Below are 288,358 nucleotides of genomic sequence, written 5' to 3' on the forward strand. Positions count from 1 at the left end.
GCTGGAACTGCTGGGGGGAAGCTGCAGTTTTAGGCAGAACTTCACTTTGCAAGCTCCCGAGGACCTAGCTGACCTTTTAAAGGATGGGGATGCAGAATTATCTTATGTGTATAGAGAGCATGTATGTAGTGTATTTAAGTTACTAATATCAAACAGCATGGATGAAGAACTTCAAAACGTGGGTTCTTTCTCAGAAGTAACCTAGACGTCTGGTTTTAATGTTGTTCAGCAGGAACTGAAGGAGGAAAGGTAAAAACCCTTAATTCAAGATTTTTCTGAGCAGACACGGTCTTATCTAATAACAATAGTGAACATATGCTTTTTTCTGAGGCAGACTTCTGCTGTGAAAGCTTAATGGTTTTTTTTTTTTTCTTCCTTCAAAGTAAATATGTGCTTTAGGAAGGAGTAATAAGAACTTAGACTGTAGGGAGCCTGCTGAATACTAGCAAATTTAGTGCTTTGAGGATGAAAACTCTGTTCTGGTCTGTTTTGGGAGTTTGACATGAAAGCACAAACTGTGACGATTGTATGTTGCATGTACGTGTGAAGTTTAGAACGTATATATTCATAGGTTCCCTTTCTTTCCCCCTCCCCCTTTTAACATGTAGATTTATGAGGAATCAAAGATGAACTTGGAGCAGGAGAGGCCTTTTGTCTGCAGTGCCCCAGGCTGCTCACAGGTGAGTGGAGTCAGCGGTGATATTAATTGAGTCCTCAGCACTAGCTCTGGCTTGTATAATGCCTCCTCATATATTAACACATGTCTAATAATAATATGTGTGTTTTTTGGTTTTGTTGTTCTTTAAGTCTTCCCCCGCTCAATTCCCTGCTTAACCCCACAAGATGTTATTACAAAATATTTAAAGCAAACACAACAGACTCTCAAAAGTGAGTTGATAAAAGTGCTTCTCAAGCTGCTTCTGTGCCTTCCCTCATGCCCAAGCCTAATGCAATGTTTCAAACCAGGTATTGCAAATTCCTTCAGTGGCTAGCGAGAGAGGACACACGAGGCAGGACACATTTGCCTGTCTTCTGCTTAGATGTATGATGGAATATATTATGATTCCTACCGGATGTGGTAACCCTCCTGATTTTTTTTTTTATTATTAATTTATTACTTAAATACAATGATACACTGTTAGCTTTTTGGTTTGGTTTGGGTTTGGGGTTTTTTTTGGTTTTTTTTTACATTTTTAAGACATCTTCCTACTAAAAACTCTCTATAGAAAATGCAGCCTGTAGATGGATTCTGCCCCAGGATGTAGATCTGGGATTCCTGTTGACTGGTGATCTGCCATGTGTCTCTGAGGGTATAATCTGACCTGTAACACTGTACAGATGTTTAATGTAACATAAACAGATGTTTAATGATCTTAAACCCCCCTGAAATATCAAGGATTTTACCTGCTGAGGTTTTTGAATTTGGATTGATGTGTTTTTTTCAATGATTTTGCAGTGGTGAGGGAAGATCCCCCCTATGCAGCGATGAGGGAAGTTCCATGTGTGGCTCTTCCAACCCTGATTTGGTTTAGTGACAAGAGTTTGTGAGTAAAATCTTCAGGCAAGGGCATCATTTGGGCTTTTGCCAGGGGCTTCCTGTATGCATCTCTTTTAAGTGATTTAGCTTCCCCATTTCCGAGAGTCCTCCTCTCTTAATGAGGGTAACATTTCCCTGCTTTAACTGTACGTTGGGAGTTTTCAGATGGCTAACATTTCAGCTGGCTAAAGGACCCTTTAGGTTCTTCTGGTGGAATGATGGGTGACTGTTACTGGAGTGCAGGTGTTGGTTTTGCCAAGAGCTGAAACAGAGAAAGGGAGAAGCCTGGGGTCTGGGTAACAACTGGCTGAGCAGCTTTGCTGTTTCACCAAGTGGGAGCCTTTCTGCGGGTGTCAGAGCGCATCTTTTGGGTTGTCCCTCTGAGTGAGGTTTCGCACTTTAGGTCTCCACATGCAGAATTCAACTTTCACTGTTCTGTCACAGAGGTAGAATGAAAGTATCCGAGTTTTGAGGTCAAATTTTATTTACTTTTTGGTTGAATCTTAAAACTAACTTCCTCTCAGATCAGTGGACTTTTTCATGTTAGATATTAAGTCATTTCCTCAGTGGAGGAGAAGCTGATCCAAAGAGGCCCATTTAGATGTTCAGAGAGCAGGCTGGGTTGTATGCTGTTACAGTTTGGAAACACAAGCAGTGTAGGTGTGACTTCATCTTAAAATAAATTTAATTTCCCATTTCAAAGTCTGATCTCCATTTATCGTAAATGAGGACTTGACAGAAGTGGACAGCGTAGCGCTGCTGTCCAGCTAAGCTGTCGGGGGACCAGTGCAGATCTGCGTGGGGTGCTGAGGGAGCTGGCCTTCTGCACCAGGAAGAAAGTAGACTTAAAAAAAGACAGAGGGAGAAGTCTGAGGTGGAGGAATAGCTTCTCTTCAGATGCCCCATGTCCTCTTCAAGCTGGCTGATTTCACCCTGAAGACAGAGCGTGGCATCCACGGTGAAAAATCCATTTCCACAAGAACAAAATGTGGGGTTCCCCTCCCCTCCCCCACCCGTGCAATTTCATTGAGCAAGGGCTTTCACATACTCCCTTTGTTCTTCACATAAGTTTCTAGTGCTGCATTTCTTCCAGATGAGTAAGCAATGAACCAGGATTTCACAGTGAGGAAAAGGTCTCTGGGATTTTTTTTTTTTCCAGAGAATTCATTCCCATTATTTATGCTGCTTTGTCTATGGGCTTAGAGAGATTCTCAGAAGGTGTAATGTGCTGCAACTATTTATACCATAGCCACAAGCAAAGTCACTTGGCCAAGAATATACAGCGTTGAAAGCATTAAGTCACTTTAACTCTGTTGTTGCCAGTTTTTTGTAGTCTCTTATGTACCTGTTGCTTTAAAAATCTGATTTTTAAATTTATTTTTTTTTCCTCAAGCCTTGGTGATACAACTTTTGGCCTTTGCTAGTCCTGAAATAACCCAGTTAAAACTGGGTATGTAGCAAAGGTCTGTGTATGCACCTTCTGGGGAAGGAAACTTAACAGCAGCAGTCTGCTTTTTGAGCCCAAGTGTACAAGTGGTTGAACATTTATTCAAGCTTGTCTCTTCTTTGTCTTGCTCAAAAGAAGCTATTTGTTGTAGAAGTCTGTTATCAGACTGTAAAACAAACTTATCACACTGATTGTTTCTTACAAAGCACGTCTCTCCACCTTCTCTGCTTGACAAAGGAAAATAATTTAATTTAGTATCATGAAGGGTAATAAATAGTTGTTACATGCTGAGCACCATTGCATTGCCACTTTGAATTAAGTAAAAGTAGAGGTTTCCAAAATAAAAGGTGCATTTTGCCTGAACACTTTTGGGTAGGGCAAGGCTGGCTTATTTGATTATTTTTATTGCTCTTCAGCAGACACAGGTTGCAGAAAGACACAAAAGCAGAAAAATCCAGTAAAGTGATTTAAGATACGCTGCATTACTTTGCGTTTGCCGTAGGCTAAGAGTATACACAGCAGCAGTTATCGCAGATCCTCAGGCACGTGGTGACTTGTGAGGCTGTGGTAGCTGGAGTGGCTGTCTGAGACCCTTAGGATCCCAAACTCGGTCTGCAGCATGTTCCAGCAGATGCATGACACCTTACAGTTTGCAACCCCAGAGAGCACTGCAGCAAATACGTTTCGAAGTAGAGTACAGCTATTTGTTATTCATGCTCACTTGCATTTTCAAATATTCTGTTTCCTGTGCCATTTGGACACGTTTCTAACTGGATACATTTCTTTCTTTCTCTCGTTTTTGAAATTCTGTCCAATGCCAAAAGTTTATTAGAGAATTAAATTCTTCTCTTTTTTTTTTTCCTTTTTTTTCCCCCCCTCTCTTCTTCCTCTCTCTCTCCCTGTGTTTGCCTGACAGCGTTTTCCAACAGAGGATCATCTGATGATTCACAGGCACAAACATGAAATGACTTTGAAGTTCCCTTCAATAAAAACAGATAATATGTTATCAGGTAAGAAGACACAAATTCAAGAGTCAAGATAACTATTCAGATGATGTTGAAAGCATGACTCCTACCAGAACGCTAATGCCAAAATACCTCCAAGACTGGTTTTTAAAAGCCCAGCTCCAATTAAATAATAAGTAGAGATGGAATGAGCTAGAATGCATGTCTTTGAACAAAAAGACAGTTGCCATTCTTATGCCTTCCCACAGATTTGGCATGGGAGGGAGAGGAATTGTTGAACCTCAGCCACGCTGGCAGCTCTGTTGCTGACTCCCATGTCAACATGCCAGGGAGATATCGGCACTCAAGCGCGTGTCACCTGGGAGCCCAGCAGCGAGCGTGTTAATGAAGTGCATTTGTACTGTTCCTATACGACTCACTATTTAAGTTTGACAGGCTCACTTTGGCAGCTCTAGCAGGCCACATCATATGAGCCACCTTTATGGTGGCTCAAGAGCTGCCCATTGCGAAAAAACATAACCAGAAAGGTAAACCAACGGGTAATGTCCAGTACTCTTTCTCCCTAAAGGTAACCATCTCTCCCTGCACTTCCCTCATACACAGGGGTTATTTGGTGTTATGTGCAATTGCATCCTTTCGTTTCTTATGGATTTTTTTCTTACATAGTTTTTTCGTACTCTTGTCTGAGTAACCACACATGGGTGGCTTGCTGGCATTCAGTGGGTGTTGGGTAAGGTCAAGCTAGCCCTAATCATACCTCTTCTCTCCTCTCCTGTTCCCTTTCCTATTGTAAATTCCTTGGGCTATAGTAATGGATTACTAAGAACAATATCACTAGGATTTGTCATGTTTTAATGTAATTGTAGAAAAAAAACTATGATGCAAATGCGTGTGTGGATGTTAACCAGTTTGATATTTGTCTTTTGAAATAGGCTTCTTCAAGGTAAATTGTGCCATTTTAGGTGCAACTATATTATGATTAAAGGGTCTCCAGTAGACTAACTCTTTTATGGAGAAACCATTTCCACTTTTATGAAAGTCATAATTGGGTAGCAATGGCTTGCAAATATTTGATTTGTCCTTTTTTTGTTTGTTTGTTTGTTTTTTTGGTGTGTGTGTAATGATGACTTTAGGCACTTGTGAAAAATCGGACAGACCTTGTCCCAAATACAATTTATTTTCCTCTTACACTTGAAAATACCATAGTGGACTAAATTTAGAAAGGAATAGTACACAGCACGTTGAAGAGTAGGGCTTGTAAAGTGCCTGCATGCCGGCTATGCCCGCAGAATCCTGTGTTTGCAAGCATGAGTGAGAAAATGCTGCTTTTGCACTTGGCCTTGTCCTCTGGCAGTGAAACTGCTCAAAGACATCTGTGCTGTGGCCACATTCACCCTGTGCAAGTGCTGGCTTTTGTTACAGCTTTCTGTTTGGCAAGACTTTTGCCCGAGGACAGTTTCTAAGGAGTATATTCTGTCATCAGAAGTCCCCTGAGTAGCTCTGTTTATGTTTGGTAACTTCTATGATTTAGCTGTCCTGCTCCTTCCAATGGGTTGCTTTCCCAGGCTTTGACTGGCTTCCACCACTCCAACCAGTACTGGGGTCCCTAGACATGCAGTTAGCCAACTAAGCATATGGAAATTCAGAATTTCATGGCCATAAAGGCTCCAAGATTGCTTCTGAGGGATGTATTCTTTGTGTTTTGTGTATGACGATCCTGTGTAGTAAAGACAGAGTAAAAAGCTGCATGTGTTCTGAAAGGCTGTGGCAAATGTGTCTGACTGTAATGGCCTGACAACCTGGTGCTGCTGTGTATTGATTTTTCTTTTTGTGTGTGTTTGGTGGATTTGTTTGGCGTTTTGCAATCCTTAGTTTGGAAGCATCATAGATCATCTACTCTCTGCAGGGAGACATTGAAAAATAGTTGTTTCATTACCCACCAAAACCCTGGGGAAATCTAAATACCTTAAAGTTTAAGATGTTTTATTCTTAGATTTCATAATGAAAAATTAATGATATATGGGGAAAAGAGACAGGTTTTTCTCTTAGACATTTGTCTTCATGTCTTCCTTCTTGGTTTTTTGCATTTTTGCTTATTTGACTTTTTTTTTTATTTTTTTTTTTAAATTGTTCCTGTCATCAGTAGGTTCAAAGAATTGCAGTAGCAATTGCCCTGTAATAAGCCAGGTGCAGTGTTAGTGTGTGGTGGTTTTTTCCCCCTCTTTTTATTAAGCTGCATAGAGGTCAGACTTTCTCCTTTTTTCCAGCATGTTTTATGCTATCTTTTAATGTGTTATATTTGATTCATTCATTATTAGTAATTAGTCATGCAAAATAATGGGCTGTATGCTTTCAGGTAGCCAGTAGAATTATCTGCTCTGTTTCCAGAGATAGCTGATCCCCTGTCTGGGGTCAGTGTAATACCAGTAATATTTAATACGCACCAAGCACGTCTTCTATAAACTGTTATTGGAGGTAGGCAGTAAAACTGAGGTGCTGTTGATTTTGTACCAACACAACATCTCAGAAACTAAGCAAAATACAACTTGGGAAGTAGGAACCTGTTCCCTGTGTGAAATCTCTGCTGAGGTCTGAAATATCAGTTTGTAAGTGAGAGGTAAAGTTATGTTATATGTAAAGTTATATGTTGTTATGTAGGTGGGGTCAAGTGTTTAACAACCAAGTTGTGTGACCTGATTGAAACTATTGGTACTATGCTGGTTTATCAGGTATGTCCGGCTAAGAGCTTCCTTGTTAGCAGCTAGCTCCAATATATTTTCTTCCATTTTTTTGTGCTGGCTGAAGAAGAAAAGGTTTTATTAAATCTGGTGACTCTTGAACTAATTCAGAGACTCCAGGTACATACATACACTAAATAGTGTTCTGTTCTCTGACTATATAAATGGAAGGGAAGTCTGCTACAGGCATTTCATTAAAATGCAAGTAATTCTTTCGTTGGATAATTTGACATTACAATCTTTTTTCTGTCTTTATAAATTAATGTTATTTGTTCCTTTTTGGGTATGTATTTTATTTTTGTTCGTTAGAAAATCTTGTTATGACTATGGATAGAGAGTCATTGATGGTTTCCATTTCCATCTTTCCTAGCCAAAAAAGAGCTGTTTGAGATAACACAGAATATCTTCTGTAAGTTTTGCATGCTAGTCACCATTGCAGGCAACTTCGTAGTTAGGTTGACTGAAATAGATGTCATGTCTTTGCTGTTGTGCTAAATGAGCATTGCACTGCTTTGAAGCTGTAGTTTGTTGTATGTCAAAGCTTTTTTGTTTTAACACCAAAATATTAATATCCATGGGACAGATTGTTGCCTCCAGGTAAGTAATAAAAGCTGTGTGGAACTGAACTTTGGGCTGGGGACACTGAAATTCCTGTGGTAGGAGATTTGGGAAGGGAAGGAGTGATACTTTATTGTTGTTGGAGGGGGAAGTCCTTCCAGAAGTGCTGGTAGCAGATGCAGGAGAGGCCAGGATTATCTATATAGAAACCTTATTTCTTCCTGATTCTATTTGCTGAAATGCAGTCCTCTAGATTTTTGGTGGTAAAGCCCACGGTATAGATAGAAACAGTCTTCTCTAATGAAAAACTGTATGTGATAAAGGCAGTGCAAATGTCTTACTTTTCCCAGGAAATGCCTGTGTCGGTGAGGTAACTGATGTCATTCTTGGTTGACTATTTTTTTCTCCTTGTGGTTTACACAGGGAGGTTTATCTAGACATGAATTTTGTGGAGGGCAAAATGATTGGATATAGAGACAAATAATGTCATTCCATTTCTTGTTTGCTTCGGTGTCCCTTGCTTTACTAAATAACGAAATGAGAAGTCTTCTAAAATTCAACTGGTCATGCTCTGAGTGACCAGCAGACATTACGTGTTGTACCCAGTACGTGTACCCCCACAGCAAGTGCAACCAGTGCTTCAAACAGTGCATCTTTATGCAGTGAAGCTCTCGGGAGCCCTTATTGGTGAACCCCTGGGTGAGGGCAGTTCCGCCAGGTATGACTAGGTGCACCTCTTCTTCCATCACTTGCTTGAGGTGTCATGACCTTGAGCTTTTCAGTGTGCTTGGGTAGTAACCTGCCAAATCCATGTAGAGACCTTCTTGACTTTCTCAGGACATTCCTCTTTCCTTGCGGCTGCTTGCTGGGCAGCCCTTCAAATTTCAGCGCTAGCCCTATTACTCTGACTTTGTTATCATTGTATGAAAGTATAACATGAGTAAGTATGTAACTTCAACAGAGCCACAGCTGAACAAGCCAAATGCCTGTTATTACTGCATGTCAGACTAAACATACTTCTTTTAAAAAAAGAAAGATGAAGAATCAAGTTACACACTTTAGAGCTGTGCTGTTAGGTATCTTCTACTGAATCAGAATTCTATTTTTTTTTCAAAATTAAAGCTTGTTTCACATAACTTTCCTTTGGTTCTCCAGGTGTTTTTTTTTTTGTTTTTTTTTTAACTGGTATCATGCTTTAAAGTTTTCGTTTGTGCTTTGAGGGATGAAACTCTAGGCTCCAAGGTAGTTTTACAAAATGCACTCTGGATGTTTCAAATAAACTATACGGCAAGCTAATGTTGCATTTCCTGAGCTGTTTTTTTGAAAGCCATGCATTGAGACTGTGTCCTTTCTGAGGCTATTATTTCAGTAATTAAGTCGTCCCCCCCAACGAAACAGCAACAAAGACACCCCCCCCCCGCACTACCAGACACGATGAGTATATAATGGAATCTTTTTACTTTACTGAAGAGATTTCAAATTCCTCATTGCCTTACAGTATGCCCTTTGCAGCGAGTCTAGAAAATCAGACATTGAGACAGGTTTTTGAAAGGGTCAGCAGCCAAAATCCATTCTGTATATTAGGTTCTGGTTGGAATCTGATGGCTGAGCGCTTCTGAAATCCTCTCCTGTAAGGTACAGTAGGTTAACTTGAGAGCTGCACAGGTGGGACCATTTGATCTTGCTCTGGGGTGTTTGTATTGTCCATTTACATTGTTGAGGTTTATTTAATGTTAAAGTTTCTTGCAGCCTTTCTGGCCATGACTATGTCATCAGAGAGGCTGATTATTCACCTGAATAACAGGCTGAACAAAATATTTATTGCCTAGTCTGAAGCTTGACAGGTTCTGTGCTCAAACAGGTGGTAAAGGTGGGATAGAAATAACTTCCTAAGTAAATATCAGATGATGGGGGTTCACCTGTGAAGTGACAGCTGGCTGGAGGCAGATGCCTCAGAGCATAGTAAACTAGTTCTGGTAGCAGTTGGGAACGGAAAGATTTTTTACACATTGAACAATGGGGCTGTTGGGATGGCCGGTCAGTGTAACAGCCAGATAACGAGGTTTAACCCGGACAGACCGGTATCCCGAGCTGACCAGTTCACAATGCAGCTTGCAACATTAAAGTCCTGGGTTGCATGGATAGCAGTGTGCCTGCAGGACAGCTTCCTACATAGCGTGCCTCCTCGGCAGGAGTGCTGGGTGGTGCTAACTCTGTGTTTCGGTCCAGATGGGTCTGGCACATCGGTTGCTGAAGTACAACAAACCAGAGCCCCGTTCTCCGTGAGCCTGCAATAGCTGTGGGCGCTGGCGATAGCAACAAAAGGTTTGTTTGTACCAATGGGGAAGAGTGAGGTCAGGCGCAAGCTGTTGGAACTATTAATGCATTTTTAAGTGCTGAGAATTAGGAGTATATTATTAATTCTGGGAGACCTGAATGTGTAACGTTAGGGTCCCCTTTGTGATCCTGTTCCCAATTAAAACACAAAGACTCGCCTAATCTAGGTCAAATGATTACTGCGGTGTTGAGAGTAGTATCTTCTCCTAGTTTGCCCACCTCCCGAGAGAGAACCGGTGTTTTGCAGAGGCAGAGTAGTTGGTTGCTTTGGGAGCAAAGTAAGCCTACTGGACTTGGTAGCCCTAAAGTCCTGAAATCAGTGAGTGCAGTGCATGTGGAATGTAACTACTATACAGTGTAAAGTCTCTGTTTTAAAGTCTGGGTCTTTATCAGTTCTGCTCTCATACCAACACAGAGGTTTTGTGGACTTCAGGTTTCCATGAATGTTGAAGGATGAAGTATTACAAGGTAGAAAGGCAGCTCTTGTTTTACATCTGGCTGAGCTGGCTTCCAGAAGGTCTGTGAATGGGTGGTTGGTGGTGTCCCCTTCCCAGCTGGGGTGAGAGCCAGGGGCTGTCTGTTTTAACAAAATCTTGTGAATTCCTGCCGGTGGGATTTCTGGATCACAGAAACTACTGTAACTGTATGGGGAGACTGAGGTAGTAATTTAAGATCACTATGTCAATATGTAGGTGGTGTAAATAATGTCATTAATCTATCAGTTTTGATGCTTTTATATAATAAACTAGTTAATCGGAAAGATCAACTGTTGGCAATGCATTTGATTATCTCAGACTGCTTTTGGTGCAGAAGATACATTTAAGCATGTTTACAGAAAAGCTTTTTGTTTGAGGCCTTTGTGCATTTGAAGTCACATTCTTGCTCTGGGTTTGCTTGTTTTTACTCTTAAAATGAGTTTACTTCACTGAGATAACTTTTTTGTGTGTCTGTCGGTCTGACATTCATGGAATAGATGCTGAACAGATTGGGAACTTCAGCTGCAAGTGCCTGATCACCACCTTGTTACCCATTAAGTTGCCCGGACCTCTTGTAGCCTGTTGTAGTAATGGCTGATTGCTGGCTCAGCTGCGTACCTTGATGGAAAATAACAAGACTTTGTTTATGTTAGTGTGTTCTCTTCTGCCCTGGCCCACAAATTTTGGGCTCAAGCAACTGAAAAATAACTTAGGATTTTTGATGTTAGTGAAAAGCAGCTTCTTTATGAAACCCTAGTTTCTAATCTTGGTCATGAAATTGATACCTTGCTTATTTGATAGGTATATACCACTTGTAAAAATAAAACATTTCCTGTGTTTGCCTCCCCTTCAAAGACTAACATGCCCTTTATGTCCAGGAAGCGTTGGCAACAATTATCTCTGTTTTTCTTTAAAGCACTTGTGTTGTTCTCTAACATAATGTTTAATACCTTTTGGAAATAAAATCTAGTTCTCCTGCTTTTTCAGTGCACTTCGTTTCCAGTGCAACTCCATTTCAAGGGCCAAAGACAACCCTGGTGTAAATCTACTGAGTTCCGTGAGGTTACCCTTGAGATTAGTTTGGCACTACTTATTTAGGACATGGACCTGCGAAGTACTGAGTGTACTCAGCTCCCATCAGTGTCAGCACCTCATTGACTCAGCTCCTCGTGCTGAGTTCTTGCAAGATTATTGGAAAGTCTTATGTTTCTGACTCTGGTAATGCGGTAGTTAGCTGTGAAAACTAATAGATAAATATGTGTGCATTCCCAAACACTTGAGTTTTGTTTCCTTTAGGCTCGCCATAGGATGCTCAAGCCAAAAGAAATAAAGCAGCATTTTAACTTTAAGGACTTGCTTTTTGTGTTACATCAACACGTTGCATCAGAAATATAAATGCAAACAAGTGTGTTTGCCCTTGGATTACTTGAGAAGGTCAAACCTGTAGGACCACACCTTACACAGGTGGAAATTGTCTTCAACTGGCTTTATAATGGAGGAAGCTGATCCTCCCCCTCAGTTTCCAAGTGAAAGCTGCATTTTCTTTTGTATGTGTTGGTTTTTGTGCTGCCTTTTGTTTAGGGGTTTCTGTCTGTTTCTATGCTGATTGTGTAAAGTCCGTTGTAGCTGGTAACTGCTCCCTGTGAGGGGAGAGTATTAGAACCGGAGCCAATTTAGCTAGGTGCAAGAAACCAGATTTTTCTTCCAGAACTCACTGAAGTGGGAAGCTTTTTTTCTGAGGTCAGAATTGGCCCAGTATGGGCAACTGGGATTAGTATGACAGAGTTTTCATTCTTTAAAGAATGAATCTCAAACAATAGGGTAGTTGTCAATGACTATGCAGAAGACTATTTTTGAAGAGAGTGAGCCCAGTCTTTCCATAAAATTAGGTACAAAGCAGCTCGAGCTGGAATGGGGACTTGGGAAGAAGAAACTAACATTCAAGAGAGGATTTTTTTTTTAATTACTTTTATTTTTAAAAGTGTGTAAAGCCGGTAGGACCATATGGCGTCTCTCCTGCTTTTGCTAGTAGGGTTCTGTATTGTACTGTTGAGGGGGAGATGGGGAAGCTGATGTGGGACAGTTCAGAACTTGCCTCAGAATGAACGGAGGTGCCGTAGCGCCGACCTTTGAGCAGTCGTTTGTGCCCAGGTTTGGGCTGGATTTGTCACTTCCTGAAGAAAGACTAGCCAAGGTCATCACTGAAACTCCAGTCTGCAGGGCAATTTAGCTCGTCTGTCTTGGAGGTTTTGGGAAATGCGGCTGAAAACTGTGTACCTTCTTGAGTCCCTCCTGCCTGTGCCATTAAAGAGAATCCTGTCCTTCCCTGAATTATTTCCGAGAGGGCAAAAAATTTCTAGAGCTGAAGCATGTATTACAAATCATTTGACTCCAAATCTTGTGGTTTATATGTATTATCAATACTTTTAGGTCTAAACCACATAAGGATGCTTCTTTGTGGACAAATTTTAATGTTTCATAGCTTTTCCAAATGTCCTTTTGCTCCTTCAAAAATTGGTTAGGAGCAGACCTTCTCACTATGGCTGTGTGTTTTGCAACCTGTGTATGTTTGAGGTGGTTTTCAAGCACTCAGAGGTGTTAACTAGTGTGTACCTGCAGCGGTTACCTGTGTGCTGTGATGTACATGTGCACGACGATCCGCACTGTGCGTGGGTTTGCACACGCATGTTATTGGTGGTGTGGGCAGTTGCCGTGTCCGTTTGCACATGTTAAGGACATGCACTTGTGTTTCGTGCCCTGTGAAAACCTGGCCTCTCGCCTTCCTGGTGGGATGGGGGCTGCCGCCTGGGCTTGGACACTTGGCAAACACTGCCTGTCTGCAATGCCTAGCGCTGAAATTCAGTGCTGTGTGGTTTGTTTTTAGTGATGGCGTGGTAGGGGTGGGAAGGTACAGAGGGGTTAGCTAGAAACTCTTTTCCTGGAAGACTACTAAATTATTTCTTGTCGTATTCTCAGATCAGACTCCTACACCAACACGCTTTCTGAAGAACTGTGAAGAAGTGGGCCTCTTCAACGACATCGATTGCTCCCTAGAGCACGAATTTAGGAAGGCACAAGAAGAAGAGAACAACAAAAGAGTGAGTGTGAGCACACTGAACCCTTCCTCCCCTTTTGGTTCCTTGAGACATTGAAGAACACCGCGTGAAAGTATATTGAGCTCTACTACCTGGTGGTAACCTTTTGGTTAGAAACTAGGTGGCACTGTAAGTTGCGACATGCTTTTTAAACTGTCCGAACAGCTGAAAAAAATAAAGCCCCCAAACCAACAGAAAACCAGCATTAAATTTCTAAAAGTGTGTAACTGTTTGCCAGGGGTTGATTCAAAGTTTCTGCTTTGAAGTAAACTATAACACAAGCCACACACCTCTCGAGGGAGAGGCTCGGGAAAATTGTATCATCTTCGAAGTGAGGATTGCAAACTTGCTCGAATATGTTACAGGGAAATATGGACTCTGAAGAGGCATTTACTTAAAAAAAAAATAAAAAAAATTGGTTTTTCCTCCACAACATGATGGGATTTTCTTGTCGTCATTACCAGCTTTATCATGTTTCTGTTTTACTCATTAAGTATTCATGTTGAAGGGGAAAACTTTAACTTGCAGTACCTGGCAGATACTGTATCCCATTTTCAATTAGTATTGTTTTGCACTCAGTATTCATAAGTTTTGGTTGAATTATATAGGCCACTTTGTATGGGATTAAGCGTACTCCTGTGCTTAAAGGTTGTTGAGAGTGTTTTGAGGGATCCTAAAGAGCTGTTCAGATTTTTCAAGGAATTGTAGAAGAGCTTAATGCTTTAAGAAGCCAGCAAAAGGTAATGCATGAAATTTTAACTTTTCACATAAGATCCAAATTTCTGGCTGCTTCTGAAAACTTAAAGACACGAGTAATGTGGGGCTTCCTGCAGTGTTGCTCTCTGCAGCCCTCTGACAACCTGCCCAATGCTCCCCCTTCACAACGTTGCCTTTTGTGCCTGTGTTCTCCCCTCTTCTGTTTCTGCAGCTCTCGGAAATGCTTGTGTAATGTGTCCCCTGCCTTTTTCTTAGTTCTCACAGTATTCTCTGTTTGTCTAATCTGAACATTAACTGGGACAATGGACTAGGAGAAGGCAGCCACAAAGCAGCTACCGTGCTAAAGCCAGAGGGCACTTCTCCTTAGCTTGCTTCAGCATTATTTTGCCTTTCAGCGTGTCTGTGCATCCAGTTGCAATGGCTTCCTCTATAGGTACTCTTTCTCATAGCCGCTGTACTGTGTCATTTGCTTTTGCCTGTTGGTGATTGCCGTCCAACTCAACATCCATAAGTGTGAGGCATATGTGTGTCGCTGGGGCTCGTGAAATCTGGAGGTAGCAGCATTTAGGGATCTTGAGGTCTACAAAGTAAAGGCCTAAGAGGGCTTTTTGGGAAGAAGAAAAAGAAGAAAAAAAAAAAAAAAGAGGTAAAGCTGATTGCTGAGGTGCAGAATGGGAGATGAGGCTTGTAGGAAGAAGATGGGAAGGGAATCTAGGAGATGTTTGGTTTTGGCTTATGGGGAAGGGAGTCTAGGGATGGTTTATTTGTGGCTTATAAGGAAAAAGACTGGGACAGATAAAGGAGAAGAGGAGAGAGGCTGCAGTATGGTATATGCTGAGCAAGGAAAAAAAGTATCCAATGTGAGAGAGCCCAGGTTTTGGTCAAGGATTGGGAAAAGAGCCCAGACTGACCCCTACAGCTTTGTGTGCAGGATGAATGTTAGGGAACAGGAACATGTAATGAGATAAATGTGTCTACTTTTAGATTTAACTTCTTAAAATTTTGTGTCTTAGGTGCTGCAGAGGGGAGTCTTAGCCAGTATTAAGGGGAACGTTTCTGCACGTTTCTACTTCTTTGTGAATTACAGGATTCTCCCTGGATGGTGTTTAATTTGCAGGAGTAGGAGATGAAGCAAGACCTACTCATGCGGATGTCTGTGCAGCTAGCCACAGCTCGCAATGTGTGATGCTGCAGAATCCCTTTCAGTTTACAAGGGGCAGTTGCACAATCTTGATTAAAAACCTAGACAAGGGCATCAAGTTACCTGGTATTTCCAGTTGTTTACCTGCCTTTTGGAAGTCTTATTCTGCCCTTCTCCTACAGCCCCTGCAGCTGCCATTGGGGATCTCCAGGGAGTAAATGAGTGATGGGGAGAGGGAAATAATAATAATTAAAAAAAAAAAAGAGGGGGTGAAAAAAAAAAAAAAGAGTGGGGTGGCAAAAGTCCCACTAGCTAGCTAACCTGTAACATTTGCTCTGTGTTTCCAATTAGTCTGCTGTATGTTCATTCTTGCATTACCAACTGACTGTCAGATGGGGATCTGATGCGGCTTTATACGAATGCAAGAGACAAAGGCCACAGCAGAAAGGGACTCCTCAGGCTGCAGCTATCGCTGACAAAATGCTTCTACCAGCCTGTCCCTGGAATATGAGTGCAATGCAGCACTGTTCTAATGGACCTACCAATACTTGGAGAGTAAGACTAGATGCATGGAAATCTTAGGGCTCAGGAAAGTCTTCTGAAAATATTCTTGGCCGTGTTAATTTCTTTGGACTCTGAAAGAAATTGTTTTGTTTTTTTTTAGTATATCACTGTGGCTTAGCACACAGCTTGACACTGAAATCTTAAAGAGAAAAGCACTGGTGTTTTTTTTACCTCCTTGAGAGTCATAATTTGAAAACTCAAAGAATACAGTTCAATTAGCCACATTCTTTCTTTTTTCTTTTTTCTCTTTCTCTTTTTTCCTTTTTTTTCCTTCTTTTTTTTATTATTTTTTTTCTCCTCTTCTGAGCAGCAGTCTGTGGATCATCCATGAGAGTTTGTTGTGATTAAGCTGGTTATGTGGACTAGTGACATTCCAAATTAGCTGTGAAGCACTGAGTGCACACTTTTAGGAACACCATGTGTAACTTTTTTTTGTAAAGGTAATATTGAGGGGAAAGCACTTGCATTAATATCCCAGCTGCTCATCAAAGAACAAATCACTTAACATCTTTCTGCCATAGTTGCTCATGTGTAAAGTGGGAATAGTATCTCTTTCTGCCTCCCTGTTGTGGTTTAACCCCAGCCAACAACTAAATACTATGCAGCCGCTTGCTCACTCCCCCATACCTGCCCCAGTGGGATGGGGAGGAGAATCAGAAAAAGGTAAAACCTGTGGGTTGAGATAAGAAAAGTTTAATAATTGCAATAAAGTTAAAAAAAAATAATAAATATAACAATAATAACAGCAATAATGATTGTAATGAAGAGGAGAGGGAGAGTGATGAATAAAATCCAAGGGAAAAACCCCAACCCAAACCCAACCCCACCAAACCAGTGATGCGCAATACAATTTCTCACCACCTGCTGACCAATGCGCAGCCAGTCCCTGAGCAGTGCTCAGCCACTCCAGGTCAACTCCCCCCAGTTTATATACTGAGCATAACAGTATATATCCCTTTGGCCAGTTCAGGTCAGCTGTCCTGGCTCTGCTCCCTCCCGGCTTCTTGTGCAGCTCTCACTGGCAGAGCACGCGAAACCGAAAAGTCCTTGACTTCAGCGTAAGCACTACTTAGCAACAACTGAAACATCACTGTGTTATCAACATTTTTCTCATGCTAAATCTAAACCACAGCACTGTATCTGCTACTAAGAAGAAAATTAACTCTATCCCAGCTGAAACTAGGACACTCCCATACTTGATATTTCTTATGACTGTAAGCTCATCTATCAAGGACCATCTCTTAAAATATATGTGGGTTAGCCTTTGGTTGGGGACTGAGTGAACTCAAGTAATTATAATGATGATGACCTCCAGGACCTGAAGTGAAATAAGAAAGTAAAGTTATAAATGGAAGTGAGATTGTCAGTTTGTTTTGGCTCCTCTGTTGCTTTTACCATCAAATATTAGCTGGAAGGCTCTGCTGGAGAAAGGCCTACTCCCTAAATGCAAAGGATGCTATAGATCAGTGATAAGCATATTGATAAGCATATGAGAAAGAGACTTTTTGCATCCTCATGGGAGTGCTCTTCCTGACACAAGCCTTCTACCTGACAATTTCACCACCAAAATTAGCACAGGTAAAAGCATACCTATACAATATTTCTACTTGCGAAAGCGTAAATATTAAATCTGTTAGGAGCTTTATGCAGGCAGCAATCGACAGCTCAGCCCCAGATAAAATCTGCAACCCGGATCAACAAGGCAGGTAATTCTGGCAGGTCAAGTGACCATCTTGGCTTACTAGCTGCAGCTTTTAGGTTTATACTGCTTGGAGCATTAAGTATCCAAAACGTTTTTTTTTGCTGCTACTGGATAGACCCTGCTGTTGCATCTTGTTTTGAGCATTGAGGCTGGGTCTGAGGTGATAACGTCAAAGATGGGAAGAGTCAGGATCTGTTTCCGAATAAGTAATTGGACATGCTTTATTAAAATACATCTAGCCTGACCTCCCTGCACGAAATGAGAAAGAGTAGAAATATGCTCAGTGTAGTAAGTAGAGTACCACATCAAGTAGTATTTAGAAATAGTCAGTTGAATATTTTAAATGGAAGCATTTTAAAAATCACATTCTGCTTATGCCAGAATTTGGATGCATCACTGAGGCTTGTCCTGCAACTTTGAAATCTTCTAACCAGTGTTCAGTTCTGCAAGACTGTATACAATTTTTGTCCAATTTTCTAGCAATGCATGACAAGAGACCTGCAGATTCATTTCCTTTTAAGCGTGGTCTTGGAGCTGGTGTTAATTCTGCACCACGCTGGTGTAGCATCTCCTAACCAGTGTTCAACTGTACAAATGAGGCAGGGAAACAGCTATTCTCAACCACAGCTTGGTTTTAATGTGGGTTGTCCCACGTTAGTCCTCTACGTGGCTTAATACTCCTGTTCTAAGTGTACTATCCCACTGCAGGCACCGCACTGCTAGTAAATCATCAGCAAATTGAATTGGTCCAGTAAAGAAAAAGAACAAAACCAAATAAAGAGTATTTGGTGGTTGAATAAGTTCAGTCTACAGAATGATTAAAAAACCTGAATATCCAGTTTAGTTGTGTTAAGCAAGGGATGATGCTACAGTCTGATGTATATTTGAAAGGCATAAATATGGTTTGTAGCTTCTATGTTCTGTTTCTACCTTGTAGACATTTCAGTGTCTCATCGTAAGAAGGTAGGTTAAGTGCACTTGTCTAGCTTATACCACCTCACCATTCTGTGCTGAACTCTGTGACTCTGATCTCCAGAAGAAAATTCTTGCAAATGTTTTCTGAATGTCATCACTCTGTGCTGTAGCCTGTGAGTATGGGGAAGATGATCTAATTCAAGGCAAGCTGGAAATTGTAGAATCTGTCTCTTGAGCAGTGTAGTTTGGTGAAAAAATTAACTTCATTTCCACATCTTATTTAAATTTTATGCAATGTATACCTGACCGACAGATTTTACCCTCTGTCTTCTGAAAAGCATGCAGAAAAAAGATGATGGGTTTTGGTTCAGTGTTTTTTTTTTTTTAAAGGAAACATCTTACATTGCAACAAGGAGATAAAAAAGTAAATAGCAAATCAGTGCCCCTAAATTTGATGGAATACATATGTCCAATAAGCATTTCTTTTGTTGCACAAACTTGGTAGTATTTGCTACACGTTTTCTTTTGTTGAGGCTTATTTTATGTTAGGCAACCACAGAAGGGCCTGATACTGTCTGCTCGTGCCAGTGGTCAGAGAAGCAGGCCCTGGGGGACATGGTGGTTGTTTGCAGAAGATGCCATTTTGAGATCTTCTGACTTCCCAGTAAGAGAAGCTGCAAGAACTGTATTGTTGGGTATCAGAAGACACTTCATATCTTGTTTTAATCTGGTCTATTATTCAGAAAACACTTAATATCTTGTTTTAATCTGGTCTATCATTCAGAAAACACTTCATATCTTGTTTTAATCATTACATTAAAGCAGATAGTTCACTCCTACATTTAATCATTGACAAGACAGTAGCTGAAACTAGCAATGCAGTTAATGGGACCCTTAGACAAGAAAGGGTTATATTGTACCCATATATGAAAGGAAAAAAAATATCCATATGTTGATAAAGCACATTGTGTAAGTGTTTGGGTTTTAGAGGCCTATATTTTAATAGGCTATATAGTAATGTTGGCAATGTGCTCTGTTGGTGAAAGAGAAGAACAGGGATGGAAGGTTCATTATGGTGGTTGGCTTGGCTGATGGACAACAAATTCAACACTAGCCATTTATGAAAAACAGCTGCCCTCCCAAGGAGTGCACTCGCCTGACTCTTTTCCCCTTCACGTGGTTAATGTGCAGCGCAGAACCTTGTTTCAAAAACACGTATACATTTTTTGTCCAATTTTCTAGTAATGCAGGTCAAGAGACCTGCAGATTCATTTCCTTTTAAGTGTGGTCTTGGAGCTGGTGTCAGTGCTGCACCACGCTGGTGTAGAATAGTATGAATTCTGTGTGTGTGCTCTGCCTCTACAGCAATCACGTTAACTCCAGTTTTCTCTTGTGAATGCTCTGAAACCCCAGGGGGGTCTTTGAGAAGAATAGTTTTTCTGAAGAATAGTGTGGTGGCAGACGTTTCAGAGGCAAGTGCTCTGAAACAGCTGAATTTCACTAGTGAAGTAATACAAACCAACACACTTGTAAGACTGTTCCTGGAGCACTTTTGACTCATTGACTGACAGTCCATACAGCAGAAGAAAGCAAAGGCCTACATCTAAATGCTTACTATTTCGAGTTCTTTTAAATTATGCAATCATAAATACTCATATATACATTCTCCCTGCATTTATCTAAACATGATGTAAGAATGTCCATATTTTTTTCAAGTCAGAGATCCTTCTGACTTATTATTCTTCCACTGACATTGAGTATCTTATATGGTGAGTATGTTACAGTGGATGCAAAATAAGACTAGGAATGATTTGTGTCAATATAGTGCTTAAAGGCCAGGGTACTGTTGTTGTAGGTATTGTAATAACTTAAAGCTGTCACTTTATCAATCAGTTAAGCTGTTGTCAAGGTGATAGCTCAAAACCTTTAAGTTCAAAGCCCAAAATACCACTGTAAGTCCAAAGATTTCATTATAGTAGGTAGGTTCTATGCTTAAATATAGCACCTGTATGTGTAAAGATGTGAGCATCTTCACAGCATAGCATTTCTTCTTGGGTGATGCATTGAAGTACTGTAAAGATCCATTATAACTCTGCAGCAGAGTTTTTCCAGTGGGTTATTCCAAGTTTTTCATATACATTGATTGCATCAGGTTATTGAGTTGTTTTATGGGCTCACCGTTGGTCTACAACACCCCCACTTTTTTTTAATAATTAACTTCTGCAGCATTCCTATGGAGAAGGGAAATGCTTTGTCTCTTATTTTCTAAGGCAAAACAGATTCCAGAGGATGTTGTTTTCCAAAGCTCCTTCCTAGTGAGACACGAAACTCTTGAAGGAGTCACGGATGTGGAGTGAGAATTGCAGGGGAGCTGGGTCTTCTCCACCATTCTGCCAAGCAAGCGGCTTTCTGTCTCTTTTGGTTTCTAAATATCTTTAGCAGTGTGGCCCCAAAAGATTGATAGACACCTTCAAAGGCATTTTGGTGCCTTGCTCTCACTGAAATAAAGCAGGAGCGAATCAGTGAGCTACCATAAAGGATCTGGGCTCAAGTGACATGCTGAAAATTGCACAGGAAGGCTGTGGCAGAGCCTCGGATTGATTCCATATCTCCTCGGTCTCAGCATAGGGCATCCCACAAACCATGTGTGTTAGAGATTTATCAGCTGTTGTTCGGTGTTGCTAAAGACAGGAAGAATGCTCTCCTCCTCTCTCCATATGGGTAGGCTTGCTGGATTTTAACTGCTTTTCTGAGATTGTGGAGCTTTCGTGGTGGACATGTGGTGGTACATTATATTTTATGTGGCGATTCGGCCGTTGGTACTTTTGTCCCCTGACTTTGTGAGTCCTGTTTCAAGCATGGATCTGTGTCCAGGCACTTATTCCAGGCAGCTACCACACTGAACTGTGTTACAAAAGAGACGCTTTCTGTGTAAGTTGGCAGAAAATCTGTCAAGACAACAAAGTTCATAACGTGATCTTGCAGAAATATTCAGAGGAATAGGCTTCAGCTTGGGCTCGTTCCTGCTGGTACAACATCTTATCTTCTGCTGGCAGGCAGGTCTGTCTGATCATCTTCTGTAGCAGTGGACTCTGTTTGAATGGACTTATGGATTTAGACCCTTGTGCTCAAGAGAGGACTCGAATGCTTTTCCAGCAGTAAGTGCCTATATCATGCAGAAAGGCAATTCTTAAGGGCATACGTTTTTGATTGAGCTAAACCTCCCTAACCATAATCTTCCATGTTCTTCTGAATTCCAGCTGATGAATCATCCTGCAGAGCTCAGTCAGGACAGTCCGCTTTCCTTCTGCTTCTTATTGTCTCTGTCTCAAAGAAGTTGAGTCACTCTCTTGTAACGTTTGGGTTTTTGTTGTGTTTTGTATATTTTGGCTACCCCCAAAAAAGGAGGCCTGCCTGCTTTCATTCTGAGATTTCTTTCACGACAACATGGCATAGTTGTGCATTTTGCCTTGGTCTTCCTATGAAGGGTTTTAATGGCACAGCTTTCTTGTTACCTCTTCACATTTCCGCAGCATGGACTGGACGGCACATGATGAAGGGATAAACCTTCCCCGTAGTGGCGTTTTTATAAGTCTATCTCTTAGGTAAAGCCCCTAAATCTTGGCAATCTCTTTAGGACATATGCTCTGCTATTAAACACAAGCTCTTTGCTCCCCAGAGTGGACTGCAGCCTGTACGGTTGGGTAGGTAATAAGATACTGCTGATATATTTCAGAGCAAGGTGCACTTTTACTTTATTTATGAAGATAGACATGCTGGTTGAGGGCTTAATCACAGCTGATAAATCATTTTAAGAAGGCCTATTAGAACCATATGCTGATTCTTTGTGTTAATATGGTGTGTCTGTTTTTAGTCTAATAAGGCAGGGTCTCTTCCCCCTCTCCCTTCCCCCTGCCTCGTGTGTGAACTATTTATCTGTTTAAGTGATATGGCTTGCTTGGGGGCATTTCCCTCTTTAAGAGGTATCGTGAATAAGGCAAGGTGAACAGAGGAGAGAGGGATTCTCACTCTCCGGCGCGAGTGAAGCTGCATGTTTCCGATCACCTTTGTTGAGGTAGAATTGCAGAGCAAAGGTGCAAAAGCTGAGATGAGGAAACCTATCGGTCAGAGGCTGGAGAACCATGGCATGGCCTTCACAGCAGCATAAGGTTGTCATTTTGGCCCAGGTGGTTACAATCCTGGACCCCAAAAGCTGTGAGGGGGTGGGTGCGCTGGCATTTCAGTTACCTCACTTTTCCCTCACTTGGAGAGGGCTGCTGCGGGAACAGGTTCCACGGCCATCTAATGAGATCCACATTGGTGAGGTTATTCCATGCCAAGTCCTATTTATCATTAATTGGTGGGTTCGCTTGCAGATCTTTCCTATTATTTGCTGATTATACCCCTACACGTTTTATTATCTCGCCAAAATTCAAATGCTCATAATTCCTTGACTTATTGTTTGTTTATAAATCTGCCTACTGCCTAAATGGATGTAGTTAGAAGATTTCAGAACAGCAACAGCTCTTATGCTGACTGGGTTTCTTTCACATTTTGCACATGGCAGTCGTCTATTTATAAACCTCCATAGGGACTCCTAAAGCTTTACAGTTGGGTTCCTCTCACCACTTCAGCCCCTTTTTCTCCCTTGCTCCCCCAAGGCAAGTCTTGGTTTTTTGGCATAAAGACAAAGATGGTGATTGTTATGTGAAGAAAATGTCCACAAGCTATGAACCGTGTGTGGGTAAGGATTTTTAATGTGTACCTCAAGCAAAATAAATTGGAAATTAGAGACATCCAGGAGAGTTAGAGTGTTTTCACCGTAAGGTAGGAGATCCTGTTCTGAGTTGCTGGTACTCTTTAGTCTTACAAAATGTGAAACCAAAAAACTGAAAACTTGCTTTTGACTGGTTGTGTGCACTCCGTAGCATGACCCATTTCCAGTACTGTATGAAATTACTGTATTTCTAAAAGCCCCAAACTTGACTGTTAAATCTGATGCACTTCAGAGTAACAAAAGGAATATTGGAGAGAAGAAGGAAGTCAGAACAACAGAGCACATGCCATGGCAGTTAATGAATGCTACGGTTGGATGTATAGCCTCATACATCTCTGGGGCAGTTCCATTGACTTTAATGGAATTTAAATTTTTAGCTTATTGCAACTAGGCAAAGATCTGAAGGGAGAAAAGCCTTCGCTCAGAGACTACAAAAAAACCTTGTGGTCATGAAGTGATGGGAAGTATCTGGGTGCTTGTTGTTGTCCGGATAATACGGAAAAGTAGGGCCTTTTTAAAAACCATACTAGGGAGCAGAAATGTACATTTTTAACCGCTTCGTTAGTCTAGCTGCTCTCTCACATGCTTCTCTACAGAAGTTGCCAAGTCCACTCTTATCAAATAAATATCAGCTTGCTTTTTTCCCTGAAATGTGAGTAAACTGTGTGTGGCTCAGTCTGGTCCCTGGGAGGGGAACAGGCATCACTTTTCCATGTGAATGTGCATGTCAAAGTGCAGCTCTGCCAGCGGGTCTGGGGCTGGGTGGGGAGACTCAGGGAGAATGAACTCAGTGTTACAAACCCTCTCTTTTGAATTTCTACAATCTATTAGTCACAGCAAGCTGCCCTTATTGATTTTGGTAAGAGAGGTCACTTTTAATCCTCTAAAGTGGAGAGAGCTGCATGCACTCTCCATAGCATGACATTAAAATTGACACAGCTCTGCATCAGTTCTATGAAAATGCCCTAAACCTAGATGGATTATTGCCTTGCCTTTCAGGGGATGCAAGCTGCTAACCAGAGCACGCTAACCTAGATTAGGTGTAAAAGCTTTAAAATACTTGGAAAGGCCAGCTAAAAGAAACTAGAAAATACATGAGCTTGCTAAAAAAACTGCCCCTGCAGAAACAGGCCATTAGTCTCAGGAAACTTTATTTTCTCCTTTTTTAAAAATTTAAAAGTCAACACAGAGGAGTAGAGATTATCATATAAAAGAACAAACAAAAGCTGACCTTACTCAATGATTATGAGGAAAGCTTTATTCTGGCTGATGGCCTTTGCTAGTTTTGTTTATGTTCTTTAGAGAACCAAATCTTTGAATACAATTAGAATAGTCTGACTCAAATCTTAAGTGTGCCTCAAAATAAACAGCAGAGGTGAACTCTCAGCAGTTTTCTTTTCATCTTTGTTATCCTTGCCCTGACCCGTTTTTCCTGCCTAATGATAATTTGTGGCGTACTATTATTAAGAGAAATCTACTCGATGGAAAAATGTGCTTAATGGCAATAGGAAAATTGTTGTGAGCCTGGAGAAGTATTTTTTATTTTTCTTTCTTTGGAATTCCAGAAAATTACTACGGCCCGTTTTGATTTTATGCTAGTTTTTATTTGGAAACTTGTTTTCTGAAGGTTTCACTGATTTTTCTATGAGTCTCAGTAAAAATCTACAGTGTAGTGTTTAGGGAAATTTGTTGGCTTGTCATGTAAGCCGTGTGTTTTCCCTTTTCATTAGTTGTAGCTTGCTCCAGTATTTCTTATTACAGGTTAGAAATTCCCCTTTTAAATAAAAGACATCTGCAAAAGGAACTGCCCTGAAAAAACATTAAGGTACAATGTTAAACTCGAAGCTGCGTAGCCTCTCAGTGTAATGCCTGTGATGATGGAGGTGCCTGACTTCCATGCCGCAGCGCCTTTCAATAAGCTAAAAACACTCAATGGTTGTTCGTCGAGTAGGTCTCCGAGCTTCTTCTTAACAGAGATTAAGGTATGTGTGTGTCTGGGTGGGCAGCCTGGCTCATTAAGATATTTGTTCTTTCTCCCTTTCCTCACCTGAGGTGGGGGGTGGTATTTTCTCCCTGTTTGTGGACTTCCCAAGGCACAGGGAAATTCAAAGTGGGCACAGAACGGGAGCTGGCTTTTGGCTTCATCACTGTCACTGAGAAATGGCACCTGGAAGAAAAGGTAAAAGCTGCCTCACCTGCAGATTGTCTGGGCTTATTTTTGCCCCATTCATACCTTTTCTATTCCTATCAAGGGAGAAAGAAAAAAAATAAGGTATGTTGCCAGTCCCTTCTCCTTTGTGTTGGAAGAGTCCTCCCTGATGTCCTAGCACTGTATGGGGTAGCAGGGAGAGAAAGGAGGACGATGGCAAAGTTGATGAAGGGGAGAAAGGAATGAAAGGAAGAAAAATACTTTTCATTTTTACTTATATAAAGGGCTTCTTCCTACCCCAGGTCAGACTTTGTTGGGAGAATGGAAAGGAAAATTCACACAGAAGAGGAAAAGTAGTATTACTCAGACATGAAGAAAGCTGAGGAGGGCTACCATGAGGCTGTACAAGTGAGAGAGAAAGATGGATGAACGAAAGAAAGAACAGCACTCACACGAGGCAGCCATTAAAAAGGCAGTTCTTTATTTTCTGAGAAGTGGGGTATTAAAATATTCCGGCAGTGTACTTGTTAGCAGAATTGGATGAAGAGAAATACAGGAGTGTAGAAAGTATAATTTTCTTTTCACCCCACTGCCAGGAAACTGAGTTAGTTTCTCTGCTTAATGTTGAATTGGGATATCAAGGGATGCGGCTGTACAGGCGAAGAGTCATGAAGACACTCAGTTGATACTGGGTATTAGAATAGTTTTTCCCCGAAAAGAGGAAGGGAGAGTCAGCCTGAACACTGCTGTGGTCTTTATAGTATATTCTTTCTCTCTTCACACTCCTGTTTTATCTCTGAGATCTATGTATGTATACCTCTATGTAAGGCCTGTTTCTCTAATGACAAAATTACCATCTTTTTCTCCCATTTATGCTATTTTTTTGTTCCAGTACAGTAAACTCATGCAAGTGCAAATGCCAATGTATATGTTTCAGGAAAACCAGGAAAGCTATTAAGTGTATTGCACCTCTGCACATGAGTTCTCATTTTGTGAATTATTGTTTGGCTGGAATCTTTTTCAGGTACAGTTCTCTTATCCCAATTTCTTTTCTTTGCTTCATCCATCTCAGCCAGTTAAATGTGTATATAACTGATTTTCTGAAATGGGGCCAAAGTCCATGTACTTTCAATAGCTCTTAAACATGTGGTTAACTTCAAGCATGTGTGTAGGGGGTCGCTGAACAGAGATAGTTTGCTGAATCAGGACTTCCCAATGCTAAGATTTTAAATTGCACACAATCTTCTCTTTTAATGTATTTTAACTACTGCCTCCCAGGGACTATAGGTAACTATTGTTACTTGAGTCCTACAGGTGAAGAAAATTGTAGTTGGTTGAGTAGCAATTTAAGGGTAAAAACAATGTTTCTGATACCCTGCTGTGACAACTATTTTTTTACTTCCTCCTAATAAATAACTTAATTAGGTTACATGAAAGGGAATAGTGAATGGAATTTCATGTTGTGATTAAAAACTTACTTTTCTGGAGGAAGAAAAAAGATCTGCTACTTCAAAAAAAAAACAACACCCCCCCCCAAAAAAAAAAAATAATTAATGCTATAGCTTTTTCTACCGCCCCCCCCCCCCCCATGAGAATTCTGTATTTTCTAACAAAATGTGGTACTAAGATGGTACTATATGTATGCCATTATTGACCAAATCAACATGAGGCACCTATCCAGTCTACTGGATACATAAATTTGTGTGACTTTTTGAGAAAGTACTTTCAAAGAATGATAAAAGTGTGTGTGTGTATATATGTAAAAAACCTAAAAAAAACCCACCCCAAAACAAAAAAGCCAACCAACCCCACAACAAAAATCCAGTTGCCTTTCTCATTCACTTGCATCCTGTGTGCACAGATAGATGGATAGGGCTGCCTGCCCTGTGTTGTTTCGGTTTTCTCCATCCTGGATCACAGGTAGGGTGGGTGGAAAGTAGGTTTCACTGAGCAAACGCATCTTTTGGAAGGTGCAGGCAAGGGTAAAAAGGCAGAGAGGGAAATGTTCCTTTCAAAATACTTCTTAATATGGTATTGGTGGTGGAGCGCTCAAATTGCCTTATTGATGACAGTTGGGGAAGAAGAAATCCCGTATTTTACTACTGTAGTGGATAACACTTAATACGGTGTTTTAAAACAAAGTCCTCCTCCCTTGTTTTTATGTAAGGTGGTAAGACTTAAAAGTATAATTGGGCTTTCCCCTTCTTTTCTTACTACTTTTCAATATTCGTTTCCTCACATTCCATCTTCAAACCAGCTAATCTGTATCCCCTTCTTCTTGAATAGCATTATCCTGACAACAGAGCAGTGAAAAGAGCCGAGACTGCAGGACTTCTAACAATGCCGGAGGGCCCCAGGAATAGGAATGCCCTGAAAAAAATGTGCTCGCATCCAGCTGCCCTTCATATTGTTGTCTCCCTATCCAATTTACTAGAGAATTTCCCACTGGCTCTTGGCTCATTCCCAAATGAGAATGTAATCTTTTAAAGATTACACTGCATAATGGAGGGACAAGGAGCTCTTTATTAACTGGGATGGGGAGTCACTTGCTATTAGGCAAGGGAGAGGGATGGGTTGTAGTGGTGTTTTGTGAGCTCTGCTTTCTGCCCCTTCTTGTCTCCTCGGCAATGGGACGGCAGGTTGGGAGTGGGAAACCGCTGCAGCTGCACTGCAGCAAAAGAAATAATTGAATGTAGGTTATGATTATGGCAATTACTTTTATAACGTGAGGGATTATACCATAACTATTATATTGCCAACAAGATTAAATTACTAACCTAATACCACATCATGCTTTCCAAGAAAATAAAAAAATGTCTGCTTGTTCCAGAGTTGATGCATTCAAAGACTATTAATACAGTGTGAAAGAGCTGAGCAACTAAGGAACCTAAAGTGCTGTCTGTACAGACATTGTCTGGCTCAGATCCCTGTCACTTCAGCTTCCGTGAGCTGTGGCAGCTAGACACCTTGCTCCTTTTGGGATGTAAAGCTATGTGTTACTCTGGTAATTCTAAACATTCCCTCTCTCTTCTGTCAAGCAGAGAAGCTTCTGCTAGTAATAGTTAATAAAGAGATAATCAGAAGTTATACTTGAAATTGAGAAATTCTAAAAACTTCACCAAGGGACCAGGTTTGCTCATGTAAATCCACTGAACTGACTGGGAAGCTTAAGCTTCAACATATTTTCATACTGTGCTGTCCTTTTACTACATCTTTTGAAAATGGTGCTTAATACAGAGGGTATCTGTATGTCAAAAGAGATAATCTTAGCTCACCTTTAGTAGGAGGTCAGTTTTGCTGAAGCTGTTGGAGCCTGCAGTGTTATCTCCACACACACATCCCCCACGCCACATGCATAGCAAACTCATAGATGAGACTTCATCATATAGATAGTACAGATATAGCCTTGTATAGACTGTTCATGATAGCAGTATAAGCTAAGTTAATTATCCAGGAAGAGCAGTTTCTTTTTGTTCATCAACTGGAAAATGAGTAGAAAATTAAATTTTGGAGACTTCAGAAATATATCATGTGTTGATCATAACCAGAAAATTAACTGGCTTCATGGAAGAGCCAGTTCTTCTGATTCTGAAGAGAAATGTAGGTGAACAATATAATTCTAGTTATATTTTTATTAATTTTTTTATATGCTATGTGCTGAATGATATCTTAAGCAGTTGATTTCATTTTTGTTGTGTGTACATTTAAGTCTTCTCACACTGTTGTGCCTTATGAAAATACCTGTTGACACACAAAGCTATTTGATACATTCAGAAAGAATGGACATGCATTTGTAAACCAACCTTCTTCCTTTTCTAGTGAAGAACTGAATTGTGGTTATCAAGTTGAAGTCAAACAGGTGCACATTAGTGTTTTTGTCAGGATAAAGAAGCTCTGAATGGCAGGCTGTACCTTATTTTATTCTTTTTCTTCCTTCCTTCCTTCTGAGTCTTTCGTGTATAGAAAAAGAAGCGAATCTAATTTCGTGGTGAATCTTTTTGTCTTGTAGGTTGCAGATCTGACTGGTGCCACATGTGAACTGTTTGCCTCCACAACCCAGATTCTTTGCTTTTTGACCTTGCTATTCGTTTGAGCTTGAAAGGGTCACCTTAGGCCCTCAGTTACCTTCTGGGATTGAGAGCACTGGGTGCTGTTAAGAACTTGGTATTGAAAGCTGGTTACATAATTTCCTTGTGGTGTCTGACTAGGTTGTATCTTAATTTGCTGACTGAAGCATCTTTTTGTCAGGTGAGGGCATCTTTCCATTCCCTCCCTTGGATTATATCACTTTCAGACACAGTCACTACGTTCCCAGTGGAACATCCTGTATTCATGTCCTCTGAGGCCTTTTTAGTTTTGTCCCTGGTACATTAGATCCTCACTGGTAGGAACAGTTGCACAAGGGTTCAGCTTGTTTTCTCCTGTCTTCTAAGTTCAGGGCATCTTACCAAGTCTTTGGTTGCTGCTTGCTTTTAGAAAGAAGGTCTGTATGGGTTTATTGAATGTCTGCCAGTAGGTTGCAAAATGCAAAATCCTCATAATGACATATGTGCCCATCAGGCAAGTGTTACTTTTCACAGACTGGGCAGAGGGAATTGTAACCCCTGGAAAGGGGCTGACCAGGCACCTGAGGGCCATACCTCAAGCTGTCATCGGTGTTTCACCAGTTCTTGCTGTTCACTGGCTTTCCTGACCTCTGTGCGTCATGTGCTCAAGCACCTTCTTGAAAGTCGGCCTGTGGCTCGCTGCATTAACCGCAGGCAGTAGTGCAACTTGATCTGCTGGAAATTGCAAAGTCAGTGATACAGATTTCTGTGGACTTCTGTGGGTGCCCTCTCTGTTAATAATAAATTTCAGTGTGTTGTGGTTTTTTTTTTTTTTTTTTTGTGTGTGTGTGTGTGACCCTGTGTTTAACTGCCATAACGACACAGGTGTAAAATTTTTGAAGCTATGTGAGAAGTGCTGGAATACCACCTGGAGATACCGCTATGTTCAGAAGGTCTTGCAGTAAAGTTTGGATGCTTTTCTTGATGATGTTGATGCTAGAGCATAAACTGGATTAAAAATCATTTTTTCTTTCTTTTCTACAAACATCCCAGTGTAATTATTTCTAGAGCCAACAGGAGATTTCTGTGAGACCTTCTCTTAAGCCACATTTTTGTGTATTTCTTGGTTTCCTGCTGACCTGTAACTGTCTTTTTAACACTTTGAAAACTTTCTGCATTTTTATGTCTGCTTTAGTGTCAGCTGCTGTTGAAATCAGTTTCAGAACCACAGCCAAACCTTTTATTTACCAGAACATTTAGCTTAAAGTTTAGCCTGGCCCTGGACCGAACACATCTGAGTTTAAGTAGCCCAACAAGTTAGCTTCTTTTTAACACCTCTGACATGTGACTGGCCACATGAATACTCTTAGCTTGCCCTAAATATTATGGCGGGAGGGAGAAAAGCGTGTAAAGGTCATTACTGTGGTTTGTTTGAATGACAGGAGGTTATTATAAACTGCTGTGACTCCATTGTTTTTGATACTCTGTTTATCATACCTCAACTGAAAGATATTAGGGAATCTTCTGATCTTTCCAGCAGTTAGAAAAGACACATCTCATGAGATTTTTTTTCATTATGCAATATAGACTGTAAACTGCTTGCATGAAGCCTGCTATTTGCTATGTGTCTTTAGAAGACCAATGTTTTGATCCCATCTTTAAGTAACACTGCAGTGCACATAACTCCTAACTTACGAGCCTTATTTTTACATTGAATCTTTTCGGCTGGGTGATTTTTTGTTGCTTTAAAACAGCAAGTATTTTTGTAATACATGAGTGTAACAAAAAACTGTTGAAGTTCCTTTTGATGATTTTATTGCTTGATACAGTGACATGGCACTACAGCATCTAGCAAGCAAATGCGTTCCTGTAGTGTTTTGAAAAGCATATGAGAAACCATAGGAAAACAGCTGTTACCAAGCATACGCTTTCTTAGATAGAGTGACAGTTATTAAAAGGGCAGGGTAGGACCACGGCATGTCTTTTAAGTTGAATAAAGCTGGCGGTAACTGTCGCTTTGAATGTGCAGTGGTGCTGCGTGTAGATATTGCCGTGTAGAGTTGTAACTGGAAGGAGAGAGAGATTAACATCCATAGTCTGCAGCTTGGAAGAGACAATATAAATCTCTGTCCTGCTTTGAGCTGTGAATGCCTCTGTAGGAGTTATAGTAACAGACAAATTAGCATAATGTAATTGGCTGGCAAGGTCAGCCCCTCTCCAGGAGCATTAGCAATGTTTACTGTAAGAAGAGACAGACCAAGTATTGTAGGGTAGTACGTTGTCTGTCCTTTTTGAAGGAAGAATAATAATTTTAGACTTCCTACATCACAGACTCTTTGCCATATCTTATTAAAATTCAGACTATCATATTTCTGCCTTAAAGCAAATCATCTAAAAGAACAACAAAGAATATTCCCTACTATCACACAAATCTTTATTCATTTTTTTTTGCTTTGAACATTATTAAGTTTACTTTTTCTTCCCCCCCCCCCCCCCCCCATTTCTTTCTCTATCGAATAGCTTTTCTCTGAATGCTAAACTTACATATGCATCCCTGCCAATACCTAATAAATCTGGTTGGGAGGATTAAAACTTCTGGTCTTACTGCACAGGACACATTTAATAAATCCAGATGAACTTATCAGCTTTCTTGTCTGGATCTTTTGAAAGTGTAAAACTCTGGGCAAAATTTGGGGCCAGCTCTAGTAATCCAGACTCACTGGATTCAGCTTTGCAAACCCTTTCATAGCTGTGTGTCAGAAATGTGAGATGGTGCCCCACATTTTGAAGGAGACATTGCATTGAGTTACAAACAGCCCTGGCTTTTTAGCTTTTGATCTCAAATCTGACAATTTGTGCCAAATATTTGAAATGAGTTCAGGCACTCAGTTATGAGATGTTTGGGACATGGCTTTCAGAATATCACACAGGGGTTGCATTGCCTTTTTCTGTATACTAATCACCAGGAAGCTGAAGGTTATGTTATTTAGTAGCTGTCTTCAGCTTAAGTCTTTAAAATACTGTCTGTGACCAGGAGTTGCCAAAGTAATTTTCCTAGAGAACTGGAAGACAGGCTAAAACATGCACAGAATCACCTTCAAAACACTATCTTACTGGAAAACCTATTTCCTTGTGCTCAGACAATGTGATCCAATGGATTTCCAAAGCATAGTCCTTTCCGTGGTCTTCTGATGATGAATAAAAACCAGACAGCAATTTGGCCACTCCACAGCAACTACATTTTGAGTCTTGTTTAGTAATAATTTCCAACCTAACTGTAAGTTAGGTGGGTTTAAAATGAGCAGTGTTGTTATTGTGTTCAAGGGTACTATGCTTATCTTTAATGCGAATACCCTGTTAGCCAGACACTTTTGAGAATGGCATCCATGGTGCTACTCAAGCCAGGCTGGCATTCCCGACCCTCTCCTCTGTCCATCAACTTTCAGGCATCAGAAGTTGCTTTGGTTGTAAAAATCCACTGACATCCACTTTGTAGGCAAAAGCTGCTGTATGGAGGAAAGCACTCAGAAAAACAGTTCTCCATGTGCAGCTAGGTTGTTCCTCAAGGACGCATGCCTGTCCTGTTTTGTTCATGGCTCAGCTGAAACTCCTGCTTTCCATTGCCTGAATTATGTTTTTCCTCCTTGTATGAAGCTGTCTGCTGTCTGGGCCACACCATTACAGGACCAATTGTTTATGACTCAGGAAAATGAGCGTTGTGGCTTCTCAGGTGGACTGAGGCCTCACCAAGGCATTTCAGAAGCGTGTGGTACTCTAAAGGAACAGTATGTAATTTCCCCAGGATGGCTCCACACCGCATTTAATTAGTGTGACTGGAAGCATGTACATCTGGATGATTGTCTGGTAGCATTATCAAATATAGTGCAGCTTGTTTGTTGTTCTCTCCACTTACTCCAGTCAGAAGAGAAGCTAAGCCAAACGTGTCTCAGTTTTACAACTGAGAATTCATCCCCTCTGCTGCCGTATAACCTCAGGAAGATTTTTAGCCTGACTCCTCTCATATGGCCCGCAATTTTTAGTGCCCACATTTGCATGTACAGCCAGGGATGCTTTAACTGGATCCAATTTTCTGCATATGATGTGCTCCCCTTCTCTGAAGAATAGATCCTGCAATGCTATCTAGACTTGAGCATGTAGTAATTCTTTGCTTTTACTAGTTGACATGTCCTTCTCTGCTCTCCTGTTTCTATTCACCAAAACCCTGTTCTTTTGTCTTGCTATTCTTCTAGTGGTATTCATCATATAACTTTTCTGTATTGGTTAAAGTATCTTGGTTATGATCTCTTGCCATTTCTGTGAGGCTGAAATTCAAAGGCATGGTACTTTAAACTGTGGAGCTGTGTTCTAACTAAAACCACCCTTCTGCTCTGTCACTGCTATATTATATTGCCTTCCTAGGTATACTGTGTTGTCTCTAAAAGCTATTCACTCCTCACTTTCAAGCACTTTGTAGTTATTGAAGATACTGTGTTTTAGATGTAAGGCAGAAGAATGTGCAGTAATTTGCTCAAAGTCTTGCAGTAAATCTTTAGCAGAGTGAGGAAAAGGATGGCTATGCAGTTCCTGTTGTACCTGTCCTGCAGAGCACCTCTGGAGTCCAAGGAGTTATATTTCTGTTCTCTTCTGCTCTCCCAGTCCTGGGAAGCTGTATGTCCCAACGCACCCCAGCTTGCTTACCTGGTTTATTTCCTGTTAGCAGTAGCTCCTCTTTCAGCAATCCCTAGCAATCTGTGCTTTAAGACCCAAATCACATGCCTTCATCAATGAATGGTCAGCTCCAATGGATCGTTTTTTGCAGGGTGACCACTATCGGTTTCTCTTTCTTCCAAACACGTTTGTTCTCCTAGTCTTGTTAGTGTTTTTTCCTGCCTGTCTGCCACTTGCTGAAACCAAGGCAGAGATGGACAAGGGCGGCGTGTTTCTCCTTAACCAGACTACAGACTGCCAGAAGCGCCTTTGAGGATTCAAAGAAAACTTTCTTGTAATACCTGTTTGTCTGTGGCCCTTGCTGTACGCACTGGCAATGAACTTTTCCTAGCTAGAAGTGTATTTAACTTCTTTGCCTTCTATGTAGACAGTGTAATTGCCTTCCTAAACCCTAACATTTTAAACTCATGGCTGCAAAGATTATTAATTTTGTCTGAACGCTTCCAACTGATGAACTTAATTCTCTTAAGTTCTTTCAGTCCAACATCTAGACTAAACTAGCTCTTCTCTCCCAAATCATCAGCCTATAACTGAAATGATCATGGGTGCTGCAAAACTGCTTGTTTGCCTCTGTGATTACTTCTCAGGAGGTCTGGTGAATTAACTTGATCCCAGCTTGATGCTTTGGTGTTGCTTGTATGATTTTCACCGATCAAAACTATTTTCCTACCAGTTCACTTGTCACTCCGCTGGTTAGACCTGTGATCCCTTGTTGTAGCAAATGGTCTGTCTGGGTGCTTTTTTTGAGACCACTCTTGGCGTTTGCATCTGGGTCTTTCCCAGCATTTTGTCTTAGTCCCCATGTAATAGCAGCCAGCCTGGCCCAACATAACTGCCACAGTGAGTTGTGGTTAAAAGAATATTTAGGAGATGCATTTTATTACCAGGGTAGCAGCGTTTCCACTTGACTTCTTAGCAGAAAAGTTAAGCCTGCTGGTTTTCTGCTTGAAACTGCCCGAATGGAAAATCACTGGCTGTTTTGTTGCTGCCATCCTTGCTCTCCTTTACCAACTGCTCTGTCTAAAAAATGTTCTGGTCATTGAATGCAGTCAAGCAGCCATTGCTGTAACTCATGCATGATGCCAATAACTTATGCCAGTGAAATCAATGATGAGAATTTCAAAGAAGCTTTAAATAAAATATAACAGATTTAAACGCCAAAGTGCTGTCTCTGTGAATTTGCTATTAACAGATTATAAATGGTTTGCATAATGTTGAAAAGCCTAGTGCCTTCAGTTAGCGGCATCAAAGGCTTGTTTAAAGCAATTCCTGGAGGATTGCCGCCCTCCCCCCCACCCCCACCAGCTTTCTGTTTCATGATGGATAAAAACAAAACTCCTTACAATAAAGAAAGGAAAGGCAGGTTTTCAACTACCCTCTGACTGGCCTCCAGATCTGGCAGCTGCTTTTGGATGTCTAATTGCTTGTCCTGCAAAAGTTGACATGCACCTACTTTGAGAAGGTTCTTTGAGTACCCACTTTGTACATGGCATTCTGTCTGATTTACAGAGATGAAATGATAGTGCTGGAAAAAATCAAAACAACAGAGTAGAGCTTAATTCTGGTTTTCCTTTTTCTTTTTTTTTTTTTTTAATATTTTAATGTTTCCTGGTTTTCTGAATGCATAGATAAGTATTAGACGCAGACAAACGATGCAAAATAATGGATAAGACACTGGACTGGGAGAAAAGATCCCTTCCATTGAGTCCTGATTTTTGGCTACACGAGTCACTTTCTCTCTTCCTTCCTTCCTCTTTCCTTGCTTTGTGTCTGGACCCTAAGACTTGTGGGCAAGTGTAGTCCATCAATGTGTCTGTACAGGTTTTAGCACAATAAGGCCTTGATTTCAACGAGGCCTCTAAGAATTACACCTAGTAAGTATACTGGCAAATCTCTTTGCTTTGTTTTCAAGTTTCTTACTAGCACTTCTCCATTTGAAATTCATGGCAAGCTCCCTTGTTTACAGCAATCTGATGGGACCATAATTGGGTCCCAAGATAACATTACAGAAATAAGCCAGTTTTTTTCCTTAGACAAAGTTCTAAGGAGAATGTATTTTCTTATAAACATGCTTTTTATAAAAGGGTTTGTTGTTTTGTGTTTATTGGTGTTCCATCTGCTCTAGAGAATACGTTTGAGAAAAACTAGCTCCAGCATGGCATATAATGTTTCATTAGCAGGCATAACCTTGTTTATTTGCTTTTTAAAATTGTATTTAGAGGAGGAAATCAGTTTGCACCATTGACATGCTGCCAGGTTCCTGTTTATAAATGTCACAATAGGCAACTTGGAAGAAACGAAATAGTCAGCTTATGGCTTTTGCATAAAGTATGACAGAACTGGGAAGAGCCAGGCAGCCGGTTGTGCTCCCCCTGTTTTGCAGCCTCCCAATTAGCAGGATGTAGGGTGGTGGTAGCAGTGCAAAACACCCAGAGTGAAACGAGCAGGGCTATGCACACTTAGCCGTCACTGCTGTTTATTTGCACAGAAGCAACTCTTTGTGCTATATTGCTTAAATCGCTATCTTGGGCAAGTAACTGTGTATGAAACAAGCAACCCTGAGGAAAATGGGAGATATCTGTAGGAAACTTCAAGACATAAGCATGCAATCTGACGTCATCTTTTCCCATAGAGAAGCTATTTCCTTTCAAACTCTGGTGAGACCAGTCTTCCAAAATTTCCTTCTCCTTTAAAGTACATTCATTGCATTTCCTTTATATCACTTTTTTCCTTTCCCCTAGTAAATGGTTTATCGTGGGTACATCTGGTACTCACCATATATTACGTACTGTGTATGTAAAGAAAGCTTCATATGTCAAAAGCGTAGTCTGGACAGACATGCTGAAAAGGGCATGAGGAGGGTAGTGGGGGAAGAGGGGAAGGAATCGTGGAAGACAAGGGTCATCTTTCAGTATTCATTTCTACTGGTAATTAGAGGGCACCACTGAATGTCTGTAATTAGATCATGTCACCGAAATTAAGATAAAAGACCAAAAATTCTAAATCTCCCGCATTTTATTCATAATATCAGAGGAGTCAGAGCGTTTGCCTAAATCGGCAGCCAAAGTGGAGGACAGGCAGGGCGGCTTAACTTGGCCCTGGAAGAAGTTAATGTGCATTTTCACCAGAAGGTGCCAGGAAGAGCCCAGAGGAGGTGACTGTGCACCCCAGGTACCCAAGGGCAGCGGCCGAGCGGAGACATGACGGACACTGGCCTGCAGCACGAGCTGGGTGCTGCGGAGGTTTCGTGCAGGCCCGTCATCCTTCGGGCAGTGGCCTTAAGAGGATTAGCAGTGCTTAAATGGGTCCTTTGGACTTCGGGCGTAGTTATGGTGGTGAGTGCTGCAGCCTTGGGACAGCTTATACCTGGCTTAGCACTTCATACGCCTGTCCTGTCTCTTGCGCCATGCTTCTTAGCAGCACCGCAGAGTTTGCTGGAGATTAGCAGGCAAGGTTTCGTTTGCATTGCTCAGTATATCTCAGAAAGTTTTTCCGATAACATGGTAACAGCTAGTGAAAGAAAACAAGATAAAAAGATTATTTATGAGGGTTTTTTTGTTCATACCTCTTCAGGCGTAGCCAGCATGTCTGCATTTAAGAATGATTCTTCCTAACTTACAACAAAAAGAAAGTTTCCCTGCATGTTACAGCATACATATTTCGGATAGAATTTTGCAAAGCTCCTCCCAGCCTGAGTACACAAGTCTGATGTATTAATTAAAATTAATTTTTCACTATGGCTCCAAAAGATTGAAGACATTTTGAAAAAAGGGCTTGGGCTACTGAAGTCTGTAGATGCCTTTAGGGAGGTTACCTTTTTTGTCAAGAAATTCTAGTCACGGTGCTGTGAAGCAATATTTGGGTGGCAGTTAAACTCTCATCTGTGAACTGCTGGTGGTCGCAAAGCTGTGGTAAGTCATCTGCAGCTGGTCTGTGGAACCATCTTGCCTTAATTACACAATTTATGATAAGAGCACAGAGTGTTCTGTGAGAAATTCAGAGGGTTGACAGAGGTCTGTGATCCAAAAAATTGGAAACTAGTGGCCGAGACTGATAAGTACCGATTCAAAGCTTTATGATTTCAGCGAGAGCAGTGTTTCCCTTCTTCCCCCATCTGCCTATCATTACTTGTCGTTTTTGAGTAAGGAGTTTAATTTTTCTTTACATTTTTACCCCCGAGGAGATCAGGTTGATAACATTTGACTGAGCAGTGGTGCCCAGGGTTCAAGAAGTCAGATATACTCGTACTGCTCCTGGCCTTTGGGTCTCCAGCACAGTGTGGATAGATAGAACTATGTCCTGTTCAGGGGTGGATGTTAGATGGGACCTGGGGGCAGGGAAGAGTTGTTTTGCACTCTGGGATTTATCATTCATGCCTGCTGTTGGGTTTTTTTGGTTTGGTGGGTTTTTTTGGGGTTTTTTTTGGGTGTGTTTTTTTTTTTTTTTTTGTAATGTGCCATTTTTATCAGGTAGCTGTTAAGTGAGTATTTGCCTGCCTTCGAAACATTTTGAGGAATAGATCTTTTGGCATCAGTTATGTATTTTTATGTGTCAGCCTTGTTCAGTGACTTCATACCTCTCGCTAAGTAAGGGAGTTTAAATGGATTTTAGCAGGCTGCAATAAGATCTTCCTAGGGCTTTGTCCCTATGCTTAATGTTACTACACAGCATTTTCCAGCAGTTCTTTTCTGTGTCCTTTTTTCTGCTTTAGTGCTTTTTCTCATTCAAGCTATACAGATGTTACAGGTTAAAAAAAGCTGTAGTATTGCATTTCAGTCTCCACCAAATTTATGCTCTCCCACCTCTTGTACAATGGTACTTTTTCCTTTTTTCTTTTTTTTTTAAAATTTAAATCTTTGTAATAGACTCTTTTTCCTGTGATCCTCCAACTGCATTAGCAATCTGATCCATTCTTTATCTCCATTTTCTTCCCTAGTTCCCCTGCTATGTTTGTTGGTTTTGTGTGGACAGCAAGCTTAGATCTGGGCTTATGACACTTCAGAAGTTGCAAACCAGTAACTGATGAAACAGCTGTGATGGGCTGGCATCAGAGTGTTTTCCTTACACATGGATCTGAATAATGATAAAATATTTATTTTCTGGGGAGATTTGATAACTTTGGTTTTGAGATGATCATCATCTTCTGTCAGGAGAGAATTCAATAGAATTCAACAGTAATTTTGATGGAGCATTATTTGCTACATTTAGTCTATAATTTTCTTTATGACGATGTCTTCCAAGTTTTTAAGCCAGCAGGTTCTTTGGATGTGTAAACAGCATGTGCAATGGGTGAGTGTGTCACTGGTGGCTTCCACTCATGTGGGTATTATATATATTGTGAAGTTACGATTTCCATAATAAGGCAAGATGCTACTGCACACTTCTTAAAAATTAATGTGTAGCTGCCATTTAAATGTGTGTCTTGGTTACCCTGAGTGCCATGGGTCTGTAGAGCCTTCTAGAAGACTTTAGGTTACAAATGCGTATTTTCTTTCCCCATAAATTGTAAAATGTCTGAAAGTGGGACAGCTTAGAATATTCATCCTTGTTCAAATATGTTAATTGAGAGGCCAGGCTATATAAATTCTAAAATATCTCTGTGCATTTGATTTCTATCTTTTTTTTTTTTTTTTAAGTTGAAGCCTTTACTCTGGAATTATCTGAACAATATTTAAAGTTGCTTTTTGGGAAAATATAGTTTAATGATTTTTTTGCAGAAAACAAAAAATTCAAAAAAGTGCTTTTGTCTGTTTAGATGGATTGGATTTTTCTCTCATTTTTTCATGGCAAATCTCTTCTGACTTTAGAATTTATATAATAGTCTGCATAATATGTTTATGTACAATTATAGGTGTTATAGGTGACAGGTCTGTTGAAAAGCTCACTCAGAACAATCCTGAATGAGTCTTCAGTTTGTATAAAACTAGTATTTGCAATTTTCATTAAGCCTCACAGTCAGAAAAGAATAGTAGGAAAATATAAGCTGGCTTTGGTTCAGAAGCTAGCTCTTACAGTTTAAAACCACAGACATGCTTACTTGATACTCAGAATATTCCATGAGATTGTAAATGATGGCTTCATCTTCTTCATCCTTTGCTTTCAGTAGATGGAGATGTGTGATGCAGGTGGTGCCATGTGACACAGATGGGTGTTTCTCTGCAACAACTAGGGTTTAGTGGAAACTGTTAGTAGCTGGAGTCATGGGGTGTATTTTGCCTGTGTCTGTGGAGCCGTCATTTCTCTGCTGCGCTTGCCAACAGGGTGTGTGTTCTTGCGGAGCGATGTGTAATCCTCTCCACCAGAACATGGAAGCATGACTTTGAGGCGTTTTTGGCCTTTAGAAAAAAGAAGTGTGTTGCCTATCCAAAGTTAAATGGTTGCATGTGGGAGAAAAATGCTCAAATGTTTTCTTGAAAGTCTGAAGTTAAAGTGGGGGATACGGTGTAACTGGGGAGAAGGCAAGCCAATGATCTAGCCCATTTCCTTTTGCAGCTGGAGAGGTTGAGAATAAGCACGTTGATTTAAAACTGGTTCATGGATATGGCTGGTTTTTGTTTTATTTATTTGAATGTTAAGTACTGCTGGAGAGTACAGTATGAGCGCGTGGGTGAGGGGAGCGTTTCTGTAAAAGCTCTTCAGTGTTACATTCCTAGTTTCTGCTTCAGTGGAGTGACTGGGAACTTTGGTGGGGATGAAATTTAGTCCTAGAGGAAATAAATTCTTCTTAATTTATTGGATCTTAATTAAGAGCCATTAAATGAATCTTAAGGGCAGGGGATGTCTTTCATATCTCTGCAGCTCCTGGCATGTGGGTGGCCTGTTCCCTGTGTGAACATTTAGATTCAGTTTAATAAAATGGATAATATTAATAAGCTTATATGCCCTTTTCTAATGCTGAAGGACAGCTGTGAAGATCTCTGAGAAAACTGAGTGTGTGTTATACTCTCTCAGAGTATAAACAGGTCTTGGGAGTGTTAAAAGCAGACGGAGAGCACTGTCCACATCGTCGCTTCTGGTGACTTCTCTGGGTTGGAGTGCTGGGAGCTCCCCTCCTAGTATCAATTAATCTTAACCATCGACTTAAGAGCTGGAGGAGAATGAAAAGGGGAGTCAAAGTGAGATGTTCTTCGTGGATCCCTGGTGGAAGAGCATACAGAACTCCTTAAAATTAGAGCTGGAGGAGGCCTAGCCAAGTAACAATTCAGCTATAAAATGTAGGTCTCAGTTTTGGCCAATGTTGCTGAATTTGTCCCGTTTCTATAAGGGCCCAAAGTCGAGTCTGCAAGGAGCTCACTAATATCCTATCCAGATCCATTCAGAATCAGATGCAGAGCTCAACACAGCAAGGCCATCTTGGGAGTTCTGAAGACCGTCTGCATCACACACGCAACAAGCCTAGTCTTGCTTGCTGGTGATATAGAGTCATCCTGCATGTCATGATGCATATGACTAGATCAGACAGGCTTAGTGTCAGATCTATTGTGCATTACCTTCCTCCTGTCTTTCAAAGCATAGGCATTGTCATTTGAGTATGAACTTGCTTGAACTTCTCTGTAACTTCACAAGTATCTCACCAATGTAAATTATTTTGAGGTTGCCAAATTTTTTCTTGTGAATGTAAGAGTCGTGCTGAGTTTGACATTTTCTTGGGAAATCTTAGACTTTCTTTTGGCAGCGTAGTATAAAGGTCTAGTTCCTGCCCAACAACAGCATTTGCATTACTGAGAAGAATGGACATCTGGATGCACTGACAGGTTTTCATTCTGTTTTTGCTTTCCATGCATCACGTATTCAGCCTACTTTCTCTGAAAAGATACAGTTTATTGGAAATTATCAAAACGTTGGAACAGCGTTACAAGTTTGTGGATGTAAGATAACAAACTTTTTCATACCCATCATAATTCATACCATTTATACCTTAGAGAGCTCTGGAATTATAGGAGAAAAGGAGACGAGAAGGAGAAGAAAATGGAAATACTGGATCTAGGAGCGTGGGAATCTGGTATCAAATCTTTAAATTCTGCTCTGCCATGGCACAACAAAATCCAGTCAAAATCTGGGCAAGTGCTGGGGTACCACTTGTCTAAAGCTCATGATGGATTGCATCCTTTCCCTTCCCAGGCCTCATGGCACCATCCATGTTTCCTTTAAAGATCCTCCCATGTAGCAGATCAATGTTCTGTAGCTCTTGGAAAACTGTGGTCTGGAGTGTGTAACCTAGAGAAAGGCTTTCTGCATCCTGGACAGTTTCATGCCAGTGCTCTGGCTCCATGCACACAGCCCCTTTTGGAAGCAAAGCAGCCGTGTAAGGCACATCATCTGTGCTGGCAATGGGAAGGGGCAGTTGTGCAGCACTGCAGAATAAACTCATGGTGGGGGACTGATGCTTTTCTTCTTTGTTGCTCCCCTATGGATCCAGAGGTGCAAGTACTGTATACCTGTCTTGCAATTTAATGTTTGCTCTAATAAACATACTACTGAAAGCAAACAGACAATGCAGAATGTTTGGAAGGATTCAGAAACTATGGAGCCGGTGTAAAGGAGCAATAAATGAGGGTGAAGTTTGAAACAAGTAAATATCACCTATTGGTAGGTTTTAATTGAAACACACCCTTAGTATAAAGGAGAAGCTTTAGGAAGTGATATCGCTAAAACATTTACTTGCAGATGGATAGCTATTAGACCTGGTTTTGCAAAATCTTGTAATGATCAAAAAAGTCAGTGCGGTTTTGAATCCTGAACTAATCCATTGAAGAACTGACGTTTTAATAGGAATGTGGTAGATGAGAGAGAACTTCTTTTGGAAAAAATTCCATATAGCTAAGGTTATTCTCTTTTATTGCCTGATGGTCATGACATACTACCAGGCTATGAAAAATAACAGTGAATGTCCTTGGTCTGGCTTCCTCTTCCAATCCATGCTCCTAAAGAAATACTGGAGCTGCTGAACCTGATTCATATTGTGTAGATTATTTGCTGCAAGAGGAACTCAGAGCTGGATCTTCTTCATACTTGGTGAGTGGTCTAACCATGCGGCTGTAGGCAGCACCTCTGCCTCTTTGTATGTTTATGAAGACTGCAGCAACTCCCTTAAAAGAAACAGAGAGGTCCCTGTGTCTGCAGTAGTCTGGGAAATCACCTGAAATATATAAGAATTGGGAGATAGGGGGATGACAGTAAGGTCTTCAATGGTCCCGCTAATTATTGGCTCCTTTTCCATGAGGAATGTTGCCTGAAGGGTTTATTCTTGTTTTGGTTCAGATATTCTTGTTTTGGTTCAGAATGCAATCTTTCTCTTAGGTCTGGGATTCTGTATGTTGTCTGCCTGTCCACATTCGATCCAGAGCACAGTTTCCTTTCTTACCAGCTTTATCTATCATTATTTTGTGTTTTTTCAGTGCTTCCTAGAGAAATTGGCTCATAAGTGGGAATTTTGAATGTAATTTAACTTTAGTTTTCAATCCTGTGTATTGCAGAGGTCAGGAAGATGCTTTGCATGAGTCTTGGTGGCAGAGTGTGTGTGTGTAAAGGTGTTTTTTCCCCCTTTTCCTCAGCCTAGTGTGAGGTGACAGCAGAAAGTTTCTTTTCCTCTTACTGCTAACAATCCACACGTTGATGCCTGATAGGAAAAATAACGCTCTCAAGGTTACCGTATTTTTCATATGTATACGCTGTGGGTTATCTCTGGCTCGAGAGTTTTGTTTGTTTTTAAACGCAGGCCAAGTCAAACCCTGTGGTTTAGCAGCAGCGTGTATTGTGTGTGCTGGCAAAACAGGAGAACGGCTTTATCCCGTGGTTCCTTCCCTAGTAGTATTCCGGTCTCTGGTGGCTTGTTTGCTCTGTGGGTATCAGTTATCTGTGAACTTGCTTTTAAAAAAAGAACTTTTTAAGGGCTCCAAGTTACCTGAAGCAAAGGTTATATATGTGCAAATACAGCGCTATTATTCTAGGCCTCTGGGATATTATTGCTCTACAAAATATATGGAGGCTAATAGAAATAGCTGTTCTGTGATGTGCCGTGTGCTGTTTGTTACTTTGGGACTATAAAACTTGATTTGCTTGTCAGCCTAAACAGACCTGGTACACAGTAAACAACCCATGTAGTAAATCAAGGTGCCCTGCACTCACCACAGGAGTAATTTTCAAACAAAATATATATCATCTTCAGTTAGGAGCATATGTGCTAAATATCCTCATTATAAATCACTAGTCAGAATCGCAGAAGAGTGATTAGTCAACTTGCAGGGTTTTTTTCTGTTTATATTGCCCTGTAAAAGTAAACAGTTATTTTTCATTTCTTTATTATTCTTTGTTACAACAAGATCTATTGACTTGGGATTTCCCAAGAGCCAGTAACTTTTCTTATTGTTGATACTTTCAGATTTCTAATTCTATTCAAGATAAGACATTTATTTCTTTTTCATTTTCCTTCACCATCTCCCATTTCCCTTCTTTTCACAGAATATCTCCATGCATAACACAGTTGGAGGAGCAATGGCAGGACCTGGATCTCACCAGCTGACAAATACAAGGATGCCAAACCACGACACCAGCGTTGTGATTCAACAAGCCATGCCATCTCCACAGTCCAGTTCGGTCATTACACAAGCACCTTCCACAAATCGACAGATTGGGTGAGTCCATTTCCATTTGCTCATTTTTCCAGTTCTTTGGCTCCAGCAGCTGCATGCAGGACCAGATGTTGTCCTCGTGGTTCTTGAGGTTATGGAGTTTGCACTTGATCCTGCAAGGATGCAGCAAGGATGCCTGCAACATCTGTTGCAGACTGGGAGCGAACAGCCAGGTACTCCAGACCTGATGCTTTCGTTCAAAAGGGGCAGAATGCTGTTACGTGCAGGGAATTCCTGCTTTCTCCATCCAGTTTTTTTTTTTTGTCTGCTTACATTCAAAGTTCATGTTGTTTTTATAAGTGCTCTGGGAAGAAAGGGCATTTCTGAAGCTGATCCTTGCAATTCCTTCAATGGGAATCCTGGGTACTCTGTGGGATTGAGCTGTTTCCTACGTACTGTGTTTAACTGAAGAATGCTACAAGACAAAATAAAAAGACCATCAAGATAAATGGAGTTTGGCACAGAAACCTCTGTTTCTCAAACAGTTGCTCAATTTGTGATGATGGATCCATATTTATTCCCATAAATTGACAGTATGGATGCTTATTGTATTGGCTTGAATACCAATTGTGTGCTCATGTTTGGAGAACTGTGTGAACAAAAACATCCTTGTTTTGTACTCTTGGTTACTTCCAGCAAACATCAGGTCCTCGTAAGTCACAATAACTTGTTTTTAATTACACAGAAACTGCCCAGATGGTTTGAGGGTACAGTTTTTTTCCTCACACAACTCTAAGGATTTGGGGGGGGTGTGTGTGGGGTGTAGGCTGAGTGTATGCATGAAAATATATGGATAAAACGATATATCAGTGGACTAAGAAAGGAGCAGGAGCCTAGATTCATCATCTGTAATTTGTAATTTGGTCATATCCATTATATGGTAAGTGCAAAAGCAGTCTCTGTCCCCAGTCATTGTCTAAATAATTGATGAACAACTTGCAGTCTCTTCAGAGAGAAAAAAGAAATCCTGGCATTGAAAAGCCAAAATCCAGTTCTTCTTGAGTTTTCTTTCAAGATTCTTGGTGGCTGGGGGAGGTTGTAGACCGCAGGCTGTCTGTCTCCCAGTGCCATGGTGGCAGGATGGCCTGTGGCACTGACTGCTCCGGAAGGGTTACCTAGCCACACACAGGACACAGATTCCATCTGCTGCCCCAGTTTTGTGCTCCTGGAGAAGCTCCTCTATTTTCCTTTTTACTACTATTTCAGGATTTTCTTCCTAATATAGAAATTTGATGGTATGGGTCAGGTAAAGATATTTGATAGATGTGCCTTTGTATATGTTATGTAGTGACAAAACAGTGTCCAACTGGGATTTCGTGTGCAATACCGTTGGTCTGTGAGTACAAGAAAGTTGTTGTCTTACGTCCCATTCTGTTCAAATACAGGGGGCTGGGAAGAAGAAACAAGTTTCTTTTTCAGTTTTAGAAAGAAAAACTGCTAATGCCATTATTTGGTTAAGGATGATTAAGCTCCTGTTCAAATTGTGACTTAATAGGTCTAGTGGTAATTAAGATCCTAATTAAAAATAATAATAAAAAAAACACCAAACAACTTTTAATACTCAGTGGTGAGGTGTTTTATATGGGAATGTACTTGGCTTCCAAACAATTGTTTCTATATAATGAGAAAAAAACTGCATGTGGTTTTGCAAGACCCTGTCAGTCAGGTTTTAGGTTTGCATTGGTTCGGGGCCACGGTGATTAGAATCTCTGAAGTTGGAGGAGTTCAGGATAAAAAGGCCTATTTCCTAGTCAGTGGTGAGTGTCTCACTTGGGAAACTTTGTGATGACATATCTTAATTCTCCCCGTGACTGAATCACACCAATGTTTCCTAAGTCTGACTCTAAAGCTGCTCTATTGGGAGGCAATTGTCAGCATTTTAGTCTCGGTGTGAGTTGGTGTGTGAATGAGACTTATAGTGTGACCTCCAGCATACTCTGTTCCACATTCTTCCCTCTTCCTAGGAGGTTTTGGTTTTTGTTCATGGTGTGTCCTAGGAGATAATTGCTGAATTTTCAACTTCATCTGCTTGCCAAATTGTTGAGCATCCTTGTTTGTCTTCTTTTCCTTCGGTCTTTTCCCTGTGGTGCCTGTTTTATTTTATTTGAAGAACGTATCTTGTCATTTCAATTTATCTTCATCTTATCCTTCTAAACGTGCTAAGAATTATATCCAAGAGCCCTTCACAAGGAATACAGACTGGGCAATGGTTTCCATGTTAGACAACTGAAGAAAAATCCAGATAGATTCAGAAAATGTTCTGCAAAGTTTGGTGGTTTTGATTTGGCCGTACAAAGTTGAGGTGATTCAACTTTTTAACAAGCCCAAATTCTGAGGTGCTTAAATCAGTGGTTTTGGGTTGGGTTTTCCCTTTTTTTTTTAAAAAAAAACACCCATCTGAAGCTGCCCCAAAGGGTAGATGAGTCCTTACCGTGAAGAATTGTTCCAGGGAATATGTCTTTTAATGAGCAATAAAACCAGCAGAGAGCAACGGGGTAAAACTCTCACTGTAAGAGCAGGATTAAGCCCTAAAGGTTATATAGAACCATCTTGTAGCAATATTCTGATTTTTATCACAACCAAAAATATTTTAGTGTCAGACTATGGCCAAGCCACCTGCAAATGTTTGTGATGGACTTACTCCAATGAAAACAGGGAATAGCAATGAAAGTCTTCATTTAGACCCTGCTCATGGGCTGTGCTGTAGTAACAGAGAATGGGACCCACCTGTGCCTGCACGCAGCTGGTTTCGTGGTGAGGACTGGGCGAGTTCACAGCAGCTGACATTCCCAAGGGATGTAATTTTCCCCCACTTTCTTCTCTCCGTCTTTTTCTGCCCTCTCCCTCCATCCCTCTCCCCCTCTCCCTTCCCCTGCGCCTCTTTTTTCCCGGTCCTGTACTCTGGCTCCGGGGGCTTGCATATAAAATGAGATATTGACACAAGGCATGGGAAAACATGACAAAATGAGCATTGTTGGGCAAGCCTTACTGGCACAGTGTATATACACACATTGTTTCAGGTACTAAGCTTCAGCTACTACTGAACGGGCATCCAGCCAAGTTAATCAGAAAAAGGGAAGAGCATGAAGGTTAATAACTTAAAAAATAAGACAGGGTGCAGTCCCACTTTCCTCCCACCATGTACCTTGGTTGAGAACAAACAGCAACATTATCATTACAGCAAACTGACAGTTTGGTATAAAGGTCCCAGATAGTATTTATGCGTTGAGGCAGTCTTTCTAGCCTCCTTGCCATCCCTTCTCCCTCCCCCCCAAGCTTTAGCATGTGGGAGGAATGCTGTAACTAGTAACTACTTGTGCTGATGAAAAATCAGTTGAGGAACACTTAGCAGTGAAGGGTGTCTTTGGCTGATTAATAGCACATCATTTAGAGATAAGATGCAGGAAAAGCAGTAAGGCATATGGAGGAAGGGGAGAAAAAATGATATACGACATGCATTTGTCAAAGGTATAGAAAGGCAGATAAGCTGAATCAGCTCAAGATACAGGACTCTGAACTAGGTTGTACAATAGCAGTGCTTGTCTTTTTCTAAATAACTCAATTTTTTCAGTGACTGAGTATTCAGCCACGTATGTGAAAATTATGGTCAGACAAATTGGTGACAATGCAGTACACTGGGCGCTTTATCTGGGCACGTCTTTTGCTAGGTAAGATGGCTTTTTCAGACCAGCAAAGACTGTAGGTGGCTGCAGCCTAACAGCTCAGCATTCCTGGAGAAAGTAACCTGCTGCTGTTTTTCAAGCTAGTGGCAGACAGAACTAGTAATTATTCCAGCTTGAAACTCCCTGGTACATCTCTGTAGCTGAAAGAGAGCACGGGAGGACTGAGGGTTGTCACAGATCTAGCCAGTTTTTAATGTTTTACTAAATGGACAGGGAGATGTGAGTCCAGTTTCAGTGAACTCTGACTCTGAAGTGGACATAGAGCACTAACCATGTGATGTAGATTATCTGTTTTCAAAGTGTTGTAGAGCATTTTAATCAACATAAGATGGTCTTCTGGCACAGCATCAGAAGGAAAAAATTGCAACCACATTTGGTGAAATGCAAGCAGGTAGGAGAAGGCAACAAAAGGGGTTTGGAAGATGCCTCTGGTGCCTTTGTAGTACCAAAGAATCATGGTGCCAGTTGGAGGACAGCCTTTCAGTCCCCACATGCAGCATTCATTTTAACACCTGTGCACTTCTTTCCTGTGCCTCTCTCTTCCTTCTCATGATGCCATACGTCTTTCTCTGTTTCCAGTTTATAATCTTTTTGTGGGGTTCAAACGCTTTCCAAGCAGAGGGGCATGGGAAATGGAGTGGTCATGAAAACTGCAGGTAATGGGACTAACAGAGGTTTGGTGACACAGTGAAGAGCAAACTCATTGTGACTGGCCTTGGGGATGGGGAAAATGAGAAAATGAAAAAAACCTTCTCAGCTGTAGCCTTAATCTGGGGGACCCAAAATGACAGAGGGACAGAGCTGTTCTGTGGCAGGCACAGGGATTTTACCGCAGCAGCAAGCTATCTGAGACTGCAGCTGCTGGTTGAGTTCTCACAGTATCCTGCTATCATCCTTTATAGCTTGAAGAAACAGGAAAGTCTCCTGTAAGAGATGTTCATGGGCAGAAATGTCCATAATACGTCTAGTTCTGGAAGGCACTTGAAATAGGCTGGTAACTCAGAAGGGTCTTTGTACATGCTAGAGAAAGTATCTCTTTAAGCTGCTAGTAAGTTGGAGGAGTGCATAGCATCAAAGAGGCCATGGAATGATGTGCTTTTATTAAATTCAAAGACCAGTTCCCTTTCCAGGAAACTGGGGATAAAAGCCTCTGTTCCAACTCATGTATTTGAACTGAAGCACCACAGTATGTTGTTAGATGAGAAGAACTGTGCAGTGAGAAATGAAGTACGAAATGACCTCTCAGTTACTTGATCAGATCCATTCCATGCCTTGGTTGCGCAGGATGTAAGAACATCAGTCAGATCACTGGAAGGGCAGGAAAAGGGAGAGAGAGGTGGGAAGAGAAAGCATCTGACAGCACCGTTCTGTCCAAATATTTTTTCCCCCGTCTTTGTATTCAAAGTTGGGCTTTAGTCTCTGTTTAATGCTCCTGCTTCTTTTTCTTCTGTTTATGCTCAGGCGTGTTTTCTGTAGTCCCTTCTACTACACTGACCTTGGCCAGGCTTAACACGGAATCCTATCAAGCCACATGTGCGCAGTAGCCAAAAGTCTCTGGGATGCTCAGGTGAATTACTTAGGAAATTACAACAAGTAAGCCCTTCACAGGAGCAAGTTGTCTCATAGCTTACGGCTAGTAGACAAGAGTGGTGTGGAAGAAAATGGGAGTCTGATAGACGGATCCTCTCAAGCTGGTTCATCCGTTTTAGCTAGCAGCTGCCCAGGTCTGCACGTTGACCTGCAGACCAAACTGTGCCACTCCGCATGTGACGCATGGAAGCTCTGCCTGCTCCCCAGCCTCCCCTGTTGTTGTTTGCATCGGCATGTTGAGGAGCTGCTGACTCAATCTCTCCCAACACTGCTGAGTCAGGAAGAAAAAGAGCAAACAGCGCTGGTCTGTGTGTCAGACACCGCACAAAGGGGTGATTGTTCACGACATCGCTCTTCCATCCCCAACCACATCCTCCCATGCCTTCCCAAAAACCCTTTCTTGCTGTAAGGCCTAGGGAGGGGTTAGAAAGTACTGACATATATCACGATGACTTTCAGGGGTCTGAAAGGAGGATCATTAGCCAGATAATAAATAGCCTGTCAACCAGGAATGGAGAAGGTTTAGTGTGTTCCTTATCTGACTTGAAGTCAGCTGTTACCCTGAAAGTTATGCGCTTGTTCTACATGTTGGTTAAATTTATTAATAACCACAATATTTTATGCCTCATACTTTCTACTTGACAAAAGTCCTAAGCTTATTAGAAGTGTTGCTTGTTTACAGCAGGAACACACACAAAAAAGTGTCAGGATATTGTGTGACTTGCTGGCCATCGACTCTCATTAGGATGGTTGTCTTTTGTTATGAAGAGGAATCAGCCCTCTCCCTCTCCTGATGGTCATTTCAGATAGGCAGCAAACCCACGCTCAAGCCAGTTCTTCTAGAAGTGGTTTCTAAGAAATGGATCATGATGTTTCCGTTCTGGAAAGCTTGTCCTGCCCAAGAACTATAGGAACGGGAGGTCAGAATAGCGTGCTGCACCCATAACTGTATCTGAACAGAAATGCCAAGCTTTCATGGACATAGGTTGGCTCTCACATCAGAGTAAGTCATAAATAGGACTTAAAATATGATATACAGAACTTGGAAAATACAGCATTGATTGCTTAATTTTAGTGCTTGGTATCTTACATACCTCGTGTGTGTGTGTGTATATATATATATAAAAAATACACACTGTATAAATCTTCTTTAAAGGTGTTATCAAAATTTATAGTCAGAGCTTCTGATTTATATGACCCTTTGAACTAAAACAGATGTAAAATCATTTTCGGATGGAAGAGGATCTCATTGCAGTCGGTTTGATGCAACAGATCAAGCTTTCCTAGACCAGAAATGATCATTAGAGCTCGGCACAGCCAAATTGCATAGCTCTGCTCTTCATCACAGGTTTGCACTTAACTTGCCCTGATGGGTGATTCCAGTATGTGTTTTATCCAAGTGTCAGCCTGTTTGACAGGTAACTAAGGCACAGTAAAGCACTAACTCAAACAATATAGACTTTGTTTGGTGTAAGGCTTTTTTATTTATTTCTTTTCTTTTTGTTTAAGAGAGTAATTTGCAGGTTCCAGAGAAATAGCAAACTTTGGGATGCTGCCTCACACCATGTCAGTTCAAAGAAGGGCTTAAATGTTTGCCTGGGGGTGGCACAGTGGCTGTAATGAGTGAGTAAAAAAATGAAGACCTTTACGTGCAAAGAACTCTGATAAAAATTTAGTTACCCACTAAGAAGTTATGTTTGTATCTGTTTCAATAAGGGAATTGGCATTGATGTGCTGAACAGAAACCACCTTGGTTTTATACGGTTTGTCTTACCAGTGTCTTTTTGAATGCTTTCAAAGACATATAAAAACATACTGTAAGTTAGTAAACTACTGTAAGTTAGTAAAGTGTTAATGTTTTTTCTGGCTGTTTTTTTTTTTTTTTTAAGCTGGAACCTGGCTGAAAACCAATGACAATAGTTCAGAGAGAAATACCTGGGGGAAAACACAGAAATTACAGACTATGTGTAAAATATATGGATCCTATGTTACCACCTGTAAAAGTAGGCTTCCCTATTAATTGATGAGGTGAGTTTTAGAAATCAGTGGTACAATATGGTGCCATGTAAGGCATATATATGGTTTTATTTATACTTACAGACAGGCCAAATGCATGTTTGAAAAAAACCCAAACAAACAAATAAACCAAAATACAATTTAAATCAAAAGCATAGTTAAATATAAGATGACATCACCAAAATGACTTCTGTTAAAAAAATGAAATCGTGCTTGATTTAGAAAGAAAATACAATTTAAAGGAATCTGTTGCTTTGGAGACCTTCTAGCAAAGTTCCCCATGGTAAACCATGATTTTAAATTCTCTTAGCAATGTTTAGTAAAAAATTGCTGAGGTGAGCAAGGAACTGGTAGCTAGGCAGAACCTGCAGGTAGATTGCGAAGTGTTCATTTTGATGGGTGCAGGAAGAGTGTTCCTTGGAAGAAGGAAAAAATTACAGTGGTTTTTTTAAAAACATTTGCTGTTATGAGCATCTGTATTCTGCCAACAGAGATGTTTATTCCGAGCTCACATAAATGAAGTGGAATTTTGCCAGTAAAGAAAGGGGTTGTGTTACTCCAGTTGTAGGATCCAGGTCCTAATTGGTTTATGAAATGAAGGGGGCAATCTTTGAGCTATTACCAGCTTCCTCTGCTGCAAGTGAAGTGAATCACAGCTGTTCTGATAGGGTCCATAAAATCTTGGCAAGGTAATAAAATGTTTTCAGTGGACAATTCTCCAAATGAGTGAAATCCAAATCCCTAGCTTATTTGACAGTCTTTAGAGAATTGTATGTACTTCCTGGGGAATTCTGATTTATATTATGTTACTTTTACCTAGTTCTTTAACCGTAGCATCCAGGCTGACTGGTGCTGTAAATGTAAAGGCTCAAAATAACATTCTTCCTTCTTTTTAACCCTATAAATTGAAATACCATGTGTCCATATCAAACATTTGATATAAGAAAAAAGGTGTGTCTGTTGTTTGTTTTCTACCTTTTCTTACTTGTGTCTTTATATTTCTCTTGTTCTTTGAGATTAACAAAAAGGCACAGTTAGCATGAAATCATCCTAGACAGAAATTCTTCTGGTGCTTCTAGTCCCATGATTTCTTTAATTAAATTAGTAGCTTTTGATCCTTGTAAGTTTTCTTTAAGAAACTTAAAATTTTCTAGACCTGGTTAGAGGTCAGATATGTTAATCCTGACTTCTTAGTAGACCAGTTGTTCTGAACCATTTATTCAGTTCATGGCAGTTCTGAGAGTGATTATGTACACCTAATAGTCCCTAAAGATCCCTGGTGCAGGTTCATGTACAACCTGACATTTTTGGTGTTATAGTGTGTTGACAAATTCACAATTTTCTGTGAAGACCATTCATTGTTTGTTTAGAGCTATGTTGTTCTCAGCATTCCTGACACATTAAGCATTTTTATTTAGGGCCTGGATATCTTCAAACATCTCTCTCTTTTTTTTTTTTTTTTTTTTTTTTTTTTCTTTTTCCTTTTTTTCCCCTCACAGAGATGTCTATGATTTCCTAGGCAAAGACACGATGACCCCACCTTTGAAAGTTAGATGACCTAAAAAGAATACAAGTAGAGAACATAATGAAGTTTCTTAAAGAGTAATGAAATGGTTATCCAGGTTGGTTAAATCTCAGCTGACTGGGCTTTTAGCTTGCGCTGCTGTGAGCATCCAGTTTCACACCTGTAGCTGGCATTTATACAACAAATCAGTGAAGCTTCTCCCTTTATATTAGTCCTTATATAGGGGATGTTGCTTGTCATGTCTTAGTTAGACTGCTGTCTCTGGTGTCTAGAGAGCAACCATGCCACTGCATTTCAGCTGCAAGGTGCTGTCTGGGCTGGTGGGAGGGCTTTAAATCCTTCAAACACTTTGGAAGCAAGTGCTAGCTACACTTGAGCATCTGGCTTCCCTTTCTGCCAGGTGGTTTCTCATACCATCTTTCCCTGGCTTGTAATGTGCGGTAGGGTTGTCCCACATCTTGCACTCGAAGATGTTTAAGAGATGCACAGATCTCAGTGGTGATGCTCTCCTGGAACATCTGGGCAAAGCTGCGTGCAGAAAGCTTTCCTGATGTACTCGTGGGTAAAGCTTGTGTTCTTAGCAAGTGTTTTTGCGCTGTTACTGGAAACTGCCCCTGGAGAGAGAAACTGCTGACTTAATGTGCCTGAAGAAATCTCTCTTTGGATATGCTGGACTTTGTTAATTCATTATCCCTATGTGTTGTTGACGTAACTTTTTTGGGCAGCACATGTAAATGGGCATTATGAAAGTGGGCAAAAGGCAGCAGTAGTTTTAAAATACTAATTGAAACAAGAAGGTCTGTTAAACTCAACAGGCTGTTAAGGGTGGCCGATTCTGGGCGAAATATGCTAGATTTGAAGACGTGAACTGGAACTGGTTATATTTCAGAAAATAAATGGTCAGTAGATTATACAATCAAAGCTGGTTAATACATATGCTAAATGGAAGAGTTCTGTGGAAAACTTTACCTCTTTACAATTAATTTCCTTTATAGTCTGTTTTAATTTCTTCTTTCTCTGCAGTCCATTCCAGGCCTGCAGAGGAAAGAGACCTGGAGTGTCTTTGATTTGTGTTTGATCTGTGGGGAAATAAAATAGGAAGCAGCATAGTATTTCTACCGTGAAGTAGCAAAGAAAGCTGGAAGAAAGCAGGCAGTGAGTTCCCTTTGTGCCATACTAAATGGATGGGGAGAAAGATATGGATTCTGGGCTCCACGACAGGGAAGAAAACCCATACTTGCTTCCAGATTTCCCCCTGGCCTGTATATAGGTCTATTGTTCCAATAAGAAATTTGTGACTCAGAGGATTTATTCAAAATCCATATAAAACATAATAGGCTAAGTTCATTCCAGAAGCCATCAAGTGAAACTATATTTCTCTATGGGGAAAGCTGGGGTCCCTTCCAGTCTGGTCTTTTTCTGTACACAGCCTAGTAGCATGGAGCTTTTTGTTGCACATTAATGCAACATCAAGGGTTGTGAGGCCTTAACTCCTATAAAGCAAATGCTAGAAACAATATTGGACCCAGGCAGAACCCATAAATGCAGAGGGAAACAAAAACCCATATATAAAAGAAAACCGGGGTTGAGAACAAAAGCAAAAAACCACATTTAAAACCTCCAGGGGGGAAAAAAATCAATTTTTGTTTTGGAAGAAACGTCCTTGGAAATGTTCAATTTTCCTTATGACTGAGTTGGGAAGTGGTAAGATGTGTCCTTGAAGACAGCGTAAATGACTCGAAGCCAAAAAAACTATTCCATGTTGACAATAAAAACCCACCACTGAGGTATACATTTCCTTCTTACTCCTGCTTGCCCATTATATGAACAGGAAAATGGAGACACCCCTGCCATGTTTACAGGCCCTGCCTTGTTATTTGTGTGATGGACAGATTGCTAAAAGCTGTATTGCCAACACCGCTTATTGGAAAAACCTGGAACTAATTAGAGGACCTCATTTGTTAGTGCTCGTATGTTCACCAGTGGAAATTACTTGGAAGAACAGTTCTACCAGTACAGAACAGTGCACTGTAATAGAACTGTAGAAAAATTATAAAGGCAGCAACAGCTTTGGGGGAATAGGATGAAAAATATTAACCTAAAAAAAATTACTACATTGGCTTTGAAAATCAATTATTTTTTTGTTTTTGTTTTCCAGTAGGGAAAAGAGAATGTAATTTGCCTGAACTAGATGATGGCTTGTAATGTTTTTACTTGTTAGTGATTTACTTATTTGAATGAAACTTCTGAATTGCAGTGGAAGTTACACTTGAGTAATTTTCAATATTGGGTTATGTTATTACTGGGTCTGCTGAGTGTTCCTTTCTATGGTGTCTTCTTCCAAGAACTATGGGCACTTCTTTATGCTATTTTTTCAAAACTGAGGCTGTGCATTCCCAAACCAAGAAAACAAGCTACCCAGGCAAAGGGACTTCTAGTATTTCAGCATGCTGCTCCCTTTCTTCCTACATTTCTCCTGAGCTGTCTGCTTTAGCCAAGAACTGCTCCCAGAAGCTGATGCAGGTCTTTGTTTACAAGTTAGGTCACAGGATTACAAGGTGAGTATACCTGTTGTACAGTGCCTTCCATGTTGTTACTGAGATATGATGAGCTTTTCTGGATGGGAAGCAGCAATACTGTTGTTTCACTCCAGCGAGGCACGTAGCACAAGGCAGTGCAACAGAGACTTGAGCAACTGATGAGTTATTGTCATTAAGGCAATGCAGTGTATTGTCAAAAGAAAAAAAAAATTACAATCCGAAATCAGTTGAAGATCAGTCCCTGAAGATTTCAGGCTTTGTTGTAATTTCTGTTTGCAGTCACTTCTCCATAACATAGGGTGTGTTGGATGTCTCTGTATTGACATTTGCTGTGACAGTGCAAGGTATACATATATGCACACGCTCATTCATTTTTTCTAGGATACGTCATCTCTTACAGTTGCACCTAGATGCTCTCTTTCCCTCTGGTTCTCTAGTTTTGCAGAGTTGCAAGGGGACGTGATCTTTTACTACAAGCTGTGACATTTCCACTCCCAGTTCAGTAGTGTCTCCAGGGTTCAAACTTGCAGCCTAAAAATGAAATAGGCTAAAGGGCTGTTACTGTCAAGAATAAAGCCATGTACTGTAACTGAGGATAATCAGTTTGGATCACATTCTCAGATTCTTTGTATTAGCTTTATCAGGTCGGGCCATCAGAGAGCAGATAGACAGGTAAGACCGAAAGACCTCTGAACCCAATTAAAGTTGTACCACAAAGAAATCAAATTCATGTGGTTTACATTTCAGAAAGTTACATTTGGTGGGTTGTACTTACTTTTATTCTGTAACCTAATGCAGACCATGTGAACATTTGAAACGCTTTTAACAGTTAAACCAGCTCAAATAACACAGAACCAGAGCAGCAATAAAGAATGAATTAAGACTGATTGCAACTACAGCCAAATTTTTTTTCTCTTAAAGAAGTATAAATGAGTGATATATTTTAAAGCTACCATATATATAGTAATTTTGTATTCAGCTTTTAGCATGACAATAACCATTCTCTTATCTTTGAAAATAAATGTTTGGTTTAAAAAGCGATCCTAAACCCACAGTCTTTCATTTGCAGTGTTTCAGGGTGAGTTTGAATGTGCTGTGGAACCACTGATATTCCCATTGATGTACATAGTTTGGGAGTTGGTCATACAGCTCTGAGATAATCCCGAGGAGCTGACATTTAAAATACTTGGCACAGTAAGAGCATGAGTATGTGAGGATAAGAAAACAGGTGTTTTATTTGCAGTCCCCTTTCTTAAAAGCAATAGAGTGTGTCCAGAATTTTGTTCACAAACACTCCTTGCTTGCTGGCATTAGATAGGCCTTATGTGTGGAGCAAATAGAGGTTCAACTAGTGTAGTGTAAGTGTTGAGTTTCTTGGTTTGCTGAACAAAGAGACTGAAGGAAAGTCCTGGCTGGAGGGCTGGAAGTGGACAGTGCCAGATGTGCCTATGCCCTGCATCTAGCTTCAGGAGAGTGATGTAGTTTACACCCAAAGGGAACAAAATGACTGGCTTGCTTAGCACCAGGGTCATTCAGTTGGCTCATTTTTGCTCTGTAGCAATGATTTTCCAGGACTTTGGGAGGTCTTCCTGTGTTGGGGAAAGAGATCAGGCCCACAGCCCTTGTCTGTCTTGTATTTTCTCCTGGAGGAAGAGCTTCCTAGGGCGCCAACCCTTTCCTAGCATCTCCAAGACACTGAAACACAATCCTGGTGCCATTCTGCTTTTTGGCAGAGCCACCTGGCTATCAGCAATGGAGCCCAGCTTCCTGGCTCCAGAGAACAACTGCTGTCCTGAGTGGATACAGCTCCTTCCCCTGCACAGCTGTCCTGATGTGCCTGTGTCTAACAGCTTTCCTTGCTGCTCCTTGTGCAGACCTAGCCACTCTGTTGTCTTTGTCTCCTCCTTTTCCTGTAAGCTTTTGGGGCTGATGTGCCAGAGGGTGCGTTCAGTCATTTTTCCTGACTGAAACCCAAGGTTGCGTATCACTGAGATTTGTTGCGAGTGCTGTTCTTTCCATGGGCCACAGACCCATTCAGAAGCTCTCCTCCTCTCCCTGGGGTGAATACCTTGAAGATCTACTCTCACGCTTCCTTTCCAGAAGCAGACAATGAGAGAGGAAAGATCTGTGTTGATTTCTTTATTTATTTTTAAATCTTACTTTAAAATGTAGCAAACCACTTGTTTTCTGTAAAGGAATGCCCCTTGTATCGCCGTTCCCAAGCAGTGGCTGATGTACTGCTCACGAAATACAAGCTGTTTCCAAGTGTTAATGCAGGGAACTGGGGCTGCCGCGGGCAATTTTCAGAAGGAAATCTCCGCTTGCACCAATGCAAGAGACTGTTCTACTGCGTGGGGACCAGAACTGATGGAGTGGAAGGGGATACACTCCCGGTTCGCTTTCGCTGATGTTATATACTGGGCTTAGCAGGGTATTTCAAGATGCTTGCATGGAACGCGGAAAAGAGGGGTATATCCTGGGAAGGTTAAACCAGGAAAATGACTGCTACTTCTAACGCTGCCCTCTATCACTCAGAAATGACATAAAAAAGGTGGCTTTGTCAAGTTCTTCAGAGAACAGGCACTGTAAGCAGGGAAAACATGTTCTGGTTGTAAGAAAACAGAAAATCTGTCAAAGAACAAATAAAATCAAGTGGATGTTGGATGATGGACAGAAAGCAACATCAGAAATTGTTAAAGTGCTAGCCTGGACCTAGGAGGGTTCCCTTTGGTTTCTTGTTCACTACTGATTTCTTTATGATCTTTGGCAAATGTCTTGGCCTCTCTTGGCCTCAGTTTACCAGCTGTAAATTATGGAAAGGAATACCTCCTCAACCTTACAGGAATGTTAAAAGAAATTAAGGTATTACTGGAGCAGAGGGTAAACAGGTTCCTCTGATACGACGTCTTGAACATTTGATGTAATTAAACATTAGGAATTTTTCCAAATATATAGTTCTTTGCCACAGAAATAGAGAAGAATAATAGTATTATGTAATCATGTCTAAAATAATGTACTATAAATTTCCTGGAAGATAAAATGTGTTGCAGAAGATGCTTTAAGCAGAGTGAGAAAAATCAGAATTCTTATACTATACTTTCTCCAGACATGGTGGTAATCTAGTCCCCTCCATGGCAGAGGGGTTGGACTAGATGATCTTTAAAGGTCTCCTCCAACCCAAACCATTCTATGATTTGCAAAAAATAAATTGAAATGGGAGTTAATTATCAGACATATTTTGTAAAGGCAATAGAATGCTAATACGCACCAGACATAACTGAAAGTAATTTCCTTTAACTTTTCGAAATCTAGATAAAACAAGAGATAATAAACATTAAGATTTGTTTCAAAGGGTTCATCATATTCGAGTGTAGGAAGACTTTAATTTTCCTCCTCTCTCTTTTTTCTTTTTAAATTAAAATAGCTGTGTTAATGTTCTGTTGTATCAGACCTCCACAAATCCTGCAAATACTGATCTTTTTTTTGAAAAAGTATTATGCTTAAATTATTTTTTTTCTTTTATTATTCTGGTTAGTTATATTACAGTAGCCCCAAAGACTCTAAAACAGACTCCATTCTTTGCAAAATACTCAAAAAATGAGTTTTATGTCAAGAGAACTACAAGCCTACAATCCTCTCCCTTGTCTTCAATGTGTCTGTTACATGCTTTCTTCTGTCTTTAGAAGGTACCCATTCATTCATTCATCATCGTGTGTGTGTATGTTTTCCTTGTTTTCCCTAGGCTGGGCTATGCAAACTGTCTTAGTGGCAGATAGACTCTGAGGAAACTTCTCATCCTAATTCTTTTCCATTAATGAATGCTATGAAGCAGTGCCAGTGTGCATACTGCCCGTAAAACAGAAGTAAAATGAAAGCATTACCACTTACCTACTCCGCCTCCTTCCATGGGGCGGGTTGGACATGCAATAGATAAAAGTGACACTATAACAGCAAATGTTGGAGGCATATCTGTGCAGACTACTTAAATCAGACAAAGCGTTTGAGAAAGGAAGAGAATTAAGTTCCTCCATACATCCACAGGTACTCCTTTTGCTTCCCCCAAATGGAAAGAGCCCACTGAATTCCACAAGTTCTGCCGTGGGCTTCGATGGGCAGCTGGAAAGGTGAATAGAGACTATAGAAAAGTGCTGTGTGTGTTCTCATACCAACAAACGTGGGCTTCTCGTTAGGGCATGCGAATACCAAGCTAAAGGTGTTGGAGAAGAAATCTGTTATGCCATACCCTGAATAAGTACCCTGCTTCTGCGAGCTGGGACACACCAAACACAAACACTAGATTGTGCAGCAGCCTTCAAATTAAAAACCTTCCTGAAATAATTTCCACCTGGTGCGCTTTCTAGGCTCTTAGAACAGATTGCTCCAAGAACACTTCATGTCTTTTGTTTTTTCTAACAAGCTATTAACAGCAGATGAAGAATAACACCCTCCGAACAATTAATGCAGCCTGGGGCCTAACCAGAAAAATCATTATTTCCAAAAAGTCCTATTGACAGAACTGCTGCAGCAACCTTTCAAAGCTGCACCCACATCCGACGACAACAACAATAAAACGCTGTGCTATTTTTCTTACCTCGTAAAGTTGTCATCTCAGCACAGCTAAGCATCTTAGTTGCCACCCAGCCCATAAACATCCTTATGTGGGGAAGGTTATCAAACAGGTCGTTGAGAAGCAGCTCTCACATTATCTGGAGTAATATCTAGAGCCCTCAGATTTCCTGGAGCCCTTTCAGTCTGGTTTAAGACATGGTTATGTTACAAAGACACAGTGATTTCTTGGCCATTGCTAGTCTCCCTGATTTATTAGCTTCTGCTAATGGATAAAGACTAAGTGCTCAATCTAATCTGACCTTTCAGGCATGCTGGCTGTCAGAGTGCCTTTGCTGGTCACCCAGTCTATTTTACTGGTGTCCCTCTAGGAAAGTGTAGTGATCTAAGGGGGAGAGTACATTCCCTTTGGGTTACCGGCTTTATTTCTGTGCCCTTCGCGACTTCTAGTATTAAATGTGGAATACCAGGCTGCTGCTTCTGGGAACAGGACCAAGCACTCTAATGTCCTAATCCCCTTCTGGCAGGCACCCTTTCAAAGATGTCCCTGGTCAGACAGGTAACGGTCGGCGCGGCATTTACACCAGTTTGGGAGGCTTCTTCAGTACCGATTTGCCATGCCAGCCTCTTGCCTGACGGCTGCCAGTCACTTCCCTGCTTACTTTACGACTGCTAAAACAAGGAGACAAGGAGACTGCACTGTCCTTTCTGCAAATTCACTTTTAGAGGTTCTGTAATCAAGTTTTGCTGACATTAAAATTGAGATTACATAAAATATGGATGCCTTGAAGTATTAAAAAATGAAGTGTCGAGGGACACTAGCTCTAAAGATCAGCTTTCCCCATTTAAAAGCAGTGTATTCCCAGATTTTGGGTCCCCTTAAAGACTTCTCTCTGCAGCCAAGCGCCTGCACCTCATCAGCAAACAATGGAAAAGAATCAAGTAGCAGGATCCTGCCCAATTCACATTTATTTAACCCTTTGTCACCACTATATTCTTTTCATTAGGCATCCTCTTTCTGTCTAAAACAGATGCTGGGATTGCTGGTGCCAGAGAGTTAATCTTATTAATAGTTTCAGTGTTTATTGTCAGAGGGACTTGGTTGCACTCTCCTCTCTGGGCCAGTAGGTCAAGGAGTTCAAGTTCCCCACCGAGCCTTGGAGAGAATCTCAGTGCTGACTGTGCGTGCTCGCCTGGGAGAGGGGCAGTGTGCTGCACTGGTACAGACCCTGAATTTCCAGTAAGACATTAAAGCGAGGTCTCTCCTATCTTTTTCAAATACGCTCCAGGTAGAAATTACTGACCTACTTCTAGATTAGGGTATTTTGGAGGCTTTTTTTTGTACCACAGGACGTAGACCTGGTTCACTGAGCACCCCTCCCCCCTCCCCGAGGGTGCTAAACACCCGTATCTGCCTGGCTGTGAGCGCTGCATGCATTAGGACACTGTACTACGGAGTGATGCAACGTTGCATTTAGTATCTTGCTTTGTTAAGCACACTTCTTTATTTAAAGTTGGGAGGAAGGAAAATGCAAAAAAGGAAGCTCAAGGAGAAAAAGAGAAAGGTTCAAAGTGAACACATTACCTGACAGCTTTGTTTGGACTCTGTGAGCTTGTAACCTCTGTAGTAAGCTGAACGTATGGGGAAAAAAGGCCAAATGTTGGCAGCTGCACTTCACTCCTTTCGAACAAGGGCAAGATGTGAGTTTGTATACCCCTCACCAAGCACCAGCTCTGGAGAAGGGGGGGCAGCGAGGCCAACTCGCCACACTGCCCAGCAGGGAAGTGTCCTGTTCCCTGATGTCCCTTAGGAGGGATGGTGGGGAGGCAGGGTGCTGAGTGCCAGCCAGCAGGGCCCGTGCACTTGAGGTACGGGAGAGGGACAGACTTCAGATGAGTGGTAAGTAAATAGATTTATGTTGGGAGCAGGAGAGAACAACGAGTCTGAACTCCTTTTCATAGGATGGAGTGATGACTGAGCTCAGAAAAGGGGAAAGGAAAAGAAGGGAAAAAAGCTGAGAAAGATGTTTTCTTTGGGCTTTCCCTGGAACTGTCCCTTTGTCTTCATGAAGTTGAAACTTCAGGAGTTCATCTCAGCCACCACTCCTCTGTGCTTGGAGAAAGCAGCAGAGGGGGTAAGAACGGAAAAGGGCTCGTGCTCAAGTGTTTCCAAATGTTTCACAGCCATATGCATTTATCGGTTCTCACCCTCCACCCTATCACCACTCCCTCCACATAAAATCAGAGACTGAGCTCAGGCATCCAGGCAAGAAGGAAGCCTCCTTCTCCTTTCATAGGAACCTGCACGTCCCAATGCAAAGTTTATAATGCACTAGGACTCAGTGAGGACAACTTGCCAAAAGAACATGTCAGAGAGGTGCTGAAAGAAATGCCGTTTAAAGATTTCCCAGAGAGTCAGGTCATTTAGTGTGGGAAGCAGGCAACAGTCCTTTCTGGGCTCACGGATACAGGGAGCTTCAGCTAGACTGAAATGAAGGATTAGCAAAACTATTCTCCCACCGTACCCCCTGCCTACAATACAAAACCAGCAGTTACTTTCCACTCTGCTCTGTGTGCAAAACAAGGCTGAAATATGATATTTAAATTATTCCCAAGGATGCATCTGCTGAAAAGGAAGGCACGAGCCAGATCCTCCCTCGTGCTTGTTCTTTGTCACAGTCTTGAATTTTGGATCATTATAAGGAGGGAGAGAATACACTAATTCCTAACACTGCTAGTGTTTCAATGAGCACTGCTATCAATCATTTAGGTTCTCACTCATTCTTATTATATTTGGATAAGTAAAATTGCGAATAGCACAAAAAAATCAGCCAAAGTCAGCCCACAGAAAAAAACCAAAACACAATAGGATTGAATGTAGTCCATTGTCTATTTCTGTACGGTACAGAAATAGTAAACCAGCATGAGCACATGAGAAGAGCTCGTGCTTAGATGGAGCCATGGCGCAATGGATGCAGAGCTTGTAAGTACAGGCTGTAATACTGCAATACTGCTTTGCTCTTGGCTGCTTCAATGGCTGGTTGTGTCTTATCTGGTCATTGGGCCTGAATCTGGCCTCTCTGCTGCTATTCTGTCTGTTTTATATAGACACCGTGAAAAGCCAAGTGTTTATATAGCAATGGAAGCATAAAAGAGACGTTAGAAACTTTCGCTTTCACTCATGTCATTATTTTCAGAAATAAAATAGTTGCTGCCAAACTGCTTTAACAAAACATGCGTTTTCTTCTTTCAAAATAAGCCTGTTGCTGTTTCTTGTGTCACCAATAAAAAGGGAAGAATATTAGAATAGCTATTATGTTTTGATATGCAAGATCTCAAGAAAAAAATAAAATTGAGAATGTAGGGGCTCTAGAAAGACACTAGAGCTGGGTGCCCCAGCTAGGGTACTCCTTGTCACAGCATTGCCCACAAATGATTTCCTCGCAAGTTTTGCAATTTGGGGTTCATTTAGGGAAGTGCCAGCTTCCACATTACTTCACCTGTAGGAGATTTATATCTTCCATTTTCAAGACATACCGAATCCTTAAAACTGGAGGAAAATCTTGAAAACATGATCCAACAATTCTCTAAGAAAAGCAAAAAGTTTTTTAATCTTTTTGGTTCTAATCAAGAGTGAGGTACAAACAATAAGATTGATAATAAAGTAGGTGTTCCTTTTGTTTGACATCTGGGTTTTCATCCTGTGGTGGGGGTATGCTGAGACATGCTTTCAAGGTTTGCTTTGTGTCCATGAGGGCTAGTAATGTAAGTTTTGTTTTTAAATGGAGCCAGTGTTTAAAGAAAAGAAAGACACAGTGAGGCTCACAGTAATAATGCTAACATTTGAATTGAAGAGGTAATAATAGAAGGTCAGAAAGGGTCTCTTATCATCTTGGCAGTACTCAGTTACCTCCTTCCTGAACATCTGTCTCACTACTGTGTCACTTTCCAGCTCTACTTGTGTAGCTTTTCACATCTTTTCGCAAGTGCAGAACCAAAAGAAGTATTAGAGATGAATAATAGAGAAAAATATATTGAATGGTTTGATCAAACTGAGTTTTCATGTCACCCTACAGTTTTGGTGTGGACCTTCCAGTGAAGTTTCTGGGTTCACTTTCCTGGTGGTGGCAGCCATCGCCACTGAGTGAGCTGTGCCTGGACAAAGGGCTCCTGCCTGAATGTCCATTTTCACTAGCAATTACTTACATGTGAAGAAAATCATGGAGACTTTTGCTTGTGTTAAAATGCGGGTGACACGTAACACTTGATATTTCTGTAAGTGCGTGATGTGTATGTATTTTCTTTGGATTTAACAGCGGTAAAAGCTGTCGGGGGGAGAGGGAAGCATAAATGATGTTAGCTATTGTCAAGGTCTCTGGCACACTCCTGGAAACCTGTCTGCCATCAGCATCGATGTGAAAGGTGGATCACATTGAAATCAGGTGCTTGCTTTTTGTTGTTGCTGTTGCCTACCCCAGTTTAAGGAGCTTTCTATCCGTGGGAGATGACAGAGTAGAAAAGACGATGACCCTGCTTTAATATGTGCTCTTTCAAAGAAAAAGAAGAAATCTGGTAAATAATCCTTGCCCTTGCGCAGGGATGGCTGGAGTGCTGCAGCTGAGCACAGCCTGCCCCTCTGGGCAGGGAGGGGCTGGTCTGGCTGATGCACTGGCACTGGCAATGGCACTGGCACTGGCCGGCTGCTGGGGAACCCGTGTCCAACCTCCCTTGGCTGGAGGGCAGTTGACTTGGGAGAGTCCTCAGGCCTTCGGGGATGGGTGGGAGGGAGGGAGGAGCAGCCTGCTAGAGAAAACATGGGAAAAGGCTTCCACTGCTCAGCTTCAGAGAGGTCTTGAAAAGCAGAGTCGTGTGTGTGGCATTCACATAGTAATGCACTAAGAGAGTACAAACATTTTGGCTGGGACATAAATTAATCCTTCTTTTTTAATGAATATATGTGTTAAAACTTGTGTGGAGAGTTTGGAGGACAGCTGATGTAGATCTATTAAATATCTTTGTGTTTTACTGAAGAAATGATTTGGAAGTCAACTTCTTCAGCTGGTTCTTAGTCCCAGTGAAGCTATTGGCAACATTTTTACTGGTTTTAGCGTAGCTAAGGCTTCTCTGTTACACACCACATCCTTCTTTGTGGACCAAGTTGCCATAATTGAATTTACCAAGACTATCCATTTTTGTGAGAGCTGAACACTGGCATCTGCATTTTAAAAGGCAGTGCACCTAGAAAGAACATTTTGTGCTGAATAAATGAATTTTTCTTTGGCAGCTTGGTTTAGCAGAATTGCCACAATATTTTTCTTCAAACCTGTCTCTTTTTAGTCTTTTCTTCCGAATGTGCTCTGTGAAACACAAAAAAGCACAGGACACAGGATTTTCTGGGCTATGTCACTGGTTGAGAGAATTGTTTATCAGTTCTGGCGTAAGGGCATAGATGTTTTCTTATATGTCTTCATCTTGTCCTAGACAGATTTCCCTGAACCCCCTCTGCTTTTCTTCTCCGTTCATGTCTGCCCTTCCTCTCTAGCTGGAATCAGGATGTGGATGTCTTCCAAGTGCCTTTAATGTGCTTTTTCCCCTTTGTTTTGTTCTTGTTGCTTCTTAAAAGGTTGATAAGTCTGAAAAGTTAGAAGAGACAAAAATATGGGAGTTAAACCATGTTATCTTGAGCAGAATTAAGCTAAATTATTGTTTAAAATTTTGGGAAATGAAAGATGAATTCTGGAAAATTTATTCAACTGTGACTTTGATAAATGCTGACAGATTTGGGAGCAAGATAAAAATGGATTTTAAAGAACCAAAGTTCCTCTGAAGAATTACTTTTGGACTGCAACTGCATTTGCCAGAGCTGACTTCTTCCTCTCACATCATGCTTCAAACCTACTCCGTCCCTTCCCCAAAGTCTTAAGTCAAAGACAGCCATGGATGGTGCTTATTGTAGCGTCAGGACCAACGTCTGGAGATTGAGATGAAGCCAGTACAGCATTTCATTCCCTGCTGTTTATCACCACTGCCCATTTAATACCATTTCTCTAACCCTAACTGCGCCCACTGTTTTGCCTAAAAAATCTCTGACTGGACACATTGTATTTGGTTTGTATCTTGCTTGTCAAAAGCTTGGTGAAGGTTTCAAAATAATTTTGCCGTGGGCTGAAACTTTTCAGAAAAAGGGAAGCAAGTGTGCCATGGTGTAAGATTTAAGTCAAAACTATTTTTGAGGCTGTAGCAAATTTATGTTTCGCAGTGGCTTTTTCTTTCCAGACTTTCCCAGAGCTAGGTCGATGTCCAGGTCTGCTGCAGCTGAAATCAGCTGGTTCCAGTTTCATGACATCCTGCCAGGACACTGTAAATACTTTGGGACGTGCAAACTTTACATGTTCTGCTGACTTCACAGCACGACTTACCTGCTTGCAGTGAAGCTCAGGCTGAAATAACTTACTGCCTCAGAGCTATATCCTACTGTTTTGCGAGAACTTAAGATGTACAAACTTACTTGTGAGTAGTCTCACTGCCTGAGGTCTTTCAAAACACTGAATTGAAGGATATTCTTGAGACATTTGATGATGCTTTAAAGTTTGTTTTTATATTTCAGTGAAAATTAATTGATTATATTCCTAAATAACTTCTGAAAATGAGTTTAGTTATGTCTACTGAGCCATAACCCTAAGCCTGCATTTACCTGATTTGATGCTCATGCAGTCACATCTACTTCCACGTGAACAAACTCAATGCAGTTGAAATCACTGCAGCTAGAGAACTGAATTTAAATCAGTCGGCTGCTTAACTACCATCCTTAAGCAGGGTATCTGCAGTAGAGATGAAGAAAGCAAAATCTTCTGCCTCACATTGCAAGGGAGCTCCCTCTGACACTTCAGTGGGGTTGGTACCTAAGTGTCCATGATGGCAGCGGGCTGCTGCACAGCACCTCGCCTTGTGCCGGCAGTGCTTTGCTCCCTCACTGCTGTCCTTGCTTTTGTGATAGCTGGGGCAGGCTATCGCTGTGCAGCATACCTTAAGTCAGCCGGTGCCAGCTCCATAGTGCTCTCTGACCTTTTCCTCCTGGTGTTTCTGAGCTGACAGCAGCTTAGGTCTAGCTTGTGCCAAACTGTTTTCTTTTTCTTCTGTGACGATGGACGAAACATGATGTAGCTCAGCCTCGCGCTGGGCTCCTCTGATCTGCACAGTGAATGACACTGAACTTGTCAGAGGTCTAAGAGTGTTGAATTGATTTGTAAATAATGGGAATAGTTATTAATAGCGACTTAGTACTTTCTTTCCTGCAGTTCTGTCGTATTTTCTTTTTTTTTCCTTTTTTCTCTGCTCAAAGCCAGAAACTGGTAAACAAGTTAAACCGCAGGTCTCTGTAACATCACTTTGGTCAAATTCTCTGAATTTGACTCTCTTTAAAGGCTTAGTTGCCCATAGGAGATATTTTAAGTTCTGACGTCTACTGAATTTCTTTAAACAGAACCTCTCTTAAAACGAGACTTTCCTCCACTTGCCCTGCCCTCTGTCAGGAGCCGGGCTGCAGAGCATCAGTGGTGGTTTGGTCTCCTGCAAGCAGCTGTGACTGTTGCGCCATACCCTACTGCACACATCAGCCCCAGCCCACAGCCACCCTGTGCCCCAGCCTGCTGTGGGGGAGTTAAAACTCGTGGGGTGGGACAGGGGTGCCGGGGGCGGGTGGTGGCCATGGGCAGAGAGGAGCAGGCCGGCGGGAGGACGCCGCTGCCAGTTGCAGAAGAGCTCCGTCATACAGCAGGAATCTCTGCCCTGGGTGACGGACAATGCTGATTAGAAAAAGGCTAAATGTCAACATTGTTCTGAACTGGTACTTGGAAATTTTCCAAGAGCATTTTAGACACTAGACTTTGGAGGTTTTCTCCTCCAGGCTGCTTTCCCTCCTCCTCCTCCTCTTCTTCCTCCTCCTCCTCCTCCTTCCCCCACTAACCACTGTAACTCATTCTGTCAAGTACTGAGTGCTGTCCCTTCAGACCTTCAGATAAATCCTTTATAGCAACAGTTTTAAAAGCTGCCGTAGCGTCTCTTTCTGTCTGTCTGTCTTTCTGTCTTGCCTTCCTCCTTACTAATTTATATGGTGGTGAGGGGAAGGTGGCTGTGCGTGGAAGGTGGGGGTGGTGCAGAGTGGAGGGGTGAAAGCAGTATTTTGACACATGTGGCTTTCCATTTTTGCAGAGGTCGTTAGCACTCTGCTTAGTGACCGCAAGTTGATTACAAACACCGTGTAGCAGTGATGCTTTGCCAAAACACTTGGAGAGGAGACCTGCGTTTTTGCTCCCCTTGTCCGATTTGTTTTAAAATACATTATTACCAAAAAGATTTAAAGAAAAATTTATTGCTTTCAAAGAGGGACCCAAACCCCCAGGGCAGAATAAATAAAATAAAAACATGAGAAGTGCATTTATAGTCCTCCTGAAAATAAGTGTGCAGTCTTAAAAAGGTTTCCTTAAAATGAAAAATGGATGACTGAGTCGCCAACTGCTACTAATCTAAAAGTTCATGCTTTCAATGGTGATGGCTGTGCTGCTAACTCTTTGTTAGCAAGGGTATTTAGTTGTAGGATAAGAGGGCTTTATAGAACATTTGCTCCCTAGTGGTTTAGAAATTAGCCTGTATATGGAATAAGTGAGCAAAGATGGAATGTATTTTCCATTGCCCTAGTTATTCCTGTGCATGTGTGTGTGTTGGTGTGCTTGTGCATGTGTGTGTGTGCATGTGCTAATAGCTTTGTGGTGATGATGGAGATGATCAAGATGATACAGAATGGAAATACTGTGTGATTTTCTGGAGCCAGCCTTTTAGGACTCCATTTAAATGGGAAAGGCAATGATTTCTGGAAAGTAGGTTTGCCAGCAGGCTGCAGTTAAGATCCTCAGATGGTATTTACTGCAGAAACATGTATTACTGTGATGTGTTTGAATCTGGAAATAATTTTTCCCACAAGGGAGAAAACACCTTGTCATAAAACATATTGTATTTTACTTGATTATTCAGTGTTATGTTGTTATGTCTTTCTAATAAATTGTGGATTTAGCCTTGTTTGCATTTATGTTAGTGGAAGATTTTCTACTTGAATTCAGTCTAGTAGAGATCAACTGTATCTAGCTCTGATGCCCAGTGCGTGGTCTTACAAATCTTGTGCAGGCATTTCTGAGAGTCAGAAGCTGCAGCTGTTCCTCAAGCCATCAGCAGCAATGTGAATTACAGCAGCAAAGCTGTAAAACTTTTTCTGCTGCATTAGTTGCTGCTTTTTCAGCCTGTATCATACTTTGCCAGGGGACTATATCCTCCATTCTCCAGTCGTCTCTGGGTGTCAGGAGCAGAGACACCGAGGTAGGATTACACCAGAATTTTCTTCCAAGCCTTGCAGAGAAGCAATGCATGCCAGCGGGGCCAAAAGCCAGGAGAACTACATGGGCAGGACTTTCAGCTGAGCTGCCAGATCTGGTTTTAAGAGTGCCTAGCAATGGGGAAACAAGGCGTTCAAATGGATGAGGGTCTTGCTTGTAGTCTAGAAAATGGGACTGTTTTCTTCTAAGTATGCTCTACTGAAGGGAGTATTGTTTTCTGCTCTTTCCTGGGAGAAGATCTAGGAGAAGTCCAATTTTTCTGTATTGTTTGCTGAGCTGTCCTCTCTGCAGGTGAAGTCAAGTCCTTCCTGTGCCGCTGTACATTTAGCTTCCCTCACCATCCTTTTGTCAATTGGTCACACAGTGTTGAACCAATGGATGGCTTGTACCCTGGGGCAATTTCTTAATCATATTAATAATAATCCTTAAACCAAAATTTATATTTTTTATATTGAATGTGCTGATAGCAATTTAGCAAACCTCTCATTAGGAACCCCAGTGGTGTAAAGCCTTGGGAACAACAGGAGGTCTCTTGGAGAGACTGTATGTACAGTACCATGCCAGCACCATTTGCTGATTTCAGTTATTTCGTCTCAGAGTAACGCTGGACATCCTTGGCAGATTGACAGCGCAAGCCTTATTCGTTGAAAGCCTTCCCAGCACTGCGGCCACAAGAACACCCCAAGTATTTTAAGTTAGCTACGTAGGTCCTATTCTTAACTTTTCATCTCATCAGATACTTTTCTTATTAGTACTTGAGAGCCTTCCCTCTAAGGTAATGATGATGTACGTTAAACCTCCATGCTCAAGTCCTGGCTTGTGCATTTTTAATGTGTTATGACTGATCTGTGCAATAGCTGTGCTCCAGCCTTGCTGGGCCATGTGACATAATGGCTTTTTTAATTTCCTCCTTCCAGTCCCATCGTCTGTTCACATGTAGGAAATTGCTTTGTTTTTCATGTTAATTGATAGCATGACCTGTTTCAGCAACTCACCATCTCAAAGGTATGTCTGAGATCTCCAAATGACTCACCGACATAAATGCAGATGAGCTAAAGCCACTTGTGTTACAGAAGGGCTGAAAGCCAAAGCAGAGTATCTTGATATCCAAGATAGCCTTTTAGCCTGTAGGACCGTGAGCCCGTGGCCCGCTTTGTTAATGACTGCATTGAAGTCTAGTGGCAAATGGTAGGTGGCAAGAGGCAGCCTGCAGGAATAGTCATGTTAAATTCATGGCCTCTAGCTCACTTGATCAATTGCAAGCTGGTAGACGTTTATTTAAAATTTATACCACATGAATGTCTGAGGTAATAGGTGAATACTGTACAGGGTTTATTTAAAAGAATATTTGACCAGTAGGGTCTTTGGAGATCAAATATTTCATTTTCAAGGGTGTCCTGAGTATTGGAAGAGGAGGAGGGGGACATAAAGAGGGATTTGGATAATGCGAAATACCACAGAAAGCAAGATTTTCCAAGGAAAACACCAGGAAGCTTGGTATGAGCATTTAATGTATGCTGGAGTTTTTAAAAGGAAACATTAGTGGTGAAACATGCCCTCAAAGGACAAGCCAGCAATAAATTTTGTGTCACAAAATTACCTGTCAGGGAGATTATGTTTAAATAACGTAGAATTGTTCCTGCTTCTTGAGAGGCTGGGAGAAACTTCATGGAAGAGTGTTCAAAGTATTCAGAATTATGTGCACAAATCCCATTAACAATAATGGGATTTGTGTGTTCAGCCCTGCTCAAATGGCATTGAAAAATGCGGCTGTTGGTTGTTCTTCCCCAAAGCATAGACATAGCAAGGGAGCAATGAAATCCAAAATATTTTCTCTCAAGATTTTTTTTTTTTTATTATTACCTTCCAGACACAGAGTATCTCACTAGCAGCCTGTGTGCACGGCGTCATGATTAAAGCCCACAGGCAATTCTCCTTTTCCCTTGGCCAGGGGTGGGGTGGGAAATAACAGCAACAACAAAAAATCCCACCAAACAGATTTGACATGTCAGTGTTGCCATTATCTGTGATAATGGGGAACGTTATTGCCTAAAAATTCAGCGGGACAGTGAGCATTTGGAATGAGTGGACTCCAGTAAAAAGGCTTCGGTGTGGGTTTTGGGTTTTTTTCCTAACATCCTTGCTTAAAAAATCAAGATCTGTGTTTTGATGTATTGTAGATGAGACCGACTCCTTGTAAATTAGAGAACAGTGTAGGGCAGAGAATGCTCTAAAGGTGGAAGGCCGAGGAAGAAAGGGGAAAAATATACAATTAAGACTTAAATATGACTGAACATGTTGCCATGGGATTTGATCTTATCCTATTTACAAGAGAAAACTTATGACTCATGGGTTCTAAATGATTGAGCCATTACTCATTTACGGAGTAAAAAAAAAAAAATACCTTTTATGGGATTTTTATAAATAATGGTTACTTCCCCATATTTGTGAATACTGAGCAAAGACATGCTGCAGTCATAAAACTCTCTGCATGCTCAGCTTCTGTGCAGACTTTTTGAGAAGTATTTAGTGTTAACTGATTGTTTCTCTCTTCACAGTTTTATTCTCTGTGGTTTCTGCTCATGGCCTGTGCTGAGTTGTAACCTTTATTTCACAAAAGCACGCAGGGAAAGCAAGATAAATTTTGCCAAAATCCAAATAGGTAACGCCTAAAAACCCTGTAGTGCAGTTCAGGATGGACATGTAAAAGGTGTTTTTTTAACTATTTTCTTCCCATCTAGGGAATTCTGGGAGGACTCTGCAAGATAATAGCACTGCTGGTTACCCGGGGTCTGTTGTGGTGGTCATGATGCTGCTTACCATGTACTTTTCCCTAGTGAAGACTTTTCAGCTGTGTCTGAGGAACTCAAAAGACTTTATCCTGGCCCTGCACCCTTTCAGGACACTCTTGACGTGCAGGTTATCACCCTGTGGCTATCTGGTCCAGCTTCAGTGCTGTTTTCTTCTGCTGGTCAGTGTTAGGTACTGTTGACGCTTTCTTTTATCTCTACCACTGCTCTCACTCACAGGGTTATTAAGGGATAAACAGTATAATCTGTTTTGAACTCTGGCTTTTTCCCCTTGGAGGGATCCATGTTTTTATCATGCTGTATGTAAAGTGTTAACCTTTTGTGCTGCTAACCTTCCTGTATGGGTCTGAAGAAGTGCATAGAGCCAGTCATTAATAGGAAAGAGATATCTGCATATCAGATTAGAATCTGATTTGGTGAGAGAGAAATCTGTTTAAGAGCTTGGATAATGTAGACAGTCTCAGAAAAATTAATCTTTTAAAAGTTTTGTTGTGTGACTGCTGGACAGGCATATTACGAAGGTGGATTTTTTGAGTGGAGCAACTGTATTTTTAAATTTTATTGTTCGATGCACAGCCTGTGCAGTAATCTCCTTGGGTGGGTAGCAATTTTATGATAGCCCAGAACTGGCTTCTGACTGAGTTCAAGATCAAGGGTGTTCTGGATCCTAGAGGTCAAGCCAAATGACAAACTTTGCATTTTTTCTGTTATGCATGTTTTCCTGGGGGAGTGTGTGTGAAGAGAAAAAGGATGTGGGAGCAGTGAATACTACATTCAAATCTTGGGTTACAGTCTACCTATAATATCTTTCCAGTTGTGTTCTTGTATCCATTTTCTTCATATCCATGAAAGTATCTCTGTCCGAGAATCAGACAGACGTCCTACAAAGAATTCATGGATGTGAATTCTTGAAGCAGCTGGCCATAGTATAGAGATATGTTTCCAAGGCTTGGAGAAAAGAAACAATTGGAAGAGATGTGTAAAACCGGTATGCTCGTACAACAAAGACATCCCATGGATGCAGGCATGAGAAAACTCTTGATCACATTAATTCCCACCATTCGCCTAGTTGTACAGAGTTGTGCATACAGGGTGTATTTTTAGGTAAATTGACATTGGATGCCAGAGGAAAGTGGCCTCTATTTTGTTATTAATTCTGTTTCTGTGCCAAACTGTGCAAGTGTTTGTGGGAGATTATGGCTTTTAACATACTGGGCAATAAAATCTAGTATTTGGCTTGGTATGATTCTAGCTGGCCTATGACATCCTAAGTGTTACAATAACATTCACACATTTTAGTAGTTGCTCCAACTCCTGCAACTAGTCAAGGAGAGCTACATGCCGCCCTTGACACAGGGAAACTGTCTCAGGTAAAAATGAAAATTAGACATTTATATTTTCTCCTCTTTTCTGTCTATATACCTGTATCATTGAATTACAAGCTGTAGAGAATCCTTTGAAGTAAATTGAAATTACTACTTACGGGAGACTATGTACAAAATACAACACATTTGTAGACAGAAAGAAAATACTTGCCGTCTGTCTTGAATAGAAGACATACAAAACATTCAAGCAGACTTTGCTGAGGTTTTACTCTCAGAAGCCTGTCAACATTGCGTTCTTTTCCATGGGACATACCTATTACCATCTTCGTGGTTTTTTGTTTTTTTTTTTTTTTTTTTCTGTGCTCGATGAGAAATGGCCACTACTCAACTGGAGCTTGTCACGCTTAACACTTGTAGCACCTACGTGCTGTACTGTCCTTACATGTTGTGCTGCTGCTGATAGTTCCCGCTTGGAGATGTCATCTTGTTGGGTCACCGTGACATTTATCTTCCGTGCACCAGAGTGTTGCACTTTGCCTTTCTGAAGATGGAAGTGTAGGGGGGCTGCGGGGTCTGGGTTAGCAGTTAGGTGACGGGAGCACGTGAGGTGGTTTTGAGGAAACAATATGGAAATCAGCTGCGGTGTGGGATCTGAGGGGGCCCAGCCTTTGCGTGGAGGAGCTTCACTATGTGGGGTGTCTGCATTAGTGTGACTTGGAGACACTGTCCAAAATCCATTTGAGCTCAAGGGGTTTTATCAGGACAGGAAATATTGAGGGAGACCCATGTTTGTTGTTGCCGGAACGTCACTATATCCCTGTCATCTGTCGATCAGAGGCACTGAGAAATTGTTCCTTAGCAAATCTAGTATTCCACTATTTTATTGTCACTACCAAGTGCTCAGAGATCCTTTTTGTAAGTAAAAGAAGCATTAAACTTCACACAAGCTTTAACTTGAGGATACGGAGAGAATTCTGGATGGCCACATCGTTCCTGTGAGTGAAGCCAATAAACGATTATCCAAACCCTTCTGCTTTGATGTCATACAAGGAAATCAGCATAACTGCTGGACTTACCTGGCCTGTGTTGGGTGGCAGATATGAACAAAATCTTAAATGCCAGCTACCAGAGTCATATCTCATATCTGCTGTCAACAAGTTAGATCAAGAAAGCTGGGTTGTTGTTTTTGTTTTTTTTTTTAATCATTCTGCTCTGTGCAAGTGAACTAATGTCAATTGCATTCTGGGTGGCTGTTGGACATCACAGCTGTAACAACAAAAAGTAAGATTTTCTTTTTAACATCATACTTCAAAAGTTAAATTAAAAATTCTCTTGCAAAAATAAGTCTGTAATAAATAGAGTATGCATCAATAAATGTACCAAGGAAGGGCAATCTGCACCTGATATAATAAAACTATTTCTCAGGAAACCTCTGTTCAAAGAAGTGTAGCATTTAACCGTGATTGGTGACCTCTCTACAGAATTTTAGAATTCACCTATGGGATGGATTTTCTGTTACATTAATGTCCCATTTACACTATTTTGGCTTCATAAAATGTACTTAAACGTAAATGAAAATTTGGCCTGTAGAACGTTTTGTGTTCTGAGAATTCTTTATTAAATTTTACTGGTTGCCACAGTTTTCAGGTCCCTTTCTGTAGAACTTTGAATTTTTAATAATTGTTAGTCTAAATGTGGTAGGCACCTGTTGCTTTAATTCACAATGAAGCATTCAACACTTCCCGTTGTATAATTACACTTAAGTTTATGCTGAGTTTATGCTTACATCAGCACAGAAAGATGCTGAATTATCCTGCAAACACTTGGCAGCATTTGCACTGTATTAAACCAAAATCCTGCTGGCCTGTCTGAGAGAGGTGATTCTTCTGGCAAACTTATTTTGGGTTGTAAATATTTCACATGTGGTAAAATCACTGCCTGATTGAGAATTGCACTTGAGAGGAAGATGCCTGACCTTGCACCAAGTTGGTGTTTTAAGCTAGCTTTTGTTTTCTCTCTCTCTTTTGGTCCCCCCTTGTGGTTTTCTAAATACTTGTCTATAGCGCTTCAACTACAGAAATAATATTCCGGTTTACAGTCTTTGAAGAACACTCTGGATTTTAACCTACAGGTCACATAGATGAAGTTTCCAACACCCTTATTTACTGAGAATTTATTTTTTTTTTCTTACAAGTTAATATATTGTTATATTATTTTTAAGATACTAATATATTAACTACTGTGCCACACTCTGCTATGAACAAACCGCAGATGTTCATGCTATGTGATCTGAAAAACGTCTTTGTGGAGTTAATGGGTTGTTTTGGGTTTTGAAAGTACACGATTCTGCAAACTGAACCCAATTGATCTAGCACCTTTTAATCAAGAGTCACAGAGTACTCACATGCAATAATCACTCTTTTCTGGTAATTATCAGGTGTACTATGGTGTCTCCTGAAACTAATAAATACCGTATCATGATAAATAAAGATACAGTTTTCTTTCTTCTTGTAGAAACAAGACGTGCCTTGATAACAGAAATTACTTCTCAAGTGTGACAAGATTTGGTTTCCATTTATTAACCTAATAAAGCTGAGGAACTATTGCCGCTTAATACTGGTGTTGCCTGTGTAAGTGGTAAAAATGGAAATACGTGATTTCTGCTCCTTATACCAGAATGATTGGCACAGGAAAGGTGTAAAATTCTGCAAGCGTGAACCAGGTTCTACATCTTCTGCTAACCTCTTCATCTGCTTGAAATCCTGCTTACACACATTACTGCCCGTTTTGAACGGGGATTATTTAAGACAGGAGAGGGAAATCTTTCACCGTCTAACGGTCAAGAAATAAAGTGAAGGATGATGAGGAGCCATAGGCTGGTGTCAAAATTGGAAAGCTTGCCCCCTTTGTGTCTCCTGTGGCCCCTGCCTCATATGTGCACCTCTGTGCTTGTTATATTGCGGCTCATGCCACAGCATCGCTTCTGTTTGTATCTTCCGCTCTAACCAGATTTAAAGAAAGATTTGTTAGTTACTATTCTTATTTGTCATTATTGTTATCTTTTTCGCTACTGCTGCATTTTTATCGCAGAGAAGCAACATACTGTTCAGAGGTGCTGGTTTTCTTCCCTTCATTCAAGATTTCTCTGTCCTTCCTCCCTCTCTTCCATGTTCCCAGATTGTTACACTGAGGAAACTTGTCTCTTCTGTCTATGGAGATAGCCTTTAGTTCAGGGTAAGGTTTACTTCATAGCCTAAAAATGGCTCTTACTCCTTGATCTGACTCACTGTGTTACAATACAGTCACTTATAGATCAATTTATTTTTAGAATCTCAAAGAAACATTCTATGGGGAGCATTTGTTTCTGATCAAGAGATCGCTCCAAACTGAAATATGCTGCTGGAGGGAATATCCTTTCAACTTGACCCTTAATATAAGGACCCTCTAACAGTTGTTTCATGCCTTTCGAATGTCTGTTGCACTCTTCTGCAAACTTTTTGTGATCAGCTTAAGGAAAAAAATGTGCACACTCCCTTGTCCTTTGAAGCATGTGAGTTTTTGTTTGCTGCTTTTCCTCCTAGATACAAGGCAATTTCTTTGGGGGTAGAATGTTTTGCTCCTATTTGCTCCCTGAATTTTCTTTTTCTAAGAGGGAAGGTGGCGGGGGGGGTGGGGGGGTGGGGGTGGGGAGGAGAATTTGAATCAAACCCCGCATTGTCATAGAGTCATTGCTCAGTGCTTAACAGTTTTGAAGATGGTTTTCTTTGTTTTTTCCACTGAAAAGTGGAAGGGTTTGAGCACCACAGTGCACTCTGTGCTCACTCAGCCCTACCTGACAGAAATGGTTATTCAGTGCTTCTTTGTACATTACCTGGCGTTTTCTGGATTTTGGAAGAACAGTAAATACTGCAGGGAGTTTGTATGGATGTACTATCAACTACTACCTGGCATATTCTCCGTATTATTATTTTTCTTTTTTTTTCTTTTCTTTAATTTTGTCTTGCATTTTTTAAGATGTTAATAATGAGAAGATGTTAGCATGCATGGTAAAGTAACAGCACACTGTTACTGTCAAGAAGGAAGGAGCCCCTGGACCTACCTACTGCAAGCCTCTAACATTCAGCCAAGCCCCATCCAGATGCCAAGCGTTTGGATGTTTCTGTCTGCTAGATCCCATACAGGTGAGGAAACTGTCATGCCATGCAGTATATCCACTGGGGAGAAAATGAAAAAAAGCCCAGCCTGACCCTGAGTACAGCCCTGTGATGCTCACTCTGTTGCAGGTTGTTCTGTGCTGTTGAAGGGTGTGAGCAATGCTGTCACAGCGCTGTTCTTCTGAAGGGCATTTGCTTGCCGCAGGTGAAGTTGCTGTTATTTTTTTTATTTATTTTATATTTATATATTGCTAGGCTGTATTACATATGACAAGAGGTACTACACAAGTCAAACGTAAGGATAACTTCTTGTGTCCTGGCAGCGTATCTGTAGTATAATAATCATTATTCTCACAAGTGAATGTTAGATTTAAAATGTTATTCTTGGTATGCGAAGAGGATAACAGCAAGACCATAATTTTACCTCTTCTCGTGGAAACTATTGCTTCAGCCTTGACCTCTGAACACTTTTTTAATACTAAGGAGACACTCAAGGATCAACAGCCTGAGCTTGCTGTAACTGGGAAATAACTTTTTAATTTCTTTTTTTAAAGGAACAGAAAAAGACAACCGTTTGTCTTTTCTGTTTTGGAGAAAGCAATAGAAAGGGAAGGAAAAGAAGGAAACAAAACCAGCCATGCCTTTTCCTCGTGAACCGAAGTGCGGAGACACATTTGTCTGATAAATGCAACTTTTGAAAGTAATTGTTTTCCTTAGAAAAGAAAGGGAACAAAACACCTACAAAAAGTTTGCTTCCAGATTTTCCTTTAAGCATGTGAGGGGAGAGCGCATATGGATTTGCATTCCTGTATACTAGCCTTTTGCAATCCCTCTGGCTCCCGCAGAAACTATTCCCTTCTAGTAGTCCTAGTATGAAGGACCAGAGTGTTTGGATTGAGACTCATGCTGGGGGCTGCCACATGCTGACAAGCGATCGGTGAGGTTAGAATGAAGCACTTGGGCATCGTGCAACAAGTGCTCCGCAGATAACCCGGGACGAATTTTGGCTGAGTTAGTGTTGTCCTTAGGTTATCCCTCTAGCTTACTCCCTATGCTCTTTTGAACTACTTGTAAGAGCTAATGCTCTCTCCAGGGATTTAGTCTTTTTGTGTATCCCCACAAGAGAATCTAATTAATGCCTATTATAGCATTGCCTCTGTGAGAAGTCATTTAAATGAGGCTATCAATCTGCTGTCCAGCTGTTCCTGATCCAAGCTGAATTTGAATTGACAGCAGAGCCTGAGAGGAGCTGTTTTATCTCTTTACCAGTTTCTGATGCATCACTTTAAAAGCGTGCATGGTGATACATAGGGCTCCCGAATCTATATTTAGGAACTTGACCTCCGAAGGAGGTGAACACCTGCAACTTTCATTGAGTTGGGCTGAAATTGCAGATTATGTCTCTGCAGGTCAGGCCCGCTGGAATTCTTGAAGTGGGATTTCAGAGGTATGCTCCATGGCAACTACATCCAGGGATCCTTCTTGATTGCCATTGCCTCTCATAACACCAGCAAGCCACCCACAACCAACTCCTTCCCTCCACACAATTAAAAATGGGAACTGAGATCCCTCAACAAGCAATTCAGCTTCCCCTTCAGATCACTAAAGCTTCCTTGATGCAATGGTTGCCACTCATAGTGTGACCACCTTCCTTCCTGCCCACACTTCATTAAGGCCTCCTGTTACATACGACCCTAATTTCTGAGTTCAAAGGACAATCACAGAGGTATAAGGAGGTCAGGGCTGTAAGCCAGCAACTGTAGTAAATTTAACTCTAAACAAGAGGAATGGAAAGGAGATCCACTAGGATGTGAGAAATAACTGAGCAAGGGAAAGCTCTTTGAGGTTCGAAACAAGTTAATGTATTGAAAGAGTCGCCTCTGTTTTGGGCTGTAGGCAGTGGGAGACGGGAATGGAGGAGAGGAAAGGGTAGGAAGCTCATGAATTCCTGAAAGAAGATTTTATTCTTTCCTAGACTGGGGTATTTTTCAGTGGTCAAAATTCAGTTACCACCCATGTCATATGCTAGTGCTTCAAGCGTGTGGCATTTAGCCTTTTTTTCGGTGGTCCATTTGATAATATTTGTGGTCCTTTTCTGTTGCTGATGTACTTCTAGAGTATCACTAATGAGCTTTGGGACTTGGTTAGAAAAAAAATTCTTAAACATCTTCAGGCTATGGACAGCCTTTGAGCTGAAGGTGGTAGCTGTCCTGTTAACTCTGGCTGTGATCTAAAGCCTGTTGAAGCAAATGGAAGTCTTTCCACTTCAATAGACTTCAGATCTGTACCCGTCCCTGTAAGCGGAGCTAAGTCTGAAACATTGAATATTTGGAAGAAGACAGAAACACGGCTTACATTTCCTGGCTCTGGGGTTTCCTTTATGTTGTCCTCAGGTCAAAACTTGTCTTAAGATTTTGCCTCTGCAATGTTTATTCCCACAAAACACGATAAAGGTCTTTGTTCCTCTAGAAGTCCCTAGATGACTAGATTGAACAAACAGAGCAGTAACATTCTCGCTGTTTTCCATCACTTAGTAAAGTGCAGAACCTTCTCCCTCCCCCAGCGTTTCCATTTCCTCTACTTCCCGTCTTTGCAGATTGGGTAACAAACGCTGAATATTTCCTGAAGTTGACTAATGACAGGACATTGATGTCTGCAGCTGAGCAGTCTGGCTAGTGCTGGGTTGAATTCTTGACTGAAAGAAGGTGCTACAGCTGTGTTTATGCCCCGCTACCCCCCGCTTCTGTCTTTTTGTTACCTTTAGGGTATTGTATCAGCCTTGTCTAAGCACCCTGCAGCAAGCATACTTCAAACGACTTTTAATGTATTGCAGTATTATTACTGCCTTAACAAAAAGATTCTCATAGGCCAAGTTGAGATACAGTACTGTGATTATACGTCCTTTTCCACGTGTTCTGCTCAATGAAGACCATTAATGACTGGGAAAATCCATTATTTGAACTGAATGGCTGTATTGCATTTGCATAGCAAGGTTTTGGTAGGGGGCAGGGGCTGCAGGGTTGGCTTCTGTGAGAAACTGTCAGAAGCTTGCCCTGGGCCTGATGGAGACAATGCTAGCCAGCTCCAAGATGGAGCTGCCGCTGGCCAAGGCCAAGCCCATCAACGATGAAGTTAGCACCTCTGGGATAACATATTTAAGACAGGGAAAAAAACCTATGCAACAGCAATTGCGGTCGGTAGGAGTGAGAATATAAGAGCAACAGCCCTGCAGGCAACAAGGTCAATTCAGAAGGAGGGTGAGGGGGCTGCTCCAGATGCCGGAGCAGAGATTCCCCTGCAGCCCGTGCTGAAGACCATGGAGGGGCAGGCTGTCCTCCTCAGCTTGTGGAGGTCCATGGTGGAGCAGATCCCCACCTGCAGCTTGTGGAGGACCCCATGCCGGAGCAGGTGGATACCCAAAGGAGGCTGGGACCTGTGGGAAGCTGTGCTGGAGCAGGCTCCTGGCAGGACCCATGGAGAGAGGAGCCCAGGCTGGAGCAGGTTTGCTGGCAGGGCTTGTGACCCCAGGGGGGACCCACGCTGGAACAGTCTGTTCCTGAAGGACTGCACCCTGTGGAAGGGACCCACTCTGGAGCAGTTTGTGAAGAACTGCAGCCAGTGGGAAGGACTCACATTGGAGAAGTTCGAGGAAGACTGTCTCCCGTGGGAGGGACCCCACACTGGAGCAGGGGAAGGGTATGAGGGGCCCTCTCCTTCAGGGGAAAAGAGCAGCAGAGGCAGCGTGTGGTGAACTGACTGCAGCCCCCATTCCCCGTCCCCCTGCACAGCTGGAGGGGAGGAGGTAGAGAAAATCAGGAGTGAAGTTGATCCCAGGAAGGAGGGAGTGGGGGGAAGATGCTTCTAAGATGTAGTTTCATTTCTCATTATCCTACTCTGATTTGATTGGTAATAAACTAATTTCCCCAAGTTGAGTCTGTTTTGCCCATGACGGTAATTGCTCCCTGTCCTTACCTCGAACCATAAGCCTTTCGATATGTTTTCTCTCCCCAGTCCAGCTGAGAAGGGGGTGTGATAGGGTGCCTGTAGTGGGCAACTGGCATGCAGCCAGGGTCAACCCACCAGAATGGCCTTTAAAATTAAAACAGGATAAGATCTTTCACAGGTGGAAATTAGTTTGGGTTTGGTTTACACAAAGTTAGATTATGCACCCCCAAAATTAAGAATGCTTAGAACTGGGTTTCTTAGGTCTCCAAGCTATCTTTTATACTGTGAGTAGAACTGCCAAGAGGGAAAGGAATTTAATGAATTTTATTTTATAGCTTAGGCTTTTCATCTGAAATGGCTAGACTGTCTCTCCTCTTGGCTGGGGGATTTCTTTCTCATTATGTCATTAAAACTTCAATGGCTCCATTTCTTTTGTGTTGACTGAGACACATAGATCTGTGTTTCTGTATGTATCAAATTATAATGATGTTCTATGACAAAAAAAATCAAATATCCATGTATCCCTTGGCCTGATTAGTAATGGTATTGATGTGAGCAGAGGGAGTCCAGTAGCAGAGAAAACCAGACTTACAGATTATTTCCTTAGCTGACGTGCGATGACTGTTGCTTCCAGTGTCCTAAAGTGCCACCATATATGGTTGCTTTGGAGCTAGAAGCACCTCTTCAAAGTTGGTCCAAGATGAGCAACCAAAACAGCGGCCAACAGAAAAGTTTAAGATTCTAACAAGGAAGGTGGAAGGATGGGATAGAAATTAGTCTTGTAGTGATACAAGGGTGAAGAGGAACAAGGAATCGCTCCCATGTGGCAGCAGTGCTCATGGATTTTCGATCTAGGATCAGATAATTCCTTTGTGTGTGAATCTAGTGGATGTAATCCACACCTAAATACCTACTGGGAAATATGCCTATGAAAAAATCTCAAAACAAGTGGGCTAAACTCCTGGCATGCAACAAAAAGGTATTTCTTTAACACATATGCTTACTTTGGTGACATTGGCTTATTCTTGACTTGAATAGGATTTTAGCCTTTTTTGGTAAGTGAAAGTAAAAGACATATTTGGGCTTTTACAGAAGTAGTAAAAGGTTAAAGTCCTTTAAATTTGGAATACGCGTAGAACCCTTATGACTACTTCTAGGGCATGTTTTACTTACTATAGTCATCCGTCCTTTTTTAAATTGAGTAATAACTTTGCATTTTAATACATTTTTGTATGTTGAATATTGCAAAACTAGATAAAAATGGGCAGTTTCACAAAAAACCCGCACACCATAAAATCCACAGTCCTTTTCTTCCTTTTCTCCATCTCTTCCATGACTGTTATTTTTTTTCCTTTACTGTGTTCTGATTCTCCAGTGTAGAGACTTCCAAATGAAAGTTAGCAGATGCTGTTCCACACAATCTGACTGCTCCTGAGGGGAGCTTGTTCCCACCAGACATTTTACAACATCTGTTTGAAGCTGACTTCGCGCTCCTTCTGTTCCATCTCAAATTGGAAGCCCCGATGAGAAGAGATGAGAAGGTACATGTACCGAGGCAGGGCTTTGATCCACGATGCCACACACTGACTGACATTTCCACTTACATTGAAACATGCTGCTTTCAGATACATGGTAATAAACAGGACTGTTCAGCTGGCTAACAGAGATGCTGTTGAGACAGCAGGGGAAAAAAATCACCTTTGTTAGTAGAAAAGTATTTGCGAAAATCTAGAACTCAGAAATACATTTATTTTTTTTATACAGTCTATTTAGTCTTCTGTATTTTATTCACCTACAGCTTGAAATTTTCTGATTTTATTGTTATGCTAGAATGCTTTTCCTGTTGGGCTTACTGGAGTTCCTAGCCAGAGCTTCTGGATTTTTCCCTATACCCAGTTTTATCACTTCAAATTTATGCTGCTGTAGTGTGCAAATATACATTTTTTCTTCATTGGAGCAATGCAAACTTTTCTCTTCGTATCAATCTTTGTTATCCCAACAATTCTGTCTTTCTGTTCTTAATTAAAATCTCTTGCCTTTGAAATTATACTATTCAATGCTGTCTCTTTAAAAAAATAGGGAAACAAAGATACACATTTTTCAGAGTGGGGAGGATGTTGCAAAATTGTTTTTACAATTGTTCAATACATCTAAAAATATAACACTGCAGAAACAAAGAAATTATTTCATTTCAGTGACATAATGCTAGCAGATCTGAAGTTAGCTGACAGCTTTATCTAAATACTGATGAACAGAGTTCTCTAGAGCTCTCTTTCTTTCTTAACATGTTATCTTTTGAATGCTGATCGGGGAGAATAAAGACATTTTATGCAGCATTTAAAAAGCTTTGATAAGATGTAACTTATTTTCCTTTTTTGAAAACAGTATGTTTTGTTATTTTAGTGTATAAGCTGAATGCTATAGAAAAATGATGAAAACCTTGATTTATTCTGGGCAATTTAAATAAAGGTGCTGAAGGTACAAAAAGGTTTATATACTTTGAAAATCCATAGGAATTTCACGCAAAATTCTCCCTGGTCATGTCATAGCTCATTCTGTTCTGGCTCCTCAAGGTTTCATAAGCTGTTGAATCTCTAGTCCTCTGAGACAGGAATTTAGAAATAAATTGGGTCATCTTTCAAAGGAGTAGTGTTGACCAAGTAATAATTTCGGTAAGATTTCAGTGATCCTTTGTGAGATTTTCTGTACCTATGCTGAGAATTTGGCTTCTAATGCTGGAGATGAGATGGCCACACTCTGCAGGACAAGGGAAAGTAACTGGGTGGAGGGAAGAGCAAGAGTGTTGTTTTGTCAGAGTCCAAGATCAAGCTTCTGGGAGACTCAGTTAAACGTCTCAATCATCTCATCATTTTAAAATGCTTTGGAAGGTAGACAACCAAAGATTTTTCCTTCCTTGCTGTACTTGAAATATCTCCCTGGGGTATAATTAGGGGTTTTCAGTAAACCTAAAGAAAATATCCAACGTATGGTTACGGTCTCTTCCAGTCGTCGTTTTTTAAGATAAGTCATCTTTCTGACTTACTATCTACTTCATTGTGTTGTTTAAGTGGCTGCTGGGAACAGGGCTTAATCAATGAAATAGCAACCCTGCCACGCTGGTAAGAGTCACAGTACTTCCCAGGCTCAGTATTTGAACTGCTTCTAGTTGAAACATCTCTTTTGTCTCCCAAAAGGTTTGAACACATCCTCGAGGCTACCCAGTTGCTTATATGCTGTATTGCATGCGTCACGTAACAGTGGTTGATGGAGCAACCACTTGGAGATCAACACTCGGTGTCTATGGTGGGCACCGAGGGCCGTAGGAAATCCAGTGAACTCTCACTGTGTCCTTCCACAAACTGAACAGGTCGGCACGGTGGTGTCTCACAAGATCAGTAGTGCCAAATCCCTGAGCCGGGGAGGGGAGGTTTCTCCCAGATGTGAGAACCTGGTGCAAGAGTTTCTAATGTTTTAGTCTGTTTACATTTGCTTTCCATCTGTTGGGAAGGAGTCCGAAGTTGCATTTTGAAAGAACCAAGCACCTTAGTGGAAGGATCTGACAGGATGAGGCCCAAGCGAATTTCCCCATCTTCATCAAGACTTTTTGTGAATTACTGTATCATGGCAGAGAGAAAGTGTGGCAGAGAGAAAGCCTTCTCCTTGAGATTCAGCCTCCAAATCCACAGGTCCTTCCCTCCATAGACGGTTGACTCCAAGAAACACTGGAAGTTTAGACAGTCTGGTCACATCGCTTCAGATTCGTGGTGGTAGGTCTAACATCAGTGACACGGATGAATGACTTCAATAAAGAAGTACAGTGGAATAGCATCTTCCACAAACCTATTTGTACCATATGTTATGCCCCAAAATGCTGCTTGAGTAGAATCCCCAACCTTGGGGCCTTCTGTTTGTTATTAGTAACATTTGCTTTCAGTTCCTCACCATTTTTTGCGGGGGGCGGGGACGGGGACGGGGGGAACATGGAGTATCTGAAAACAATAACTCTTGTTCATTGACATAAACCGGCTGTCAGTTCCTTGTGGGACCCGGGCTGATAAAAAACAGGGGAAAACTATTTTATTTGCAATGTAAGGAATTTTAGCCTGTGGAGATTTTTAGTTCAACAGCAGTAAAGGTAGGGACAGCAACCAGTGAGGCTGTTAAAGGTTACATTCTCTCCCGCCCTCTCTTTTTTCCCAGTCCCTTGAGTCATAATTAAAACTCCAGAAAGTGAGAAGCTGTTACTAATGCTAACATACAGTTTGGCACAACAGAATCCTGCATTTACTGACTTGTGTTTTTTATTTAATTTCAATTTTTATAGGTCAAGCTGAAATTTTACTTTACTGTTTGGTTTACAAAGGGCTTTCTTTCTGAATCTGAAACTTTTAATTTGGTTTGAGAGTTTCCCAGGTATAACATTTATGGAAACAAACACCTTGTTCAGCAGCCTGACAATAATTATCTCCTAATGGAACAATTAGACACTTTAATCAGATGTGACTATAGTGCTCTCAAGTTGAAAATGCGGGAGATGGTCTCTTGTGCTTCGGACCGCTTACGATTTCTCCCAGGAGATTAGCTGGACACAGAGACGAGCTAATTACCCTTCATATCTTTTTGAGAGCTGTCCAAATTTGAAGGAGCAGTTACATAATAATGATATTTATATACCATCTTTCCCCGGACTGAAACAAATACTAGGGCCACTTAGAAGACCCCTACTCAGACAAGACAGTGCATTTGGTGATTAAAGACTGAGAAGGAGTTTAGGATTTTGTAATAATGCTTTCAGCTGTTTCCTTAATAACTCAGAAATTGGTTTGTGACTCATTTGAAAGAAAGACTCTGTCAACGCAGGAGTCCTTTGAGTACCTGTTGGGGAGGTTTATTTACAAGCCTTTGTATCCAGTCATGTATTAACTGCTCATAGATCTTAGAAAGCCATTCCTCAGCAGAAGGAGATTATTTTTCTAAGACAAACTGAGGTGGAACGGTGTTACTCAGCCCTGAGACTCTAGTCTATGAGCTTATAATTCCTGTGTACAAATACCAGCGAGGCAATTTAAACTGGTCAGTGAGATCCTTGGAAAAATCTCTCAGTGAAGGAGAAAGAATTATTGGCACCTGTTGGATTGCTGTTGCCATTTCTTAAAATACATAGCCCCTTTTAAGGTCATCTGTTAAACTACTGGCCACCCCTGACCTTGCAGTCTGGTGTGATTTCAGCCCAAGGTAATATGAACCGGTCAATTAAAAAAGAAGTGTCCCTCCTGCTGCAGATACGTGTCAATGTCTAATAGCCTTCTGTGTTGTCTTTTCCCTCCCCCTTTCTTGTCTCTGGGGTAAGCTGCATTCAGTCTGAGAAAGCCTGGACAGCCCTGGACTTCAGTTCACCTGAGGGCATACAGGTCACGATGGATACCAGTTTTTTTCTGGCATAATGAGACCATTAAGTTTAGATCAGCCATTCCCTGTTTCCTGGTTTGGTGTTGCTGTGCAAGACACGGCTTACCGCGAGGCAAGAGTTTTCTTGGACTAACTACAAGACCACTTGCCTGTGCCAGAGCCCAGACATGTAGATGAAAAAAGAACAGCAGCTCTTGAAATGCAGCTATAACCCTTTGACAGTACTTCTTCAGCTGCCCTCCTCACAGTATTTCTCCATGCTGTTGTCTCTCCAGTACAACACCAGAAATGTGAATCGTGGAGAAAGCGTGCCTTGTGTTCGTTCAAAGGATAGCACACGAGGGCTAAGTCTTACCCATAAATTGCAAGTAACCAAAGAATGTTACGTCAGGTTGCTTGCGGAGAACAAGATGTTGCAAGTCGTGAAACTGAAGAGTACTTCTCTTGTTGTCTAGATAACACAGCAAAGTGTATCTGTTGCCATATTTAATAATGTAGAACTGAAATTTTGCATTCAATTATAAGAGAGAAACCTAAATGTAAGTGCTTTTTATTAGCTTAGCTACTAAGATTAGAAAAGATAATAGAATTACTTCAGAAGTTTACCTGTGCTGTTGCTTCTTGGAGTACTCTGTTCTCATGCTCATTTTCTACAAATATCCATTCATCCATTTTTAATAAGAGCAAAACTCGGACCAGGATACCAACTTCCAGATGCATATTTGCTATCCTGGGGAATGTTTATTTTCATTTTGAAAAAAAGTGAACTTTACTATCACAGAATATTTTAAATGCAAACAAAAAACCTCAAATGGTATATTGACACAGTGCACTTGTGTCTAAAACCTCAGAAGAAGCCAAATAAGTATCCATACTATGTAAACAGATTATTTACCTTGTAAGTATTTTTTGCTTCTGGTACTGCTCCGAGTTTGATCTCTGGCTTCTTGATTATTGAATCCTGAAGGTAGGGTCAGAGAGCCAGATGTTCTCTCTCTTGCTTTAGGTCAGGAGTTGGGAATACTTCTTTCATGTCTTCATGGTCTGTGACTTGTAGACACCACCATAATATAAGTAATAATAAACACACCAGTATGCACCCGCTGGAACTCCTCTGAAGCCAATAGGGTTATGTTAGTATAAGGTAAAAATTAGGCTGATTATTTGCCTTCGAGGCATTCTACACTTCTGTATATCTGTAAAAAACTATTAACAATTACTATCTGGGTAGTATTCACAGCTATGGTGCACCTATGGTTCCATGGTGCAGCTGCATGAGCTTTTTCTGATGGTTTCATCTTTGTGTCAAAATTATATGTAAATCTATGCCACTATTGAGGATTATTGGTGCATCCCTAATATTGCTGAGCACCTTCTTATTCTGTAATGCAGCAGCATTATACATGGCAGTCTCTAGTGCCATTTACAGTAGTACATCCCAGGCTCCCAGGACTGTTTGTCTACATGCCATGATGGGAGATGGTGCTTGGATTGACATTCCAACACCTTGCTTGCCCATACAGCGAAGCTCCAGCATTGCCAGCTGACACTTTCTTTTCAGACTGGAATTTAGTAGTTATAATTCAGTCTGTTTGCACATCTCAGCTTCTATTTTTAAGTGCTGCTAATCCTCAGCTAAGGGCTGGCCTCCATCTGGCCTTACAAGGGTGCGTGGTGGCGAGGGAGGTGTGAGGAGCCTTCCCAGACCTCGTGCAGTCCTTCTGAGAGCCAGGCGCAATTGCTGCCTTCCAAATGGGGACAGGCAAGATGCTCTTGCCTCGTCTCCCCCTGGAACGCAGAGACGGCGGTGGCTGGAGGACCTGTGCCCCACCACATCCCCCATGTGCCAGAGGGAGAATGTTCCCTCTCTGAAGGACACTCCTCAAATGGCAACGTGGATCTAACCCTCTCTGGTACTGCTGGTGTTGCCTGAAGTGTGCAGCTGGACTTGGAGGTGGTGGGATGTGCTTGTTTAAAACTGTGACGGCCCTCGCTCTGTGTGCTTCCCCTCCGGTTAACAGTTGTCCCTTCACTCCAGAAAATCAGGACTGCAGGCCGTGCAGGCTTGCCCGTTTCCCCAAACAAGAGAGCAGAGCTGATGGAGTGGAAGTCATGGTGCAAGCTGAGCAAGCGGCCTGCATGCTGCTGAAAGGAGTTAGGAAACAGTCTCTGCCTGTCAGGGGGATATCGGTTCTGCTGGAAGACTCTGTTGAGAAGGAGTCAGGGCACCAAGACAGGTGCACTTATGGAATTTTTCACTTGAGAGGACGCTTACTCTTGTTTTTCTTTTGTGTGGTTTTGCAGTCCTCCTCCGCCAGTGGCTCAGCGAGATGTGGAAGGAAACTGACCCACCACAGGCTCCTCTGGCTGCCCAGCTCCTGTTGCATCCAAATAGGCCGTGGAGACCAGAGGGCTGGTTTTATAGCCTTTTGAAAGGGTTGTCTTATTGAAGCCAGGCAGGGGCAAGCCTGCTCTCTTGTTGCTCCTGGGAATGCTGAAGACCCTACAGATAGGGAATTACACTTTCCAAAGAAAAGAGGGTTAGTACGTGCTGTCGCTTCCTGGTGGAGGCTCTTGTTTGTTAAGTAGCCAGCAGAAATCTGACTGCTAAAGCTTGAAGAAGGCACGGTTTCAGTGTGCTTTTACAGTCAAAGTAGCTGAGAATGCCGTGGTCTGTTGGAATTTTTGATATCTTTTAGTCAGGTGTTGAAATCTGTCTCCTGCTGTATGTTAAGCAGTCCATCCAGGTCCAGGGCAATGGTATTTCAGCAGGGCAAGGCCTTTGGCTAATAGCATTTGGAAGAAAGACAGTGGTTTGGAGAACATGCATAAAGAAGATCTCATCAGTAGTGATATCAAAGAATGTCAGCCAAGACGGTCTTGTAGGAGGTATAGTGGCTATAAGATGTCACGCTGAAGAGGTGCAGACAGTTGCTGTGCCTCTACGTTTAAAAGCATCTATCCATTAACATTAACCTTTTGTGCCAAAGTAAAACACATGCAATTAACTTTTTCTTTCAAGTTGGGATTTGCAATTAAATAGTTTTTCATCTCTCTTTCTATTTGTATATGTTAGGGCTCACTTTCTATCTTGTGCCTGGATCCCTGATGTCTTTTAAGGCCAGCTGAGGAAGTCTGCCACAATGCAAACTCATCTGCCATGCGTTATACACAAAGCCTAAGAAAGAAGGGCAGTATGTTCTGTGCAAGTTAAATAAGTTTATTTTCCAATAAATATATTTCCACTTGTGTGAAGCAAGTATCTTCAGAGACTCCAGTTTTTCCATAACTCACTTGCACTGATACTTAGCAGGATAGTAAAGGTTGTGGTACTTGTTGTGCACTTGTATTGATACTATTTTGCTTTATTCACTAACTTCAGTTATGATATTTCCTTGAGTAATGTTAAGTTTGTATGAAATTGTCCAGATTTGGAACTGAATGAAACATGCTCATTAGTATCTGCATCAAATCACATTCAGTGGTGAGCAGCACACAGTGTTCTGAAAGCACCAACTATTGAAACTTTATTTTTTCATTTTTAACTGTAGAAATGAGAAAAGGAAATAAGTAGCACTCCATGTATAAAGAAGCTATTAACTTTTTGTTTGTTTATTATTTTACTTTATTATTAGAGAAACAAAATATATTATACATTTTGTTTTGCATAAAATTATACAGGCAGTAACAGTTTGTGAACGAAGAAACACATTTTTGCACTAATTCCACAGCACTTCTATTTCATTTTATGATATTTTTTTTATTTCACTTCAGAGAGTACTTCTACCGAATTCAGGGAACAGTAGGAAACCCACCCACCAGCTAATTCAACCTGTAAAAAAATTGTCTTTTTGCAAGTGAAAAAAAAAAAAAGTAGCGGCCTGCTGACTATTTTATATATTTGGGTTCTGTTTCCAAGATTGCTCATTTATATCCTGTTGAACTTTGATTTTGTTCTGAGTTTTTTTTCTCCATTAATTTTGTAATGCATTTCTGCTACTACTCTAAACTAGGAAAAAAGAGCAAAATTATCTGCTTAGAAAATCAATTGACAACTTTGCAAAAAGGTTGAGCTATACCTACAAATGTGGAATCTATAAAAAAATGTAAGGAAAAAGGCCAGGTTTTTTACTGGTCAAATGAAATATGACAAAACCAGACTGGGGGGCGGGATTCTATAAATGAAAGTATTCTAAACTAAAGACATGCAATCATTTAACTCTATTTTATGGTTGGTCTCAATGTTTGTATAGTGAGCTTTTATTGACGTGCCTCCTTATCTAGGTAAAACATCTTTATATGGCTGAATTGCCCTTTTAGCAGTTGTCTTTTAAACTCCCACGTGACATATTTTTATCTTCTGTTATAATCCTGTTTGATGCTTACCTGAAAGCATTTCTTCTTCTCATTTAGGAAGTCTAATTGGAAGGTGACTGCAATCTTTTATTTTACTTGACAGTGGTTTTACTCAAATGTTTGGGTTGCTTCTTCCGATTAGGTTTTTCTTGTAGCTGTTTTCTTCATTCAGTCACTGTAAATTATGCTAATCAGATCATCACAGCTATGGAGTTACAGAGTGAAGGGATATTTCATTTGAATCTAGAAGAGAATAAGAATTTAAGTTTTGCATTTAGTTGACGTCTTTACGCATCCCTTTTCTTTTACTGTGCTTTAGTCCATGATTCAAATTCATTTAATGTATAAGAAAGAAAAAAAAATACTTCCTTGTTCTGCTCCTCTTACGGACACATGCATTTAAAAGGCTTTGAGCCGTCATGCCCCTTCACATTATTTATGACCTGAAAAAAATGTGGTTATTTAGAAAGTTATGCAACAGCAAGCGCTGTTCAATATCCAAAAAATAAGCTGTGGAGACAAAAGCATTTTTATTGAGCAATGTACATTTTTGATGGGATGTTTTACTGAATTCCTGAAAAATTCTTATTGTTGGATTGTGTTAAAATAAAAAAAGTTTGCAGCTGCATACAGAGTAAATGTATGTGTAAATGCACAAATAATTTACATGTACCCTTAGGTATATGTGGCTCAACCCTGCCTACAGGGCTCCATCTGTGCGTGCAGAGAAATGGGGAATTAGTGACCGGTATGTATTAGTGCACGTGCAACAGGTGGAGGTTTGACCCAATCAATTACACATGTGATATTAATACAAGTTGGGCTGTGCACTGAACTCCTTCCAGGAGTAGGAGATATATACTTCTGACAAAGATGTATTTGAGGATGAATTATGGCGTGGATCCTGCCTAGGTTTTATTCTTTGCTTTTTATTGTGTGTCAGACTTCTTCCTTTGGCACTCCAGGGCCCTGCTACTTTGCCTGTTCCTTTTTTCAGCTGCACAGGTAAAAGTTGATGCTTTGTTGATGGCTGAGCGTCTAGCATGGGGTGTGAGGCTGAAAGGAATAGTATTTCTCCTTTTTCCCAGCACTTTGCCCTGGGTTTGGATCAAGATAAGCTTTGCTTAATAGCAAAGGAGCCTTGCAGAAAAGCAGCCAAACACCACAGAGCAGCAGGAGGTTTTATGTGTACCTTTTGGCTGTCCTCTCTACCTGATGTGCAGGACTTGCTTTGCTCCCCACCACGGACCTTCAGTCCTTTCAATTATTCGGTATTACACAGAGCAAGCCTTGTGTCACTACACTGGCAGAAGCACATTGTAGGCCAGTCGACATCAACCGTTTAAAATCTTGGATTAAGGGGAATATTATCTAGTTTATCTACAGGAGGATTCTGTGAAGAGAAAAAGTTATCTGAACTGGTACTTAAGATTGACAATAAAGTGCTAATCTGTGTTATGAAAATGTTGTTATGAAAAGTGTTCTGAAAAACGATGGTGGAAGAGCATAATTGCTGCTCTAAGTGGTGTGGACATCAAATGTAATCTTGCAGAGAGCCCTGCCAAATAGCTTCTAATACCAATACAAGGATTTGACTTGCAGTCAATTGACATTCAGCCAGTTTTGACTCAGAGGGTAGAGTGCTACTGACTGAATTGTTAACACTGAGCAGTTGGGTTTTCCTAGGAAGCCACTAAGCCAAAACTGTGATCTTGCACAGCAATAACAGTACTTAATGAAACACGATGAAATCATAATTTCATATGATGGGTTTTCCTTGAGGTTGGTAACTGTTAGGGCTTACTTGGCCATCAGGTCTGGGCTAATTAACTAGACTTTCTATGCTATGAATTGTGATAACTGCAAGATTTGCATTTCCACTATTTGCAGCTGTTGTCCAGCTATGACTGTTATCTGCGGCCTGGGAACATCCAGTCTGTGGTTTGTGTTACTTTCAACAGGCTGGTTGCACTCCTGTCATCTCTGCAGGCTGTGCCACATGGAGGTTGAGCAAGTAGTCCATAGTAACCTCTTTACTGTCACGACTGTGTTGCTTACAGAGCCTGACCTACATAGCATCAAACCGACTCGGCGTACACTGCGAGCTGCAGTCACTGCAGTAAAGACTTAACCCAAGACCATGGTGAGAACTGCTTGGATCAATGCCAGTCCCAAAGGGATCAAAGTCTGGCATGAGCGTAGCTTTTTACCTTGAAATATTTACTTTTAAAACCAAGTTCTTTGCCTTGTCTGAGCTATTTCTTTACTGTCCTTTTATGACATGGCTTTTCATCTGTCACTGCAGGTGAAACTCATGTTTGTGTTTTGGGTACTGGTACTGACGTATAGTCAATATCTCTTTCTTTATAAGGATTCCCCATCATTGCAGTGCAATCTGTTTGGCAGCTTAGACTTTTTTCCATACCCTGCAGAATAAATGACTAGTATGAAGGATCAGTGGAACACTGACCTTCAAATACAGCTTGCCAGATTAATACGTAAATGATCTAAAATAGAGCCTCAATTCATACCTCCTACTATTCTACCCTCAGCATCTGGAGGTCTGGTTCGGACTGTGCTTCTGTCTCATATTATGGTGATGTTGGGATAGTTCGTTGTCATTTGAGGCTCTGACTTTTTGCTTGAATAATTAATTTTGGAAAATTCTAGCTGGTTGTCTCATGTGTAATACAGTGGAACCAATCAGCCATCTTAAACTGGCTGGTTAGGTATATACGCTGGCATAGCTGTTAGCGCAGTCACACGCTTATTCACAGAAATGTTCTGGGAGATGTTTTTATTGCTTTATTGTGTTTGTAAATCTCTTTGTTTGTGCACACTGAACACTGATTGAGCAGAATGATCAACTGCTAGTTATAATTTCCGGGCTGTTTACTGAGCAGGTATAACAGCCTGGTTTATGACTCTCTCATGCTTATAAATCAGCTGCTGCTGACATCGTTCACTCTGCACCTATCACCTCTTTAATGAATAGGCACAAAATAACATACGTGGACAATACGGTGTCATGTGCAGCTTGTGCGCTGCCGTTAGTTACTGTTAGTGAGATAATACAAGGTAATGCCACTCTTCTGGCTTGCCACCACCTCTGTAGGCAGTTGTCCAACCGCATGCTTCCCTGTATGGAGATATATTGATTAGCTCATGTACCAGGAGTCCAAAAGTAAGTCCGGTTTCAAAAACTGCATCAGAACATTTTGCAGCCATGGATAACAGTGGCTGCCAATTTCTACAGATAAGGATTTTGGAAATACTTCTCAAATGTGCTCCCTTGTCGTGCCTGACCCTGGTTGCTTTTTGCTCTGCACCTAGCGCGTGCGTGTGTATCTTTTAATGTTTCTTTTCTTTTTTACCCGCTCTCTATCGTCTTTATAAAAGATCATTCAGCTCTCACAGCTGTGCTGGAGGGCTCTGGCATGCACCAGAAAGAGCACGTCTGCACTGATTCACACAGAAATGTAGAAGACGGTATCAGATAGACAGCTAGATGAGGTCTAGCCCACTGGCCCATAAGCAGCTCATAGTGCTCCCAGGAGAACTTAATGTTGGGTTTCTCAGGCTCCAAGCTGATTAAAACAAGAGGTAGTGTTAAGGCCATATCGAGTCTCGATCCTGGGGTTAGGGGAAGAAGCTGACAGCTGTCTTGCAACTGGAGGTAAAAGGGACACAGACAGCAGCCGCAAGTATGGGAAATTCAACTTTAGCGACTGACAGTCAAGAACAAATTAAATTATAGTATGCCTGTTTTGTTTTCTTTTCACTTCACGGTATGCATATATGCACAAAACAGTTATTCTGTTTCTGAGTAGACTTAGAAGGTCAAAATTAGGCACCAGGGCGCTGTGCTTACTGTCTCTTAAAATGGGGGAGTTCCAATTAGCAAATTTTAAGTGTAAATAATACCAACAGACTGCACACCATGAATGCATAGTGTTGTAGAAAACACATCATATAGACAGCCCCTGTTCTAAAGACCCGGTAACACAAGCAGTGTCTGACACAAACAGAACTCACTGGGAATAAATTAGGATACATTCTTAACACGTGGTGTTGTGATCAGGATTGTTGCAGGAGATCCTTCTGAAAAAAAAAATGCAATCAGCGCGGTTTGTCCTTGTGCATCATGTGAAAGTGTCGCTTCTTTCTGAGGGGTGTGGGTAAAAAGAGGCAGAGTGTTAGGGGGTGGAAAGCAGCTACTGGTTTGGGGAACTACAGAGATGCTTGTAGGGAAGGTAGGTTTGGATATCGGTACTGTTGGCTTATCATAAAACTAGAGACACAGGCACAGCGTTACACTAAAATCTAGATCTCATTCATTTCTTAAGTTTTCAAAATTCATATATGAGATTTGTTTAGGTCTTTTTGCCTTAAAAACGTACAAGTCATAAAAACTCAAATCTGAAAATTTACGGAGTATGACATGGGGGTTTTATAATCACATTTTTTCCCTACAGCACTTCTCCTAAAATTTCATTGTTACGTAGCAAAGTGTTCGACAGCAGTTACCAAAGCTCAGGGCAGAATTTTAAAGCAGGTATTGAGGCCTGATGAAAATGTATGAATGAGATTTTATGCTCAGTTTAGCTCATGTTACATCCTGAAAGGTGAGAATCTTTTTGAGAATTTGTAATGCTGAATCTAAGGAATGTATGAAGTTCAGAGGACCTTCAGAAAGGATTTTGATTCTGTAATGAATGCCTAAGATGTGAAAATACAAAATTCCTTTTGTCCAGTATCGCAATTATGTACTTTCTAGAAGTCTCATCAGTGACTTCAGTCGGTAAGACTTACACAGAAAGTTAAGCATCTCTGAATGTGATCCCTTGCTTTTTTGTTTCTTAAAAAGTTGGTGCCTAACTTACTTTCTTAAGGTAGACCATATTATATAGCTCCTCCAAAAAGTGCAATAAATTAACTGTAGTGATAACTAGACAGCTTGCCAAAGACTTGCTCATTTTCAAGTTTTCTTTCCTAAATGGTTTGCCAGTATCCTTTAAATTTTCTGTTCTGAAGGTTGTTTTTATAGGTAAATTCAAGATCATGTGCCTGCAGTGAGATTATTGTACAGTTTGCAGTTACGGATGGGCTGAAGTCACTTGGGCTGTAGTCTTAGGCTTAACTTTAACTGCCAGAAAATTAAGCAATGCATTGCATACCATATCATCTCCTTAATTATCTTACCTGGTCCTTTAGCTGACTACATAATGGAAAAGAGGAAGAGTATTGACTGCCACCTCTTTCCACTAACCTCTTGCTCCTTGGCTACTTATTCTTTATAAAATGATGTGCCTTGAGCTGCTGAAAATTAACACAACAGCTTGAATGTCTTTGTAGCAGGCAGATCAGTAGTTGCTCTGTCAGGTTATAGGGACTTAGAAAGGTCCATAAAACATTTATTTCTCCATTCTATAGTTCACTGAAATCATAGTGAACTCTAGAATCATTCCACCAGTAATTAAGCAAGCCTTATGTTATCTCTTCTAAAAAGAAATATATTTTTTAAAAAATCCATAATCAAACCACTGGATCTAAAGAATAGTTGCTAGTGTAATGTATTGTTGATATTGAAGAAAAAAAAGAAAATTATTTTGGCTGATTTGAGTGCAAATTTCTACTGTACTTTCCATGCACTTCTATTACATACTTCAGGTTCCAACACTTTTCAAACTGCAGCTGAGCTTTGCATGCTTAATTTAAGATCCCTTTGACACTGAAATATGAGCAATTTGGTGCTGCAAACCCTGTAATAGGATCACTATTAGCATCATTAATGCTCCAAAGTAGCATACATGACAGGTAATAGTGTACTTAAGTAATAACTATTAGAAATTTTAGGAGAACTTTTGCCAGAGGGTGTAGTTTCCTGAGCTGGATCTGAGCTGTGGTATCAACCAGGCTCTCTCAGCAGAATGGTGTAACCATGGGGTCTATTTCTATGAAATATTTCTTTTTCTCAGAAATAAAATAAAGCCAAAAATTTTAGTGGGAAATATCTGACTTCTCATTCAACACCCAACAGTATTGCAGTGTCAATTGTCTGCTGGGTGGGGGAAATAAATCGGGATATTCTTGTGGAAAGCAAATCTTTTCTATGAAAATGAGAAAATACAAAAATTCTAGTTTTTCAAAGGTCCCTTCCTCTCCCCAGATTTAGTAAAATGTTTTTAACCATCCCTTACCCACACTGTTACTAATATTGGCGTGGGTTCTTTAGAGATCAGAGGGAGATTCCGTGGTGTGCGGTGGACAATGTAGATTAAATGCTTTTTACCTAGCTTAATATCTTTTCTGATAACTTAGTATCTTTCCTGATACTGTGCTCTGAAAGCACAACAAACACATTTGCCTAGTCTGTGCATGTATGAGGCTGATTGATGTGGCTGGGATTTCTCTCAGAAGCAGATGTGGGGAATGGGAAACGCTGCTGATGGGAACTGTTGCTCGCAGGGATGGGATGTACATATATTCTGGGGATAAAGGAGTGGCTAAGCTGCTTCCTTAAAAGGGAAAGTGTACCCTAAAGTGATTTTTACAAGCTGTCATCCTGAAAGGAGTCATGCCTCATTTAGGAAATAGATCTTTAAAAGCAAGGAACATGGGGGGAAAGTATAGACCTTAGACTTTACAGAATATTAAAGAAGCTGAAACGGAGCTGAGAGATTGAACATTGCTCTGAAGAGCTTGGGAGTTTTTTGTCACCAGTGGAACTTTTCTGGAGGCTGAAATAAATCCTTCTCCAATGAAAGTGTGCTGCTACAAACGTGGTGTAATTTAGTTAACAAATCTTTGAGAATAAGGAAGACCTTTCTCTTTTCCAAGCTGTACATTGACGTGGTGTACATTTGGGAGAAAGTAATTGCGGTCACGTCATGCTCTGGGTGTAACTTCACTGCAGAGCGCAATTGGAAAGGGTGGTACCTATTTCTTGAAAACCCAGCAAGTACAAGAGCGTTGGAGTTTTAAAAAAAAGTACGCTTGTTTTAACGGAGACTTCATATATTAAAGTGTGGAAGCGTAGTCATTGATTTATCAGAATATAATTGGTCTGGTATGTCTGCGTTAGCCGTTTCGTACATGTGCAAGCAATTCAGGCGCGCTGCCCTCTTCACTTCCGCAGAAGGAACGGGCAGCGGTGGTACCGTGCAGGTACGCCATCACTGCCTGCCCACGTGACTGTACACAAACCCGCAGGAGCACCAGGGGGATGCATGCTCACCTGTCTGCTTTGGTGTCTTGAAAAATATGTCCGCAGGAGAGTGAGCCTGACTTGCTCTGAGGTGGCTCCCGCAGTGCATGTTCTGGTACGCTTTCTGCCTGGTTTAAGGACTTTTTTCCCCCACCACCGGAAGGGTAAAGCTATTCTGCAGCACAGATTGCATACATGTTGAGAGGGAGGAAGTTAGTTCAGGGGCTCATAAACAACAGAATATTACTGAAGTTAGTTTGAGGGGTTTTTAAAAAAGCAAGAATTTGCCTTGCACCTTTCTGTTTATTTTATTTATATTAATAACCGGCTAATTGATTTATATCTCTGATCACATGTTATGACGACTGGACTCTAATTTTCTCTCTAGCATGGCAGCATAAGTCATATTTTTCTGTTGTCATTTTTGAATTGCTACTTGTTTTATGTTATGAGCTCTCCAAAGCATGTAAGATAAGTCATTTATATTAAAACCAAAGCAAGAATCCCACATGCCTGTACATGTATATAAAATATATTGAAAAAAGCAAAGTTATGAGCAAAATGATAGTTGCCCGTGAAACAACAGGCAAAACAGCCAGCTGCGAAGGAAACTAACATGATGTACTAAAGCAGAAACACAATATAATGGGGAAATGCGGTTCTTTGTTCAGATCCGTTTCCTATTAACACTTATAATGTTATGCTTGTGCATGCCATCCCCTGAGGACCACTTGGTCAGCCTTAAATGAATAACAGTAGAATATGTAAAAACTGCTAGATGCATAAAACTTCTGTGCACCCCCAGTCTGTTGTGTGTATGTGTTCCTTTTAAAGGAAATCTGAGCTATTTATTGCATGGAAGTTCGAGTTAAAACGCTGTTGTGTTGCCAGGGGCCAGCCACTAACAGTGATTTTAAAGGGTGAGAGCAGAGTGAGATTAGGGCAATTTGAGCATGATACTTAAGGTCTCTCTAGTTATTAGTGAAGGAGAAAATTTTTTAGTATCAAAAGAGGGGAAACAGACTTTGTAATGTCACTCAGCTGGGCTGACGCTGAGAGAGGTTTCCGTGAGGGGCTGCAAATTTGGTGTCCTATTGAAGTCATCGGTTTCCTCGCTCTGTAAGGAGCTGAAGCAGATGCTAGTCAGGTGCGTGGGGAGGTTCGTGGGGAAGATTGCTGTGGAGCACTCTTTCCTGCTGATTCGAAGCTGAGGCGGAAGATTTAAAATAACATTCCATATGTCAGACCTTATATCCTTTGCCTGATTTACAGATAGTTGTTAAAGCCAGAGGAGCAAATATTTCTCATGTACAAAATTGTGTTCAATTGAGGGAGTGTGGGCATACACACACAACAAAGATAATGTGGATAAATGTAGGAAGAGCTGTTTTATTGACTACTTTAGTTGCAGAACTTCCCCCTGCTATAAAGATATCATCATTTCAGTATTTAAGCATCAGGCATATGTTAGAATATTAACACTGTATACAGTGAGACTGCAAAATAGTTATGTAAGAAGCTGAATGTAACAACCTAAACTATCATTGACAGAGGAGCTCGCCTTTGTGTTCTGGAAAAATAAACTGAGTTTGTTAACTGATACATGGGTTGCTGCACTGGGAGGATGTTCCTCTGGATGTGGACCATCTTCTAAGCTTGTTAGGGGTTTGTTCCTCTGGATGTGGACTATCTTCTAAGCTTGTTAGGTGTTTTTAGGACTATCCTTCTCAAGACATCACCAACATTGCTTGATCCAGAGCTATGGTCTTCCCTGAAGCGCTCTCTGATCAGCACAAGAGGATATAATACCAATGGTCTGGATGTAAACTATTATTAGAAGGAGAGAATTTTTTCTGTCAGCTGTATGGCTTACTTAAAAGAATGATTGCTGGCCTTCCTCTTAGGGGAAAAAAAAAATATAACCTATTCAAATAATAAAGTCTCATTTTGCTACGCAGTCCTGTCCTAGCCGGAGGGAGCTGGGAGAGGAAGCTAGGTATTAAAAATGTAACAACAAACCCTTTGAAGTGTAACAAAATTGGGATGTCAGAGTCTATAAGGGCAAAAGAAGTGCATTTTGTGTTTCAGCTTGTTAACTACCTTATTTATATCCCTCCCAAAAGCACAGCTTCGATATGGCTGTAATTAAGCAGAACTACTCCCCTAAAACTCTCTTACTACAAGATGTCTCCCTGTGCAGTATTTCTGGACACTCATCATGTCCATTTCTCCACCCTGAGGTCTGACTAGTTGAGACTGATGAAGTCTGAACACAGACTTCGAGGGATTTCTAATGGGATAATCAGGAGGTGGCTGTTGAGCTTCGGAACATAAGTCATTTTGAGGCTTCAGTGTTTGTTTTAAATCCTAAAGGGCACCTTAGGATTCCTAAAAGATTAGCGAAAAGGGCCTCCCAAATCTATGCTAACGCTCTTTTTTTTTCCTGACAAAACTGACAGCACATTCAAGACCCTGTCAGGTAAGGGAGATAAATACAATGGAAGAGCAAACAGTGGGAGAAAAGAGAACTTGTGTGATAACATATTCTCCCTGGATGTCATAGACCATGTGCAAATAATGAGCACGCTGAAAGGCAGGCAGAACCTGGTAAAGTATTGTGTCAGGAGAGCCTGTGATCTCAGGCTATTAAATACTACAGCGCTCTTTCAGAGCATCGTAATTCAAAAGGAAGGTGACAGTGTGGTAACTGTGAGCTGCCGCCTAGCATCGGCTTGGAAGGGAGGAGGGGGGAGCAGGAGCAGATCAGACTTTGGGATGAAAGGAGGTTATCTCATTTTCATAAGGAAGATCGCTCAGATACCTGCTTTGACCTCTTGTGTCGGAGCGTGAATTTCAATGAGGGGATAAATTGTGACATCTCACCCGTTAGCCAGTTTTTAAGGCTTGGGTTGTGTTATATGAAATCGTGCTTGGAAATCTCTGGTTAATACATTTAGAGAAACAGCTCTCAGGAACATCTACCTCCCTTCCTTCCTCCTTAAACAGTAATGAATCCAAATTGCTAATAAAATGTAAGAGCTCAAAGATGTTGTACGCAGACCATGTTTCTGGGCTGGGTATTTTTTTTTAATGTCAGTTTTCCCACAGCTGTTAAAATGTTACAGTCATTAAGGTATCAAAACTGTCTAGCCAAGAAGAGAGACTTTTCTTTCTTTAGGCTCTTGAATTGTTTGAATATTTTGTTTAGAAGGGTTCCATTCTTTGTTTCTTTCTGTGGAGAAAGTAAAGCTTGTAATCTGTCTGTACTGTAAATCTCCGTTAAGAGCCATTCATTGAAGAATGAACTATGCCTTCTCCTGTGAGGCTATTTTTCTAACAAATCTGATTATGTGCTTGCAAACTAACAAAGGCAATTAGGAGATACATGTTGTCCTATCTACACTGTGAAAATGTTTTCCTAAATAGTAGGAGAAACACATTCTAAGGTTTACAAGAAATGTAATTTACTGACATTCAGGATTTCTTTCTGCTTTGACACAGGTTGCCAAACAAAACCTGAGGGGCTGTATTGTAGTTCTGAACTAGAAAAGGAATTGTTGAAGGGATCAGGAATATTTTGGAGTATATATGTATTTACTGCAGGAAATTAGGTCCTTTTCTCATGAGCATGGGGAGCAATCAAAGGAGCAAGGATGGCTTCTCAGGGCCACATGCCAGTGCTGCTCAGGCTGCGTTACACCGTTATTCTTCCTATATTTATATGCTGCCTCTTCATCTCTTTCCAATGTGACGACGATCTACCCGCATGGCCTTCCCTAAAAAATAAATTGGCAAAAACTTTTCCCCCCACATCACTGAAATTAATGGGTAACTGTACTTTTTTGCCTTTTTTCAAGAGAGGGAAAAAAAAACCCCAAAAACACAACAGGGAAAGGAAGAGAAGTTTCAAGGATGTTTAAGCTGAACTTTAGCAATATATTCTCTGGGATTATGTTCACCCTTAGCTTTTTTAATCCAGGGCGCAAGAGGCCCCATCAGCTAAAAGGGTTACCAGTTAATACCAGCACCGTAACATGCTCTGTGGGGAGACCCAAACTCAGCAGCTGAACAGCTGCCCAATTGATGAGGAAGCCTCCAGGAAAAGTTGCCGTGTCTGCTGAGGTCATACTTACGCTTCTGAGAATGTCTTCCTTTTCCCCTGTTTCCCCACTTTTCTTCTTTAAATAAAAAACGGTCTGACACTTCCCCAAGCATTAGTAAATTCTTCATTGTTCATGGCATTGCTTATTGACTCAGATGTGAATCTCAGCTCTTCTCTGTGACTTTTCAAGGAAAGAACAGTAGAAGACTCTGGTTATGTCTATATAAAAGAAAAGAAAGACCACAAGATTAATTTTGCATAAAATTTTTAAGAATGTGTAATTTTTGCTGCCATCCCCTGATAATCATGGCATAGTTTTTTAAGACTTATCAAGTGTAATGTGTTTTAGGCACCTTTTTTTTTTTTTTTTTCCCCCCTGGTAGGGTGGAATTATTATTATTTTAAACTTAATATAAATAGGAAGAAATCTGTAATGCCAAAGCTATAAATCTTTTTATTTCATAAAAATTATGGAATCATTGAGCTATATAGCTGGAGGGGACTTCAAGTGTTCATCCAATCCTCTGCCCAGAGCAGGATTAAGTAACATCTGCATCATTTCTGACAGAAATATCTCTAATGTGCTTTTGACAACCTCCAGAAATGCAGAGCACACATCCTATTGCTGTGCTTAACTGTATGTACTTGGAGACAATTTTTTCTTTTGGTCTAACCTGAACCCTCCTTGCTGCTTTTTATTTTTGATGCTTGATCCTTTTATTTTTGCTTCTACTCAATGTAGATATTATTTCTTCTTTCTGTTTTCAGCGGTCTCGTGTATTTGATAATGTCTGTCTTCTGTAGACTAACCACCTTGCTCCGTCTGTTCTTAGTCCTCTTCTAGACTTCACGGTGTTCCTCTAGCTGCCCAAAGGGTTCTCACTGGCTGACCCACCTTTAGCTGGGAAGAAGTACCTAAAAGTGAATGTGGTACTTCAGGTGGAACCTTCTGATGCAAAGGAAAGGATTCCCACACCTATGTTTAAAAATGTGGGTAGGAGGTAAAAAAATCGCTTGGTAGCAGTGAGGACCAAGCACAGCAGCACTTACAGATGGTTCCCATTTGAAACAGCACATTTGCAACTGAAAAAGTTAGATTCTTTCAGCTTCTCCAAACTAAAGGAGCTCTGCAGAGAGAGGACTGCTCAGCAGCAAGGACTTCTTTGTTTTTAATTGCAGAATCCATAGCATCACTAATAAATCATGACAGTGTGACAAATGACCAGTCTCAGCTGAGGGATCCTGCCTGAAATGCCATTTGGTTAATTGTGTTGCACCTACCAAGGTTTCCCTGGGAGCGGTGGGTTGAGTGCTGATTCCAGGGGAATTGTGCCACCTACTGAATCACCAGCCCTGCTTCCTGAAGCACCCTGGGATTTCCTTGGAGGGCTCCCAAATACATCTTGCCAAGACCAACCCTGTTTAGCTGATGAGAGCAGACCAGATCACAGCCTGAGGCTGTTGTGGCTGCTCGCCATATTACTCATTGGGGATGTTTAGTCATGTATCTCGATGAAGGGAGACCATATTGCATTAAATGTCTCGTTAGTGCTGCGTATATTGTTTGTAAATTGCTTTGTGCCCGTTTCTGAGTGGGAAGAGCCACACATGTATAAAATATTAAGACTTAATGGAGTGTATATAACATGTATAGATACTTTCAGGTAATTTTTACAGCAACCTTTCATGTTCTAGCTATATGATTGAAAATGTAATAAAGCAGACTGGAAAGGCAGCCTCTTTTTCAGTTCTGCTGTTTTAGTACTGAATTATTCTGATTTCACTATTGAAAGTCTGGTAGTTAAACACTGGTAAATCTTCACCAACATGGTTGTTTAAATCTAACAGTAGTGAGTACTAGGATCAACGCTATCCAGCTAACATTAATTGGAACAATTCCACTTGACTGCAGTACGTCCTTATTGATACTTCATTATTTATATATTTACAAATGGTAGATATTGGCTTTGCATAACACAGCTCATATTCTCATTCTAATTAAGAACCCCCCCCTCCATTAGGCAGTTTACAGCAGAATTTGTAAGTGTCCCAATATAACGAGGAGTTATAATCTGAACAGAGTGATTTGCTATATTGTATAAGGTATTTACTCCCTCTTTCTAATTTTTGTAGGGGATAAGCTCTCGGCAAAACAGACGTTGGTAGCTAAGTATCCTCACTATAGGCAGTACTGGTATGGTTTGTCTGGTTTCAAAAGTATGAATAAACCCCAAACAACCACAAACTAGCATGCTTCATACCTCTGTACAAATTACTAAACCTGACCTTCGGTTGTTTGGTTGTTGTTTTTTTTTCTTTTGAAGGTACTAGTATATGCTTGGGATCTTGTTCTCTATGAATGGTCTCTGATCCTGGCATTAATACCCCTTATAACTTCCTTGTCTGAAGTCTTTGCCTCATTGTACCCCTGCTTTAAGTGTATACAGCAGGAATTGAAAATAAAAAAGCATTAAAGAACTGCTGGCACCTTGTGGTAAATGTTTGAAAAACATTTTTAGCAACACTTTGGACTGCTAAACATATGAATTCTGGATTTTCTCAGTCATTAAGACTATTCTGATGAAAAAAGGAGCCTTATTTTTTTTATTCCATTTATATCCCTTCTGTGACCCTTCAGTCCGTTTTCTGCCTGCTGCCTACAACGTTACCTGGCACATGCTAAAACCGTGTTTTTTTAAAACAGTTTGTAAAGGTACAGTGGGCCTGGCTGTTTCCAAATGAGATAATTTTGTTTGCAAGACTACTGAGTGAGCAGCAAGACTACTGAGCAAGAGCAGATTCATATGCAGGAAAGAAAGCTTAGCACGATGGAAATGTGTTTAGGCAGAGAAGGTAACTCAGGGGGGTCCCCTGTGCTGGTTTTGCTGCTTATTAGCTCAATACAATAGGCAGTATGAAGGGTGTGAGTTGGATGGGGTTTGGAAAAAAAAAAAGAGCAGTGGTTTGGTGAACTGAGTTGGGAGTTTTTGCTGGGGAAAAAGAAGAATGAGACTTCAAGGGGCTGGTATTTTTATTACAGAGGAAGAGATGGGGTGGAAGGGAGCAGAAGGACTAGAGAGGTCACAGATGTAGCCTGGAATAGGCTGAGTAAGTGAGAACAGGAAGAATAAAATTGGTATCGTAGACTAGGAGAGCCAACAGATTTGATCAAATATATGTGTGAAGAAGACAAAACAGAAAGCTCTTATATGAAAACATTTTTTGCAAACGAGCTGAGCTGAGTTGCAGACAGTATATCAGCCTGTCTCTCATATGTGCTTCTTTCTAAATTCACTAGCACTCTGCACTTTACAGACCTTTTTCTTAGTCTCTATAAATTTTTTATGGAAGCCAGGTTAGCTGAAGTGAAAAATAGAGTTGTTTTTCTTAGGTGCATGATTTAAAGCTTAGCAAGAAAACTTGTGGAAAACATAATTGGCCTAAACAAAACAAAACTTTGAAGGGCTTCACCAAATAAAATCTAATTTTTTATCAATGCCCTTTAAAGCTTTTTTTTGAGAGGACTGTTTTCATGGCAAAGTTCAACTCTCAGTTCCCAGGATTTCTGACTTTACAACTCTTTACACTTTTCACTGTCCATCTAAAAAACAGGCAAAATGGTTTAAGGAAATGTTTTTTAAAATATTCATTATCTGGCAAAGACCAGGCCTGCAGTATTTCAGCCTAAAAAGGGAAAGTTTTGGAAGGTTTTAAAAGTATCTAAAAAGGGAGATGATAGAATGAAAATGAAGATGCAATTGTAGACATAAGTTTTAATGTCATTAATCCTGCAATACTCTTTTAAGTCAGCTGTATCTTTTTACGTAGGCACATTTACTATATATGCAGAATGCTTCCTATATGATAATAACTATTATCTAGGTGTGTGTTTGTGAGATATATGCCCCTACATATGCATATTATGAGGACGGCAGTGGGGCAGGTGAAATCACACCAGACACATCCTAGAATTAGTTCTCGTTTTGCTTTGTGTTTACCTGACCAGCTCCCGTTTGACTCAGTCCTTGAAGCTGCTTTTGGGCACATGCAGCTTCCATTTCTTCTAACAGTACTTGCACGTATTTAATACCTTTTTGTTTAAGCACTCTGTGGAAGTGCTGACCAACTAAGGAATCACATGCAACCGGATAGAGATTTCATGACACGGCCTCCAAAATATAGAGGAAAAAGAAACATATGAGCCATATGTTAGGTAAGAGTTAGGTGATGATTGTGATGGCTGCCCATCCTTTTGTCTCTTTAGGCTGGAGGCACAGCATAGCCAACATGGACAATCAAAGCAAAATCAAAACAAAGTGAAGCATATTAACTGATCAATGAACATAATAATATTCATGATAATCAAGCAACCGGATTGTAGCTTGTGCTCAGAACCTTGCCAAATTTGGGGCTGCTGGCAGGCCACCAAGAATAGCAAATACAACAGACAAGGCCCCCTCATCTGAGAAAGCCTTGCCACCGTCCCCTGAGAGCTTTGCCCTGTGAACTGACGGCAAGAGCATCGCAGCCGGTCTGGACAGACAGCGTGGAATTACAGCGTGAGACTGCTCTGAAGGGAGATTAAGCTAAACTTGTGTTTTGTGTGAATTGAGATTAAATGAAGGGACTCAGTTATTATTTAGTAAAAACAGTTTCCTAGGTTACCTTGGAGTCATTTTTACTGTGTTGGTATGACGTAATCGCCTGGTTTAACTTTTTGAGCTAGTAAAACATGTGTGCATAATTTTTTTTAAAAAAGGATGTGCCTAATCACTTTCATTTTGCACTCACTTAGCTCAATATTAATAGTTTGCATTGGCTGAGGATTTACAAACAGGCTTAGGAGTGTAACGGTCTAGATTTCTACATCTGATGGCCTGAAAGTTAGAGGGAGTGAAGAGTTTTGTCAGACTCCTAGATCTTTCCTCCCACACATGCTGGCCACCAGATAAATCATGCGCATGAGTTTACAGTGGAGTCAGTGCTGGATGTTAAGCAACACCCAGAAGTGAGGTTCTTGAAATAATTTCCTGTGAAAGCAACAGTAGACAGATTTGCAATCATAGATCACGGCATTAATCAAGTAAACAAACCATCCATTTTTTTGCTGTGGCATTCCTAAAACCCCTTTTAGGAACACCAGAAATTCTGTATAATGGTACTGGCTCATAATGAGCAGATCTGGAGCAGAACGGCAGACTGACACAGGGGGCTTCTCAGGTCTGTGGGGCACAGATGCAAAATTCCTCTGATAATAGTCCTGAGAGTCAGCAGACATCTGAAATGTTGCTTAAATATTTCATAGCATTAATACTTCTTATCTCCATTGTAATGAAAACCTTTCTCCTCTTCAAAACTTTCCCAAAGGTTGCTTATCCCACTCTTTCAGCGAAAAGAAATTTCAGGCAGGGCTGGGAGTGAATCAGTAAGTGTAAACCTTGTCCTGCGCTGTTCTTCATGCTGACAAATTCCCGCTCAGTAAAAGCTGCCGACAGCTGTGGACTGCTCCGCAACTACGGCTAGCTAACGAGGAACGTGCTCTAGGAAACAGGGCAGGTAGGTTTGGTTCAGCATGCTGCAATTTAATGGGGTTTACTGGAGAGGAAAGAACTGGGTGTTGTTGAAGAGGAAAGTGTCGGGTTGGAGGAGGCTGTTGTGGAGCTACACAATGTTCAGCACAGTCCTGATTTTGTTTAGCGTTTTCATTAACAATGGTAATGCAAGTATAACAAGTACTGCTGGTGACGCAGGATTTGGAGGTGCTGGCAATAGAGGGAAAGACCTGGATATCATAAAAAAAAAAAAAAAAAAAAAAAAAAAGAGAGAGAGAGAAAAAGAAAACAGAAGAAAAAGAAAAAACAACTCAAAAAAACCTGGATGAGCTTTGAGTACTGAAGTAATGAAAATGGAATGAAATACAATATTAAAAAATGCAAGGCTGTGCCTGGGGGGAATAAGAAAAAATTTCTAGAAGAAGCTGGGAGCTCATCGTCTGGAAACAGATATGTAGGAGGGAGGGCTCATGGATAGTAGTAAATGGTCATGGAGTGGCAGCAAACTTCTGTGGTGGTCTGCTCATTTCCTAGGCACAAGCGCTCTTAAATAATGAGACATGGCTTTCCAGAGGCATTGGGAGGTATTAGACAGGCACGGCGGACTGATCTGGAGCTGACTGGTAATACTGATTAAAACATGCTAGGGAAGGTGGGAGGAGGTCTGCTGCCAAGGGTCTTGAAAGAAAGTAACTTCAGAAGGAAAGACTTCGCTGATGAAGGGATACACAGTTCAACACAAAGGGTTGGGAAAAAGGTCTTTGCAGAAGGAGTCTGGACAGATATGAAAGAGGTAAAATTGCATTGGTAAAAGGCAGAGAAAACGATGTTGCAACTATTGACGTGAAGGGTGGTGAGACATATGTTCCGGTTATGAAGCAATTACAAGAATATATAAGCCCTGAAGTGGTTTCAAGCTAAATTCAGATTGGCATCTCCATGCAGAATAATTAACACACAAAAGCTTGAGCATGGGGGCTGAAGACAGCAGAAAATTTCTGAACCCTAAGAAATTAAAGCCATGTTACGTGGAAGGAGGGGAAAAAAAAAAGGAAAGTTTGGAGGAGACAAGAGAGAAACAGTAAAGGCTCAGGGTTTGGAAGCTTAAAAGCTGAAGGGACACATCCCAGTTAAGTGGGGACACTGATCTAGGTGCTGCTTCATTTGTATCAAAACTATTTAGCTATATTCACAGAAGTGTCTGCTTGTGTTAGAAGGAATCTTGGGCTGTAAGGGAACTCTGCAGGTTCTCAAGATGAGTTAGACATCATTGTTTTAATCTGTTTATCCTGTTTCCATAATATTTTTTTATTATTATTTGAACAGCTTAAAAGTCTAGTTTGTTGTTTGTTTTTTTTTAAATTAAGCTCTCTGACTGTGGTTAATTTTTCAACAAGGTACGTTTTTTTCCAATACAGAATTTACAGAAGTGCCTCACTGACATGGGCTACAGTCCCTAAGGACAAGCAGGACCATTTGGGTTTGTAGAGTGGCAGGAACGGGCTAACGTCAGAGAGGATCCAAGCAGACGACTGCTCCACGTGTAAACCTAGTAGGCACAGTTTGTACAGAATAGGTACTTACCCACTCTATATTTCAGAGTACATGCATGTTTTATAGCTAGATATTTTTATTCTGGAGCTTGGGTCTTATTTATGCCAGAGTAGGAAAGCTGTATGTTTTGATTCATAGAAACTGGTGTTAAAAGTAAAGCAGCATCCTGCACCATAGAATGTGGAACTGACGTTAGAAATAATTGCTCTTTCATTTATCATTACAGTAGAACTGGTGGTGTAACTCTTGACTCTGATGTCAGTAAAATGCAGATGTTTTCTTGTCAGAGTCCTGAAAGGATTTGTGTGAGTGTCTGCGAGAGATCTGTTTGTTTTTAATACATTTAGAGATAATAGATAGACATAATTTCCAGAAGAAAAGCATTGGAGAATTAAATATAGTATGTAAATCCTAAAAACATAAATGGGTACACATGGACCTCACTTGATTTCAGAAAGGATCTCTGAGATGATGAATCTGTGACTGGAGAAGTTACTGTGAGGGAAACTGAACTAGGATTTCCTGTTTAACTCCCATTACGAAAAAAAAAAAAAAAAAGGAAAAAGGCAATAGATTTTCCTTTTTAAAATAAAATGTCTAATCATATAATAACTTTATGTTATCAACAACAGAGTTTTAATTCTTGTCGCTGAGTTGTTATGTTGGAAACTCTACATTATGTTTCAATGGGAGTCACTGCAAATGGGGAATTGCAGGCTGCCCTTTAGTTGTGGCCGTATCTCAGTTTCTGTGCTGCAGACTTCTTTGGTTTTGAAGAAGCATTGAGAAACCCTAATCTGTTCTGAAAGAGGCTGGAGTTTAGGTGTCAAGTTGCTCGATGTAATTCTAGGTCTTGGGATAAAGCCAAGTTAAAAATGGCACCACTTGGATCATGAATTCTCATTGTCGTGGTAGTGATTGAGTGGTGTAAACCCTGTGCCTGAGGGGTGGCCAGGACCAGCAGCGTTCCTTGGCTACCTGTAATTCGTGGAATTTCAAAGCTTAAGTCACTTTGTCCAGCAAGAGTCCAGCAAACATTTCCTGGTGGTTGGCTGTAGGTGTTCATTTTCATGGAGTAAATATTGTACTATCAGCTGGATTTCTAACAAAAAAAGAGGATGTATCTTTAAAAGCAAGTTATCTTGTATATGTTTTTACCAGAAAGCACTGTAAATCTGTGCTTCTGTAATGAAGGTGATCGGAGTCCCAACACTCTCCTTTTCCAATTGGAACTGAGTTCCAGATCTTTGCCTATTTTTAAAAAAAGATTTTTAGAATATTAATTATTGTTATCATGCTGAAAAATAAAGATGAGGGCTAACAGAAATGCATGAAAAAGACTAAATTTTGTTTTAGAACTAATCTCTACTATTATTCAGTGCTTACCATACTGTGCTTCACAACACAAGAGTTGGCTCTTCTAATCCAGATTTTACAATTTAAGTTTACTTTTCTGTCCGTTAGAAGCACAATGGTGAAAGAACACCAAAACCAGATCCTTTTTTCTGTTATAAAAGTTGAGACGTGACCGTATGTGATTCAAGTTTTAAACTGCATCCAAGATAAAGCCTGTAGAGTTTCACACTGAAGATTAAAATATCTGAGATCTGAGGTCAAAATATTTAGGGTACATGGTACATGGATGGCAAAGGTTCTTCAAGCAACTCTAAATGTAGCAGTGGATCCACTTTTCAACCAGCGTGTTCTAATTATCCATTAGAGTAATTAGATTCACACTGGGGGAAGGAAACCTCCTGTTCATTATGCATGAACGTTAAAGATTACATGGCATTTTTAGAATAATCATAGCTCTTTACTTCTGTCCTTAGTCAAGATCTCCCCTCTGCACTCCTGTGCCGTTTGCTGGCTGCCTGCCATCTCCCATGTCAGGGGTGATTGCATCGCATGAGGTTTTGTGGCTGGCCTGTGTGGTGCTTTGGGATCTTTCAGGGTGAAAGGTTCTACTGAAATGTAAAGCATTATTTTGTTTAATTTTTTTTTTTGCATAAAATGCTACCCTGTTTGTCTTAGGTATTTGTGGATTACAGCTGTAACGAAATAGCTGGCTACTCGGCTGGACGACTCAGTGATACGTAATTGGGTACAGAGCTCTTCTCTTCCAGGTCAGCCGCCAGTCACTGGCCCGTGGCTATTTGGCAAGTATATACTAAGTAGGCAACTCCATTCCCTAGTAGCTGAGTGTCCCCGGCACAAAAGCCATGATCCCAAGTGGCGTTAGCATGCCTAGGACTGTCACTGGGGAAGGGTTTTTTATCTTGAAACCGTTCTTGAAGATTTAGGTTAAGATTCATTGCCAGACTGTTGTGAGGAAGTCTACTGGCCATCATGCCCACTGCACGTCTCTGTCTCCAGAGCTGAACTTTTCCTATTTCTTCTCCCTCAAGTATTTTCAGCAGAGTGTTTCTACTAAGCAGCACGTTTATGCATATGTGTGAGGGAGGGAGATCATTGTTCTAGGATTCATTTAGACTTGGTCCAATCCAGTTTCTCACAGTGCTTATGTTCAAGAAATCTGGGGCAGTTCTCAGAAAGGATATTTCCACATATTCTGTTTCATAACAAATTGGAGAGCACATAGAAAACACCAGCTCTAGCTCTGATACAGCTCAACACTGACCACTTTGATCTGTGTCTCCTTAAAGGAGAATGGCTTTTTCTGAAGCACCCAGGTGACTTGGGAACATGCGTCCCCTTATCTTAGGAGCAAGTTGAAAAATCCACTCTTGGCTCTGCCTTACTTTAGTTCTGCTGAAGTTGGTGGGGCCATACATTCTTATGTCCTTGCTAGTGACAGCTAGCCTGCCTAGACCTCAGTCTCCCCGTGCAGACGGTCCCTCTGTCCACTATGAAAACACAGGACACCCAAGTTGAACTGAATGCTGAATACCACCACATGGGTTTGCACTGGTCTGTAACTGAAGAGGTTCACTGGAAGCAATTTGCAAAGAAATCCTTAGGAAACCACCTGGATGGTTATTTTAAATTAAAAAAGGAAGAGATGCCACTTTAAAAAAATAATTTTTAATACTAGGTTTAAGGTTCCATACATGTGATAGTCATTAAAGCTTATTTAACCCTGAAATTATCTGGCCTCTTTAACTCCGCAGGGACTGCAAGGCTCTTGGGTCAGAAATGAAAAATAATGTCAGAATGAAAATGAGACTTTCCTGAGTGCAGGACCATTATTACAGAATATTTTCTTAATCAAGCCTCTTTAAGAGCCAAGTAGCGGAGAAGAAAATGATCGGTCTATAGTGCTTTCATCCACAGGGTCTTTGCCGATGCTTTGGGCCACTGATCTCAATAGGTACAAGTCAGTCCCAAAGGCTGTATGTGGTACACTCACCTAAAATACGTGTAGGACTGATGATTTGTCCATCCTCCATCTCAACTGCAGTACACCCAGTTCCTTGCTACGATACACTTTTGAGATAATCCCCGTGCGCTCTGACATTTGGGCTCTGGAAATTCAGAGCTTTGGGGTTGTTCAGACTGGAAACGTTCAGCAGGAGCAGTGATTTTTTGTCAAGTTTCTGTTACACCAAACATCTGTGGTGTGCCCCACCACCCTTTCCCTGAGGATGAAACATGCTGGAGGGAGGGTGTTGCAAACATTCCTGAACGAGACAGCTAAGCTGGAGTCATAACTGCGCTGGCCAGGGCACTGCTTTGAAGAAGGCTCCCATTAGAATTAAAACATCCCACAACTCTCATCACAACGGCCCTATTCTTGAGTGTGGCTGAACATGGAAATTTAAGGCTGGGGGTGGAGTGGGGGGGGGGGGGGAGAAAGAGAAGACAGACAAGTAAACAGATAAAGAGGGAGCTCTTGCATGCAAGTGGAATTTCCTCTGAGCACAGGACATTCTTTATCATTAACTGGTCTGTCACAGGAAGGAAAATGGGAAAACAGTGTTTCCTGTTAAGGGGAAGAAAAAAATCAATAGGCCTTGGAAATACCTGCCTGGAAAGAACTTTTTGTATTCCCACCAGCAAGAACAAATAAGTTTTTAACTCCTTTGGAGCGTGAGCTCTGTTTTAAAGCAGTTTGCTTCTTGAAATGGGAATTGAGTGTAAACATGTAATTTAAAAATGATTGGCAGTTCGGGCTGCTTGGTTCTTTCTTGTTTGTTTCAGAAAATGCTCTAACTCCTGGAAATTCCTTCTGTAAGACAAAGGCTGTTTTCAGGGCAGTTTAATTCTTCTAAATTAATTTGTGTCTACGAAGGTAATAATAATTAAAATGGCCATTTGCCATGCAAACACAGTCACTCCTCTAGTATTTTGAGTAAGATGCTCACAGATGGACAATGGATCTGCTCTGGCTTCTGGTAAACAAAGTTTTCTTTTGGAAAGAGCACAGTTGCCAGGCAAGTGCTTGAAGCCTCAGGAGGACAATGAACTACACTGCAGCTCCTGCATCATCTTTTTGGTTGCATTTTGCTCTGAATACAGCAGGGTGGTGGAAGTGTGGGTCTTTCAGAAGAGTGAGAAGAGGCCGGTTCACTGACAGCACTGCAGGAATGGATGCATATGCACAAACAGCCCCAGGGTAAGCTGGGTTCCTCAGGGTAATCCTTTTTCTCTTTGGTGGCAGCTTCCTTCCTTCCTTCCTTCCAAAGGTGGGCCCTGGGATTTAAGTTTGTGCCTCGGTTGTAGCCACACTCCCCTTCAGTTTGAAGCTGTTCTGAGCCCAGCATCTGTCCTGGGCCCATGAAAAACTATAGCAATGCCAGTAGCAAAACTGGATGAGAAGTTATGTAATCCAGAAGTGTAAATGGAAGAGGGCAAAATAAGAAGAAGGAGGAAGGGAAGATGACCTCTTAGACATGCACAGAAAAAGGGTTGGAAGTCACATCTTTTTAAGTGGCAAGGGAGAAGTGGGCTGAGCTTAAAATGAAACTATCAGCAAGGCTGGAATTAAAAGAAAGCTTTAGGAATGATCTAACTTTTATTTTATTACATTACAGAAGACAAAAAATCAATAGCTGGTAATTCAGACATAAATGAGTTATACAGGCCATTGACACAATGGACCAAACTTTATAACAACCACATCTGATGCTGTCAAGCCACAGGCTTCAGTGGCGCCAGTAATAATTATGGCTGATCACCTCTAATTCAGAGCTGCCTTGGTTGATAAAGGTGTCACTCTGAGTGGCTGCAGCATCAATATCAATTGAGGATGTCATCCAGCAGGTCAGCCTGCTGCAGAGAACTGTGGTTTTTTTTAATTGAATAGGGTAAACCCTTGGTTTTCGCCTCCTCTCATTCTGTCTGTAAAAATCATATCTAACTTAAACAAAAATCATTTGGATTCATGACTAAAACTACTTGAATTCAAGGCTAAACGATGACTGAAGCTAACCGTGCTGATTCATAGAAATATATTCTAAAGATAATTTTTAACCATAAGAGTATCCTCAGGAGAAGACTTCGGTACTTTTCAGTAATCTCTTGCATTGCTGCTTTGATCAATTGATGAATCTGCCACCCCAAAAAAACCCTGTTTGGTAAAATGCTGCTAGGCAATAGAAATTGCTTTTCCATAAACTCACATCGTTATAAGGAAGAAAAGCGAGCACATTGGCTTTGATGTTTTCCTATTGTTTTCTGATTTTTGGGTGGTAGGTGTGTCCATTGACTGTTGGAAAACTGAATTTCACTCTGAGTCATAGGATGAAGTGACTTTGTAAAATAGGTCTTGACCTATAAAGAAAGGAGTCACTTTTACATACCTGTCCCGTGTTTCAGGTGCCCTTAATGCTTAAATCTCTGCAGTCTGATGTTGAAACTGTTAGTCTTTGGATCGATGAGGGATGTTAAGTGTGCTTAAGTATTTTCACATATTGTTATCACTTAGGCTTTGCATTCTTATGTGGAGCAACTGTTTTGTGCTGTGTTGACTACAACTGATTGTGGGTGATGAACAGTGAAAAAACCTTGTGTGTGAGAGGACACGGGGAGTATTTCAGCCCCAGTCACTGTAGCTTTTAACATCAGGAGGACTTAGAAACTGAAATACGATGCAGCAGAGTGCTTTGCACCACAATAGCTTATGCTTGCATAGCTGAAAAATTATTGGAAGTTCCACTTAGAAACGTCCTCTAATCCCTAAAAATATGACGAATGTCAGACTTGGGAGAGAAAAGCCAGAAGGGCATCGTTTTAAATGCAGCGTAGGCAATAGCAGCAGCACCACAGTGAGTTAGTTCGTAAGCTTGCAGTGCTGTACGGCTTGGGGCTGTTCTGGTACTTTTTAAGTAGCGGAGAAAGAAAGTGCCTGTCACCTGTACGTTTGCAGGCACACCAAGAAACAGCCCCGTAGTTATCCTTCAAAGACGCGGGGCTTGATTCCAGCCCTGCGCAGGCTAGGGCTGAGAAATCCCAGTCCGTCAGCGTAAACCATAAAAGCAGCGCTATTCATCCTCCCCAGACCCACACAATCACGCTGCATCCGCTTCACGGGCTTCTCTGCTTCCCTCCTCGTCTCCGGCTCGCTCTCCTCCTTTTCCCATCGCAGGATCTTCCTGAAGCCCGGACCATGCGGGCATTTGGGAGCCAGCGCGTTTGTGTGCAAGGGCTTCTGATCAGCCCCCGTCAATCATGTCAGCCCCATCCCTGGGTTTTCCTGCGATCCGGCAGGCAGCTGCGCAGGCCCTTCAGAGGCAGCACTGTTTCTTTCTCTGTTTACTCGTTTCCAATGGCAATTGCACCACCGAGTCTCAGTACGTCTGGAACTTGGCCTGGGGCTGTTTTGGTTACATTGAAGTTTTTGCTTCAGCTCTGCCAGATTTAAATGGTGACTTCACCAGCGCTGAGCTAAAAAGGAGAAAAGGGGAGGAGGGAGGTAGTGTAGCGAGCGGGAGCGAGCGAGGGAGAGGGCCAGGGCATTACATCATCAGTTGGACGGGAATCAAATGGGAAGGATATGACTCACTCGGGCTAGTTAAGCTTTGGCTCAAGTTCTACATACACTCATTCCAGGGCTCTCATGTTCTGCACCTCAGCAGGGAATTCAGGCTCAGTGATGTCCATGAGGTTTGTTTTTAATTTTCTTTTCCTTTTCTGATTTTTATATACTTTTCCCCCCCTCTTGCCTTCCTCCTCCTCTCCTCCTCCCCTCCCTAGTCCCCCTTTCCCACTCTTTCTTCCACTTCGACAGAGTTTGTTTTCTGGTGCGTGCAACCTCTACTCTTAGCAGCAGAACAGTGTTTTTTTGGACCAAACCAAACCCAAACAAGGAGCACAGCAAACCTGAGAGAAGTTGGGTGGTTTGTTGTGTTTTGGTTCTTTCCCTCCCCACCCCCCCCTACCCCCCCCACCCCCCACCCCCACATCATTGTGTTGCTCCTAATCGGAGGAGACAGGGAGAGAGTTAAAATGCAGGAACCAATGGCTTGGACGGTGATGTAATGCTGGAACTGCAGGGTTGTTAAGTAATGTGAGAGGAAGGGGGTCAGGGTTGCACAGCATTTACCTGCTGTCAAGGGGCTTTAAGTTTATTATCAATTGCAGTGACTGTAACTGGCTTCAGACTGCACTCTCTAATTATTCACAGACTCTCCTTTTTTATCTTTTATTATTAAAAGTAAAACTATATTACGGTATTCTAAAAAATGTGATATTATCACAGCTGCAAATTATTTTCCACCAGGGTTTTTTGATATTTTTTTACATGGCTTGAAACTGGGTGTCGCTTTCAAAAAAAGCCCGGAGAGAGTGAAAAGAGAAAGGCAAAGGCAGAAAGGGGTGGTTCTTCGAGCGTAGCTGGCGAATTTGAAACTGTACGAAGAGAGCAGTTCAGCCTCTGCCTAGCAGAGCGAGTGAAAGCTCCTACTGCTGGAGATCCGCTGGAGAAAATAAAGCATTTAAGGGAGGCGGTTTGCAGAGCTCATCCCGAGGAACCTCGGCGTTTCATCCCTAGCACCTGTCAGCAGCATTCTGATCCGTAGCTCACCCTCGGCTCGTTGCTGTTCCGTGGGCTGCTCTCCACCCCTTGCTGGACCTGCTGAGGTCCCGACCCTGCACGGCAGATCCCCCCGTGTCGCGGTCCTGCTCTCTAAAACTCCCGAGGAGTTGGGGCATCTTACCCACGTGCGTTGCCTTTGCAGGACAGAGCACTGTGCTGGTGTTACAAAGCCTGCCTGCCTCCTTACACGAGTTTTACTCCTTTTTCCACAGAGCTAACAGCCTCTAGGTCTGGGTGGGAGGGAGAAAAGGTACCTCTTCCCCAAGGGCGCTCTGAGTACATCACCTGTAGGCTGGGCCACACAGTTTGACACCGACTAAGCCCCTGCTCGGGCATTGCGTGTGTTTAGATGTGGGATGAACGTGAGATACCAGGTGTGTGTTGGTGTCCTCAGGATACCCACTCTGCTGGAGGAGCTCTGTATCAGGTTTCTGTGTCAAGAGCTGTCTGCTCTTAAGATGCTGCTCTCGGAAGTGCCCTCTTCAGGGAGTTTCTGTCTTGGAGGGAAGCACTGGATCAGCAGCGGACCACAGATTTGCTTGGCTAAAGAAAGCCTTAAACACACTCTTGAGGGTTTGGAGGGGTTTTTTTGCAACCTGTACTGGGGCCTGACTGAGGGAGATACCAAACAGTTCTGCAGTGATGGGAAACCCTCCCCATCTCCATCTGAACAAGAGCCCCTGCCCAGCTCCTGCCTTCCCTTCCCCCTGGCAGCCCTCCGCAAAGCCATCTTGTGCCTAGCTGTTTCGTCCGCGCACTTTACTCACAGGTTTTTCCTAAATGCCCTGATTTCCAAGCTCCTCAGCCGACTGCTCAAGCACAAACAGTTGCTCATGTGCCAAACTTTTATCATTTGAGAGCCTAACGTAAGGCCGCACCCGGCTCTGGCCCACGTTGCAGTGCAGATATACCATATGGATTAGATTGCGCAGTGCTCTGTTGAGGATGTGTGGGTTGTGGAGGGAGCTGAGCTGCTGCAGGAGTTCCCGTAGGATTTCTGACTCATATTTTCTCCTAGAAACGTTGGGAAGTGCAGCTCTGCAGACCATCAGAGTAAAGCAGAGTAGATTCTTCCCTTTGCCTGCCTGCTTCTGATGCTGAGGTGGACTTGCCTTCACTCTTTCCCTTCCTGCCTTTTCTGGCTGGAGACTTTGTGCAGGAAAGTCCGTCAGTGTAGTGTCCAGCCATGTTGGCAAGACACTGGGCAGAGGATGACAGACTGTCGTGCTTCATCTTTGCCTATGCAGAAATGCATCCTTACTATTTCTTTTATAAAAACACAGATAAATACTTGGTGTGGTGTGGCCTGGACATCTTTGGGCATCGGGTTGCCTTCCATGGGGGATCGGAGTGTCACTTGTCTAGCCACAAAGGAGAACATCTTGGTGCTTTAGTCTTTGTGGACTGACCGGTGACCCTGCCTTGTGCTCGCAACTTCCGCAAAGCAACTTCATCTTCTCCACCCTGCTGATTTGTGCTTGGCGAAGTTAGGTAGAGGGTGTAAAAATGTGAATCCTGCTTCCCTTCCAGAAGTGCATTGTAACTCCAAGTTACAGTTCACTTTTGCTACTTAACTGATCTCAACACAGCACCACAGAAAAAAAAAAAAACCAAACAACCAGTTTTAAAGGCTTCTTTCAAAAAGTTGCAGTTGTAAATTCCATGTGCATACACACACATGCACACACACGTGTTTGTGTGTGTGTATTGCCTATTGAAGCAACAAAGCTTATAATTAATGAGGTATAACTGCCCTGACGAGAGCCAGACAACTCTGGTTGTGCTTGACAGGTGCTCTTGAAATGCACATTCATCTTGGACAACAAAAAAATGAAAGTAGCTGCCCATTTTGGATTCCTCCAGTGCTAGCTGCTGCCTTGAAGCCGACGTGCAGGTAAGGCTGTGGACTTGCAGCTCCATCGTCAGAAGTCAACAATTCTGACAGTCAGCCTCAACATGTTTGAAGCCAGCCCTTCTGGCAAGAGGATTTTCATATTGAAGGATGATATCTTTAGAGACCTCATTTTTAAACAGCAGCCAAGAGAAATGTTAACGGCATTCTGAAAAAGAGCATCAGAAGATACAGTCAGAAGCACATGTAACCTGTCAAACAAACCAGAGGCCAAACACACCAGAGCTGGGAAGTGCTGTTTGCACTGGAGAGCTGACTGTGCGCAGCCGGCCGGTGAAGAAAGGCAATCTGCTCAGAGCAGAGCCCAGCTGGAAGAGTCCCAGCAAATTTTCCCCACCAACATCCCAAGTAACATTTCCGCCTGCATCGTGGAATGTGTGCATTGGCAGAATATCCACTCTATAAGCTGTGTGTGATTTTAAGCCATAATTTGGTGCTCCTTAGCTGGTCTCTGCATGCATAATAGAATGGGCTCTGCAGTTGCCATACAAAAGCAAGAGGTAAAAATCAGAGTTTCTTTTTGTTTCACTGACTATGACACCTCTGCCCCTGTATTCCTCGATTTTCCTAGCTTTACAGTGAGACTATTTCCCTCAAACATTTTTGGAAGGCTTGGCTGATATTTGTGAAGCCCAGTGAAGTTTTCAGAGTCGGCATACTGAGTGCTGCGGTCATGGCAGGCCCGATGTTGGGCAGAGGTGGTGGCAGGGCTGGCCTCGCATCACCTTTTGGACCCGGCGGGCACGAGACCAAGTTGTCTCCTGCGCTTGGGTGAGGGTGCTGGGGCAGGAGCGGGCCTTCTCCACCCTTCCCGTCTCTCTCTCCTCACCTTCCCACCCTTCTTTTGTTCGTCCTGCACATGCCTGGGCCGCGTTCAGCCCAAACTGTTGAGATCAGCTTTGCCGAAAATTACACTTCAGATCAAACTGTGAGTTAGGTTCCTTCGGTGTGAAGTGAATGCTGGGTCTTTCTCTGCAGCTATAGATAAACCAGATATGAAGGTAATTACATCTCATTCCTATCTGACTCTCTTATTTGCCATAATCTCTTTTAATCCCTTTGATACTCATCATAATAATGTTAATCTTAATGAACTCATTTGGTATTAATGCGGATGTGATTTGTAAGTTCAGAGCAGGCTTGCCATCCTTGTTTAGTGTTCATTAATATCCACTTAACTGTGTTTATGCTCTCTTTCTCCTGCAAATGGACTTGCATATCTCTGTCTTCCACCTAGCTGATGTGGCAATTCCTGTAGTGGAACTGTCTTTCCACACTCAGGTTTGTATTTCCTTTCTGTTCCTCTTCCTCCTTACATATCCCAGAGAAAAGAGCTGATGGAAACACTGCATCCATCTGCTAGTGGCTTTCTGTACCCCATCGCTTACTCACTTCTTCCACTTTCTATATAAAAATCGAAGGAACCCTGGTCCTCTTGCTTCTCATTCATGTGGCATTCCTTCTTAGATGGCTTCAGAGATAGAACCTTACTATAGCCCTCATTTTATTGTCTCAGTGGGTGAACGAGTAGGAGACACAACTCCGAATCTTGGCAGAGAGACAAATTGTTTGTTGCTCACTACCATACTCTCCCTGAGCGCTCTGTTCATGGGTGGGGTACCTTGCCCAAACAGTTTCTGACGTGACCAGCCAATTCCAGTGAGGGAGGACTACGTTTGGATGTTGAACCTGGTCCAAAGCTTGCTGCAGTGAATGTGAGTGCTGCCTTGATGGGGTCTGGATAAAATCTGTAAAGCTATCCTCTTTTCATTCCTTTGAGCACCTACGTGTTTGCAACATCTCTACCTTTGGGACGTGCCCTCCTGAAAAACTACTTGTTCAGCCACAGTGATCCCAGCCCTATGAACCCTGGATCCCTGTTTATGGCTGATTTCCCTTCTACAGGGGTACTTGTGTTTGTTTTTAAATGTGGCGTGGGATTTCTGTGTTGTGGTGCTTGCCATCTTCCCTTCCACTTCCTTCAAACACATTTTCAAGGCCTTGATTGTAAAAAAAAAAAAAAAAAGAATTATTTTTCAGCCCCAGTGACACACATTTTGCTTTTTAGGGCTTTTGGATCCTGACAGAGCCAGGAAAGTATCATTTACTTAACGGAACACTGTTTATTCCATCCCCACTTCCATTCTTTATTTTATGTTCTGATGTTTCCTTGTAGCATCAGCTTCCTATGTTTAAATGAGTAACTGTACTGAAAACATCTATTTTTTAATTTGCTGAAAGATTTCTGCACATTGTAGTAAAACTACTAGTTGACAGTGAGAATTGTGGTCTCTCAGATCAGCACAAGCTGTATTTGTGTGGTGGTCATTATTTTAACATAATATCTTTCATTCAAGAGCATCACAGGACATTTTGCAAATTGAAGCCATTAGTCAAACATATTAAAGCTATTTATTACTATGAATACAAGATATATTCATATAAATAATAAGATGGAGGGGTTTACTACAGATATCTACAGCTCTTGTGCTGCTCCATGACCATAAAGAATATGGGCAATGTGGTTCAGATGGGCACTATTTTCTGGAGATCAATAAATCTGTGCTCGTTAGTAGCAGCAAAATAATAATAATAAAAGTTCATTATGCTTTCTCTAAATGTCAACTAGTTATCACAAGCCCTGTCAAAAATAATACAGTTAGAATGTTTTGCCACACTGGAAAAGCCCATCCGCACCAGTAATTTTATATGTCAGTTTTAACATGAGCTAGTTTTTTCCAAACTGAGTCTTAAAAACCACAACAGAAAAAACTTACTAGACCAGATCCTCCCTTGACCTCAGTTTAAGGGCACTCAGTATCATGTAAGAAATGTTCCAGTACTGTGTTCTCGGTTGTCATTTGGTTTCCAGATAGAAGTGAACTTTTCTTTCGCTGCAGCTAAGGATGTGAGCTGTGTTTCTCCTGTACTGTCACTCACAGGACTGCAGGAATTCCCATTGCTCTGAATACTTTTTAGTTTTCTGACATCCTTCGAATAAGTGAGTTTCTTTTGTAAATTCACATAGAAGTAAGATCGGCTGAAAAATCAAACTAAAAGACTAAATTAAGGTTTGGTTTAAGGATTGCCTGAACCAAAGCTCCTTGCCGTTGGAATCTAGAGTATGAAACAGGGATGTGTTGCACAGAGTACAGATTAGTACAGAAATCTCTGTATGCATGGATCTGTATGTGTATATAGTGTCATCCCCCCAAATATATTTGAGGCTGCAAGGCAAAATTAACCTGTTATTCCTAAGCAATCCTGTCAGAAAGAATTTATCACATAAATAAGATCCCAAGTTGCATGACTTAAGGTGGTGATGTAGGTATATACATTGGAATGACAGTTTCTTTTCTTTTCTTTTTTTTTTTTTAATTGAAACTGTATTAGCACTCCTCAGCTCTACCTCCGATTTCAAGTTTTTTCAGAAAGAGAAATCGCATCTTGGGCAAAAAATTAAACAACAATTAATAAGGGACATTGCTGTGCATCAGTAGGTGTTTTGTTTTGCTTTTTACTTACTAGTCTTGTGCATTATGGAACTTTTTCCATTCAGAGCAAAACCTGATGCAGCTACTGCAATTCAGTAGATACTGTAATATGTTGAATGAACCAAGAATATGTAGCAAATTCCCTTTCAGCAATTAATCTAGCCATTTTTTAGTTTAAACTGTTTTGACAAGACTCTGTAGTGCCCTCTGAGAGCTGCCGCATACTTCAGGAAAAGTACAAAATCTTACCAGCAACATTTATAAAAATATAATGAGAAAATAAACGAATATTACAGAGAAAAATTGAGTATAGAGTTAGTTCAAAAAGCATGGATTTATAAAGATCTATTTAGAAAAGTGAAATGTGGTTGATTGAAAAGTTTCCAACAAGGTTCAATAATTGTTAAAATTCAGGCTTTTGGCAAATAACATTTGTTTCAAGGGAAATTGGGAATTGTTTCAAGGGAAAATGCTTTCCCTTCCAAATTGGTAATTGTGTTTGCTGAGATTTTTTTTTTTTTGTTATTTTAAAAAGGTCTTAAAAACGAGCAGCTTTCTCACTTGCTGTACACTGAAAAATTATTAAGCTTTGTACATTTTATTTTCTTTTTGATGGCCCGTGTCTCTTCTGATGGTTCTGTTACTTGTGATTTGTTTCTGTGGGAAAATGCCCCAAAGTGTGAAGAGTTGCAGATGATAAGAGAGGCAATAATACTGTGGCAATTGCATGTGTTACATTCCAGAGTTTTTAAACTTCGGTCTCACCTGGTGCCCTGGACAAGTTCTTGACTGACAGTACAGCCAGCAGCAACTCCATCTCAGTCTCCTTCACCTACCCCTGCCCCCCGCCCCCCCCCCCCCCCAAAAAAAAAAAAAAAAAATAGTTCTTTATCTCGGTGAGACTTGTTTTAAAGAAGCAATGCTCCATAAGAGAACTATTTGGAGTGTAGATAGGGCTGAGCTGTATGTAGGAAGGGTATGAGTCTGCTGCTTCCCCATGCGGCACTGAGCAACGGAGCGCTGGATTTCGGCAGCAGATCTACATTGGCATGTGTCTCGTGTGCACAGCAATTATCAAATAGGACAAACATTAGATATAATAAGTAACTGATTGGCTCAGGGTCAGATGTTTGGGTTCACCCAAACAATCCCCAGAGGACTTAGAAAGAACTTCTCTATTGCGGGGAGAATAAAAACCCTTCTGTGCCCAAAGTCTTGAGCAGTTCAAGGTGAAATCTGTTTGGACTGTTGGATAACCCCAAAATGGGCACCCCAAAACTGCGCACGTGTTCCTGGGTGAGCCTGCAAAGACTTATAGTGAGTGGCACCCACGCGGTGGGCGAGTTGCACGGTGGACGGATGCCATTACAGACATAGTCCCTAGGTCACAGGGAGAGAGCATCAGGAGAAGCGGAGATCGGGGAACTCGGTTTGTTTAGCCTAGGAAGAGATGCCTAACAGGGGGTCTAACTGCAGCCTTCAGCTACTTACAGGCTAGTTACAGACCGGGCAGGGTCTGCCCCACTTTGCAGCCTGAAGGCAAAAGACAACAGTCACAAGTTTCAGCAAGAGAAATTCCCATGGGACCTAAAGACAGAAAGGCTCCCGCAAAAGACAACAGTCACAAGTTTCAGCAAGAGAAATTCCCGTGGGACCTAAAGACAGAAAGGCTCCCGCAGGAGGAGCGTGGCGAGGCACAGCAACAGGCTAGAGAGATGGTGCAGTCTCTGTTGCTGGAGCTTTTCACACTTTGTTTAGAAAAGTCCCCCAGCAGCCCGCTGTGATGCTGCATTTAGCCCTGCTTGGAGCAGGAGGCTGGACAAGGTGATCTTCAGAGGTGCCTTCTGGCTGAAACGGTTCTCTGGTCCTGCACTGGTGGCAGCGCTGGCTGGCTGTACGGGGAGAGGAAGCAGGAAGAATTTTGATGATGAAAAAGCAAGAAGCAAATGGCAAGAGCATAATGTCATCTAAAGCATATCCCATACCTGCTTGTGTCCACTTTGTTTTGAGAAGTAAGAAGTGTATGCGCTCATGTGGAAGGTGTAACTGGGGACTCTTGAGTTGCTGTGACTGAGGAGAGAGTAAATTACACTTCAAGGTGCTTCATTTCCTGGCTGTCCCACCGTGCTGTAAGTGAGGGTCACCAAAGCTTTAGGAGATGCCTGATAAGCATGCAAAGATAAAATAGGAATCCTGACAACCAGCCATTTTTGTCTGAAATCAGCCAAAATGAAGCCAAGGATCTTTTCAGTTCGTAAACAGCTGAATTAAGTCTCGTTCTCTGCTTGACTAAGTATTTTCTGCTTATAGTCAAGAATTGCAGGAGAACGATAAAATGCTATGAGAAAATCCATCTCTGAGGTATTTCTAAACCAGTCAGCTGTTTAAACACCACTCTTTGCCCCCTCCTTTTTCGTTATACAAAAAAAAAAAAAAAAAAAGGGGTGGGGGTGGGGATTAACCCATAACAAATAAAACTTCTGGGCCTCTGTGGTGTTTTTCAGCATGTTTTGCAAAACTAGGAGAAAAGCTTTGTCCATCACCATGCGAGGGATCCATTTGCTAATATCCCTGTAAGCTCCAAGTATGTTTTACAGGAACTTAGCTAGTAAAAGCTGTTCCCACTATAAAAGTACTGGCACATTAATGCCTTTTTGCAATGAACTCCTTGTCTACCTTATCCTGCGTTTGTATTTGTCCATTAACTAATGACTATCCAATATGCTGTCACTGATATCACATGTAAAATCATACTTTGCCCTTCTGCATGCTCAGTTATTTTATTATTGCAAAATTAATAATTTATGATGGAGCATAACGTAAAGACTGAGGAACAGTCACGAGTTTTCACTGACAAAAGCCTGTGCAGTGACACTGACTGAATCTCATATTCGTCTTGAGCTAAAAGGTTTAGAGAAGGATGTTTTTCCTATTTCAGAGGGTTCCAAAAGTGCAGTCCTGGAGCATACAGCTGGCACATTCCTTACTGTCACGTATTCACCTTGTTTGCATCCTCTTTTCCTGTAATCAAGACAAGCTTTGTCCTTTTAAAGTGCTGTGCCTGATGCTTCAGTAAATGTCAAAGATGATTTTGCACCACTGTCCGATGGAGAGCAAATCCGTCTGAATCTGGACTTGTGGTAAAAACTTCCTGGCTGGAAGAGCTAATCCCCTCTGAAAACAAAACAAAAAGTCCTGCACCTTCCTGTAGAATATACTGTTTTCCTTTTGCCTTGAAAACGGCATTATTATCTAGTTAATTTATTAATGAACCTAATCAGTCTGTAAGTAAGGTGGTTTTGAAAATATCAGTGTTGGTTCTGTTTTTCATTAATACATCGATATTGATGCTCACTTTTGTAACTAGCTGTTAAAATCAGTTAGGAAAAATCTTGGAGAGAAGACATGAAAGAGAGGAATGAGTTGGAATATTAGGTTGTTTCTAGGACAGGAACTGAAGAAAAACAGATTTAACGTTTCTTTTGAGTCATTGGTTTGCTTATTGCAGGTGAGCTGTAACTAACGAGTTATACATGAATAACTTGATGACTTAGTGACTGAAATTAAAAATAATAATTTAGGTTAACTTGATATGACTTAATTTCTTAATAATTCTGTGCAAATAAAAAAGAGCAAAGACATTTTCTGGTTTACAAGAAAATTAACTCTTTAAAATTAGCTAGGTAAACCTCCTAATTAATACGGTATTTCAGATTGGAACATTTACAAATGTTGAAAACTCTGCTTTTCAAAATATCTATTCTTCCTCACCTGTAATACTTTTAATATATAATTTATTAGTGAATTTAATAATTTTGGTCAACCTGAAAGTGCTGCTTTTGGTAAATTATCTATTTTACTGGGGGAAAAAAAAGTCCAGCTCTAGCTTTTGAGCTTGGCTTCAGTTTCCTGCGTAAATCACGTCGGTTACAATGCAAGTGGATTCACTGCAACAAAGTATATTTAATTTGCACATACTCTATAGATAATTGAAGTCTCCTCACATAACTTTAGAGTTTGAGATGACATTAGGAACCTGTCGAAAAAGCTTTTTGTCATTTCTAACATGAGCATGGCACCGTTCATGCTATGAAAGTAAGGAGGTTGCTGCAGAAGAGGCTTTTGCAAGTTTATTTTTTCCAGTGTATTTTCGTCCTCAGGCGGTGTGGGCTGCAGGGCCAGCGATACACTGTGCTATACTTTCGTCATCTCTGCCATCAGTAGAACTAGCTATGAATTACAGTGGCTGAAGAAATTTTGCAAGGTTTGTAAAACTCGAGAATATTAAAGGAGGGCATGTAAATTCATGTCGCTAGGTGCTTGCAGGATTGGAGACTAGATGTCCATAGAAGATGATTGAAAAAACTTGTTTCCTCGCCAGTGACAGATTAAAAATAACTCTTCACTTTAAGCTGCCTGTAACACTGGTTCCAATCTTACAAGACCTCTGGGAAAAATGTTCTTTTTGCTTCAGCAGGAACCTCGTGCGCAGTGACCTAGAGAGTTAAATCTTCTGTTTGCTGCCTGTATTCCCTGGAGTTGCAGCGACTGATTTTGCCTGTCTCGGGTTTTGACGATTTGAAATACCAAAAGGAGTTGGAAGGATTTTCACTGTCACATAGACCTGAGGACTGGTGGTCAGTAGGGCAGGTGTGACTGGACGCCCAAAATTATCATTTCGTTTGAAAATCATGTTCCTGTTCTGATGGGAAATGTCTCAATTATTTTTTCTTCTATTTTGTTTAGGGAAGAGTCAAAAGTTAATGAGGAAGCCTGTGAAACTCCATTTTAAGGTTGCATTCTTTAAGTCATAAAATGAAGGTACTCTGGGTGAGACAAAATATATTAAATATTAAACACAGCATTCAGGATGGCTCTTTCTTTAATGGGCATTTTCCTCAGAAAAGAACACAGATGAAAAATATGTAATCCTAAGTCTAATAGGAAAACTGTCAAAACCTGCCAAATTTGCAGCAAGGTTCTGACTGTGATACACTTTCAGTTGGTGTCATTTTTACCCAGTAACGTGGAGTTCTTGTTTGGTTATTTCTCTCTGTAAGCACAGATATGTTGCTTAAAAAAAAGAAAAAAAAACCAAAACAAAGAAGTCTGAGCAGTTGAACCATATGTTTATATCATAGCTCCTAATGTCAGAATTTTAATTGATTTTCCCATATTCAGGGTTAGGAGGGGGCTGTATCGTGTTCCACGACGTCATAAAAACAAAAATATTTAAAATATGTTTCAAATAAGAGAAGAAAAAATGCTTAACTTAGAAAAGATGTGGGATTCATTAACAAAGGAAAATACTGGCCACAGACCAACGGCAAGCCAAATGTTTTGCCAGCAGTTTGCAGTTCACAGTCATCATTGCATGTCACTCTGCCTCCTGCACCAGCCCCTCCGACCATATATGCCTTCCTTTTAAAGAGAAACCTGTCTGGTTTGAGTTGAATAAATTAATTTGGGTTTACTTAGTTTAAAAACAAAAATACAGAGGGCCCAATTTTATTTCATTATGCCCGGGGGTAAAGCAGTCCAAGGTAATTACAACCGCAGCGCTGGTTGCTCTATCTTAATTAAAGAGGGTTTTTTTTGCACATAGGTTTTTGCACAACATAATAAAATAGTTTGTGGTCTGGCTAGCCTCAGTGTCACAAGAGTGTACTCACTTGAGAAATTGTCCAGCTTTTCCGAAAGCTGAGGCCCTTCCATGCGAGGGGAAGCGTGGAGCTGCTCAGCAGAGCACAGGTAGTTTGCAGTCCTTCCTCCTTGGTGTAAGGGCACCATCGTAAATCCCACAGCAAGCAGCCTTTCATACAGCCTCGTACACTAAGCGGCACGCTTGTCAGCAGCAATGAATGCGGGCTTCAGTAAGTCTTTAAGCAATTAGAAATGTGCAACGCTGGTTACACACCTGTGACCAAACTTCCAAAGTTTCCTAGTAATAGTTTGGGTTGTTTGGGATTTTTTTATTTGGGGGGGGTGGGGGTGTCTACTTTGCAAATAAATATGATTGGTTGCTTAGCAAATCCTTTTAAAAAAAAGGCATCAAAGACATTTAAATAACATACCTGGGAAGATTAAAAAAAACCCCAAACTCAGATCCCAACAAGCATGGCTAAGATGACCTGTTATTAGAAAAGTCAAAGGAGGCATGTTTGCTAGTTGAATAAATCAAGTAGTGTTGTAAAAAGACTGTCTCAGGGATGATTAAGGGTAAGTGATTTTCATTACAACATTAAGTTCTTCTTTCTGTTGTGGTGCTTTTTATATCACATCAAGCTTAGCTATTAACTTACGCTGCTTTAAAAAGCCCCAGCGCCTCAATTACTTAAATCATGACCTGGCGCATTGATTAAGAAAGACAGCAACACAGCCCAGCTTTACTTAATGCTCAGGAACCTGACACAGGTCCTGTCTTTGGGTGCTCTATCTCATGCAGTTGGCAAAACTGGTTTAATTCAGTCTTGCAAATACAAGTGGATGACTCCAGTCAGTTAAATGTCACCGCCTCCAACAAGTTCCCCTCCCCACCCGGTGTTAGGGCTTTCCTTTGAGTTGCACAGCTTCCCCTTTTCTTGGGTTTGGATTCTTAGATATTTAGGGCCCCAGTTGTCCTCAGGCCAGATTGTGGTTTTGCTATCTTGCTCATTTGCAAGGGCAAGGTTCACGAATATTCTGAACTTCCCAAGAAGGGTCTCAAGGAACATCCAAAGGGACCTAGATGCTTTGCTCAGTGACCAGCAATAGAGTTTATTTTATTTCTTTCTGTTGGGGGCATGGATTCTCCTATGGAGAGGCAAGCGAGTTCAGCTTCATCTGCTTGAACTGATGATGAACAGTTTCACCTGAGCTTGCATTTACAGAGGAGAAAGTGCCTGTGGGCTGTGCGTTGTACCCCAAACCAGGACTCCAGCCAAGGGGAGGGCAGCCCGCAGCTGCATTTGGGCTGCTCTGAAGCACCACTAGCAGTGGCTGCCCGCAAGGTAAGGGGAGCTGGAACGTGTGGTGTTTGACAAAGCTGAAGTCTCTTCCAGCGTCCCTAGGCATGGCCCAGGTCCTTGGCAATGCTGGCTGCATAGGGCTGGACTGTGATTACAGACATCTGGGCTTCCTAGAGGTCTTGGTGCCTAGGATGAGATGTGTGTAAATGGGGAGAATTAGCCTGGAGGTGGACCAGAGTGGCTTCCACCGCCCACACCTCAGTTCAGAACATGAAAATAGTGATTTACTTCCCACTCTGTGTGTTGGTGCTGAAGCAACAACATCCAAGTATACTTCTAGAATGCAGCTGCCAAAGAAACGTTTCACAACGAACACAGAGGGGCATCCCTGTGGCAGCCTCAGCTGAGGTGCTAATGATTTCATAACCTGTTCTTTTAATTATGCAAGCTATAAAACCTGCTGAGACTGTTCGGCACGGGGGTGCCTGCTGCCAGGGCAGAAGCCAGGGCACAACAGTGGCTTGACAACGGGTTTGCATGTGGAACGGATCTGTCCTGTGTGTTTTACATACATGGCTTTGAAACTACAAGAAAACAGCCACTTTCCATTTCCATTTGCATTAGAGGCTTCTCATGAATATCTGAAATAGACATTTATTGTGACCATAACCCTACCACAAATTAAAATCAGATCCCAAGTCCCCTGTGAAAAAGAAGCTCATTCTCATGTATGGAGATGTCAGAAATGATACTAAATGACACTTAACTTTAAACCCCAAACACTATGCTTATCCATGGCTTAGGGTTAAATCTACAGTGGAAATAAGACCAGGAGCTAAGCAAGGTTTACAGGGGTGGGGGACGTCCCAGTAGATGTATAGCCACAAGCTAAAGAACAAACAGCTGGTTATATGTGTCTGCCAAATGCAAAGTGTCTTGCATATATATAAATACTGCTGCATTTTCTTCTCTTAAGCCACAGATTACCTTTGTTCCATATCCTGCATAGACCAGGCCAGATTTATACGAGGTGTAATGTTGTCGATTCAGATGGCTTGTTGCTATAGAGAAAGAGATAAAGGCAGATTACCGTGTTGGTCTAAAAGGTACATATCTGAATCATTATTCCTAAACATTCAGTTCTCATCAAATTTTACGTCTAAGCCATTTTAAGGACTTGTTATCTGGTAGATGTTGATATATTATACCAGGGCTAAATCCGTGCTTCACAAAATAGAGACTGTGGGCAGGGGGGAAACAAAAAGATGCTGACTTGCAATCTGACTGCCACTATTCTTTACATTCATCATATTTGCCTTTCCTGTTAAAAAAAAAAATAATGAAAAAGAACGACAACAGAAAACACGGAGCAGAGTGAGTAAGCCATGGCTTCCGACCCCTGGAAACTGGCCATACTCACTGCTGTGCAAATTCCTGCTGCTCTCTGAGCTGAGATCATGCTGTTGGAGATGGCAAGTGTATAGAGCACAGATCTGTATCTTTCTTCCACTGCTAAATATTAACAGTAAAAAATAAATGCAGGTGATGCAACAGGCTTTGGCTAGGCCTCTTTATGTGACTGTTGAGATATTTTAACCAGATCAGTCAAATGTCTGGCTCCCTGTGGGCCAAATCAAATAGATCTGATGTTATTGTAAACTGAGTGGAGCTGACACTTTGTTGTTAGCTGAAGTTAACTTTTTTCACATGTTCACCTGCGCTGTATTGGCGTGGCTAAGGGTAAGTGTGTGACAAACACTTGCTTATTTTACAGGACACATCTAGAAAAGTGCATGTCTTCTCCTTTCCATTCTCCTTCTTCTGCCTCTTCCCCTTCCTAAGCTGACAGTCCTTTTCCCCTGCCCCTCTCCACAGCTCCAAGCAAACAGTTGAAAAAAAAAAGAGAGAGAGAGAAAAAAACCCCCACAAAACCAACTAATGTTTCTTGAATGTCAGCATGCTTTGACTTTGTCAGGCCAGCAGGAGAGACAAATCACATTGTCAGAGGCCTTCCAGTGACAACTTCAGGGTACCAGTTCCCACAGTTTAAATCTGGAAACCCTTAATGCAAATGCTGCAGTCGATTCCAATGGCTGTAGTGGTGCTTGACTGCAAAGTGGTGCTTTGGAGCTGGGTTTTGCAGCATTGGGCAGTCAGCATGAGTTGAAACCAAGCTTGTGTTCCTGTACGGGCTGTTGCCAGACCTGCCTGTCTACGGGAGACTTGGGCCATGTCTAGACGAGCGGCATCACTTCAGCCATGCAAATGCAGCTCGAGAGGTCCTTCTAGCCTGGTCAGCATAACCTTTCTTAAACTATTTTATGCAAAGATGATGCCTCCCTGCTGAATTGTAATGCTGAAAATGTGAGGTGCAAAATCTTGAAGTTGTCCAGTGCTCTCAGAATTTCAAAATTTACCTAATTCATGCTGCTACGCGACTTCCCCTGGCATCGCAGCTTATTCTAGTTAAAGCACTGTTTCAGCAGCAGTTCTCACGGGGTAAGTGGAGGAAAAAAAGAAACAGTGCAAACCGAAACTATGCATGGAGTATGCTTACGGTTCACGTTAAAGACATCAAATAAATAATCAGAAAAAAAAATATTAACAGTGTGTTATTCATACTGCAGACTTTTGGAAATGGACAGGGTGACCCGAGCTTTTGCATGACTTCCCATTGACCATTATGGTCTTTATTCTGAATTGATGCAGTGGATGCTGTCTTAATCTTGAACATAAAGTTCTGGTTTGGGAGAAGAATGTTTCTTCTTTAAGACAATATGTCTCTCAAGACAAAAATAAAATTAAAAACCCCCAAACAGCTGTGAAGTACTAAACCAGAAACATCGGTACAAATTGGAAGGTAAATATGTAAAATAAACTTCTCCTTAGTGCGATGTAGTGTATTATTAACACGCGTAAGTCAGCATTTCGGGGTATAATTTAGGAAAATTTCTTCGTAGGTGTCATATGTTTTTATGAGTCTGATTCTAAATGATTGTATTAGCAGCACTCCTGTGAATTTCAATGGCAAGAGCATCATGCCCAAAAGAACATCTGCTACAGTAGGCTCAGCCTCCCCTTTGCTTTCTCAACTGTGCTGTACATGCTGCACAAGGCAAATATGATGAACGCAAGGAACAGTGGAAGGCTGGATTGCGGATCAGCACGCTGGCTTCAGTGACAGTATCAAGAAGAGCAGCGAGGGTAGAATTTGGCCAATGCTTTCAGGAGAAATGCTGTGAATATTGTGGTGATCCTCCTGCTTCAGTTCATAAGCTAATCACCACCAGGGGTCAGGAGAAAATACTCAGTAGTAGTCCACAGATGTCAAGGTGTAAGGTGGGGATTTTTGGTTTTCTTTTGAAGCGTAAGACATAGATCACTGTCAGAGCTTGTTTTACAGCTAGATGTAATGCATGTTTCATACTGTGTGTTTATGGAGTGTGCGTGCATGTGTGCGTATGAGTGAGATTCCCAGTTGCTTTAAATCCATTGTCTTTGGCAAAGCTGCGTGCTGTACACCATTGAGAATTGGCTCTATTGCTGTTGATATCTTCATGCTTTTCTTATTGTTTCTCAAATTACTGTGCTAACTGGGCTACAGCTCGTGAGGTCTCTTTATTTTTCAGGTTTATATTTCCTCAGTGATATTTTGCTCATAAACAAGCACATTTTGAAGGTCACCAGGTAGACTAATGTGCAAAGCTCTTTAGGAGGGAAGTTTTGAATACGCTTCTGATTCTCTCATTCCAAAGGACAATTCAAAAGACAACAGCAAAATCCCGGTAAAAGCAGTAAAATATTTGCTTTTTCATATTTTATCACATTTCAGCTTGCTTCTATTTAAAACATCTCCTAATAGTAAGTATCCTTTCTGCTATAAGCTAGAGAGTCTAAAAAAAATGCGCTTGGTACCTGACATTACTGACCACTTAGACTTGCTGCTTTTTATTAAAAGTATTGTTAGATTTGTATGCATATTTTTTAAACTAAGATTTAAAATTTACATGATATCTGGAATTTGATCTGTAACTTGAAAGGCTACTGTAGACACAATAAGAATGAAAATGACCCTGAACTGTTGAAAATTCAACTCAGAGCACCCAAAGCGGTAATGACTGCAATAGTAGTTTTGTCGATATTTATAAATCAATGCAAACCAGAAACTGGATGTTTTAATTTACTACAGTTTCAATGTAACTGATACCCTCAATTTTAGAGCTTTAAGCTTTGTGAAGTGCAATGTTATTGCAGGGCATGCATCCAATTTTTAAAACATTATATAGATTGGAGACAGATGAGCTTTTCAGAATTATTTTAGGCCTATTTTGATTGAATGCCTGAGATGCATTTTCCAGTGGAGATTAATTGCATTGATGTGAAAACAAATGAACTCCAACCTCAAAATTAGCTGCAGGTTCATGCTCCAACCAGTACTTAAAAGGGAGGGAGCGGACACAAATAGTGACTGGAAATTATGATGACAATATACACTTTGTTGGAGGAGTAAAATAACCTTTTTTCAATGCCCGCTCTTTTTTGCTCTTTCTTTTAGCGTGCATGCATGCGTAGGGAGAGAAATTTTCCCATGTATCTGTGGTTGCACGTGAGTGGACAGTGGCTTTTACTAGCTATCACTTCTTCTCCTTGCACGCTGCTGGAAATCTTTGCTGGTCTGTGTTGGCATCTAAATGTCAGTGACATCTTCAGCAGCTGCTACCTGTAGTGCTTCTGTCGTTGCCATGGGGCATTTCTGGAGCATACTGCTCAGGGAGACTGTTCTGGGGGACTTTATTAACAAATAGCAGCTAACACGGTTCTATCCTTCAGTGATACTGGCCTTAGCTATGTGAAAAATACTGTAGATGAGTTTGGGATTCTTGTTTACTCAGTTGATGCTCTCAGTCAGTAGTAACTCCCGTTGAGGTGTAGGCAGAGAAGGCAAAGTGAGCTCTTTAAATAAGGAGAGCAGACAGCACTAGCTTGGAGCTGATCTCTGTCGAAGCACAGCTGCAGCAGTTCTCCACGACTTTGTTCTTTCTGCCTTGAGATTCACCTCTTCCCTGTGCTTGTCATCATTTGCGCTAATACAGCTGTCAATTGGGATTTTTAGCATGTTTAAGAGATGAAGCACGTGCAAAAGTTCCTCCCAGGAAATGGCATACATTCATTTTGATCTCTATGAAAGTTTGAAAGGAATCAGTGAAGTGGGTTTGGGGTGGGAAGAGGGTCACTGAAGATATATAGCTATTTGGCAGCTCGTAAGATATTTTTACACCTGGAGGTGACTTGCTAAACAGATAATTGCGAGTACATCCTCATGTATGTACTCCTCTCCCTCCTCCCCCACTGCCACCCACTGGAACAACCAGCAGCTTTGAGACACTGAGCATGTTTGGGGCTGTGACCGTGGTGGGCTACGCACAAGTGCTAACTTTCCTCTGGGGTGTCGAGAGCTTGGCACCACAGGAGCACGTGCAGAGGGCAGAAGTGCAAGGGAGGCAATGTACGTTAAAAAGCCCAGACAAAGTATCTCTATAGTATTCTTGTTGAAGAATGTGTTTTGGTCTGCCACTGATGCCATATGTCATCAGAGACTTTTCCAAGCTTACAGTTTTCTACTATTGTACTGATTTGATGTTTTGTTTAAGTTTGTGCTTTCTCATATAATGTCTTTCTTAAAGACTTCTTTCTACGGTATGTGTTACTTTTATAGTATTTTTGGTGTTGAGGGTAGAGGTTAAATGTCAGTAAATAAATCATCTCACACGTATATACCTACTTGTTTTCCTCACTAGTGACTGTGGGCATACTGCTTTCCATAGTGCATACAACACAGTTGTGTCTTGTCAATGTTAGACAGACTGAATCTGCCAGTGTTTTCATCTGGAGTGTTTTCATTAGTCAATATTTTTCCAGCAAAATCGTGACCAAATCAGTGCTCCAGGCCCAACCATAGCATTGTGGCTACATGTGCTATGAGTTGTATTGCTACATGGTCTTAAGACCCAGTGATGTTTGGAAGCGCTGTCTAGAGTACAAGCTTTGAGAGCTCTAGACTGACAAAAATGAATAAGAGGCTGATGGATGGCATTTTATTCATTGTCACGGGTATGGAACTGCAGGAATGTAAAGATTCAGATTAATTCCCACCACCACCACCACCACTGTTTTTTTTTTTTTTAATTGCTGGAAGCTCCTTCTGGGGTGCACTGTGTTTTTCTGTTGAGTACCCACAGCAGTTGTGTTTCCGTGGGCGCTTAATTTGGGTGCCTGAAGTGACTGACCATGACCAGAGTCCAGATAAGCAGGAATGTGGTGTTTGAAGTCAGGACCCTTTTCCCAGCTACTTTGAGCACAACAACCTTCCCCCTCCAACTTTTACAGTGTTGGTTGTGGGGGCAGATGGGGGGATGCTGAGGAAGAAAGAGTTGAGAGATGTTAAGCCCTCCAGAGCGTAAGGTCTCCATAGCAGTCCTGCCTGCCTGCAGGCGTACGAGAAGGTCAGCAAGTCCATCTTTCTGAGACACACAGGCAGGCAAACTTCTCTGAAACACAGGGACATGAAACTGCTGCCGCAGCATCCATCATCCTGTGGAGGACAGTGAAAACATGTGCTGTCATCTTTGACATTTTAATTGAAAAGAAAGCTTACACAGATTTCGACCTTAAGCAGTGTGTTTATACAAGTGTATACAGAGAAATAATCTGTCAGTTCAGAGCAGGCTCATTGCTATAGGAGTTGGTTTAGTAACTGAACAATCCAACATTAGCTCACACACCTTGCCTTGTTCCATGCCTCAATAATTTTTAGTAGAAATACTTTGCCTAGAGGCATGCAGTTATTAAAAAAGAGGCTCAGCTTGCTTAAAGTCTGGAATTATTAGCTCATGGTAACAAGCCTGCACTGGAGAAACTGTTGGTTCTTTGTTTTCATGACTTTGCTGTAATTCACCGTCTTTTTTTCAGAGACAAACTTCTGCTTTGTTTGGGAAGTTAAAAAAAAAAAAAGAACAAAAAAAAAGGGAAAATAAATCACTTCAAAAACATTCTTTTTTTCATTTTCATTATAAAGGAGGGTTTACAAACTTCTTTTATCTTATACTTCTATTAAATTGCGCTGGTCCAAATAATGAGGGTAAACAGAAAGAGAATTTTGAGAAATTTGGTTTACCACATTTCCAGTATAAGGATCTGTTGGTATTGAGTACTCACGGAGAGCTCTCCAAATACCCTCTCAGCCCTTTAAGAGTAAAAGGAGCTTTTTTTTTCTTCTGCAACCTACTATTCTTTTCAGATGCAAAGTTATGAAGGTCAAATAAAAGCTATTTGCAATGCTATAACATGTTTGCAAATGGAGTCACTTGAGTAAACGAAGGCTCCGGCACCATTAGGTAGCACAAACCCAGCAGAAATGTTAGTTGGTGTTCAGTTGTCACTTTTGTCTGGATGCTGGAATTAGGTTCCTTTCCAGCTGTTTAACCTGTTGACATTTTTCCTCAGTGAGTCTTAAATTTTCAAGTTTTCTTGAATTTGCTTGCCAGGCTGGAGTCTTAAGCTCGACCCTTACAAAGAGTGGACATGTTAGAAAGCGTTTGTGTAAGCTTTATTGCTGTTATTATTCCTGGTTTTAAGTCAGCTGCCATGTGGTACATTTGTGCATTATTGCTACCTTCTTTCTTCAGTGAAAACTGATACACATTTATTTGTGGTGATGCAAAATAATTTGTTTTCCTGAAGAATTAAGCTTTGTGCTGTCTGAGCTGGGAGGCCACAACAACAGTGGAATCAGTTTGACAACATTGCTTGCTTTTATGATCAAATCATGTTTATGCTGCAGTGTTTTGGTTTTATCCCACTTTTTTATATTATTACAAGAATGTGTTTTTATATGAGCTAGTTCTTTACAATGCCTTGAACCTGCCTTTTGCAGTGTTTCCTTGTTTTGCTTTAACTATGCTGTTATCCTCCATGTATCATTTGTGAGTTCCAGCTGTGTGTCTAACACTGTGCAGAACATAAACTCTGAGTCTAAGAAACCATTCTAGCTTTTCTTATTTTTCTTGTAATGGGTCAGGCAGTAAGACCCAGTGAAATATTTAGAGGGAAGGGAAGACTGAAACCAGCAGTTTCTAAGACCTGTAAGAGCCAAAAGGCAAATGTTAATGGGTTCTGTGAGGCTTCCAAGGACCTGCTGGTCGTTGTACTTATGCTGAATTTGCAGAGTTTCCTTAAACGTGTTCAGGAAATACAGGTGGCATTAGCACAATTGGAGTTTCTAAAGGCAAGATTTTTCATTGACTATATCTTTAAATAGTTTGGCACACTAAATACTTTATAGCAGTGGGGCTGCCAATTTGTGGGGCTTTTCTCCTAGAAGCTCGGGTGAGAAGTACAGAATACTTAACAAATGTTGGAGGCATCTTTCCACAGGTTTCTAGTGTTTTACTGTAGGTATACCCATTCCCTGTCCTTTTTTTGTTGTTGTTGGGGTTTTGGCTTATTCTTTCCCTTTAGGTAGATGTTATCTCACTGCAATTGAAAAGAAATGAGCACGAACGCATTTCTGATGTAGTTGCTTTGTTCCCAGTGAACAGCTTCTCAAGGGGTTTGTGAATTGAGACTTAACATCTCTTTGCTAACTTTTGACTTTGTCAGTATCATTTTGCATCTGTATGCTGCATCTTGCTCCTTTTGTGATGCTTGTTGCTGAATTCCTTCTACCTCTTGCCAACATATAGCTTGTTATCTTAATTGTGCCAGCTCTCCTCAAACACTTACACGGGCTTTCCCTTCACTTCTGAATCAAGCTTCTTGTCTTTAAGACTTTTTGCAGTTTAGCTTTTATCTTATCTCAGTCCTCCAGTTTCTCTTTACAGTGTCAAGCATCACTTTAACTTTGCCAGTGTCTTTACCGTCAGCTAGTTTCTCTTTCACAGACTGAAATCTCTTCTTGTCCAACACCGGGGAAATACCTTAAGGTAACACATATATGAAAATATATGCACAGCCTGTTTAAAAATCTCTACAGAAAGCATAACTTTGTCTGGATGCTCCCCAAATCCTCTTAAGTTACGAGCCACAGTTTTCCCTCTCTAGAGTGTTGCCCTTCCTGTGTCTCAATCTTAGTTACTCCCTTCCTCTTGCAAACTTCCTCGATCCTGCATTTCTAAGTATACGAGTTAAAAAACATACAAAGAAACAAAAAAGCAACGAGAGGACTGCCACCTAACTGTCTCCACTTCTTTAGCATATTTATTTGCTTGTGTGTTCTATCTCCATCTTCTACTTTTCATCTGTTTTGTGTCTCTAGATTGTAAACACACTGTGTAAGAATTGTCTCTTATCTGTGTTTATACAGTGCCAGGCTCAATGGGGTCCCGGTCCCGACTGGGACCTTTGGGCACCACCACAGTATAAATGTCTGCTACTGATAATAATAATCTACCCACATCATGCAGATGTCTGAATTGTCTGAGAAATACAAACAAGGATCTTTACTAGGTTGGCAAAGAGCCATTAATTTTAGGTGCCAGTTTTCTTTTCTCCTGAATATAGTTTGGCTCCCTGAAAAATCTGGTGACACAAACCTCCCACTTCTTGGAAAGCTTGGCTCTCTGGTGATGTAGTGATTAAAAGATCATTAAACATGGGATATGGCAGGTCAGGTGAGGTCCCTGCAACTATGCGAGGTATTCCAAGTACTTGTCTGATGCTTTGTTGTTGCTTTCCTTTCTGTTTGTTTTCTCATTCCTCCTCTGAATGACGAATGAATAAATTGAAACTAGGCAGGACTGCCATACTTTTTAGGGCCAGGGCGCACCTTAAACAACGGGCCACAAATGAAGAAAGCTATAATTGGATTGATGAGCTTAAATAATGGCACTGTGGATCAAACAACAGCCGACCAGCAGTAAGTGAGGCAGCCTCTCCAGTCAGTACACTTTTCTCAGCTTAGAACATCCTTTCCAAATCTTTCCTCTCTGACTGGATTTTTGAAATACTGAAGGCCCAGGCCAGCACTTGGGTCATACTGTGGCCTCAGTAGCTTCTGTGGAATGGGTCTGCAGCTGGTCTGTAGCACTACGTGCTCCAGTGAACTTTTTAGCAATGAAAACTTCAATTGTGACAATACCTGGTTGTCCATCAGACATTCAGAAGGTAGGCTGTTGCCGACTGCGCTCGTTCTTGGCATGGTGGTCTACTTGGGTGCTTCAGCCTGAAAGCCACCTAAACCACATGCACATACTGCCATACCTTGAAAAGATCCTGGCTGCTGGTATGCAGTGGTTGCTCCTTATTACATTGATCCTAACAGTGTCATTGCTGCCTTATTCACCTGTGTCTCCCTGTTGCTTCCACTTGCTCTCCCTCATTTTATCCTTGGTCTATAAGCTTTTTGGGGCAGGACCTCATCCGTAGTTTTTAAACCAAGGCTTCTAGGCAGTGTTTGAATAAATAAATATATATATATGTGTGTGTGTACATACATATATATACATGCATATATATATAAAAATGATGAAAGTCTGGGCAAGTCTGTGTTGCGTAACTGGAGTGTGGTGCAGAAATCCCTGAGCCAGTGCTGACCCAACATGGCAAATTGCCACCACAGCCAGCCACCTGTGGGTTGCTCCTGTGTGAGCTGGTTGGGTCTGGAGGCCATAGAAAGTCAAGAGATGAGTTCCTTTGCTCCAGTGCAACTCCGTATACTTACAGCTTTACTTTTTCCACACCAGGGATAACTAAGTAGAAGAAACTCGGTTGTGCTGTAGGTATTGTTGCTGACTTTGCATGAATGCTACATGCAGGAGAGTAAGGAGCAGGAGAGAGGTCATGGTAAGACCCACTGACCCGCAGTGCTTTACCATAATAGAAAACTTGCTGCAGTGGTGCTTTAAATAGCGTCAGTCCTTCCGCACGCAGCCCCAAATGATCTAAGTGAGTATGAACCCAGTCTCCTGAGACCTCAGCAGCTAATAGTCATCTGCAGAAACTGTTCTTGAAGACTACCAATTAAGAGAACCCTAGTCTTTTAATAGGTGAATGTAGTATTTAGTCATCAGACAATCTAGAAGACTGGGTCATATAGGTGTTGCATCATAGCAGACAGAATATTTGGTATTAATCAAGAAAGCCCATAGCAAAATACGTATCATAGATATTTGATTACATTAGTGGAGTTATCTTTAATCGTTGGACAGAGTCATATGATGGAACATGGTCGAGTCACCACAGCTTAGCGGGGTTCCGCCCATCTGTTTAAATGTTAGTGAGGATGACTCATGGTGTTAGCACGACCGTGCAGAGGGAGGGGAGCCAACGTGCTCAGTTACAGCAGCTTGGCTAACACGTGGTAGTTCACTAAGCCACTGTAACCCTACCCATCCAGGCCACGCACACCCAAAGGGATAGTGTACCAGTGCTGACTGAGACCCCATCCTGCCCAACAGTGGGCTCCTGCTGGAACACAGTGAAAATTCTAAAACTGGGGAAAAACCCTAGGGATGGCCAGATTTTCAGTGAGGTTGAGCACCTGCCAGTTCTCTATCTTATCTGTCCTTCATTTTTGGGCTGTTTGCCCAACAACCCTATTCATTTAGCAACACAGGTGCCAAGGAATTAAAATCCCTCAGTCAGCAATATTGACTGACAGGCTGCAGGCAGCACCTCCTCAGCATTTACAAAGAGAGGAGCAGAGTTGACGTGTCCAACATTAAAAATAACAATTATAAACTCTCACTGACTTTCTTTGCTGCAGGATAGAAAGCAACAACAAAAGAGATTGTGTTGTCCTTGGAAGGAGAATAAATGTCTTAGACAAATTGAGTATCTCAGCCTGTACGGTTCTGTGCCATACACGTTCCCCGAGCTCTGCACAAGTGAGTGCGCACGAGCACGGGCTAATTGATGACCTGTATTCAATGTGGAAGCAATAGAAGTATCCATGAGTACTGGCCAATGTCAGCTTCCCCGATGGGGAGCGGAATCTGGTGTGCATTATGTAGCACTTTTATTGGTGGCAGGAGCGGTGCAGACTTTTCAACAGAGGGTCAACCTTGAAGCGCAAGGTTTCTCTGACTGCTCTGCACCTCTTTGCAAAAACACACTTGGGAACGGACTAGCAGGAGCGTAGCAAGAAAAAATACCTGAAGTGCTGAGGATTTTTTTTCCTCTAGCCAAGTGTCAAGCACATGCAGAGCCCCAAAATGAAGCAGCATTAAAGGTGAAACCGGGGACAACAAGGAGGCTTCTTTGCCATTTTAATAAATACCAATAATTCCCTTTTGCCCAAGTCCCATATTCCCAAACTCATTAAAGCAATTTTGGAAATTTTTTTGGCTCTGGGACATATAAACAAAAGTCAAACCATGTAGTCCCTTGAGAATCACTTGCAGAAATTGCATAGGTCAGGCCAGAATAAGTTTCTGTCAAACAGCCTAACACCTAAGCTTATTATGAAACTGGTGAATTGTACAAAGGGTCTGTATGTGGGACAGTCTCAGAATGAATAAAAGGTCGGTGGGGGCTGTTGTCATGGTACTTGTTTTACTTTGGTCCCAGTGAAAACTCAGGTGATGTTTTTATTGAGTGCATTGCTCCTGTTAGCCAGCACAGTTCCCGTAGGCTGTGTCTGAGCTGGTGGGCCCAGAGGGCTTCAGGGCCCCAGCAGGCGGGTGGGTGGGTGCACACCTCAGTCTTGTCCCAGGACAGGCGTGAGTGCACCAGTGCTTTCTCCTTTCCTGCCCACTCTTCTCTGCCTGCTTTCCTGGGAGGGGACCCAGGGTGCACCCCCAGCAGGGACCGTAGCACACTCTCTTCTGCTCCTCAGCTGCCCCAGCACGGGGGTCTCGGCCCTTCTGTCAGGCAACCGTCACAAGGACTTTCCAGTATGAAACAGGGAAGATCCGTTTGAACTTGTCTGTTGCTTTGCAGGGCTGTAGCTGCAGTGAGGATGGGCTGGTGGGGAGTGGAATCTGCTTGTGGGGGTCACCACAGCCTCTGGAAACGAAACCGAGATAATTCCCTTCCTCACATCCTGCCTGGTACCTCCTCACTTTTTTATTTTCAAAGGGTCACCGAATCTTGCTTTTCATGCTGTTTTGACCCTGCCCTAATGACTTGTCAGTCCTCTTGTGTGGACGAGTGCCGGTACATGGAGCAGCTGTGTTTTAGGTGGAGAGTAGGATGGGTCAGGGACCGTGTACTGTAAGTATGTTTTCTGAGCTCATTTTTCCAGCCCTACATCCATTCCACTTACAGCACCTCCAGAGCTCCCCAGGTGCAGCCTTGTGCTGAGCTGACCATAGAGTCCCCTATCCCAGAAGCTGATTCATGCTCCCTCACAGAACTCCTTGCACCCTCTCACAATGGTACACCATGTATTTGGGAGACATTGTCTTGAGTTTCTTTGGGGGGGTGTGGAGATGTAAAGTACATCATATTACTCCATCAGCAGATAGCCAGGGAGGCATAGGAAGAGCTTCTTGTCTGTGTCTGAGATACATTTGTTGTTTTGGTTTTTTTCTCCCCCTTCTGAATGAGGACTGTATGTGTCGAGGAGGATTTTAAAAACATCCTTCAAAACACAGCCCTTTTCTCTCCATGGAGAACCAAGACAAAAGGATGGGTTCAGTTGTGTGCAGCTGCTAAAGAGAAGAAGGCAGCTGAGGGCAGAGGGATGGGAGTAGCAGGGGTGTCTGGGTACGAGGGGGTAGGCAGGGCAAGGATTTTGAGGTGGCATTTGTTGGGACAGAAATGTTTCTGGGGGGAACGGGCTTGAAGAGAGGAGGATGGAAGGACTGAAGGTCTAAGGATGGGGAGTACTGGGGAGTTTTAGGGAAGAGGGGATTAAGTGGTTTGAGTGCTGGGCAGAGGAGGATGAGACTTGTAGGTTAGAAGAAGTTGGGCTTGCCGTGAAACAAGCACCTCCACTTTGGGAACCTGGATGTGGTGTCCTCCATATGGGATGTCTGTGAATTCCATTGCTCACAGCTGTTGGCCTCTTTGCTTGCTGTTAGATAAATGGAACTGACAGCTGAAGGTAGAGGAGGTGTGTATGTGTTCATGATTGCCAGTATCACTTACGGTTGGAGGGGCAAGAAATAAAGCCCCATCATTTGGTGTGACGTGGTTCAGACCACACGGAAGAAGTGGCTGTCTTCCCCCTTGCAGCTCTCAGGTTATGACTCTACTTCCCTGACTGGACCAGCGCGATTTCGAGGCTTTTATGGCTAGTTGTGGATTCATCACCGAATCAAAGTGTGCGTCCGCCAAGGCTGAGAATCGACCCTGATGTTTAGAGGCTCCAAACGTCTTTCCATGCTCCCCCCTGCAGAGGCCATTCAAGCTCCCAGACTATGGCCCCTTCTCTCCGGTCCTTCTCATAACTTTAGGGGTATCTCTTCTGACTAATAAACAATGTAAACCACATACTATACTAGAGAGCATCCTGCTCTGTGAGAATTTAAAGTACTAACTTGTACTAGCAATGTTTGTTGAGATACTGTATGTGGAAGCTTTCTTATTTTCATGCTTTTTGAAATGGTAACAAGTTGTATTTACCCCAAACTTCAAGCAACTCATACCTTCTTCAAAACAAACCAAACCAAACCAAACCAAAAGAAGCTGATTAATTTAACTAACTCCCAAGACCACACTCTTAAAGGCTATTTTCAAAGAGCAGTCCCAGCTTTGTTTAATCCATTTATTTTATGATTCTTCTCCTTTGTGAGTGGGCCTGCTTTCTCACATGCACTCTTTTCCCTGTGCTGTACTTAGAAAAATCCTTCTAAATCTTTTGAACTCATTTTGCCAAAATAACTCACTCTGCCTTTTTATAGTCCGTACTTTTTGCCTTTACAACCTACTTAATCTGAATGTAATTTGGCTAATTTTCTTTCTTTTTTTTTCCATTTTCTGTGCCCTGGTGACATGCTAACTTGTAAAATCAGGAATCGCTTTGGAACAGTTTCCCAGGCAGGAATATCAAGAGTGAGATGAATTACTCATTTTAAAGTAGTTTATTTACAGGTGATAAAATTTCAACATTAATTTTAAGTGTCACATTTTCTGTCATAGTCTGCAAAACTATTATCCAGATATTTTTGTTCCTGAGGGCTGAATTTACAGCAATGCACTGGTGCAGCATGCCAGGAGATTTTCCTGCTTTGTCTGTAGAAACCTTTTGCTGGCCACTGTAAGATGCAGAGGTGCATAGACTGAGATGGCTGTTAGTATTACATTCATGCTCTGTCAGATCAACTATCCTGGTGCTTTAACTGATAAATGGCAGAGGGAAGGTGATTCATCTCTTTCTGGAAATCTTTCTGTTCTACTCATTTATGCAGGAGAGGACAAATGCTGGATTGGCTTATCTGTGCCTGCTTGTCTAGAGTTGCCTGTGCATAGCAATGGCTGGCACGGTAAGGCTTGTTTTGGTCTCCATAGCCCATGACACCTTTCTTTCCTTTTCTCCTAGGCCTGTCCCAGGTTCTCTGTCCTCACTACTGCATCTACACAACCGACAAAGACAGCCTATGCCTGCCTCTATGCCTGGCACCCTGCCCAACCCTACCATGCCTGGATCTTCTGCTGTACTCATGCCTGTAAGTTTTCTGGTTTGGGTTTTTCGTGGGGGAGGAAGGTTGGTTTTTCGCTCGATTCAGCCTATGCAGAGGTGAAAGTGTGCTGAATTTTCTAAACCGTCAAAGTGTAACGAGTTAAGGAAGCTGGACTTCTTTCACTGCTTCATCTTACACAGGAGCATTTCTGGTGCAATTAATGGCATGTTAATTAGTATGAGAGTGGTTAGAAATGGTTTACATGAGACTACAGTTTCTGGTTCTCACACTTAGTCTTGTAGGTGAGATCAGTATGTCTGCGCTGGAACAAAAAGATTTTTCTGAAGTCAGACAAAACTGGAAAAGCTATGTACATAAGTTATGCCAGTGAACTCCAAGTAATCCTCTTGTTTGTGGGAGATAACCAGCTAACAAGAAAGAAATGTAACTTACTTTTCTGGCCCGGTAACTTGCACTTAAACAGAATTCACTCATGATTGCCGCTCATCTTACACTCATTTCTGCAGAGGTGGGAATATTTCCCATCTTCTGGGAGACCAAGGGGTGCTTTGCAATTGTATCTTCAAATTTTTGAATTATCTTAACTACCCTTTCAATATAAAAGGTTCAGGCAGATGAGGGGTGGAGATGAGTAAGGATAGCACGGGGGAATGGGGATTGGGAAAGGAGAAGTTTCTGTTTCGTTCCATGGTGCTTGGTTTGGAAGACGACCTGAGAGCAATTGACCATGGGAGGGAGGAAAGCACTGCTTGTTCTGGCTTTGCTGGAGCAAGGAGGACACTCCACCGGGCTACAAAGATTCAGGGTTGGCTGCTTTTTGAGCAGTCATTAATAAGTTATTAATTCATAACTCGTCAATAAGGCTCTCCTGGAATATGAACCAGGAAGTTCAATGAAAATAACATATGTCACTGTGGGCAATTTTTTTCCCAGCATGATTCCTAAGGGACCTGAAACGGAGCTAACATCCTGCTTCACTGTAAGCTCAGGGGCTTTGGGTTGCTGCGGGGGAGCCCTTTGGGCAGCTCTGCTTGCAGACAAGCAGGGTGCTCAGTCTGAGGGTCCCAGAGGTGTGTGAGCATGAAAGCGAGACAGACCCTGGCAGCGCTGGCTGCCCTGGCTCCAGCTCCTGCCCCACAGCCCTCCTGAAAGGTCTGCAGAGGAGGTGGCAGTGGGAGCTGATCCTGCCCCATGGGAAGGGTGAGGGTCCCTGGCAGAGGCAGCTTCTGCCTGCCAGTGAGCAGTGGCCTCTTGTCCTCTCCCCCAGGCCCAGCACCCATCCATTCTTGCTGGGATCCTGGAGGGTAGGAGTCAATACCTCACCACAGAGCACAAAAACTAGCTCCCCTCCTCGGAACTGCTCAGGGGGATCCAAAAGCTTCTTCCTTGTATGAGCTAACGATTCAAGGGATGGCCCAAAGCAAGGCAGGATGAGCAGCTCTCGCGAAAGCGGCACCATAACCCTACTTACCACCCCTACCAATTAGCAGGGTAACAGGGCTTGCCTCTTTTCGGGGAAGGCACTCCAGGAAATTATTTCACCTAGGCCTTACTGCCATTAGTTTGTCTTGGAAATCATATCCCCACCCCCCCAGCCTAGTGAGATTAGCTTGCAGAAAGGGCTCTGAGTAGCCGGGAAGAGTTCTGCTTTGTGTTTTGCTATCTCAGCAGTACATGAAAGCTTCCTTTACAAGACGTACGGAAAACTCTTCTTAGCTGAGCGGTTTGAGTGAAGGAAAAAGAGCCAACTTGTTTTCCATATACTCAAGATTATAGATTTTTATTTATGTTTTTAACAAGCTAAGTTGGGCTGCACTGACAGGGGAAGCTACGACTTTATACAGTGATGCTTTTAAAACCACTTAACTCCGAGTGTTGTTATACTGGAAGGGAGAAAATCATTACAAAAAAGTACAAACCTGGGTGGCTGGTACATTTGTTTAGTAAAGAACCCTTTTTCTGTATAATTGGCTGTGAGTTTTCAGGGCCGATTCTGATGAAACACACGCCTGTGTGCATACACACATGCAATTCACGACACAGATTGTTATTTTTCCAGTCATGACTTGAAGAAATAAAGCTGAGTCCATTTAAATAGAAACTGAGCGTAAATTCTTGCAAATGTCTCCAGATGTTTTCAAAGCTTTTTTTTTTCTTTTTTGCTTTTCTTTTTGTTTTATAAGATGGAGCGACAAATGTCAATGAACTCTAACATCATGGGGATGCAGGGACCGAACCTCAATAACCCGTGTGCTTCACCTCAAGTCCCCCCAATGCATTCAGAAGCCAAAATGGTAAAAAGAGAATTTTTTTTTACAAAATCTTTTCTTTTCTTATATTGCTCTTGCATACTGGTTACCCAGACAGTGGGGGATGTAGCCAGACACTGCTTACTTCATTCTTAGTCATATGTTATACTCTTTTTTAATATGCTGCAGTAAATTGCCTTTGTGTCTATGAACTTTCAACATGCTCCTAGTCCTAGCTGAACTCTTCGTGAGAAGGAACTGAAGTGAAGGGTGGGTTATCTGATTCGTACTGTGTTAAATAAGACTTTTGGTGCAGATTAATGGAATTTAAGCAGATGGTCCGGCTAGTTCTCTGATGGTGCCTGTGCTCCACAACTTGGCTTGAAGAAAATTAACAGTTAACAAAGAGTGAAGTAAAAAGCAGTGGAGTGTACATAGTCTTTGTTTTTTCCAGAGAGGTGCATGGTCTGTCAGAGTAATGGCAGTGTTAGAAAAGCAGACCAAACAATGTATATAAAACTGAGATATTTTCTTTTGCTTGAGTGCAACAGAGGTGTTGCATTAAAAAGAAGAGTCAGAATTTGGACAAAAATATTGTGTTTATACAAGTGAAATGTCTTAGTGTTTTTTAAAGTTGTTGTATGTCTTGTTGTATGTACAAAGTCAAGGCTTCTCGGGCGTATGTACTGGTGTAGGATTAATGTAGGTAAGCTAAACTATAAGTGGGCATTTGTGAGTTTTCCCCAGCTTTATATGCACTGTCATGAAGGCATTTGGCACTAATAACCCCTGGAACCAAGTTCATCAATGTAGAAACACTTAGGCTTTTTCAGTTTCAGAACTGCCATTTGCTGGCTAGTGGAAATACAAGGATAGGAGTTTAACTCTGTAGGATTTTTATCCTCTCCAGATAGCTCATCCTAGTGGAAAACAGGAGTAACTTCACTGAACTTCTTTCAGTGGCATTTCGCCAAAGTAAAATTGTCATAAGTGAGAGAATGAAATCAAGCCGACGAAGATTAAGCAACCACATGTTTTTATATATTTCTACTTTGCATGGCTGGTACAGCTTTTAAAGTTGTTGTCATCTATCCTGAGGCAAAGAAAAATATCATCTTGTCTATAGGTATGGTGCGTGCAAGAGATTCTGGATTAAGAGCAACAACGTATACAAGTTTATTCTATCCCTGTTTTCTTAGACTGGATAGGTCATGCCTTCGCCTCACTGTTGGTCTGGGTTAGGCTGTTAACCCAACCTCTGTTAACACCCCGTCTGAAACCACACTCTGTAAACATGCAGCCAGTTGGCCAGAAGAAAAGCGATCGCCAAAAACGCTGGCTTCCCCAGCCAAGGAAAACCTGTGGTCAAGGGTTCTCTCTCTGCCGTACCACACAGTGACGGTGACATGCCAAATGGCAACAGCATCTGCAGCAGAGCTTGTTAAAAACTTTTTGGAATAGGCAAGTGTTTTTTTCAACGCAAGCATAGATGAGCCAAGCTAAATACTCCTTGGCTGAATAAATCTAAAACTGGCATCTGTTTTGGGGGCTAAAGGTTCTGGAGTTTATGCTCCCCCTGCACCCCCTGCCTTTTTTTTACTGGAAGTGTGAGGCTACTTAAGAACAAGATTAAATTATTGGTGCATATGGTGAGAATTCTTTGCTTTAATGGCTGAAACTGTACATCAACACAAATTACTTTTTAATCTGGATAAGCAGGTTTTGTCCCTAAACCTAACGCGTGAAGGCATGGTTCTTTCAGACAGAAATTGCTGTTGGTTCCAAAGCACAGTGTGGGGAACGAGCAGCGCCTTTGCTGCTCAGGGGCTTTCTGCCCCTCTCCAGAGGTGGAAAAAAATCCACACGCGTTAACTCTTAGGAGTAAAAGGCATCATTCAGAGCTCCAGAACCTTTCTTCTTTTGAAATACAAGTGTTGTCGTTTTTTTAATATTCTATATTCTAGTTTTATACTTTGTTTCTATGTGAGCACACGTGTAATGCAAAAGGCCTCTTCGTTTAGCCACTGCTTTGAGGAATACGAAGCTATCAACAATACTCTGCCTGAAGACGAAGCGGAAGAAATGTAGGAAATATTCAGAGAAAAATTATTTCTTATGCGTAAGCTCATGAATTTTAAATCAGGATCATCTGTATTACAGGCGTGTTTGTTCTTATTTACTATTTCACTTTACTTCGTGCTCAAAGCGTGAGACTTCACATACTCTGTTGACTTTTTTTAGAAAGCTGAAAGTGAGGGTGCTTAGTAGCTTTCTGGATTGCATCCTGCATTAGGAAGGAATTTCAGATTTCACTGGATTCTGCTAATGCTGTTACTGCTGGTGCATCCAGCACTGCTTATTTTCTCTTTGGCTGGCCCCATTCTGTGAAGACTATATGTCTTGAACACTAGACGGTTGTCTAAGCTGCTTGTAGCTAATGCCTGCGGTAACTGGAGAAGTTTGGGGGACTTCAGGTCTGATTCATCAGCCATGGCAGGTGGATCAGCATTTTATTTGTGCCTACATGAGAGAATGCAGGACAGGCTTCTCTAGATGTGAGACCAAATCATTCTGGCCTCATGAAAGTATGTACATGAGCAATGCAAGCATGATTTGGTATGCAGCAGTCCTAACAATATTTGGTGACATGGGTGACTTAATTTGCTTCTGTAGAATCAATAGGAATAAATAATATCTGTAGGGATGCTGTGTGACGCCAAGTCTTTTAGAGAAAGCAGACAGATGGGAAAAGTTTGACACCCTTGATCGGTTCATAATCAGTTTGTAGTGGGAAATGAAAGCCAGTCTGGTAAATACATGCATTGTCTGATATACACATCTACAGATGCATATAGAATATATGTTGCATTAATGTTAAGTTTGTATAATAAGCAATTTATTTATCTATACAATTTTAATCAGCTTGTATTACCTGGCATTTATGGAAAGCCACACTCTGCCACCCGAGGTGCTTGTTTCCTGCTTTAATTTTTTTTCAGGAGAATGTTCCTTCAAATATTGAAGTATTGTAGATGACATCCTGGAACTGATTTAATTTATCACAACAATCTCAAGTTTCCCTCACAGTGTGCCTCTCAATCAGGTTATCACCTAATGCTTTAAAACTGTCCTAGTAAATGAATGAGTGAACATCTAAATCAATACTGCTTTCTTCTTAGATTCAGAGCTGAGTGGATAAAACCTTTATGCTGCCCACCAAAAACACACATTGATTTTGTATTAAAATATATTGCATTGGAAAGTGGAGAAAACATATAGCTCTAAGTGTACGTGGTAAAAATATGCAGAACAGCATGTGTAGCATATTAACATGTGGTTCAGTAGGCTGAGAATATTATGAACTCGTAATTGTTGGTGGTGCCTTTGCCTTAATGCCCTGCTTACATGCAGTTTGGTTTTGCAGTTTCAGAGTATTCAAGGTTTTCTAACTCGGAAGTGCAATACCGTGTGGGTTACTGGAGTGAAAGATAAATAGTGTGCACTGAACCACTGGAAGGCTGTGTGACAGCAGGTCTTTTTGGTGGAGCTGATGCCTCTTTATCTGAATTTTGCAAGGCATTGATCTTTACCTGTAGAGATTTATGAGCTCCGAAAGGAGGTATAAAAAGCAGGTTGGCAACGAAAGTAATCAAACTTAAAAATACGGTTTTCCATTTGACCTATTAATTTTTTTCTTTTACCCTCTCCATCTGCCCCTTGCTGGGTATGTAGTTTTATAAAATTTAAATAAAATGTAATATGGGTGACTTGGCTATGCCTGCCTTCCTGACAGAATCTGCATGGTTCTTTAAAAAATAAATTATTTCCGTATCAGAGCTATGCAGGGTTGTGGGCTATTGTTTTTGTCTTGTATGCGTTATTAGGTTGAACAGTAATAATAAGAAAATGAATTTGAAAGTGTCTATCAGATGTAAGAGTGACAACGTAACCAGAAAAGAAAAGTAATAAACCAGTAATGAGCATGTTCCTAATTATAATGGTAAAATATCCACATTAACTGAACCTCATAATTTACCTAAGAACACTGGACAGCTTTGGCGAAGGAGGAAGAGAGAGGTGAAAGAAACTGCCGTTAGCCAGTTGTCATCAGCACTCATTTTTTAATTATTTTTTTATATAGATATATTTTGATTTATTTATTAAAAAATCAGAAATTTTATTCAGCTTATGGGAGTGAAGGGTCCAGATCCTACTGGTGGCTGTGAAAATCCTGGCCCAAGCGTCGCTCAGCTCTTCATCCCAGCAGAAAGACAGGGCTGACTGCAGGGACCTGGGTGCATGTTGTATGGCTGTTGGACAGGCACTGCTCGGTTTTGCCAGAAACACAGCACGTCAGACAAGTGGGAAAGGCTCGGCCACCAAGGTGGTCAGCTTTGCTTGGGTGCAGATTGGGGTCTGTGTTTGGGTGGAGTCTTCTGCTGCTGCTTGTGTTACAAATAATGTGTGTTTTGGCGCCCGTGAGCTGTGATGGTGCAACTAGTGCAAAGGGAGAAATGGCTGGAGTAAGCTCCTACCCCTAGCTCTGGGTCTGGTACTCAGCTCTGCCGTTGCAGCAGCCGTTGGATGCAGAAACAGGAATGCTGCCCTAACAGCAGTGGTACCCTGGGACAGCGGGGGGCCTTAAGGACATCCCACCCACTGGGTACCAGCGCTGGGCTCAGGTTTGCAAGATTTCCATACTGATTTCAGGTAGGAGCCTGGTGCAGGCAGTCCGGGCAGGATCAGAGCCACCGAAGCTCTAGGTTTAGCTGCGTAACACTTCATGACTGAAGGTATTTTGTTAAATATAATAAATGTCTTGAAGTCCGTGTCTTCCTATAAGCTGGCTGGGTAAGCAGTCACTTTAGTAGAGCAGCATGCATTGCTTCGGGGCCAGAAGGCTTTTCTTCACATGGGTTCTGGACTACTGAGCAGAAAGAAATATGTCACATCTCTGCAGAGCTATCAACAGCAATTGCTCATCTTGTCCTTCACAATAAAGCAATGAAAGCAACATAAAAAAAAAAAAAAAATAATGTGCAAAGCAAAGCCTTCCAATATAAAAAAAAAACAGCTGTGGTAAAATTTCCTGTATTGGTAACTGAGAAGTGTTTTCAGGGAAGGGACTGCTAAATAGTTAAAAAACACGGTGCTTCTGCAACTGTTGACAAAACTCGCTGTTCTGAAATTGTATCTCCTGTAACATTTGTGCTTATGTTTTAAAGTCCCCAAAGCCAACCTTTCAGTGTGTTCCTGATCTACGCTTTAAAATCCTCCCCGGGCAGTAGCTTTGCCTGCAGACAGTATGCCTTACTGTGGATTAAGGTATTATCATGATGGGTGAAGCTAATCATATTTTTTGTTTACTGAAACAGGACCTTGTACCCGTCATGCCTAAATCGTGGATTATGAACTAGACTGGGTAGGAACTAATTCTTCTTAGGCTGCCAGTGGCTCAATAAGTGCAACAGAGAAGCAAGGCGGTTCGGTTACTCATAGCTGCTGCAAATACGTGCTGAATATTTGATCTTGCTTCTCCCGAGTGCATACAAATTGCGTTGCCTGTTGCAGACACAAGTTGTAACAATTCCTTGCATTTTTCTTTCTTTGTGTCACTTTATCCCGCGGTGATCTTATCGGCACTATTTCCCTAGCAGAACTTGGATTTTTATTATTTTGTTTGCCTTGATTCAGCTGGGTGTTAAAATGACCTCGCTTTCTCCCCCACCCACCAGCCCTCACCCTTTCTCTGTCCCTCTGTTTCTCCACCACCCTCTCTTTCCTCAGAGGAATTACCGTCTTTGTAGATTTGTTTCTTTTTCTCCTTTTCCCTTCAGTGTCCACCCTGATTTTGTAACCATAGCAATAATTGAAATACAATCCTAATATTTGCTTGCTGTAGCTGTCGTGTAGCCCGGCGCATGAACTGCGGACTTTTGTGTATTGTAAAGTTTTGAAACCTAAGTTAGATGCATCCGTATATGTGAGGGCGACTTCTTTGGTGCCAAACTGTCCCTTCCAGAAAAGGTTTTGTTTGTGTGAGGTTGTGTGTCAGTAGGAGCTGCTGCAAGTAAAAGCAAGTCCTTATGGTAGCGAAGCCAGGGAAAAAGGAAATTATAAAAATAAAACCAAGGTTGTGTTACAGGGAAGTTCTGCTTCGCATAGATACATTTCAGTCTTTTGCTTGGAATATGTACAGCTTTCACTTTCCAAGATTTTTGCAAGAGCCATGAATAATGGAAGTTGTTTTGCACTTCAGGCTGTTGCACACTAAACCTGGGCTTTGCTTGGGATGTACACGTGCCTCTCGTGACACACCGTGGGCTTTGGGGCAACGGGGGTGGCGTTACACACTTTACCAGCTCCATATTTTAACCACTGAGGACACAAGAACTGGAAGCAGAATTCTCATGGTGATAAATCTCTTTGTTATGGACAGGCTTAAAAAGCATTTTCTGAAAACTGTGCAGTAGCTAATGAAGCAGTTTATTAATTATGATAGCATTCCTGTGAGATAAATAATTTTAGACTGTTGAACCGAGAGAGAAAAGTGAAGTGACTCACTAGAGGCCACACAATTTATCAGTCGAAGAGCTGAAACAAGCACAGAAGAATTTCTGGCTGTCACTTCCAGAAAACACAACTTCTATCCGAGTAAAATTTATGTATATGTATTTTTTCAGGTTAATATTGATTATTTTAACATCAGTATAATTGTTGAAATGTACTGATATGGTAACATCAGTATAATTGTTGAAATACAGTGTTTTCCCAGCACTGGGGAAATAATGGGGGGACTCGGCTCCTCAAACTTAGGGGGGTACACACTCAAATTCAGGATTCCATTCCAAATGAAGGTGACAGTTTGTGTTTGGATTTAATACCCCTGAAATTTCCTGAACTTTACTGATGAGATTTTGGCTCAGAATGACAAAAATTAACTGATCTTCTGCAACTTCTGTCATCTGAGATGATGGAAGCCTTGTGAGATCAGCTTCCCTGGCATCGTGGCTTTCACTGAAATCTCAGGAGAGCACTTACTTTCACATAATGTCAACCATATCCAAACCAGGACTAACGAATACCCCTACAGAGCTCCTTCTAAGATCACAGGCATATTTGAAATACTGCTACAAGCTGTGTTCCGTCTGAGGAAATGCTCACAGCATTTGTTGTTTCTTCTGTCAGATATGGCCAGTGACACTTTTCAGTGGTGGGAGAGTTATATACTGTCTTCCAGATGTTCATTAGTGCAACTTCTCTTATTTATGTTCAGAGAATTATCAAGGAGGTGATTTAAAAACTGGGACAGGCTCAGTCTCCCACCCTGGAAACACTTACGCAGCAAACTTTGCTCCACTTGCGGTTTTTACTAGCAAACTGCTGGCCGGTAATGTTTATCAGAGATTTTAGTGTACGAAATGCTATGAATAATCTTCCCAAATGTGCTCTGTAGTCACATTGCATGGGATGTAGTGTAGTTGGTCATGTCCTCTGCACTCTGTATCTTCCTTACGCTACAGCTACTGCATAGCCCACGTTACCGGACCCCAGAGGGGACCTGAGCAATCTTTGCTCACAGGTTGTTCCTCACATGCCAAGGACTGATTGCAATTTCTCTGGCAATGTAGGCACCTCTAAACTGCTGTGCTTTAGATAGTTTACTTCATTTTAAGTCACTTATGTTACATAGAAGAGAGCAAAATACTTGCTATAAATGGAATAATTTCCCATTGGTATTGCAGAGGCAAGGGGAAGATGGACTTTACCAACTAAAGATGAACTTTAAAGATTTGACTAAAAGACTGTCAGTCTTTTAGGAATATAATTTAATTTATGCAAAACCTCCCTCTTCATCACATCATGGATGTGCTATTTTTTCTATTTTGTATATTAAAGTCATAGTGAAACCAACTCATTATCATATTGAAAAATGTTCTAAAAATCTTATTTTAAGATAGTATCAAATTCTTCATTTAGTAGCAATATGAGTGTAAAAGTACTTTAATTTAGGATTGTTACCTTCATTATATTAGGTTTTCATTCATGAAAGCTTGATCTTAAAATTATGTTGTAAAAAAACAGAAAGCTTTTGTAAAATAGAAAAAAAGCAGCCAGGATTGCTGTAGCTTTGTTTTTCAGTATACTGGAAATGATTTAAAACAAAATAGCCACCTTTTCACTGCAGCTCCTCTCTCCCCTCCTCTCCTCTCCATCTCAATTTTCAAAAATAAGTGTTCAGAAAGAAAACAAGCCCCATAAGCAGCTCAAGAGATAATTTCACACTCCTCTAGCTTTAAAATATCAGAAGCAACATTTTTGACATAGTCAAAGATCACTTTTAGGATTTAGCCCTGATCCTCAGCTGCTGTAAAACTGTATAAAGTCACCGACTTAAAGGAACTGTGTGGTTTTTGCATCAACTGAGGACGTAGTTTATACTTCTGAATATCAAAATTTTCCTTTAGGCAGGCTCTGGCCCTTCCACGGTTTGATACTGCCAGGTAAGCATTTTGTTGGTTTTGACTTTTAGTTCGAATGTTAAGGCTTTTATTTAGAATACACTACATATTTGCCTCCTCTTTCTGCACACTGGAATTTTGCCAACTCTGCCAGCATCTTATATGAACTTTTTCCGATTAAATTTTTCAGTTCTGCTTCCTATAGATGTTCATTGCATAATAAAGATAAATTATTTTCTCTAAGCCCTAAAATAATGCCAGGAGATTTTTATAATTGATTCGTCATACCAATCACCGGAAGTTTTTTGACTCTCCTATATCAGTCAGTCACAGGTATCGGTACCTGTCCCTAATGGTTCATAATGAAAAACTGCCAGATATTTCTTTCAAACTGATGGATGATTCATGTTGTTACATTTAGGCCACATTATTCTGGAATGTTTAAATTAGACTAAAAGCCACCTCTGAGTATACATGTGCAAACATAGAGTACATTTTTAGTTTCCCATCTGGAAATACATATAAAGTCCAGGGCTGTTTTCAAGTCGCAAGAAATATTGTTATATTTTTATTATGGTATTTCAGTTCACACTCATACTAATATGAAAAGTTTAGTAATGGCATATCCTCAATACTGCCCTCAAATGCCAAGGTTACACATGAAGCCCGATGGGATCTAGCAAATGTTTAAACTTTTATTAAAGCCCAAAGCCCAAAATAGACTTTACTAGACCTGTACAAATTATTTTAAATTATGTAAATATTTTTAATATGTCTGGCTTCTGACAGAACACCACTATACACCAAAGTATGACATTTGCCTTACTGTGCCAACTTTTTGCCTTTTTTTTTTTTTCCCCAAAATACCTAGCATCATTACTGAATATGACTAGAGTCTGCTTTATGTGCTGCTTGTGGTTCAAGAGAAATATATGTAAAGAGGATGGACTGTGTTCCCCGACTGTTAACAGAGGTTCTTTAGCATGAGGTTAAGCGTGAACTTTGTTTTGGCTGCCAACATAGCAGCCAGGAGATACCCAGGTAAGGGTGGATGCAGTCCTGATCTGCTTTCCATCTGATGGACGTGTGCAGCTGCTCGGAAGGCTGGTGCTGGGGTGCAGTTGTGTGTGTGTGTGTGTGTGTGTGTCAGAGAGAAAACTAAGTGTTTGGGGTTTTGTAACAGATACTGCTCTAATTTTATCTTCTAGGGATCCTCTTAAATTAAAAAATCATGCCAAAACATTCATATCTGGATGTGTACAAAATCTGGCCTCTCTGGGTACTTCATTTAAACAAGAGGCAGTGGTAGGTGATAGTAACAGCTAACAATCTGAAGAGCTCCAGCTTTGTTTGTCAGATGTCTGCAGGTGTGCCTGTTTGTGCACGTGTACATTTGTGTAACCTTTTTTCTCTTCCGTGGTTTTGGTGGGATTTTTACCTCCTTCATTCCACGCACTGTTAGTGTGTAAGCATAATGTTATTGACGCCTATTTGGCTAACTTTGTCCATCTGTTTATTTGTGCATTACCTTCTCTTTTGTTAAGAAACCACTTTTCCTGAAGTACTTTAGAATGGTGAAGAACAATAAGAATCTGAAAATCCATGTGTGTTACCCAAACCGTACTTACTAACATTTAGGATGACTACCATTTGCACAAAGAATGGGAAATTTGTTCTGCTACATCAATTTGCAGAGAGTTGTCAGTCTTCTAAATTATGTTAGCGGTGGATTAGTTTGATTGGAAACTTGATCCAAGCAATGTTTGAATTAGTTGCATAAAGAGTTCCCAGAGGTAATCTAGGGTTTATGCGAAAACTGGTATAGATCTGCATCAGTACTGAGAATCAAAATAGGAATGAATTGCCCTTGGTGAAATTTGTGGTTACTGGAATTGTACAAGGATATGCAAATCCTTCATTTCAGAAAACAAGGTACCTTGATCCCATTTTAAACATTTTAGAAAGTAAAACTTCCCTTTCTACTACACTTAAAATTCAACATGTGTTTATGCTAGTCTTAGTAAAACTGATACATATGATGCTAGTTTAATACCGCCCATGAAAATCCAGATAACATGGCTGTGACTTCTAGTATCCATCCAGCATGTGCTTTCCTCCTAGAGGAGTAGCTTGGGTACCCCTAGGGCTCCTGACCACCACAACCTGGGCAATGACCAGCTGGAAGAAGTAGCTCTGAATTTCCTCGCTTGCTCCCGTCTTTGGTTTGTCCCCTCCACAGTGCAAACAACAGAGACCATGCACATGCATTTCTCTGGAGCATGTGAGACCTTTCTGCAGAGATTTTTAAGGTGCGAAGCTCTTGAGTTGCATGTGTGAAGGGGATGATAAGCAACCAGGATTAAGTCCTGGATGTCTTTAACCAGAGATGCTGAGGGCTACGTTTCCTAAGGTGTCTGTCTTTCAGAAGAGCACTGCCAGCCTCCTGGCAGGAGAAATGATGTGCACATGGCTGGAAGACGGCATTTGCCTGCAGCTGTGGGCTGCCTGCAGGTCCCTCTCCATCCTTTGTTTCTCAGTGGGCCGTCAGCATCACAGGTGATGGGCCGGTATCCAGGCAAGGCTGATGGTGACAGCAGGTACGCCAGCAGCCTCCCTGCAGCAGCCCAGGCGAAAGGCAAGGAGAGGAGGCTGGCAGCCCCCATCCAGGCTCCACACACTTCCAGCGTTGATGCTGGGCTGCCATGTCCGGTGAGGAGAGAGGGTCCGCAGTCCTAATGCTCCTGAAGTGAGGGGGCGTGCGTATGTGCTGTCTCTGCAGGGCGTAAAGCAGGACCCCTTTCCCTTGGTGTTTCTAAAGCACCCTGAGAGCCCTTTTCTCGCCAGCAGACATCTCCTGCCCCTTCCTGAGCCTTGGCAGAGGGTAGGCAGGTGCTGGTGTTGGGCTTTGCGTTCTGTGGGAGCACATGCAGGACAGCTGGCAGTGCCTCTGTGTCTCTGTGGCTGCTCCTCTTTGAAGGAGAAGACCACCCAAGACACTCCCCCAAGTCCCTCTCCTCTTCGTTTCCACACCCAGCAGGTAACGTTAGCATGGTATCAGTGAACGCTGTACCTGTACACTTGAATCTCCACGCAGCATTTAATGTATCTCCCGTAATAAATTATGTACTTCAAGGAGCAATAACAATAGTTGAGATTCTTGAGACGAGAAGAGTCACGTTACCAGAAGTACCAAAAAGGCTGATTAAAATTAAATCGTAGCAGACAACAGTTGTGTTACAAAGGAAGGCTCAATTACAGCCAAGTCACTTTCTTTGCTAACCTCTGACTTATTTATTTCTCCTGCATGCTGCAGTCTGCATACTCTTTCTGGTTGTAATGAGCATTAATTGATTAGCTGGATCTATGAAGAGCTTGAGCACTCGTAAGTACTATCCCAGTGGGTACACAACTAAATAGTTTATGAGGTAATTAGTATTTTAATGCCTTTTCTAATGAGCCTTTTCAGTAATGAAATCTCATGAGAACATTATTGGTTCATATATATTTCTTCAGACAGAACAGAAGGTAAGCTAATGCTATTAAGAGATTTTAAAGCTAGTTTATAAAATGGTTTTTAGTAACTTATTTTTGAACACTTGCCTTGGTTCATTTTGCTTTATTAAAAAAAAAAAAAGCCATTTTAATTTTTCCCACTGCTCTGCCTCTTGCACTCCTCTCTCCTGACAGAATTCTTAAACTGTACTGCAATTTTGAATAATTGGGATAATTTCTGAGGCTGCTACCCGATCCTCGAAGCTCAGCTGTAAGTAAATAATACCATACTGTCTGAGCATGTTGTTTCAGATGTGTTCTCATCCTGGAAAAAAAAATAACTCTGTGCCTGGCTGCACAGTGCCTCGGATTTATGACTGTGTCAAGTTTGAGAGAACGACCAACCTCTACAAAGCTTTTCAATGTCAAGCTGAGCTCTATACTGAAGGCTCAAACGCAGCACGGAGCTTGCGAGCATGCAGGCAGTCTTACTTCGCCTCCTCCTTCAGGTTCATTGGACGTACCTCATTTTACCCAGGTTTAACCCGTAGCGGGAAGGACAGGTCCTGTGCCTTGCATTTTATTTCTCTGCTGCTGAAAAGAAGATGTGGCAGACAGCTTTGTTGGGAAGAGGTTTTTCAGTGTATGAATGGCTCATTTTATCACTGGCCATGGGGACCATACTTGCTTTTTGTTCTCTGGAGGTCGCAAGGTATCAACATTTTTATGTCCTCACGTGTTAGGGCTCACTTCTTGCAGCTGGGAAGTGCATTCTTGTCCTGAGTGGGACTTGGACCCACAATTTAACAGCAGATAGCAATGCTGTGAAACAACTCGGGCCAGAGACTGAAGCATGTATGTTTTGGAAACCTGTTTCATAAATTAGGTTTATGGAGTATAGGTGATGTAGGCCTTAAAATACTTCGGAAACTTCATTTTAAGTTAGGGATGTACAAACCCTATTTAACATTAGGAGCTGTAGCAGTGAAACTGTAAGAAATTCCCCTGTACAGATCTCATTATGTAATGTAAGATGTAATGAGCCTAATTCATCCTTGGGGTGTCTTTAATGGTGTCAGCACAGTTTCACGAAGGATGGATTTGGCTTGAGGACACCACCACCATAAAACCTGACTGTCTTCCACTGGTATTTCTCTCTCTGTCTCCAAAGCTTTACTGAGTCCTATCACTGTGATATATTAATAACCTAGTCCTTTTTGATGACTCTTAAGTTAGTAGTAGTATGTGTGCTGTTTTCTTCAAATAGGTATGAAAAGCTACATTTTCAGTTAGGGTAACTTTAGAAGTCCCCTCCAGAACATAAATGGTGTCCTTTGACGTCATGTATTTGACCTTGCTTGTGATACCATGCATTAGCAATGCTTAGGAGCTGAAGAACACCCAGTGCTGACCACTGCTTTCCACACTGCTTGCCATCTCCACACCCTTTTGCAACATGAGGCCCAACAGCAAAGGCATAGCGAACGCCTCCTATGTCAGCTCCTAAGAGCACCTGCAGAGTCTCAGGGTTTCGGTGCTAACCCGTGCGGTGTGGTGGAGCCCTCTCGTTAAGGCATAGTCAGACACACTCTTAGGATGGAGGCTGAGCAGCCTAATGTGTTCCCTCAGTTGAGATGTGGTAGCTTCTTGTGTCGATGTTCGTTGTCTGTGTAAAGTGCAAAATAAGTCAGATTTGCGTGCGTTGCCTGCCGAGGTGAGCCAGCCACCCCAGCTGCTCTGAGACCCTCTGCACGGTCAGCAGCCCAACGGGCTGCGCCCACTCCAGTGCCCGGAGAAGAAAGTTCAAGTGAGAAGGTGCACATCAGGTTACCAGCCCAAGAGCAGAGGAAAAATATCCTTAGAGAAATATTTTGGTTTCCATTCTGGAAACTTCATAGAAGATGTTTCTGCTCTGTATTCAGAAGCTTCTGTAGGGGAGAAATGATCCGTGGGCTGTCTGAGCGTAGGAGCTCCGAACTGTCTGTCTCTGCTGGCCTTTGGACTGCACTAAAACCATCTCTGAACACTAATGGAGCACAGTCAGAATTACATCGAGGTGGTAGGAGACCAGTTGCTAGATGTTGCTTTTGATTTTGGTACTATTTCTTTTAAACTTGAAACGGGCTGGAGTTGTTTTGCTCAGTTTTTCAGAGACTTTGTTTGTTTGTGCCTCCTGAGTCATCACCTGTCTCTGCCAAGACTTTATTACATCTAACAAAAGGTATATTATTGATGCACTATGGCATGCACAAAGCCTTTCTATGAACGTCGCTGGACATGTGCTCTTCCCAGATTCATTTTGCTCCATGTCACTGCTCACGAGCAAGTCCGTGCTCTGAGCTCTGCGCTGGCAGTGTGTAAACGCTGAGCAAGCTTTGACACCTCATTGCCTTAAAAGCTCAGCGTTCTCAGCTTCTGATGCGTTTAGATCAGTCCTACCTTTCATTCTGTAATAACACGTATCATAAACAACACACACACACACATATATATAGTCTTTTTGGTGATTTCTAAAAGAACAGTGGAGAAGCAGGCACTGAAGAAATGTCTTGCCTCTATAAGAAATACTTGGAAAGAGCAAAAGGGCCTTAAAAGATAAGTTTGACACTTTCTATTTCTTTCTTCTCCTTGTGTGTACCATGAGGTCATGATTAATGGCTTTGGTGATGTTTGGAGGGCAGAAATCACTTGTATGTTCAATTCAGGAAGACCTCTGAATTGGCGGTGCCCAGGGGAACCGGCAGCTCCGGGTCTGGAAGGACCCATGATGTCATCTCATGTGGCCAGGGGGATGCAGCTATTACTTCTTTAGGCATTATTCTTGGATAGCACTAAGGTGTGTGGGTTTTTTTGGCCTCCAAACCACATTAATTCTGCCCTGAGCAATGGAAAGATTCCCCACCCTCAGGGTAGGCTGTTTAGGATGGGGGGGAGCCTTAATGTGCAGGGGCAGGGGGCTGCTGGGGGCGTGCATGCAGTGGGACAGGCAGAGAGGGCTCTGGACCTTACAGATCCACTTGTAGCGATGCAAACTTGAGTTCAAAGGAACAGGACCCTGTGAATGAAGTTTACTTGAAATAAAGGCACTATGCGATAGAGAAACATACACGGTAGAGAAATAGGATATTTTGACATTTATTCGTGGCTTTCCTGTGGTGTCTTGGGCTGTATAAACTCACTTCTATTGTCTTAGTGAAACCCTAGATTCCCTGAGGCCGTAACTGTGACTGGAATTTAACTTCTTTTGCTTTGACGAATGGAGAGAAAAAGTAAATGTATTACACTAGTGTAACTCCTGTCAATTCCACACATAAAGGAATTAAGAACAAATGCGTAATTTAAGAAATTACGGACAAACTCATAATTTCCTGACAATTTCCTCCCAAATTATGTGCAGTTTGAGAATATATATTTTCTATATAGAATGAGTGGAGCTGAATGCCTTCTTCAGTCTTTTTGTTTCAGTAAAAGAAGATGCTATTGAAGACATGTTGGGTAGTCTGTCTGGTGTCATTGATGAGTTCTGCAAGAGATACGCTATCTCCATTTGCTTTTAAGCTAAATGAATACATTCAAAAGGCATGGATAATTTAAGTGTCTTATTATCAGTATTTTCTTAATTTTCTTACAACATCCTAAACTTTAATTCAGAATAATTGTGTGTTGTATTTACAGTTCAATTAAGATAATACTTGCTTATGTTTACATATTGTGCCTGGCTAATAGATGGCAGATATAGAGTGAAATTAAAACACAGAGAACCCAGACAAACATCCCAGTTCACAGTTAGACTATGATTCTTTGTGCTTCTTTATAGTGTGATTTCAGAATCTAATTAAGCAGATGCTCAAACAGTTTGGGGAATCAAGCCTTAAAATGCTCAATTAAATTACTTTTCCCTATCAGCATGAGCTTCAGTGTCAAAAGATAAATTTACAATAAGGAACAAATATTTAGGACAAAGAGTATGACATAAATTAAACCACCTCAAAAAGTCAGAAATAAACAGTTAACAACACAAAGCACAAACTGGAAATGTAGGAAAGTACAGTGTATCTTACTACAGAGTTGCCTGTTTTGAAGAAGACAGAGCAAAGGATATGCTTGAATTTCATCAGTTCTGAATTGTTTTCTGGGAATATGCTACTATTTCGTATTTAGGCATTAATCTCAGTAATAAGTTGGAACATTTCATTTCCCAGCCCTATCAGTCACATTCCAGTCAAAAATTTGTCCCAGTGCATTTCTGGGGATGGGGAACAGCTAGTGGCGTATCATTTAAACTAAGTAGGATGAATATCCTAGTCGATGTGTAAATAATGTAAAAATCAGGGATGTCTTACATGGTTAAGTTTCTTTATTAATATCACTGCTTTCACTCACTAACAGTGTTTCTTCTGAGCAAAGAAAAAAAGATTTCTGGATTTGTAAATGAAGCTGAAACCATGGGGTTCGCAGTACGAGGGCCACCCCGAGTACAATGTCCGCATTAAGCTTTGCTCCTTGCACAGAAGGCTGGAGCTGCCTGCCAGAGCTAATGAATGGATTCTGACTCCGCCACATTAGGCTATTACCAAATACAAAGGCTGGTCACAAATTATAGTTTGTCTGATGGCTTCAGATATAAGCATTAGACAAACATTTGCCTAACAGTAATAATTAGTCAGCAATAGAGGCAAGTTTTACAGATTGCTTTGGAGCACTGAGGCAAATGTGGCTTTCTGTGGGAAAAAGCCTTCTCCTGTCTAGTGATTCATAAAAAGCAAAAAAGGGTGCTTTAGCTACATCTCTTTTAAAGGTGAGGCGAAACCACAGCGTTTCTTCAAAAATTAAATAACCTCAGTCTTTACTGCAAACACTGTAGTGTTTTAGGAGTACTACTTTTCCTTAATTAAACAACAACAACAAAAAGTCTTACTGGAGAGTTGTTCCTGGCTTGGATTAGGATCATGCTTGTGCAGATACAGTGCTTCACTGAGTGGATTCTTTTTAGCTTAAACCTTAACAGTTAAATTAGAGGAAAACTCATAACTGGCGCAGATGAGCTCAGCAAATCACCAGGCAGCCTGGGCTGCTAAGATGCTTTCGTTCTTTAGCAATGAACTCATACCTTCGGCTTTTGTATTCTCGGGGAGAAGAATCCATAGTTGAGAGAACTACTAGAAACAGGATGGTTAAATGAAGCCCAACAGTAAGCAATTCGTGTTACTGAAGCATGTCACTGAAACTTGGCACAAGCGCTAGCTCTGAGCTTGTGCTGAGGAATGGTTTTAAGTGCTTGTCATCCCATAGATACTGCTGCAAATGTTCTGTACTGTCTCTCCTTTCCTGCGCTGTCTGGGAGAGTGAGTACAAGAATAAGTCTATGCATTTTCATTTGTTTGACTTTTGAGTTTTCTGTGCTTGGGTTTCAGTAGCATGGCTATCTCAGATGAATGAGGTTGTATCCCTGCCAGGAGAGATGCAAAACAGCCCATTACTTCATTGTGTGGTTGATTTGCTTGTTTGTTTTAAAAGTTTGCATGTACTGGTGAATGCAAGGGGATGATAGCATCTAATAATCGTAGTGCTGGCAGGAGCGATGCAAGCTCACCCATGCAGCCTGCCAAGGTACCTCTAGTCTGGCTTGTAACACCTTTTTTTTTCCAGCGGTTGTCCTGCTGCCGTAGCACAGACCCAGTGAGCAGCTTCAAAATGCTCACAACTGGCCTATGCAGTGAGACCACCGATTTAATTTTCCTTTTGATGTGATTAGTTTTTGACTGCTAGGTTGGCATCTCTCGTGCCAAGGTATTTAACAGGGGGTTCCTGCTGTGAAAGTCCCCGTTTCCACTTTTGTGCTGATGCAACCAAAGGGATATTACTCCTTTCCCAAGCTGACCATTCTATGGAATATTTGAGAGGGATCTGCCAAGAGCAGGAGGTATGAATAGATGAACAATTGCCGGTAATCCCTGCACTGCAGAAGGATGGGCTTGATTGCTTTCTGTTTACAGGCTTGTGTCAATGGTGCAGAGAAATGTGAGAATGTCCTAAAAAAGCGGGTAATAGTTTCAGTGTGTGTAGTTTGCTTCAGCAACTGTCGTTCTACAGTTCCAAGTATTAATTAAAGGTATGATGATGAGGGCTTCCTGGGGTGCCCATATCCTTTCAGCATGGGCTCAAGGCATGGTAAGGAATTCAGTGGGGCAGCCTGTTACGGTGGCTTCTGTGATCTGGGGCAACAGAAGATGGTTGCTCATTAAACAATCAATTTTTTTTAAGGATGTCTTTACCAATGTTTATTAAAATACCTGTAATTACTAAATTATCTCATTAGTTAAAATAATCCTCCAGATTATTTTCTGTTTACTTAGTTGCTAGGGGTACCTAGTACATCAATATGTGTAGAAGTGTTCAATGAGATTGCCAGATTTTTTGAAAGATAAATAGTTTTACATGCTTCAGAAGTAGACTCCAATTGGCTAAGGAATTGGCCAAAGACTAAAAATGTGACATCATTCTTGGCAAGTGATAAAGATATATTTTTGTTAACAGACACTATATAAAAAGCACACTATACTACTTCTAAGCAAAAATCTGTGTCTAAGAATAATGAAATGTCTTTTAGTTGAGAATCGTTTTTAAACGAAATGCAATTTACTAACCAGTCCTGTGTGAGTCTGCTTAATGCAATTTATTTGTTCTTTTATGTATTTTTTTATTTAAATACAGTTAATATGTATGACATATGAATACTTTTAAATCAATACCATTATTTAGCAGATAAATATAATTATTGCCTATTAATTCTTCCATCAAATCCATGTTTGTGTAATAGACATACAGTAATTGTCTTCTCGAATCCAATCACATACTTCAACTTTCAGCAATTATGTTTTAACTTAATTCCAATGACTGATTAAAACCATGTGTATTCAGGTTTAGATAGATGTGCTTACTATGGGATTGTTAAACCTGCAGAAAATATGTTTTTAATAATCCATTAGTATTTAATTAGCATGCAATAACTGTCTTATTAAATCTAAATTAAAACCTTATTTGAGGCATGTAATTGAAAGTGCCACTGGGTAAAACCTAATCTGTCAGGGATGAATTTACATGGAATAAGAACGCCAAATTTTTCTTTTCTGCAGTTTTCAGGGTCTTCCCAAACATTCACTTAGTCACCACAGTGGAATCTTGCAACAATCAGTTTTCTGCAAGTGCAGCATTTTCGATGCTTTTTGGGTCAGAGCTGTCATCTTTTGAGAGTTCGTCTCGATTTGAAAGATGATTCTCCGGGTGGAAGATGAGGAGTTCATAAACCTTTACCAGATGCCAAAATGTGTGTAGGGACCCAGTGAAGGTTTCCCACTAGCCAGTGAAGAAGGAGAGCAGCTTTGCAATGCACGCCACATGGTTAGGTGTCCCTCAGCACCTCAGCGTGCACTAACAAACGTGAAAGGAAGAGGGGTTTGTGACTCCGTCTCTCTCTGCAATAGAAAAGTTACTGTACGTGTACAGTACGAGCAGTCACACAACACGGCTGGTGAGAGCAAATTGCAGCAAAATGAGACCACAGAAATTACTTTTCGCTCTTCTGGAATAAGAGCGATCCAGAAATCCATCCAGAAGCATGATTTCATAAATGCTATAGGTGGATTTGCCTCAGCAAGACAGCTGAAGGAGAGCCCATGTAAATTATCAAACCAAAATGCTTGTAAAATTCTAAACATCATTGGTTTGAGATTAATAGCTGCTCAGATCCCTGTAAAGATGTGTTTAATTAACTGGCTAGCAAATTTATAGCAAAAATCTCCTCTCAGATCTGCTTTTCAGAGGCCAAGTCTGCTGTTCCCTTTTCTCATCATAACCCCATCCCTCCGTGACAGTAAGTGGGAAAACTGCAAATGCAGGAAGCACGAGGTCCAAGAGCTGTAATTTAGCAGGTGAATCACAGGAGATAATTTTCCCAGTGTATTTTATATTGGTGCTTACCCATTATCAGTCTCAGTCTGCTTTGGGTACTAGTCTCCATGGACATCAAGGTCCCGTTTGGGAGCTAACCGTTATCTTGGTGGTATCATTATTGTTGTCTTGATATGGGCAATATTCTCATGAACGTGAGGCAGTTCAGCAGATTTGGATTTGGCTGCAAAGGATGGGGTAGATCCCAGATGTCGATGGGGCTGTCCAGAGATGCAAGACTGTGGTTAGGAAGGGATTAAAAGGTTACCATGGATGGAGAGCAGGGAGAAGTGACAAAATATTTTGCTGATTCCCTAGCCGGTATTGGCCAGCAACGCCTAAAGTGTTGACAGACCTCAGTTCCTCAGCTGTGGCGGACAGTTCTGTCCCTTCCCAAACTGCTCACAGGACAGAAATTCAACTCAGTCACTCTTCTGTTTTTATTAAGAAGCTGGGGAGGATGAAGGTAAAAGACCATCAAAGGAGGATGTCAAACAAGGAAACTTTCGAAGGGGAGGCACTAAACTTGAGTGCAATCTCAGCAGCTGGCAGAGATGTGGCCTTTGAAGGAGGACAGGAATTTGCCAAGATGTGTACGGTGCAACAATGCGAGGTGAACACAGAAAGGCATCAGGGCTCACTTGAAGAGGGCCAAAGAAAGTTATCTATCAGTGATGGGAACAACCCCTAGGACTACCCAAGCCAGATCAAATGGTTCCTTTTACTTGTAACATGGTTATGATTAGACACATGAGTAGCTGTCATGGTGGATGCACTATGTGTGTAAATTGTGATCTGTTTCTTTGAACTTAGACTTTAAAGTACTACTGGACATCCATGTAAAACTGGAGTGCTCTTACTCTGGAGCAGTGAAAAGGCTCACAATTTCTGTAAATAGACCTATTTTGCTGCAGTTTCCCATCAGCTGTGTTGTGTAATTGCTTATATAGAGCAACATGTGATAGAAATCCTCACATAAAGAGATACAGCAAAAAACATGGGTAGCAGAATTCAGTAAGACCACCTGAGCTCTGTAGTAGTGATTGCCCAAGTACATGAGATGTAGTCAACAAAAATTACTATACCCCATGGATTTCTTCAGGATCAACACTGGGATGTTGACATGGCAGGGAGGTAGCTGAGGCTGGGAACTGCTGAGCAGAGGAAACGGTGCAAAATGATTTAATTGCTTATCTTCTTCATTTGAAATTGGTGGAGTGTCAAGTCTAGCTGTGGAAACTATCTGGGATTTATTTACATAGCTCAATTTGAGACACCTGTCTAAAGCAGGAGTCAAAGCTCCTAACAGAGTTAATGGAGCACTTAGGTTAAGAGCTAATTACGTGAGGTTCTCTGGAGCTAATTACATGGGGTTCTCTGGATGTCTCTCTGGTGGCACCACAGGACTGGGGGTAGCCAAGGCTCCCCAGCCTGGTGACAAATTTCAAGTCCTATGAGTAAGAATTCACACTCCAAGCTTCAGAAAGTTCAACAGTGGAATATTCTTTAGTGTTCATCACTATAGTTGTGCATGGTTAAAAACTGTACGAGTCAGGGAGAGACATAGTAACCACTTAGTGAAATAGCAGATATATTACTAGCAGTTTGGGGTTAGAGTTTCTAACTGGTCTAGTATCTATAGAGCTATGTTGACTTCAGCAGCACCAGTTTACATTTGCTGAGAATCAGACTCAGGGTTGTTTTCTTCTTGTTTCAGTCTTCTCTTGGTGCATCCTTGCATGTGCTCTCCTTCCCTCTCTCACTAATATTTTTAAGCAAAAGAAGCTGCTGTGGGATCACTGAGGACAAAGATATTGACATGGTTATTAGAGAAATTATTACATGTCTTTCATTACATTGTTCTTCAGTGCTGTCCTGTAAAATCAGGATTACTAAAAAATGAAAAAGTCCCTCGCAGATTGCAAAAAGTAGAAGTATTTGGCTTTCATTTCTAATCAAAAAGGCTAAATATTCATGTTTATGTGCCTAAATGAAACTTTTGTATGCAGTCTTCCACCCCATCTTGATGAATAGCAGCATTGTAACAGGATGAGGTCACTGCAGCAGGGAAAGTGAGGTAAGAACACAGCTGAATCTACAGCCTCTCTGCTACACGGTGCACCAGCTTGTGCTTAAAGGAGTACAGTGCTTTTGCCCGAGCCGGAGTCACAGTGGGCACTGCCTGCGGAGCTGAACGTCCCTCGCAGGGCTCTAGATACATTCCTGGCTCTACTATACGGTCTGATGCACAGTATACGGTTTCCTCTGCTTTTACAAACTGCTCTTCAGAGACCTCTTTACACATCTAATATAAGTGAAAATCCATATGGTTTATTTTAAAGCCTTCATCTTAAAAAAAAATAAACAGTTATCAGGCCTCATTCTGCTCTGACTTATGTGGCGTAAATCCTGAGCAGTCCCTTTGTAATACTCACTGATGTTCAGGATTTATGCCAGCATCAGGGGAGCAGCGTTTGGCCCATCAAAGAGCTTTTTTCCCCCCTCATTCTTTTAAAAAGAAATGACTCAACCTTATGAAGACTGATGGCTTCCGATCGGCATCACCTTTGTACCTAGTGGGAACTCTTACAAATATACAGGATGGCACGTGCTGGTGTGCGTGTCTGAGAGCTGGGCAGTGGAAGGGTGACATAGCAAGGCAGCATTTGAAGGAGTGCGAGACTTGCTAAATCTGTATGTCGGTTCATATTTTACCTATTCCTTGTATTAACTTTAAAGGCCATATAAACAGGATGCCAAGGGTACACTGGCAAATCTCCTCTGCTCACCCACCATCATAATTAGAGCTCTGAGAACTTGGAAAAACCTGCCTAGCGAGCAAGCGCTTCTTGCCCTTTTTCCACAAAGCTCTCCAAGCTCACAAACCTGGGTAGACTTGGAGCAGCTGCTATTTCAAACAAGACTGTCCATCCCAGCCTCACCACCCAGTGCAGGAGCCAAAGGGGCTCTGTTTTCATCCCACACAGCCTCTTGCTGCTTGGGCTTCCCAGTGCGGTTCCATGCGTTCCCAACAAACTGGTCCAAAATACAAACACCTTCTTGCTCATGATTGCCTTTGCCACGTCGTGTCACACTGAACCCACCACTCATCTTGCCCCAGACTTACCTGAGTAGCTGGTTTCTGTCTCACCTATCAAACTCTTGCCCTTAGGCAGCCGAGGCAGCTGCTGATAACCCTGAGGTCAGACCAGTATGCCATCGGGTGTTTCGGGAAGCAGGACACTCAGCACTACATTTCTGCTGCAGAAGTCTTCTGATCAAGCCAACATCAGGGTTTATTCACCCCTTTTGGCTTTTTTTTTTCTTTTTTTTCCTCACCTCACAGGCAGTGGGTTGAGATACTAGTGTTATCAGATTAAAGTTGGAAGTTTTGGAAGGACTTTGTGGCTCATTTGGCTTACCCTCATCTTTGCACAGTACAGGAAGACCAGGTAGGAGCTCATAAGGCAGATGCAGAAGTTTGAAGAGCCTTTCCTCTGGGAAAACTAGCCATTTTTGAGTTACCTTTTGAGCAAAGACCTTGTTCACCCTGGGGTGCCAGGCAGGACAGCATGTGTGTGTCCTCCCTGTAGAAACAGGAGCTCAGAGGCTCTTTTATCTCTGCTGCACACATCCCTAAACACCAAAACAATTTCTGATTTTCCTGCCCCCACAGCGTCTGAGTTACTGATAAACATTGGACCTGCAAATGGGAGGCTGAGAGCTGCTGCTGGCTTGCCCTGGTCTGGCCACACTAACATCTGCACTTCTCCATGGCCTCTCTGCCCCAGCTGTGAGTTTGGGATTGTGGCAGCGCAAGGAGAGAAGGAGGGAGAGATACCAGATGGGGTGAGAGAGTGATGGTGGGATGAAAAATTACACAGAAGTAAGGGAATAAATGAAGCAGAAACTAGAGCAGAAAAAAAGTGTAATTGTATAAAGACCCTGCCAAAGGACAAGTGTGTCCAGAGGGATGTGGGCAAAAAGCAAGTATCCGGGTAGCACTTCAAACAGCCACATTCAGTCTCTGGAAGCTGGACGTGCAGCACAAGTTGCTTTTATTGGGAGAACACAGTAAATGTAACACAAAAGAGTAAATGCTTGTGCTTCTTTCCAATTCTGTCCTTTGGTGTAACTTGCATCTGACTCTATTCTAGGAAAGGAAACATGGGACAGAAGCAAAAGGAAACTTGCAGGGCTGCCGGAAGGAGCGGGTGCTCTGCTTCCCCTCCCTCTCCTTCCTCCTCCTCCTGCCCTTGGCCACCTGTCAGCATCTCCTCGCCTCCTCCCCCATCATCCTCACTCCCGCCAAAACCTCCCTTTGTCTTAACATGCATTTGTAAAGCCCGGTCTTGTTATGCTTTAATTGTATTTTCTGGTGGCCGCTGCTTCTTTCCCAAATGTCTGTGTCCTGGTTTTGTCTGACTGTGGAAAGGCTGGGAGTCAGAGAGTGGAGCGGGAGGAATTCAGGCTCTTGCAGCCAGAGCATAAATGAGCCTTTTGCTTCCAGGTCAGTAGTTCAAATCCAGCCCACAGAAGCTGAGCTGGAAAGCGATAGCTGCTTTGGAACCCACATGTAAAGCATTAGTTGGTGGTCTCATTCGGGATCGGAGCAGACAGGTGTCCAAATCACTGCTGGCCCTAATTGGCATCTTTGCTGGCAGCTTCAGAAGTGGGGCCAAAATCTGCATGGGCACTGAGCCCGTGATACCCTCGCCTGGGTGGTCCTTCTAAGTCGGCGTTAAAGCAAGCTGGCAAGGTAGCCAGGGAGGGCTCAAACTGCTGTTGTTTGTGTTGTACCCGCTCTGTAAATAAACAGGGATATTCAGCTTTGAGTGCTGTTCCTGCAGCTTTGATTTCACTTTTAAGAAGGTTCTCTTTCTCCTTTTTGCACTGATTTTTTTTATTTTTATTTTTTATGCTTGAAGTAATTAAACTTTGAGGAAACTAATGGATTAGGAATATAGAACTAAATTTACAAAGATGCAGTTGAGATGGATAAACTGTTGTTACTGGGATCAGCCTCTGTTAGGGCAATTCACATTATTTTCATTTACCAAACAGTCCCAGCTAAGGTGCCTGCCTGTCCTTGGTGTAATCACCCTTAGGCTTATACAGGATCAGCGAATGTAATTTGGAGTAGGATTATGTCTTGGTCATTGATGTTCCTACACCATCTCTCTGTTTCTACCTGTGTGATAGCAGCTTCCAAAAAATAAAGCTCTTTAGGATTTTTACATGCATCTCTGGAAGCCTTTAGAAATCTTAATTTAAATACGTGTACTTGCGTCCTTCAGCTTCCCCTTTTTTATTCGCTTTTGTATTTACACAAACCTCTCAAGTCCCTGGAAATCTGTTGCATGAGGTTATGTTATGCTGGTCTATGACAAGAGCAGGCATGTGGGTGCAGACCTGGGCGATTGCATGCTCCAAACGCAGTGATCCCATGGTGGGAGAAGGTACTAGGCTGTTGCTGAAGAATCCAGTGTCTTTTGGTGGTGCCTGGTTGATGCATAACCTGAGGCACGTGGGAGCTGGCGAGTCTGCCTGCTCACAGAGCAGAGCAGGTGGGTTACATGGCCCTCACGTGCGGGTCTCTGTCACCTAGCCCACCTCCAGGTGATCAGGATGAGCTGTAAATAAATCCCTGTGAACTCCTCATTGCCGGCTCATCTCGGGGGTACCTGGAGAGCTCACACCTTGTTCAGCCTGTATGCCCCGCAGCTTTGCCTGCTGCAGCTCAGAGCCCTGTTACAGACGAGGTCGAGCAGCCCGTGGCCTGGGAAGAGCCGTGTACGAGCGTTACAGATGGGGGGAGCGCTCGGAAACGTCGCGCATGATACACTTCAGCCGCTCTTGCAACTCATACGTGGGTTTATATTCCCAAGGCAAATGTAAGTTACCACTGTTCAGTTGACTTCAGCACGCTTTTGTCCGCTCACTCCAGGTGCAGTTCTGCCCCATAATCTTTAAAACAGTAAAAACAAACTCGAAAAATGTTCCTCACCTTTGCTCTGCTTTTGTGAAGCTGTTAATCCAAATTCTGCCTGGGCCTCACTGGGTACAGCTGCTGCTGTTGAATTATTTAACTCTTACAGTGGTGTTGTCATTGCAGGATACTGTAAAATTTGCTTTTTTGTCTTAGTCTAGGTTATTGTTGCTAATTGTACATTTTCATCTACAAGTGCCAAGTGCCTCCTTTAAAAAAATAAAAACATAACCCCCCACCATATGCTGAATTCCTGGCTGCATAGTAAAGATTGATTACATCTGTTAATGTGTAATTTAAAAATGGTTCATTCAGGAAGTGTATGGTCCCTTAAAAGCAAGTTTAAAAACCTTCAATTTTACATAAGTTTATTTATATTAGGAAAAAGGGCCTGGAGTACTAAGCAAAACCCCATGGTATATAGGGTTCAGTCTGAGAATTCTCAGATCTATTTTATGCATTTTTATTCTATCAATATGTTCTTTCACAGCTACTAATTAGTTTTGTTAGTTGACTCACAGAAAAGCGTATCTAAAATGCGGAGTAAGTAATTCCATAACACTAATAGTATTAATGAAAAGCACAAAATCTGGAGGCAATTGTAAAAACACTAGTTCACCCAAAAAGTAGTTCTCATTTGAATTAGCATGATTAATTACATAGCTTTTCCTTGTCACAGTACACTGGAACCGAAAGTCAGGATGGTTTAGAGCATTCAGCATATAATTCTAGTATATATTAGAAAAAAATGAATATAGACACTGTGTACCTATGTATAAAAGAAAGCTATAAATAAACAAGAAACACAGTGAACTTCAATTCTACTTTTAGCTGAATTTTTACTTAAGAGACTGTTTCATTTAATTGCTTAGGAAAGCAGGTGTGACCGTAAATCGGCATTGGTTGCTCCTGTGTCATGCACGGGTTGTTTGGATACCACTGCTTTTGCACGACTGCCTAATTGGTTTACACACTGTACGCATTCATGCGGCTTGAGCTATTTTGCCTGGAGGGGTGAAAGAGGAATCACCTTGTTTGTTTCTTTGACGTACTAACTACAGTATTTGCTTATGAAATACGTTGACACTATTAATGCTGCGCCGTTTGGTGTTGCGGACCGCAGGCTGAAGGAGTGGATGCAGAAGATGGCAGTGGGTGTCATCGCTCCCTGCCCCGGCGTGTGCAGCCCCGGAGCAGGCATTGTTTTCCTCTCCAATACCTCGCATCTTCGCAGTGTTCCTGACATGCCCAGGTTCCCGTAGGCCTGTGGTATGCCATGGGTGTTTATTATGTGGAAAAAAAGGAAATCCTGCCAATCTACATCTCTAATGCAAGTTTGTCAAATGACATCAGCAGCAGAGGAGAATTTAGTTCCTAACCACATGCAAATGGGTCCCAGACTGTTGCTTATGCCATGATGTCAGCTCTGATTCCTCATCCATGATTTGATGGGCTTCAATGCATAAATTCCAGATATGTTCCCCCTCCCTTTTCCTCCCCTCCCACGCAGAACTTCTGTGTTTGTTTTGATTTTATTTGTGGAAAATGTGTTTTAAACAACAAACACACCTTCTCAGGAGAAGTTTATTTCACTGGTGATTTCCTATGCAACCTTTCCTTGTCTTTGATATCATTTTGCATTATGGTGAACTGTTCATTGCTAAAACAGTTCAGGTATTTTCCCAAGGGATTCAACGAAGTGTGGGTAATACTTCCAGCATTCCTTGTCGTGAATTGGCATTAAATTTGTTCATAAAAGCTACTGTATTGTTTTGGCCGTGTGAAGCATGAAAGCATGTCAGCCGGCAGTATGCTAAGGCACAGCAGCACATCAGGTCATATTGTGCAGGCTAACATCAGGTTAGATTTTACAGCACGTATGTCTGCTTGAAATGGCACGGGCCTCCAGACTGTGTAATTTGGGGTACTGGGACATGGAATTTGTCACTGCCAGGTCTAAGGGTTGAAGCCAGCTGAGCTATGAATGGTGTGCCTCTTGTCACCCAGCATTAGCTGTCTCGTTCAGCCTGGACTAAACTCCTCCCGTAAGCTGTAATCACTTCCAGAGGTTAATTCATCCCTGAGACATGGGATGGTTTGCCCTGTGCAGAAATAATCTAGATACGGTGTATATGGTGTTCACTGCCATTTACAAACCATTTCATTCCAGCTTCCTTTTTAGTGGTATCTCTGTGCGGGCCCCTGCCCCTAAAGGACACTGCGTTAGTGCTTTTCAGTGAGGAGACTGAGAGTGGGACTTGGGAGTTCTTCATGACTCTTGGATTTAGCCTGCATCAGGTTTTTCCAGAGGAGAGCTTAGACAAGGTGGGAAATGGGCAATATTATGCAGATGTCACCAGCAGTTTAATTTGGTTTTCAACCAGAGGTCTCTGGGTCTCTTAACTTCATACAGTTCTGCATACATCAGTGCAAACTGTCCCCTTATAAGGCATTCTGTAAATAATATTACCAGCGCAAGGGAGCTTAAGTCAATTTGAAAAGCTACTGAATACGTATACAATACCAGCACAGGAATACAGGGGCTGATGTCTTTCTAACAATGCTAGTTCAAGTACAGAGGTATTACAGGCAAGTGAGAGATCCCCCGCGAATCACACAGATGTAATTAATTAATGTCTACATTGCCAAAAAAAGGAAAGCATTTTGACAACAGTTATTTGGAACAATTATTAATTGTTCTTTCTTACAGCCCCAAAAGGCAAAAGCAAGAATGTAGCTACAATACATTGCCCTTTTTTCCCTTATTTTTTTCTTTCTGATCAAGTGGTAGAGCTCACATATTGAGTAAACTGGGAGAGAAGCCAAAAACATTCCCTTTACAAGTGTCTTTAAACTATGCATGAGGTGTGTTTTTTCCTTTTGTTTCATGGAAACATCTCTGTTGTTGGCAAAAGGTTTAAGTTAGGAAAGTTGGTCTATAATGCTGTGTTGCCAAGGTTTCAAGACCAGGCCTAGATGGTCCATAAAACGATTTCCTCTTAAAGCAAGAGTTCTGCCTTATTAAAAACAGAGACTGTGGTCATCCCTTGCCTTTCCCTGATCGCTAACTCTCCTTCTGGGGGGTGCACACATGGTGGGAAGTTCGGCAGCCCCGTGTCTGCCCCTTCCCCTTGCTGGAGCATGGGACCTCTGTGAGGTTGGTGCTGGGCACTGGTTTGAGGGCAGTGGTGGGGCAGTGTGGAGGTAGAGAGGGGTGTTCCTGTCCTTGGGACCCCGCTGGTGGTTTTGGGGGTACTTGGAGGGATCACGAAGCAGTGAATGTCTCCTTTATCTGCTGCTGCGTGGTCATGATGGGGACCGTGCCAAGGGCAGTACGCTTTTGGGGAGCGAGCCGCTAAAAGACTTGACAAGGGATAAATCTGTCATGGCCCTCCCCTTCAGATCTGCTCACGCAGGGTTGTTCATACCTAAGGCCCCCCCCGGGAGGATTTGAGGGAGAATTAAATGAGGGAGGCAAAAGTCTGCAAGTAATGGGGCGTCAGGCAAACGGGACTTGGCTTCTGGCTCCAGTTGGCAGGTCCCTGAAATCATATTCTGAGAGCTGACTGCAAGCCCTGGCTGGAGCATGGCGGGCTCCTCAGCGCCTGACAGACGGCTGTGCCCTGACTCACAGCCAGCTCGCAGGCAGCCAGCACCGCCTCGTACCTCTGCAGAGCCACGGAGGTGCAGGTTGGTGAAATCAAGGTGAAGCTGCTCGGCTTGAGCCGTCCCTCACCCGAGCAGCAGGTCCCTACCATGCCCCTGCCAGGGGCTGGACCTCTGCTCTGCTTTGCAATCCCAAATTTCCTTTGGAACTGAGAGAAGAGCCCTGGTATCTGTTTACATACCCAATCCCCCTTTCCCATCCCCAAACTTCTTTGCAAATTGATAGTAATGGCTAGAGCTGAATAAACCTCTGCAGATTATTGGTTTGACTTCTTCAACCAAAACAATCTGTGTGAATAAATGAAGAGGGCTTTGTTTATATAAAAACCCGAATGATAGCTGGGGAGTTTGGATGTTTATTTCACAAACTTTGTATGGTGTAGATACAGATAGCCCCAGGCTAATCCAGGAGAATGCAATTAACCCAGGAAGGGAATTCAGTTTAAGAATTACTCTTGTGTCTGCTTCAAAACTACCTGGTAGAGCTTGTTGAGCACTTTAATTGAAAGCAACCATCTCATGGGTATTTATCCTGATCTTGACAGATTAACTCAGTGGCACAAGGCATATAGGTTGAGGTTGCCGAGTGCATCTGCGAGACAGCAGCGTCTTGTATTTGAACTTCTCAGGTCTATAGGAGTTGATTACACCCTGCTTGCATCCGTGGAGACAAAATTTGGTTTCATCCTGGGTTTACGTGCTTGCAGCCTTGCTGCAGTTCTTCTGGATTTGTTCTACCATACATAAAATTCAGATCATATTTGTGATATGAACCGAGATGAAAATATCACTGCTTGCTTTACTTTGAGGGGGAGGAGAGGAGAGGCAAGGCTGATGCGTATCGGGCTTGATACAGACTGAAACCCGGTGATGTTGTTCCTCTGATTTATGTGAAAGAAATACAAAAAACATGCCTGTAACTATCTTTGTATAAAAAGGGTCATGTTTCCCTTTTCTTTTAATTTGTCATCTGCAGGCGAAGTTTTGATACTTACAAGAGCAGACAAAATGAATCAGGCTAGACAGCAATGCAGAAGGGCTGTACAAATTTGTGTGTTTGCAAATGTAGGCAAATTATAACCGACCAAAGTAGCTGCCAGGTCCTCCTCCTTAGTCCTCTCTGCTCTAGAGCTGGGCACACCTTCTGATTTGCTGCATTTCAAATGCAGATGTCCCAAGCATGATGGGATGGAAGAAATTCAGGAATTAGGTGGGATTAATCACTCTCTGGAGGTGCCTGTCCCTTCCACAGGCTATAAAGGATGCTTAAGAGACAGGGTTAGGCAAATTTTCTTGTTGTGGAAGTGGAGTGAGATAAATCCTGTTTTTATGGGACTGCTGCTGAATAAAATAGGCCAAACTTGTACATTTTACATCTGTGCAACCTGGCTGTTAATGTGGAAGTTGCCTGTGCAGGTGATGATTCCTGCTGGAGTGTGCTTTTGGGGTATTGTGTTGATTACACATTCATTTTTATTTCTAGGTGTTTCATCTGTCTCTGAGTTTAGACAGAGTGAATGCTGTACATTTATGTGAAAATTTTTACCTGGTTTTTTTGTCTATGCATGCACATGTATGTAGGAGAATATGCATCCTTAAGAGTCACTGTCACTGTTAAGCGCCGTAGCAGTAACTCTGTTATTTCTCAGCACCTCAGAAAGGCCGTGTTAAAAAAAGACTGGTAAATACATAGTTAGGGTAATCTGTTTCATGTGTTATTTCACTTAGTCCATTCCTATGAAGGTTGGAAGCAAAATTGGAGCTGATGTCAGTGGGAACAAAGTCAAGTTTATTATATGGAGTTCAGACCCAAATTTCACTTCCTGTTAATATGAAAAGAAGTTCAAGGCAGTAGATTATAAAGTCTTTACCTACCATATTACTTGCTATTTTCTCTGATGCTTTTGTCATTTAATAAAAATATCTTTCATATTTTACCTAGAGTAATTGGAGAGTGGAGATCTATAATGCTCTTGCTATTTCCACATTTCAGTTGTCACCTAGGAATTTATATCTATACTTAGGATAATGAGATTTAGTGGGGTCATTTACACTCAGTGAGCATTATATAAATCACCATTACCCATTTGTGTATCATGTGGCTTTTACCTTTTCTATCGTAGATAAATACTTTATACAGTCTGTTACTGTTCATATTCTCTTGTAGAAAATTCAGCATATACTATTCATTTAAACAATGGCAACAACATGAGATAATGTCAGGTTTGGGCTATTTCAGTATTACTCATTGGAGTGCTGTTTGGGGCTGGTAAATCAAAAAGCTGAAAGCATAGGTTGCCTTTCAGCATTCTGTTTATTGTTTTCAGATGTTAAAAGGACTCTTGCTGTAATACAAGCAATGGTTATAAGTAGTTGCTATCACTAGAGACAGTCAAAGCAATTCCATTGTCAAAATTGCATTTTAAAAATCAAAACAATATAATAAATTGCAGTGTGCGTGGTCATTCCCTGAATGTCTTTGTTAAATATTCATTGCAATGCACTTGATTATGTGCTTCCTTTTTAATTTCTCTTTTCTCCTTCAAATGTAAGTGATGAAAATCTCTCTTTTCCTACTTTTTTTCCTACCCAAAGGAATTCAGAAAGTCCCTTTTAAGCTCCTTACCATCTCTTTTATAACTCTGATCCTAGTAAAGCAAGTGGGTAAACAGGTTGATTCATACACCAGTTTTATTTTATGCGGTTTCCCTTCTTGCCTGGGATCTCATTTCTAGCTGAGCTGTGCTTTGCTACCATTTGCCCAGATGCTGTGGCACATAAGGGCACTAATTTTGATTGGGGCAATGTAGACTCACACAAACAAACACATTTTCTAGCAGGAGAGATGAGAAAGTACTAGCTCCCCAGTCCAGTTCTGCAGTGTTCCCTGGTTTGAGCAAGCTTTATCACTGCCTTCGTGTTCCCAACACTAGACTAAAGGTTTGCCCAAGAGGGCCAGGCTGCGCCAGGGGCAGTGGGGGTAGCATATGTGCGAAATATTGACCAGAGCATCTGACCACAAGACCTAAGTCTGATCTTGTGTCCTAGCTTTGTTCAACACCCCTACATTCCCCTTACCCCAAAGTCTGCAAAACCCAGCTTGGGCTAAGAAAGGAGCATCACCCTTAACTCTGTGTGTTTGGGCATTTGTTGGTGGTCAGCAGTGGTTTGAGCCAGCTTCTTGCTCTTACTTTGCCATCTAGTTTGCAGTAAGAAATAAAGACAGACAATCGGGTGAAAAGACGTGCACTGACAGACATTCAAGGGATTTGACACTCCTGCTTGCATTGTATTTTGACAATAGTCCTATTAAATGTGAATCATTCTGTGTATTATTCTTATTACTCACTCACCTTGTGTAACAGGCTTGGTCCAAGCGCTGCTGAACTCTTTCCACTGACTTTACTGGGAGTGGGATCAGGTCCTCAGCGCCACATTAGCTGGGTGCTTTCATGGCCAGTTGTAAAGCTGTTGTTCCACACAGCCTGAAACAAAAATACTGGAAACTCATCTCTTAATATGAGCTAGGTTCTTTTTAACTTCTTTAGCTCGGCTCTTTTGACCAATGGAGATAGATTAATATTACTAATAACAAAGTTGTGTATCCTCATAGCGTTCTGATTGTTTTAAGTATTACAAAGTACAAAAATAATGACATTCAGAAGGGAAACGGGTACTTTGGGTCTTTACCATCTCCTGTCCTGCTTTGACCTCTGTTGCCAAAAATCAAAAAGGCTCCAGGTGAACTCTATCAGGGTTTGAAAATGCTGTACTGAAATAAGTCTACTGCTGAACTATCTATTTGGAAATATTAAAAAATAGTTGGTAAGTTATGTGAAATGGCACAAGTCTTTACACAATAAAGATATCACATCCAAGAATTAAACCATATAAATGCAAACTGATGTACAGTTTAGCTGTATCTCTCTGAGACATCTCTGCATGTAATATCCTTCCCTGAATATGTGTCTTTCTTTTTACAAAATAGGGCCAGAAAATTGTGCCCATTAAATGCTAAATTTACTAGCTGGTGTTTGCTGAATCTGGCCCTTATTAAATGTCCAGACAAGCTTGTTGTAGTTTATTTTGTAGGACGTCTGGTTAGAACGTTAAATACAACAAGGAAAAATAAACTTAAAAGTAAAATGGTTCAACCCTTGCCCTACTGGGAATTTTTTTTCCTTGATTGGATGGAAGTAGAAACAGATCACTGTTACCAAATGAATTAGCCCAAATCTAAAAATTGGATCAAATAATTTTTGCGAGGGTAAATCTTACCAAGAAATGCTAGATTTTTTTTTTTGGTGGTGGTTCTGGTTCATGTGGAGTGATTAGATTAACATATTACCTCTAATTTTATTCTTAGTTTCTACAAAAGGGAATATTTTGCTATAATGAACATTTGCCAGTAAAAATTTTTTTAAAACAACCTTGCAATAGCACTCAGTAAAAGTTCTGTTACTGTTCATTTCTGCATGCTGTGATCAGTGTTTTTCCCCCAACTGAGATTCTAGCTATAATTCTTTTTAAAAGATAAGTAAAAATTGTCATGTCTGAAAGATGATATTGCATATGAGAGTGTGCCAGCCCATGACAGACTATGCATGTGCCACTGGAAAAAAAAAAGGCTGTATCTTCAATTTTTTTCTTTTTCTCATAGTCTGATGTCCTCAGCAAATCTTTAACTTATCATCAGAGTCAGCAGTGTTAGCTTCTTTATTTCTTCAGCGGTCTAGCAGAAATTTCCACATTAATTTTAATTACTCACAGATTTTTAACAATCTGAGATCACTGAAAGTCAGTATTTTCCTCTGTTACTACACAGCAACAGTGATAATATCGTTGTAATTCCCAGGCTTAGCATTTCTCTGTATTAGACTGAAGGGGACTGGGTTGTCTTAGGTGCCTTGGCATATCCTGTAAGTAGTTTATTGACAATAGGTCTGCAATTCAAGCCCTGTAGTCAAATTCTTTGAGAACTCTTCAGGAATATGGAGTTACTATAAACTTCATATATACTAGCACGCTCAGCAAGCTGTGATGTTTTCAATAATGAGGCTCTGGTACATTGTGTGCTAAAATTTGCTATATCCCAAAGCAAAAGCTGTCAGAGCTGTTGCAGGGAGGGGCTGCCTGCTCTGTCACCCCCTCCCCTTCCCGGTTTGGATTCTGATCCTCGGGACATGTTTGGTTTTGGTTGTTTTGAAGTGGCAGGTTTTGTTAACTTGCTGCTCCATCCAGTCCTAATAAACATCAGCTGTCAGCCACCATCCTGCCAGGCGGTTCCCATCTTCCCCTTGCTAATCTTCATGATATTTTTAATGTTTTGCTTACAGTTGCAAACACTTTCACATGATGTTGAGCAAATTGGGTGAAATGTGGCTGTTTCATGGTTTTGATTAGACAAAAACAAAATGAAGGACTCCTTTCTACCAAGAAGCAGGCTTCTGAGTCACGCTCTGCTGAAGGGGAAATGTTTCCCATTTTGATGGAAATGAAAATGTATGCCGTGATAACGGTGCTGGGCTTTTCTGTACACGTGCCCGCTGTGCGCCACCAGGACCAAAGTAGCATCCTCAGCTGGTCACAGTGCAGCTCTCTTGGTAAAGCTCAAATCTGTTGCTGCCTCAGCTCAGGGGTTGCTGGAGAAGGAAGGTGGGTATGCAAATGTATAATAATGTAATTATTATGTATCAGTATTGTCATAGTGCCTGAAGAGCCCCATATATTGTTTGGAGAACCTGTGGGTGGATGCTGAAGTAATAGGAAATTACAGTGACTGTGGGTGGTAGAGCAGAAACCCAGAGGTGCAAGTCCCATAAAATGGGAGGCGCTTATATTGGCAAGATGAACCAGGACCACAAACCTTTACTAAAGCATCCCCCGAATGTTTCTGTAGAGCAGTGATTCTTCACATTTTTAAACTGGAAGGGCATGTCACTGTTAAGAGCAAACTCCGTAGATAAAATGTTGCATCCCACCATTGCTTACCTGTTGGGGCAGGGAAGGCAGTGGTGGGCAGTGGTATGGTAGATGAGATATGCAGCACTTGTAAACTGGTATTATTTTGTAAAATTATAAATTTGCTTCTCTAATTACAAGCATGTTAGTTAGACACTAACATGAATCCAGCACTGACTCCCAGCTAGAGCTGTGCCTATAGACACTGATGTCCCAGCTGCACAGGAATGTATGTTTTTCTGCGCATTAGAGGGACCACCTTCTGATGTCTGGTAGACCACCAGTTGAGTAAGGCTGCTCCAGGACATACTGGGTCTCACTCTACAGGCATTGACTTTTCACACTTACGTAAAATGCGATCTTCATTGCTCAGATGGTGGGGTGTTGCATTTTATATGGGTCCAAATGACTACACAAGATGCAAAGATAGTTAGATGTGTTGTATTTCATGCCAAAACCTTTAGCAAGCTTGAATGACTTTTTATGCTAAACCCCTTTGAGGTGAAATGTTGTAGCTTCTTAGAGAATCAAATCCATTCCATACCTTAAAATGAGAAAGGGGGACATGTGTTTTAGATTTGCAGGCATAATTTTAAGGAGGTAGAATATGAATCAGGTTAGATTTTCACCTGGATATCTCTTTTCATGTGACTGTTTGAGGTAAATTCTTAAGGTTCTTCAGTGATTATAAGCGACCCAGGCTTTGGTTTGAAGGAAGAAAGGAAAAAGTGCTTTCCACCACCAAATTCCTACCCATTCACCCACCACGCAATGCTAGGCGACTGTTTCTTGCTAAAACAGAAAGCAGCATGCCAGCTGGATATCTTCCTGCGGTAGCTAGGTTTTCCTTGGAGGTTTCCCATCTCTATACTAACTAGGCTTGACTCTGCTTGGCTTATGAGCTTTTGCAAACGTCCTTGCCAAGGTGGGATGACTGTAGGCAAAATGAGTGCAGCAGGGAGACAGAGGCAAATAAGTAGGAGTGATCAAAGTCTAGAGATGTGCTGGCAGACGCACCTCCTTCCTACGCTCCACAGCCAGTGGGTCCAGTGCTTTCCCCTTTTCCTACGTATGAATCAACACATCCAAGGGAGCAGTGCCAGGGCAGGGGGTGGGTAGGAGACAGCCTTAGCACTGTACAACAGCTGTTGTTTTGCCAGTATATTCAGTAGGAAATTTAGAACAAAACTCGCCTTTTGGACCATGAATCTCATTAAGGTTCACCAATGGCACTGGAAAAGAGAGAACTTAAAAGGTTTGCTGGTTTTGTTTGGGGGTTTGCGTTGGTTTTTTGTTTAACTGCTGTTACAATAGAAGACGCTGTGAAGATGTTATAAAAGGCTGGCTTTGAGGTTTGGTGAAGTTGTCTGCCGCCAGTCCTAGCGAGACACTAGAGGTGGTAAAAAAGTGAATTTGCCAGCATGAAACATTTGTTACAGCATGGCAGAAAGTGCTGCCTGTTGAAATGACAGATTGTCAGCGATGCTGAGCCCAATTTGTTCAGTTTCTTCACAGGGGTTCTACCGAAGGGAGCAGCGGGAGCCGATAGACGGTCGGCAGCAGTGCTGCTCTCTGAAGAGTTTCTTTATCCTTATTCTTCTCTCCTAAATTCAGCGGCACGCACATATATCTTTAAGGCTTTTATTTTGTGGCAAAGACCTTAAAAAATAAAGTTAACCCAAAACATATAAGGAAGCCTTCAGCTGGCACTGCATTTAACGTTATAGTGCCAGCTGCCAATTTGCTGGGCGGTTAGTGGTTGATTTATAGTTTCACATATGAGTTTGAGTGGGTGGGTCACAGCTTTTTGGTGCCTTATTTTCCTTATTTTGTAACTCAGTTAATCATTTCCCTCGCTGCAGTCACTGTGTCCAACTGCAGAGTCCACCCTTGATGGGCGGCCTGTTTGTAACTCCTCAAGCACTGAGCTCCTCTGTAGTGGTGGATTGCCGCCTTCTCCTCCCACCCCCATTCCTGTAATGTCTTTTCCTTGCTAGGCTGGAGGAGGAGGAGATCCTGTGCCAACTCTTTGAGCTCTCACTCAGCTGCTGCCTTCACAACTATAAACGTTACCAAGCGCCCCCGTTGTTTTCATACTCCATCCGTATACTCTATACTCGCTTGGAAGTGAACCTTATGGAAATTTTGGGCTTGTGAAGGACCTCGCAGATATTTCCACTTGAACTGCCATGGTAGCAATAACACACTGTGCTTGCAGCCTGCTGTCCACCTAGTGACCTTGAACTGCTTTGCAGCGGCTGCAGAGTGAGATGCTGAGATGGCGGGAGCCCTGTCCAGGGACCTGCCAGGGGCTGAACAGGGATGCGCAGGAGGGTTTCACAGGCAGGCAGGTCAGAGGGGGTACCACGAATAAGGCACACACATGTGGGGGTGTGCACAGCCGTACTGTCTTGAGTCCAGTCAATAAAAGCGTGAAGGGAAAGATGGAGAGGCTCAGTTCAGCTACTGTCAGTCACAAATGCAGCGGTTCACCTCTGTAATCTCTATGTGCAACCACCGACAGCAAATCACCCATTCTCCTTTGCTGTCCTAAGTGCTGCAATCATTTGCAATCTAATATTCTATCCCACTGTCCTTCCAACACTAATGCAAAACGGCATCAGAGCAATGTGCCCTGCAAAAGGTGTATAAACTCTGTGTCACTCCATTAGTACGAACGGTTGGATTCCTGGGATGCTTGCCGGCACGTTGGGCTGAGCTTGGGCTTGCATGGGACATCTGTACTGGAGAACCAAAAGCTAGCTGAAAAAGTTGGTTTTGGTGGGAATGATACCCACGGAGGAGTACATAATTCTGTAGTTTGCCACACCTCTCGTGTATAGCCTGTACAATTCAGAGTGTAATGAACGCAGACATAGCTTTTGTGAAATAAGCACAATCGTGCTTGAATTCTGTGGACTACGTAAAGCCTATTACCCAGATTGCTCATGTTATCTAGTTCATTCCTGTTTTTTGGTCCGGGATACTGCTTTAGCACAGTATTTTGAGGAAGAAATTGAAATAGGGGAAGATAAAAGGTGTTCTGTGGTTTCTTTTTAATTGGAGACTGGAGGCAAAGTGCCTCCAGATAATTTCTCAAAGAAAAGTCATTGTCTTCTCCCACTCTTGTCATTAATCTTTAAAATTATTGCACAATTTCTGTTTAATGTGTTAAGATTTCTTAATATGTTAAGACAATGTGGAAAGACAAATTTGAACAGGAGGGAGCATGTTTCTTTGAATGCATAATTTTTAAATCTTTGTCTGAAGTCTTCATTCGTCTTGCCAGGCTTTTTGCAGTTAAAAACTTAATCAAACCAGTATGATGAAAAATATGTATTTTTACAAGGGCGATTCATCAAAAAGAACTGGAAGTTGCTACAAATATTGAGACTGATGGTTGTTCAGATTTTGCTGAAGTGTAGATTACTTATGGTGTAGCTGTGTTAACTAACACTGACATCGGGGATTCCCAACACGCGGCTCACTTGATATTTGCAGTTCCCCAATTTTTTTTATTTGTTGCAAAGGACTTGATACATTCACAGTAGTGAATGTCAGTGTATTGTAGTGCGACATGTCCTTAAATGTCGTACCATGCCTAAAAGCATTGCAGTGCATGTATGTTTTGCTGCATTGCGTGATAGCCATCAAATTGTTTCCACAAACAACAATTTGGGTTCCCTTGGCCTGAATTTCTGATTTTATAATTTAGCATGATGTTGTGTTAGTGATGCCTTTTTTCATCAAGTAGCATCAACAGATCTAAGTTTGAAGTATGATGTGAATCCGTGGTGTCCTCATACAAGCTTTTTAGCTTGGCTTGATTAATGAGGATTAGAAGGAATAATAGAAAGTAATCTGAAGTATAAAAAGCCTGCAAAGACATCACTTTAATTTGGAAAGTTAGTCAAGCCGCTCTTTGGTAATTCCAAGGTATTTCTTTTGTATTTAACCCCACTCCAGGTTATTTCTGGTGGCAGAATGGCATGTATAATGGAGATCACTTCTGTACTGGTGAAGGCTTTGGTCATTGCTTTCTGGGCTTTGTGCATTTCAGTCACCAAGCAGAGCTGCTGATACTGATTTCTGGCCATATTTTGACCCTTATGTTAGTGTGGAATAACTCTCTTGGGTAGTCTCAGTGAGGGACTCTCAGATTTCCAGTAAGAGGGTCGCCAGCAAGCTGTTGTTTTCCATTCCAGTTATGGTGTCACAGCCCAAGCAGTCTTCTGGGTTTTGTCAACACATCACTTTGAAGTTCAGTAAGCCTGTGCAGGTAGCCATGTTGATGATCTGCTGCTGAGCACTTCATCAGAAACACCAGCTATTTGAACATGATTTTTTTTTTTTAGCATTATTTGCAAAAACAGTTAATGTGGGTTCCCCACCCCACCCCCATCCCCCACCCCCCGATCACTCTCTCGTTCCCTAGATTGTTCTATGTCCAGTTCAGAAGGACTTATTTATAAAACTTGTTGTTCTGACTCACTGAGTTTAACAGTATTACACAACTATTTTTCTGTCAGTCATGGGATAATATTGCCAAAACCTCTGTGTATCTTTTCCTATGTATTTGCTGGTTTTGATGGATACTCCACTAATCAGCAAGGTGGGAAGTATTGAATGGGCATCAAAACACAGCCCCTGCTGCTGCAGAGGGTTACTCAAGCAACACTCTATAATTTAGATGCTCGGTAATCAACTCGGGGCATTGCAGCAGTTTGAGTTGTTTTTGTTAATAGAGATGAAATTATGGGTGTAACTAGCTGGCAGTCTTCAAACAGACTTTTGCAAGCTGTTTACTCAGCTGTCCCAGGGCAACAACTGCATACGTGAAGTGAATTCTTCCAATACGTCTGCTGTGGTATATTTAATTTATCCTACTTTGCCACAGTGTGAGAGAAACAAATTTTGAAGAAAGTAGGATTCATGTGAGATGCTACACTGCAGATAGACTGTGACATTACCTGCGTAGTTTGACATCATGGGCAAAGATACTGTTACTTCAAAGTGTATTTAAACCTCCAGAATCAAAAGGAGGAAAAGACCAAAGAAAAATAAACCACAGTACGTCTAGAATATGGACAAAGATGAGTTTCATTTTTCAATCAACATGGCAAAGAATAATAATACTCTCTGGAAGTAGCTACTGAGATTTGTCTAATTCTAGTTGAAACTACTGTATGCCTAGCTTAAGTAGGTATAATGTGGTCCACCCAAGCATGTACCAGTTTAAGAAACACTTCTAAAATAAATCATTATTATTCCTTTTGTGGGCAAATCTTGTCAGATGCATGTTGCTTTTGATAACATTACTCCTTACTCAAAATACGGTGATTTTAAGGTCAAAAAGACACATTCATCTGTGCCTCCATGGGTTTCAGTCAGAAAACAGTGGGAAGAATAGCCTTTTGGAAGTACAGACTTTGAGGATTGGTGGAATTAAAAAATTCCTTTAAAATAATAAAGATGTTAAATGAGTGAGGTTTTCTCTGAATCTTACTAAAATATTTCAGAGTGCTACTATAATGGGAGAAAGATGCCGATAAAATTGACAGGAAAGAATTAGGGAGAATTTTGAACAACTTGCAGGCAGTTTTAGCTGCTATGGAGTCCCATTATATTTTCCCCTCCACCTCAAATATAATGTGAAATAAAACAGTAACGCAGCTCTTCAAGCAACTGCAACAGAAACGGGCTAGAGATAGGAAATAATCTTACGGTCTGGTTCAGAGCTGTGCAGGGCGAAACTGGCTGTGGTACTTAAATACAGAGGGAACACGAAGTCCTGCTTGCTGTCCTGTGAAGCTCTTTGCTAAAATTGCACCTGTGACTTGATGGAAGTTGTGGTGTAAGTCATTTCTGGGGCGGGGAGGGAGGAGGTGAGAGGGAGAAGGTGAGGCTGTTGTCAGGAGTGAGCCCAATCGATCACTCCGATCAGCTGCACAGAAAATTAACTACTTTGCAATTCACTGGTGTATATAATATGTCATATGCCTCAGCTCCTGAATAAAAAGGTGTAGCACTGCTGCAGTTAGGGCTGAGACCAGCTTACTGTCTTTGGCTCATGATCAAGTTCGTTTGAGCATGTGGAGCTGTTTTTGAATTTAAAAAAAAAAATTCTGAAAAGTTCTAGCGGGCTGCTTTCAACATTGTTTTTTAAAAGTTGGTAATGTCTAGACTGATTTCTTGCATTGCAAAACACAGAGTGTCCTTCTCACTGCAAAATGTTCCCTGTGATTCATAGGTCCTGGACACCCCCCTTAAGAACTGGAGCACGGGAGCTATAGATTTTCACCGTCATAAAGGTGATAAAATGTATTAACCTAAACAAAAATGTCTCTGGCTGGCTTCTGAGAGCTCAAACACAACCAGATGCGGTGCTAACCGGCAGCGCTGGCATGGACTTGGGTGGAGAGGTCCAGGCTCTCAGCTGACATATATCAGCATAGCTTCCCTGCAGCCGCCGGGCCAGCCACCAGCCAGCTGAGAGGGGAGGGGAGGGCAGGGGAGGGGGGCTGCCTGCCTGCCTGCCTGCCACGCTTCGTCTGCCCACACTGGCTCTAGAGAGAAAAACAAATAAGAAGCAAAAGATACAGAAGGTGCATAGCTTGCTATACTGGCCAGTGAAGGAGTGAACTTACTAGCTGCTGAGAGAGCAGGGGTACGTCGTTTAGAAGAGATAAGCTGGCAATCAGAGGGAAACGAACGTGAATGTGAGAGACATCTTTTCTGTCCCAAAAGAGAAGCTCCTTTGCAAGTCCACCTTTGTAAGAACTTTGAGGAAGCGCAATTGCTGAGCTAAGAAGGAAAGGATAGCGGAGAAGAGAAATTCTTTCTTGAATTGCAGAGGGGAAAGTACATCCCTACATACACCCCATGGCCCTATGTACATCCCAATGTACATGATCTACTCACCTGAGAAATTTGTTTAGGTCTGTGGTGCGTTACATGAGAAGAATTGTACGTTCACGGATTTGTTAGATGAGTTGTATCATTAGACTTTTGTTTGCGTGGCATTAACTGCCCAAAGCAACCACATAATTAAAGCTAAAATATATATATACAGGGGGGTTTATTGTCTGTTCGTAACTCAAGTAGAGTTATTGCCTCTAATAAGGCACAAGAGGCTAGACGCTTACTGCATCCTGGGGACTTGCAATACCATCGGCAGGCAAGTTCAAAGGGAGCAGGACTGGTTCCGTCTGTAAGCAAGTCGGCGCCTGGGCTGTGTTTCTGGCCCCCCCGCTAAGAGTTTCTATGATATCGGGGCAATCTCAGATTTTTAGTTCACTGACCTGTAAAGTGGGTGTCCCACCACATGGAGTGATGTCACGTTCACCTTTAAAGCTGTGCGCGGTGCAGCAACGTGGACCCATGCAAAGAGGCTAGGCGACTTCCACAGTTGGGTCTGCTGTTTGCAAAATGCTGTGGGATTCCTGGAAAGCGGGAAGGCTTGTTGTTCGCTCAGAGCAGATGGTGTCACCGATTCCCAGACCAGTTGCCTCACAGACCTGAATTAACCAAAAAAAACCCCCATAAAATATTTGAAGGAGCATGAAATTATGCCTGCTATTGGGGAAAGCTGATAAACCTTCCAGCAGAGCCAGACTCTGCGACTGCTGGCAGGTTCCCTTCTGCCTGCTCTGACCTGAAGATTGCCACCACCACCTTCCTCACCTAGGCTAGGTCTGTGCTAGAAGGGTCTTTATTTTTCTTTGGTGTCTGCCTGGCATTTCAGTGAGCAATATGATTACATGTGAATTTATTGAAAGCCCAGGCTGCTGCTGCACTAAATAAAATTAGCGCAGGCCCAGAATTATATAGGACAGCTTTGCATTTAAGTTTAATAATTTAATTTCACTTTATGCTTCCACACATACCAGATTTTCTGCAATGTGACAGTGAATGCTTGTTTCTCTTTCTGCTTTTGGCAATGCAATACCTGTAAACTTACGGTTTCTTCTTTGGGGCGGTTGCTTATATTTATGATGGCAAGGAGTAAAACATATTGAAACAGTCGTGGTTACAATATTTATAGATTCTGAATACATATTAAATTAGAAGCAAAGAGGCGGAATTACATTTGTTTTGTAACGCTGAACAGTTAAGGCCAGAACCATTCCTGCCAACGCATCTGCAAATGTTTTAGCTCATAGCTGAAAATCAGAGCAACATTGCTAAACATGGGTGGATGGTATAGTACAGCCCAAGTGTCATCCATTGAACGAAGAACCCCACAGAGAATCTGGCTAGAGTAATTAATGAATCCATTTGGAGAAGTCAGTGCCCTTCAATTAGCCTGAATGTAGCGAAGCAGATGGGATCCCATCCTCCAGGGAGAAAATTGAGAAAGATCCTAAGAAATACTGCATTGGACTGATTTATCTGGGTAATTATAAGCCTCATTTGCACAAAACTGTTCAATATGGCTGCAGTGAGAAAATTAAGAATTTATAAAATGTTGATATGTGGCCTAAACTATCGGTGGTAGTGGAATCATCTGTCAAGCAGGATCTTGGTTCAGAATATTAAACTAATCATCAGCCAGGACAGGCTGAAAGGCAAACTTGGCCATGGAGCTGGGGGGCAGAGGGGGTGTATTTCTAGCAAACCTTTTGTCAAAGGCTCCTGTGAGCTCATCTGCAGTGGAAACATTTGCTGCCATCCTAGTCTGATAGTGTCCTGCCTTGAAACATCCTTCAAGATTTCAGAAAGTGAAAGAATGCCTCTGAAGAAACTTTAGGAAAAAAAATGCTTAAAAATGCAAATTTTCTTTAAGCATCTCTTGGTGGAGGAACAAAATGAGAAGAGTAACAGCAGCAGCGTTTGAGAACATGTGCGTCCTAGTCTTATCTCAAGGAGACCCCTCTACCCTTGTCAGCAGGCTCATTTTTAAGTCAAAGCATCCGCAGGACTGACTTGTATGAATGGGAAGCCACAATGTATTTCAAGGGCTAAACTGGAAGCCAGTATCTATATTGCAACTGTGTTTATGTGTGATAGACAAGGGAGCTGGAGAGTTTATAGAAGCAGCGAGAGAAAAATAAACACCGTTTATCATTGCGTTGAAATCGGGTAGAAGTGATGGTCTTCAGGTTGTAAGGCTGAGAAGGTTGCTTGCCTGTTGGGAGACTGCACTCCAGCATCATGGATTTTCCACATATTTTGTGGTTTTAGAGACGCCTCAGCTCAGGTAGCTCAAGGCAGCATTTTGCACATTTTCTGAAGTTGAAGCTTCAACAGTCAGAAGTCTTGGACTTCTTAACAAATGGGAAAGAAACCTGGTAGTCCTAGATAGGCAGAAAAGTGGTACGTCTCACCACTCTTCCCAGTCTCTGAAATGCTTTCCTAGGTCAGGGCATTTCTCTGATGTTCCAAGGCCAGCCTTTCTTTCCTCTGTTTTCGTCCTCTCTCACAAACGTCCCCTTTTTAAAGATGACAGAAGTTGGCGGGTACCTGGGCAGCACCCTTCTGGCCCTCTCCTACTCCCTCCAGCAGCTTGGTGCTCTATTGATGTGTTGGTTTGAACACTATCCCCATTGAACTGGAAATTCAAAGTGTATTCATCCATTTTAATGAAGTAAAAAAATCAGTTCTGGGCAGAATGTCAAACATAAATACTTTCAGGGCACTGAACTAGTGTCAGCAGAGCCGTGTGGCTCTGGTTGTAAGCCTGCCTTCCACATTCACGGGTGTGTACGATGTATGCTGTTAAATTTTGTATTTTATTTTTTTCTTTTCTTATCTCAGAAGGCCTTAGATAACGTGGTGATGACTGCACTGGCCAGGGCGGCTGGGGCAGGATGTTCCCACTCCTGGTCACCCTCCCAGCCCAGCAGTGGGCGGGCTGAGACTGGCACAGTTTGGCCTGTGACTGCACCTTCTCGCCCTCCGCTGATAAATAAGCAGGCTAATTGAATTAATAAACAGATAGCTCTTTTCCCTGCCAGCTGGAGCACCATCAAAATGTGTGATAAATTATCTGTCAAAGCTTTAACCGCAGGGAAAATATGAAAAAATTAGCTGCCTCAACCTTTCCTCTCCAACACTTCTCCCCTCTTTCCCCTTCCCCTGTCTACCCAAGCTCCTGATTTGGTTTGCCTCCACCCTCCTCACCCCTTGTCTTTTCTCCTTCGGCAGATCTCCAAAGAGAAGGAGCTGTGAGAGAGCAGCTCATTTGGCCAGGCCGCTAATGGGTTACCAAGGCTGTAGGTGGTGGTGGGATGCTGACGTTCCCGCTGCTCGCTGGGAAAGAGGGTTGGAGGCTTTGGGAGCGCTGGGCATGTGTTTGGGGTGAGACTGCCCGTGCTGAGGCAGAAGCTGCACACAAGGTCCAACAAGGGGTGCAACCGAACAGGAGGAGTCACTGTTTAATATCTTTATCAGTAGCATAGACAGTGGGATTGAATGCAACCTCAGCAAGTTTGCAGATGACACCAAGCTGAGCAGTGTAGTTGATGCCCTAGGGGAGATGATGCCATCCAGAGGGACCTGGACAAGCTCAAGAAGTGGGCCCGTGTGAACCTCATGAGGTTCAACAAGGCCAAGCGCAAGGTCCTGCACCTGGGTTGGAGCAGCCCCCAGTATCAACACAGGCTGGGGGATGAAGGGGTTGAGAGCAGCCCTGCCGAGAAGGACTTACTTGAGGGTACAAGTGGATGAAAAGCTTCAAAAGAAGCATGGCCAGCAGGTTGAGGGAGGTGGTTCTGCCCCTCTACTCTGCGCTGGTGGCACTCCACCTGGAGTTCTGTGTCCAGTTCTGAAGCCCTCAGCACAGGAAAGACATGGACCTGTTGGAGCGAGTCAGGAGGGCAGTCACAAAGACAACCAGAGGGATGGAGCACCTCTTCTACGAGGAAAGGCTGAGAGAGTTGGGATTGTTTAGCCTGGAGAAGAGAAGGCTCCAGGGAGGCCTTATTGCAGCTTTACAATACTTCAAGATGGTTTACAAGAAAGACAGGGACAAACTCTTAAGCAGGACCTGTTGCAATAGGACAAGCGGTAATGGTTTTAAACTAAAAGAGAGTAGATTTAGACTAGATATAAGGAAGAAATTTTTTACAAGGGTGGTGAAACAGTGGAACAGCTTGCCCCAAGATGTGGTAGATGCCCCATCCCTGGAAACATTCAAGGTCAGGTTGGACTCTGGGGCTCTGAGCAACCTGATCTAGTTGAAGATGGCCCTTCTTATTACAGGGGGTTGGACTAGATGACCTTTAAAGGTCCCTTCTGACCCATACTGTTCTGTGGTTCTATGATTCTATGAGACAAGGCATCAGGAAGCCTTACATTGACTTGCTGATGTGCCAGCTGAAAGGGGGAACTTCATCTAAGGCAGTCCTGAATAGGTGGGTAGTGCCTGAGGCTTTTTTGTTTCAGAAGAGAGGAAAACGACCGCAAGAGCTCAGTGATTTCCATAATACAGTCAAAATGTCCCTGCCATCACCTCTCAAAGTGCTGTTCCCTTTTGGAAATAACACGTATCTGTGTAGAGTCCCTCAACAGCCCTAAGTAACAGGCGATGAGAAAGATTTTGCTGCTCTGGGTAGGAGCTAAATAGCTGATGTTTCTATGGCATTAGCATGACCTCCAACGTACTCGTGTAAGTGCTTGTGTGCCTTTGCTGACCTGGTTTCTCTTACCGCATCTCCTCTATAAGCTTCCTAGCAAGTAAGCTGGAAAAGTCCCTCTCTTTCTAAAGCAGCAAGAAACGGGAGGTGCTGCGGAGTCACTGAGGAGTCTGAGATGGGAATGAGATCACAGTGTTATGTTCTTGTTCAGAACATGACATTTTTTTCTGGTGCATATGTCAAATGAATCAGACAATGGTGGTGTCAGGAAGATGGATAATGCTGTCGGCAAGGCTGGGAGAGGAGACAGGAAGATGTGTTAAGCACCAAAACAAGATGGTATTTATGCCTTTCTCTCACACTCAGTAAAAGTACACAAGAAATATTAAAAAAAGGAAGGTAGAGCAATGTCAGGAGCAGACAAATCCCCGATGTGCATTTTGGAAGGCTCATCCGTGCTGTGAAGGACAGTGAGCATGGAGAGAGAACCGGTTTGCAGAAATTGTCTGTTCCTGTGATCCTGGCAGCTGCTTCTGATCTGTGGGAAGGTGTCTGGGTCTAGCATCACCCTGTCCCCATGGGGGATGCTCACCTGCCACACAACCTGTTCTGCCTCCCTCAGGGTGCAGGGTGCTGTAGGGACCCTCTGCCTGCCCGTCCCCAGGCAGGGCACCTCAGCCAAAGGTTTGCCTGCAAGTGGTTATTTCTGCCCTCTTTCCCTTGGGCAGGAGGGACAGGGACGAGTGCACAGCCAACCAAGGCAGGATACTTTGTACCTGTCACTTGGTGCTGGCAAGGAAATCCTGCTCAAGTGACAGCCACCACAACTGTGGGTCTAGCCCAGGTCCCTGACCTGTCCAAATTTGTTCTGTATCCTGTGGTACGTGCCATAGGAAAGCCAAATCCAGCTGTCCAGAAATGGCAGGATGAGTTAATGGCTTACCAAGCAGGCAGCATCCTTCCCTTCCCTGGGGAATGCTGGGTTTTTTTGGTTTGCTCTGACACGTTGCTCTGAAAAGCAGTATTGCCAAAGAGTAAGCATACCACGTGCGACAGAGCGAGCAGCTGATACATTGCATTTTAGTAGGTTATTGCTTGTCAGATGAGCCATGGGAAGTGTGTGGGGATGCACGCCCAGCCCCTTCAAATGCAAAGTAAAGCCTATTAGTGTAAATCGCCAATAAAAAAGAATAGTTGGGAGTTTGCTACTTTTTATCATTTCACATGGTAGCTCGTGGCACTGGTAGAGTAGCTAGCTGGGATCTGGTAGAGGGTTGAGATGTTGCTGTTCATGGAGCCTCAAGTGGCTTTGAAATTTAATGCGTCTGACCCAAGATACTGCTGTTTAAAAGCAGCTGATAGACGCGAGTGGTGAAAAACAGGGCAGCAACTTGAGCTGTGTATGAATGAGGGGGGGTGGCACTGCAGGTGAAGAACAAAAGGGGTACAGTGGAGGTCAGCAGCCTGAGGGATGAAGTCAGGGGGTGAGTGTGGGGAAGGTGGGAGGGCATAGGAGACCTTGCATGCGGGTGTAAACGGACAGAACATACCAACACTCATCTGTTGAATGCTGCATATTCATGATATCCATGCAGATAACTCTCAGCATAGATTATATTTATTTTATAACAGTAAATGAACCTGCTCATACATTTTACAGTTTCTGTCTATATAATTCATGCCATACCTGAGTGCATGTATTTAAAATATCACTAGTCACTAGGTTTTCATCAGCAGATAATCAAAATCTGTCTGCTGAATTAAAATGTTATTTACCTTTTTTTGTGTCAGGTGCTGGAATTCTGCTTTTAGAAAATGTAAATAAATCCCTAAAAACATTCTCATTTTATATGATCCTGAACTGTATGTCAAAATCTAGAAATGTCTTCAGAAAAAAAAAATAAAAATTCATGAATGCTTCAAAAATCTTTCACGAATCACTTAACTTTAGAGACTAAGGGGAAAAATAACTTCACCTGAAGCGACGTGGTAATGAGACAACATCTAATTACCTGCACTGGATTCTGCCGTCCAGCCAACAGGCTAATAATGAACATCAATACTCTTTCACAAAGAACCCTGGGATCCCTAATGGCTATAAGTGGTCAGGGCTTCGGTTTTACATTTCAGAGGCTGGTTGGTATAATCTTGAAATAAAATCTACGGGTCAGATTGTATCCTCTACGCAGTCAGTGTGTGTGTGTGTGTGTGCGTGTGCACCATGCATGTGTGTGTATGTGGACACCCTTGAGCACTGCACATCTGGGATGAAATCAAAGCACTTGTAAGTGCACACGTATCACGTTTCTGGCTTGGTAGTAGCCCTTTAAATGTGCTGGGTTTAATCCAGGAAAAACGAGTATTCAAAAATCACAGCAGTGAGGGGAAAAAAAAAAGAAAAAGAAACACCACCCAAGTTTTATATACTTGTATGGCATTTTTCTTTGAATATGGATGACTTCATCATAATCAGCCTTAGTGAGAGGTGGGTGATGAAAGTTCAGAAATCTTCTGATGGAGAAGCACTTTGAACCTGCCTTTCTCATGTCCTTGTATATTATGCTTATAAGAAGGAAAAGGAAAGCAGGCAACTTGCATCCTTTGGCAGGAAACTGAAGTCACTCCTGAAGGGGTCTTGAGACTTCAGACCAGTGTTCTGCAGGGGGATTTTTGTGGTGCTATTCCCACCTGATCTTGAGTACCCAAACCCACAGTGTTCCTTCCAGTGTTAGAGTGCTCTGATTTGAGGATTTGCTCCGTATCTGCCTTGTATAGGAAATTTCCCAAACTTCCTCTGAAACCAATTCCCACTTTTCTCATTTAATACCTCCAAAAATGTTCATTGTGTGCTCAGGTGAGATATACACATAGCAATGCAAGCATTGCACAAGCACTGCCCACTTGCTTTGTACTAGAAGATGGGAACATGACTTAAGAAGCCTAATTACAGCCTTTACTTGTGGGACTGAGCTCCAGCCCCTTTGCCAGAGGATTTGCCAAAGTGTTTTATGTCCAGTGTGAAGAAAGAGTCCATGGTCTCTCGACTCGGGAATGAGCTGTAATATGGGCATTACAGAACAGATCTGGAAGATGAGCAGTGCAGACTCAGGTCCCCTCAAACCCAAGTTTTCCTGCTGCCTTGCTATTAACACTGAGTGATTTTATTGCCACCTCCTTTTCCTGTGTTTTCCACAGGTGACAACCTAGCATGCATGAGGATATCCCACAGGTGAATCTGGCAGAGTAACTAAGCAAAAGACTGTCTATTTGGAGAATTAGGATGACGATTAGTTGTGTGCCGGCCCACTGATTGCAGGCACAGGCAATTAATCCCCAATATGTCAGGCGTTTTGCTGTCAGAAACCTGCCTCTCCAGGGGTAGGTAGCAGCTAAGTAGCAGCTTTCCTTTTGCGCTCTGGCGCACAGAGGGGAAATCAGGCAGAAGCTGGTTGTATTTTTTGGATCCTTCCTTTGGTATTGTATGTTGAAATTATATGACACCATTTGCCAGTAATAAATCACGTTGCTGTCTGTTGTGTGATTACAGAATTAAATATCCCTTGTCATGGATACATATGGAGGGATTGACTTAGACTTGGTGGGAATTAGGGGTTTGATTTTTTTGAACTTTATATTTCCTGACTCCTGTGCAAATCAAATCCAGTTGTTTAACACTGCATTGAGAAATGATTCACGCAAGAAATAATATATAGTGAGAAGCACAAACCGTACTTTCAGGATGTTTTCTGTCTTGATTATAATTTACTTGCTCTTTAAAAACGCATGTAGAATAGGAATGGAGAATCTCGTATTTTTCTATTTCTAATCCTTAAAAAGGTGTTGCGTTGCACAAGCATAACGATGCTTATCTCCTTTGCAAGGTGCTTTAAGATGAAGAGAAGGAAATTGATGGGTGGAGATGGGATGCAAACTCCCTTGTGTTTTCTGCTATCCCTGGAGCCGTGGCTGTTCTCAATGAAATGCTGTCACCAGAAGACAGCCGTTCTGGCGGAGTACCCTTGGGCCACCCTGGCTGCAGCCTGCATTGCATTACTTAAAACTGGCAGTCATCTGGATAGGTGTCACTGGGACTGATGTCACCGGGCAACGTGGCTGCTCAGAGCTCCTCCGTGCTCCGAGTTCAGGGACACCAACACAGCTCTTGCAGCTGACCCGTCCTTGAGCAGCATGGTGTCTATTAGTTTTATTGCTGCTTTGATTGTTTGCAGTTGATTCTTGCTGCTTTCTGCTGAAGTTTAATTCAGTTTGCATTTGGAAGGACAAGGGAGCAAATTTGTTGTTTTTATTAGAGGCTAAGCTGCACTGAAGGCTGGATGACGATCCATTGTTCATGTTGTTACAAAATCCAGCTAAGTAGGGAAGAAAGCACAAAGGAAGGGAAAAGTATAATTCAGATTTGCCAAACAGCCTGAGAATAATTAGAAGATTAGCAGCTTGGCGCTGTTTACTGGCAAGCTGTGAATTAAATGCATCCCCCTTTTCTCTTTACATTAGTGTAATGCGTCACTTTGGTTCTCGATTTCATGTCCTTCACACACCTCTCACTCCTCCTTCAGTCAATACGCAGGACTGTATTTTATTGCACAAGAAATGTAGGAGCAAGCATTTAATGTAGCATCAGGGACTTTCTAATCACCAGTCTCTGAAATGTGCTCATAAGTATCTGCAGTTCACTTATTGGGTGGAGATGAATCACTTCCAATTTGCTTTTATGAATGTGAGTGGAACATTTGCAAAGAGTGGTTTCTGTTATTTACACTGTGAAATGCTTGTAAGCAGCCAACTATAAAAGACCTGAGTGACATTTATGCTTAAGTTCTCTCATCGCAGTCATAGTTGGAGGAAAGGATAAAATTCAGTGTGATGCTCTGGAACGCACAGGGTAAAGTTCTGTTTGCAGCTTTAGCTGCCACTGGCTTAACTCCATTTTATTCATCTTGGGTATGATGCTTAGAGGAGCATGAGTAAAAAAGAAAACTTGACCATTGGTTGAGAAAACAGTGTTATTGCCACTGAAGTCAACGTTACGCTTGCCATGAAGTTTGGCTAATCAAGATTTTTACCCTGAGGTCGCTACCTGATTTGCAGGTGCGTGGGGATGCTTGATGTCTGTATTTTTTTCTGATTTCCCACCCCTCTGTAGTCTCTTCTGTCCCCTGTGGGGAACTTGTTACAACCCTGCATAACAGGGACTAGAATCACAGTCACTAGCACAAGAAAATATCTTTGAGATCATATTCCATCTGCCTACAGGGGTCTGATATAACCTCCTGATGAGAATATACCAGACGTTAAGCTGATACTACAGCTGGTCTTGTCTCTTCTGTAATTTCGTGGGATTTGGGCATGCAGACCAGAAGTGGGAGAGAGATTTTTTCTGAGTGCAGCAATGCATACTTATTCAGAACAATTCAATCCTGTTCAAAACCAGCATTCCATGTCTGTCCCAACCTAAAATTCAGCCGGATGATATAATAGCTTATTGTTTGATGCAAACATAGGCTACTCAGGTAATAACATCTGTAAAATTGAAGGAGATATTTGTTCTTTCTCCACTGAGTAATAAATGGGAGAAAGTTGTCGTTCATAGTTATATACAGAATATGGCATATAATATAATTTTTATGATCTGCTATACTGTAAATAGAACATGCTATAAATATTTTACATATTTATATACATATGAAAGCCCCAAAATTATTTGAGTTTTTAGTTGTGTCCAAATTTACAGGTTTATTTATCTTTTTTTTTCCTTCTTCTTCTGAGAAACTGGAAAAAAACGCTGTCTGTTTTTCACTAGCAATTTTGGACAAAGGAAGGTGGGGTAAAAACCCAGGCAACCATGAAATACATGTAATGATACGACAAAGATTAAAAAGCAGCAAGATCCTCAACTGCAGAAGTGCTGGGGAAGCTGGTGGTTTTTATTCGTGATCTCAAAGGCTTGTAGCCCATTTTTGGTAGACTTAGGGTTTCCCAAAGACGTTCAGCAAATAAATTATGATCTATGTTGATAAAAGGAAACATCCAGCAGTTCAGTCTACCATGATGTTAGGCTTTAGATGGAGGAAGCACTGTGAAAACTGTTTTAAAAAAACCAACCACCGAGTATTCCAGATACAATAAGTTCTTTCAGGTTTTATCTTCGTATGACATTCGATGGGATAACTTCGGAGTAAATGCGTCAGGGGCATCACCATAGTACAGGGAACAACCCTAATACCTGTGGAGCACTAATTTTCACTGTTTCTATTTCCTCCTAAGCATCAAAGGTGAGAGTTTATGTGCTTCTAGCTTCCTATAGGATCAAAATGGAGTTTTCTTTATTCACTTGATCAGAGGCAAAGTGTGCTGTTCCCTGTGAAAGATTTATCACGTTGTCCATGTCACTGACAGCCGTTAATGGAAGTAGCATAACTGAGTGGAAATCATCTGTAACCAATGTTGGTCACAGTGTTACTTTTATGAAATGATAAAAATAATGAATAAGGGCCAAAAGCCAGGTGAGTGCCTGCATTTCCTCTTCGCTGGAGGTTGCTGAGGTTTTTTTGGAAAATTGCAGTCCGAAAGGGAGAGAAGAGGGATTGTGCCCTAAAAGATGTTACCACTGAGGTTAGCAGAAATCTTGGATTTTGGTGAGAGCAGATCTGCGTAGTGAGTCCTCTGTTTCAGCCCCAGTTTTCGAACTGCCAGGTACCTGCAGGCTCTAGTGAAGGCACTGGAAAACTGACCGGCCGCAGGTTTGGGTCCCGAGTTACTGTTTCATTCTAGAGGAGGTTTGCTAATGTAGTCTGTCCAATATGCTCAGTTTTGATGCCGTCACATTTTATTTGACACTAAACTAAAACAGCTGTTTGCAATTAGCACACATAAAAAGAACAATAACAAAAATGCAGCCTGCCCTTCCAACTCTACACATACTCAATGCAAAGAGTTCACCAAGTGCTGGTGATTTTCCCTCCCTGTGGTCTAAGTAAAACAGCTAAAACAATTGATCTCGCAGAAGGCCAAACAACAAAAAAATGTTTATCGTTCCCCAAATGTTTCTGATGGGCAGCAGCGCCTGGTTAATGGAAGATAAATGTTGCTCAGGGTGCGTGTGCAGGCAGGACTCTTGCTGCGGAGCTGATCTAAGCATGAAGTTAAAGGGAGGTGAGGGCTGGGCGATGGCTGATGCTGCGCTGGGACAGGATGAGGTAGAGAGCTGGTTTCTTACCAGCACTGGGATCCAGGGCAGCTGGCCCACCCTCCCATTGGGAACAGTGAACAAGGAGCTTGTAAAATACACAGACCAAATGGAAATGACCCCTATTGACTGAAACCAGCTGCATGTCAGACCTCTCACTGTCTCTCTTGATTTGCTATCTCAAATAAATGGATGTGGTAGAAGGGGCTATGGAAAGAAAACAAAATAATTTATTCTCCTTGAAGTCGTGCCACACTAATAAGCCACAGTTTTTACAGCCGAAAAAAATGTTTATTCGCAGATTAAGTTTTTCCCTCTCTTTTTTTTTTTTTTTTTTTGTGGCTTTGAAAGTCTGCAGTTTAGAATAAGACATGCTGTAGTTCAGTTTCAGAGGTCTTTAACAAATTTGGCATTTATAGATTTTGTTATGCATTTGTCACGTAAAACTGCTGGCTAATGAGAGCTTGGTTATTTTGCATTTTGATTCAGAAAACAAAGTTACAACAGCTTTTGTCGGTGCTTTGGCTTAGATCTGCATGGTTGCTTAGCCCCATGAAAAAGGTCTCAGTGAGTTTTGAAGAAGAATGGTGTGCAGAATGACTTGACTTATTCATGTGCTGTTTTCCATGATTCTCGTAATACCCTCCTGGGTAACACCAGTTATCCTGAGCATTGTGAAGATCTTCTTGCAGTAATCAGGGTACCATTTGAATTTGGAAAGTTAAGAACAACAGCTGTTCAAATCCTCCATTTTATAGCCAGGATGGGTTACTGCAATTTATATTTGATTGAGCTCGGTTTTGACTGTAGAGACAGGGAAGGAGGTATTTAACTTCACTGCCATAGTTGCCTCCATCTCTTTTTGAGAAGATGGTCAGGTTGCGACACGTCGTAATGCTGGTATGGTTCAGTAGGCTTTCTTAAGGAAACTTCTTAAAAGTCACCAGTCTCGTTTTCCTTCAAGCAAACTGAGGCACTGACATGTTTTGCAAATGTATCTTCTTTTTTTTTTTTTTTTTTTGTCTTGTTCGACCAATTGATTGTTAGTGAAATAAGCCACTAAATCTGGATTAATAGATAATTAGAATACCTCAGTGGAGTGACCTCCATGAAGCCTGCAGAAACCTGTAGGATACAAAAATTTGAAGATGACACTTTGAATTGATGTTGTTACTTCTTTATGCCTTCCACAACCTGCTTTTTTTTCTCTCCTTTTTTTTTTTCCCTCTTTTTTTTTTTTTTCCCTCCTTAAGAAAGAATTTCTTTCTTCCTCACTCCCAGGTGCACAAACACGAAAGGGTAGCAGCTTTGGGCATAGGAGCCTTTATCTGTGGCCTTGCAATGGAGTTGCACAGACAGATGTTATTTCAATATAAAGTAGATTGAAATTCCCATCTATAGGTTCTGAGTGTCGTGGCAGTCACTCTCTTTGCTTTAAAGACAAAACCAAAAATGCAGTTCAAACCGGTCATTGCTCCTTCACTGGCAGATTTCAGCCACGCTGGCTCGTAGGATCTTTTGATTGTCATCTGTGACTCAGATATTGCTATGGGGAAAGGCACATCTCTGCTCCTCGTACCATTGCTGTTTCTTGCTGTCTGTCCTATAGGCGGCAACTCTTACTCATGAGCTCTCTGTTATTCGTTATAAACCCTGGCTGGATAATGAATTATGAGCCAGTTGGTGGGTTACTCAGATCATACCAGTCTGGTATGAAGTAATACCGTGGACCTCCTTCCTTCCATTTTTGTCTATTTTCTCCTGACTAACTACTTGCATTAGTGAGAGTAAACGAAGCTTACGCCTACTGCTTCAGAAATGTAGAGGTAAAGAGGTCTTGGGTGGCTGCCTGTAAAGAATGTTCTACGTTGAGCCAGAGGCAGAACCGTGGATATGAAGGAGGTTTCTATGGGTTTGGAAGGAGCCCTTCTCCTAGCTGACGTCCGTCAGGCTCTTTGGCACACTCTCCTAGGACGCTGGTGATTTCACCCAGTACTCCAAGGGCAGGGTGACACCAGTGAGGTGCCTGTATGCCAGAGCAGCCCACGGGTTTGGGATGACCCTGTACCTGTGCCGACAGAGAACCTTTTTTCCTGTGTTATTTCAGCTATAGCCTTAGTACACAAGTGCTCTATCCTGCGGTCCAAAATTTGGCCGCTCTTCCCATTTCCCTTCGGTGGTGGTCAGGTGAAAGTCAACAAATCCCATTGACATTAAGGAGAGTTTTGCCCTGGTCAAGACTCCAGGGCCCAGCCCAGTGACAGAAGAAAACATGAAGAGTACAAAACAGAGAGAGGGATTAGCATATGATAACACCATCAGACATTTGAACCTTTCAGCAAGGAAAAGGGATCAGATTGAGGCCGCCCTCATTATTTTCCTGTCTTCCTGATGAAAGAACAGGTTGGGTGCTAGCACAACTGGAGGATATATTTGAGCCAGAATTTGAAAAACACATCAATGAAATTTATTTACCAATGAGTCTTTTTAATAATACGTGTAGTAAAAACAAGAGGGGAACTTTGTTTTACCTTTATTTTAATCAGACTTTCATTTTTAAAAGTTGCAAGAGTACAAGCTTCACGAAGCTAATGCTACTGCGCTGGCCAAGTAGAAAAGGATGAGAGCCAGTTGTTTTTCCTCAGAGCACAGTAGGAAATGTGTAACTGTTAAACTTCAGTTCAGATGTTTATATCTTTACATATTTACAGTGGAAAACTAGATGAAAGCCCAAGAATGTGTTCTTTCTCAACCTGAAATAAGATGCCTTTTATCAAGGGAACAGCAAGAAAAAAAACTAAATACACAAGACAAGGCACCCTTTCTACAACAGCAGAAATCTTATTCTGATTGCTCAGGTCATCGTGTATGAATGTTGAATTTTCTGCCTTGTTCTGTTCCAGAGACTGAAGGCAGCGCTGACCCATCATCCTGCCGCCATGTCGAACGGGAATATGAACACCATGGGCCACATGATGGAAATGATGAGCTCGCGGCAGGACCAGACGCCACACCATCATATGCACTCACATCCTCATCAGCACCAGACACTGCCCCCTCATCACTCGTACCCACATCAGCACCAGCATCCGGCGCACCATCCTCATCCTCAGCCTCATCACCAGCAGAACCATCCCCACCACCACTCTCACTCGCACCTTCACGCACACCCGGCACATCACCAGACCTCGCCGCACCCCCCGCTGCACTCAGGCGGACAAGCACAGGTAGACCTTCATGCCACGCTGCATTGCTGAGTTTTGCTGTTACGTGAAGCAAAAGCCTGATCCCTGTATTGTTTCTTCACACACGCCTTGTTAGATACAAGCCCCTCAGGCTACTCATAAATGTCTGCTACCAGTGGTGGGGAAGCGCAAAGTTTATTCAGAAAACAGAGTGAAGCAACAACTTGTTTTGCTGCTTAATTTGCTAGACACTTGTAATATCTTACTTTATAAGGAGTTCCAAGGTTTTTCAGTGCTCTGAGCTCTGCAAATTGCCACATACCCTTTTATGGATGAGGTTTATTATGGAGATTAGCCTGTTATATAGGTTGCTTAATGTGCTTGAACCTGAATTTTTGAGGCCAAGATTTAAAGAGCTGTGTGTGTTCTACCTGCAGAAATACATAGCAGAATCTTTAGGGAAGTAAAATGGCACTGGGGGTGTGGGGTGTTGGGGGGGTGTGGGGTGTGTGAGTGTGTATCCGCACTAAATGTTTCTTGAACTAAAGAACTGAGCAGAGTAATTTTTAAGAGGAATTCTATTAATGTCTTAAGATGATAGGCTTCTGCATCAGGATCACACAAGAAAAATAAAGCTCTGAGGGCAGTGACTGTAACATGTCATGTCTGGGGAGCAAATTTAAGGAAGACAAGTGGGAAGTGCATAGAATGAGGACAAAAAGGAGTGCCAGCCATAAGAAGTTCAATCTGTGAAGTATTGTGTTGCTTGCAAATACCTTTCAGACAAGCTCTTAGAAAACATTAAAGAAAATGAGAGGATTTGGCTGACATCCCAGTGTCCCACAGCATTAACTATTTACTAACATCTAGCTTTATTATTGCGGAGGCTGCAAGCACATGGGATTTCCCTAAAGCATTTGCTAATGTAAAATGAATTGTCAGCTTTAGAGAAACAGTCTAAATAAGAGAGCAGCAGACTCCCCTGTGAGAAGATGTCCAGAGCTTTCCTAAGTTTAGTTCAGTTTTTACTTTGTGAATTCAATTATTTTCCCATCTGTTAATGAGTTATTTTCCTTGTAGTTGTTTAAAAACTGCAATAAAAACACATTATCTCATAACAGAGAAACCAAAAGCAACCTGATGGCTGTCTTGGAGATCCATGAGAGAGTAGGAGTAAAGTTGTGCTTAGCAGACTGAGGACTCCATGGATGAGATGGAAGAAGTCACTCAACCTCTCTGAGGCTGTTAAAACCAAGGGTAATAGTACTGGTACCGCACCGAGGGCTTGGGAGGACGAACATGTTAGTGCAGGCGAGGGAGTCAGACACCACGTATGGAGCACTGCTGCAAAGCCTCCGTATTACCACTTCTAACGGGTGAGAAGGGAACAGTTACCAGAGAAAACAAACGGCCCAGTTTGAAGGATAAGATCGGTGAGCCTGTGGCCCTCCTCTCGACCCGCTCAAGCAGGTCTGTGTCTTTCTTACACCCATTCCACTTAGGACAGCCTAGACCTCTTGTGCTCTGCATTCCCTGATAGCTAAGCACCCCAAAAGACTCCCAGGCAGGCAAGAAGAGATGCAGGCGCCAGGTGCGCTGACCGGCAGCCACAAAGCTACGTCAGATTCACCCTGTGCCCAGCACTGCACCGTCTCCGGAGCTGAGCCTGTGGAGTCAGCTGAGCTTTGCCATGCACATGTCGCTGGAAGCAACAGGCCCCATCAGGGATCAAGGAGGTCTTCACCTTGTCCATAGGTGTAAGTGTCACCAAGAGGACGGGAATGGAGGGTGATGGAGTAGGAATCCTAGGGCGAGCAGCTTCCCTAGGCAGCAGAGCTCTTGCTGTGCAGCGGCTCCCACGGCGTGAAGGCAACAGTGATTCCTCAACAGGTGCCTTAGTGGGGAGAAAAGAAGGCTTTGCTGACTAATAACCACATGTTATTTGTAAGCTTATCTGTAGTCCCCATGGTAATAGCATCTTTAGGGGTCAGATTGCTCCGGCAGACATTAATTTTATGGTGCGTTTTACTAATTATTAACCTCCTCATTCTTCTGAGCCAGATTTTTCCTTTCCAAACCACCTGCCAAATGACAGCATGGTCCATGCTGCTGTAAACTGTGCGCTCCCATGCCGACACCATTGTTATTCTACACCACACCCTCCTGTAATGTCAGAACTAATTTCATGCTTTTCAGCTACCATTTTGATACACAGGAGCCCAATGAATTATGCTTTTGTAGAACGAGTGAATGGGTATTAGTTTTGAGGTAAGCTGCAAAGAACAGAGAGAAATACTGGATCAAACCTAAAAGTAGAAATCACCTTCTGATGGGCACCTTTCTGAGAAAAGAGAGATATTTTACCAAGTTGTAGCTGTGTCGCCTCAACTACTACAACAATGATGCTATCTTTCTTGTGTTGGTCCCATCAAGGTTTTTTCTTATCAAACTTGACAGATTGATAGCTTAAGCAAAGTAGGGGTTTGGATGTTGTTTCATTCTCTTAGCTGTCCTGCATTTGTCTTCATTATGATTAGCATCCTCTAAAAAAAAATACTAACTTCAATGTTAATATATATTCATTTTCTTTCTTACATCCCTAGGCAGGGCAGAGAAATCCTGCGAGAGAATGATGCTTAGACAGTTACTAAGATATAGCCTAACAGATTTCAGGGTTAAGAGCAATCTAGTAAGAGTCAGTTAATTATGCCACGTGACATGATTAGTGATGTAATGGCAACCTTTATAATTAATATCTGCCAGAGATTTTGTTGTTCTGAAAATGCTCTCTGAGTGCCCAAAGACTGACGGGTACATTCTGAAAACAAAATGGCTTGGCTAGTTATTCAGGAGAAAATGAACATATAAGGAGGAAAAAAAAAAAAAAAAGAATTGTATAGTTACCTTTTTCTGCCTATGTCACAGACCCCACTGGGAGAGTTAAGAAACAAGAATTTTTAAAGCTGAATGAAACAGGAGAGAAATGAGATAAGGAAAGCTTTTGGTGTCCAGAAACATAAATAACAGATCTCTGAAGTCTGGAAAGGTGGTGTATGTGAGAACATGAAAAACCTTTGATGAGATGTTGAGTTAAAAGGGATCTCTGAGGCCTCTGTGCTCAGACGTACTGCTAAATAGGTGGCGTGCCAAGCCCCAGTGGAGGGCAAGCAGCTGGCATCCCTTGGCAGTGATGTCCCAGCAGCAGCCCAGGGATGCTGGCAAGAACGGGGGCCACGGCTGGTGGTCCTGTGTGATGCTGGCTGGTGGTCCTGTGCTGCGCTGGTGGCTGCAGCCACTGCAGCTGCCGTAGCCCTGGGACTTCAAGCCCCGGTGTGGACAGGGGGTTGGAGAATTTTACCAGGAAACATACGGAGTTCATACAAGCTGAAATTTAACAAATCAGTCAGGAAAGTGCAGGGTGGCTTATTTATTTTTGGAAGGTTTTTTTTTTAAAACATTCTTCTGCTCCTGGGAGAGATATTCCCTGACTGTGCAACATAAAGCTGGGAATAAATTCAGCTTTATGCAAAAAGCGTTATCAGATGCACAGAATAATTACACGTAAAATTGCCACTTTAATTGACACAAGTCAGCTGGGGGAGGGAGCAAACTCTTCTTCAGAGTTTGTGGCGAGACTCTAGACAGAAAAGCGACCTCGCAAGATGATAGTATCATTTTAATTGAGACAGACGGAGGTGTTAGGCAAACACATGTTAATTGCCGCAATTGAAATCCAGGGCTCAGTCTGACAAAGCGCTGAGTATGTCCACTCCCTGGAGTCAAAAGGAAGCACCTTGGAGGTTTGGGCCTTTGCCAGAACAAGAGGGTTAATTTTGAGTCGACAATTCAGGTTTCCAGACTGTTCCAGACAGTGTCGGAGCAGCAGCAGCAATGTGAGCCCTGGCAGTGGTTCCCGCTGGGCTGGGCGCAAGCAATGGGACCCCTGGCTCGAGTTCCTGAGCCCCCAGCACAGTCCAGAGCCCCTGAACTAGGCACCACGGAGAGGCAGGAAAGCAGTCCAAAAGCTGGCTATTCCCAGGTAGCTGGTCGTTAAGTCTGATGCTGGTTCCTGACAGGGACGGGGGCGTTTGTTTCATCTGCCCAGCAGCTGGAGCATGGGCTATGTGGGGCTGCCCCCACCACGCACCTTTTCTGTTACGGCATGGGCCAGGTACTCTCAGGAGCAGGATCAACACTCTCCTGCACCTGGAAAGCATAAATACATATTTTTCCATAGTTTTGTAGCAGCCAGGCTGGATGTGGCATGTCTCTACTGTCAAAGCCAGGCTGCTGAATAAAACAGACCGTAATAACCATGTTGGGTTAAATGGAAATGTCTGCTAAGGGGAATACCCCTTCTCCACGCAGTGCAGGGATACCAAAATGCAGGTTCAAGTTCAGGTAACTAAATCCTTTCTTTTGCCCCCCAAGGTTTGCTGGCCTTGCGTGGTCCCTGCCCGTGGCTCCCCCGCCAAGCGCCCGGAGCGCGGCAGCGCCTGTCTGCAGAGGTGGTGGAGCGTGAGACGGGGGTGGGGGAGCCTGTGAAACAGAAATGTCCTAAAATTTTGGAGGTCATTGGAGAAAAAAAAAGAGAGAGAGACAGAAGTAAGGCCACTACAGTCCTTGCTTTGATTAGAACAGTTGCCGAGAGAAACTTGAAATTTCAGGTTTGAAATAGGTGGTGGCAAAGAAAGTACCTAAGTGAATGTTTTTAATAACTTACTGTAAGGGGAAAAATATTTTCCCTACTAATATTCAGAGGATTATTTAAAAAAAAAAATCTCCCCTTTGACCATGGCAAGGATGTGCCAGCAGCTAATTTCAGTGGCATCTGGCGCAGCCAGACTTGGGCCTGGTGCAGACCTCGTCAGGGAGCAGGACGAGCGTACGAGACTTCCCTTCCCATTTCAGCATCCCCCTCCGTGACTTTCCCCCCTCACCACCCCCTGCCAAACCTCTTCCTCCCCTCCAGGTTTCGCCAGCAGCGCAGCAGATGCAGCCCACGCAGACGATACAGCCGCCACAGCCGACCGGAGGTCGCCGGAGGAGGGTGGTGGATGAAGACCCGGATGAGAGGAGGCGGAAATTTCTGGAAAGGAACCGAGCCGCCGCCACGCGCTGCAGACAGAAGAGGAAGGTCTGGGTGATGTCACTGGAAAAGAAAGCAGAAGAGCTCACCCAGACAAACATGCAACTTCAGGTACGAGCCACTGTCTGCACCCCCGAGGGCACAGAGGGGCTCTTTGTGCTCGGAGGGGCTGGCGGTGCCGGCAGGACCTCACCACCCTTGGGGCTGCCCCTGTGGGAGCGTGGGGCATAATCAAAGTTGATTAATCAAGATGTGTGTGCTTCAATTAAAGGAATAATTACATTTTAGTGGGATAAGCCAGGAAAAAGCTGTCTTGGGATTTAGAAGCCTTCGCTAGATGGATTTGTATTTATTTTCTTTTCTTGTCGCTGCTTTTTGTGGGGATTTTTTTTGGAAGTGCCATTAACTTGGCTGTAAAGGACTTCTTCAAAGCAGGGCATGTAGCTAAACCCTCATTCAAAGCCAACAAGATAGGAGCATAAATAGCTCAATCTCCCAATAAGGAAAATGAAATGGATAGGTGAAAATACCCTGAATATGATAACAAAAGCCTTTCTTACTGTGCTGCCCTTCTTAGGGTGGGCACGGTACTTCTGCCCCATCCAGAGGTGTGCTGCTCACGCCTCTGTGTTTTAGGGGAGTGCCATGACAGAAATGGTCTTTCTGCTCTTGGCAGCACACAGTTGGCTGTAGCACAACAGTACTGTTACAACAATACAACAGTATTTCAACAGTATAAAAGCAGGTGGCGGGGTGCCGTTTGCCCGCACGGGTCTGCCCTCCCTGTCCCGATGCACAGAGCCAGTGTTATTTCCCGAGTGGGTTAAAACATTGCCTCAAGTATCTCTGGTGCTGTGAGGTTAGTTCAGTTGTCTGTTTATGTCACTAAATCTGGAAGACAAATTGCCTTCAGAAGAAGTTATAAAATAATGTTACGGACAAATGTTTAACATAAACCCAGCAGACAAGCTCCGAGTGCCATTTTTGCTCAGTCCTTCCGAAGCTGTGGAGCAGTTTGTGTGTTCTTAGGTTTAAGCTTTGCAGAAGAGCCTGGTTTAAGCTTTGGGGCAAACCAAACCCTCTCTTTCTTTTCCAGAATGAGGTTTCCATGCTGAAAAATGAGGTAGCACAGCTGAAACAGTTATTGTTAACACATAAAGACTGTCCGATAACAGCTATGCAGAAAGAATCACAAGGATATCTAAGTAAGTAGCTGGTATGTTTGCACTGTCTCCATACTCCTCACAGGATAGCAAAGTTTCCAGTTCTTCCCTCCAGAACCCCTTGCTGGTCGTATTATCACTTGAACCTGACTTCTCAAACATCATCCGAGCCATCCAATCTTCTGCCCTTATTTATCCAGCCCCACTCAAAACCAGAGCAGCCCTGGTTTGCATCCCACACAGCAGAGCTAGCCTTCCCCACCCCCTCCCTTCGGCAAGGAGATGCACACGGATGGACGCTCGCTCCCCTGTGGAGGATCCTGCTTGAACTCACAGCTCCAAACCTGCAAGAGTCCTCCCGGGTGCAGTGCTGCCAGAACCTTAAAATAACTCTCAAAAGGAAAGTTAAAAAGGAAAACATTACAGTCCCCCTCCAGCAAAAATGGTACTGTGCTGTGACAGTCGCACAGACCAGGAGTGGCGCAGGTTTTCAAGGTTTGTTAACTCTTTTTTAACTCTTATCTTTGATTTATTTTTTTTTTTTCAAAAACTTCTCATCTGATGGAGACATTGAATTGATTCTGTCTAGTTGATGCATTTTATGACTGTGGTAATTTAGGGATGAATTCTTTGCTTGGCTCTACGATGGCTCAGAAGAGCCTCAGGGTTAATATTTGCTAGATTGCGGCATTCTCTTAAAATAGAGCCATTTCTGTCTCCTCTGCATCACTATGCATCTGGCTCTTTAACAGTACTCAAAGAAAAAAATACATAATTGAATTACATGCCTATCAGGTTTTGCTTGAATTAGATTTTCTGTGCTGCAGTGCACTGCACTCTAATTTTGATTCCTGCTGGAGCAAATAAAGTGTTTAAGCATCCCAACTGATTTTATAGACCTTAAGATATCGGATGTTTTATCCCAATATTGGTCTCATAAGCATTAGGATCTTGGACTTTTTTCAAGGTCCCAACTCCTGAAGTCAGGTTGATATCAGAGAAGCTGGCTTAAAAAAACCACAAACCCCAAACTGCAAAAGATCAGAAAAGTCAGGCAGTGTTGGATAACTGTGTATTTTGAAATCCTGGGACTTGTGCATGCCTCAGGTCGTTAGTATTGCTGCCATAGTAGTATATCCCTTTTCCAGGGGCATCATCCAGCCTGGGCTTGTTACTCAGATGGAAAAACGAACATGTGTTGTCTCTGTGCCCTCACCCCCTTCCCAGGTCCCGAGAGCAGTCCTCCCGCGAGCCCGGTCCCAGCTTGCTCCCAGCAGCAAGTCATCCAGCACAACACCATCACGACCTCCTCCTCTGTCAGTGACGTCGTGGGAAGCTCCACTCTCACCCAGCTCGCCAGCCACAGAACAGATATCAACCCCATCCTTTAAAAGTGGTTGATCAGAAACTGCTAGGGGAGTGTGGTAGCGTATCAAAGCGTCCTCTGTGCTAAGGACATTTGCAACCGTAACTCAAGCCTGGAAGATTCCTCAGTTCTTGAAAGACTCTGGCTTTCATTTTTATAGTTATTAAAAAGTCTTTTATACTTAGTTACATAAAAGGGAGTTATGCAATTAATATGCTATCAGCTTGAGAAATGCTTTGGTGCTTTCTCCAGTTTTTTTGGTACCAGTTACTTGTTTATAAACCTAACTGTTCCTGTACATAGTCATGTTTCCTTCTCACCAATCTAGCCTGAAGCCTCAGAAATACAGAGTTGTGTTAAATCGCAGCCGTTAGCCGATGTGAGGCATGAAAAGTATTAGAGAGTCGTACGTAGTTAACTAGGAGTAATTAGGCTACAAATATAGAGAGAGAGGGCATCTGCTGACAGCATAATAAAAACAAGCGAGCGTTGTGCTCTCAGCAGACCCATCTTGCATTCAGAACCTCTTTCAAAGTGGTTTTATGGGATGTGGCCGTCAGGACAAAATCAAGCCCAAATAACGTACTCTTTTATCTAGCCCTTCCTCTTCTCCTCTCTCCCCTGCCCTGGCCTTTTTCTCCTCCAGTTATTCTTACACCTTCCTCTTCCCTTCCCAAACCCTTTTCACCCCCCGCCTTTTTTTCCTGCTTTTTTTCATTCCAAGGCTTTCTGACTTCCCTCTCTTTGTCAAAGAACGGTGATGAACAAGCAAAAACTTCAAGCCCACCTGAAAACTGTCAGCACGGCTGCTACTTTCACTAGCTCTTCACCCGCGGCTGCGCTGTGCCAAGCATTTGGCTTTTAAAAAGTAGAAATGCTCCTGATTTAGTGTTTTTAATAAACAGCAAAAGGTGAAAGCAGTGCAGCCCCAGGTGAAGCAGGATTGCGAGCCAGCTGTGTTGGTGCTAGCAGCCCTGTAAGCTTCTGTGGTGAGGTACATCTGAGAATCACAGCAATTCTTTTGCACTGCTGGTCATTAACATAGAAAAATCCATGTACTATATAATAATTTGGAAAAGTTCTGTTCCCTAACCCGGTTGCGTTGTTCTAGCAGCGAAAGCTAACAGCTTCAGGTTTCACAGGCTATAAATGAGGAATAAATCAGCAAAACGGTTCTGACCAGTTGAAGAAATGCCATTTTTAATTCCCAGGGAAAGACCTGCTCTCTGCTGGCGTTCCTTTAAGCATCCACAGACCGATCCCAAGCTGGCAGACAGCAGCGTAGCTTCACTGACTTTAATGGCACTTAACGCCTGTTTACCGCAGGCGAGGAGTTGTCTCATTAGGACGCTAAATAATTTTTAGAAGGCATGCAGCCATTAAAAAGCACTGCAAGAATGGCAAATCCCACTGCACTCCGGATAAAATTCAGTCCTGCAAAGAGGGTCTGGAAAAGAGCCTTATGCCACAATTAAGGTTTTTGTTTGGACTCTGGGCCTGCCCCTCAGCGGGACTGATTTGCATCCCCGAGTGGTACCAGTGATTGATGGGAAAATCAGACAGAGATGATGCCAGTTAATTATGCTGCCTTGCTGTATATTGGGACCTGATTTTGCTCTCAAATCTGTCAGCGGCAAAAACCTCCCACTGCTTACCCAGGAAGCGGGCTCCAAGCCGGTGATAAATGTTCAAACATTTTGAGCTGCATCCCTAATAGCAAAAGCTAATTCACATTATTCCCAGCAAATCCTCTAGCCCTGGACATGCTTTGTTCTGAAGCAAAGTTCTCCTCCTCAAAGACGCTGTCTTTGGTTTTTAAAGGAGTCGTGGATTTTAAAAGGGTGGCTCTTCTCCGTGCAGGAAGGAGAGTGAAACAACTGAAGCGTGAGGCGTAGGGCCTGCCTGGAAAGGAAAGCAAAGTTCTGAGAATCATGCATTTCCAAATTAGTTCTTATCTTGGTAACTAACTTTTTATCAGTATTCTTTTCTTTAACATCGTGCTTTCCATTTATGCAAATACATTCAGAAGAAGAAGATTTTTAATGTACAGTGTAAATCTTGACTTGATTATATAGTCTAAGAACCAAAAAAAAAACCATGAAAAAATACAAATGTAAAGGATTTTCTATTATATTTTAGACAAACATATACTTTTAAAGTGTTTTAAATACTGAATCTATAATTTTTTTTAAACCTCCAGTTGTAATAGCTAAATGGTTTTGCTTCATCACGGCTCCCAAGGGAACTCTTTTCAAATATGCAGTCAAGCAAAATGTTCCAGCTGAGTATCCACTATGTAAAAAAAAAAAAAACAAATAAGCATTTCCCCTGTGTCTGAATTTCATCATTCACTATGAAAAAGAAAATGCCATCGCAGGTTTATTTAAAAAACTTTCCCTCTATATAGGTAGCACTTAAATACATTACAAAATAAAAATCAAAGCTGTTGGTAATATTAGAATACCCAGTTGAACTACACTGCACTAGAATTACGGTTTAGCTTCATTTTATTCAGTCTCCTCAATTAAAATATTTAGCTGTTAAACTGAAAGCTTCTACATTAAAAAGAAAAAAAAAAAAAAAAAAAAGGAAAAATGCAAAAACCTTGCCTAAGTTTTGTTAAATTCAGCAGCTTGACAGTTTGACTGATGTGTATTATATATAGCTCAATTATTTCTTTTTTTAATGCTAACTAGGCAAGCCAACCACACATGTTGGCCTAAATGTGTAATTACAATGAAATGTCTCCTCTCTATACTGTTGGCCTTTAGGTATAATCCTTGCTAGTGATGTGGAAATAAGTAAAGGATGAAAAGCTATTTGCTATTGCTTCTTGTAACTCTGTCGCAGGTTCACAGGCCAAGACAACACGCAGCATATTTATATCGGCTATATCATCGGTAAAAGGACCAACTGTACCAGGCACCTTATACTATTCATCAGATTCACTTCCACATTAAAACGCTCTTGTTTTCCAGGGGAGTGATCCTGCAGCCTTTCCTCAAGCTGCCGGTCTGGCCAGGCACCGGAGGCTGCCTGAGCAAGGGCTGTGGGAGCAGCCCCTGCCCCTCTGTCCCCAGGCTGTCCCCCTGTTGAGCGGTCAGTGGCTGTGGCCTCTTCCTAAGCATGTCACTCGAAATGAACTTCCCGGGCTCCTTCCATTGAGGAGAAATCCTGCTTTTCCATGAGCTACTGCTGGAGATGCTCCACTTGCCTCCTGCGCTGCCAAGCCAGCCCGTCGGGCTCATCGGGCTCCGTGCCCCATCCCGCTGCCAGCGGGTGACTCGGACCCTTCCCTTGCCCGCTCTGCCGGGCACCAGCGGGGCAGCGAGCCTCAGCCGGTACCTTGCTCGAAGGAGGTGTTTCGGTGGACAGCATCTCTCATTGCGCAACATCAGAAGCACATTGGAAATCTCAGCCACAGACAACTGCAATACTTTGATCCAAAAGAAATGATGCTGTGATGCGGTGCGCTCGCCCCCAGCCCCCCTTGCCCGAGGCAATTTATGCAAGCCATATTCATAACGCTGCCTGTGGGAGACAAGTAGTTTGTGTGCTATCATGGTGTGTTTTATAAAGACGACGATGACGATGATGATGATGATGATTTATGGAGAATTTCACGCTGTTGGGAGTTAATTCCTGCTACGAAGCTAAATGTCTGCTGCCCATCTTCTGAATAGTGGAAAGTCAATGGTTCAGTGCCTCAGTGCGTGTGGATTTAGTGTGTTAACTGACTCTGTCCTGTTAACTAACAAGCCAGCTATAACTGTTGTTAAATGCCCAACTTTTGAGGATTCATATTTTTTTAAGCAACAATATTTAGTGTTGAAAACTAGTCTTTTAGTTTAGGCAAAATGTGCTTTTTAGCAGCTAATACCTTTTTTAAAAAAAAAGCGTATAGAGTGAATTTATGAAAATTCATGAGGACCAAAGCAATTTTAAAACAGGAATCTATTAATTTAGTATTCACATAGAATTTTATAAAGTATTTATTAATAAATGTTATTTTAACACATTCCATTTGAACAGTATTCTTGTACAGAATCTGTTTGTTTGTTTTTTTTAAGTTACAATATTAGTTTTGCAATAAACTACTCTAGGTGTGTGTGCATCTTAATCTTTCAGGGTCTCAAGCAGAAGCCATCCATCTAAGATGGAAAAGCTTGCTGAGGTCAGTTGTACAGAAATTCCTAGAATTAAATGTTTTCCTTAAAGCAGCATCTGCTTTTTTCTTTTTTTTTTTCTTTCTTCTTTTTTTTTTTTTTTTGGTAACAACAAAACAAATTATAAACCTTCAGTTATTTCCTTTGTATTGGAAAATGTGCTCTCATTTTATAAAGCATGGGTCAACATATAACTGGAAAGCCTGTCTTTTTTTTTTTTCTCTCCTTTTTTTTAAGGCTGATTTTATACATCACCACAGAAGATCTAACCCCATCCTTGTTTCTTTTCTAATATCTCATAGTGAGTTGCACTATACTGCCTTATCATTGCCTCTTCTGTCCTCTTACTGAGCAGTGTTCCTTAGATTTAGACCATTGAAACTCCATTATACATCAGAGAAAATGACTGGAGGGGGAAGAGGAGAAAAAGATTGATCTGTAGACATAAAAACTAAACTGTGCCTATAAAACAAAACCGGTTACAACTAATCAGTATCTTATTTCTACGTTTCAATTATTTATATTATTTTAAAATTGCACTTTAGCTCTCACTCTCTTTCTTGGTCTCCCTTGTTGAATCATTTATAAATAACTCTTGTAAAACGTTTGCACCAGATACATTTATATGCTTTCACTGGTGGCATATCTACAACTTGTCTCTCACACCTGCCCAACGGAGAAGCTGAGAACAGCCAACCTGCAGTGTGACTTAGACTTTACACCCTCTTCATGACAGCATATAAATGTTTTATTATGCAAAGTGTGTGAGGCAGCATCTAAGCTACATTTATAATCTCTCATCCCAAGAACCAAAGTGTCCTGTATATCGTGAAGTCAGGAGACTGGCTCTGTTGTGCATTGCCATGCACTTTGACTGTTGTCCAACTCACGGTAGCTGTGAAGCTGCGGTGATAACAGTGGCCATACTATGTATTAGAGTTCTGAATCAATAAAATATGTTGCCTTATAACTTGACTAGGGACAGCACCTTTTAAAAAAAAATAATTAAGAAAAGAGACAAAAAACTGAAAAACTTCTAAGTACAAACAAAAGCAATAAAATCTCAAGTGATCTGAACACCAAAAGAAAAAAATCTATTTTTCAACATTTGAAATAATCTTACTGCAAAGACAGATGAGACTGTTTACATCCGTTTACAACTCCATTTTTTTTCCCAGAGCTTACAGTTACCTCAGTTTTATCAGTGGCTTTACATTTAAGAGCTAAATTGCTTACCATTATTGGTTTTCCATAGCTTTCAAAATGACTTTATAGTAAATCCTAAACTGTATGAGGCCAAAATATGTCAGCATTCACACACACTCACCGACAAGATTTATTCTAAGTGGAAATCTGATCCTTTCCCAGGCTCTCCTTGGACTGGAATCAATAACTGCAACTTGCTATATTTAGACCAATGTGTAATACCTGGGATTCAGGCTCTCCAGTTCTGTATTTATGCACATTAAGTGTTGGTGATGTTGAGTTTCACCTGGTAGAACTGTTCCTGAAGCCCGTAGTAAGAACTTGCCATCTGATGCCGTGAGACTCAGACCCAAATCTCTTTCTTGGCTAAAAATCTGTGCAGCAGCCCTCTGAATGAAGCCTGAAAGCTCCTTCTGGCTTTGCAGAAACTGCAGCAGTGTCAGGACGTGAGGGGGGTGGGAGGGCTGGTAGGCCATTTCAAGGGAAATGTTTTCCTTGCTGGAATTTAGGACATTCCAGAGAATTTTATTCCCCCACCCCTCAAAGCTGAGATTGCAGAGGTCCCGGTCAGAGACAACCTTTACCATGCTTCCAGATGACAAACTATTTTGCACAAAAGGTATTTTCACTCTTCTGAACAAGAAGAATTGCCACTGAGAGGTTTGCCAAGGACTTTATCGCTGGGACCCAAGTGTTTCCCAGCCCGTGGCTGTGAGCTCTGCGCCCCCCTCTCTAACAGCTCCATTCAAGCACTGGGTAGCACTCGTCGGTGAACGTCGCTTCTTCGAACTATTGCCATTGTCCTGGTTTTAAGGAACTTTTAGCACTGCTTGGAGTAAGCCTAAACTATGGAAGTTTATATATAAATATATATGTATATTATATTAAAAAAAAAGGTGCTGTCACAGTAAGTTTTGGGCTTGAGGTTGTTTGTATTGTATGCAAAGGTTTTGTGTTTGTTTGTCTGTTTGTTTTATTCTGTAAAGCAACCACCTTCCTTAATGGAGGGAGAAATTTTTTTTTTTTTTTTTTGGTACATAAGTGTAAATACTTGCTGCAGCATTTAATATGTTTAATTTTATGTTAAGCTTTTTTTTTTTTTTTTTGCATTGTGAACCCATTATTGTTACAAATGGACAATGAGTTCATTGAGACTGTTCAACTAGGTCAGATTTTTACATCTCTTTCTAGCTAGAAGAGACAAGAATTTTGTGCATTTGTACAAATGTTAATAATATCACCGCAATTCCAATATAATAAAGCACTCAAATACAAATAGTAACAGTAGTTTGGCTGTGTCTATACCCCAGAGATGTTACGATACAGATGACTCCTGCAATTAAACCGAGCTACTCTTCAGTGATTTCTGTTTTGAGCTGCAGTCCCTCATCTCCCCCGAAGTCAGAGGGGGACCACAGTGCTGGGCATCCTCCTGCCTGGCAGCAGGAACAAGGGGCCGTGCAGACCCTGCAGCCCGCCATGTCCCTCCAGCAGCCCAGGTGGCTTTGCAAGAACAAGCTCTGTGAACCTTTTGCAAGCAGGGAGGCTGCAAAGCCTCAAACAAAAATACTTAGGTGGTGGACCCTGACGTGAGGCCTCCACATAAGGATGAGACAAGCTGTTATTTTACTTCTTCTTGCAGCTGGAGTGTGCTTATATCAAAATACACTCTATGCTTGTTATCCCGCCAACCTTGCCTCTTGCCAAAAGCTGCCTGGAAATGGATTTCCTGCTGGGCTAATTAGCTCTAATTGTGATGCCCCTGTTATCTTGCCAACCTCACTTCTCACTATGAATTGGTCCAATACAGACCTTGGCACAATAATGCGTAAACCGTGATCTAAAGTTAGTCAGGACGAACCCATCTCCCCAGTGGGAAAGCCGCTTTAGATCAATGCAACCTGGTGACCTTGCCGGCAGTCCCAGTGCGATGGCCTAACCTGGGGGGGGGGGTCAGGGTGAGGGCTGAGAGGTCCTGGTGTCACACTGCAGGACACTGGCCCCACACAGCATGACCGTGCTGCTCCCTTGGAGGCCCTGGCACGGGCACAGGTTCTGCTGCTCCGCCCCTGGTTTTCCAAAGGCTAAATCTGGCTGAGAGCAGTCACCCTCCTAAAATGGGTAGGAAAAAGGCAGAACCGTGCCCCTGTTCCTATTCTCCCTTTGTAAAAGCTGGAAGATGGGGCAGTGGGCGCACATGGCTCCCTCTTTTCTCCAAACATCAAGGCATGGCATTAGCTGGGGCCATTTCTGAGGCCACATTCTCCTGCATCACCTTTAAAGCAGGGTGGTTGTGCCACAGCTTATCCTGTATTTATACAGCAGGGCCTTTGCTCTGGGGCCAAATACTGAAAAAAGATCATCATATCTGTAAAAATAGATGCTTCTCATGAAGACATATCACAGGACTATTTTATTGTCCACACAGTTATATTTACACCTGACAGCATGAGCTAAGCAAAATGTACTCAGGCTGAGGTAATACTGCCCTTTGCAGCTGATTCATGGTTTCCCAAACCATTCCTGCAGTATTTGTTCCCCTTCCAAGCAGTCCACTGTTACTATTGCTCTCTCTGGGCTGCTCTGGACATCATAACAAAGTTATTAGCAGAGAAAAAATTAATCGGTGTGAGCACACGCTCTTTCCCTTCTCCTTTGCAGGGATGGAGGCAGAACTAGACTGAGCTGAGGACGCTCCACACCAGTGAGAGGCTTGCCCCAGCTTACCACAGTTGAAGCAGTGGTGCAAAGACTCCTTCCCCCTGCCACACCAGCCCCTCGTACTTTGGCTGGACCTACTGTGCCTCCCAGTCTGCCCCCAGCTTTCTCCCGAACCCAGGTTGCAGCCTCGGCTAAACTTGCTGTAAGGGCACCCAGAGCTAACGGCAGCGCAGCAGGGTTTGGGCAGGGACGATGAGCCAGCACAGAGGGCACCGTCTGTACCTAAAGGCGTTGGCACAAAGCAGGCAGCATAACAGATCAGCCACAGCAATCTAGAGAAAGCAGACACCTCCCCCCAAAAAGGGGTGCGGGGCTAGGGGAGGGGGATGAACCCAAAGAGGCCCAGATGTAAACGGGGGCAAGAGCGGAGAAACTGGAAGCGGGGTGGGGCTAAGGAAACCTTTCAGCAGGAGGATGGAGAAGCACGCGGACACGAGTGGTTTCTTGTTAGTCTTGGGGTGATTCATAGAATATACTGGGACAGAGGGAACGTTGAACACGCAAGAACGCAAAGCTTTCCAACATCCCACTGGCTCTCTGCATAGAAGAACGAAAGCGAGCCTGACCGTCTGCTGGGGAATCCCCCCCCCCAGCACATGGGGGCAGTCTCAGAAATGGGGGGGCTGGTTACGCTCCCCACCCCAGCAGCCCTGCCACCCACGGCCCAAGCAAAGGCACGCAGCGCAGACCGACCTCGGCTCTCCGGGCTCACCCTGCACTCAGTGCTGCCCAGCTGGAGGCAGACAATGGGCCAGTTTAGAGGGAAAACCAGTTTTTCCCTCTGCAATAGCTACTGGTTGCTGAGGCCCCGCTACAGGAGACTCCAGCTCTTGGGGCTACCCCCCAGACCTACCCTCTTGCACCCACTTTCTTTACAGAAAGGTTTTACTCACATTCATTCATGAGGTTGGCCCACAGGGAATAAGCACAAGATTAAACACAAAACTTCCTGAGGATTAGTCTAAAGGAAGCAAAAAAATTACTCAAGGGTCAGAAAGAGGGATCGAAGTTAAACAAGGACTACCACCACCCTTCAGATCAGAGCCAGCAACTAAGGGGGTTGGGCCATTTGCTCAATTCTTTGGTCTGCTCTGTTATTGCACCTGCCCTAACCTCTTTTTTGCCTCCAGTCTGCTCTGCTGCAAAGGGGGCATTTGCTTTAGCAGCTCTAAGCAGGGCATTAGTGCTTGCCATTTACTTAAAACTCTCTTTCTACAGCACTCTTGAGCACCATTTCTCCTCCAGCCGGCTCTATTCTTCAGTGCAACACCACGCCATGGTATGAGAATGACCCTGCAAAGCTGATAAAATATTTAAGACGTGTTCTGATTGTGTTAGGTAAGCAAATACCACGAGAGCCCCACCATTAGTGAACCTGATCAGCCCATTCCCCCAGGACTTGCCGGCAAAGCAAGCCGGAGCAGCCTGAACTAGAAGCAATGGGGCAGCTGCCTTTCCCAAAAGAGAGGGGAGCCTGAAGATGTATTTTGCAGAGGCTTAAGGAATTTTCAACCTGTGTGCCCTACACTAAAAGCAAATTCTATACATTTACAGATGAGATAGATCGATTGGCAGGCACAGATTATATAGATATAAGTAGATGGTATAGGTAGGCAGACAGATTATATTGGTACATATAGACGATATAGATGTATAGATGTGGATGGTAGAGATGTGTCTGCATGTATGTGTATATACAGCAGGTCAGCAGGTGTTTTCACAGGGCATTACATCCAGCTGACGGCAAGTCAAGCCAAAAGAAAGAAAAATACTTGACATAACCGGCCAGTTCATGTAGGAAATTGAGTTGAGAAAAAATAAATAAAGGCAGAAATGGATTAGTTTAAATTTGGGGCCCTCTGGATTATAATGGATCTCACAGGAAGACAGGAGGCTTTGTATGGAAGGACTCTATATCCTCCTCACACTTTCTCTTTTGTTTCACTAATCGTTTTCATTCTGTGTTCTAAGGCGGCTGAGCCAATTCCAGCTTAGCAAAAGTTTTTCTTAGCTTCAAGAAGCTGTGCTGCAAAGACAACATATAGCCATGGATGAGAAAAAGGAACCATCCACAGTGGGACATGGCTGCAGATTCCAGTTACGCAGAATTGTGTTTGGTATCACAACACCGACCATTGTTCTGGCTTGAGGTTTTTGTTGTTGGTGTTTTTCTGTAGCTATTCCCTGCACTTTGATCTAGAAGCCAAATTGTCAGAACTGAGGTTAACGCCAGGCAGTTTTCACAAGCTGAACTGGGAGGATGAGGGAGCGGTGGCTTTGCTTTTGTCCTGCTGCAGTGGTGGCTTGCCTTTAGGAGCTGCGCTGCAACCTTAAGCTCATCCCCTAAAATAGCTGAGGGACAATCAGCCCTCTGTGAAGGTGTTCCTGCTGCCTCTTTGTGCTAGTACTCCCGTGGGATGAGGTGGAAAGCCTGCAGGGCCACCCACAGCCCCACACTGACTGGCAACATCCTGGCCGTGCTGGCAGCGAGGTTTGCTGGAGTCCCACTGGACTGACCCCGCTTGGCTCTGGCACTGCAAGAGCTGAGCTACACCAAGGTCCTGTCATTCAGGCGAAAGCCAATCTGACTGAATAAAACCAGGCAAAAACGCAGCAGAAAGGTATTTATGGCATTGCCAGTGTAGCAAACCATGCAGCTCACTGTGTGCAGAGCCCTGGGTGGGCAGGGAGCAAGCAGAGCACAGGGAAGTCGGTGGGGTGACGATGGCCAAGACGTCTGTGAGCTGCTGCGGGATGATGCTGTATCTCCAGGCTGTGCCCAGGGCACCAGATGGAACCTTGCAGGAGATGGTATCCACAGCCTGTGCCATCAGTGGTGGTGGTGCTGCCCCGTTGCCCCCATGAGGTTTACCCACCTGGTTGTACTTCTGGTGCTGACCCACCAGCAAGGCTCCACCCAGAGTTGTCCTTCCCCTCCAAAGCCCATGAAGCCAAAAGCAGCTTTAAAACATGACCTGCTCTCTGCCCTTAAAGAGTCGGCAGGCCTCACTCGGCAGATAGAAGGAAACCCAAGCTGCTGATTAAAACAATGTTGTTTGTTTGGTTTTCACTTCTTTTTACAGTTGCTTACCAGAGCAGAACCCACATTTTCAATCGCTTAAGACAACCTTCAAGTGTATCTTCACAAGGACAATCTCCTCTGCCCTGTTGTGCCACGTTGTCCGTTGAGGAGAATTCTACAAAATTATTTTTGCAGCAGCAAAACCAGGTACCATTTTGATGCCTCACAAAAACGTTTCTCCTTCCCTTGCAAGCCCCTACCGAGCGCAGGGAGCGCATGGCTGAGCCCTGCTGAGGGACAGTGCCACAGGAGGAACCACGAGGCCCTGGCACTCACGGCTCATTTCTGGGAGGGGATGAGAAAAACCCATTTTTCCCGATTGGAAATGAAGCCCCCTTGGCTTGCTGAAGCCCCAGAAGACCTCGGGAGCAAGGCAGCCCCTTTTCCAGGAAAGCTCTGCTTCTAACATGGTATGAGCACAGTAGGATCCCATCAGTGCCGCGGAGCGGAGCTCCATCAGCCGCTGCTGGGCTAACCGGAGCCAGCAGCTGGGAGGGGAAGCCAAGGACGGCTTTGAAATGCACACGGCGGAGACAGGAATGAAAAATATTAATTTTAAATGGATAGACGCTGGCTTTGGAACTAGGCAGGCAAACATCCAAGCCTGTCAGGAGGGAGTAATGAGGGCTTTTAAATTAGATGTGATCACCTATCTGGGGCTGTACAGAGTGTTTGCTGTGTATCCCCCGTACCTTAGGGAGAACCTCAGACATGTAAGTTTGCAAGCGTGCTGTCTGTGTACAGGCTCTTTCATCAGAGAGTTTCAAGTGCTCCTCAGGCTTTAATTCAGTGCCTTAATTACCCAGGGGTTTAGGTAAATATAATTGTATTCGTTTTTTCCCAGCAGCACACAGAGAGGAATAGACTGACAGAGAAACCAGAAAATGTGAGCACACCCCCCACTCGCCTACCCCCTTCCTGCTCTTGCCAACAGCCCGTACATCAGGGCCCTGCCAGGAGACCTCAGGCAGGCGAAGCTCTACCTGCTGAAGGCACATCCATGCAGCCCTCTCATAATCCTTGCCCTCCAGGAGAAATGAGCTGGTTTGCTTTCCATTTGTCTTCTTCAAAGCTCTGGCCAAGCTCGTCCTCATTAGGAGGCCATTAAAACACCGATGTTCTCCACATTACGATTTCCTCTTGGATTAGATGGGAAGATTTTTATACACTGTAAAAAGATTCTCTGGTTCTGACATCTCTTTTTTTATTTGCCCAGACCAAAAGCTTGCAAAGAACAGGAATGGGAAACCATATCAGCATTCAAATAAAATGCCACAATCATCCACAGAGGCGAGGGGAAAGCCCTGCAGTCTCATTAGCCAAACTTGCACATGGTTCTAATCAAACGGGTGGGAGGGAGACATTCCCTTGGCCACGGATACCACCGATTTTTTCCTTAGGTTCCAATTCTGTAACTCTTATTCATCCGAAGATAAACGGGCTTTTCAGGCGGGGAAAGAGGGCTTTGGGACCGGGGTCTAAGGCTTTTCATGTATTCAGTTGTCACTTGCCTTTTGCATTCAAATTCTGATGGGTCAGACTTCCTAGACGGTGTCTTTCAACACCTAATAACTCACCCGGCAAGCTCCAGTGCTAATACAGACGTCTTCTTATCAAGCCCGAAACAGGGGGTTTGGGGGATTATTTTAAAGACACTTTTTGATGCTCCCTCCCTCCACTTTTATACCGAGTCCTTCACAAGGATTATTTATGTGGCATTTCTTTCCTATTACACAGTTAGAAACATCACCTGTTTTACCAGGAGATTTCTAGGGTGAATGCAGAAATATTTTGAGGAATTTGGTCATTGCCATTTGCTAATGGAAAATCTAGTAACCAAAGTGGGTTTTTTTTTTAAACCACAGTAAATTTTATATTTGTTACTGCTGGATTCCCATTAAATGCATTAATTACAGGAATGTTTAATGAAGCAAATTAAAAAAAAAAAAAAAACCATTATGTATAGGGCACTGTGAAAAACAAGGTATTCAGCAGCATGTGCTCTTATATACTCTTAATAAAAGACCTTACCTTAAGGTAAAAACCCAATAAAATATGCCATAATGTGCTATGGGACCCACTGTTGATTTACAATGCATTACTCCTTTAGCAGTAAGCAACTTTTGCACAATACACAGCAAGCCTTTATATATTTATATGTAAGACCTTTTTTCTTCTAACAAAGATTTATTGAATTTCCCCAGAGCATATTCATTTTCTAAAAAGTTCTTTGTTTTGCTCTACTATATTAGTTGTAATAAAGGCAACAATCTCCTTCCTGATTGACACTTGTGATATTAAAATTACAAAAAATATGAGACTCAATATCACAATACTTTACATAGAAGTATTACTCTGTACGCTCTATGAGACTAAATGCAAACGAAGTTTTGCTACTATCTGGCTTTTTGCAAAACCATAGCACGTTGGGCGAGGTCTAGAAATACATGGTGAAATTACCGTAAAGTCCCAGTTTCTAATTCCTCCGAGGAACTATAAATGAGTAACTTTTAAAATAATTCATACGCCTTCTGTTCACCCAAATTTAAATGATGAATACGTAAAACCCATACCAACATGTTCAATCTAACCGCTGAGAAAGTTAAATTATGCACAACATGGTGAACACGGGTTGAAATCCTTGAAGAAATAAAGGAGGATTCCCTGAAATGCACTTGCCAATCCTTCGCATGCCATCAAAGACTGTTTTTTCAAGCACGATGTAATGTCTCATGATGTAATGGAACAGTTCTCGGTGTTCCCTATTAGTCACACTGATTATTATAGTTGGCACAAGGTCCTCTCCACGTTCGCTCCTCAGAGGTATGTTTGCTCTCTGACTCCCATTTACTCTGCTATAAAATCCCCTGGTTTTGGAAGGGCCCCCTTCTGCCTCAACTTCACCTGGAATAACGGGAGGGGAACGGGGAACGTGCAAACCCCTCGTCCCGCAAACGCATGCACGTTCGGAGGGACCATCCCACCGACATCTGCCGTGGGTTACACCTGTAGGCACATCCACACACGCACAACCGTGGCCGACGAGTAGAGTAAGCGCAGGAGGTTTTGAGGGGGAAGAAGATGCCTCTGCACTTGCCTTGGGCAGCTGAGCAAGGTCTGCACGGCAGGTCTTCCCCGTGTTCGCCAACCTTTGGGGCAGCAGGGTGGGGGGCAGACCTTGCTTCCCCCTGCACAGCCAGGGCTGGCCGAGGCGTCGGGCGACGCGTGTGCGAGGGGCCGCGGTGGGCACAGCACGGTGGGTGCGGGAAACCCCACGGCGGCCCGACACCTGCGTGTTCGCTTCTGCTGGTGCTTCCCGGGGGGTGAAAAAGCCACAGCTCCTCCTGCAACCGGCCGGACTCTGTGTGTGGAGAGGGTCAGGGCCCACGCACAGGAGCAGCCTTACGGTAACGGTTACCAGACCCCCCCGCCCCTCCCCCCCCCCCGGCCATCAGCCGCAGCTCTGTGGCACAGGCCAGATCCCCACTCCTGCGGGGCAGCGGCTGGGGACAGTCTCCCCCGCATTCATGCACCTTCGGGGTGGCAGGGCGGGGAGGGGGCACTTCTCTGCCTTCCCCCCCACTTCCAGCTCCCCCAGGGACACAGCACAGCCCCCCGCCCCTGCCCCAAATCTGCTGGCGCTGAGGGCGGGCAGTGCCAGGCCCCCACCTGCCGCCAGCCCCGGCAGGCACAAGCCCCACTCCCGCCCCAGCCCAACGGGCAGGTGGCCAAGGACAGACCGGGGGAGGCCCCGGGGATTGCCAGGCCTCCGGCAGGTGCCTTTGCTCGGCTAGGCAGCACCGGCACCGCGGCCCGCACAGACGGGGCATCTCCCCGGGCCGGGCCGGGCACACCGGGACTCGCCAGCGGACACGGGGCCAAACCCGTGCTAACTGGGATGGGCCACGGCAGCTGCGGCACGGCGGGGCGGGCGTCGCTGGGCACGACGGGGCGTCGTTGTGGTGAGGCTCGGCTGGGCACGGCACAGCACGGCATGGCTGCGTTTGCTCGGCTCGGCTCAGCACGGCATGGCTGGGTTTGCTGGGCCCAACTCGGCATGGCATGGCTGGGTTTGCTCGGCCTGGCTCAGCACAGCATGGCTGGGTTTGCTTGGCTTGGCATGGCACGGCTCGGCACGGCTGGGTTTGCTCGGCCTGGCCCGGCACAGCTGGGTTTGCTTGGCTCGGCTCGGCATGGCACAGCTGGGTTTGCTGGGCCCGGCTCAGCTTGGCACGGCACGGCTGGGTTTGCTCGGCTTGGCATGGCATGGCATAGCTGGGTTTGCTGGGCCCAGCTCGGCACAGCAGGGCTGGGTTTGCTGGGCCCGGTTCGGCACAGCAGGGCTGGGTTTGCTCGGCCCGGCTCGGCACAGCAGGGCTGGGTTTGCTCGGCCCGGTTCGGCACAGCAGGGCTGGGTTTGCTCGGGCCGGCTCGGCACGGCACGGCTGGGTTTGCTCGGCCCGGTTCGGCACAGCAGGGCTGGGTTTGCTCGGGCCGGCTCGGCACGGCACGGCTGGGTTTGCTGGGCCCGGCTCGGCCCGGCTTGGCCCGGCACGGCTGGGTTTGCTGGGCCCGGCTCGGCCCGGCTTGGCCCGGCACGGCTGGGTTTGCTGGGCCCGGCTCGGCCTGGCTCGGCACGGCACGGCTGGGTTTGCTGGGCCCGGCTCGGCCCGGCTCGGCACGGCACGGCTGGGTTTGCTGGGCCCGGCTCGGCACGGCTCGGCACGGCACGGCTGGGTTTGCTGGGCCCGGCTCGGCCCGGCTCGGCACGGCACGGCTGGGTTTGCTGGGCCCGGCCCGGTGGTTCCCAGTGCGGCCGTGCCCCCCTGTGGCGCGCCCGGGAAGCTCAGGCGGCCGCCGCCGCTCGGCCCCGGGCCCGGCTGTGCCTGCGGCTCGGCGGTGCAGCACCCACGTGCGGGGCAGCCGGGTGCCGGTGCCCGCTCCCGGTGCCGGTGCCCGCCACGAAGCGGCGGTGCTGTGTTTCCCTCCTGCCCTAACACAGGTGGCCACAGGGCAAACTGCCCCCGTGAGCTGGGCCGATGAACCATCAACTCGCCGACCCCCGCCAAGCCAGAGCTGCCACCCAAGGTCTGGGGTCACCTCCTGCCCACAGCCACCGCGGCCGCACGGCCACTACTAGGTCTGACACATGGAAAAGTGGGTGCAACACCCGTCTGGTGGCAACGCCGCGGTACCCCGGGCCAGCAGCGACGGGGACACGCTGCTCTGGTTCCCGGCGCCGCCATCCTTTCTCAGGGGCACCCTTCCATCTGGGGGAGGGCACTGAAAAACACCACGGGTCCTGCAGGCTGGCAGCTCGCTCTTCCTGCCATGCCACCCAAAGAGAAGGGAAGGGGACTGCGCTGGTGGCCTTCTCTCTTTCCTATTTCAGAGCTGACAGTTTTCACTGTCCTCTCAGGTCCCTTACTACACACCTGCACTCACCATCTACTTTATTTTTCAGCCAGAAGCCAGCAACGAAGATGCAGCTGTAGGAATGTGAATGAAGAATTCCAGCCAAAGAATGAAAAGAAGGGAATTAAGAGTTGTCATCATAAGCAGCGTCCTTACTCTTCTTGTACGTATATCTTCGATATATATTTTTGTACATGTATCAGCTGCTTTCTCTGTGGATTGTGCTATTTCTGTTATCAACTTCAACTGCTGTAGAAATGACAAATTGAAAATTTGACAAGAAGATGCTTCGTTGAAGAGCATACGCAGCCATGAGCTGTGAGTAACGCCTCTCTTCTGGACAGCGAGGACAGTCTTCAGCTTTCTGAAGGTTTTCGCGTTAAAATGCTAATCCTGAAAAAAATTAAGTGAGCGGCATGGAGGGCCCTGTAGAGGGGACAGCACAGCCTGCAGAGGGACTCTGCATTGGGCATAAACAGCAGAGAGTTGATAGCCGGGGATGACCAGTATGGAAGAGGTTATGAGGAGTCAAGTGCCAAGCACAGCCATCTCAGGAACACGTGAAAACACCCCATTACTTGCCAGAACTTCTGCCCATCTGAGGAGCACGTGGTACCCTGGCTCAGACGTATTTAAGAAAGCAAGTAGCAGGCTTCAGGGGCAAGTGATGCTCTTGGAGACGTGGGGCTGGAGATGCTGTGGAGGAGGCAGCTGGAGAGAGAGGGGCTGTTGGCTGGAGGCGCTCCCTGCCTATGGCAGGGACACCTCCGAGGGACCCACACTGGGGCAGGGATAACCCTGGGGGACTACAGCCAAGGGTAACCCAAGTAAAAGCAGCAGAGTGAAACCAGCAAAAAGTAGGCATAAACCAAAAGAAACGAATACAGCCGGCATGGCAGGCAGACACCAGCTGCCTCAGCAAAGGCGTTGGGACAGACCAAGTGTAACCTGCATGGGAAATCAGAGAAGCTGCGATGAGGCAGGGCTAGGAGAGGGGTTTGACCCAAGCTGAGCATTGAGAAAGAAGAGGAAAGCTGTTTACTTCAGTGTTTAAATGTTGGCATTTTGTTTTTCTCAGTACCCTAACCAGTAATCAGAAATTTATGTTAATTGGCAATAAATAATAAAGCAAAAATTCCACAAACTGAGACTATGTTGCCCATGACGCCCTGAGCTCGTTATGCTGGCTGACATGAATAAGGAGGCCATAACCCCTTATTACCTGTTCACACCGTAAATCTACCCTAATACAACATACTCTGCACTCACCATCCTGAAAAATACGTTATTCATCACAGAAGTTACTCATGCATTTCCAATGATATCATTCATCTTTGGACCCATACCTTATGGGAATCTGGCAAATTATCATTTAGGTTATTGATGCTTGAAGCGTCAATGGGAAGAGAGGAACTGAGAAGAAATCCAAATATTTTGGTCACATGGGACTTCTCAAAGAAGCCATATAGGCTTTGCATAAAAATAATTGAAAGTTTCCAGTGCAAAGATTTCAGTCCAAAGGAGTGCTCATGTATTTTAGGTAAAGCCGCTGAGACAAGACGTTTAGAAACTAAGAGAAATCTCAAGTATCTGAATAAAATTCTGAGTTGCACACATCTTACGGTTAAAACATTGTAAGTAAATAGGGAGAAAAATATTTTTATTATTCACTGGTAAATTGGTTTTCCCCATTTTGCTGGTTGTTCCAGCAACTCCCTTTTATTGAAGGGATCCTTAACAACGTGGTGCAGCTATCCTTCTTCATGCCAATGGGCAGAATGAACGTCTGAAGCAGACAACCCAACCAAATAAAGCAGCCCTTTGAATCAAGTGGGTTTTGCTGGAAACCACTTCTGAAAAAACAGTCATTAGGTTAAAAGCAAAACTGAAACCTTCCTTCTTCTTACTGGTACTCCAGTGCAGTACAAAAACTACCTGTGCAAGTGCTGATTTTTATGCCTGTGCCTAACTTTTAGTACCATGGGACTGTTTGTGTTAGTGTAGATAAGTACAAGCACGAGTGTTTGCAGAAACCGAGCTTACCTCCAGCTGTATGAGCAGAATTCAGGGTACTGGAGCAGACACATGCTGCCTTCTCTCAGGAGCCACAGGGTGAATAGCCTCCAAGTTTCAGATCTCCTTTTCCACTCTAACTTTAAAGTTAAAACTTCAAAAGTCTGCAGTAAGAACCTTCAGGGATTAATGTAATTCATTCTTTCCTGTCCAAGTTTTACATTGTGGGGTTATTACACTGCTCACCACAACTGCAAACTCTTGGCCAGAGACAACTGTTTCAGTTTATTTTAACAGGGTGTTTACCTTATTAAAGTAATAACAAAGGAGGATGATTGCATTAATTACTACATCAAACTAGCTGCCATGGCACTCCCCTGCCAACCCTCAAATCAATTAGTTGCATCTGTAAGTCGAGTGATTGAAGGGGTTTTTATTATTATTCCTTTTCCCTTCTTTTTTTTTTTTTTTTTTTTTAAATCCATTTTGCCATTAATAGTGTCTCTCCGAGTGAAAGCTATTCTGCACTGAGAGGATGGGAAGATTTAGATGGTCTCCTAACATGTGGTAAGAGGTTTGAAGCTTGATTCATGGTTACTCAGAACCTTCTGAAATGATACATACCCCACAAAGTGATTTTAAAATGCTTCTATTTTCAACTGATAGCAGTTTAAACCCACCTTTCCCTGGTGTAATTGGTTACAGGGGTGCCAAAAAGCAGTAAACCATTGGGATTGTCTTATCTCTGTGAATGAGTGGCATTAATGGTATCACACTAATTTAAATCCAGCATTAAGAACATGACAAAAAAAATAGCTACATTTCTTGGTTTTATGTTAGATCTAGTTGCCTAAGGAAACAATGCACATGTGCTGTATGCAGGGGAGTGAGCATACATCTTTATCTCCCTCCTGGTAACTTCTGAAACCGTCGGACAATTTCAAAAGGTCAGATGGGCAGCAGCCAGAAAGCTCCAACCAGTTTCATGAAAGGAAGGGGCTGGATAAAGGAGAGGACTCTCGCCCCACCATCGAGGGAGAAGTGTGCACTGCCCCCCCATCCACACACGAGGCACGAAGCCACGGTCCCACTGCTCCGGGGCAGCACGGACTGAGCATGTAGTCTGGTGGGTTTGGAGACACCCGCTCTGCTTCCCCACACACTGACCATTGCAGACAAGCACCCAGGGTGTTTCTCTGCCCCCAAGACTCTGAAGCGCCACGTGCAATTAGGATTTTTTAGGAGCAGAGTTCATTTTTACGTCAGCAGGGAGGGAGCACCCCTGTAGGAAGCTGTCTGCAGGGATGGCAGCAGGCACGGGGCAGTCCCGTGTCTGATGGGGAGAAGCAGCAAGTCCCTCAGCATTTTTAGCAGTACCCTACGGCTGCCAGTTGCAGCTGTAAGGTAGAAGGATGACAATGGAGCTGGCTGTTGCTTCCTAGCTCTAGTTTTATCTAAAGCAGATCGTGAGCAGTTGAAAAAAAAAAAAAAAAAAAAAAAAGCCTTGCGGCTGCTCTAAGCTAAACCATCTGTTTATCAAGAGCTCGCAAGGGCAGGGAACAGCAACACTGTTCCTGTCATCTCCAGAGTTCTGCCTGCCACCAGCTGCAGAAGTCACTGGGGCTAAAGATTTCCCAACAATGGAATAAATCGCCCGGTGGGAAGATCCATCTTTTTCTGGCCCCATTGTTCTAACAGTACGAAATGTCTCAGTGCAGCAGAGAATCTGGCTCTTCGAAACTCTCCCAGCTTCTCATACGGTTCAGCAAGAAAAATGTGTGGCTCATCCCATTTTGTCGAGAGTACATCAACACAGTCAGACATGTTCATACAGATATTTTTGGGGGAAAAATTGTTGCACGTCAGCCACGTCAGCTTAGGTTGCTTGAGGTGGGAATAAGGCGAAATACAGGAGAGGTCTCTGCCTGTGCCATAGGGGAGATCTTCACAGCAAAATTACCGAGGTGGGGGACATCACTCTTTGATATAAGTAACAACTTCCGTGTCACCATTGCAGTCAATTATCAGGACTAGAAATTTCCCTGGTATCTGGGTCAAATTTTGCTAGTGGATGCTCCATTTGTCTTCTGTTTCCCTCAGCTGGGCCTCATGTGTGCACCTAGGAGTAGTGTTTGGCCCAAAAAGAGGAATCGGCACTTCTGTTATAAGCAGAAGCATTTCGTACACCTCACATGGGATTTCATTCCTGGGCGGAAAAGTCTGGGGAGATTAACAGGGTTCCTTTGTTGCCCAGTGATTTAAGGTGTGTTGATTTGCATGACTTCATCTTCCACCTTCCAGCGCTCATGAGACTTTACTGGATTAACTGAAGGGAAAGGGAGGCAGCAGAGGAGTGGGAGAATGGGACCATCCCACACGGATCGTCCATGTGTGCTGGTACAACATTAGAGAATTCCTGTGTTCAGCAACGAAAGGAGCCCACCCACCATTGCTGCACCCTGGTGCTTACAGTATTACACCATGCAAGTAATAGAGGGTATGTTTGTATTTAAAGGACTGTTTCAAAGCCAAGTGTGGTAAAGAAAATACCTGGTGTGATAATAAATCATTTAAGATGTTTGCAATCTTACAGAACAGGGATTGTTGAGAACTTTCATGTTTAACTCCATGTTTTCTTTTGAAGGGATGGGAGGAGAGAAAGTTTTCAATTTGTCTTGCAGACATGCAATTTTCATGTTCCTGTTACGTCTTTAATTGTCATTGAGAAACACTCAGGAGAATTTACTTCTATTGCAATACCTTTTGAAATGAAGAATTAAATTCCATGGTAGTTGTAATGATAGGAAAATTTTCATCTTCTTAAGAAAAAACATGTTCATGGCCAAGGCATTTAACTGGGACTCAGGGCACATACAGAACAATTCAAGTGCCAAAGCACAGGCACTTAATGCAATAGATGCAAAGTAGCTGTCGATGTCCTATGGTTCCAAGACACTTGCTTAAGGCTGGCAAATGTGACATAGCACATCTGCAACGCCTGGAAAGGCAGGTGAAGGGCAGGCAGGGTGTCTAAAATGACACTGGTCACCATTGCTTTGGCACTGGAATTACTATGAACTATTGTCATTTATTCCTGCATAGGTTTGAAATTCTTCTGATTCTAGATTCAATTCTCTTGTGATTCTAGAAACACAAGAGAGCATGCACTTCTTCTGGCTTATTATAATATCCTACTCTGTCTCTCACCACAAAGTAAGTTCTGGTGTAGGCTGGGGTGTCTTTTGTAATACCACATTAAAAAGTAATTACTATAGCAATGTTATTCTCAGTAATTTGTCACAAATTCAAAGACTGCATCTTTTAATGCAGGCAGGTAGTCTTATACAACATCAGATAATATTCACCTGCTCTGATGTTTTTTTCCCTAGTACTGTATAGTATGTAACACTGATGATTAAGTGACCAACAGGTGCTTCTTTAAAGGCTGCAAGAGCCTAAGCCTTTGAAAGTATGGATGAACAGCAGATTGACCAAAGCAAAGGGTGTAACTGAGCTGGGATGTATTTGATGACATTAATGTGCACTCTGAGAAGATGAATGTACTAAATTGCTTGTGAAAGAACGTTGAGACATAGGAAGACAGAGGAATAGAAGCTGCTGGCAGGGCAGGTGTTAAACTGGTGGTTGTTGGAGAGAATACAAGTCGATGTAAACTAGGAGAGGAAATAGCATCTCTATGAAGAAGTACATAGCAAGTAGGCTGGACGGAGTATGTTTATGTTGTAGTGACTCTAGCGTAGATTTACGTGAGCAAGAGATGCATAGAAATGATGCCATCGTGTTTATTGGACTTCTCTTTCTATCTTACTGACAAGATGAAGATCCACCAGGAGTTAACTGCATGTGGGAAATCCAGAGCAAAGCCAGGGAAGTAAGGTAAGCTTGAAGACATAAGGATAAATTCCGGAGCATTGGCTTCATCTAAATTACCTTATGAAACCAGTATGTTCCAACTAACAACAGTCATTCACCTTCACTGTAACCTGAGGGAAAAAGAGACTCGACTTTTCTACAGTTGAGCATTTACTGAAATAGTTACTCCAGAAAAAGTGTCCTTAGCGGCGGTTACCCAAAGTGAACTGTGCTGAAATCAGAATTGTTTAGAATAAGGCTGTTTATGTGTGGACTTAGAGTGAAATAACAATTCTGGAATACTTATCCAGGAGAAACTCAAGATTAATCAAACCTATGGCCTTGCAAAGAAAATAAAAATAGCTTTTAAAAAAACCCCAACTACTGGTGAAGTTTCCAAATGTTATCCTCAGCTTCTTTGGTTTTTGGCCTAGGCATTACATTGTGACTCGAGCTTTACTGTTTTGGAAGGTTGCAAATAAGCGTACTCAAATGTACAAAATCATGGAAATCAGAGCTGCTTTGGCCGCCCAGCATGGTTCTGTTCCCCACGGGCTCGTTAGGAGGAGAACTGCCCACCGACTGACCTGTGCCATGGCTGGGAGCACACACACTCCTTGCTAGTGCCAACAGAAGTTCCACGCACAAACCTGGGTGGTAAATGGCATGGCATACTTACCGTAAAAATCAGTGGCGAGGAGAAACAGGAGATTTTTCAGGAGCTTGTGCTTCGTGAGAATGATAGATATCATCATGCATAAAGTATTGAATATTTAAACGGGCTGGGGAATCTCATCGGCTGATTACTTGATGTTAAAATATGTCATTTCAGAACTCAGAATACCCTTTCAAAGAATTTTCTAACTTTCTCACTCTCTCTGGAGTCATTAATTATACGGTTTTGAGAATCATTCAAGGGACATATTCAGGTTTTTTCTCCAATAGGCAGAGAAACCCAGTTCAAAGTACCCTACCTAGTCTCTCAGCAAATTAATAGACCAGCATATGTGCTTCCTTGGCTAACACTCTTCACCTGTGACAACTGCAGGTAATTATTTTGCCCAAGTGAAACTGATTCTGGGCATTCTCAATGAGAAAACCTTTCTTTCCAGGTTCAATAAAATTTGGTATGCATTTCACCCTTGGAGCTTGGATCTTTCATTAAAAAGTTGTATGGCAGTAAGAGCTGACTCTTTGCATTCGAATATTGGTCTCCAAAGAGACAGCAATAGTGGGAGCAAGAGTGCCAATGCTATTCTTTAAAGATGAGGTAAGTTACATCCTGCCCAAACTTAAAAAAGAAATGAGTTTATTACAGTTATTTTTATTATGACAGGGCTGCTTGCAATGGTCAAAAAAATCAGTTGCACAAGATTATTATTTTTTTTTAAAAAAAGGTTGGTAAACAGTCGAGTAATCCTCCTATTTCAGTAGAACTGGCTACAAATTGCCCCTGAAATCTAAAGGACAACAGAGCTTTGGCAAAACCACTATTTTAAAACTACTGTTTGTTTCCCAAATGTTTACAGAAATCCCACCAAAGCAACATCAAATTAAATATCATGTTTTTCAAGTAGACCTTTGTAAAAGTATCTTCTCCTTTGCAAACAGCATTCAAAACAAACAAACAAAAATACAGAGAGAAAGCCACAGGCTCAGTACTGAAACCCAAGCAAGGGCTCTCTGGCCATTGTGGCTGTAATCCACCCAGCAGACCACGCTGGTAACACCTCCCCTCCAGTGTCACTCTTTTCAAACTGGCACCACCACATGTGTTGCCGTACCCGGTGCTGATGCCACACCTCAGGTCCCATTGACTTTTCTCGTTTGGGTTCAGTGCTACTTTCTGAGCGGTACGGGTGTTTCAGCATCTCGCTGCAGGCTGGTTCATGGACACTGTAGGAAATGTTAGGGCTGGTGCAAAGAAGGAAGGAAACATTTGCTCCACTCAACTTTTGTTACGCCTTAAACCATTAACCTTGCCTGTTTATTTGAATGGTCTGAGAAGAAATAAAGAGTGTGCTGAAAAACTGGTGCAATCAGGGTGTTCTGAGACTTGTTTGTAAAGCACTTTCAAATATTCAAATGAAAGATGGTGGATGTTGGGTTATTGCTAGAAAATCTGAGTAACTTACTGAAGTATTCATGAGGTGGATGCAAGAGTTACATCGTTAGTCTTAAAACTTTTCACAATTGAATTTACAAATCAGCAAACAATGGAGATACTCCATTGGTTATTGGGTGCGGTAATATTTACTTCACCACTACAAGTTGCTTTTATTGGGCATTGTTACATCAGCTAATCATTAGCAGGTCTGCCCTTAGGAATTTTTTTTTAGCAAACCAAAAATATATATCTTTTTAATGTGAAACAGTTGACATGAAGGATTATGGATATTAGATGAGGTTTTTTGGGTTTTGAAAGGGGGAGCTGGAATGTGAGAGGCCCCAGAGCACGTATATTCCTGAGCCATCTGTTGTGCCAGCTACACAAAAGCCAAAGAGGGCCAGGAACTGCTTAAGCTTGGGAGTGGTGCCATGAATACCAAGGGAGGAAGGACCCATTGACAGGACCCTAACAGCCACAGGACTCTAGGGCATGGAGGAAAGAGGAGCATCTCAAGCAAACTGGCAAACCCACAGGCTAGAAATTATAGCAGTCTATAGAGCAGCGAGTACTTCGGAAACCTTTCAGGGCAGTGCTGGAATTCGGATGCTGGGCAATGCTCACTAAATTAATTTGCTCCACCTCATATTGAGAGTCTTTTTTCCCCCCCTCCCCAGCCCTTGAACTGCCAGCCTCACTCTCTCCCCTGGAAAAATGCTAATACTGATGAAGACTGAGAAGCAATTTAAAAGTCAAGAAATAGAAAAATACTCCAGCCCTTCAACCCAGGTAGACAGGAAATCAACCCACTTGCCATAACTTTGTCAGAAACACCATAACTTTTTCTTTTCTTTTTGCAATAACCACTGGACTTTTTCCTCAGTTATTTTACAATTCTTTAGGAGCTGGATTGTATCATAAGTTTTGAAAAATAAGTATTAACTTCTTGAGAGGTCAGAAAGTACTATAGGATCAGTGGAGCATTAATATGTAGCAAAATAAATATGCAAAATAAGATTAAAAGCATAGAAGCACTCGATGAAAACCTGCTGCATCAGAAATATATAGTACTCAGACCCCAGTAAATGAAAACATATAGGAAGCAGTTACTTCCAAACCTACATTTTCCCTCACAAGTCTCAAAACACTTCTGAATGCCAGTGCGATTGCTTACACACACGGTTTTCAGGATGGGACCCCTGCATCAGAAGCTCCTCAGACTCGGACTCAGCCTTTTACCAAATGCAGGAAGACTGCACATATTGTTCCACAAAAAAATGGTGCAAACTCAGAAAAACTAGGAAGGTGAGAAAATTGACTGAGTGCCCTGAAATCTGAAGTTTGTTATGCCTGTGAGAGTTTCTGTCCAGAAAATAATAGGAAGAGGCTGTCACACTGAAGTGCCTTGAGGCTGATGGCTGATGGCTCTGTCCTCTTCTGCTCTGAGCCATTCCTACCAGCGCCAGGTGGGAGTTCACATTATAGCAGGCTGCAAGCACAAAGAGAAGTGCAACACATCTCATCTGTATTCATTTCACATGGATGTAGAAGGCTAAGTACAATGCAGGGTAAATGTAAATCTCTCAGTCCAGGAAGCAAAAAGACTTGTTCAGCCTTCCTGCCCACCACACAAATCCATGGAGAGGTGCCTGTTGAGGTGGTGGTCTTCTGGGATGTAAACTTCACATCATTCCTAACAGAAAAAAGATCACTGTGTTGTTTAAACTGCTTGAAAGGGGTGACAATTTCAATCACTGCTTAACTGAGATTAATCTTGAATCCTATTTGTGGGAAAAACATACCTTCCTCAGCTATTCTGTGACTGACTTGCAGCTTCTAGATTTCCAGGCTGGCAGGTACAGCTTTGAAGAGCAGCCTTTCACTGTTCTTGTCACCTTTGCCTGACCCAAAAGCCAAGAAAATTGGTTGGACAATGCTGGGGAGCCATGGATTATCAACTTGAAAGACTCTCCTCATATCTGCATACTCTCCATGTGGTACAAAGAGGCATAAAACCAGAGTTCTCCCATTTCAAATTGGTGTGATGAAAAGTTCATTTCCCACTTGAGTGGAGACTATTTATTTATTTACCAAAAAACCACTCATTTGTTGTGGTGTATATTTGCTATCATGTCACTAATGCTTCCCTTCTTTTCACATCCATACCGCTATAGCTCCCCTCCATTCCCAGCACCATCTTCCAGATTTATTCCCCAGAACAGCATGTGGTTGTAGCTTAGCTGGGTGACTTTCCAGGGTTATCTTGATACAAACGGCTTACAGCAGCCATCACCTTGCAGATGGACAAGGTAGAATTAAAAGGCAGTATTTTTCCCTTCCCTGTACAGTTAAGGAGGCAGCAGCTGGCTGCTGCTGCCAGCTGGGATATAGTTCATCTACCAACGTGGAAATCAGCAGATGAAACCACAAAAGAAAAACAGTTTGGCTTTCATGGTGTCCACTGCAGCACTCTCATTGACTTCAGGGTGGCTGTGGGGTCACCCCGTACCTTTTACGCGAGCTAAGTACTTTGCATGACACTTCTGCTCCCTAAGAACAATCTGCTGTGTGTCTTTCAAACCGTTGGAAAAGGGCCTAATTTTCTTTAATACGGCAAGCAAAGGAGGTGGGATTTTCAAAAAGAAATTCCCCATCACAATTAAATAACAGAAGTCAAAAAAGGAAAGAGAAAACTACAACAGACTTCTATTAGGAGAGTAAGAAAAGTAAGTTCTAATGGGTTTCCACGATTTTATTTACAGTTAACTCAGTATTTAGAGAAGTTAGATAAGGTGTCTAGATAAGATAATGATCCATATGGCATCACGGGGATTGCACTATAAACATCTTCAGTTTTACTGAACCACACTTCATTTAAACTCATTTGTATAAATAACACAAATTATTTAATTGCTTTCCATCAAGCAAAAGTTAGAGAAATATTACCGAAGCACAACCTGACTTTTTCAGCTTTTATTTACACTGCCTTGATGGCATGCACTCTTATAAATGAATGTTCTTCAGCACAGAGGCTTGATGTCTTAACAAGTGTTTGATCATGAAGCTTCAAAGGCAACACAGGGAACAGAAATTCAGAAGCATCCTTCACATTTAAAGAAACGATTGAATATGCTCTAATGATTCGGGTCACACCAAACCTTGACGAGATCCTCACCCGATCTCACCTACAGTTCAGGATTAAGAGACTGGCTGCAGTTTTGCTGTAAGAAATGACCAAGAAATCACTAGGCAAGACACCTATTATCCCAGTGGTACAAGTTATAAAACAACATACAACCATTGCAACAAGTAGGGCTGTAAAGGTAGTGCAGTAAGTGCTGTATATCTGGTTTTGAATATATCAAATGTATACAGGATGTGTGGAGATGAATATTGCATTGAGCCTTTTGCACGCACATAAACCACGTTAATCCTAATGTTCAGCCAAATCCTAATTGTAGAAATTATTTACTATTTCTTTGAAGAGTAAAAATGGTATTCGATCAAAAATAACATCAAATGATAACATGCACAGTCACAGGGTCCATCCAAACTGTCTCAGTGTTGTTCCTGCCTATGACAGCTATCAGAGAATTCATCGAGTTTTCTACATTTCAAAGAGCAGTCCCAAATAACCCCTTAGTTTTAGAATTTCCTAAATCCTGGTGAACTCCAATTTGTGAAATTCACATGTTGTGAAATCAAATTTCCCAAACTGAAACACTGTGTACACTTGAAGACAGTTAATACCAAAAAATTGATTTGATGGTCCAAGCTTTGGTGTGGTTCCTTTGAAAAAGAAGCAATAGCTTCCCAAACACATGTGTCATGTTCAAATTATATTTTGGAGACTCCACTAAAGAATGTAAATTTTTTTTGTCAGAATGGGCAAAATTACATTTTAATGATGCTTTAGTAGATACCTATACTATCCTTCACCTCACTGACCCTCAGTAGAGGTCCAACTCATAAGAATCTTCTATTGGCCTCACTGAAGTTTTAAGGAAAGTCCAAGGATAATTTTACTGAGAAACCATGATTAAAATAAGAGCTTTGTTTAGTAAATAGAAACAGGCATTTCAAAGAGGCTTCTGATTCTGTGCGCACCATGCTGGCCTACTTTTCAAAAAAGCTCAGCACCTGCAGTTGCCCCTGCAAAGGAGGCTGGAAAATGAGAATTCCACACCTCAATTAGTGTACTGAAGGCACAAAAGCTTTAATTAACATAAAATTCAATGCAGTGATTTATGCAGATTAACCTTATTTATGAAGTTGAGCTTTAACAGGTGTTTTGCTGTCCTCCCTCCAAATTTAAGTGTTTTGATTTTTCACTTCAGCAATCAAGCTCAAGCAGAAACTAAGTTAAATAAAGACATGGCTGCTTTTGCCATTCTCATTTCACAAAGATCATTAAAGCACAAAAGACTGGACATCATCGTCACAAGAAAGCATGCCTTATAACAAAGGAGAAAAGAATTATGAACAATCCTGCATGTGTAAGAGTGCCTTCCAAGAGAGGCTGAATGTGAGTGAATCCTTGCAGTCCTTGCAGTAAAGCTTCATGTATTGTACCTTTGCTCTTGGATTGTCAGCGTCATGCCTTGCCAATTCATAATTAACATCTGCTGTAGCTGAAGAACCCAATGCCAGATGCAAACTGCTAAGGTCCTTTTAAATTGTCACACCACAAGTGCAAAAACCGATTTTCCAGTGAGGGGAGAGAGATTCAGCACATGCTCTACAGAATGACTCACTTGGAAGTCACGTATGGCATATTTAGCTAAGGTCTTTCTGTAGTTACCTGAAAAGCAGGGATACGGAGTCAGCCGGTGAGAAGATGCCAGATCATCACGCCATGTCACCATCACCACAGTGGCCTGCCTTTGAGACTTCATCTTCACTGGACACCTTAAATCAGAGAGGTTGTTTTGCCTATGTCTTACCCAGAGAAAAAACTCCATTTGGCCTGTGTGGCTTTTCAGGAAGAATTTATTAGGATCACCTGAAAACCCTTTTAGACACATAAACCCAAGAAACAGATGGAAGAAAATAACCTGGAGATCTCCAGTCAGAAAGATGCTCATATCCAGTAAATGGGGAGGTGAATTTAAGGGTGACAAGAACCAGAGCCTCCTCCAAAATTAAAATTCACTGTGGTATAAGCAAGCAAAGCTGTGTGTGTGCATACAAAATTAACACTGTCTGTGAAAATAAATAGCCTTGGCAGCAACACTCCAGAGCTAGAGAATAATTGGCCAGCATTTTATTCCCTTCTCTTTCCTGGTAATTTCTTTGTGCTGTGTTTTTCTGTGTGAAGAAACCCTCATTCAAGGGATTTATAGCCTTTCAGGGAGGAAATTAAAGATTCAGTGTCTTTCCATCACTCACAGAGAGAGATGTGATTTTAAAAATAAATTATTATTATTATTTGTGAACGCAGTTTAGCCGCATATCTTCATACAACTCTAGCTGTTCTTGTGGGAGAGTTTGAAACACAGCAGCTAGTGAGTGTGACGGGATGGAGGTTAAAATAGGAAGCCTTTTTCTTTCCCCTCCAAGGCATATTCAGAGCATGGGGTTCAACTGAACAAGGAGGAAACAGCCCATATTTGTACCTTCCCCCTCGCACTCGTGGGGATCTGCCCGCTGAAGGGACCAGATTTAGGCTCATAGCGTTCCTTCCCCCACTCCTCCGAAGACCTGATAAAAATAAAACTCAGGCAACCGATGACGGGTATTCCGCTCCCCCTCCAGACATTACATTGAAACTTCAGAAAAAGCGTATTCTAAAGGGGGCCTTAAAGAGCAGGATGAGAGGTTATTCATTACCTCCTGCAAACGGGACTGTGTGAAGTGCCTGGACCTCAAATAGATCTCATCCTGCAAGAGGGAAACGGCCGGGGTCCCACAATGGGCTCAGTGTGGCAGCCCCCCTTGCCTGCACAGAATCCCATTGACAGCACTCAAACGATCTCGTCTGCTGACGGACGTTTAGAGGTCTACACTGGCTGTGCCACAAGGTTGGTTTTTTTTTTTTTCCCCAAGAATAGCTACGCTTATTCATCCTAAATGGCCCAGAAAGTCTGGAGGCAGCTCACATATTTTTGTTGAACATTATGCGCGCAAACATGAACTCACAAGGGTTAGCTGCAGACTTGAGGAGGGAAAGACGTTAAGTGCCTGGGTTTGTTCTACCCATTTAGATCCGTTTTCTCAGAAAAGTGTGAGAATTAGTCTGGTGATGCATAACCAGAGTCTCTCCTCTGAAGACTACAGCAAATGGAAACAATGAGAAGTGCTAAAGCTAAATCCAGCCCCTGGATAAATGACATAATCCTCCCCAGTGCCAAAATGTTGTCTGAGGAATTCCTCGGTTTTACACTAACCTGCTGTAATTCTTTTAGATGTCCCTTAGCTCTCATACCCCTCCCACAGGCACGCGAAAGGAGGTCATTTCACTGGGCTCAAGTGTTGGGACTGCATGGGCAGCAAAAATGGATTTCATAGGAAAAAGGAGCAGGTAGTTATGAAACCAAACCAGGACAATTTTTCGATATAAATAGCTTAAAGGATGTCACTGCCTCTTTTGTTGTACAAGCCTCATGCAGAATGAAAATAGCTGCTTTCCTGACTTCGTTGGCCGTGGCCAAATTTCACTCCTAGTTCATTTTGCCTCGTTATTCTGGGAAGGCCATGCAGTATTTCACCTAACAGGCCTTTCACTTTCCAGTCAAAAAAAAATAAATCTGATTAGCAGAAAAAGCTCTCTTTGCTTTAAACTCAGCTATAGATTGATCCACCTGGTACTGCCTTATACTTTCAAACTAATATGCCTCTCTGGGCATATATATCTGCTTCATACAGCAACATCCCAAATGCTACAGTAATAAGGAATTCTAGAAACAGGGCACTTAGGAGTTGAATCCAAAGGCAGTTTTCCTGGAAACACTTTGAAGAAGACCTGAGCAAGACTCCGAAGTACAGAATAATGCCCTGGCCGAGTCAGGAAGGGAACTCGTCGCTTCTCCTAAAGGATAAGGAGAAACCTGACTCTCCCAGCCAATAACCATCCAGAATACATCCACAAAATATCCCATAAAGCAAAATAACATTATGTGTAAGAACTACTATGATCATCTGAATAATTCCACAGGCAATAGGGAAGAAAAGTCTCTGATATCTCACAAATATATTAAGGTTCTTTAGACAGACCAGCCAGCCTATGGTCAAGGAAATTACAGTTGATTGTTTTCCTGGATTTCTGAAAGATGCTAGACAAGGTCTCTCACCAAAGACTGGGGAAGAAGCTAAATTGCCACAGAGCAAGAGGGAAGGTCTCTCCAAAGAGTAGGAAAAAATACTCAGGTTTCGCAATAGAAGGAGAACATCAAATACTCCAGTAGATTCTGTGCTGGGAGCCACGTTGTCCAACAGATTCCTAAAAATGTAGAAATGGGAGTGGGGAGTGAGGCAACAAAATTATTAAGGGCTGTAAGAATAAAGGACAACTGGGAAGAACTGCAGAAACACCAGAAGATACTAATGGGGTGAAGAAAACGGCAAGATGAAATTCACAGAGACAACAGCAAAGAAAACCAGCCATCACTTGCATATTATGTACATGGTGGAGTCTTCTGCACAATTCACAACTACTCAGGAAAGAGAGTTTGAAGTTAAAGTAGCTGTATGAAAATGTATCAATTAAGAAAAGCAGATCATATTACATAAAGTAGTAGGAAAGGCAGAAAGAATAAAATAGAGAACGTTCCAGTGCTGCACCTACAAAATGGGTATCGCTGTGCAGTTCTGATTCCGCTCCACCTGAGAAGTTATAGAAGACCTAGAAAAGTTGTGGTAAAGGCAACAATAGTGATTGATACAAAGGTACAGCTGTCATATCAGGGATGATTAAGGAGGCATATTCTCCAGACCTGACTGCAGGGTGGCATGCTACAGGCTAATGAAATCATTACTGACGAGAATAAGATAAATAGGGAAAGAAAGATTGTTTGTTGTCTTCTATCTGTCTAAATAGCCATCTAGAGGCACAAGCAAGCAGCAGGTTCAGACAAGCAAGATGAAATACTTTTTCATTCAATGTATTCTTAAGCCAGAGGACTATGCTGTGTCCAAAATTACCTATGTCATTTTGGAGTTCAAATTTATGGAAAAAAATCTACAGGTACCATCCTGGGTCCAAGCCATCCCTGATCATGAAGAGCTACAGGCTGAGAGATTCTGTCAGGGCTGCATCATGACATGTTTTCTTGTCCAAAAACTCTCACCCATGGATCTACTGTTGATCAGTGTCAGAGACTAACAGATTTGGATCCTATATGTGAATTAAAACAAAAAAGCCTGATGTACCAGCATTGCGGGAGAGTTGGGACTTAATGCTGTGAGAGAGCATCTTAGAAGACAAGTTAAAAAAAAGAGGCATTGGAACAGTAAATAAAATAATGCATTCTTCATGGGACAGAGGCCAAGGAGAAGCTCCTAATCTCTTTCATGTCATGAACTCAAGGAAGCATTCAGTCAAAGTTAAGTGTTGACAAAACCCTGAGCTGGCTGAAGAAAACACCTTTCCATATGATGTGCAAACAGGCTTCAGCATTCATCTCAGTGGGAACCTGCCAAGGCCATGAACTTAGCCAAAGTAAAAAATGAACAAAATATTCATGTGGATAAATTGTTGTTAATGATAACTGGACGGGACACAAAAATTCACACTTCTGAAGTTAAGCCTATCCTTAGAGGCTAGCTGTAGGGAGGGAGGCAAGTCATCCATGCCTGCTGGTGCAGGATTCTCACATCTTCCCTTCTCCTCAGGCAGAACACAGGTGTCCATAGCCCCTGAGATCAAATCACAAGCTCTACAACGAGAGCAGGTTTGGTTTGGGGTTTTTTTTCATTTTTGCACACCAGTTGTAGTTTCAAAACTGATTTACTACGTGCTTCTTCCTCTTCTTAATAAGAATTAAAGAGGATATTTATGATGTCTTTATGTCCTTTCTGTTCTTTGGGGAAACTTAAGAGTTGGAAAGGCAGGGAGGCTCCAAATGCACTGTCTGTGGGCATTTGCCTTGGCCAGGAACTTGATTTACCGGCCATGTCACCACATCCTTGGTAATAAACATAATAACCTGTGAGAAAAGGATAGAAATGCCCAGCCATATCAAAAAGGAAAACACAGAAAAACCAGGTCAAAGCGACAAAGCATGGAGCTATTACCCAGACCCTACGAAGCAAGTACTGTTATGGTACTCATAGCTAGGACTGTAATGGTAACAAAAAACAGCACCAAATTAATCCATCCAATTAACAAAGATCACACTAAAACAAAATCTAAAAAAGGCAACATAATTAGCCTGCTGAGTCTGCTTACATGTAAGTACAAGCCTGGATTACGATTCCTGAGCCAATCAATAAACCCCTCAAGGAAGTTTCCCCAAGGTAGGAGTGGTGAGGATTATTTTAAAGCAAAATTAAGGGGTTAAACTTACTCACAAACCATTCATTTTCTTAAAATTGAAGCCAGTCTAAACCCATGCCCCACAGAAATGTCTCCATGTTAGGAATTAACACAAAACTGATCTCTCCAGAAAGCAGTGCATGAACGGTCTTTTGTGCTGCAGCAGCACTGTATCATTCTGTGAGATGAACTCAAAAAGGGGCATTAAAATAAATCCAATTAATATATTTGCATGTGTAAACAATGGAAAAACAGAATACAGTAAATCCAAGTAATGAAAAATGTTTTCATATTTTAACGACCGCTGTTACTGGTAACAGCAAGCATAATTCACATCTATTCTTCCCTCGCGCACCTGAAACACACTCAAAGCTATTTTATTTCATTATCCACAAATCGGAGACAGTTTGATGCAGGGGCTGCCTGCAGCACCCACCCTGCCACCGCTACGGCCAGGGCTGGGACAGGGAGCAAGCGGTGTGGGAGGTGACAGGAGGAGGACACGGGTAACCCAGGCAGGGCTTGGCAAAAGCAGGGAGGTGGCTTCCCAGGAAGGACTATGGAAAGACACTTATGGGGTAATAAACTTCAGTCCTGGTCCTTGTTCCCCACCCTTTCCCAAGTTATCACACCCGTTTAACTTCATAAAAGTGACAGGAGGCTTCACTGACATCTGCGAAGTGCCTTAAAATTATGTCATGTTATTAAATGTGCATTGTAAATGCCAAAAGGGCTCAAATCCTGCAATTCTGGCTTGCCCAAATGGTTCAGCTGAAGCCAAAGGGAATAATAATATCTGTGTGAGCAGGAAAAAGATCTCTTAAGGAATAGCACAGATCAAACCCCAGGGCATTTATTGTGAGAAGAAAGGAAAATGTATATTTTACTCATTTTATGACAATTATTGCACAAAGCTACCCTCACTTACTTAACCCCAAGGGTTATACCCTTTCCAGGGATAGTGGTCCTTGCCATTTGCATCAGCAATTTTAGTCCCAAGCTCTGTTCTCATCAAAGTTAAAAGAAATTTTACAGGGACAGCTTCCCCAGCCCAGCCATCATTGCTGACATTTAGTGCCATCGGTCTTATTTCCATCACTGAAGTGAGGAACTGAGTAATGTTCTCTGCACATAGTTACCAAAATAAGCATTTATAAATGAATAGACAAAGGACTTATTTAAAAGCAGCACAAAGAGGACTTGAGAGGGTACTGGACTTTATGACCCCAGTACATGGTTAACGATGGACAAAGGGATGAGGGGAGACAGGAAAGAGTTAAAGAATTGTAAGGATGGAGCTTTAAGGATCTTTTTGGCAGGGAAATTAGTGTGAAAGGTAGAGGCAAAAGATCTGTTTTTTGGATGAAAACCTGTCCTGTGTATACTTTAAGGCAGGGTTGTGATTCTAGCCCACCCTGCTGCAGACAAGGATGTTTCCCTCCCCCACCCATCTTTCTGACGCTTGGCATCACCACCTCTCTCATGCTGAGGTGGTTCTGTGGAATTGATCCAGCTGAAAGCCCCCCATTTTTTCTTGGTTTACTCATCAACCAGCTCAGTTCCCAGACCTGTCTTCCTCCACAGATACTGGTAACACAAGGTGATGATGGCGAGGAAGGGGCTAAACCACAAACAGAGCCAAAAAAAAAAAAAAAAAAAGAGACAGAAAAGGGGAAGGACTGAACTACAGTAACAGGTGAACTGTTTTACTAAGAATTGCAAGAGACATCTCTTCTCACAAAAACCAAACAAATTAAAAAAAAAAAAACAAAAAACAACAAACAAACCCCCCAAAAACCAAAAAGCTATGGATTATTGTGAGCTAGCAATCTCAAAGGGAAAAAAAAATCCCCAAATAGTGAAGTTATTTTCACCATCTTTCTGACTCGCTGACCTTGGTAGCAATTACACAGCTTGCAAATGTACGTATTGCTCAAAAAAGAGTGGCACAAAAAATACGTAGAGACTCCCATATTCCCACACTCCAAGTTGCCACCAGTTTAAAGGCTGAACACAGTAACTCCGCCTGGATTTATACCACAGCGGTAGGAATCAAAAAGCTACAAGAGTAATAAGAAAGTAGATTGTAAGCCAGTCTCTTCCTAACTGTCCATTTAACCTAGCTCTGGTGGGAACACGCTGCATGAGGTGTTTGTGGAGTGCTCTGTGCAGCACTGGTGGAAGTCCCCTGTAAAGCTGCAAACTCCCCTGGGGTCAGCTGCTGAAACACCAGTCCAAGCTCTGAAATAAGCATGCCCTAACTGCAGCACCAAGGTGGGAATGCATCAGCAAAACCGAAGGAGATCATTGCTATTCTCAGGTGAGTCAATAGACTGGGGTACATTGAAAGGAACAGGCTAATGTTAATTGCATATTTAAAGAAACATAAAATATTATCCCCAGCATATAATAATTTCAGCCTAACAGTCCCATATTAATTAAAAAGTGGTTTTCAGGTACCTTCTGGTGTCATGGATGAATCTCTTTCTCCTTACCTTGTGGGTTTTTTTGCTGTTTTTTTTGTTTTGTTTTGTTGGTGGTTGTTTGTTTTCTTGGGTTTGGTTTTTGTGTTTTGGGGTTTTTTTGGGGTTGTTTTTTGTTCGGTTGGTTTTAATGTGCGAAACTAGACAGTTCAAGTATAGCACCATGGATCACATTAAAGTATTTCAGGACTAAGCCTGGTATTGAAATTTGGACTAAAAGCCTAACGAAAAGCACAGTGTCCTCCAGAACCCAAAATGTCTGCACAAGTTGGGGGCATGAATAAGTTCTGATATTTAAGAAAAATCAAATCATAAAGCTGCTGAAAGTTATAGATGGAAGGACCTCATTAAACCATCCAAACCACCCGCCCGCTGCCACACAAAGATCCCAGGTGTGTTCTCTGCCACCCTACAGACTCTACACCTTTAGTTCAAGTCCAAAATGGTTTAGATTGCTATGCAGGCCTTGCTGAAAGAAAATAATTTTAATTGACTGGTTTGGTATGCGACTAAGATGACTTTTAGAGTCTGCAAAATAAAGATTAAAAGGGCTGGGGCGGGGGGGGAGCCACTATATTAAGTATTTTTCACTATGGTACCTATGTTTTTTACTTCAGCTTTGTTTTCTGGTTTCATTTTCACAGTTCACACACACTAACTAATCCTAGAATGAATACATGAGGCTGGAGGGGATTTTTTTTTTTTGGTAATTTTTGCTGCCATTTTTTTTTCTCGTTTCATGAAAACCACCTATTGGATTCAGGAAGATTTTATTTTCATGATCTATGTAGGAATCACATAATTACACTTTTAAAATATGCTTTTTGCTCTGGCACATTGTAAAAAAGGGTGAAATAGATACAGACTTGAAGGCTTCCTGCAAGTGTAATACAGAATTAAGCTCCGTGAATCTACTATCAACAGAATAATGCAGTTAATGATAATATGACAATTAGAACATATAATCAGTTACGTCCTCTTCCATTCTTGCAATATTTAACAACCATTTACTCCATTCTTTATTACTCTGTGGGGAAGTAAAAAAAAAAAAAGAAAAAGAAGAGGTTTTTACAGCACTTGAACAATCTTTGAAAGCTTGTTATAGCCTTCCACACATTAAATAATGTTTTCATTTTCCATTTACAAAGAGGCTGTGATCACCGACAGCGTTACTTTTGTGAAGCTGCATAAAATTTGTGGGTATCCAAACACCTGTAGTTTGCAGGTTAATATACACATCTCGTTTTGCAGGAGTAATGAAAGAACCAGAGCAAACCAGCTCGGAATACCTTAAACACAAGTAATTAATTTGCACCCCAAGGAGGTAATGCCCCATACTTTTGTGACCCTCTGCTGCTTTCTTGCTCCCAGCCCCGGCACGGACAGTTCACACCAGCCAACTCGGACCAATTCTTGACATTATTGGCCTCGTTTCTCGCTGCTTCTTCCACTACCAAGAAAAACCAGGACGTTTTAACGAACCAGAAGGCAAATCGCATGAGAACCTGTAATAAAGCCCAGCACCACAGGGTGGTACTAGCTGCCTGCGGTTGGCAGCCCAGCTCCGCGCCGCAGCGCTTCCCATCCCGTACAAACCACAGGGGTTTTGCGGAATCCGCAATTGACTGCAGCCGCAGCTCGTTTGGAGGGCTGTGGATATCCTGCAGATGCTCTCTTGCCGTCTGCATAAGCCCTCGTTCCTCTCGAGAGGGCAGAGCATGTCAATGCACAGGTACTGCTGCTTTCATGGGTGCTTGGTGGCTCCCGTGCTGCGGAGACAATCGTCCTCCAAGTGAAAAAAGAAAGTTTTTTGAGACACAAATACCTTATGGAGGACTCCCATATGAACAAATATTTTCTTTACATAGTAGTCCCAGTGAAATAGACAACAGTGTAGACGCATATGCTTTTATTCACCTTTTCGCAACCTCAGTATCTTCACATATATAACTGGTATCACTCTTCAATCCCAAATAAACTCTTTTTTAGGAAGTACATCTCTTACCAAGGTAAACAGCAATACCTTTGCTTAATGTATCCACTGCTGAGTCTGGACAGATAGCCCAGTAGCACTTGTAAGCCGACAGCATCAATGTTGCGTTCACAAGCAGAAATACGGAGTGAGCTATGCTTGGCCTCAGCTGGGTCGATAGGGTTCCACAGGTGTCTTTCAGCTTGCAGAAATCTTATAACTAGTGACAGATGAGCTGAAAAAACACAGCTTCTGTCTCGAACAGAGCTGGAGCTTGGGACCGGAAGTTACCAAAGGCATCTTTCTACTTCTAAACCAAAGAAATACTTTGGAATGATGGGAGAAAGCTAAACATGAAAGTAATGTACCTTCTTCTAAGCCCTCTAAAACTGGCCAATGAGTCTTGTAACAGTTTATAATGACGCGCTGAGTTTTGTCTGTTCTTACCAAAGTGACTTCAAAATCTTAACAGACTGAGGACATTTGTCTCAAATTCGCATATAATTCTTTCATGCTACTGGGGTGGTAAACATTTTCTGTCTATAAAGTTAACCACACTGTGGCTCAAGTAAGGGGCATGGTTTGTTTTTTTCTGCCAGAAGAAAGACATTGTGAAAAGAAATGTGAACTATATAAGGAATGGTTTGTTTAGCAACAAGGAGATGCTGGATTAGCAGCCAGTGAACTGTTGTAGCAACCCTGTTGCTCCGTGGCCTTGCTATCTTGATCCATTAACTGCACCAAACTTGCAGCACCCTCTCTAGCATAGGTCAGTTAGCTGGTGTGCAAAGCACCATCTAATCATGCGGTGCAGGCTTATGCCTCAGGGCTGAAATTCAGCATTACAGCTGAAGATAACTGTCCAGGCTTTGGAAATCGAGTGCTTTTGCTCTACCGCAGCATGCATTTGTTTGACTGTAAACCAAGCCAGAAGCAGCACAGAAACCCTGTGGCCGTCTCACCGATTTTGGCTTCCCCTTTATCTCTGGACATAAAGACGGTGAGCTGCGCTTAAGGCAAGCTGGCTATCTGAAATCCAAGCTGTGTCATACAGCCCCTGTCTGCAATTCAAGCTTGGTCCAAAGACCTTTTTTTTTCAGTTCTTCCCACCCAAGTGCCCAGGGTCAGCAGCAGGACTCTCCCTCTTGAGCTGCTATTGGAGCTGGAGTTGGTGGAGTTCCAGCACGTGTACCTTAAACACATTTATGTGGTTTGGCTTCTCTGTGATTCCCCACCTACACATGCACTTTCTGCAAAAAGGGCTGTAATTAATGCTACTCAGTGCACCGTGGATATCTTTATTTAATTAGTGTTGTTAAATTACATGGCAAAAAGCAATTCCTCCTTTCATGTGCATGAAAGGTCCCACAGACAGCAGAACCAGTATCTTGCTGGGAAGCAAACTACTATGACATCAGGCAGGAATCGTACATTCCTTACACACCACAGACCCTGTGTGCGATGGGAGAGCCTGAGGAGCATTACATGGCAGCTCCTCTTAGAGCAAGGTCTTATACACTGTTCATTTCTTTCAGCCCTGTTGCTGGATCACTACTGTCCTGAATGAGGATTCCTTTTTGTCCTATTACTTTCCTTACTAAATTTATTTCCAAATAATATTTGGACAATGTACAGCGGAGTCATTGTCAAGTGTCCAATTAGCATGACAACAGGAGACCCAGAATTTGAAATGATGAGTAGGAAATAAATTCTGGGCTCATATTAAGATTCCACAATCTTAAAACTTGATCTCACTAATGCATCCCACTTTTCAGAAATGCAGATTTCAGTACCGCATCAATGTTATCAGCTTGCTTGGTACCTGAATAAAATGACTTTCCTGCAAGCATTTAACTACTGAAGCTGGATTTTTTTATTACCTTTGTTTCCTTTACATCAAACAGATTTTCTCTAAGAGCTATATATCTTTTCCTGGTTTAAAAGTACTGGTCGTGCTCCAGCACATCAGGTCATTTTATCCTGTAATACAATTGCGCAGTGCAAGGAAAAGAGAGGGGGGCGCTTCTCCATCTGGTAGATGATCCTCAGAAGTGGAAAAGAAGATGTGCAGGCTTATGCTATTAAACTTTTTGAGCTCAAATGGAATCCAGCTGTTTGGGATCCACAACATTCTTCCAGTTTAACTGTGCACAGTATGTATACTTTCAGTCTTTTATTTTTGTTTTCTTTAATTGTTGAGGCCTGAGATCATAAACGCCTCAGTCTTTCAAACATGAAGTGCAGCTCTCGGTAATTTGTTCTAATCAACTGCAGTAAGAAATGTCTGCTCCATAACCTTGAATGCTTTTTCTCTCCCCTGACAACAGAATAGACTTCTTGCAAAAAATAAACATCTGGTTTGAATTGAACATCAAATTGCAGTTACTTTAAGTGCCAACTATTAAATTACCTCTAATGTTTTATGTTTGAACATGATTTTTCAAGACAGCTAAATTTTTTAACTGTAGCACGAATGTACATGTAAAATTACTTTAGGAGGTTAATTCCCTTGAACACACTTTTTTTAAATCCTGTGTAGCTTGGTCACTCTTTTTGCTTTCTGTTTACAGAAAATGTTATTCACAAAGGTTTGTGTACAACCAAATATGCCTCATCAGACAGTAACAGGAAGAGAAGCTCTATCTAGAACTCAGGGACTTGATTCCGAACTCCACGACATATGGAGGGATTGTCAAGACTGTCCAGAACCTATTAAATCAAGCCAGAAAATCACATGGACCAAGATTACAGTCTGCATTTTGATCAGCAAGCTAAGCATTAAAATTCATATCTAAGACTTCCCTCATCTGAAAAACCACCCCCCTTTCTTTAACTAGCACTATTTTCCAGGGAGGAGTCTTACAGTCTGATTTGCATGACAGCATTTCAGATTTACAGCTTTACATAAATGTTGCTTTTTTCCTTAAACTATCCAGCTCTTGATCCACTAACATTTTTGCAAGAGATATTTTTCTTTTTTTTTCTTCTTTTTTCTTTCTTTTTAAGTATATTTCCAGCCCCCTCAGTCACAAGGAATTTTTAAAGATAGAAAACAGTACAATTTGAACTATTGAAAGCAAATTAAAATGAACACCAAATCCACTGTTTTGCTAATGTTTGCAATTTTTGTATGGCTGGAATTGACAGTGTTGCTGAGGCTTCTTTATGCTGCTCCAGGGAGGACAAAAAAAGGAAAAAAAGAAAAGTGAATATTTTATTCATTGTGAGAGGGCTCTAAAAGGGCACGGGGGAAGTGTAAATGAAAACCATTTTTGTATTCCCTTCAGTTATTTCTGCAAAACCCTCCTTCAAAACAAAACAGAGCAACTGCAAGTGCAGACCAATACTATCATTGTTTACTACTTCTTCCCAGAGATTGATCAAAGTGAAACTACAAGGAGAACTGATGCAAAAAAAAAAAAAAAAATATTAAAAGCACAGATGACTGCAGCTGGGTAAATTGCTGGCAATTACTCTGGTGACTTCTAAATTGGACTGACCCAGTGTCAGTGGCTGTCTGCGCTTGTGTTTTCACCAAAGGTGATTGTAATTGTTGTGATGATAAGCTTACTCCAAGGAGGAAGTAGTAATTACAAAGGTGGGGTCACCTGATCAGAAGTTTCCATGTTATTTAGATGGCTATTTCTGACACTGACTTGGTTTTAGCTGAAATATTTGAATACTAAAACATAGATCAACGCTCAAGTTCAATGAGAAACAAGATGAAACCTTGATCATAATAAAAATCTGCTGAATTGTTTCAGGTATGGGAAAAATGATGGCTGTTTATGGACAGTAGATAGATAGGAAGAATGACTTAATTTACCACGTGTTGTTTGCTGAAAGTCATCTGAACAGGCTTTAGTCACAAAGCTGAAATCCATCAGAGACTACAGAGAAGACATTTTCATTCTGGGGGGGGAAAAAACCCTGACTAACCAACCCCCCCATTGCTAGACGTTCAGAGTATCAAGGCGATGGACGTATTTGATTTTTCACTTAATGAACTTCAGCAGCACATATACCGCAGTGTATGTGATTAGGGGGAAAAACCTACACGTCTTCAACTAGCAGTTCTGCTTGCAGCTTGACTGAAAACCGCTTCAGCTGCTACACAAATAATGCAAATGAATATGGGTGAAAGTTAAGCCACAGCAGGCAAAGAGGTGAGGTTGGAAGAGACCACTGAGGTCATCTGGTCCAACCTCCCTGCCCAAGCCAGGCCGCACAGAGCCAGCTGCCCGGGACTGTGCCCAGACCATTTCTGACCGTGTCTAGATGGCTTTGAAGTCAACTTCTCACTAATTCTGTTTTTAACTTCTTTAGTTTGGCAAAGTCATTTCAGTTTATGTTACTTATTAGCAAAACCTTGCTGAGACAAAACATGATAAAACCTGTTTTGTTTCTTTAAGCACTTTGAAAGAGGTGATGCTATTTTCTAGAGGAAAACTGGATCAGGAAGTAACATGACAATGACTCCCACAGAAACAACACAATTGCAAAGATAATATTACGTAGGGAAGTAAATTCTGAGGGCGGTGCCTTTCTCATCAGAAGGGTACACAAACAAACATGCACCTACATATATCCTAACAAGTAGATATATTTCCCAAATACTTGTTCAACTACCCAAGCCAGTTTTAAAAACAATATTAATTTCTTTCCTTTCACTTCTTCCCCAAAATTTATCTGCCTGGTTAGGTTAATGTTAACAGTAAAAAGAACCCCACACAAAACCCAACAACCTCAAAATAGTTTTCAGCTGAGATGTATTACTATTTATTGAAAGCTCTGCTGAAGTAAGCCTCACCTTCCTTTCGACGTGACCATTGAGGGCAGGTAGAACCTGAGGATCTGAGGTATGTTAACATGTTAAAATGTTTGCCTATTGAAATGGACTGTGTAAATGTATTCCAGTTGAAGTTACGACATAATTATGAAATAGCATTCAATATCTGAGCAGGATTGTTTCATGACTTTGCCACACAGGAGTCTGCAGTCAGTCTTTAAGCCAAATATCTACTCAGCTGGGTATGCCTTGAGCAACAGGGAGGCTGAAAACTAATAAAGCAACTTTTTTTCTGTATCTATGAAAGTAATTGGAGATTGAAAATTACTAACTTCAGGATAAATTCACTTCTAAATTTTATGAAGAAGACATATAAACTCATTCATCACGTCAAATAAGGATGTTTAGACAAGCGAGAGAAAGAGATGAGCGTGCTTTTGTATTGGGAAAGGGGACTGAAGTAAAACAGGGAGAAAAGGGTCAAAGAAAACTAGCTGCCCTAGAAATGCTCCACAGTTTCCAGGAGGAATCATGTACAGTGAGAAAATGCCTGCAGACATGGATGTTGCAGACTGCTAGGGCAACTCAGGCACAAAATACACGTACCAAGGCTTTTTGTGTTATCCAGTTTTGTATATACATTATCAAATTAATGACTAGCTTGTTTATAATTCTAATATATCAACTCTGTAATTATGTTCAACATCAAATTTCTGAGGAGGTAAATTGTGCGTCCCCAAGGGTGAACTTGTGAGGAAACATGCTTGAACCAAGATTTTCTTAAGGGGCTTAAACGAGCTGATTTGCAAGTCTCACATTTTTTGTGAAGGAAGAAAAGAGGAGCTATGCTCAGGAAAAGGGTTAAAGTTACCGTGAGAAAATCTGTCAGCAGAGATACTGGAAATCTTCAAAATATAATTAATCTGGGTTTTTTTCTGCAATACAACATCAAAGGTTAATGAACACTCAGCTGGAAAGAACACTGTGAAGGCTCTAACTGATGTGTGGGAACAATTCCAACAGCAGGGAGTTAGGAGGAAAAGTAGAAGGAAAATACAGAAAAATGGATGAACATAAAAAGTGAGGGAAAGAGAGAGAAATAAACCCCCAAAATTTTATGAAGACAAAAATACCTTAAGGGTTGCATTTTAAGAAATCTGTGTATGCTTGTGTTCCCTTCTCTCTATCCCTAGTTCCAAAAATTCAGCTATTCTTTTGGACATCCAGCACAGCTTTCTCTTTCAGTCATCTTCTCTGGCCTTACAAAGTGTATAGGGGTTTTGGCTTTTACTGATCTCTGACTCTGAGTAGAAAAGCCAGGACATTCAAGGAGGACAGGTCCATGCAAGGCTGCATAGTTCCCGCAGCTCGCAGCCCAACTCTTTAAATGGATGCTTAAATAACTGTGTGACTTGAGCTGTTCTCAGAGCTGAGCCTGCCAGGTTTTCCAGGGGCACACACCACCACCAGTTAAATTCTCAGTCTAGGAAACTCCTTCTCCAGAGGCCAAATCTTCCCCCAAGAGCTTTTCTACCAGTCTTGGAAGGTCAGCTGCAGTGGGGAATTGCTCCGCACCTCTGCACACTCTGCATGGGATCTCCAGTGACAGCAGGGGAAGAAGACTCCACTCACTCTCGAGAAGTACCTATGGGACTCAATTACCTTCCTGTTTTGTAGCTGAAGTAAGAACTGAGTTTAATCCTATGTACCTGCCCATGTATCACTATCTTTCTTACAAAAAGAAGAGCAACTCCATGCAAAGTCCACCTAAATTTGCTAAAAATTGTCCTGCAATATCCAGCCAACACCACCATTACTCTGATGGGAGCTTACACATCATTCAGCAGTTCAAGTCTCCCGTGCCTTTCAGCAGCTTTTAAGGAAATTACTTTTATTTCCAAGAAATGTGATATTTGCGATGACTTGTCATTTAACAGCATCGGCCCACAGCCCTAAGACTTGTGCCAGGTGCCTGGTACAGCAAGTGCGATACACTGCAACGCGTGCAGGGAGAATGTGAGCGTGAGTAACTGCTGCTCTCCGTCCACAGCAGCAACAGGGAGTGAGGCACCCTGAAGGCAGGCTGCGACAGCTGGAGAATCACTTGTGATAGTGAACGGCCAGTTTGAGCAAACCAAACTACCCCTGGTGCACGAAAGGTCTAAAATTGGACCTCCTCGGGCAGCTCCTAGCTGTAGAGACCTACTGCATAATAATCCCAATCATTGCAAGTTAAACATTGGCATTTATCCTCCCTTCCCTGATGACTGCTCTCTCTGTTCACCTTTTAGGGTTGGATGCCCCTTGGTCATAAATCTACCATTTGTTTAGTAGAGCTGACTAGTCCTATTATTCACGAATTGTTATTCACATATGCAAACCAACAATCCACTGTTCTTGCCAATGAGTGGCACGGAGCGGCAATACATCATACTTCCCGTATTACCCAGCACGTGCCGAATGGCCAGATGAAAGGGATGAGCATCCACCAGCAAACAGGACTGTTATTTCAACAGCATTCTGGCTTGTGCTAGCTTAACCTCACTGGGAAACTACAGTTCGTTTTCCTCCCCCAGCTTTGCTCAGCACACCAACAAACGAGCAAGTCACAGATTTACACAAGCACAGGGAACCTGGAAATCCACACAGTGTTTTAAAGAGATGTGTGAAAAAAATATTCAAAACTGTGTCTGTTAATAGGCAACAGGAACACTGATACCGAAACTGCAGTCCGCTGGGGATCTTTCCTTCCTAAGAAATAGCTTTTGAAAGCAAACTATTTCCCACATAATGTTTTCTAGTCCTGTGTTTTTCCTCATCCCCCCCTGTTTTATTGCTGCTTGAGATAGCCCTTGTTCAGAAGAATCTAGACAGACTTCAAGAGATGCCAAAATACAGAGACCTCAGGTTTTTCACAGTTAGTTGTTCTTTTCACTGCTGGACTCTTCTAAAGCAAATGAGATTGAATTAATATGTTTTTACTGTATCTGTTCCTCTGCTCTGCTGTTTCCCATGGCCTAGCAGAGGAAGTCTGATTGCCAAGTGTTTTCTCATTTTTGTTTAATCTGATACAAAAGGTCACCTCAAGTATCCTTTTGGTATTTGCTCTAGAGCCGAGTATAATAGGTGGCAGCCCCAAGAAGAATGCGTGTTGCTAAACTTCAGAAATGTTTGGGTTTTTAGATACAAACAGATGTTTCCTTTTGGTAGCTTCGTTTTCCGTGTCATATTCCAAGAAGTATAATGGGTGTATCCAAATCGCAGATGAATATTTTCCAGAAATTAATTAGTTTCACACACTGTGTCACAAACGATGAGGCTATAACTTCACAATTATGTGAAAGAGATCAAGAATTTATTTATTTAGTCAGGCTCCTGTTTAAATAGATCACCAATTCTTCTTAATATCCACTGATTTTAATATCCAGCTAATTTTTGCAGCAGAAGCAGGAAAACAAAGATTGGCTCACATCTACATCTGATGTAGATCCACTGAAATTAGCAAAAACTGGGCTGCCTTGGGATCCATTGTGCTACACCATTTTGGCGTGATGTATCTACACTGATAAAACAAATAATTGTAGGAATAACAATTTAATCTGGAGGATTAGTAAACAACTGTGGTTTTATGCTGTAGTCCTGTAGTCTAAATTTATTAGTAATATATAATAAACATAGTTTCAGTTACATCCCTGCTGTTCTCCAAACCCATCCCTTTTACAAATTGATACTTAACTTTATGTAATTGTAAATGGATAGTTAATAAAGTCTTCCTGTATATATTGAGAAGGCTTCTGTCTCCTCAGGAAAATACGTGCCTTTTCAGCCTTTTCTGACGCAAAGTATTGCTCTTCAGAATTTTGTATTCATGGGTCAGGCATAATGACTTTACATGGAAAAGATGAGTCAGAAAAACTCCATTCACCTTTTTAGAAGGGTAAATTGAAACTCTAAGCACACAAAACGGGCAGCGGAATTATGAAACAAAGATTGTTTAAAAAGTTTTAGCACTACAGTTAGGCAGCTAAAGCCTCGATTCTAACTCCTGGCGTCACAACTCGCAGAGGTCGTTACATCAGTTTTGGCAGCTCTGCTGTGACGACCCAGTTGCTGTAATCCTGTCGTTTAAAGACCTAACAAGGCAAAGAAAGGGGGGACGTGGATGGGGCCTATTATACAGCAGGGAACTAACGAAACAAGAAGCAAAAAAAACCAAACCTCCAAAGGCTTCTGAGAAATGGAGGCTAATCCCACCAGCACACAGGAGGCTGGCACGGGAGAGAGGGACCGCTCTGCAGGGCAGCTCCCTTGGGGACCAGAAGGAGAAGGCTGCCTAAAATGAAAGTAGTGCCTTTGGGAAGAGCTAGGCTAGGTCCAGAAGTCCTCTGTATAATGTATGAATTACTCTTGGCTTGAATATTCAGATTCATGAATAAAAATTCGATTTCTGACTGTCGCTGTCTGATTCTGACCGTTTTATGTCCAAAGGGCACCGTTTGAACAACAGGCAGCTACACAAGCTCTTTGATGTGAAAACATACATAGGTGGTAAAAGCTCTACCGCTCGCCTCTATGTCAGGATTTTACTGCCTTCTGTAAAGCAACTTAGGAAACTAGTTTCAACCAAACCGGAAAGATCACAAACGCAGAACAGGAGCCTGACAGCTTTTTCCCTCTCAGGAGAGAGGCAGCAGTCTTTCTGGAGAATCAGACCAAATTATAGATCACCGGGGCTGTCTGCCTGGATTACCATCAGCTGAACGGTAAAGCTTTAGGCAAGAAACACATTTTCTAAACCCATAATCCTTCTCTTTTACTTCGTTGATACTACACAAAAACAATATACAATACGTGTACTGGCCACTCTGGAAAGAAATGTAGTCCGAGCTGCTGCAGTAGTCAGGACCAGGTCAAAATGCAATGCAAGAGCTACAAAAATTGACAACTCATTACAGATCACAGAGAGAAACAAAAGGCAGCTAACCATGACAAGGGGACAAGCAGAGATGATAACACATGAATTTGGACAGCTAGCCATATAATGACTGCAATGTTGAACTTGAATGACTCTCCAAGTCTGTATTTTGCAGATTTTCTAATGTATTGTATTTTCTAAGCACCTGCAGCATCTCAGATACTTTGGATGTCAGCATCTTTAAACATGTATTCCAGTCAGCCTTACTGTATTAATTCAAAGCAGGTTGGATGAAAACACACGGTCAGACTGAAGTTCAGGAATGCCTCAGGTGCACTTGAAAGTGTGAATATAAACAACAAATGCATCAAAAATCTGAGTAGGTTGGTATGACTACAAGCTAACAGTTTGTAATTCATTAGTATTTTCCACCCAGGACATATTCTAAATATCTCTAAATAAAATAGATGAGAGAATATTTTAATCAAATGAAGTGTACCCAGTTGCATATTGCAGACACCTCAAAGAGCTGTTAACACCTTCAGCAAACTGCCAGTTTCTCCAGTCTGTGCTGAATTCAGTTCTACTGATGAAAAGTAAGGAGGCTTTGTCTCCAAAAAATGTCAAGTTTTTTTGATGCCTGCCTTTAGTGTGAAACCTATTTATAACTCTCCTGTTACAGTATCAGCGTAGGTCAATATATATGTTATAGGATAAAGAAAGTTCTTAGCCATTCCAGTGAAAAAGATGCTGACCCTGAATCTCTATTCCATTTGAGCCACAGAAATGTATGGAAGGGGATGTCTTTAGTTCCTGCTGGACCTCTGCAGTCTCAGGTTCTTAGGGATACATCCTTGTAGGAAAACCAGAAGCCTCTGCACTTTCCTTTGTGCCAGCAGAACAGTATCAGTGGGATCCCAGTGAACCATTCAAATCCCAAATCGTTCCTGAATAAAACCCCTTCTGTTTAAGCAGGATTTGTTTAAAATTCATGTACTCCTTCCTTCGCTTTCTAAGAGCAGACTCTATTTTAAACAGCTGTTATCTCTTACTTCAAACCAGATAAAGCAAGCCCAAACAAACTCCCATTAACATAGAACTGAAAAATTAGGCAAGAAAAAAGGAAGTAACTGAATGGATACCAGGCTGAACTGAATGTCCCTAATCTGTTGGAGAAAACCCTGTGCCAATGAGTAAGATGGTAGAAGAAGGTAGTGCTGCACTGCTAAAAGCAGTCAGGTGGAAGGCACATGCAGCATGGCAGAACTGTACAGCAAGGATCCCAGCAACTGCACCAGGCTCATGGGAATAACTGGCAAGTTCCAGATTTGTTGGCACATTTACTACTAGAAAAACTGCATGGTTTGACAAAATATTTTAAATAATAAAAGCTTTTCAGGCAACGAGAGGAAGTGGAGGAGTTTCATTTGGAGGCCAACAAAACTGTGGTAGGTTTGGCATCTTTAAGTTTCAGAGTTAACAACTTACTACAATGATCATGAAAGATTCCCCCTCTTCGGTAATTGCCAGCTGAGAAAGACATTTCCGTGCCAGTTAACACTCAGGCTCATCTCCCCAAGCTGATCAGATCTGAGAACTGTTTTGGTAGGGTTTTCTTAAGGTGAACACTGAATCTTAGAGCACAGTTCTGCATTACAATTAATTCCATTGCAAAAGATCTATTACCAGTGGGTACTTACATGAAGAGCCTTGAAATCTTTTCACTTGCACAGAGTGAGAACAGAAGAAGGATCAAGCTGTTGCAGCAAAAAAATGGCACGCTAAAACATCTGCTACGTGTACTGTCAAAACTCCAAATTGCCTTGTAAATTTAACATACGAACCTTGTCTTGCAGTAGGCTTGTTCAAGATTTAGATCATTACATAGTGATGGCAAATAAACCATGTTATCCTTCAAATAAACGAAACAAATATTATTTTTTTTTTGCTGTAAACATGCTTTTCCTGTGTGTTCCTCTAGAGTAAAATTATTTCTAACCTTTCATCTGATAGGTATCACCAAGTATGCTCCCTTATTTCAAATTGTTTTACAGTAGTCAGGGGCTGCTACAGTGCTAAGTAACTTAAGTATTTAAACTGAATTTTAACTCCAATGTTTAAATATTAAGCAAGGTAGGAGGAAAAGTGGTACAATGGTACAATGATAGAGATGTCAATGGTACAATGATGGATTAAAGATTGTACTAAAACATGGATTCAGACATATCAAAAGGTCTCTTCTGTCCTTCTCACTGTAAGGATGAACTCCAGCAGTGTAACAGTGAATCCCTTAGTTTAAAACTGACAGCCCAGGCACCATTTCAAGGAACTTTTCTGGATCCAGATAGGATCCATGCATATCCCCACACAATATAATTTGTTAACATAATGCTAATCTTTGCTCTTATTGGCAAGAAATTAAATAAAAGAGTCAAAACATTGTTTACAAGCTACCTACCTTCTTCATGTTCCAAAGAAAAATAATTCCTTTCTTGACTTAAAACCGTCGTTCAGGTTTATTTTAAAGACAACGTCCCTGAAATATTTGTCCCTTACGAGATAAATCAGTCTTATAATGAGAATATTTGTCTCATTAACTTCCTGTGTATAATTTTTATCTGTTATATGTATCCAGGACTTCAAACATTCAAATGACTTCTAAATATTTACTACAACTAAACAAATATGTATGAAACTAATGACAATGAAACAAATCGCACACGTGAGAAGTTAAATGAATCAGGAAAACTGTGGCTAACAGGATTTTGGCCAAGGATTTCACAAAATGCTTATCCACTCTATTTCCTTGACATTCAGGTCTCATAATTAAGTCTTTTTTTCTAGTCTCACATGGCGAAATAAAATGAACTAGACTAGACCAGACTGATGCATAAGGTGTTACATTATAGTAATACATTTGCCATAGCTAGAAGGCACAGCTGTGGCCCTGTGAGAATGTTTTGTTGGTCATTCATTCTCACAAGATTATAAAAAAATACAACCCTCACTTCACAACCTCTGAGCACTTGCATTACAAAGTGGCATACGATTGCTCACTGACAGATTGCTCTAATGTTTGTTCAGATTCTCTCGGTACAAGTTTCACATGAATGGATCTCCGAAGAGCAGTAAAGTATTTTGAAATACTGACTATACAAAAAATTGAAACATTTTGTAAAAAAATTAACATGATTTGAGAATATATTTGTTGAAATATTAGAGAAACAGGTAAAGTAAGGAATAGTATCATACGTATCTATCTGAAATCAAGAGACACCATTTAACATGTTAGCTAAGGACTGTTCTGCCTGGCAGCAACTTCAAATGACCTTTGCGATGAAAAATCAGGTAATACTTTAGTAAGAATTAATACTTTTAACAATACCCACCCCAATTTTCTTTGTAGCACTCAATAGCTTTTAAGATGTATGTATGTGGGGACCTCCCCAACCCTGGACAAATAGTTTATTTCTATAACTTAAAATTATTAAACATACATTATCAAACTAAAAATAAATGTACCTTTAAAAATCCAGCAACAAATGAGGCACATGTCACACCATAAATACTCATAAATTACCTTTAAAGTCTCAGATTCTTCTTTGCTAGTAAACATCTCTTTTAGTTTTTAGGCAGCTTTCTTCCAGCTATTTACTCACACTGTATTCATACTGCATTCTTACAGCCTTGTATGTAAAAACAAATGAGATATAGATTTAAAAAAAAATAAAATACCAGGGAGCATCTACGTAAATAAATCGATGTACAATGATATGAAGATAAATATTTTTGCTTAAAGACAACTGACTATTTTTCTATGGGAATTTATTTTCTATGGGAATTAAAGCATGCTCTTGAGAGAACTCGACTTTTTATGGAGAAAAAACACAACAGCAGTATTTGGACAGACTGCCAAAACTATGCTATATTTAGCGTGGAGCAAAAAGAACAAATGCAGCATCCAGAATACACATGGTTTCCTTACATTTATTCCCCATTTCTGTTTAACAAATAGCAGATTATAGATCAACGTTTATATAGCAACTTGTCTCAAAACAGTTGCCCAGATGAAAAATCAAGTACATCACACTGTGTACACATAATTTGGCTGATTTGATTTTGCAAATAATTTTTTAAACCAAAGCTTTACTTGTGGACCTCGAACAACATATGCACACCCTTGGTGGCCAAAGAAACATGAATTAATGTGAGCAGCCAGGTTTTTTGAAATGAAGTAGTATTTATCTTGCTCACTCAAGGAGTTTTCTGCAAATACATATACTGTCATGAAAATAAATGATTTTTTGTGGACTCATCCACTACAATCTAAATGTAAGTTTACCAGTTAAATAAATATCCTGATGGAACTGGAGTAGACTCTTCCCCCACACCCCCCCCCCCCCCCGCCCCTTCCAATTCTTCATTTTCCAAATCTCTCCCAGGAAAGAGCACAAAGGAAAACGCACAAGAGACATGTAATTTACCAGGTCCCCCCTTGTCAGGGTAATAACATGGTTCAAACGACGATGGTATTTTATGATTTGGCATTTGCAGTGCATTGCGAAAACTAAAGATAGTACTGCATAAAGAAATCAATATTTTTATAAATCCAACAGGCTCTAATAGTCAAGCGGTGCTTTTCAGCAAGGGTTTTTCATGCGCATGTAGACCTTCATGGACACCATTACAGCCCTGTTCTCTTCAGATTATTTCTCTCTAGCCCTGCATTGTTAACGTCAATGTTTCTAGGATCTTGTAGAGAAGTTTTAATAATTTTCGGGTTTGCCGATTAATGATTTTCCAGTAAAGGTATATCCTCTACATATGATTTTCATCTAATGTGAATAGTCTAGATTTTATTAGACTGTGGACAAACTGGGTATCAAGACTACTTACGATTGTTTAAGCAGCTTTTCATCTTTGTTTTTTCCTGCCTCTGCACCGCACCCCCACATTTTCCACTTCCAATACTTGTGTGAGTTGAACAGAATCAAAGAAACTGAGCTGGCTGAAAATTAGGGGAGAGGGGAGGTACTAGGGAAGGTTTATTTTCAAGGAGGATCAATTTTGCAGTTCACCATCCAGCTGCCTGCAGTGAAGGGTCAGGGATTGCGAGGGAAGCAGGAGGTGTGCAGGGGCTGCGGACCCAAGCAGAGCTGCCACCAGGGAAGCCCCACTACGTTTTGCAGACCTCCCTCAGCAGTAGTCCTTTTACCTCAATGGGACAATCTTTTGGTGATTTGCAGTCTTTGATAGATAACATGCTCAGTAATTACTTAGCAGGACAGCATTCAGGTGACACTTCCCCAAGCTGCATAGATTCCAGGAGAGAACAGGGCGGTAAAACTCTATTTCTGCTAGAAGGACAAACATTTTGAGCATAAATTGATGGCAGTTCATCCATTTAGAAAAGGCTATTTTTACAGTCATTCTTTAGAAAGGAACTTACTTGAAAAAAGACCCAAATATATATAAATATTTTACTGCTGGTAAAAATAGAGCCATGTAATATTGACATCGCTTGGTCATTGAATGTTGCTGACATTTCTTTCCTGAACCACCTGCTAGTACAGCTCCCCCCTGCAAAAAAGCTGCAAGTAACAACTGCACGCAAAGCCTAAGTACTCCTAGTTACAGAACTTCTGAATTTCAAGAAGTTGCCAACTTCATTCTGTTAACCATGTTTGTTGTTGTTGTGTAAATCTATGTATCTACCTCTCCTAGGCTGGGACAAAGACCTATTTCCACTTCATTGTAGCAATTCTTCAAATGTTTTTATAAATTCAAAAAGCAGCAGTGAATTCTTACTTAGAAAACGTGTGTGCTCAACATGACATTTTAATATCATTAGCCTCACGGTACTGAAAAACCCTCAGAACTGTAACTTCCAACGTGCATCAAATATTGACATCCCAAACAATCATTATTTCTTATTTAGCTTATAAAGGATCATTAGTCCACTAATGTAATGGCACCTTATTAGTCTATCTTGGGACAGTGGTCTACCTGTTCCAGAGCTGACCATTTTAATTATTTTACTGTTTGCACCATCCAAACATATAACAACCAAAACAGAAAACATAACATGTGGTGAAAAGACATGAGAGAATCCACGATGAGGCGCGCTCTGCAGGCCTAAGAAACAGCAGTGCTAATAACACAAAGAACTTACAGCCAGTCTATGATTGAAGCGATGCATTATGAGATAAAATCTAAGACACCAATTTTCTTTTCAGCAAATGGATTTATTGACATAATTGATTATAACCATGTACAGCATCTATGCATCTCCCATTGGAAGAATATCCAGTGATAAGAGCTAATGTTAGTGTGATACACAGCTTTACTCAATAATCCCCACTGCATTTCTAACACAAACAGTGGTGTATTCCACAGTCAGTCATAAATGGCCAAAAGCACCCAGGTGTCCAAAGGAACAGAAATTTAAGATTCTTAACAAAAAATAAAACATGATCCTGGTTTCCTTCAGTTTTAATTCAACTCAACATTGTGTCTATAAGAGTTATGAATTTTAATCTATACTCAGACAATCAAGTTTGGCCCCTGATATTAATGAAAACTACTGCCTGTCAACATAAATCCAAAAGGACTTTTTACTACTGACAGAATCAAGACTTCCCGCCCCCCCCCCCCCCCAGCATTTAAAAGGCAAAGATTAAGGCAAATGATCTCTACGCTCCCTCCTTTCCTCCGACTTGAATGTAAAGATTGAACAAAATTCCCTCAGAACATAAAGTCTTTTCTCACTGAACTCCAACTGAAGGTACCAGTTACTATGGTGTCTTTTGTAAATGCTTGTCATCTGAAAACAAACAAACAAAAAACCCCCAACAAACCGCATTGCTTACTTGCAACTAGAGTAATAAACAACTTGTAGTCACGAACACCTCGGGTCAGCAGTGAATGCATGATATTGAAACTATTGTCTCCATAGTTCACTGACACTTCCTTGAAGCCATTCAGTTCCACAAGAGTTCATCTGAGGTTGCACATTAAATTCAAAGGAGCAAAAGTAGCATCAATGGTCTCAACAATTTACCAAACTCCATCTAAAACATTTGCATTTAAAGCGTAACCCCAGTTTGGACCTTTTTAAGTAGCTCATTTCTAGACCACACAGAGAGAATTATTAATGTAAACTAAACCACCATATTTCATAGTAACAGAACCACATTCTGTAAATATTTAGGAAAGTAGAAGTTTGAGAAAGTAGAGAGCAACTGATCAAAAAATGATTAGCATTGCTCTAAAACCAAAGACAAAAGTCAAGTTAAAGAAAAACAACCAACAACAAAACAAAACCAACTCAAACATCATATACTACTGCATAAGGGTTTAACTTCAGCATTACTCACTCAGCTACACAAAACACAGAATCTAGATTAATATACAAAAATGTTTTATTTCACAGTGAGGTACATAAAGCTTCTAATTTTAGTAGGCTAAGGCTAAGAGAGAATTGCCCATTAGGATAAAGACTGCTTCACATTCCTGAAATATTCTCACCTATTACTGTTTCTGAAGAAAGGCACCAATATTATTTATCCATCAACAGCTCATCTCTGCATCCACCCATTTAGAAATGGATTACGTGAGGGTCAGCGATCCACTGACCATCACAGACTCAGACAACTACCACACACATTACTGTGTGCAAGTACCAAGCAGTATTTATTGAAAAAAAAGAATTTTAAAATAGCTCATTTGTAAACATATTACAGAACTCAGTTTTTCCTAGTGGTGTCAGCAATACATTCCTGCAAAACTAACCAGCTGCATTATTGTTTCCCGTTTACAAAAAAGTACGAAAACACACCCGTGCACGTTAAAACTGCCTCACGTTCAGGGTGAGTTAAGATGGCACAGCCTTCAAACTGTTCAGCACAAAATGCGTGTTTCAAGCCCTCTAGACAACTCACTGGTTGTACTACATTAGAAGACAACCCTCCGTCCAAATTTTTAATTAGGAAGCGCCGGTGCCTTGGAACGGCCCAGCTGCAGTCCGAGAAAGCCACCTGTAAAGCGGCACGCTTCAGTTCAGGGCGCTGAGCTGGCCTAAGGCACCTGCTGCTGCTCGCACGGGCTCCCGCCCTTCTCTCCCCTCATGGCACCGAGCAGCTGCCCAGTCGCGGCTTTTGCTTGGGCTAGCGATGATTCTGAGGAACGGCGACCTTCCATCAGGGGTGGCCGACTAAGCCCACCTCACACACGGCATCAGTCCCGGCCTGCAGTAAGCGTGGCTGAGGGCAGCGACCGCACGCAGCTTTCCCTGAGGAGGCGGCAGCCCGGCGGGGCCCGGCCGTACCCTCAGCCCAGCGGCCGCCTCCCCTCGCCGCGCCGACCACAGCTCCCGGTGGGCCCCGTTGCCCAGCAGTGCCCACCGCCCACCTCTGCGCGGTGCCCGCCGGGAGCCGTAGTTGGGCGGGCTCAGTCGGTGAACCGCTGCAGCAGGTGGTCGTCGCCGTGGCGGCCGCCGCCGCTATCCATGAAGCGCTCGCAGGGGAACTCGATGAGGTCGGCCTCGCTGAGGGCGCAGGCGGCGCCGCGGGGTGGCCGGTGCGACTGGAAGCCTGAGAAGTCGGCGGAGACGCCGGTGCCCATGGAGCGGAGGGGCCGGCGGGTGGAGTAGAGCTGGCGGACGTGGACGGGGGCCGCCTTCCGCCGCCGCCGCCCCAGCACCTTCTTGCGCAGCAGGCGGGAGGCCCAGGCGGCCAACGCCGCCAAGAGCAGCAGCGCATTCACCGCCAGCAGCACCAGCGTGAGGAGCTGCTGGTCGGGGCCACGGGGCCCGCCCGCCGCCACGCCGCCCTCGGGCAGGGTGACCAGCCCGGCACAGTGGTCCCGCGGTGCTACCGGGCACGCGCGGCCGCCGAGGATGCCCTCGACACAGACGAGGTAGGGGGTGTCCGGGCGGAGCTCCCGCAGGGTGGCAGCTGGCTCCCCGCGCTCCGGCAGGTAGACGAAGCGCTGGAACTTGACGGCGGCGCCGAAGCGGTCGAAGAGGAGGCGGAACCTCACCGGCCCCAGCAGACGGGGGCTGCGGTGCGGCCGCACGGCCCAGCGCACCGTTACCGAGCTGGAGCCCACCGCCTCCACCGACAGGTTGCAGAGGAACAGCTTGTTGAAGTCGCACGGGTCGGACACCAGCGGCGGGACCCCGGCGGCCGGCGCAGCGCGGGGCTTCCCGGCCCGCCGGGGCCACGGGGCGCTGGGCGGCGCCGGTCCGGAGGCGGCCGGGCGGGCGGGCGGCGGCGGCGGCGTGGGGCTGGCCGGCTCCGCCGCGGCCCTGGGCGCCGCCGCGCTCTCGGGCGCCCCCAGCAGGCGGGCGGTGGAGGCGGACGGCGGCGGCCCGCGGGGCACCCCCGCGCCGCTGCTGTTGCCGCCGAGCCCCTCGGCGGCCGGCGGCGGGGACGCGGAGGCGGGAGCGGCACCGTCGTGGCAGGGGCCGCCGTCTTGCGGAGGCGGCAGCTGGGCGTCCTGCAGGTAGTCGAGGTACTTGCCCGCCAGGGCGGGCGGCAGGTGGCACTGCACGAAGACGGTGAGCAGGCGGCCCTGGGAGTGCCAGGCCCCCAGCCAGTGCTTGAGGCCGCGGAGGCGGCAGTCGCAGCTCCAGGCGTTCCCCTCCAGCTCCAGGCGGTAGAGAGCCGGGCTGGAGGCGAAGAGCTCGCCTGGGAGAGTGGCCAGCACGTTGTCTCGAAGGCTGAGCTCCCGCAAGCGGCCGAGGCGGCCGAAGGTGGCAGGGTGCAGGGCGGTCAGCGCGTTGCGGCTCAGGTCCAGCGCCTCCAGGCTGCTCAGCGGCTCCAGCAGGGCAGCGGGCAGGTGGCTCAGCAGGTTTCCCTCCAGGCGCAGCTCCTTCAGCGAACCCAGCCCCGCGAAGGCATCTGAGGCCAGGTGAGCCAGTCGGTTGCCACTGAGCGAGAGCTTCGCCAAGCCAGGCAGGTGCTGGAAAAGCCCCCCTGTCAGCTGCTGCAGGTTGTTGCTGGCCAGCAGCAGCGTGTGGAGGGAGCGCAGTGGCCCGAAGATGTCTGGGTGGCGAAGGGAGCTCTGCTGGTTGCCTGACAGGTCGAGGAAGCGCAGCTTAGCCAGGCCGGTGAAGGCACCGCGGCTCAGCCAGCGGATGCGGTTGGACTCCAGGTGCAGGTAGAGTAAGTTCGGTAGCCCTGAGAAAGTGGAGTCGCCCAGTGAGCCCAGCTCGTTGCCATCCAGCCGCAGCTTGACGAGGCTGCTGAGGCCAGAGAAGGAGGCAGCGCTGAGGCGGCCGATCTCGTTGGCATTCACGTAGAGGATGCGCAGCTTGGCCAGGGAGCTGAGGGTGCCGGGGGCCAGCGCCAGCAGCAGGTTGTTGCCCAGGTAGAGCTCCTCCAGCCGACCCAGGCGCTCAAACGCCTTGGGATGCAGCGAGCGGATCCGGTTGTACTGCAGGTCCAGGCGCTGGAGCCCTGCCAGGCGGTGGAAGTCGAAGGCGGAGATGTTGGCGATGAAGTTGCCCCCGAGGCTGTAGGTGAGGATATCCTGGGGCTCGGCCGCCTTGGGCACCGAGCGCAGGCCCCGGTTGGTGCAGAGGAGGTGCTGGTGCTGCTGGCAGTCGCATGGCTCGGGGCAGATGGGCTCGGCCGCAGGCAGCAGCAGGAGGAAGAGGGGGACCGAGCCCCAGAGCACCCGCGTCAGCAACATCAGGCGGACCCGGCGCGGCGCCCCCATCCCGGGACGAGCCGTGGGCTGCTTCCCCCGCCGGCTTTGTCTCTCTCCGGCATCCCCCCCGCCGCGGCTGCTATTCGGCCACTCCTCTGCTCCGCGCCGGGCTGAGCTCCGCGCCGGGCGGGCGGGCGCGGCGGCGGCTGCAGGTCGCGGTGCCCGGCACCATGGGCTCGCCCGAGCCGGCCGGGGGGCACGGAGCGGCCGGGAGGGCTGCGGGCCGCCGCCGCCCGGGCTCCGCCGCCCCTCGCGGCCCGCAGGCTGCGGCTCGGCGGTCGCGGGGCCGGTGCTGCCGCGGGGGGCGGGCGGGGTGCGGGCGGAGCGGCGCGGCGCGGCACGGCACGGCACGGCGCGGCGCGGCTGCCCGCTGCTCCGCTGGCTGTCCCAGGGGCGGGGGGGGGGGGGGGTCGGGCGGAGCGGGGAGGGGGGGCGGAGCGGGGAGCAGGAGAAAGACGAGCTCCGAAACTTGCCCAGAAAACTCAGCGGAAATTCGTACTTCCCACACTGTGCCCTGGGGGACCGGAGGATCGGATGGAGCGGGGGAGAGGGGGGGGCGGGGGGAGGGAGCCGCGACCGGTCCTGGCTCGGCTCAGCCCCGGCAGCGAGCAGGGGCGCTAAGTGGGAAAGTAGGAATTGGAACCGGCTGTGGCTGCCTCCCAGCCACATGGGCTGCAGATAGAGCTGCGCATCGGGGAGGGGGAAGGGAACAGAAGTAAACTGGTTGTCGTCCGCCCCACCCCCCAACACCCCTTTTTTCTTTTTCTTTTTCTTTTTTTGTTTTTTGTTTGTGTTTCTTGTATTTAGAAACCTGCCAAAAGCAATAGGTACGGTTTACCACGGATTAAGGACTTTGTTTTGTTTTGAGCAAACGGCATTCGGAGGACTAAGCCACCTACAAGTACATCAAAGGATGAATTTTCATTCTTTCTCCCCACCTCCTGCCTAGTAGGTTCCTGACAAAACTGCAAGCGAAGATGCACTTGAACGTAGCTCCAGCTCCACAAATGCCTCGTCAGGGTGGTTAGGATGCCCTTCAGAAATAATTCCCATTTTAAAGATTCTTCTCTTTCAACAGCATACAAGTTCAGAGTGAAAAGCAGGTGCTGGAAAGTGTACTGAAAACAAAGTAGACTGCATACCCATCCATTCAATGACTTGCCTTCCCTGTTGGCGTTGTTTGGCTTTGTAAGATGTCGCCAATGGGGTAAATAAGCCTCTAAGGGCAGGAGGAAATGCCTAGATATGAAGGGTATATAAGGCTGTTAAGGATGATGAGAGAAAGAAGATAATGCCCAAAATACCACGTTGCAAATTTAATAAATAAATTGGAAACTGTGTTGTACATGAGGTTGGACAGTATCCAACTGCCCACACTTTGCATACGCTTCTGGACTAAAGCAGTGTGCAAACCATGTTCCTTTCTCCCATCTAAAGGCAGAATTTAGACAGCTTTCATGGAAGTTTTGCGGTTAGTGGCAGTGTCAATATGAGCGGAGCATGGTATGGTAGTTTGTGCTGAGTCCTTACAGTCTGCTTTCACGGAGAGGTGTTACTTTGATCAAACTTTTGATCCGGTCCCACTTTTTAGCGGTTGGAGAATATGAAGTGTGCTCCAGGCCTGCTCAGGAGCATGAAGCACAGTGTTGTGCATGGAGGTGATCAGCAGATTTGCCTCAAAACCACAATGGCAGTCTGAAGAAACCTTGAAGGGAAGGGATAAGGCTTGGCGCAGTCAAAGGGGCATTGCTATGAGCATCTTAATTCCTGGCTCTTGTAGTTAGCTGGGGCTAGGCCTTATGAAAAATAATCCTTTTGCAGTGGTAACTGCATTGTGCTGGTGTGGGAAGTCATATTTGGAGTAGGAGAGTGACATTTTAGATAATCTGGAAGAAGTCTGCAAATGTTTTTGAGCAGCTCTGAACTATAACTTGCTTATTGGGAAAAAGTGTGACCAATAATGTGGTAGAATATGGTTATGGCAAGGTAAGCTGTTTTCAGGGGGGCTTGTAAGATTTTTTTTTGGTGAGAAATGACAGTTTTGCACAGGCAGTCTTGGTAAACTAGAAGAGTAACTGAAAGCTTTGGTATTTATACCTAAAAATCTGCTTATAGGGGAAGGCGTAGTATACTGCATTAAAGATTTTGAAGCAAAAATGGTGGTAATCAGAGTTATCAGATTCCAGAACTTGCTGGCTTCTGCAGATGTGCAGTATCTTGTCATCACACAAGCATGCTCTTAGATTAACTTTATTTAAAATTGTGTCCTAAATTGCTGCTGCATTGTTTTTTGAGGGTGGACAGAAGTTGGTCTGCTTGAGTGGAGTGGAAAGTTTGTTTTGATTATTTTTACCTGCTTTATTTTGAGCAGTACATGCTTGATTAATTAGGTGGTTTTTTTCCTGAAATAAATCTGAGTAAGTTTCACAGGAGGAACTTTTTGCTAGCTTTTTTTTCTTCTTTTCCCAGGTTATGAAAGAAGCCAATCCAGCATTTGTTCATGATTCTAATGTCCATGGGTTAAGAATCCAGACCTTTTAGCTCAGTCTCTTCCTTACTATGTTTTCACTCACCAGCTTCTTCTTTTTGGTATCTTATCACATCATGTCTAATATTCAGGACAAAGTAGAGGCATTTAAGACTGCATCTTTCCTTCCCTATTCTCAAAGCCACTACAGTGCGAGAGAAGACATCCTGGCTCTCAAAGTTTTCTTTAATTCTGAGCAAAGCCTAATTAACTAGTGGCTTTTTCCCCCAGCAAATTTGCTTCACTGGTGTACGTTAAATAGTGAAATTTTAGGAAAACATTCTGTATAATGGTATGCCTATTTTCTGTTCCTTTGGGTTTTTCTTCTGAAATATGCTCGAGCTTATAAGGGCAATTTATGAACTGTCTTTCCTGTAGAAGCACCATAGATCTTTTCCTAGTCATGTGTCATTGCAAATACTAAAGGTTTAAGTCAAATTGTGTCTTATGTATTGCTTTTGATTTATGCTTTCTGACATTTAGCCAACATTATTTTCACTGGGTTTGGAGAATTTTAAGTGACAGGAATTTAATAAAAATATTTTACTAGTTATTCTTATGAAGAGAATTCATCACACACTTGTTCTCACACTGGAAATATGTTATCCCAGGAACAAAATAAACAAATACAATGGGCCTTTTTGCTGAGTTGTTTTTTGTTTTTTTTTTTTTAAATTCAACTAGGAAGTTATTATTCAAGATACATTAGGAACACATCTGTTTAGATAAAAGGTGCCACATTTGTTTTCCTACTTTGGAATAGGAACTTTGCAGCTGCAGTAGTTCTTGTCTCCTTATCCAAGCACACAGTAAGATTTTTAATGTGTGATTGAGAAACAGTGGTCTTTTTCACCCCAAGCTGAAAAAGCATAAATCCATCTATGAAAACTGGGGGAGGTGGGGGTGGTGGAAATTAAAAAGTAGCCTATTCTTAAAAGACTTAACGATTATCTTAAAATACACCTTCATGGTTAAGATTTGAAGTATGAGGACTTCTAAGGGCCAAGGACCCGGAATGCCATCTTTTGGCTGATACGTATCTATTCCTATGATGACTGTGAGAGAACTGACCTTAAATAAGTATTGTTTCATGACTAAATAGTATCCATATGTTTGTTATACCTAAACCCAAATACCTCTATGATGTTCTTTTTTGTTGTTGTTTTTTCAAGTGATGTTATGTAGGCCCTGGTCAGAGGACTGGTGGTTGAAAGTGGTGGACTGATACTTGTAGGCAGAATGTAAAACAGAGTGGAAGAAGCAGCATGCTAGTGTAGCCTATCCCAGCGTTTACTGGGACTGTGGCAATATCTGCATAAGAAATTTCCATTAAATTAAATTACTTTTTCTTTATTCCAGTTTAAGAGAACTGCTGCTGAACTGGTTCATTTAAGGCCTGGTATCTCATAGCTTTGTATAGTTACCAGGAATGGTAACTAGTTATGTGGAACCAGAGCTTTATCTCGAAAGAGGCATTTTTCATTGGTCTGTATAATTCTTCTGCCCACTGCACATCACAACTGTTTTCATCTGAATTTGTACAAAATGTTTAAAGAAATCTTAGCTTTAAACTTTATTTCTGACTGAGCCAGCTGGTGTCAACTTTAGTGTCAGACTTCCTATTTAAAACAAGACAAAAAGCTTCTGTAAATTGGTATATCAGCGTGTTTAGTTGGTTAAGATACAAAAACGTAATTTGGAGTTCTTTAACTTACATTGGACTATTCTGTCATTGGAAGCTGTGGTACACATCATTACTGCATAGGTTATGCTAAGTTCTCCCCAAGTAAGCATAAAGAAACCCAGAAAGATATTAGTTGATTAGCTTTTTTCTATCTGATAAAATGTCACCCTGAATTTATACGTTTGTAGGCATCTTTGCTTTTTAAAGAAATAAAAATACTTCAAAACACTGCAAATTATTAACAAAACCGTTCATACACCATCTATGTCTTTGTTAGTAGCTCCTGCAGCTCATGGGTTAAAGCATTTTTTAAGTGGTCACCAGTTTTGGTGCTATTCTGCATGTCAGTGCCAGTAATGCAAATACCATAGTGTAGGGAAAATACAAGAATTCTAGTGCCAAACATGCTAGTATTTTTTTCCCCTTTTACATTGCACAAACAGTTCACCTATGTTGTGTAATTTGTGTTGGTTGCACTTACTGTAGTAATTAACATTATAAATAAAACTTTTTCCTGATACGATGTTTTGTGCTCATGTGTGATGAAATATTGCTTGCCACATCCAGTTCTTCAGAAACAAAGCATGACTCCCGGGCCAGCAGTTAATATTACATGCCTGTTCTGCTCCACGGAATGAAAGCTACCAGATGTTTAATAGATATCTGGTCCCATCATCCACAGAGGTCTGTGGCCTACAAGGCTCTGCTGATTACACATATCTTTAAATCTTTCCAGAATCAAACATCTGAGTAAAGTATTTGTGGGTTTTGACATATGATGCTAGTCTAGACATGCTAAGTTTTGCCATTGTGTGCATGTTCTGTCAAACAATCCAAACCCACTGAATTTCACAAAGTGTAGGGTTTGCCTCTTAGAATTCCTCTGGGCAGGCTGTTCCAGGACTTCACGATGATAGCAGTTGATTCCTTCATGCGTATTAGTTTACTGCCTAAGCAATTTCAAGTCTGTTTTTTGCCTTTCCAACTCTGTAGACTGTGTGAAACATTGTAGCTGTACCCACAGGTAACAATATATTCACATGATCCGTCTGCAAGTGAAAATCAGCTAGCTCAATCTATACAATTAACTGCAAATCAGGTAATGGATGTTGTTGCTATAATATTAGTATTTCGTAACAATAAATGGAGAGTTACGTATCTGCATTCTTCTGCATAGTGATCTCTGCTAGTATGGATCACTTACAAATTAGCTTTCATCAGTTAGATTGGGTGAACCATACTTGCAAAGTCTAACCAATTATTTAGCTGTTATATTTTGCTTTATCTAATGCTTATTTCCTGAGGGAGAAAGTCTTTAAGGGAAGTACTTGCTTTTTGTGTAGTCCAGCATATGTGATGGCAAGAAAGGTGAGAACCCTACTTGTGTCAGGGTAGGAGCGGTGTAATTTATATAAAACAAATGCTTATGTAGTTTATGCAGGGCCAATTAGCTGTTGCAGTGTCTGCAATTCTTTGGCATGATTATCTGTTTATATATTGAAACTTTGCAGTATTATTAGACCAGTTTTTCCATAACGGGGTAACAAATCAGGCAAGTGTTCCTGCAAACATTCTCTTCTCTTTCTCCTTAAAAGGATATGTGTACTTATGGCAATCTCTTTCATAATGGGTAATACCCTTTTGCCATGTTTTTAGTGTGATAGATGCTCTTTGCTATTCCTATCATCCCATAATTTGGAAAGTGTAGCAGAGAGATCCTAAAACAAAATACCACTTGGACCAGGACTTCTACTACTAATTGGTAAAATGTATTCAGGTAGATACGCAGAAAAATAGAAAACACTCACTGATGCAACTGACCTATGTCAGGTTAGAAGGGATCACTCAGTGACGTTTAGTCCAGCCTCCCAAGTGGATCTGGTTGCTCAGGGCTCTGTCAATTCTCTGAGGACGGAGGTATCACAGTGCCTCTTATTAGTTAGCTGAAGACAGCAACGCTGCCTTACAGCTAAACAAATGCTTTTCTTTCAGTTACTCCTCATACATTGACATGCTTCAGGCTCATCATCATCATCTGTGGCCCACCACTGGACTTGCTTCAATATGTCAATGCTGTTCTTGTATTGTGGCAGCCAAAAGCCAACAGCTAAAACGGCAGGACACAAAATTGTCCTTATGTGCTCAGAAATTACATTCTAGAGGACTCATTCCATAACGCTCCTGGGACCAGAGGCAAGGCTGAGTGGGCTGTACTGGTCTGGGTCCTCATTGCTCTCCTTGAAGATGGCCTTTTCCCAGTCATTGGGGACCTCCCACAATTACCATGATCTTCGGAAGATAGTAGAGAGCAGCCTTGCAATGAAATCAGCCAACCCAGATGCAGCCAGTCTGGGCCCATGGACTTGTATATGTTCAATTATCTTTAGTGGTTCCTCATCTTTGTTACGGGTAATGCTTCACTCCCACAGACTCTGCTACTAAGCTGAAGTAGCTGGGACACCTAAGGAAAAAACCCTTACTAATAAAAACAGAAGCACAAAGCCATTTAGTACCTCAGACTCTTCCACTTCCTTTCTCACTAGGTCTTCTACCCTGTTAAGCAATGGTCTCACCTCTTCTTTAGCTTCTTTTTGCTGCTGGTGTTGAAGGCATCCTCATTTTTCCTTTTTACATCTCTAACAAGTTTGGGCTTCAGCCAAGCTTTGGCTCTCGTGTTTGCATCCCTGCATGCTTGGGCAATATCTCCCTTTCTCTAAGTAGTCTGTTTCTGTGTCCATCTTCTGCAGTCTTCTGCCATACTTGCTTGTTTGCGTCAGAAAGGACCCTTTTTGTGCTCGGATAAGGTTGTCTTTGAAAATTAGCCAGCCCTTCTGGGCCTTGTTGTCCTTCATGGCAGTATCCCATGGGTCCTACCAAGCAGATCCCTGAACAAGGCAATATCTGCTTTCTTGAAGGCCAGGACTGTAATTTTTATAATTTATCTTCCTCACTTGACTCAGGATTTTAAACTCCACAATGTTATGGTCATTGCAACTAGGGTTCCCCTAAACTTTTACAGCCTTGGCTGGTTACTGATTGTTCATGGAAGCAGGTCCAGCAGGCCACCTACTTCGCTTGTCAGTCACCTGTATCAAAAAATTGTCATCAACACACTTCATCAACATGTGCTTTGAACTCCTGTTTCATGATAGATATAGATGAGTCTAAAATAAATGAAAACTATCTTCTAGACCCTGAACTGGAATGACTCAGCATACCTTTGTTGTTAATAGAGCCGTACGCTCATATGTTTTCACGCACAGATCTGGCCTCAAGTCCTAGATGGTTTTTAAGAAACCATTTAAACACATGACTATGTCTTGACTAGAAAGACTGAATGGATCATCAGGTTTAGTCATGTGCTATCAAAGTCTGTCATGTGAGTCTGTTCACATCTTTTTGAGAAGTTATCTCAGCGTTTTTTGTTCCTTTTTGCTGCTACTGTAAGCATCTTTGAGAATATTCTGGCTGTAGTAGGCAACCTTCCAATTGCTGACATAACTTTTCCTGTTTAGTATGCATTTTTTCTTGGGGCTCTAAATTATCCTTTAATGTAAAAAAATTCTAATTATCTTTTGGCATTCAGTGTTCTGATATTTCAGAGACTCCAGTCCTATTCCTTCAGGCTGTTTTGCTGTGATAAACAATCCAAGCTGGTTTAAGCTGCCATAGACAGATAGAATTTTGATTCCCCTGTAGATGCCAGTGTCTCTCATCTCTGTTTTAATTACTCTTCCTTGGATATGAGTGATAGAAGTCTACACCCAACTCCAGATAAAGTCTCTTCAATGCCTGAAGAGAGTTTCGTATGCTTAAAAATATGCTCAGTTTGAAATCACTTGAGGCCATTTAATTCAATCCTCGTCACTACCTTGAACATTTGTGTCATATGTCAACAGTGGCACCTCTAGGTTTAATTGAAAAATCTGGAAAATTTTGTCACTGCTTCTTAATACCACATTTTTGCTATATATGGCCATGTGTGGTACTAAAAGTCATAGTTTTAAGTGAAAACGGGCAGTAAGCACTGAGTATTTCTATATAAATTGACCTGTGGATAGATGTGTATTTACGGGGGCAGACATACTTTCTTAACATTGAAGACAGTGAGCCTTTGAAGCAGAGAAATACATATTTTTCATCTTGTATTGGGCATTGTCTGTGCAGCCACTTCATTTGTATAAAAGTACCTTGATAAAGTGTTTGTAGAGTTTTTCAAAACATTTACTAATTAAAACGAGAGGATCTAGAAAAATGAAGTAGAAGGAAAAGCAGTGTAGCCCTTACATTCTTCTATTTTTATAAATATTTGAATTTTGATTACACTGTACTTAATACCACATGATGAAATGTGATAGGGGATGAAAGCTGTTGCTCATGCTGTAGCTGAGACTTGTTTAAAATGGCTGATTTATGGGTGGTATTCCGTTATACTTTATAGGATTGGGTTACAGATTACGTAGATTACTTTAGCTGAGTATGTTCCAGTTAGCTCCAGAGAAGAGCATATGATACCGTCCAGCATTGTGGACAAAAGAGAGACTTGCTATGGCACGTAGCTGAATGTGTAGAGCTGGTGAGGAAAGAGTCGTAAGAACACAACATGAGTAGGAAGTTACTCTGATATTCTCAGGGTCTAAGAACCTGTAGGCTAGATGATAATGTAAAGTGGGACTAAAAGTCGCTGGAAAACTTAGACTTGATCTGTGTTGGTAATTACTCTAAAACTAGTCGGGTTTATCAGCTTTGGCTCTGCAAGGATTTATCCTATGTCTGCTGTGCATTATTATCTGACATTAAAAATCTGGATGATGGAATAGAATATGCTCATTTGATGGAATAAAATATGCTCATTTGATTTGCTGGCAATGCTTCACAGAGGGGGAGCAGCAGCTGTTGGAGGGTAGGGTCAGAATTAAAAATTAACTTGAGAATTAAATGATCTGAGGAAAAACTGATTGGTAATCCCAAAAAGGATATGGTGAAGGCAAGAACGCAGGCAGAGAGAGCAGCAAGGATGATGAGTGTTAGCAGCAATTTTGATAGGAGAGGATATACAGGCTGGTGTAATGTGCATGTCTGTTGTTTTCACCACTATAAGAAATCTTATCTTAAAAACATGCTAGTGAGACATGGAAGTATTACTTTTATTTTTGGGGTGGTCAACTGAGGAACAGAGCTCAATAATTTTTTGGTGTCTAATTTGAGACACTCATCATCTGTTTCATAGTCATTAAAATTCACATAGCATTTAAATATTTGGTGTACAGCTTCTGCTAACTAAACTTGCACCTTTAATTTAGAGGTCACTTCTTTTGAAAATCTGACTTCCCAGATGTTTCAAATTACACAGCCATGAAATAAAGGACTCCAAAGTTGTGGGGGTTGTGGGCTGATCTTTAGTAGAGACAAAGATAGAATCTACTTCTCATGGCAGCATGTTAGTATTGGGACTAAAGAAATGCTTTTTCTCTTTAACCTTTCCAGTTCTTGTCTCCTGTACAATTTCACTCTCATGTCCTGCTGATAACAACCTCCTCAAGTCTTCATGTTTCCGTGCTACTAGGCCAAGACCCTGCTCATTCATAAAGAATGATGTAGTACTTAACATCAGAATGTGTGTTAATATATAAATGCCGACAAGGTTTGATGGCAACCTAAATTCTGGAATTTCTTAATAGCCCAGTGTTTAACTTTTAAAATTTTAGTATATTTTAATGTGATTTTTATGTATTTTTAACTTAAGTTCGTAACATTTGAAGTACTGTAATACTCCTGCAGACTATGGTGGTACTGTATTTTTCTTCATACATTATAAATGAAAATATTTAAATATTAACTATTTTTCTTTTCCATATCAGATTGTGAAGAACAATCCTTACTTGCTCCCAGATATCACCCTGATAACTGATGGTCCTGTTTGAAAAGTCACAAACTTCTAGGAAGTCTGAAGTTACTTGGACGGTGGATGCTGAGTTATGTTCTAAACTGAGTGTTTTCTTTGATTAGGAACTCTTTACGTATTTCTCATGTAGCACACTGGATTTAGAATATGAATTTCTACAGTCATGTGCAATATAGTTTTTATATCTCTGGCCTTGTATAATATGAATAGAATACCGTGGGAGGGCTGGTGCCTAGTATTGTTCAATTAGTCACTGTAAAATTAAGTGTCAGAAAAGAACTATTGTGGTTTAATGCTGGATATTTAGATAGCTGCATCATTATTGTTCTGTCAGTGTTGTTTTAACTCACTCTTACTTTTTTTCCACCTCCCTACCTCCATTTGTTTGACGTAATGGGTAGTGTTTTTGCACAAAATTAGGAAAATAAGTCTGTACCAAAATTAAAATCCTGAAAGTAATAAAACTTAATAGAAGCCACATTTGTGATGGACTGCCTGTTAACAGCAATCTATAGGATCAGTGCATATGTATCATGTTACAGATATCTCATTCTTAATCAATGTAGGTTCAGAAAGTTGGTTTCAGAGGTGGAGGATGGGAACAGGAAGATCGACACGGAGAAGAATCTTGTTGATTTATATTTTTTGTAGTATTTTCAGGTTACTTAGTGAGGAATCCAGTCATTCTGATCTCTTGTTTATTACTGTAAATTACTAATTTGATTGTCCTTATTCTTTAATAAATAATTTTGGATTGTAATGACTAGTTATAGCTGACCTACTGTTGCTTGTTCAGTCCATGTGAGAAAAGAAAGTAAACACTAATGCCACCAGGATACTTGCTTAACACAAACCAGTGCTATCCAGCCTGAAAGTATGGAGACTGGTCTTTAAAAAAATATTCATTTAGCTGGAGTCTCTGATGAAACAATACACTTGTGTCTGTGGTGTAGCATACATGTACTTTTCTTAAGGGAAAGTGCAGTAAGCACAGAATATTTGACTTGTATGGATTTCTCTGCCTCAGTGACTCCTGTGTTAAGCCAAATATACGCTGTATTTTGGGCCAGTTCTTCAGTTGGCATTATTCGTTATACCGTAACTGACTTTTCCTTATACCAGTTAAAGTGCTGGTCAATCAGCATGCTACCTTTTTACTCAGTCCCTCCTGTAAACATTTTAAAATCTTCTATAACTTGGAGAGATTAAGTTATGTGTGAGGCCAAATTGCCATAAAAACTAAATGTGTTGAACAAAATAAGACTTTTTTTTTCCAGTGGTAATTACCATGTTCAAAAGTTGAAATATAATAAGAAAGGTGCAGAAAGGATAGTTGCAACTTTTCTGTTGCAACATCCATTTTGTTCATGCTGTAGAACTAAAGGGTGTCTGAAGCTGGTCATGTGTTGAGACTTACTGAGGACTTTACCCTGTATAATAACCGTGATGCAAGGGGTTTAACATTCAGCATGAATTATAGTGATAACATACATTATATATATGCACAGTATATAGCGATAGATTTGTTTAAGCACATTATTAAAGTTTCTGTTAAAAGATTAAGCAGTGTTGAACCTTTGTGAGGTAAAAAACCCTTCCCTGATTACTCCCTTACTTCGAAATTGTCAGGAGAGAACTTCCTCTCCTCTTCTCCAACGTTATTTATATTAAGAACAGCTTTGCGTTTCGGGTTGTCCTCTCCAGCTTTCCTCCTTGAGACAGCTTTACTTGAAATAAGCAAAACCTTCCTCTGTGGACTGCTGCTTGTGATTTTCATACTCGAAATATCACATGAAATATAATTTGTGTGTTGAAGAAATGTTATACCTTTGGGAGATGATCCTTCTCTTTTCCTGCTAGTAACAAACAATGCAATTTTATGTTATGACATAATAACTTGTCAATACAATAGATTTAGAAATCTGCAATTTAAAATTAGCAAACTCAAACATCAGTTCTCAAAAGAATAATTGTATTAATAGGTCAGGAAATAAATAGCCGAAGCAGAAGGAATGGAAGATTTCCCATTGGATGCCACTTGGCCATAAAAGCTGTAACCTTTTCTTGTCTTACCCTGTGAGAAGCTTTCAAACCTCTCCATCTCAATGAGAATTCATTTTTTTCCCATTTCAGAGTTGTCAAGTCCACCAGCAGAATAAACACAAAATGGAACGACTGGAAGGAAGCTTGGAGTACTGGTGGGACTCTTCCTCCAGCTTGAGGGATCTCAAGTAGGAAATGCCAGGGGCAGTGGGGTCAGTCCACCCTCTCTGGCTTAACAAAAGTGAGAGTCTGTGGTCCTGCTTCTATTTCTAAAGGCATGCTCCTGGAAGGAAAAAAACCAAAACAAACAAACCAAAAAACCCCTTGGTAGGCTGGAGAATAAAATACACATTAAGCCCGCTGATAACGTTTGTGTTGAAAACAGATGTATTTTTACAATTGGACTAAAAATATGCAGACTTTAATTGCATATTAATATGCATATTAATATGCATAATAATATGCAGTCAATTGACAAACATGACAATAATGACCAAATTTCCGAAAGAAAAAAAATGCAAGGAATAAGATTGTAATTGTGCACAAACAACTTTAGGTTGTAGTTTCAATTGAGATATGTTATGGAAATGATGATATTTTAAAAACTATACTTAGATAAGGAAATACGGGACTGAAGACACCTGCTGTGAGCTAATCTGTCCTTAGCTGTCCTCATGTGTGACGGTGATGCCAGTATATAAGGGAATGGTCTCTGAGGCCAATCCAAGCTCATGTGTACAGTGTTGTGGAGTTGGTGCTCTGCTCTCCAACTGTACTGGCAGTTGGAGACAGAAGAGAATTTACTGTGTCAAAATACTGGGATAACAATAACAAACTATCCTACCATATCCATGAATAGCTCCTCTAATTCACTAACCTACCTCTTTTTCTTTTTTCTTTTTTCGTTCTTTTTCTTTTTTTTATTTTTTCTTGTTTCTCTTTTTTTTTAATGTAATTTAGAATTATCCGTAAAAATATCAGACATTTCGATTTTTGACACCCTTCTTAATTCTTTTGATTTAGATATAAATATCTATTTTCTGGAAATTGAGCTTGCTTCAGTGGTACAGGAAGATTAATAAGCTCTTTATGTATTGCTACTTGCAGCTCGCTATGAAACTGCTTTCGTGCAGCCTGATCAGCTATTTCTGTTGGCACACAACAGAGCTGGAGTTTTGCCTAGAGTAGCACAATCTTTTTATTCGCTGGAGAAACAGCTAGTCACCACCTCAGCTATACGATACTCTGCCTGCTGCTATGCAGGGACCTAGTTACTCACTGTTTGTGCTAGTGCCCACACCTCTAAAGCTCTGTGATGTCCACAGTTTGTAATTTCTTTTCCTAGCACTTCTCTGTATTCCTGGTTTTTATATGTTTCTGTTGGTTTCTTTTGCATTCTCACTGTCAGCTGGTGCCTGACTTGACTACTTGCTTACAGTTGTCATGCCAACTGCCAAGTCTGGAAACTCAAGTAGAGAGAGGATTTATCTTTTTTTTTTTTTTTTTTTTTCCCCTTTTTTTTGGTGTCAAGTACTCACTTCACAGTTACCAAGCTGCATGGACTGAATGCATAATTATGGCCAACAGTTCTGTGGCTTTGGTCTGACACTTGGATTTCTAAATATCCTTTTCGGCTTCATGAAGACTTTTTTCAGCCCTTCCTTAATCCTTGCTGCTTGTCCACATGCTGAAAAATCAGGAAAATTAGAAAGAGATAAATGAAGTGGGGAAGGGATTTTATAGACTAGTAGTTGCATTTTTCTTATTTAAACAGAACTGAAAACATATTTCAAATGCCCTACATAGAAGTAATTTTCAAAAAACCCCACGAGTCTGTTCAGTCTTTCTGAAAGTTAGATATTACTGAATTTGATTCACTTTTTGTGCCAAGTCATTCAATATTTATGTGTGTCAGCTTTCCAAATAACTGAGTGAAAAATACAACAGTGCTACAGGAAATTAAAAATGCAAACTCTTAACTCCTTGTATTGAGGTCATATGCAATCATTATGCCTTGTTAGTAATGTATGTAACAAAGACGTAGTTCTGTGAAATAACTGCCATCCAAAATAAACAGTAGTTTTAATAGATTTGCTGTAATTGACAGCTACATTCACAGGTGAATTGTATTGGGAAACACAGAGTGTTTAAATGGAATGGTTTAAAAAGGAAGAAACATGGAAATTTCATCTCAGACAATATTGCTCTGTGGAGATTCCTATAAGTAAGTTTGTTCCAGGTTTCACAGGAACCACCTGTATGAATCGTGTAACATTGCATCTAAAGTGTATCTTGCTTTCCTCAAGTTCAAAAATGTGTGATTTATTGCTGAAGATATTTCATATATAAATACTTACTGTATTTCGTTACAGTTCTTATTTGAAATCGAGCTTTTATGGCTGCAAATTTTTATTGAGAACATGCATTTATTTTGCATGAAGGACTTTAGAGAATCAAATAAACTGGCTTAGCCTTTTCACAGTTGGTTAATAGTAATTTCCTCTTCTTCTACTGTATGAAACAAGTATGTTTGCTTTAACTGAACACATTCTGAAGTGGAAGGCTTTAGATCTCATTGAAAAGAAACCTCAGATATCTAAAGAAGCTTTAATCTAGTAGGCAGCTGTTGTGGATCATGGTTCCAGAGCTATATTAAACATTATTTTACGCTTGGGCTACCTTGTAATAATCTCAGGTAATTTCACTCTAAATACCGGAGACTCTGCAACTTGTCTAAAGTGTTCACTTTTTCTTCTAGCTGCAGTGCTCTAAGGAAGAGTCTACAGCTTGCACCGTCCCTTCGTAAGGATGGAGGAGCAGAGGTAATTTCATTGGTCAGCAACTCCAGGTCTTAGTAATTGTAGGTAACTGTGCAGTAGGCATTTAATCTCAAAGGATCTAGAGACCATCTGTACCTCTTAGCACCACACACTCCGAAAAAGCCTGTAAAAAAGGCCAAGAGTTACAAACGTCCGTAAGAAGAAAGATGAAGCATTGCAAATGTCTTGGGATCCCGTGGTAACGCAATCTGTGATCAATAGTTTCTGCATGGTCTTTAGAAGTATATATATATATATATTTCATATACATGCTACAGGCAAAAGATCCCTGACGGGACTTGTCTTTCTGATCGTAATTCAGGTGATGTGTTTAAGTGGGCATGTGAGCAAGGTGAAACAGGCTGTCCTCCAGAGGTTTTAATACTTTGAGGAGCACCAGCACAGCCCAACTTGTTTATTTCTTCTCGTGCTTTCCATCCTAATACTTGCTAATGATGAGACAGGATACAAACCACATAAGAACAGATGATCAAGCTGCAAAATGACCAAGAAAGATTGTTTACTTTCTACATCTGCCAAGAGGAAATAAACTCTTGGTCTTCTATGCTAGGAATGTGGCTTGAAAAGCAATGTTACTTTCACATAATCTCCTTGGTACTTCCTTGATGCTGCATTTTATGCAACTTTTCCTGATGAGATTTACTGTGAGAAGATCCTGGAATGGGAGGAGACAGAGTCAATTAGAAGAGCTAATCAGCTGGAATGCTGAGAACCATTGCTTTGGAGGCCTTTCATCTGTGCGGCACCATCAAATGCACTTTGCTGAGGAAAGGACAACTTGTTTGTTTTGGCCATGGCTCGTGTGAGCAGAGATAGTGAAAAGCCAGGGAATCCAACTGGATAAAGAACATCTGCAAATGATGTTCTGTTAATGCGTATTCTATCCAAAGAAGCCTTTGCTTCA

At 42.2% G+C, this 288,358-nt stretch overlaps 2 protein-coding genes across 2 annotated transcripts; one reads left to right on the forward strand and one right to left on the reverse strand.

Moving 5' to 3' along the window:
* The first annotated feature begins 614 nt into the window (after window positions 1–614).
* CREB5 (cAMP responsive element binding protein 5) lies at window positions 615–217,786 on the forward strand. Its single transcript, XM_055806670.1, has 10 exons — window positions 615–680; window positions 3,901–3,994; window positions 13,035–13,156; window positions 44,354–44,526; window positions 146,071–146,197; window positions 148,357–148,467; window positions 205,629–205,952; window positions 210,883–211,110; window positions 212,096–212,204; window positions 213,390–217,786. Exons 1-10 carry the CDS (start codon window positions 627–629, stop codon window positions 213,551–213,553), a joined length of 1,506 nt encoding a protein of 501 aa, XP_055662645.1. The 5' UTR covers window positions 615–626; the 3' UTR covers window positions 213,554–217,786.
* A 50,180-nt stretch (window positions 217,787–267,966) lies between these two features.
* TRIL (TLR4 interactor with leucine rich repeats) lies at window positions 267,967–272,830 on the reverse strand. The gene has a single exon (XM_055806544.1). It carries the CDS (start codon window positions 272,462–272,464, stop codon window positions 270,191–270,193), a length of 2,274 nt encoding a protein of 757 aa, XP_055662519.1. The 5' UTR covers window positions 272,465–272,830; the 3' UTR covers window positions 267,967–270,190.
* Between the last annotated feature and the right edge of the window lie 15,528 nt (window positions 272,831–288,358).

This window comes from Falco peregrinus, chromosome 5, assembly GCF_023634155.1.
Source record: "Falco peregrinus isolate bFalPer1 chromosome 5, bFalPer1.pri, whole genome shotgun sequence".
NCBI lineage: Eukaryota > Metazoa > Chordata > Aves > Falconiformes > Falconidae > Falco > Falco peregrinus.

Bases quoted from the DNA above. Each gene is read 5' to 3' on its own strand.
- TRIL (XM_055806544.1), bottom strand. From the start codon at position 272,464: ATGGGGGCGCCGCGCCGGGTCCGCCTGATGTTGCTGACGCGGGTGCTC.
- CREB5 (XM_055806670.1), top strand. From the start codon at position 627: ATGAACTTGGAGCAGGAGAGGCCTTTTGTCTGCAGTGCCCCAGGCTGC. The intron at 3,995-13,034 runs GTAAGAAGACAC...TCGTATTCTCAG, and splicing joins AACAGATAATATGTTATCAG to ATCAGACTCCTACACCAACA. The intron at 13,157-44,353 runs GTGAGTGTGAGC...TTCTTTTCACAG, and splicing joins AAGAAGAGAACAACAAAAGA to AATATCTCCATGCATAACAC.